The sequence below is a fragment of the Nomascus leucogenys genome, chromosome 3, assembly GCF_006542625.1.
Source record: "Nomascus leucogenys isolate Asia chromosome 3, Asia_NLE_v1, whole genome shotgun sequence".
Classification (NCBI taxonomy): Eukaryota; Metazoa; Chordata; class Mammalia; order Primates; family Hylobatidae; genus Nomascus; species Nomascus leucogenys.
Window position 1 is genome coordinate 143,844,429 of NC_044383.1, and position 288,358 is coordinate 144,132,786.

Below are 288,358 nucleotides of genomic sequence, written 5' to 3' on the forward strand. Positions count from 1 at the left end.
TGACTGGAAAGAAAAAGAAGAAAGGAATGCCACAGGAGTGAGCAAATACAGGTACTGGGTGTGATCAATACTCTGTAGTCATTGGAAAACAGCATCTTGGGAAATTTGTTACAGAATTGAGAACTGCAAGAAGATATTGGCCACCACCAGCATGAAGCCCAGCACATCGTTATAGTAACTATTAAGATCTGTTAGAACTTCCTGCTACTCCAGTTAATCACGGACTCTTCAGAACAAACCCAGGGCAACATTGCTATGCTATTGACTGAATGTTTATGTCCTCCTTAAATTCAGATGTTGAAATCCTGACCCCTAATGTAATGGTATTTGGAAGTGAGGCCTTTGGGAGGTGATCAGGTCATGAGGACAGAGCTCTCATGATTGGAATTATGCCTTATAAAAGAGATCCCACTGCACTTGCTCACCCGTCCACCATGTGAGGACACGGCGAGAAGACAGCTGTCCATGAACCAGGGGGCACTCACCAGACACTGAATCTGCTGGTGCCTTGATGTTGGACTTTTCAGCCTCCAGAACTATGAGAAACAAACATTTGTCATTAATAAGCCACCCAGTCTATGGTATTCTGTTATAGCAGCCTGAACAGACAAAGACAGACATTGGTACTGAGGATCAAGATGAAAGTACCTGCTCAAGCTCACACAGGTGACATGCAGTTGAAGTGAGTTTCAAGCCAAGGATGCCTGATGCCAGGACCAAGGCCATCTCTTCAGCACTCAGCACTCAGCAGTGGGTGGGCTTTCTGATCAAAGTCCTGGGGAAGAAGAAGAGGACTCACAAGGGATGGAGGATGTAATTTTCAGTGTCTGGCTCTAAATCATGGCAGTCACAGCAAATGTCCTGTACTTGTATTTAGCAAGCACTGTCATTAGAGTTGCCTTCCATAAAGCAAGGATATGAGAGTGTGTCAGTGTGTGCTAGCATGTTATGTGGGGCTTTTAGCTTTAAAAGTAGCACTTGAGCCAGGCGCGGTGGCTCATGCCTGTAATCCCAGCACGTTGGGATGTCGAGGCCAGCGGATCACGAGGTCAGGAATTTGAGACCAGCCTGGCCAATATGGTGAAACCCTGTCTCTACTAAAAATACAAAAATTAGCCGGGCATGGTGGTGGGTGCTGTAATCCCAGCTACTCGGGAGGCCGAGGTAGGAGAATTGCTTGAACCTGGGAGGTGGAGGTTGCAGTGAGTCAAGATCGTGCCACTGCACTGCAGCCTGGACAACAGAGGGAGACTCTGACTCTAAATAAATAAATAAATAAATACATAAATAAATAAATAAAATAGCACTTGAGCCCTGGAGGTCAAGGTTTCAGTGAGCTGTGATTGCATCACTGCTTTATAGCCTGGGCAACAAAGTGAGACCCTGTCTCAAAAAAAAAAAAAACTCTCTATAGTTTGTGTATTAGTCAGGGTTCTCTAGAGGGGACAGAACTAATAGGATACACACACACACACACACACACATATGAGTTTTTTAAGTATTAACTCACACGATCACAAGGTCCCACAATATGCCATCTGCAAGCTGAGGAGCTAGGAGAGCCAGTCTGAGTCCCAAAACTGAAGAACTTGGAGTCTGATGTTTAAGGCCAGGAAGCACCCAGCACGGGAGAAAGATGTAGGCTGGGAGGCTAGGCCAGTCTAGTCTTTTCAAGTTTTTTTTCTGCCTGCTTTATATTCTAGATGTGCTGGCAGCTGATTAGATGGTGTCCACCAAGATTAAGGGTGGGTCTGCCTTCCCCGGCCCACTGACTCAAATATTAATCTCCTTTGTCAACAGGCTCACAGACACATCCAGAATCAATACTTTGCATCTTTCAATCCAATCAAGTTGACACTCAGTTTTAACCATCACAGTTTGTAACTTGAGCAATGACACATGAACTAGCAAAATGTCCTATATCCACTGTTACTTCTTTGTGCCCAATCACTGAATGCCAGTACGTCTCCGAGGACTCACACCAGCCTGACCATAACAGGTCAAAGAATTAAAACAATATCCTAGGGCAAAGTTTCATGAGACACCAGGGATCCTACAGGCTGGGACTTCATTTCGTAAGCCAACTGGTGAGCCAATCTTCGATTGCTGCCCTGACCTCACAGCTCAGTCCTTCTGGGAGTCAGAACTACCTAAACTCAGCAAACAGTCTAGTACAGAACCTTGAGCAAACGGTTCCTGTTCCAGCCTAACGCTGCCTGCTGCTGCCACCTCTGCCATCCATGCAGCCTCCCTAGCCTCCAGTCTCTCTCTGCTCATGCCAACTGTCCCTTCCTGGACTGCTCAGGTCCTAGCAGTCAGATTTCTGCTCAATTTCTAGTTCTGGACACTATGTCCCGTTACTGTTTACGGCTCTGTGTCTCCGAGACAATGGAGAGAGAAATGTGACTTAGTCAAAATGGAACAAAAATTAAAACCAACCAATCAGCCAACCAACTAAAACAAACACAATTTTAAAGCCATACACTTCCATACATACACTCAGCTAGTCTAATGTCAAGGGGAAACCTTACATGAAAAAAACCTCTCCTGCTTCTCTTTATCCCCATAAAGGTTCTTCAGAGCACTTATAAAAGCACCTGGCACATTAGACATTTATTTGTAGTTTATTGTCTTCCCCCACCCTCTACAGATTGTTAAGTTCTAAGAGAGCAGGGACTTTTATCTCCCTCACCTGTAACAGCGTCCGGTCCAAGGTGAGGACGTCATACATTTATTAGGATTGGAATGGCACCAGCTGTACTCCTTTCCACTGTTTATTTTCAAGGTCACCCCAAGGTTTTCTTTAACCTCATTGAATTCATGCCCTAAAGTGAGAGGAGGAGGTATCCCCTTGTGCCAGACCCAGGCTGACTCTGTATTATTACACATTATTCTCATCCTCCGATCCTTACATTAGGTGACCATTACACATTTTCAGTCCGTTCCACATTAGTTCCCATAGTTGCACCTTCCCACGTTAGTTTCCCATTAGTTGACCAAGCATTTAGTTGGGCTCTGAGCTCTTAAAAACATAAGGAGAATCTAATTTTGAATAAAAACACCTCACCATACTGAACAAACCCAGGGAAGAGGTGGTGGTCATTATTTTCCTGTCCCCCCAACTGTGTGGCTGGACGAGGCTTCCTGTGAATCCTAATCACTTTACCTCCTGTGGCATGATTAAAAAAAAAAAAAAAGAAGCTAGACTACAAAGCCTAAACAGAATGGCTCTGTTGCTCTGGCTCCAGGTCTTTTTCTATCTAGTAATAACCAAATGCAGTCTGCAAATGCAAATCCAATTGCTTAATTAATTGTGTTCTCACCCCTGGAGTAATGGAAGCTCATGCTATAGAGGAAAATCTGAACTTAGCGTGGCCCAGGGTTCTGGGTTCTGGGTTCTGAAGGCAGGCCTGCGTAGAGAATCAACTCTAAGGAAGCTCGCTTAAAGGATGAAGTTGGACAGAAGAGAGATATGCATGGGTGATCAAGTGGGAGCAGAAGACAAACGCCACGGCTGGGTGCAGCAGCTCACGACTGTAATCCCAGCACCTTGGAAGGCTGAGGCAGGCGGATCACTTGGGATAAGGAGTTTGAGACCAGCCTGGCCAACATGGCAAAACCTTGTCTCTACTAAAAATAAAAAATAAAAAAAAAATTAGCCAGGCATGGTGGCAGTTGCCTGTAATCCCAGCTACTGGGGAGGCTGAGGCAGGAGAATCACTTGAACCTGGGAGGCGGAGGCTGCAGTGAGCCGAGATTGGGCCACTGCACTCCAGCCTGGGTGACAGAGCAAGATCCAGTCTCTCTCTCTCTCTATATATAAATATATTCTATGAAAGTGAGTCTCCTCTATAACATTCATGAAGTAATGTTGATTTTGACTGACGTATATAAAAATAAAACTCCTAAGTTTAGCAGTATTTACTGGAGATATACTACTCAATTCATTACTAAAAATGTGATAAAGATTTTAGTTATGTTCAAGATCCCTTCGGTGTGGCTTATTGTGAAAGTGCACGTTTATCTTTTTTTTTGAGACGGAGTATTGCCCAGGCTGGAGTGCAGTGGCTCGCTTTCGGCTCACTGCAACCTCCGCCTCCCGGGTTCAAGCGATTCTCCTGCCTCAGCCTCCTGAGTAGCTGGGACTACAGGCACGCACCACCATGCCCAGCTAATTTTTGTATTTTTACTAGAGACGGGGTTTCACTATGTTGGCCAGGATGGTCTCGATCTCTTGACCTCGTGACCCGCCCGCCTCAGCCTCCCAAAGTGCTGGGATTACAGGCGTGAGCCACAGCGCCCGGCCATGTTTATCTCTTTTTATGTACTTTTTCGTTCGTTTTCGACAGTCTTGCTCTTTTTTAAACAACAACAACAACAACAAAAAACTTCTAGAAATGAGGTCTCACTATGTTGCCCAGGCTGGTGTTGAACACCCAGGCTTAAGCAATCCTTCCACCTCAGCCCTCCACCATTACTTCTAAAAAATAAAACCAGGGTTATGGAATTGTTCGGGTGGGAAAAGCTGGAAGTCTCTAGTCTTCTTGCTTTCATGGTGCCGGGTGCCCAGGATGACTATTTGCATAGGAGTTGCCAGATGAGCGTGTGGAAAGGCCTGTCTTCACAGGTGTGCCCCTAACTTTGCACCTTCCTATCAAGGGATGCATTGTTGAACGGCTGCAGAGAGAGCTGTACCCAGCCTTCACATTTAAAAGAATATGGAAAACTCATTACTTATGACATTGCCTGAGTTCAAATCCTGACTTTTCCACATACTAGTGTGTGCTCTTAGCCAAGTTATTTCTTCCATTGTTTAATAAAATGTAACTGCTGTTTTTAAATGAAGTTATACATAACACACGGTCAAAAACTCTTGACAACAGGATCTGGCGAATCTTTCTCAGAAATTTTCTAGGCATGTATAACATATTTCCATTTTTTTTACATAAATGTACCATACATAATGTTCTTTTTATCTTTCTTAACACCTCTTACAATATCATCATTTTCTTACAGGCTTCCTAGTATTTTGTTTGAATGGATGTATCTTGTTCACTGAAACAGCCCTGTTAACAAACACATAGGTTGCTTTCTGGTTGGAGTTATTACAGAACAATCTTTGATGAACATCTTTGATCACTTGTACAAGTGTTTGACAGGATAAATTCCCAGGAGGGCTAATGGGTCCAGGGTTACGGTCATTTTCGATTTGAATAAGTATTACCAAATGGGCAAGTTATTTAAGTGAGCCCTGATTCGCTCTTCTTTGTAAACAGTGGACAATAATGAGTTTCTCTAATGTTTCTTATAAGGATTAAATGAGATGGGGATGTAGAAGCCTAGTATATAGCAAGCAGGCTGTCAACGAATGTTGGCCTCCCAACATTTTTTTTTACGGAGAAAGACAACTATTTATGCATATTATGATGACTATAGCTTAACCATGAGCTCAACAAACACAAAAATTCACAGAAAATTCTGCAATACCGTATCTATTTTAAACCCCATTATTGAATGTAACTAGTGAAATCTCAGGTCAAATGGAATGTATTTAAGAAGACACAAACTTGACATTAAACACCAGAGATTTACATTTGATAGTTGTCTCTTCTTACAAATATATCCCTCATAATAATAAAAAAGCACTCCACTAGTATGCCAATTAAGATACATCTTCCAGTCGTGTTTTGTCCTTCAGTGAAAAATCTTGCTGCTCAATTCAAGTCCTTCGTTTATTCGTAACACCCATATATATATATCTCCAACTCTGGAGAGAAACACTGACAGAAAGATGGAAAATTTTAGAGCCCTCGTTTCCCCTTCAGAGAGCCTGTTGTCCCCCAAACCTCTTGGGCCCTCGGGGATTTTTAAACTTATCAAGATTCCAGAATGAGGTTAACGGGGCGTCACAGAACGAAACCCCCCACCTTCCCGTCCGAGGGGCTCCAAGCCAGGACCCCGGCCTGAGGGAGCCTCCGGGCAGGAGCAAGAGGCCCAGGAAGCCATTGCTCCGCTCCTTCCCAGCTGTTTATGTGGCACTCAGGGTACTCAGCCAAGGGCACGGCGACCCCGCAACACCGCCGGCGTGGGGCAAAGACAGCGGGGTTGCGGGGCTCCTGTCTGCCGGGAGCGTCGAGAGCTCCTGCCGCCCCCTCCCACCTCATGCACGGAAAGCCCCGAGCCACGGCGTGCGGCGCCGGCCGAGCGTGAACCGGAGTCGGGGTTCGGCTCCCCCGAGCGGCTCTGTGGGCCGCGGACCGCTTCCCGTGGGGCAGCCACGCAGGGTGCGGGCCATGGCCCGGGACGCCCGTCCGGACCCCGCCGCTGCGCGGGACGCGGCTCCCAGCCTCGACCAAGGGCGCCCGGAGGCGGCAGCGGCGGCAGCGGCAGCGGCAGCGACTGCCCGGGGCGGCGGCGCGGCGCGGGGGCGGCCAGGAGGCGAGGAGGCCGGGCGGCGGCCGAGGGCCCAGGGCGCGCTTCCGCTGGGCGCCGCGCGCGCCGCGGTAAATGGGACGCTCGGCCGGCAGGGGCGGGGGCCGCGCAGCCGGGGACTTTCAGGAACTGCAGGAGCGGGCGGCGCGGGAGTAGCCAAGCACCCAGCGGCTGGGCCTGAGCGTCGAGACTCGGGGCCGAGGCGGAGGAGCGGCCGCCGCGCCGGGGCCCAGCCGGAGCCGCCGCCCTCGCCCTTGCGTTTGCCTGCGCGGCTCAGAATCACCATCCGCGGCGCGGGAGACGAGCCGGCCGTCCCGGGCTGGGGGACCCGCCCGCCATGGCCACCAAGGTGAGGGGCGCGCGGCGCAGGCCCGGCCGGTCGCTTAGGCCCGCGGCGGCGCGGGGAGGGTCGGGGCCGGGGCCGCTGGGAGGGTCGGGGCCGGGGGTGGCCGAGGGGCCACTCCCCGTCCTCGGTGGAGTCCCCGGGCGGGTCCGCGGCCCAGCCAGTCCCTTCTGGGCATGGGTGCGGCGGGCCGTGCAGACAGACGGCCAGGATCGCGCCGGGGGAGGGCTTCGGGTCTGGGCGCGGGTTGGGACCCCGGGCGCAGCGAGGTTTGGGAAGTTTGCACCTGAGCGTGGGCTGCGGCGGGCTCGCCCGGAGGGGCCGCGGGACGGAAACTTCCCGCAGCCCGGGGAGGCCCCCGAGGCGACTGGCGCTCTGTGGCGTCCGGCGTCCCCGCCGCCCCCACGTCCCTTCCCGCTGCCGCCTGGGGGACCCTCGCCCCCGCGGGGCGGGTGGGAGTCGAGACCTCGGCGGAGAGGACGCGGCGCTTCCCGTCCTGGCCTGCGGGAGATCGCGGCCGGGGAGGGACCGAGGCTGGGACGCCCCGCGCCCCTTTGCCTTCGCTGCTGTTATTTTTTTCTTTTGTTTTGCTACCTTTTCAGTGTGAATGGCATTGCCGGCATGAATAAAATATCAAGAGGGAAATGACTGTGCTTTCGATTACGTGTTTGCCTGAAAAAAGGCCCAGGTCCGAATTACGTGGTGGAACTTTGACTCCTGCTTGGTCATTGGCTAGGAGCGGTGGTTTGCTTCTTTTACGTTATTGTTTATGAAATTAGCAGTCACTCTTGGCTACCTGAATTTTCAAAAGCCGTCCTCCCCCGCTCCTTTTCCTTGGGCGTTTTCAGTAGTTACTTGATGTAAAATAGTCACTGGGGAAGTCACGGTCACGGAAGGGAGGACCTGAGGGAGGAGGCTCTATACCTGAGCCATTAACTGATCTGTGATACGCTGTGAGGAGTGGGTTTACTTTTGCACTTAATTGTTGTAATATCACTTTGTTAGCATCAGCACCCCTTTCTCTATTTGTTTTTGATATCTCTGAGCTACTTTTGGGTAGCTAGAAACGTTATTTTTTTATTTTTCGATAGGTGTTTGCTTTTTTTGTGGAGTGTTAAGGTAGAAAATGATAAGAAATGTGAAATCTCTTTGAAAGATCAGCATTGCTTGACTTCGGTCTGCTAGATGTTGTGCTGTGGTAAATTTTGTGCTCCGAATCCATCTAGGTGCAGCGTTTGTAGAGAAATGGGGATTCTCTTCCAGGGAACCTGTTGCTGCTGTTACTGAAATAATTACCTTCTTGTTAATATATTATTGCCTGTGCTGTGCTTTGGTTTTATTAATGCGAAAGAACTTGCCACCTTTTTAACATACTAATTTTGTATTGACCTTTTTAAAAATAAAACGTAGGCCAAGGATTTCTAAGGAAATTTGATTTTGAGGGTTGTTGCCAGACATTCCAGAAATTACCAGTTACACATCCTAATACATGCTCATCTTGCAACCTTAAAAGCGGTTTATAGGCAGGGCGCGGTGGCTCACTCCCACCTGTAATTCCAGCACTTTGGGAGGCCACCGTGGGTGGTTCACCTGAGGTCGGGAGCTCGAGACCAGCCTGGCCAATATGGTGAAACCCTGTCTCTACTAAAAATACAGAAATTAGCTGGGCGTGGTGGCGTGCGCCTGTAGCTCCAGCTGCTCTGGAGGCCGAGGCAGGAGAATCACTTGAACCCGGGAGGCGGAGGTTGCAGTGAGCCGAGATCGCTCCACTGCACTCCAGCCTGGGCGACAGAGCGAGACTCCGTTTGAAGAAAGAAAAGACGGTTTATGACACAGAGATGTGTCTAGTGGTGGTCAGTGTGTTTTTACGCTCTGGTCTACTGAGGCATGTTACCTGTACTATCCTTTAAGTGGAATGCAGTTTAGCAACTAGTGCAGGTATATGTAGTGAAATTTTTATTTCGTAGTTAAGCCTGAACTTAATTTTTTTCCAAAAAAATTGAAAAGTGGTTCTTGTATATTAATCTTGAATTGCATGTGTCTTTGCTTAAACACGATCCTTAAAGCATGCGTAAGCACCTTCTACTTCGTTATCTACACCACTCCAAAGGCAAATTCTAGTAGTTCTGTTACTTTCGGCTGTCTAATCACTGTTCCACATGGTGCTCATTTCCATGTTTACATTGTGGCAAACCATTTCCATTTTAAGAAAAAGAAGAGCAACGAAGCAGTTATTAAAAGAAGACCCTTCCTTAGTTTTCTGACATCCTGGTGATTCTTTTGTCAAACCAAAGTCTCATTTTTTAGTTGTTCCCAGAGAGTCAAGTTGGTACTTTCCTCCCTTCCCCCATATACACACCCCTTCCCCACACCTGAGTAGTTGTGTTTTTTTCTTTGTCTTCTTCAAGGGGTGGGGAGAATGTGCTTAGTAGTAATGACTAACTTTTAATAAAAATGTAGGCTCCAGTGGCACTCAGGCTGTTGCTATAAGTGTTAACTGATGAAAAGTAAATTCAGTATCTGGATATTTTAAGGGATGTCGATTTCCCTTTGAATTTATCAGAGACTTGGCTATAGTATCTTCAGATACAATTTTCTTGTTTGTTCTTACGTATTTTCTTAAGGATGTGGTTATCACTGAGCTATTGGGATTTTTAAAAACTCCACTACTATATTTTACAATAGAAAAGGAAATTATCTTTTACAAGAAAAACTTTAGTTGGACAGTCCTTCACTGCTAAAGAAAGTTAATCAGGGCCGGGCGCCGTGGCTCACGCCTGTAATCCCAGCACTTTGGGAGGCCGAGGCGGGCGGATCACGAGGTCAGGAGATCGAGACCATCCTGGCTAACACGGTGAAACTCCATCTATACTAAAAATACACACAAAAAATTAGCTGGGCGTGTTGGCGGGCGCCTGTAGTCCAAGCTACTCGGGAGGCTGAGGCAGGAGAATGGCGTGAACCCGGGAGGCAGAACGTGCACTGAGCCGAGATCGTGCCACTGCACTCCAGCCTGGGTGACAGAGTGAGACTCCGTCTCAAGAAAAAAAAAAAAAGGAAAGTTAATCAGTAACTTCACATTTTAAGGGGATTATCTGTTTTCTATTTCTAATCCTTACTCAGTAGAATGCTGCATTCAGTTTAAGTGTATGCACTCACAGTACAATCAAGTCTTGTTTTACAAATATTAATACAAAAACTGCAGAGCATTTTAGTCTTGACCTTTATTGGAAGCCTCCAAAGGTTATATTTTGACCTAGCCAAAATATAACCAATTTATATTATACGTTATATATTATATATATAATGTATATATATATATAATATGTAAATATGTAATACATTGTCAGTCATCACGTTTTATTTAAAAGATCAAGTCCTGGAAAAGAAATGAAGAATTTTTTTTCAGTGTCTGTCAAAGGGGACATGAAGAAAATTTTTAGTGGAGGTTAATCCATATCTGTGTAATTTAGCTGTAATTTCTATGTCAAAGTTAACCTTCGATCACTAATTTGGATCCTTTTGTGCTTACATAGTCACCTTTAGGCTAATTATAACAAGATTCTAGGAGTTCTTGATGCTTTTTTTTTTTTTAACTCTTTGGTTCCAGTACCTAAAGTTATACACATGTGTTACACAGCTTGTCTGGTTAAATTAAGTGGGTATGGAATGTTAAAAATAATGGTAGGGAATAAATGAATTGCTTAAGACTTGTTTATTCCATGCATAGATTTGTGAGAACAATTCAGAAGGCATACTTTGTAGCTCCTCCAGAGCAGAAACCTCTTTATTTGAAGACTGGAATAGAAATATCTTTCTAACAGGTCTTAAGGATTAAAGTTGATTTTTATGGCTTTTAAAATGTTTGGAAAATGCTAACAAACGCTAACCATTTAACTTTGTATAGCAGTAGTATTTTCTATGCGTCTTAAGTAGAGTGTTTGTACAGTTTTGTATAGTCAAAGAAAAGTTCTGTGACAGTAGAAAGATGAACAAGTCTCATTAAAGAATGAATGGATTAGAAGGCATAAAAATGTTGCAGTTTTCTACTGTGCCTTGTTTTTATATTGACCATCTGAAAATTAAATTATAGTTTTACTTTAATTGTCCACTTAAAACTTTGTAGCTTTGCAGTACTGCTGTTTCTTTTCTGGAATGCTGTTCTCCCTTGTCCTTCCCTAGGTACTTTGTTTTTAGATGTTATGTTTTTATGATGATGATGATTTTTGGTTTTTTTTTTTTTTTTTGGAGACAGGGTCTGGCTTTGTCATCCAGGCTGGAGTGCAGTGGCACGAACACGGCTCACGGCAGTCTCGACTTCCCTGGCTCAAGTGATCCCTCCACCTCAGTCTCCCAAGTAGCTGGGACTACAGGTGTGCACCACCAGGCCCAGCTACTTTTTGTGTTTTTTGTAGAGATGGGGTTTCACCATGTATCCTGAACTGAGGTGATTCTCCCTCCTCAGCCCCGCAAAGTATTGGGATTACAGGTGTGAGACACTGTGCCCAGCCACATATTAGGTCTTAATGTGTCTAAGCATCACTTCCCCGGGAAAGCCTTTCCTGATGTCCCCACCCCTGTTTCAGGGTCACATTACACACCCCGACTGCCATCTTATATTTGTTGCTATAACTGATGGCTGTCTCCTTTGAATGCTGTCAGCCTCAAGAAGCTGAGACTCTGTTTGCGATCACTTTTGTATCTTCAATAACGAGTTTAAAAGAGCAAAAATATATTCTAGTGAGATAAGTGACTCGATTATTGAAGTAGAAAACTATTAATCCCCAGCTGTAAGCTTTAGTTCTTTTAATCATGTGTTTGAGTGTATTTGTTAAAAGTGTATACAGGTACAACACAAAATTTACATCTGCAGCTTAGGTATTGGCAATTATATTTTTTAAAACATAATCAATTTTACTAATGATTACATGAGAAATTGCCTCATGTTTTAAGGCAGTTGGAACAAGCTTCATATTTCTGAGACTTTAAAGAGTTGTCTTTAACCGATGAGTTGTCAGAATTGTGTTTAATTTCCAAATGTATTGGGTTTTTCTCTTTCTTGTTGGTGATTTCTAACTTGATTTCATTGTGATCAGGGAACCTGATTAAAATCAGTACTGTACCTGGAAATTTGTTGAGGCTAACTTTATACCCAGCATACAGTCAGCTTTTGTGTTTCACCTGTGCACAAAAAGATTATACATATTATTGATGTGTGTGTCTATTCTGTATGCTCTATGTCCATTAGACTTACTGTGCTGTTCATATCTATATCCTTACTAATTGTGTTCCTCTACTTGATCTGTTGTGTCTAACTGATCCTCTGTCTACTTGATGGAGATGTTAAAATGGTGGATTTAAAAATTTTCTCTACATTTACAATTAGTATTATTTTCTAGGTGAATTGAAATTTTTATCATTATGAAGTGAACCTCTTTATCTCTGGTAATGCATTTTTTCTTAAAGACTATATTTCTAATGTCAGTGTGATTTCACTAGCTTTTGGTAAATATTTCCCAGATATATAAAAGCCAATAGCTGAATTTTACCTTGTTATCCAGTCTGATCTTGGTGCCTGCCTGTACAGCATTGTGTTGACTGATGTATTTGGATTTCTGTCTACCATCTTATAGATTGCAGGAGCCCACTCCCAACTTTGTGGAAGCTTTGTGTTACAAGTCTCTTTTTTCCAGTGGTTATCATAAGCATGTTGACGTTAAAGTCTGAAATTACTTAGTATCATTAGCCTTTTCCTGAATTACAAAAAGACATAAGGTTATTTAACTCCAATCATCTCCCGCAATATGATCAATTATTGCCCAGTATTTTAGTTATATCTTTTTCACCACAAATTGGACATTATTTTTATACAGTTAAATGTTTTAGATCTAATCATATTGTACTGTGTCTTTGCTTACTATTTCTTCTTACATTTCCGTCTTTTCTTGAGATAATTTCCATTCCACCTAAAATGAATTGGAATTTCCATTGAGAAGGTATGTTGTTGGTAAATCTCTTATATGTCTCTTAGGTATGAAAATTACCCTGGTCTTGAAAGAGTTCTAGGTTGACAGCATTTTTTCCCAGTACAATGAAGGTATTCTTCCTTTGTTTTCTACTGGCTTTGACATTTGCTGCTAGGAAGCCAGTTAGCTAATTATTGTTCCTTTGTCGGTGGTGTGACTCCTCACTGGCTATTTTTAAGACTTTCCCTGTGTTTTAGTATTTTGCAGTTTGACTGTAGTGTGTCCATGTGTGGATTTTAGTTACACAGCTTGGGGTTTCCTGGGTATCCTGGATCTGAGGACAGGTGCTACGTTAGTTCTAGAACAGTGCTGCTCAGTGGACTCTTTGTGATGGTGTTCTACATCTGTACCGTCCATATGGTAACTGCCTGCCACTTGTGGCTAACAAGAACTTGAAATGTGGTTAGTGTGACTGAGGAACTGTGTTTAAATTTTAATTTCAGTAGCCACATGTGGCTAATGGCTATTTGATAGGAGAGTGCAGCTCTAGAAAAATTCTCAGCGGTTATTCATGAAAATTGCCTTTTCTCCATTCTTTCTTTCTGGAACTCTAGTAACATGAAAAGGACCAATGGAAATCTAACTTCCCACCTGTCAACCTGTCACGTTTTCTTTGTGCTGCATTCTGGATGATTTCTTTTGTTCTTACCTTCCGTTCACTATTCTTTCCACAGTCAGGCCAAATCTGCTCTTTTATTCATCCATTTAATTTTCAGTTTCGGTTATCTTCTATTTTTAGAAATTTTATTTGGTTCTATTTCAAATCTGCTTATCATTCATTATAGTTTCTGGTTCTTTGCTCATATTTTTAAGCTTCTCTTAAGCATGTCAAAACGTTAATAGTTTTCTGTGTGTTCTAATCTCAGAAGTCTGATTCAGCCATCCGTTTCTGCACATTCTCACTCATGGTGCTTTGTTTTCTTGTGTGTTTTGTGATTTGATTTGATTTTTCCTTGAATTGCTTGTTTTCCTGGGAACTTCCTCTGCGGGAATCCTATTACCTAGATTGAGGTTGTATCCTTCCTCAATCTAGGAAGGGATGGATTTGTGTGTGCTGATACCAGTCTCCTGGGGACATTACGTCCTTGGGGTCACTATATCTTTAATTCCTGGCTTAATATTTTCTCAGCCATACTGGGTAGAATAAATATGGACCTGGCATCTCAGGAGAAATTTTCCTCATTCCCACTACTCTGTGTCAATGATGAGACATTTCCTTGCACACAGGTTTTCCTCTTTACCCTTATGCTGAGGTCCTTTTGGAGTCCCAGCTTGTAGCTTAATACAGGACACTTTGTGTGTTGCCTCCCCTGCCCCCACACTGTCCCCAGAGCACAGAGCCAGGCTCCCAGGTTTGTGGAGTCTCCTAGCAGGAAATCCTGCCTCAGCACATGTGTTCTCCCAGGGTTTCTGCTTTCACTTCCTTTGTGAGCCTCTCCGGAGCCTTTCCTTTCGTGCTAACTCAGCAGCGTGTTTCAAAAGGTGTTTAGTTTGTATCTTTTGCTTTTAATATTTTATTCAGCACTTCAGTTGTTTCAGTCTGGCAGTGACTCAGGTATTAGCTTGCTTTAGTTGCTGGAACAAAATCCAAGTCAGAGCATCTTTATAACAGACTGTCAAGTGAAGGGAGTGGAATATGTGCATGAAAGTGTTAATCTGATCTTTGCAGAGGGAAAGGTGAAAAAGTTCTTAAGCATTTTGGTTGAAACCAAACCTTCAGTCAAGCTGTCAAACTGTGGGCATTTCAAAACTTTCCAATTGATATTTCTTTGTCATTTTTCTTTTGACTATTAAAAGCACGTGATAGACTGCTTACTAATTTCTAGGCATTGTAAATGCAGTGTTTAAGGATGCTATTCAGTCTGACTCAATTTTTCTAAGTTACTTTTAGTATCTGAAAATCGAGTCATATGGTATTATTACCCACAGGGACAGTACTCAGAAATCACAGATTTGTGATTGTTCATTAAGTCAGACACTTAACTTTAGGGATAAGTTAAAGAGGGGGAAATGCAGCTTCATTCTGTTACCTATTACCCGTTGTCATCCACAACTCATTCATTTGAACTTCAGATGTGCCAGGTCCTCTGGGATGTCAGTATGAAAGGCCTGTCCTTGTACTCAAAGGGCACAGTGTCCTGAAGGAGGGCAGGCTGTCTGCAGGGGCACATTGCAGGCTCCTGGTACAGTTCCTCAAGCCCAGAGGCTTTCACAGGACCCAAGTCTTGAAATGTCTGTGTATTAGTCTGTTCTCATGCTGCTAGGAAGAAATACCCGAGGCTAGGTAATTTATAAAGAAAAGAGACTTAATTGACTCACAGTTCCAAAGGGCTGGAGAGGCCTCAGGAAGCTTACAATCATGGTGGAAGGGGAAGCAAACATGTCCTTCTTCACATGGCAGCAGGAAGAAGTGCCAAGCAAAAGGGGGAAGCTCCCTTATAAAACCGTCAGATCTTGTGAGAATTCATGAGAACAGCATGGGGGTAACTGCCCCCATGATTCAATTACCCCCACCAGGTGCCTCCCACAACATGTGGGGATTATGGGAACTATAATTCAAGATGAGATCTGGGGAGACACAGCCAAACCATATCAGTCTGTTACTTAGTACTTGGAGTGAGTTTTAACCCTTACTCTATCACTTCAGTTGCTTTAAAAATATTTCCATAGTACAGCTCCACAGTCTGCAAGTCCAGACTTTGTCTTGTCAGATCCCAGATATTCAGTTCAGCAGACATTTCGGTAGCTATTTTGTGCCACTTGGATGCTGAGAGTAAAGATTTGGATCCTCCCTAGGACAGTTGATATTCAGATATTAATGAATTAGTATATTTAAAACGTGCAAGTTTAAATGTATTTCCTAATTTAAATAAACAGAAAAAGGCTTGAAAATGTAGAGGTATGTATAATAGTTGCCTATTGCATAGTGGCTGCACGTAAGAAGTTTTTTTATGTTTTAGCTTGTTTTATAGTCTCAAGATTTTGAGTAATGAATATTTGCTACTTTTGTAACAAGGAAAAAAAGATTTTTTTTAAATTAAAAACTTACTGTCTTCAGGCCTCTAAAGCAGATTCCCAAACTTATATACCTTCTGTTAATTTGTTTCAAATTGTACTAGGTTGGAAAAAATTTTTAATGCTTACACATAGTAAGGGCACTTCAGTAGAAGAATGCTAATGCATTCAGGATTACAAATATTATTTTGTAATTTTCTTAAGTATGGTACTTAAGGAAATTTTCTTCTTCGGGGCGGGGGGGGGGTGGGGAAAGTATGTTTTAAAAGTAACTTTAAAAAATAACTGAAAACTTACTGAACAACTAGCGCTGAATCTGAAGGTGTTACAAATTGCTGTTTCATAAATACACTGGTAATTTTACCTGCCACCATGTGCCTTCTCCCTCAGGAGCTTAGAAGAGGCAGGGTGGCTAATTCTTTGCGGTTAGGCAGGGTTTCCAGCACTCCACTTCTCCTCCCACCTTCCTAAACCATGACCCAGATTTTAGAGTCAAGAGTTGAATAATATGATTTTACAATTGTTTTGTTAATGCATCAGATTTACTTTGTCCTGTGACTGTCTACCAGTATTGCCGAACTGAGCTGGGTCCATTTGCCCATGTAGTGGAAAGCCAAACACTGAAGCACCAGGTTTTTGTAGTGAGAAAGGCTTATTGCCAGACAGCTGAGCAAGGAGACAGGAGTTGGACTTAAGTCTGTCTCTTCATGCTGGGGGCTACGTCAGGTTTTGTACTTAGAAGGTAATGAGGCATGATCTGATTGGATCTTGCAATGGGGTGATGCTGGAGGCATAATCTGACTGGATGCTGCCATGGGGTGACACCAGGGCTTGATCTGATGGGATTTTGGATCCTGCCATGTGGTGTCCGCTGTTTTTTTTTTTTTTTTTTCTTTTTTCTTTTTTTGAGACAGGGTCTCTCCTCTGTTGCCCAGGCTGAAGTGCAGTGGTGCAACCTCCACTGACTGCAGCTCAACGTCCTGGGCTCCGGCAATCCTCTCACCTCAACATCCCGAGTAAGCTGGCACCACAAAGTGGGTGCCAGCACACCTGGCTAATTTAAAAGAAATTTCTTTTTTTTTTTTTTTTTTTTTTTTTTGTAGAGACGGGGTCTCAGTCTGTTCCTCAGGCTGGAGTGCAGTGGCATGATAATAATTCACTGCAGCCTTGAACTCCTGGGCTTAAGTGATTCTCCCACCTCAGCCTCACAAGTAGCTTGGACTACAGCTGTGTGCCACCCCCGCCCGGCCAATTTTTTAAAATTTTTTTTCTTTAGTAGAATTGAGGTCTCGCCATGTTCCCCAGGTTGGTCTCAAACTCTTAGGCTCAAACAATCCTCCTGCATCAGCCTCCCAAAGTATTGTGATTACAGCCTCCCAAACTGTTGGTGTCCACTTCTTAATTCAGTGCTCATTCCTCATGCCCATTCCATTCCAAGTGCCCATCTGAGCACGTGGGTTCTATCCATGGCTGCACACTTAGTTTGGGGCATGCTCTGGTGATGTGACCTTCAACCTGGAGGTCCATGCCAACTGAAAAGCAACTCATAACTTTGTTACATAAAAGTTGAACCAGATTAGTCTGATGCAATTCCAACAGTGTGTAAAGCATATTCAGTGTCCTTGCAACCCCTAAAAACTCCATAACCCTAGGAAATCAATACCCGTTAGGCTATTGAGATCTGTGGTTACAATAGGTTGAGCTGTCTGAATCATCTAAAGCTAAGATGATACCAAAAAGTATAGAGATTTTAAATTTAATTTTATTTTTGAGACAGAGTCTTACTTTGTCACCCAGGCTGGAGTGCAGTGGCGCGAGCTCAGCTCACTGTAACCTCCGCCTCCTGGGTTCAAGCAAGTTCTCCTGCCTCAGCCTCCCAGGTAGCTGGGATTACAGATGTGTGCCACCACGCTCGGCTAATTTCTGTATTTTTAGTAGAGACGGGGTTTCACCATATTGGCCAGCCTGGTTTCAAACTCCTGACACCAAGTGATCCACCTGCCTCGGCCCCCCAAAGTGCTGGGATTACAGGCATGAGCAACCACGCCTGGCCAAGATTTTTAAAATATTCTAATATTTACTTCTGTTAGAGTTCAATTACTATATAATGACCAAAAGCAAAGTTTTCAGCCTTTAAAAACCCATTCCCCTCCTTTTTTTTTTTTTTTTTTTTTTTTAAATAGAGTCTTGCTCTGTTGCCCAGGCTGGAGTCTAGTGGTGCAAACATGGCTCACTGAAGCCTTGAACTCCCACGCTGAAGCAATCCTGCTGCCTCAGCCTCCTGAGTATCTGTGATATGGTTAGGCTTCATGTACCCACCCAAATCTCATCTTGAATTGTAATCGCTGTAATCTCCAAGTGTCAAGGGAGGGACCAGGTGGAGGTAATTGAATCATGGGGGCGATTTCCCCCATGCTGACTGAGCTGATGGTTTTATAAGGGGTTCTTCCACCTTCACTCGGTACTTCTCCTTCCTGCCACCTTGTGAAGAAGGTGCCTTGCTTCCTGTTCACTTTCCATCATGGTCCATGAGGCCTCCCTAGCCATGCTGAACTGTGAGTCAATTAAACCTCTTTCCTGTATAAATTACCCAGTCTTGGGCAGTTCTTTATAGCATTGTGAAAATAGACTAATACAGTCTGGGACCACAGGCATAAACCACCATGCCTAGCCATTTATTTTTTATTTTGTATTTTTGTTGAGAAGGGTCTCACTCTGTGGCTCAGGCTGGAGTGCCATGGCATGATCTGGGCTCACAGCAGCAGCATCGACCTCCCAGGCTCAAGCAATCCTTCTGCCTCAGCCTCTCGAGTAGCTGGGACTACAGGCACATATACCACCAGAGCCAGCTAATATTTATTTATTTATTTATTATTTATTTACTTATCTTTTTGTAGAGACAGAATCTCTCTATGTGCCCAGGCTGGTCTTGAACTTCTGGGCTCAAACATTCCTCCTGCCTCAGCCTCCCAAAGTGTTGGGATTACAGCCATTACCCTTTTTGATAAGTGGAAACATCTTGTGCGCGTTCTGGAGTTTTCGTTATGAAAGTGATAGATAGTGATTCTCTAAAATGCTACAAGTATTAAATTTTTTTTTCAAACTCCCCTCTTCTCTGATTCATTAGGACTCTCTGCTATACAGAAAGATATGGCAATGGTAATAAGCTTCCATCTGAGAGAGAAATTGAACTCTTGCTAAAGTGATGATATTTCCTAAGGGTTAGGAATTAATGGTAGAGCTGTGGTACTCTAACGAGCTGCATCACAGTCACCAACCCGGGGGGCTTGTTAAATCACACAGTTTCTGATTCAGGAGGTCTTGGGGGGGTGGGGCTGAGAACACACATTTCTTTTCTTTCTTTCTTTTTTTTTTTTTTTGGATACAGAGTCTCACTCTCCCCCAGGCTGGAGTGCAGTGGCGCGATCTCCGCTCACTGCAAACTCCGCCTCCCAGGTTCACGCCATTCTCCTGCCTCAGCCTCCCAAGTAGCTGGGACTACAGGCACCCGCTACCATGCCCGGCTAATTTTTTTGTATTTTTAGTAGAGACGGGGTTTCACCATGTTAGCCTGGATGGTCTCGATCTCCTGACCTCGTGATCCGCCCGCCTCGGCCTCCCAAAGTGCTGGGATTACAGGCGTGAGCCACCGCGCCCGGCCGAGAACACACATTTCTACCAGTTCTCAGGTGATGCTGATGCTGCTGGTCTAGGGACCTAACTTCCAGAACCACTATTGTGAGGGATGGAAAAAATAAAAGAAAGAACTTAGGTTCTGTCCTTGGTTGGTCCCTAAGATCTGTGAGGCTGTAAATTGGGTGGCTGCATTAGCATGCCGTGTGCAGTGAACACTTGTGTCTTGCTTAAAGGATTATTTTATCTAACTGGGTTCAAATGATGCAGAAAATCACAGATGGGTAAAATATTCTTAGAAGCTATTTAGTTTCTTGCCAACTTGTAGTGTTGTCAGTAACTTTTCAGTTCTTTTGGGTGATCATTGGTATTATATGCAAAATGTCTCAACACCGTTAGAATCTCACATTACTATGGAGGCTGGTTACTACTCTTCCTGTTGCCTTTTAAGTTAGACAGAAAACATGCGATACAGTTTTGTGTGTTATTAAAACAGTAATCAGTCCAGATTTATTTGCATTGTATAATATGTTCCTAGCGTGATTATATAATGAAAATAACTTTTAATTCACTAGGAGAGAAGAATCCTGTTCTTAAATTATAAGTCAGATAATACATGCCTTTGTGTAAATCCAGTTTTTAATGTTATTTGTGTCGTAAGTACCCATACCTAATTTTGATGAATTTGATTTTCAGCAGATTCATTTTTCCTGTTTTCCCACTTAGAAGCTTTAAGGAAGTAAAGAAACAAATGTTTGTCAAAGCCAGAAAAAAGAATGTATATAGTCCCCAAACTAGATAAATCTACCTCTGAATAATCAGATCGACCCATGTATTATTATAGGACCCGTATGCATGAAGGCATGGGCTTGCTGTCTGTGTTCATATGACCTGTCTCTGCAGAATCAGTAAGAAGTAATGGGTGTCTAAATAAGAGAAGGGCAGCAGATCGTGAAGCCCTTGTTGGCATTTGAACAAGGTGGCAACTGAACTGTGCTGTTCAGTTTTTTGTGGGATCCGTGAACTGCATATGCTGTACCATTAATTATGGAAGGAATACATGTAATTGTTGCTGGCTGTGGTTAATATTAGAATATTATTATGCATGAACATCAAGGGATATTGACAGAAGTATTCAGTATGCTACATTGCTACCAAAAATCAAATTTTGTTTGTTTTTTGGAGAGAGAACCTCACCCTGTTTCCCAGGCTGGAGTACAGTGGCAGCTCATTGCAGCCCCAACTTCCTGGGCTCAAACAATCCTTCCACCTCAGCCTCCCAAGTAGCTGGGACTACAGGCATGCGTCACCATGCCTGGCTAATTTTTGTATTTTTTATAGAGATGGTGTTTTGCCATGTTGCCCAGGCTGGTCCTGAACTCCTGGGCTCAAGCAGTCTGCCCACCGCGGCCTCCCAAAGTACTAGGGTTACAGGCATGAGCCACTGTGCTCGACCAAGGATTTTTTTTTTTTTTTCATTCAACAGTCTCTCCGGAATTTATATGGAAAGTGAAAATGCATGTACATTTTTCTATGCAGAGAATTTACAGTCTGAGAACACAGACACTTAGATATCTTCAATTAGGTGTACGGTTGCTATGTTAAAAGTATATATACATAGTGTACAGTGAGATAGCTCAGTATTTGGAGTCAGAAATGAGACCCTCTAACCTGTTTCCCTCCATTTAGCCATTGGAAACTTAAGAGTAAAAATAAATTTATATCAATAAAGAGGCCATAGTGTGAAAATTTTATGTAGAAGTGCTAAATATTCTGACAGTATGTTATTCATGATGTAGAAGAGGATCATTTCTCTAGTTTAGAGAATGGCGTTAAATACTTGAAGGCATGTTTAGTTTGAGGTCTCATTTAAAGAGCTCCTGTTTCAGTGACTGACCCTGCAGGACAGAAGGTGCATTTTAGAGAAGTGTAATTGTCCACTTTCCCTGGTTGTACTCTAAAATTTTATCTGGTACTAGTTACATTAAGCCACTCTTAGGAACCAGTGAACATTCGAGGCAAGTAGTCTTTCTGTGCCCAGGCTTGTTCTAAATCCTTTGTGGCCGAGGACTTAGCATCTCGGAATGGTTAAAATGGATCTGCTCCTTTTGATTTCCTGGTAAGCTGTTGTTTGGTGTGTTTTGTTTACCTGGTTTGCAATACCCAGAGCTTATTCTAGAGAAGGGATTCCCAGCTGGTGAATTGTCAGGGGATCTTTAACTCTGTAAAATGTATGTAGGTTCAGTTAATAAAATGCAGGTTTACTTAAAAACACTAGACTTCATAGTACCTTTTTGGTGTTAGATATCAATGAATTGTCCTTGTGTATAATTACTGTTATTTGTGTGTGGGGATGTATATATGTAATGAATTAATGTTGAGGTCATTGGCATTCCTCTGTGATTCATTATAGCTTATTACATAAAAAGCCTAGTTCCCTTATTAGCGTTTTGTTTCTCTTGAATTTTGTATTTAGAATAAAAGAGAAATTGTGTCTTTTATTAGAGATGCAGTGAATGAATAAAATTAGTTCTACCTGAATAAAAAGCATATATATTTTCATGTAATAGTGATGGTATAGCATAGAGATTAGGAGCCTGGATTCAAATCCCAGTCCAGTTATTAATACATTACTTTGGAAACTTACTTAATGCTTCAGTTTCCTTATCTGTAAAATACAAGTAATTGAATGGATTCAGGTGTGAATTCCATTGCACAGTCCAAGTGGGAGAAAAATTATAATTTTACTTTTCTGTAATAATTTACAACAAATTACATCCCCATCCTGCTGGGGAAGCAGACCTATAATATTTTAGTTCCCAGGCCACCACCTCTTGCCCAGGGTGAAGCATAATTTGAGGGTGGGAATGGTAACCTAGTGCCATGGCCTTGGAGGTGTGACCCCATCTTGCCCTCCGGTCTCCTCTCTAGGCCTTTCCTGCTGCCTCTCAGTTTAGTAGCTCTCTCCACCACTTCATTGCTGTGCTGCTTGAGGGCATGGGAACCACCTTGCTGGTTGTGCGCAGTGTTGGGGCACGAATCTCTACAAACCTCAGACCTTTCTGTCTTAATGTGATACATAGCTGTTTGGATTCTCCTATTCCCTCTGGTTGTTTCATGGTTTCACTAGGATTCTGAAAGCAGGTGAAAAAAACAAGAAAGCCTCACTGGGAAGGTGACACTCAGGTAGAGATCTGAGGGAAGGTGGGGGTGTCTTTGGATCTCGGGAAAGAGCAGACCCTCAGGCTGGTGCTTGCACAATGAGGCTAGAGCTGAGGGAGCTCAGAGAAGAGGGGCTGCTCCCCAGGCCGGGGAGGCCGGGGTGACCATGGGGGCTTTGACATTTATTTGGCAATAAAACCATTGGAGGGTTTTCACCATACCCAAAATGACTGACTTTTACAATTCCTTCCTTCCTTCCCTCCTTCCTTCCTTTCTCTTTCTTTCTCTTTCTTTCTTTCTTTCTTTCTTTCTTTCTTTCTCTCTCTTTCTCTCTCTCTTTCTTTCTCTTTTCTTTTCTTTTCTTTCGAGCTGAGCTTGCCTTTATTGGCCAAAGCTAACTGCAGGAGTTAACAGTCAGTTTGCTTTGATACTGGATTTAAGCCTTATTTTATCCCTTCTTAAAACTTAATTGATTGTATCTTATTAAAGCCACACTAGGAAAATCCTGTGCTCCATTTAAGTCAATCAGTAAGAGAGCTTCAGAAGGATTAACACAGTATCCTTCTCTATATGAGGAATACCCCAGTCAAATCAGCTGGGAGAAAAAAAATTTGTAAAGAAATTTTAAAAAACCTCTAATATTTTGCATTTGAGAGTCTGTCTGATAGAAAATTTCAGATTATGTTTCCTGGATATACTGAAAGTGAATACAAACAGCCCATCAGACCATTTGGCTGTTACCGTTAATGCTGTTCACTCGACTGGTGGCCACCTAGACATAAGCAAAGTACTTTCAGACTGCTGGATTTCTGGCTGATGAAACCATTTCTGATCAGCAAGTACTCACTGCGTTTCTCTTCCGATGAGGGTCACTGTTTGCGGGTGTCTAGTGTAAACTTCCTGAAGCCCCAGCAGTCTTGAGAGCAGTGGTAGAAGAAAGCAGCTGGAACCCTGAGAACTGGGTCAGAATGCTCTTATGGGCTTAGAAGAAATGGCATCACCTTGGCATAGAATTTGGAGATTCAGTGAATCTTTATTCTTTCCTGGTTCCATTAAGTGATATTTTTAATATGAAGTATATCACTGGAATTTCATATTACTTGTGCTAAAAAATTCCACATCTGTGTGTTTTAATTTAGCGTCTTTAAGATGAAGAGCATCCCCCAGTGATTAGGAGAGGCACAAGATGGAAATACAGATTTTATTACCTAAAGGCCCTGGGAGTACACAGCAATCCTGGAGGTCACACACAGGATGGTCAGGGAGCTTGAAGGTCAGGAATTGTGAAGGGAGAGAGAGAGATTGAGACCTACCTAGAGACCCATGGGCCTTCATGGGGTCCAAACAGGTTTCCCCCAGGGAGGTTTAAATGGTTCCAGGAGGTCACACTGTGACTGCACAGCCCATGTGGGGTGTGAGGGTCGGGGCCAGTGAAGTAGGCTGTGTGTGGCTTTCCCATGGGGAGGTGGTTGCCAGGAGGAGGTTGTCTAAGGCAGGTATCTGGATTGGTCATGTTGAGGAACTGGGAGGAGGTGTAGAACTGCACCCTGTGCCATGTCCAGGGTGGCAGAGCCCTGCTTCTGCTATGAGAAGGTCCCACTTATCTTCAAAGTGCATGCTGAGCAACATAAAATGATGAGAATTTACTACCCTGTGACTTTTTAAACTATCATATCAATGGTTTGGCATGATTCAATATTTTCTATTTTAACTTTTTATTTATAAAAGTTTTAAACGTGGACAAAAGTAGAACAGCACAGTGACACTCCCCTGTGTACCCATCACCCACCTCCACAGTGATCCTGACCCGTTTTGTTTCCCGTAGTCTCCCCTCCCCTATTTTCCCCTTTCCTCATTATTTTGAAGCAAATTCCAGACATCGTTTCATGGTAAGTATTTTAATATATATCTCCAAAACTGTAGACTTAAATAACTGTAATTCCTGTTCTACTTAAAAATTCAGAATACATTCTTAATATCGTCAAATGTCCAGTCTGTTGGTAGGCAATGTAAACATATTCATAAATTAAGTTTGCTGTGTGTATTAAGTTGCTTGATAGTATTAAGGCAAGAACAGTGCCATCTCTTACTGGTTGGCATTTGTATGAGTCTTCCCATGTTAATGTAAAACAGATTTTCCACAGGTAATGTGACCATACAGGTAACATAATCTAATGGTTAAAAAATATATGCATGTCTTGCTATTATCTTGTTGACTCCAGTGCACTTATCAAAATCCTCATGATGCAACTGCCCAATGGGTTCACCGTGACCACTGCCTAGACAGAATCGATTTAACAAGACAGGGGAATTGCAATGGAGAAAGAGTAATTCACGCAGAGCTGGCTGTGCAGGAGACCTGAGTTTGTTTGTCAGTCTCCCGGAGCATTTGGGGATCGGAGTTTTTAAAGATAATTTGGTGGGTAGTGGCTTGGGAAGTGGGGAGTGCTGATTGGTCAGGTTGCAGATGGAATCTTAGGGGGTTGAAGTTAGTTTTTCTTAATGTCTTCTGTTCCTGGGTGGGATGGCAGAACTGGTTGGGCCAGATTACTGGTCTGGGTCCATCAAGTGCAGGGTCTGCAAATATCTTAATCACTGATCTTAGGTTTTACAATAGTGATGTTATCCCCAGGAGCAATTTGGGGAGGTTCAGACTCTTGGAGCCAGAGGCTACATGACCCCTAAATTGTAATTTCTTGTAGTTATTTTGTTAGTTCTGCAAAGGCAGACTGGACCCCAGGCAAGAAGGGGGTCTTTTCAGGAAAGGGCTGTTATCAGTTTTGTTTCAGAGTCAAACCATGGATCAAATTCTTTCCCAAAGTTAGTTCTGGCCTATGCCCAGGAATGAACAAGGACAACTTAAAGGTTACAAGCAAGATAGAGTTGGTTAGGTCTGATTTCTTTCACTGTCATAATTTCCTCAGTTATAATTTTGCAAAGGTGGTTTCAAGGAGATGAAGCCCTTCTAAGCCTTTCTGTACAGCTTAGGTGGTGCCAGCAATGGGAGGATGCTTAGGACAAGGGCTGAAGAATTGACGAAAATGAAGATTGAAAAGGAAATATAGCTGACCCTTGAACAACTTGGGGGTTAGGAGCACCGACCACCTGCCCACTTGAAAATTCAAGTATAACTTTCGACTCCCCCAAAACTTAACTACTAATAGCCTGCTGTTGACTGGAAGCCTTATGATGTAAACAGTTAACACATATTTTGTATGTTATATGTGTTACAGACTGTATTCTTACAGTAAATTAAGCTAAAGAAAATGTTATTGAGAAAATCATAAGGAAGAGAAAATATATTTACTACTAAGTGGAAGTAGAGCATTAGGCCTTCATCCTCATTGTCTTCACATTGAGTAGGTGGAGGAAAAGGAGGGAAGAGTGGCAGAAATAGAAGAAATGGGTGCATGTAAAGTGGCCCAGACCTGTGTTGTTCAAGGGTTAACTCTACTGATTATCTTATTTTAACTTAAAATGTATAATGTGCATTTACTTACCAATCCTTTGATAGACAGCCAGCTGTGGTCTTTGTGTATTTCTGATTGCAGTGCTAAGTGATCCATTTTGCATAATCCATACTCAATTCATTGCAATTCTCATTTTTTGTTTCTTTTAGAAGAGCTTAAATAGTTTGAAGACAATTTCAAAGCATCGTGAGTACAGAATTCTAGATTTTAAAAATTATTTCCCATTGTCTTTTTTTTTTTTTTTTTTTTGAGGTGGAGTCTCACTCTGCCACCCAGGCTGGAGTACAGTGGCATGATCTTGGCTCACCGTAACCTCCGCCACCCAGGTTCAAGCAATTTTCCTGCCTTAGCCTCCTGCGTAGCTGGGATTACAGGCCCATGCCTCCGCACCTGCCTAATTTTTGTATTTTTAGTAGAGACGGGGTTTCACCACTTTGGCTTGGCTGGTCTCGAACTCCTGGCCCCAAGCTGTCTGCCCACCTCAGCCTCCCAGAATGCTGGGATTGTAACCTCCCAATGGGTTCACTTTGCCTGCCGATATCTTAGAGCCGATTTCTCAAGACAAGGGTAATTGCAATAGAGAAAGTAATTCATGCAGTGCAGGAGACCAGAGTTTTATTATTACTCAAATCAGTCTACCCATAGAGTTTTTAAGGACAACTTGGTGGGTGGGGGAAGCCAGTGAGCCAGGAGTGCTGATTGGTCAGGGATGAAATCATAGGGAGTCAAAGCTGTCTTGCGCTGAGTCAGTTCCTGGGTGGGGGCCATAAGATCAGATGAGCCAGTTTATTGATCGGGGTGGTGCCAGCTGATCCATCAAGTGCAGGGTCTGCAAAATATCTCAAGCACTGATCTTAGCAGTTTAGAGAGGATCAGAATCTTGTAGCCTCCAGCTACATGACTCCTAAATCATAATTTTTAATATTGTGGCTAATGTTAGCCCTACAAAGGCAATCTAGTCCCCATGCAAGAAGGAGGTCGGCTTTGGGAAAGGGCTGTTGTCATCCTTGGGTTGTTTTTTTTTTTTTTTTGGAGACTGTCTCACTCTGTTGCCCAGGCTGGAGTGCAGTGGTGCAATCTCGGCTCACTGCAGCCTCCACCTCCCAGGATCAAGGGATTCTCCTGCCTCAGCCTCCCGAGTAGCTGGATCTATAGGCACATGCCACCACACCTGGCTAATTTTTTGTGTTTTTAATGGAGACAGCATTTCACCATGTTGGTCAGGCTGGTCTTGAACTCCTGACCTCAAATGATTTGCCCACCTCGGTCTCCCAAAGTGCTGGGATTACAGGCGTGAGCCACTGCGCCCGGCCGTCGTCCTTGTTTTAAACATCTTTGTTTCAAACTATGAATTCCCAAAGTTCGTTCATCCTACTTCCAGGAGTGAACAAGGACAGCTTGGAAGTTAGAAGCAAGATGGAGTCAATTAAGTTAGATCTCCATTTTCTCAGTCATAATTTTGCAAAGGCAATTTCAGGATTACAGGCTTGAGCCACCTCGCCTGGCCTTTTCCCAATTGTCTTTTTTTAGATGGAGTTCCGCTCTTGTCACCCAGGCTGGAGTGCAATGGTATGACCTCGGCTCACTGCAACCTCCACCTCCTGGGTAGAAGCGATTCTCCTGCCTCAGCTTTCCGAGTAGCTGGGCTTACAGGCACCCGCTACCATGCCCAGCTAATTTTTTTTTTTGTATTTTAGTAGAGATGGGGTTTCACCATGTTGGCCAGGCTGTTCTCAAACTCCTGACCTCAGGTGATCTGCCTGCCTTGGCCTCCCAAAGTGCTGGGATTACGGGTGCGAGCCACCGCGCCCGGCCCCATTTGTCTTAACTGTTGTCTCAATTACACTTATTTTGACAGTAAACTTTTTAGCCATCTACTTAGATTTCTTGGAAACAATTACTCTTTTTTTAACTCATGTTTCATTAGCTACGTAATAATTCAGTTGCATAGCTATAATAACTTACTGTAATCACAACTGGTTCGAGGTAAGTATATGATTCAGTTGGTGGGGTCAGAATTTCCCATGTGTACTAGAGAGTATCCTGCTAAATGCAGGAGTTCAACATGCCACATATTTTATACAAAGCATAGATGGCATTGGTGAATCTGGTAAACTGATTGTGTAGCATACAGGCTGTGTGATACTCTCCTATTAGTCATAGTTTTGAGATTTATGGCTGGTTCCTGGGGTTGCTTAGGTTGGCGTATGGTTCTTGTGGACCCAGTGTTGGACTTTGAAAAGAATTGATAGTAGATGCTGAATTCGATATTGTTTTGTTCTTTACTCTTGTAACTTGATTGACTCCCTTAATAAATCAGTATCCTAGTGCCATATCATAATTTACAAAATGATCAGAGGTGCTTTTGTAACACTTCCAGTGTTTATTGATTTGCAAGAAGGATCAGCTGGAAGGCACAAAGGATCCTGGCAAAATTCTGGTGAGAGGCGCCTGTCCTGCTGTGCAGGTGTCTCTTACGGCCCCCCTGATGAGATTGTCTTCGGCTTCTTTACCTTCTCATCTGATGCATCCCTCATTTGGTCACCTTTTCCCCTCTGTCAGCTGCTGTTAGGCAAAATCTCTTCCTTTGTCCAAGTATGATTCATTCTTCCCATTTTTGTATAAGAAACTTTAAGTTAGCTCTTCAAATTTTATTTTTCCAACTTAACTCTCTTTGGCAGTCTTATTTTACCATATCCTTAAGCCTACATTTGTGCTGCAGTAAAAGCCAACTGTAGTTCTGTGGTGAGGTTTATGTTAGCTCTGTGAATCTAGAAGAGAAATTGCCCTGAAGAGGAACTGCTGATAAAAATAAATCATAGTTAAGAATATGGCCTCAGGCCAAGTATGGCTTAAAGCAGAGACCCATATTCCTCATGTAACCTAGTTGTGTATGTATTTATGTCGATGACCTTAAGGGAAAGTATCATTTTGAGTAGCTTAAAGATCTGTATGTTTCACTTTATTAATGTTCTTTACATACTTTGATATAAAGTATTTAAATTTTTTAAAAAGGCCCAGAGACTTGCAAATCATCTAGGCTGACCCTGTCATTTTTCATGTGTGAAAGCTGAGAGCTGGGAAATAAGTATTCAGTGTCTTTCACCTTACACAATAATTCATGGTTATGATGGTGACCTTGAGTCATTAAGAAAAGGTTCTTGGCAGAGTGTGGTGGCTCATACCTGTAATCCCAGCACTTTGGGAGGCCAAGGCAGGCGGATCACTTGAGGCCAGGAGTTTGAGACCAGCCTAGCCAATGTGGCAAAACCTCATCTCAACTAAAAATACAAAAATTTGCTGGGCGTGGTGGCGTGTGCCTGCAGTCCCAGCTACTTGGGAGGCTAAGGGATGAGAATCACTTGAACCTGGGAAGTGGAGAAGTGAGCCTAGGTAGCGCTACTACACACCAGCCTGGGCAACAGAGCAAGGCTCCATCTCAAAAAAAAAAAAAAAAAAAAAAAAGATTGTTCTTAATTTTACTCTCAGAGTAAGCTTTTTATGAAACTAGGAGAGTCTGCAGGTTTTGGTTTTTGTTTTTGAGACAGGGTCTGGCTCTGTCACCCAAGCTAGAATGCAGTAGCATGATATCAGCTCACTGCAGCTTCCGTCTCTTGGGCTCAGATGATCCTCCTACCTCAGCCTCCCGGTAAGCTGAGACCACAGGTGTGCACCACACCGCTTGGCTAATTTTTGTATTTTTGGTAGAGATGGGGTTTTGCCATGTTGCCCAGACTGGTCTTGAACTCCTGAGCTCAAACCATCTGCCCACCTCCACCTCCCAAAATGCTAGAATCACAGTTGTGAGCCACTGCACCCAGCCATGTAGTACTTATTTTAAAAAGACCAAGAAAAATGATTAAGCTAAAGTTTTCCTGATGGTGTAGGTCTTTGGAAAAGCTGAATAACCCAAATGCTATATATTCTATAGGAGTTTTCTATCTGAAAAATATATTTTTTTAAATTTCACCCATTTCGATTGTTGAGTTTTTGGGACTAAAAGTGGCAAGCAGGAGTGTGGGGAGGCCTTGCTGGGAAGGAGCCAGGCTATGTGTATCTGTGCTGACAGATTAATAATTTCCACGGTGGGCCCAGGAAGGAGGGAGGAAACTTCATCATAGGTTACACGTCGTCTATTCTGGTTTTAGTAGTGCTAAAATCCTGTAACATATTTTTCAGTATATTTTATTCGTAGGTTGTGTAAATATTCCTTTTCATCTCTGAATGCTAATTTATTTGCACAGAAACAGCAGCAGGGAAACCATGCTGAAAATAAAGTATTAATTTTTATAACTCTCTTGGTAAATGTACCTTTGCATTATTTCGCCTCTGGCATTGTTCTGACCTGGGTTTACAGTTTTCACAAATTGGAAATAAAATGTCATACATTTTATTTCCCAGTATTATAGACTCCAGAATATGTTGTTGTTATTCTTGTTTTAAAAGTTAGTTATCTTCTTAGTTTTCTTTCAGAAAAATTAAATGGTGAGTTTTTTTTTTTTTTTTTTTTTTCTGCATGGCCCACGTATTTACCATTCCTGGTGCTCTTCCTTCTTTTGTGTGGATTCAGTTTTCCATCTAGTATTATCTGGGCCTCCTGCCACCCCTCCACCCCACATCCTCCCTAGCCCCTGTTCCTCACTGGCAAGCCCCATCCTCAGCCGCCTCCTTTAAAGCCCTTACTCTGTCGCATCACCTGATTAATTTCTGTAATTGCACTCACCGCCACCTGGAATTGCTTTGTGTGTTGATGGCTGTGTCTCCTCCTAAAACAATGCTTCTGAGAGAAGGAGAACATCTTGTTCCTGGCTTTTCACCACTATGTCCACCTAGAACAGCACCCTTGGTAATAACTGCCTATTCAATATGTGTTGATAAAATATAAACATACCAGCTACCTAGCTTCAATCTGGCAGCTAGTCATTGGCTTTACCCACCCCGAGAATGCAGAATTTTAGAATTGGCTTGGATGGCTTTAAGCAGAAAAAACTGGGTAGGCTACTGGGGAAAAATTCTTCCTCCAAACCATGGTAGAGATTTAGAAAAAGTGTAATTAAGACATGAATCATTGGCATTTTGCAAAATAAAGTTTAATTTATAAATTTAAAAGTTTAATGATTGCCTGTTAAAGTATTGGCTTATGGTTCTTTTAGCTGGGGCAGTAAACCTAGACTAAATGAAGTTTTTTATTTCAAAAAAGCTGCACTTTGTGTACTTTGAAAACTGAACTAGTAAGATTGAATTTATTTGGAAATGGCAGTGAAGCTTGAACTCTGTAAGCATTTCTTGGGTGGCAGATGCCGTGCTACCTGGTAAATGGCTGTGTCAGGTACTGTGCTGAGCAAGACCGACAGAGAGCTTACAGTTTAGAGAATGCAGACATGTCCACAAGCAACGATAGTACAGCAGCCATAAAATGATAGGGGAAGGGTAGTGTTATAAGGCTGTCCACGGGAGGGATAGATACGTAACCGATTTTGCACGTCATAAAATGCTTCCCACTGGTGACATCTAAGCTGAGACCTGAAAGGTGAGTAGGATTTGGTCAGGTGAAGAAAGAGGGAAGGTTGTGACATGTTTATAGAATTGAAAATAGTTCAGGCCAGGTGTGGTAGCTCATGCCTGTAATCCCAGTACTTTGAGAGACCGAAGCAGTAGGATCACTTGAGCCCAGAAGTTTGAGGCTGCAGTAAGCTGTGATGCACCACTGCACTCCCGCCTGGGTGACAGTGAGACCTTGTCTCAAGAAAAGAAAATAGTTCAATAAGTCTGGAATTTATAATTGAAGGTAAGAATTGTAAGTGATAAGGCCATGGAGGTGTTCAGGGTCAGGTGATCATATAATTTTTTTTTTTAGTCCAAACTGGAATACTTTCAAGAAAAAAGAGGGTACTGTTAATTACACTGAGATAACAGGCATAAACTGGGGCTGGCCTGGATAGATGAGGATACATGGTCAGCCTCTTTATAAGCCATGTTTATTAACATTGGGGTTTATTTAGTGAACATATAGATGTTGAGCACCTACTGTGTTCCAGGCATTGTGCTTGGGCTTTCTTGTAAGAGCTGTGGGAAGCACTGGAAGGTTTGAGTCAAGAGCGGCAATGCTTAGTGTGCATGTTCGAAAGATCCTTGCCGCTGCAGGCGGAAGATAAATTGGAGCAAAGCTCAGCAGGTGTGGGGAGGCTGGAGGAGGCTTTTGAAGCGAATGAAAATAAAGATGACTTGGACTGTGGAACTCACACATGGGATGGAGAGAAGTGAGTAGATTGTAGCAGTATTTAGAAAGTAGATTTGCCAGGCCTTTCTTAGAGGTAGAAAGGAATGAGAGGAGGAGTCAAGAGTACCTTTCAGTTTCTTTTTGGGTGAGTGGATAGGAGAGGTTCCATCTAGAAGGCTGGGGAATGCTGGAGAGAAGGCAGGTTCTGTGCTGGAATGCTGATGAGGCCTTGCTTGGTGTGTTGTGTGTGCCCTCGGAACTGCATGCAGGAATCTGATAGGCGACAGATTTTCAAGTCTGAACCTCAGGAGGAAAGATCTAAGAAATGGACTTGGGATTCATCAGTATAAAGATGGCAGGTGACATTGTCAGAGTGGATGTTACCCAGGGAGAATGTCTAGAGTAAGAAGAGTGTAGGACCCGGGGAAACACAGACATTTACAGTGTGGCCTGGCTAACGCCTGGGCAAGGAGAGAAGGTGGAAAGGAAGGAAGAAAACCAGAGGAGGGCAGGTGTGGAGGGATGAGGGAGGAGAGTGTTTCAAGAAGGAAGAGTGAACAGCAGTGTCAGATGCAGCCAGGCAGTCAGGTGGGATGAGGGCCTAGCATGGTGATTGGATTTAGCAGTAAGAAGGCTGCCGATATCCTTGGCCAGAGCCGTTTCAGTGGTGTCAGTGTGGGCAAGGCTTGACTAGTGCAGGGTGAAGAGTGAGTAGCAGATGAAGTGTACACGGGGCATGTGGAAAACTTCTCTGAAATTTGAATTTCTTGATGTTAAGAGAAGCTATTAGTCAAAAGAATATGTGGGGTTGAGGAATGGTTTCTTTTTCCTTTTTAAGGATGTGACAGACAGGTGGGTTAAACACTAATGGGAAGGAGAGCGTAGCGAAGTTGTAATCAGTGCGTGGATGGCGGGAGTAACCAAGAGTCCCAGTGCCACTGGGTGGGCTCACATGCACATTATCTTTCGAGTTTGCTGGGGGAGTCTCTTCTCTTGGCTTGTCTTTTTTTTCCACTTTCTGAAGTTGGGGTAAAGGTCATGGGCCTACATGTAACCCCGAAGAGTTCCCTTAAGCAAAAGTTTGATAGTGGGTTTTCATTGTCAAGCTCAGTACATCTGATAATGCTTGGTGACTGTATTTAAAGTATTTTATTTTTCCTGAAGGCTCCTGGCAGGTCACTTTGAAGAACATATCTTCATTTCTTTGACTTTTTCAGCACACGGCACTGCTGGCTGCCAGGGGCTGGGCCTGTGCTTGGGTGCACCAGCTGTCAGCTGAATAAGGCTAACTCCATAGAAGGAAGGAGCATGCAGTTAGGGTACCATTCTGGTTTATTCCACAATTGTACATTTTTATTTATTTGGTCTTTTGAAAAGAGTGATAAGGCTGGGCACGGTGGCTCATGCCTGTAATCCCAGCACTTTGGGAGGCTGAGGCGGGTGGATCACTTGAGGCCAGGAGTTCAAGACCAACCTGGCCAAAATGGTGAAACCCTGTTTCTACTAAAAATACAAAAAAAATTAGCTGGGCATGGTGGCACATGCCTGTAATCCCAGCTACTCAGGAGGCTGAGGCAGGAGAATTGCCTGAACCTGAGAGGTGGAGGCTACAGTGAGCCGAGATGGCGCCTCTGCCTGGGTGACAGAGCAAGACTGTCTCGAAACAAAACAATAAAATACAATAAAACAATAAAAACCATAAAATAAATAAATATAAATAAACCTCTACAAAGTATATAAAATTTTAATTAAAAAAGAATAAAAATAGTGGTAAAAATACATAACATAAAATTTACCATTTTAGGTATATGATTCAGTGACATTAGATACATTCACAATGATGTGTAACCATTGCCACTATTTCTAGAACTTTTTCACCATCCCAAATAGAAGCTCTGTATTGCATTAAGCAATAACTCCCCATTTCCCCCTCCCTGTAGCCCCTGGTAACTCCCATTCTACTTTCTGGCTTCGTTTGCCTATTCTAGGTATCTCACATAATGGAATCATATATTTGTTGTTTTTTTCTTTTTGAGACGGAGCCTCGCTCTGTCACCCAGGCTGGAGTGCAGTGGTGCCATCTTGGCTCACTGCACCCTCCACCTCCCGGGTTCAAGCGATTTTCCTGCCTCAGCCTCCCAAGTAGCTGGGATTACAGGTGTTCGCTACCGTGCCCAGCTATTTTTTTTATTTTTAGTAGAGACGGGGTTTCAGCACGTTGGCCAAGCTGGTCTCGAACTTCTGACCTCAAGTGATTCACCCGCCTCTGCCTCCCAAAGTGCTGGGATTACAAGCGTGAGCCACCGTGCCTGGCCGATTTGTCCTTTTGTGTCTGGCTTATTTCAATTAGCATAATGTTTTCAAGGTTCGTCTGTAATGTAGCATGTATCTGAATTTCATTTCTTTTTATGGCTGAATAATATTCCTTTGTATTTTGTTTATTCATCTGTTGATGAACATTTGGGTTGCTGCCACCTTTTGGCTATTGTGAATGGTGTTGCCGTGAACTTTGGCATACAAGTATCTGAGTCCTTGCTTTCAGTTCTTTTGAGTGGAATTTGCTGTATCATATGGTAATTCCGTGTTTAACTTCCGGAGGAACTGCCAAACTGTTTTCTACCGTGGCTGTACCATTTTATATTCCCACCAACCATTGATTTAGGTTGACTTCTGTTTAAAGAAGTGTATCTGAGTTTTACACATACTCCAAAACTATAATTATTTGAATTCATTGGAGTAGAAATTAATTTAAAATAATGAAATGTCTGATTACCGGACATCAAAAGCTGCTTTACATTAGGCCATGGTTCTCAGAATTCACAATCCTCCTTTCCATTTTTTCCTCCCTCCCTCCCTCCCTCCTCTCACTTCCATGATCGCTCTCAGGTTCACAATAAGCACGTGTATCTTAGGGTATTTGAACTTCAAATACTACAGCACCTCACACATAAGAACTCTATAACAGTAGACTTCTATTTCCCTTTCCTGTCCTATGTGCTACTTTTTTGTTTGTTTTTTTAAGACAGAGTCTTGCTTTGTCGCCCAGGCAGGAGTGCAGTGGCATAATCACAGCTCACTGCAGCCTCAACCTCCTGCTCAAGTGATCCTCCCACCTCTACCTCCCAAGTAGCTAGGACTACAGGTGCAGACCACCATGCCCGGCTAATTTTTGTATTTGTAGAGACGGTCTCTCCACGTTGCCCTGGCTGGTCTTAAATTCCTGAGTTTGTGCGATCTGCCCACCTCAGCCTCCAAAATGCTGGAGTTACAGGCATGAGCCACTGTGCCTGGCCTTTGTATTTTTGTCATACATTTTATTTCCCAGTATTATAGACTCCAGAATATGTTGTTGTTATTCTTGTTTTAAAAGTTAGTTATCGTCTTAGTTTTCTTTCAGAAAAATTAAACGGTGAGATTTTTTTTTTTTTTTTTTTTTTGCATGGCCCATGTATTTACCATTCCTGGTGCTCTTCCTTCTTTTGTGTGGATTCAGTTTTCCATCTAGTATCATTTTCATTCTGGTAAAAGCACGTTTGACATTTCCTGTAGTATTGCTTTGCTGGTGACACATTCTTCCTCAGCTTTTGTCTGAAATGCCCTTATTTCACCATCATTTTTGAAGGATGTTCTTGCTGGATATAGAATTCTAGGTTGGTAGTTTTTGTTATTTTTCAGCACTTTTAAGATGGCATTTGGCTTGTGTCATGTTGTTCTTGAGAATTCTACAGTTATTCTTTGTTCCACTGTGTGTAATAATATATGTTTTTCTCCTTTCTCTGATTTTAAGGTTTTTCTCTTTGTTGCTGATATTCTGAAACTTGACTATGATGTGTCTTTGTGTGGTTTTCTTTGTGTTTTTTTTTCCCGTGGAATTTATTCAGCTTCTGGGATCTGTGGGTTATAGTTTTCACAAATTGGAAATTTTTGACATTACTACTTCAGACCCTTTTTCTGTCTTCCCCTCCATCATTCTGGGATTTGAATTACATGTATACAGTAACTGTTGTTGTTTTACAGGTGACTAAGTGGGTAGGGGAATGCCTGGTTCCCTTACTGTCTGGTGAAGTAGCAGAACCACCTTTTGTAGGAATCAGTTATCAGGCCCTTTACTTTCCCTTGAACTCTAGGCTAGTTCCAGAACCTTTGGTGGACTGGAAAGAGGAAATAGTTATGCCATAATTTTTGGTACATGCGAATGTACATGTAATGTTAAAAAAAAAAAAAAAGTCGTGATAGCCTGCATTTACTGGGGTCTATGTGCCAGTCCCTATTCTATGGACTTTATTTTTATTATTTCATTTCTCCTTTGTGTCACAAGGCACAAGCAGTTTGAGACCGAGACTTTAAGGAATTGGTCCAAGTTTTCAAGACTGGTGAAACAGTGGCGTGGGGATTTGAACCTATGTGGCTGGCTTCAAAGCCAGCTTATCATTGGTGTGTTGCCAGTAATTCCATTTCCTCCCCCTTTGGGGAAGAAGTGAGACCTTGTAAATACACACACTAGTGTGGGAGATTAGCACTCTTAACTGGGAGTAAGTTTCTGCCAGTTGTCTCTGGGGTTTGGTATTTGCTACTGTTTGATTTTAAACTTTTCTATATTTGTATTCCTGTCTCCCCACCCCCAATGAGCGTGTAGTTTTACAATTGGGAAAAGCAATAAAGCTATTTTAATTTGGGGCTGGTGGTGAGGTTATTTTCCTAGCCACAGCAAAGTAAGTTTTAATGTGCCTTGCCCTAGGCATTAAATAGTGGGTTAGTAACCTTGCAGCTGTGATAAAGAACAAAGTAGCTACGCTGATGTGAAGAGTCCTAAGAGAAAATATGAATAAATAAAAGTCTTAAATAAATGAAATGTAGAAGAGCACATAAGAAATGTTAAGAGTATGTAAGCATATACTGTGATTCTAATTGCTTCTGTGCATGTGTGTGCTTTGACTAGTTGTGTGCATGCAAACACGTATGGCAAATGTATAACATTTGAGGGATATTTAAAAAACGAGCACTAGTGCCCTTTGGCACTTTTAGAAACTTTTCCTTTTTAACTTCATTGTGTTGCTTTTGTTGTTGTATTAATAAAAGTGTAGGTATATATTTATATACACTGAAATTATTGGTTCTCAGAATGAGAAGTCTAGGAATATGGTTTACCCCCTTTTATGTGGCCTTTAATGCAGATTCTGTTTGCCATCTAATCTTTTTAGTTACACTTTGGAGTATTTTGTGCTTTGTTATAATCAGGGAAGCATTCTTTCATAAATTTTGATGTTTGCAACATGACTCTGAGCATCCTAGGTAGAGACAATCCAAGACAGTGCTTTAAATTTTTAATTTTTTTGACTAGATAATAGGTTCATGTTAAAAAAAAAAAAACCCACAACACTAAAAAAGTGCAAAAAAACCCCACTGAAAATTATCTCCTACCTCTCCTCTCCCTTAGCCATCTTCTCTCCTCAGGGGCAGTGTTACCGATTTCTTTTACATTGTTACCGAGATTTCCTGTGCATACACAAGCAAATGCATGTACTGCATCGCTGGGCCCTCTTTCTTACACAAGTGGTGCGCCTGCTTTGTTTTCTCACTTAATACATATATATTAGAGATCATTCCACACCAGAAAAGTAAGCAAATCTTGTTGTTTTGGCTGCGGTGTAGTACTTCATTTCGTAGAGATCCCATACTTGATGAACTAGTGTCCCGCCTTTTAGGTTGTGTTTGGTCTTTTGCTATTCTGGGTGGCATTGCAGTGAATAACCATGTATATATGTCAGTTTGCAAAAGTCTATTTTTAGAGGATAAGTTCCTAGACTTTCTCGTTAAGATACATGTGTGTTTGTAATCCTGATAGGCCTTACCAAATTGCCTCTCCTGTTAGCGTGATGTAAGGATACCTGTTTCCCTAAACCTTGTGCCCTTACCAACATGGTGTTAGCAGAGTTTTGCTTTCGTTTTTTGCCAGACTGATAGTTGAAAAATAAACTGTTTCATTTTATATTCTTTTCTGAGTACGGTTTTACATTTTAAAGCCATTTTTTTTCTTACTGATTCGTACTCTTTATATAGAGTAGCAGAAGCAGTCTTTAGTCTGTGTTATGAATTGCAGACATTTTCCCTGGATTGTCATTGATTTTTTTGTTGTTGTTGTTTTGAGATGGAGTTTCGCTCTTGTTGCCCAGGGTGGAGTGCAGTGGCACAGTCTTGGCTCACTGCAACCTCCACCTCCTGGGTTCAAGTGATTCTCCTGCCTCAGTCTCCCACGTAGCTGGGATTACAGGCAGCCACCACCACGCCAAGCTAATTTTTTTTGTTTTTTTGTATTTTTAGTAGAGACAGGGTTTCACCATGTTGGCCAGGCTGCTCTTAAACTCCTGACCTCAGATGATCCACCCGCCTGGGCCTCCCAGAGTGCTGGGATTACAGGCGTGAGCCACCACGCCCAGCCTGTCATTGATTTTTATCTTGCTTATGTTGGCTGTTACCAGGCAGGTGTGTTTTATTTTGGGTGAAGAGACGTTTCTCCCATTCTCCCTGTAAAAGACTTGTCGATTTTATTTCATAAAGTCTCCTCTACTGCAAGAGTATTTTTAGAAATTCTCGTAAGATTTTCTTTGATGTTTTTTATGGTTTTTTTAAAAAGACATTGTGGAGCATGCCAAACATATTCAAAAGTAGAAGAGTATAATAAAGCTGTTTGTAACCATTATCCACCTTTGGCAACTAACCAGCTCATAGCCTTCTTATTTCATCAAGACCCCATCAGTATCTCTTGCTCCTGCATTATTTTTGAAGAAATGGCAGGTATTTTAACACTTCATCTATAAGTATTTTCGTATATACCTCTAAAGATGGGGAGGAAAGAGGAAAGTCTTTAAAAATATAACCACAATGCTACTTTGATCCCTAAAAAATGAATACTTTTAAATATCACAGTCCTTTAAGAATTCAAATTTCATAATCATTTCTGCAGTTGGACTCAGAATCCTAATAAAGTCTACATATTACTATCATGATCAATCTTCTCTTCATTTATAGGTTCCCTTACCTCACCCCCAACCCTTATCTCCTACTTGTTTTTGTCTTTGGGACGTATTTGTTGGGATGGATTTCTGTAGTACCTTGATTTCTTACCTTACCCTTATTACATAGTTTAATATATTCTTTTGTATTTCTTGTTACTAGGATTTAGAGGGTGAATAAGATTCACATTCTTTTTTTTTTCAAGTATATTTCGTAAGCAGGATTGTATTCCATCAGAAGGCAAGTAACGTCTGGTTGTCTTTGTGATGCACTATGCTTAGATGAATTAAATCTTTGGAGATTGAAAAAAATGATCTCATTCTATTATTCCTTCATTTATCAGCTGAAATACTTGTATAAAGAGAAACTTTTATCTACTACTTGGTTACTTAATAGTACAGTTTTTAAAGGGTAAATGGTTGATTTTTTTTGCCTTTATTTACCAGTTGTCAAAATGAATTCATTTCCTACCATTCTATAATGATGACCAATTAGTTTTATCATTATGAACTCATGAGTTTAAGCAAATTTAATGTTTCAGTCCATTGTGGTCATTATCCCTATTGATGCTTGTATTGTTTCACATCTGGACAGCAAGCTCATCTTCAGGTTGGTGCCTGTGTCTTTTTGACACAACCAGTAGGATTTGCTATTAGTGTCTTTGATAATCTGATAGGAAAAGATGTTCCAGGCCCGTCTTGTATGTTTTATATGGGGTTCTTGTTTTTTCCCCCTGAAACCTGGAGTCAACTATTTCTCTAAGTAAATCTGGTTCCTTTTAATGAAAAATGCTGCTCAGAATTCCCAATCTGGTCACTAGATATTTGATTACCTTTTAAAAAAAAATTAATCTTTGACCCATCATGTGATTTATTTTGTTGGGAGAAGTGAGGTAGGAATTTATTTTTTTTCCTTCAGATAGTTACTCATTTGTTCTAAAACAATAAAATGCCATCTTTATCATGTTACCTATGTTTTTTTTTTTTTTTTTTTTTTTTTTTTTTTTTTGAGACAGAGTCTCGCTCTGTTGCCCAGGCTGGAGTGCAGTGGCGCAATCTTGGCTCACTGCAAGCTCCGCCTTCCGGGTTCACGCCATTCTCTTGCCTCAGCCTCTCGGAGTAGCTGGGACTACAGGCGCCCGCCACCACGCCCGGCTAATTTTTTTGTATTTTTAGTAGAGACGGGGTTTCACCGTGGTCTCGATCTCCTGACCTCGTGATCCGCCCGCCTCGGCCTCCCAAAGTGCTGGGATTACAAGCGTGAGCCACCGCGCCCGGCCCATGTTACCTATGTTTCTATATGTCTTTGGGACTTGTTGTGGACTTCGTACTTTTCTAGTTTTTCCTTGGTTTTTTTTTTTTTTTTTTTTTTTCATGAAAAAGATTGGGGGCCATTCTTGTTTGTTTATATGTCCAAATGAATTTTAGGATTAGTTTGTCCTGTTTCAGAAAAAAAAAATCCAATTTGTATTTTTATTAGAATTATTGAAGGAGAGGGGAGACGATATTGGGGCTTCTCATCTAAAATATGGGGAGACTCTTTGAATCCATTTTTATTGTATAACAAACTACCCCAAAACTTAATGACATAAAACAACAAATACTTTGTATTTCTTACAGTTCTGTGGACTGACAACGCATGGTTCTTGTGGTCTGGAGAGCCCATCTGAGGCTGGATAGTCTTAGGTGGCCTTTCCTTCATGTTGGGGTCTCACCTTACACAGCTAGGATGATGCGGGCCTCTTTCCATGTGGTCTTGGATCTGCAGAGTTACTAATCCAGCCAGGTTCAGTGGTAGCACAGGTGATCCTGGCAGCAAGAGAGGGCAGCCCCCACCCCATGTATAAGTGCTTTTCATGCCTATGTTAGTATCACATATGCTATCGTTCTGTTGGCCAGAGTAAGATCTGAACTCATCCAGAGTCTTTTTTCTTTTTCTTTTTTTTTTTGAGATGGAGTTTTGCTCTTGTTGCCCAGGCTGGAGTGCAGTGGCGCAATCTCGGCTCACCGCAACCTCCACCTCCCGGGTTCAAGTGATTCTCCTGCCTCAGCCTTGCGAGTAGCTGGGATTATAGGGATGTATGTTTAGTAGAGATGGGGTCTGTCCATGTTGGTCAGGCTGGTCTCAAACTCCTGTACTCAGGTGATCCGCCTGTTTCGACTTCCCAAAGTGCTGGGATTACAGGCGTGAGCCACCATGCCCAGCCATTGTCGAGAGTCTTAATGGGAGGAGTGACAAAGTCATATTGCAAATTGGTATTGATATAGGGGTGGGAGGATTTACTGTGGCCATTGTTACAATCTACCTTGCTGTATTAGTCTGTTCTCACACTGCTAGTAAAGACATACCTGAGACTGGGTAATTTATAAAGAAAAGAGATTTAATGGACTCACAATTCCACATGGGTGGGGAGGCCTCACAATCATAGTGGAAGGCAAAGGAGAAGCAAAGGGATGTCTTACATGGCGGCAGGCAAGAGAGCTTGTGCAGGGGGCCTCCCCTTTATAAAACCATCAGATCTCATGAGACTTATTCACTACCACGAGAACAACATGGGGGATACCACCCCCATGATTCAGTTATCTCCACCTGGCCCTGCCCTTCACACTTGCAGATTATTACAATTCAGGGTGAGATTTGGGTGGGGACACAGCCAAACCATATCACATACTCTCCATTTTTTCCAATTTTCTGTGTTACTTAAGAAATTCTAAAGTTTTTTTCCAGATAGGTTTTACACATTTCTTAAGTTTATTCCTAAATATTTCATCTTTTGCCATTACTGTACATGATGCCTTTTTCCTCTCATTTTAATTTAGAATTCTTGGACAGGTGATATATACACACACAGTTAAAATTAAATGATGTGAAAAGAAATATAATGAGAAATGTCACTTCCACTTGTGTTATCACTAAGTTTCTTCTCCCAGGTTTCTAGGTGACCAATTTAAAATTAATTTTTTGTTTTATTTAATGTTTCTTTATGGAAATACTGGCAAATATAAATATTCTGCTCATGAAAAAGGTAGCATGCTATATGCCCTGTTCCATAATTTACCTTTTTTGACCATGTATTCATTCCATGTCTGAGTATATAGATTGTTCTCATTCTTTTGTTGCTATATAATATTCCATTGTGACAGCATAGCCTGGTTTATTTAATCAGTTGCCTGTTAGTAGAATCTATATTTGGGTAGCATTCCTTAGCATCAGATTTGCAGAAATCCAAAAGTGGAGTGATTTATTCTGTTTGTGAAGCTGTAGAAAAACGTTACTTTCATATATAATACTGGTAGAAGTTTAAATAGTACAACCCCAAACTGAGGCCGTGGGGATCTGGCAATGTCTGCCAGATTAATTTGTCTCTCTTAGTGTGTGAGATTGAGCATTTTGTCATGCATTTAAGGGCCATTGTATTCTTTAATGAACTGTTTGCTCCTCTGCCCATTTTTGTATTAGGTTGCTGGTCTTTTTCTTGAGTTCCAGAAACTCTTTATGTATTAGAAGATTAACACTTTGTGATATGAATTGAAAATACTCTTTCCTTTATGACTTCTGCTTTATGTTAAGACTAGTGATTTTTACATAATAATTATGTTCCGGGTCATGTTATAGGGGTCAGCAAATTTTGGCCCATGAACAAAATCTAGCCTGTCATGTGCAGTTTGTAAATAAAGTTCCACTGGAACATGGCTATATCCATGTGTTTATATATTGTCTGTGGTGGCTTTTGCACTGCAGCAGTAGAAACAGACTGAATGGCCTGCAAACTCTAAAATATTTACTATCTGGTGCTGTACAGAAAAAGGAAAAGCAACCCCTCATTTAAAGCAATAAAATCAAAGTGTTTTGTATGATATAGCCATTTAGACATGGCCTTAAAAAAATAGCCTAGGCAACATAGTGAGATCTGGTCTCTTTAAAAAATTAAAAAATAAAATATTAGCCAGGAGTGGTGGCATGTGCCTATAGTCCTGTCTATCAGGAGGCTGAGGCAGGAGGGTTGCTTGAGCCCAGGAGTTCAAGGCTGCAGTGAGCCATGATTGCACCACTGCCCTCCAGCTTGGGTGACAGAGGGAGATGCGGTCTCTCAAATACAATAAAATATCCAATTAAATTCAAGTTTTGTGTGTTTAATTATGAAGTAAGGCACAGAACAGGCAGTTACACGTGGGTTTCAGAAGTATCTGTTTTGACACATTACTTGGTAATGGTGATGGTACATGTGAGATGGCCAGTTGATGCCACCACATCAAATCACTGTTAAGATACCTTTGTCTAATTGTTCTTGTGTACGCCGCATATAGAAGCTTTGATCTGGGTGAGTGTGGGTAGAATGACTCTTAAAATCATCCCAATCTCTAGAAGTTTGGTTACAGTGTAGCCTCAGTTTGTACTTCTGTGGTCTTAAGTACTTTCCAGAGCTGTTCTGCATGAGTGAACTAGAGAGAGGGAGAGTAGTTTGGAAGAGGTATGGTACAATTTGATTTATGTATTTTAAGTATTCAGAACTCTGCTCCGCTAGAATTGTACAGTTGCCTTTTGTTACACTCAGATTTAAGTTTACGCTAAGTATTTCTTTGGAATTTATAATTCTACTCAGGGAATTTCTATTTACATTTCTGTTTGACTTGGAAATTTCCCAAACTGCTTGTCTAATTGACCATCAGTTTAAAAAATTCCTCTAAGTGCATTTATTTCATAGTAACAGATATAAACCTATTTTAGGAAAAAACATTTTTAAAGAACATATCAATTCACCAGTAGTTTATTCTTGAAAATTTTACATATAAAATATTTAAAAATTTTTATTCATTCTCAATTTCTGCTACCAATTCTTTTTAGAAATTTCTTCTGTTTGGAAAAGATCTTTTAACAACTGTTAAAACCTTCTATCATCTTGACTATACTTTTGAATGGATTATTAAAGAAATTGCTTCTCAACATTTAAGGAAACTTCATTTCCTTCTTTGGAAATTTTAAGAGCAACATTCTGAGAACATGATAATTAATTGACCCACATCCCCTTGGAGCTTCTTATCTGGTGCAGCCGACTTGGCCCTGCCATAGTTTAACAGTTTGAATAATGACACTGGTGAAACTGTAGAAAGCGTGCTCATCAGGCTTTCCGATGACTCCCAGCAGGAAAAGATATGGGAGAATTAGATGATGGCTTCAGAATTCAGAAAGCTCTTAATAGGTTGGAGCAGTGGGTTGAATCTAATATCTTGAAATTTTATAGCGATAACTATAATATTCTGTATTTGGTTCAAATAACAATGGAGTAAGTGCAAGGTTGAACAAAAGCTGTGGAAATCACTGATATGCAGTAGTCCCCCTTTAGTGACGGGGGATATGTTCCGAGACCACCAGGGATGCCTGCAACCAAGGATAATACCAAACCTTATGTGTGTACTGTGTTTTTTCTATATATGCCTATGACACAGTTAATTTGTAAATTAGATACAGTAAGAGATGAACAAGAATAACTAATAATAAAATAGAACAGTTATCATAGTATGCCAGCAACACCACTCTTGTGCATCAGGGTCATTATTAAGTAAAATAAGGATGACCTGAAGATGAGCACTGCCATCCCTGATAGTCAGTCTGCTAATTGGGACGGCTACTACATGACTGTCAGGTGGGCAGTGTCTATGGTGTAGAGATGCTGGACAAAGGGATGATTCACGTCCCGAGTGGGATAGTGTGAGATTGCATCATGCTACTCAGAATGGCATGGACTCTAAAACTGATAAATTGTTTATTTCTGGAATTTTCTATTTAATATTTTCCAACTGCATTTGATAGCACTTCACTGAAACTGAGGAACGTAAAACTGTGGAGAAGGAGGGACTACTTATATTGAAAAGCATTTTTGCCTTCACCATTTAGATTAAGGACAAATACATCAACATATGTTAATAGCATAATAATGCTCAGGGTCTGTGAAAGTAAGTTCTGTTTCTTCTGATGATCTTAATAAGTCAAGATAAGATTGAGGAAGGCATTAAATATTATACAATTTTATAAGTCATGAATGTGCTTAAGTTAAACAAGCTTGACATTTAAAGAGGTAAACTAGTTATATATAGAAATATTACCTGCTCTTTATGTAAAACTTCACTTCTCAAGGGTGTCAAATCATTCTTTCCCTGGAATTTCTGAAGATTTACATATTTTATTTTTTAATTGTACTTTTCTGTTTTAAAGATGTGGAGCAACACTGTTGAAGATTTATTGCTTTTTTCCCTAAGATGTAATTGTGATTTACATGCAAGCAGAGAGGTAGATACTTAAGAATGGGGCCTTAGCTTTTGCATTCTAATTCCCATATGAACTTTTTTTATTGCCAGGGTTTTGTGGATTTTTTTTCCTATTTTGAACTGTTTTATTCTCAATTGTTGTGTATTTCAGGATCTAGTTTTTTTGTTTTCATTTTTGCTTAATAAATACAGGTAGTTCTTAGTTCTTATGGCCAGTGTTTTTTTTTTTAAATTAGAATGTTTCCTTAATAAATTCTTTGGTTTGGGGTTATTGGTTTGTATTAACTTGGACTCTCTAGGTTGCAAGTGACAAGATGTGGACTCACATTAGTTTAATAAGCTCATAAGGAGATACATTGGCTCCAGTAACAGGGAAGTCTTCCATGGGGAGAATAAGTGTCAAGTTTGTCCTTCAAACAGGGCACTGTTTCTTTTTGTCATTCTGTGCTACATTGACTTCGTTTTTCAGACAGATTTTCTCCACACCTCAGCCAGGAGCACTGTCCCCAACTCCCATACCAAAGAGCTCTGAGAAAGAATTCTGATTATCCAATTTCCAAAAGGAAGGGATGTGGGGCAGACAGAATAACAGATATGTACAACATAGGTCAGATAGAATGCGTATTGTCACGCTTCTCTCTTTTCTCAGAAGAGGAAGTATGTGTTAAGAATGGATTATGCACATTGTGGGCAGATGTGTGCTTGCACACTTGGTATTGTGTCTAGAGCATTGAATGGAGAGCTTTGAATCCACTAATGTTTATTTTACTGAGAAATAGATTAGTGGTTAATGGAACAGATACGTGAGATTGATGTCTAGTAGCCATTCATGTCATCTGTAATACTTTTTGAAAGGAAGAGATTAGTTGTGGTTGACAATATATATTGAATATATAGTTTGGAGTTATCCACTGACCAGGACTAGGTGGAAATTTAGCTCTTAGAAATAGTTGAAAAATGAGTTCTTGAAGTATAGCTAACGGTGGAAAATGCAGTATAGGAAAATGGACCATTTCTTTCAAAGGCCACATGGAAAATAGATGGCAGTCGGGGTTGAAGCCAGCACCTCTGTTTGGATACTGTTAGTGGTAGACAAGAGGGGTGAGAAGGGGAAAGTGAGAAAACAGGTGGAGGCAAAATGCAAGGATAGGAAAGAGAAAAGGGGGGTGCTGGGAGATGACGCCCAAAGGCTTTCAGTTTCATTGAAGCTTTAGCATCTCTAGGCTGAATGGTCAATATTTTTTTTAATTGACATCTTATACTCATTTGGAGATATGGTTATTAAATCCTTTTGTCCTCCAGAATTATTCTCACTTCAGATTTCTAAGAAGCATCTGTTTAAGTCTTAATTCAGTGTTTTAGATAAACTTACAAGGTTTATAAACATTTTTCTGTGAGTGTCCTTGTCTGTTTTGTGCTCACAACAGGAGATCTAGGACTGGGTAACTTACAAAGAACGGAATTGATTCCTCATAATTGTGGAGGCAGGCAGTTCAAGATCCAGGTGCTGGCAGGGTAGGGCCCGGCTCTGCTTCCAAGATGGTGCCTTGAGTGCTCCCTCCTCCAGGGGAAAGGGTGTTGTGTCCTGACACAGCAGAAGGGTGGGCGAGAGTAAACCCACTCCCAGGAGCCCTTTTTGTAGCAGTGTTGATCCCCTCATGAGGACAAAGCCTCCGTGACCTAAACACCCCCCATTTGCCACACTTCCCAATAACCACTGCCTTGGGGGTTCAGTTTCAACATGAGTTTTGGAGGGTCCAAACCCACTAACCTTATGAGTAAGTGCTTAGTAATATTTAAGTGTGTGAGGCTGTTTCCATTTCTTTCTTTCTCACTTGTTTCACATTCTGCTTCACTACATTCTAAGTTTAGTAAACAAGAGGCTTAGGTATTCTAATTTGGAAACTAATTGGATTCAGCTGGATTTTTAAAAATTTCAGCAGGATTCTTGAAGACCGATAACACAACAGCAGTTTCCTCGTGCCCGCGAGTGTGGCTTTGCTGCTCCCGGGCTCCCCTCTGAGGGCGCTCACTTCCTTCCAGCCCGTCCCCTGCCCGCATTTCTGTCCTGTCTGTCCTTACGGCAGGAAGGATCCAGGTTGATGCAACGTGTTTTTAAAAAAACACCAGCTGGGCGCGGTGGCTCACACTTGTAATCCCAGTACTTTGGGAGGCCGAGGCGGGCAGATAATGAGGTCAAGAGATCGAGACCATCCTGGCCAACGTGGTAAAACCTCATCTCTACCAAAAATACAAAAATTAGCTGGGTGTGGTGGTGTGTGCCTGTAATCCCAGCTACTCGGGAGGCTGAGGCAGGAGAATAGCTTGAATCTAGGAGGCGGAGGTTGCAGTGAGCCAAGACTTGCCACTGCACTTTAGCCTGGTGACAGAGAGAGACTCTGGCTCAAACAAAACAAAACAAAAACAAAAACTACCCCGGCCAGGCATGGTGGCTCATGCCTGTAATCCCACACTTTGGGAGGCCAAGGGGGGTGGATCACCTGAGGCCAGGAGTTTGAGACCAGCCTGACCAACATGGTGAAACCCCATCTCTACTAAAAATACAAAAATTAGCCGAGTGTGGTGGTAGGCGCCTGTAGTCCCAGCTACTTGGGAGGCTGAGGCAGGAGAATCGCTTGAACCCAGGAGGCGGAGGTTGCAGTGAGCACAAATTGGCATCACTGCACTCCAGCCTGGGCAACAAGAGTGAAACAGTCTCAGAAAAACAAACAAACAAACACCACATAACATGACAAGCAGAATTCTGTCCACTTTTGCAGCCGTGTCAGGAAAACACCTCAGCACAGCTGCTTTGTTCTTCATGACGCCCTGAGGGAGCCGCCCTGCTGGCCTGGGCGCCCTTCCATGCTCTTCACTCACTCGGGTCCCAGCCTCCAAGGATGGAGGTGGGGAGCTGCTGGGATGTCATGACTCACAGGCTCTCCCACCATTTGTTTCTTCCCAACAGTTTACTAGGAAAAATTTCAGACATGGAGAAAGGTTGGAATTGAACACCATAGACCCACCATCTAGATCATCAGTACCTGCTTTGTCACATACTCATCCATCAGTCCATCTTACTATTTTTTATGTATTTCAAGATAGCATTTTGGCTTTTTTTTTCTTGTCTGTTATCACTAAATATGAACCTTTATTCTCATTAAAATAATTTCAGGCATCATTAAGCAAATACATAGAAAGGGCAATGGCCAACAAAAGGGCCTTTCAAGTTCTTGCCATATGGCGGGTGTTCAGTAAATATTGTTAAATTAGTGCACTTGCATTAGCCCTGTTAGACTAGCCCTGTCACTAAACTTGAATTTGCCTTTTAGGACAAACAATTACTTTTAAACCATATGTTTCCTAGGCACATGTGATCCCCAGTTTATAGGATGGACTTGAGGAAGATAGTCTGTAAAAGACAATCACTTAGAATTTGAAAGGGATTTAAAAATATGCATTACATATTATAAAGGTACATATAAAACATTTTAAACACATACTTTGTTTTTACCACAGTGATTCTCTCTTGGGATGCGTGCACAGCAGTGTTCCAAGGAATCAGCATTTCTAGACCCTGTCTCAAGGATCCTCTTGAGGAAGAGTCTGCAAGAGCAGTCTCTCCTCACTCCAGCCAGAATAGCTTTGTCCTAGTCTGTCTTATATGAAATTAAAATTTCATTTAGGGCTGGTCATAGTGGCTCACACCTGTAACCCCAATACTTTGAGAGGAAGATCTCTTGAGCCCAGGAGCTCAAGACCAGCCTAGGCAACATGGTGAAACCTTATCTCTACAAAAAATACAAAAATTAGCTGGGCAAGGTGGCACGTGCCTGTAGTCCCAGCTACTGGGGAGGCTGAGGTGGGAGGATTGCTTGAGCCTGGGAGGTCGAGGCTGCAGTGAGCCATGATGGCACCACTGCACTCCAGCCTGGGTGACAGAGTGAAACTCTGTCTGGAAAAATAAACAAAAGCTTTTATTTTAAGGAAACGTTTTAAAATCATGGCTGTTTAGGTAACTTGACCAGCACACACTGCCCTATGTAAGTCTTGGTATGGTGGAAGAGTACCCGAATCTTAAATTTCTGAGTTAATGTGGCTAAAGATGCTGCATTATCATTCTTATTAGATAAGGAGCAGTGAACATTTTAATAGCAAGGGATTCTTCTAAAGATGTGTGAATCTTAGATACGTGTGCATGTGTGTATGTCTCTCTCTTCAGTTTCTGAGAGTCAGTGTTCCCAGAATGAACAGTTTGTGTATTTCCACTTCTTACCTCCTAAGAGAAAGAACATAGTCTGTTGTTGTTGTTAATGAAATAGGTGTTTGTTTAAGAGACAGCAGGGTCTCACTGTCGCGCAGGCTGGAGTGCAGTGGCATGATCCTGGCTTACTGTAACTTTGACCTCCTGGGCTCAAGCAATCCTCCCACCCCAGTCTTTTCAGTAGCTGGTACTACAGGTGCTGGCAACAATGCCCAGCTAATTTTTCTTTAATTTTTTGGTAGAGATGGAATCTCGCTTTGTTGCCCAGGCTGGTCTCGAACCCCTGGCCTCAAGCAATCCTCCTGCTATTTAGTCTCCCAAGTAGCTGGGATTGCAGGTGTGAGCTGCTGCACTCAACCAAAATAGGTATATTTTGAGTAACTTTTTTAGGGCTGATCTCTAAATGCAATGTGGGCGCTGCCAGAAACCTTCCCTGCCTCCGGAACAGAACAGGGCTATCACCGTTGGTGTTATTCTTCCTCAGAGTAGAGCAGATGAGTCATTTTGGTAATGTCTTCCTTTCTTCCAAAACAGCCACAGCCACTATCATGTTTGTACCAGCATGCTTAGAAAGTGAACTGTACACCTTTTGTGTTTTTACTACTCTGTTTATGTTCGTAACATCCTCTTTTCCTCTCCACTCCTGATAGGCTCGGGTTATGTATGATTTTGCCGCTGAACCTGGAAATAATGAACTGACAGTTAATGAAGGAGAAATCATCACAATCACAAATCCGGTAAGAGAACCATACATTCGAATCTGATGTCCCATGTGGACTTATTTTTAAGATTTTATTTTTTTGTAAGTTAATCATTCAAACCCACATGATTTTTTTCCTGTTGCTTATGAAATATTAATGGTGAAGTAAGAAGCTATTATATAACTACAGGAAAAAAGTTCCCTAAAGACAGCTATGTATGTAATTGAGTTTATTATGTCTGCTTATTTTGTATCTTCTTCAGTATGTTTATCTTACAATTTTTTAAATTACTTACAACCTTTTAGGTACCCCATAGTTGTCCTGGAACGTGGTTCAGTGTGTTTACCCCTGGCACGATAATTCTGTATCTCTAGAATAAGTAAAAGATGATGGTGATTTTCCTAAATGTCTTAACTGATTGATCCTATCATCATTTTTCTAAGCTCTTTTCCTAAATCAGATTAGGTTGCCAGAAAGCAATATACTTAGACCAGCTCCAGTGGAGTTAGCTCAGCTCCAAGTGGAGTTCTCTTTGCTGAATTACAAGTTATTGCCTCAGCTTTTATTCAAACAAAAAGCAACTCTATGTATAAAAAGCATTTCTGCATCTTTACCAAACCCTGTTTGAACTTGTGTACATATACATACACGCATGCATCTTCAGGTACACTCATATGTATACATATGTACACATACATACACTCATCTTCAGATGTGTGTCTCTGCTTATATAACTGGGTTTATTATGCCCTCCCAGATAAGCATCTATGTGATCTCTTATCTCAGGTTCTTTCTCCTGGAGATTGGGTACATTTTGTTTCATGAAGTCAAATCTTTATAGACTGTTGGATTTCTGTTATGGTCTGTGTTGTCAGGAAGCTTAGAGGCAAACATAATACTCATTTGTGTCCAGTCTTCCTTGCCCAAGATTCTGCTACAGTTTTTTCCATTATTTCTGTGTGATACTTGTCCCATTACGTTTAATTGTCCTTTCTACGTGTATCTTTATTGTAACTGTTCTTAAAATATGTAGCAAAATTATGAGATGAACATCATTTGAAATAATGTAACAAAAATTGTATCAATTAATAGTATTTAATTGCAGGCTCATATAGATGGAGAAGGAACAAAAGCAGGTAGGGAGAATTTGTCTTTGTAAACTGAGTAAAACTTGCACCCATCGTTACCGGCTTTCTTCACCTGGCTGATTTCGTGACACTGCCCTGTGCATCCCTGTCCTTGGTCCACGCCTCCGCCTCTGGGCCCCACAATGCAACGTGTCTCTTCTGTGTCCTCTCCCTTGTGACCATCACTCACATACTTAATGTGTGTGCAGCCTTGGGAGAGGTACCCTGGAGATACAAAGATAGGAAACCTGGCCCTTGCCCTGTGCTCCTTGTTTTCCAGAGAGGTCTGCATGCCAGTGTTTCTTACTGTTTCCAGAAGGGAGCTTGCTGTGTCTGTGCTGTAGAACATGTTGGATCCCACACGCCTCTCCCCGGCCTCGCTGGCTGTCCTCTTGTGTCCCTCCCCTCTCTGCCTCACGAGGGTTGGGGTTCCCACGTCATTCCATCTTCAGCCCATTTCCTTATACTATGTGGCCTCAGATTTTTGTATTGCCATCTCTGTGGTGATGACTTTAAGCCTGTATCTGCAGCTTCCTCCTGTGGCTCCAGCCTCAGAGGAGGCCAGACACCTTCACCTAGTTTTTTCACAAGTGCTTCACACCGACCACGTCCAGACTCAGCTCATCACCCATGCGATGCTCAGCCTACTCCTGCTTCTCTGTATTTCTCTATTTCTGTTGCGGCGCCTTTCCATTCAGTGAACCAAGGCTCCCCAGGCTAAGTCACTTAAAGCCATTGGTTTCTCTCCTTAAAGTTTTACTCCATCCAGCCTCCTCTCTCCACCCTGCGCTTCCTGCCAGCGCCCTGAGCTAAGCTCTCATCCTCTTGCCTGGACCGTGCACCTTCCTCACTGGCCTCTCCCTCAAGCCCAGGGTCTGACTAAACGGCCAGTGTGGCCAGGTCACTCCTCTCTGGCAGCATTTTCTGTCAGCTGTAGGTCTGTGAGATACCCCACCATGGGCCCCATCAGACCTCGCCAGCCTTTCCCTGTGCACATGCACAGGCACACACATGCGCACCCACGTACGTACTCTCACACGCACTCTCTCACGTTATGCATACCCCCACACACACTCGCACACACCCTTATGCGTGCACACGCACACACATGCACACACACCCTTGCACCCTCATACACCTCTCATGCTCTCATACACTTTACATACTCTTTCACATGCGCACTTTTACACACACACACACACCTCACTCTCGCCTCTCATGCACACCCACACTCGCCTGCTCACACACAAAGGCAGCACTCACACGTGTGAGCATGCACACACACCCTCTTCACTCTTGCTTGCCTTCACACACCCACACTCATGCTGTCACACATACACATGCACTCACACATGTGAGCACACACCCCTCACTCACCTGCTCTCATGCACACCCACACTCATGCTCTCACACATACATGCACTCACACATGCAAGCACACACACACCCTCACTCTCACCTGCTCTGTCACATCCTCACACTCATGCTCTCACATATGCACTCACACGTGTGAGCACGCACATACACTCTCACCTGCGCTCTCACACTCATGCTCTCACACAGATGCAGCACTCACCCGTGTGAATGCACGCACCCCTCAGACACTGTCACCTGCTGTCACCCACACACACTGTCACACAGAGGCACTGCTCACCCGTGCAAGCACATACGCCCTGCAGATAGTCTCATCTGCTCTCACACATACATGCACTCACCTGTGCAAGCACACACACCCCTCAGACACTCATCTGCTCTCACACATACATGCACTCACCTGTGCAAGCACGCACACCCCTCAGACACTCACCTGCTCTCACACATACATGCACTCACCTGTGCAAGCACACACACCCCTCAGACACTCACCTGCTCTCACACATACCCACACTCTCCTGCTCTCACACAGATGCAGCACTCACCCAATGCACACACCTCAGACACTCTCACCTGCTCTCACACATACATGCACTCACCTGTGCAAGCACACACACCCCTCAGACACTCACCTGCTCTCACACATACCCACACTCCTGCTCTCACACAGATGCAGCACTCACCCAATGCACACCCCTCAGACACTCTCACCTGCTCTCACACATACGTGCACTCACCTGTGCAAGCACACACACCCCTCAGACACTCACCTGCTCTCACACATACCCACACTCTCCTGCTCTCACACAGATTTAGCACTCACCCGTGCAAGCATGCACATGCCCCTCAGACACACTCACCTGCTCTCATGCACACGCACACTCGCATGCTCGCACGGAGCTCCTGTGGAAGGAGAGAGTGAGAACTGTGGCAGTGCAAAGATCGAGGAGGGAGAATGAGGAACGGCAGAGTGATAGTAGTTTTTGAATAGTGAGCATATTAGAAAACGTACTTTATATGTCTTGGATTAGAAAAAGAATCGGCCAGGTGCAGTGGCTTGCGCTTGTAATCCTAGCACTTTTGGAGGCCGAGGCGGGTGGATCACTTTGAGCTCAGCAGTTCAAGACCAACCTTAGTAACATGGCAAAACCTCGTCTCTATAAAAAATACAAAAATTTAGCCAGGTGTGGTAGTGCACGCCTGTAATACCAGCTACTTGGGAGACTGAGGTGGGAGGGTCACTTGAGCCCAGGAGTTCAAGGCTGCAGTGAGCCAAGATTGCGCCACTGCATGTCAGCTTGGGAGACAAAATGAGACAGTGTCTCCAAAAAAAAAAAATCACTGGGTAGAAAAAGATTATGTAGTAATTTTGTATAATATGCTTGGTGTGCATGTTCTCATTCATAGGTGGGAATTGAACGATGAGAACGCTTGGACACAGGGTGGGGAACATCACACACCAGGGCCTGTCGTCGGGTGGGAGGAGGGGGGAGGGATGGCATTAGGAGAAATACCTAATGTAAATGACGAGTTAACAGGTGCAGCACACCAACATGGCACATGTATACCTATGTAACAAACCTGCAATTTGTGCACATGTACCCTAGAACTTAAAGTATAATAATAATTTAAAAAAATTTTAAAATGCTAGATGTGTGTAAGTTAAATAGATTCATTTTTAATCATAGCAGAGATTAAAGATTCTTCAGTCTTACTCACCTTTTTTTTTTTCTTTTTTGCAGACAGGGTCTCACCCTGTCACCCAGGCTGGAGTGAGGTGGTGTGATCTTGGCTCCCTGTAACCTCTGCCCTCTGGGTTTAAGCAATTCTTATGCCCCAGCCTCCCCAGTAGCTGGGATTACAGGTGTGAGCCACTGTACCCAGCCTCATCTAATTTCTTTATTGAGGTATTTAATTTTTCTTGGTAAAATAGCAACTTGTCCTCAAGTTGCTATTGTGGTCAGAAAGTGACAAAGTTGTGGCTTAAAGTGATTTTTTAAGAGAATGTGATTATTCAGATTCAGATTATTAACTAATTAGGGCATTATTTTAAAACTGTAAAAACTCTTACTATGTTAAGATGAGAAAGTGGGACTTGCCACTTAACATTGTTAATAATTAATAATATTAATATTAACATCAATAGCTTAATATTTAGATACAGTTTCTTCCAAAGATAGCAACTTTTATTCTGAATAAAAGTTACAATTTTTCCTTTGATCATAGATTGAAATGACAATCCTGGTATATAGAGTTCTACTTTATTACTTAGTTTATTAATATTATTTATCTGGAAGAACTAAGGAACCATGGATCAGTTCACTTTTTGTGCATAACAATCCCAAAACTTAGTAGTTTAACCCAGTAACCATTTGTTACTGCTTAGGAATCTACAAGTCAGCTGGATGGTTCTCCTGAGCTGCACTGCGTGTGTCTGCAATCACTGGACCCTGCTGGGGACTGACTGGTCTAAGCTAGCCTCACTCATGAGTCTGCCAGTTCTCTGGGTTGGCTGGCTTTGGATGGGGCAACAGGGAGACTGGGTTTCTGTCATCATCTAGCAACCCACATTCATTCATATAGCAGCTTGGGTGCCAGAAGAGTCAGCTGAAGTGTGCAGAAGCCCTTGAGGCAAGGTTCTGGATTCCCTGGAGGATTTCCACCTGATTCTGTTGACCAGCGAGGTGGCAGAGGGCAGATTCCAGGCCTGGGATGCACATCCCACCGCTTCACATTCAGAGCTGCAAGCCGCTTTTATCATCTGCCAGAGACCAGTACACAGACAAGACGAGGGTCATCTAATCATCAGCTGTTTTCAATCTTTGATCACTTATTATTGAAGTTTGATTTTTCTTGTTTTTAGGTTACATCATTTTCTGAAGTAAAGAGAAGGCTTAAGAATTTAAGATTTTGAACAGTGTTCTCTAGGAATGAAAAGCTTAATGTTAATTGCTTTTTTTATGTATAACAATTCCTCCACACAAAATTTCTCCAGGAAATCTCAACTGCAATCTTTTTCTTTTTTTTTTTTTTTTTTTTTCGGTGACTTATTAGGATGTAGGTGGAGGATGGCTGGAAGGAAGAAACATCAAAGGAGAACGAGGGCTGGTTCCCACAGACTATGTTGAAGTAAGAGCTTCCTGTCATTCATTCATTAGAGCTCATCTTTGTCAGGCATCTTTTTATGAATTATCAACTTACAGGAAGTCAGCAACTTTTTGTAAAATAAAATTTCCATTGTAAATATAATAAATGTTAACTATATAAAATATGGAAATTACATTGAAATAGAACTAAGAAAAATATTACCTGTAGACCCAAGCTCCAAAGAATGACTACAAATATTTACATTAAGTTTCTTCCAGGGATAGCAACTTTTAATTAGTCTGAATTAAACTTAGTATTTTTCCTTTGCTAATATTGTCTATATTATAAATATATATATTATAAATTGTATAAATTCAATAAGATATATGAAATTATATATCAATATATCTGTTAATATATACATTTTAATATATATTTTTATAATAAGCAAAATATAAATTTTATAAAATATAAATTATATAAATTATAAATATAGATATATATTTATAATATGATACATATAACATATTTTTCCTTTGCTGATATTGCTGCCGTCTATAATATTGTTTATTGTACAATTGACTCACAGTTTAAATAGATTTTCTTAAGTGCATATCTCAGTTCCTTCTCCCATTCCCATAGACAGAGGGGTGTCTTGGGGGAGCCGCTGTGGGGATCTCCTGGGTAGAGCTGTTAGGATGGGTACCCAGGAGAGCAACACAGCAGCCTGGGCTGGCCCTGCCTGGGACACCCCCCAGCTGAGCCAACCGCCTCGCGCCCCCTGCTGGTTGTCTTTTAGTCCCTCCAAACAGAGCATGTGCAGGTTCTTGGTAAGCTTGTCTTTCATGTTGGGTGACAGAAAGAAGCGAAGGTTTCCTGATGCCCTTGTGAGTACAACTGGAGCTAGATCAAGAATAAAGGTACCTTTGGTTCACCTCCAAGAGAAAAGAATTCCCCCCAGAGGATATTTACCTGGGACCTGTCTGCAGAGTGAGATCTAAGGCCGTTTTTCTGTAGTTGATAGATAGTGAGGGTGGGGAGTCATGACCCCTCAAAGAATCTGATGCAATCTCTAGGCTTTCCCTCAGAAACGTGTGCCCATGCACACACCACAGCCTTTTCCATACAACTGCAACCCCCTATTCACAGGCCCCCGGCCTCAATCCGTAGGTCTTATGTTGAAGTCTTGTTTTACTTGTATGCACCCTGCATCCAGGAGCCTACAAATTGACAAGATAGAGAAAAATCTGAGAATTTAAGTTGATATTGGCAGTAATTGGATTTTCTAGGATTCTGCTTATAGAAAGGAATAGTGATGACAGATATTCTTGGGTTTGCTTACCTTTTAAGAATATAAAACCCCCTCTATTAGAAATAGATCCTGCAGGCAGAAAAATCAGTAAGGACATGGGTGAACTCAGCACCATCGATAAATTGATGTCCACTTAGGGATGTCTGTAGACTGTTTCATCAAACCACAGCAGCATACACGTTCTTTTCAAGCTTACATGGAACATCCTCCAAGACAGACCACATATTCTGAGCCATAAAACATACCTCAACATGTTTGAAAGAAGTCATACAATGTCTGCCCTGAGACACAGTGGAATCACACTAGAAATCAAAACAGAAAGATAGATGGAAAATCTGTAAATACTTAGAGATTGAACAACCCACTTCTAAATAATGCATGGATCAAAGAAGAAATCTCGAGAAATTAAAAAATAGTTTGAACTAAATAAAAATGAAAATACAACCCATCAAAATATGAGTATGCAGCAAAAGCAGTGCTTACAGAGAAATTTGTAGCGTTGAAGAATATAAACCCTTTCTGACAATTCTTGTTTGCCCTCAAAGACTCCCTGAAGTAACTGTAATCCATGAAAATAATTGTGGCTCTTTCTCCTACTCAGATTTTACCCAGTGATGGAAAAGATCAATTTTCTTGTGGAAATTCAGTGGCTGACCAAGCCTTCCTTGATTCTCTCTCAGCCAGCACAGCTCAGGCCAGTTCGTCGGCTGCCAGCAACAATCACCAGGTACGTCTCACTTCCTCCTTCTGGATGTGGCTGGCTTTACTGAAAACAGCATATTTGTGAAAGCTTGTGATGCATTATAGCTATTGCCATTCCCCAAAAGCATAAACAAAGTCGCTTTTAGGTTGTTATGTGGCATTTCTGTTGGGTACTAACAAAGAACTCACCTGTTAAGCCTGATAATGACTGTTTGCAAAATTTATTATAAGAGAAAAGGCAGGGTGTTGAGGGTTGCTTTTAGAAGTCTGTCATGAGGCCGGGCGTGTTGGCTCACGCTTGTAATCCCAGCACTTTGGGAGGCCGAGGCGGGCGGATCACGAGGTCAGGAGATGGATACCACGGTGAAACCCCGTCTCTACTAAAAATACAAAAAATTAGCCGGGCGTGGTGGCGGGTGCCTGTAGTCCCAGCTACTCAGGAGGCTGAGCCAGGAGAATGGCGTGAACCCGGGAGGCGGAGCTTGCAGTGAGCCGAGATCGCGCCACTGCACTCCAGCCTGGGTGACAGAGCGAGACTCCATCTCAAAAAAAAAGAAAGAAGTCTGTCATGATATGAACACAGACCCCAGAAACTGCAAATACCCTCTTAGATAAAGGCACGGAAAGAAGAGGAAGAAGAGGAGGCTCTTGCTGTTGAGGAGGTCAGTGTCAGAGCCTCGGCCTGGATCAGGAAATGGATTCCCTGGCCCTGGCATGTTGCTTACACTCTCAGAGCTAGAGGCCCTCATCCTGCGAGTAGAAGCAATGCATGTGAAAATCTACCAGATCCAGGCACTCAGCACTTGGTACTCTTATTGTATTGCTTCCAGGAAACTTAGAATAGTGGGATAACTTGAGAAGAATACAAGGAAATTTTACATTAACTTTAATTAAAATTTGACTAGTTTAGGTGAATTTGTCTAGTTCATTTATTGCCAAATAATGACACAGAGTGACAAGAAGAAAATTGAGAAGATAGATATCAAAATACTGTTGCTGCTGGGCACAGTAGCTCACGCCAGTAATCCCAGCATTTTGGGAGGCCAAGGCAGGTGGATTGCTTGAGTGCTGGAGTTCGAGACAAGCCTGGGCAACACGGTGAAACCCCATCTCCACACATTTAAAAAAAAAAGTTAAAAAAAAAGAATTAAAATATTGTTAACTGCTTACATCTTTAGAAATGAATGGGCTTTAGGAGATGTTATTTCTTGATTTTTTTTTAACTACATAAAAGGTTTTAAATTCTATCAGGCCTAATAATCATATCACTTACAAATATTTGCTTATAGAATATCTGTTTATTAGCCAGGCACAGTGGCTCATGCCTGTAATCCCACCAGCACTTTGGGAGGCCAAGGCGGGCGGATCACCTGAGTTCAGGAGTTTGAGACCATCCTGGCCAACATGGTGAAACCCCATCTCTACTAAAAATACAAAAATTAGCTAGGTGTGGTGGCAGGCACCTGTAATCCAAGCTGCTCGGTGGGGGGCTGAAGCAGGAGAATCACTTGAACCGGGAGGCGGCCACTGCAGTAAGCCGAGATCGTGCCACTGTACTCCAGCCTGGGCGAGTGAGACTCTGTCTCAAAAGAAAAAGAATATCTGTCAATTGACCTTCCAAGTGAGTTTATCTAAGTTTATCACCATATACTAACTGCAAGTTTTATACATTTCAAAACAGCTTTTTGTAGACATTCTGAATTACAAATTAGACTCAGATATTTAAAATTTGCAGGCAAGGTGATCACTGGAATTGAAGAACACTTTTCTATATTTTATTATTCTATGCTACTTGAGACCATTGGCCAGGTAAGGGTTACTCACTGTGAAACGTGAATAGTAGTTATACCTCACTGGAAGTTTTCCCAGGGGTTCTCAACCTGAGCCTCATTGCCGTTTGAGGCCCCACACCCTTTCCTAGTGGGGCCCATCCTGGGTACTGCAGGATGTTGAGCAGCCTTCCTAGCTTCTCCCTACCAGGTGCCAGTCACATGCACGCCGCCTCGGTTGTGACAACCAAAAATGTCTCCAGATATAGCCAAGTGTTGCCTAGGAGCAAAGCCAAGCCGGTTGAGAGTCACTGAGTTACACAAAAGCACCCATGAAATGGGTTTGCATTAATAAAGGACCACATTTTAATAAAAGAATTGTAATGAGGTGATCATAGAATAAGTGAGGCAAACAAAAAATAGAAATATTTATCTTATTTTAATTCTAGGGACTGACCAGCTATTATCTCAAGATAGGTGGAAGCAGTTTAGCTAATGAAAAGAAATTAAAACTCAGATTTAAGTCATGTTCTGTTAGGAAATATATTCCTTGGTATTTACTTCTAGTTTAATGCAAACTGGTATAAGTCTAAAATTTGTTTCATCTAGGTTATTTAGAAGGTAATAAAACCAAAAAAAAAAGCAGGGGGGGAGGGAATCTAGTCTAACATTGAATCTAATCAGATCCTTTGAAAGCAAAGAAAAATGAACTGAAGCTAGAATTAACAAAATGCAGAAAGCATAGCCATCATTAATTTGAGCATTTGAATTTAATGTAAATCAAGTAAAAATATTTTAATGGCTATCTCTGCCCTCTGTTATCTGGGATATGAGAACAATTTAAGTAGGCCAAAATTTGGGTACATTTTATAAATACCATGAAAGATGTCATGAGTAGGAAACCAGATGACCATTATTAATTGGTAGCTTTTTAAACATTTTCCTATCAGGTTTGCCCATTGCTTTCATTTTCTGAATGCGGGTAGGAAGATGCGTGCTCTGAGGTGAGCTGCTTGGGGGGCTCTGATTGCCTGTTCTGGCACGTGCTCTCTCCCAGGGTCAGTTTTGTTTTGAGAGCGGGGACCTCAGAGAAGCTGGGCCTCTCTCCTGCCCATCAGGCCCATGGGCACATCCCCTCTCAGGCATGCATCTCTTCAGCTTGGCACACTCTGCTAACTTCAGAGCCAGTGTCTCTTTACTCATCTTAGCATCAGTTAGTTTAAATTTGACTGCTCCCACACAAGCAAGTTGAAGCCCCATATTCAGTTGGTTATCCAACTTCCTGAGTGTCGTATTTTTCTTTAAGTATTTATTTTTAAAGATCTCTTTGAATAACTTATTTCGAGCCTGCTACTCGTTCCTTGACTTTGTATTCTTAATCTGTGCTGCATTTCAGAGTAACTAGTTCATAAATATATAACCTACTATGTAAGATAGCACTTTCTTTTGGTTTTTCTTAAAACTCCTAATTTCAGGTTGCTTGGGGAACCCTTTGGTTCTAGATTCTTACCGAGTAGTCTCAGGTAAGCAGAGCTGCCGGTGTCAAGGCAGCTTGGCCCACTGTGATTGCTTTCCTCTTTTAATGGTGAGAAAACGCTTTATCAGCTAAAATGTCCAGCTTGGCTGCAGTTTAGACTAGAATTGTCAGTGTGAAAGGAATATGATGAGTTGTTCTTTAAATGGACTGAAACAGTTTGATTTGGAAAATTATAAAGCTGTTTATTAAAGTACTTGGAGAAAATAATAGACAGCATTTTTTTATGACCTTGGAATATGGAAGCCCTCTTTTTTTTTTTTTTTTTTTTTTTTTTTTTTTTTTTTGGAGCCAGATTCTCACTCAGTCTCCCAGGCTGGAGTGCAGTGGCGTGATCTCAGCTCACTGCAACCTCCGCCTCCTCCTGGGTTCAAGTGATTCTCCTGCGTCAGTCTCCTGAGTAGCTGGGACTACAGGTGCCTGCCACCACGCCCAGATAATTTTTGTATTTTTGGTAGAGACGGGGTTTCACCATATTGGCCAGGCTGGTCTCAAACTCCTGACCTTGTGATGCACCCGCTTCGGCCTCCCAATTGCATCCGGCCTATGGAAGCCCTTTCTGAGGCTGACAGCACAAAGTCTAGTAGCCATTAAGGAGATAATTGATACATTTAAGTAAGCAAGTAATATTAAATTAGGAAAAATACTTCTGACCTGTGATGGATACAGGCTAATTCCATTCATATACATACACTCTTGCTAATCTGTAAGAAAAAGATGAAGAATTCAGAAGAAATATGTGAAGTGTATAAACAGGCTGTTCTTTGGGGGAAAAGGGTACTAATAGTTAATAAACTTGGGAAAATGCTCATTTTGAGATTCTTCTATCAAACTAGTGGAGAATGAAAACATTTTAAAACCTAGTGTCATAAAGGTGTGGTCAGATAGGCAATGTCATACAAAGCGAGGGAAAGGATAAAGTGATGAAGCTTTTCAGGGCTGGTTCGGTAATGTATATGAGTATTTACAATGCATATCTCTAAGGCCCAGCGGTTCTGAGTTCCTCCTGCAGATCTGCTCGCAGAACACAGGTTTCTGGGCAAGAACGTTTCCTACCGCATTGTTTGTAACAGCAGAAAACCGGAATGTAAATGTCTGTCGGCAGGGGACTGATCAGATGAACTATAGGCAGCCAGGCAGTGGAAAGCCGAGCTTCTCTTAGGGAGAGTTTGGGTAGATTTAGATGTACAGATAGAGATTTGATTTTTTTAAAAGGCACCTCAATATGGGTAATGTTATCTTTCTTGTGTTTAAATGCACACACATACACACACACCATAGATGCAAAGTGTGTAGAAAATTTATTGAAGTATACCCAAGAACTGAATCAAACTCTCTTCATTTTCTTATTCAAATACAGATTTTATATTACCCAGATGAGGACAACCATTTTATTACCTTTGAAAAGAAAGCATAGTTTTTAGTGGTTAATATTAGTTTCATTATTAGTTACTTATCGGTTATTTCACAGTTTCAAGAGTATTTCACATTAGTGGCTGAACCACTAGAATGAATGGACCAGCTGATGGGAATGAATATCAGTTGTCAAAAATCTCTACTCCTGTATGTGCTAGTCTTGTTTTTCATCAGTTATTTTTGTTTAGATTACATCACTGCTGTGATTCTGAAAAGGTTTCAGTATAGATCTTAAACTCTCAGATTACTGCATCTTTAGAGTACTTACTTTTGAGAAATTAATAGAAAGTTTTTGTTTGTACTTTTCTAAAGAATGAGAACAATGAGGTTTAAATGCTACCTAAAAGTTCTGTAAACCTAGATGTCTTATCTGAAGGTTTTCTACTTGAGAGGTTTGTTTTCTGTCTTCTTCAAACACTAGAAAGATGTGTATACTTGGAATAAAGCTGCTTTTCTTTTGGTGAGAGCCCTTCTGGCCTCTGTCACATGCTGTCCCTGGCATCTCTCTGTTTTTCTGTTTCACAGTTTCACATCCCGCCAGTCCCCAGGTGAGTGGTGTGGTGGGAAGCATATAAGCTTTGCTGTTAGATCCAGGCTTGCCAGTGCGGCTCCGCTGTGTAAGAATTGTGGCTTTGGCATAAGACCTGCCTCCTGAATTGTCAGTGGATTGGGCCACCAATATAAAGTAGCAGTGGACACATAGAAGACATTTCATAAATATTTTCCTTCTTTTCCCACTTCTTCCCTCTTTTAAAAGGGTGTCTTCAATCCACTTACCCTTTTGTGTTCCAGCCTTTCTGATTATTCTACACTCTCTAATCGTGTAGATTCCCTTATAAAGTGTCTCTCTAATCTTGAATTTTCTCTTTGATTTGCCCAATTTCTAGCTTTTTGTTGAACAGTTCTATCAGCATGTCTCCTCTGTATCTGAAATTCATCTTCAACCAAATCACTTATTTCCCCACAAAATTAGTTTCTCTTCTTGACTTTCCTGTTTCTGTTTCTCTGAAATGTTACTTCTTTCTGTACCCTCTTTTTATTCTGCATTAAAACCCTAACCGAGTGTCATCCTGAGCCACAGTTGAGAGGCGCGCTCTGCATCCTTGAGATGTGGAAAGAGAGGGAACTGATTGAGATCCATTGTTCTAACAGATTTCCTGTCTTTTCTCTCCTCCTTAAGAGGCAACCTAGCTTGGTGTCAAGGCAGTGAGCTCAGGAGCCAGACTGTCTAGGTTTTAATCCCAGATCTCACACATCCTGTGTGAATCAGGGTAAGCTGCTTAGCATCTCTGCGCCTCATCTTTAAAACCCCATGGGATTGTTGGAAAAAGCAAATGAAAAAAGAGTTCTGAAGTATTTAGAAGAGTACATGGTACTTAGTAGTGGTTTAATAATTGTTAATTATAGTTATCTCATATACCACTGCTTCTAAAACAAGACATTAAGGACAGGCGCACTCATTTATTGCCCTTTGCTTTATTGCACTTGACAGATAATGCATTATTTACAGATTGAAAGTTTTTGGCACCCCCTGCGTTGAGCAAGTCTGTGGGCACCATTTTATCAACAGCATGTACTCACTTGGTGTCTCTGTTTCACGTTTTGTTAATTCTTGCAACGTTTCATACTTTTTCATTATTGTATCTGTTTTGGTGATTCATGATGAGTGATCTTCGATGTTACTATTGTAATTGTTTTGAGGCACCACAATGGCAAGCTTAATTGACATGTTTTATGTGTTCCGACTGTTCCACCCACCAGCCATTCCCTCATCTTTCTCCCTCTCCTTGGACCTCCCTGTTCTCTGAGACACAACCATATTTCAGTGAAGCAATTATTAACCCTGCAGTGGCCTCTAAGTGTTTCAGTGAAAGGAAGAGTCACATTTCTCTCACTTTAAATCAAGAGCTAGAAATTATTGAGCTTAGTGAGGAAGGCTTGTCAAAAGCTGAAGTAGGCCAAAAGCCAGGTCCTCTTGAGCCAAACATTTAGCCAGGTTGTGAATGCAAAGGAAAAGTTCTTGAAGGAAATTAAAAGTAGTAGTCCAGTGAACACTTGAATGATAAGCAAGTAAAATAGCCTTATTGCTGATAAGGAGAAGGTTTGAGTGGCCTGGGTAGAAGATCAAACCAGCCACAACATTCCCTTAAGCCAAAGCCTAATGCAGGGCAAGGTCTTAACTGTCTTCAATTCTGTGAAGGCTGAGAGAGGCGAGGAAGCTGCAGAAGACAAGTTTGAAGCTAGCAGAGGTTGGTTCATGAGGCTTGAGGAAAGAAGCTGTCTTCATAATATAAAAGGGCACGGTGAAGCAGCAAGTGCTGCTGTGGAAGCTGCAATACATTATCTGGAAGATCTAGCAAAGATTATTGATGATGGTGCTGCACTAAACAGGTTTTCAGAGCAGATGAAACAGCCTTCTATTATTGGAAGAAGATGCCGTCTAGGACTTGCACAGCTGGAGAGGGGAAGCCAGTGCCTGCTTCAAAATTTCAAAGAACAGATTGACTGTCTTATAAGCGGCTAATGCGGCTGGTAACTTTATGTTGAAACCGGTGCTCATTTACCATTCTGAAAATCCTAAGGGTACTTAGAATTATGCGAAATCTACTCTGCCTGTGTTCTGTAAATTGAATAGCAAAGCCTGGATGACAGCATGTCTGTTTGCAATATGATTTACTGAATATTTCAAGCCCACTGTTGAGACCAACTGCTGAGAAAAAAAGATTTCTTTCAAAATACTACTGCTCATTGACAATGCCCCTGGTCACCTAAGAGCGCTGATGGAGATGTACATGAAGATTGATGTTTTCATGCCTGCTCACACAGCACTTATTCTACAGCCCATGGATCGAGGAGTAATTTTGACTTCTAAGTCCTGTAAGAAATACATTTTGCAAGGCTATGGCTGCCATAAATAGTGATTCCTCTGATGGATCTGGGCAAAGTACATTGAAAACCTTCTGAAAAGGATTCATCCTTCTGGATGCCATGAAGAACATTCATGATTCATGGAAGAAGGTCAAAATATCAACATTAACAGGAGTTTGGAAGAAGTAGATTCCAACCCTCATAGAAGATGTTCATGAAGGAAGTAACTGCAGATATGGTAGAAATAGTAAGAGAACTAGAATGGGAAGTGGAGCCTGAAGATGTGACTGAATTTCTTCAACCTCATGATAAAACTTGAACAGATGAGGAGTTGCTTCTTATGGATGAGCAAAGAAAGTGGTTTCCTGAGATGGAATCTATTCGTGGTGAGGATGCTATGAACATTGTTGAAATGGCAACAAATGATTTAGAATATTCCATAAACTTAGTAGATAAAATAGCAGCAGGATTTGAGATAATTGATTCCAGTTTTGAAAGAAGTTCTACTATGGGCAAAATGCTATCAAACAGCATCACATGCTACAGAGAAATCTTTCATGAAAGGAAGAGTCAATTGACGTGGCAGACTTCATTGTCTTGTTTTAAGAAGTTGCCACAGCCACCCCAACCTTCAGCAACCACCACCCTGATCAGTCAGCAGTCATGAACATCAAAACAAGACCCCCCTCCGCCCCGCCCAACCCCAGCAAAAAGGGTGCAGCTTGACTAGTGGAAGGCTCAGATGATCCTTAGCGATTTTTAGCAATAAAGTATTTTTAATTAAGATATGTATATTTTTTATACATAATGCTCTTGCACACTTATACAGTATAGTGTAAACATAACTTATGTACACTGGGGAACCAAAAAAATCCACATGACTCACTTTAACATGATGGGCTGGAACCAAACGCTCAGCATTGCTGACGTATGCTTTTATGTCATCTCCTTGTTTAAGAAACTTCAGAGGCTCCTCTGTTGCCTTCTGGAATAATCATTTTCTACATGTCAGCAGGGCTATCCCAGGAGAAGGTCTTTGTGTATCAGAGTTATGCAAGCAGACGCTGAACAGTTCATGGTAGGGAAATTGTAGAAGAAATTCAACTGAATTTGAGGTTGAGGTACTTTTCCAAGCTCAGTTATATTTCTGTGATGCCTCAGTGTGGCTACCCATCATCACCTTATTTTTATTTTTATTTTTTTTTTGAGACGGAGTCTCACTCTGTCACCCAGGCTGGAGTGCAGTGGCGCAATCTCGGCTCACTGCAAGCTCCGCCTCCCGGGTTCACCTTATTTTTAAGTTATGTATTTGTCTCCAGGCAAACTGATGATTCTCCATATATGTTCCATGCTGTCTCACCTTTTATTTGTACCTTTGGCTTGCTCTTCTAAGAATAATAGAGTGACTCCTTCCATCTTTCAGAAGCCCGTCTCTTCAGGTTCAGCTCAAATACCATGTCTTCTATAAAACCTTTTGTTTTCTGTTTGACTTCTCTGGATTCCCTTAGCACAATTTGTGACTCTTATACAAATTATATTGCTTATTTGTAAATTGTTAAGCTTGATAAGCAAAGAATTTGTCTTTTTTTCTATTCCCAGTGACCTATAAGAGACTTTGTACCATAATACTCTGTTCTTGTTTGAATAATTTTTTTTCAGTTATAAATACATCAAAAGGTACTTTACAATGTAAGGTATTAAGAGACTGACAGATTTCCTGAATCCCTGCCTTGGAGAAGTTTGTGTTCTTAACACCAACCACAGGCCTAGGAGCTGTCCATCACTGGCCTGTTATTCTCTTATCTGACGGGCTACCCAATCAAAAACAGGAAGATTCTCTTACAGAAAATTCTCTGGCATTGTTATTTTTTTAAAACAGTTTGGATATTAAACAAATGCTTGAAGTTAAGTGGTATTTAAGGATATAATATTTTTCTATTCAGAGATTTGCCATGTAATTATATTTGTTACAAAGGAATTTTTATTGGTTATAGAATGAGGAAGGCAATAGTAATTTTATGTTGGAACTACATTTTGCTTTCTTAGTTCCCAAAAGTCTATTTTTAGGCCATTTTAGGCCTTTTTTGGTAGTCCATTTAAAAATAAATTGATAAAAGAAACCTTCACAAAGTTTCAGTATTAGATGTGCTTATACCTTCATTAACTCACGTAAGTCTTATAATGCCTTAGACATCTCATAATTGCTTATTGAGACTTTCGCTTTACAGAACTTTATTGAAAAGGTTCTCTCCGTCTCTTCACTCTCACTCCCACCCCCTGTATGAATTCTTTTTAGTTGGTAATAGGGCTTTTTAAGGAAGATCGTATACCAGTGTTAGAGGATTTATGGACATTTGCCTTCAAAACTGCATGAGGCTGCCAATACTAAGCTTGCATGCTTTTTCACAGATCCCTGACATCTATGAGACAGCTTTGTTCATCTCAGGAACCTTTCAAAAATACATGCTGGTGAAGTTTATTATGTAGGGTGGTTTTTGTTTGTTTTGTCTAACAGGAAACAAACCATTAAAGCAAAGTCTTTTTTTTTTTTTTTTTTAACCTTAAAACTGCTGTGATGAAGGACCAGCCAGCATTGTTATACGTATATCCTGTCATCAGAACAGTGTAAAAGCTTATTTCACATGGACTTCTCTTAGGTCTGTCTGGAAGCAAATTATTTGCTAATTGTAGTGCCATCCTATTCTGTACTCAAAGCTACCTATTTTAGGACTTTGAGTTATCCGAATAAATAGACTCTCTAAGCTAATACAAACATTATCCCTTTACTTTAAGTAAATTTTTAGTGTTTTAATTCTCTTTATTTAAAAAGTAAGCACCTGAAATTGATATTTGCAGGTTCAGAATATGACTTAACAAAGGATTTGTTAAATAATTTCACCTCTTTTTGGTAATTCCCAATCAGTAATATTGATATGACTGGCTATAAATAGATTGAGTCTGTTGTTGTGATCTACCTTCATTTTTAAAAGAATGTACAAGTTTTATGTTCCACCAGTGGTTTTCTAACGTCAGTACAGATTCATCTGTAGAATTAGATCATGTCCTTTGAGCCAAAGATCTATAAAGAACAAAACAGGAAACTTGTCAAATTCTTCCGTATTTTGAGCTAAAGTGGTTAGTTTTTTTATATAAGAGAATATCATAACCTCTTCAGTCCCTTTTGAGGAAAAGAGTTAAACTTTTGTCAGAAATTCTGGTTGGAATGGTCTCCAGTTTAAGAATCAGATGTTATTTGCTTTCTATTCCTAATTGCTAACACAGTTGTACGTGGTATAGTCGTAAGACGGGCCGTGGCATGATAGGCCAGGTGACGTCATCACAGGTGGTGTGGAAGGCTGTGACAGGCACAGTGAGGAGTTCCTTATGTGGTGATAGGTGGACCCCTGAATGCCTACAGGGCCCCATCCAAGATAATAACCTAGAAAGTAGTTAGCCGGTGATTGGAAACTCCTCCTAACTGGTGGACTTACCAGATGGGATGATCTGGATTGACCTGTAGTGGACGTTTGGTGTCTGCTGGAAGGAATTAGGTGGGCCATAAGAGCTGCGACCACTCACAGTATGTTTTGAGCTTTCATATACCCTTTGTACACGTTTGGTAGAAAGCCAAACAGAAAGCAACTGTAATTAAATATGTTACCATTTTCATTAATTCTTAAACCTAGCCCTCCTGCGAGGCCTGATGTAGTTACGGTGGAGACAGACAGAAGTCGTGGTGCCATTGCCCATCTCTGCCACGCCACAGTTGCTGTTCTCATGGTCTGCGCGGTGAGAGCTCTTCCTCTTAGGCCTTGTCTTAGCTGCTTACTAGGAAACCAGTGAACTGAGTCAGGTCTAACCATGTCATCCAAACAAGCGCTTGCCCTGCTTACTGCATTTTTTGTTGTCAGAAGTAGGGGTTTGTTTCTTACTGGTCCCAGTTCCCCAAGGATGTCATATGAGGAGCAAGAATACAACAACATAAAAAAAATAACAAAAGCAGAAACTACTATTTTTGTGGTCAGCAGTTGCTAATTAGCATTATTACTGTCTTTAAAAACAATTAGTAAAGTAACCTTTTATTTTATTGTTACAGAAGCAGTACATATGCATTGTAGAAAATTCAGACTAGCAAAAAGAAAAGTAACCCATTTCCACAATCACTACTCTTTACACTAGGTGTCTGTCTTATTTTCTCTGTGTGAACATGGGTATACACACGAACATACAGATATAAATTGTATATAAATGGTTTACCACCAGTTGGTAATCCTTGCCAGAATCAGAAATGTTATTCCTTCCACACTTAGCTGGTTTCATCTAGAAAGTAGCACTTTCTGTATCAGCTGGAGCTAGTTAATTATGTCGAATTCCAATTTGGAATTCAGGATAGATGGCTAATTCTGCCTCTCCTTAATTGCCAGGTTTCGAAGTAAGAAGTTATTTTATAGCTACTACAAATAGTGCCAATGAAGAAAGCATTCCTGTCTTTTTTCTGACAGTAGCATGGATGCATGGATTTACACTGATTTAATAATGTGTTTTGTTTTTTTTTCTTTGTGCTTAAAGTTATCACCTTTTGGAAGCCCATTCAAGCTGAGTCTTCTGCCTCATTAATATTTGAAGCCTCTCTTGCTCTTAAATAGTGCTGAGTCTTTCATCTGTCAGTACTGCATCAGCCTAATCTTTCTCTTCATTATGGGTCATATTTTCCTTGCTTTTCATGCCTGGTAAATTATGATTGGATGCCAGACATTGCAATTTTCACCTTGCTGTATGCTGGATATTTTTGTATTCCCATAAACATTTTTGAGCCTTGTTCTGGGATGCACCTAAGTTACTTTGAAATAGTCTGATTATTTCAGGTTTTATTTTTAAGCCCAGAGCAACATTTAGCTTAGGGATATTTTTGCCCCTTTCCTGAAACAAATCCTTTGTAGTGCTGTACCCGATGCCCCGTGAATCATGAAGTTTTCCATCTAGGCTGGTGGGAATAGCCCTGTGTGAGGGATTGCACTCTTGATTCTTTCGTGTGTGTCTTTCCCTGACCTTGGGTAGACCCCTCACGTGATGGGCTGATCAGTGCAGATCTGCAGTGCCCTCTGCAGTCTCCAGAGCTCTCTCTGTGCATCTCTGTCTTCCCAGACTCTGTCTCCTCCCACCACAGAGACCGCCGAGCTTTGTGTGGGTTTTCCATGCCTGCTCCGTAGCCTGGAGAGTCTCTCCACACGGTGAACGGGCACTTGTGGGCTTACTCTGTCTGTCTCCCATATCTCAGGATCACTTCTTCACTGCCTGGTGTCCAGTGATTTGAACACAGTTTCCTAGATTTCATCATATTTTTAGTTTTCATTGGGAGCATAAACTGGGTCCCTGTTACTCCATCTTTGTTGTCTGCTTTGAGTGTTAACTGATTTTCAACTCCAAGTTTATTTTCATCTCTCAGGTGAGAATAATACCACCGCTTATTTCACAAGAGAGTTGCCCCTGAAAAGGACGCTGTCGTCCACTATATAAATGTTTGTAGTACTGACTTCCCTACAGGACAGTTGTGGAACCGGGATTTGAAGCCTGGAAGCTGGGCCCCAGGGTGGTCCTTTTAACACATCCGCTGCAGTTTACCCATGGACGGGCTTCATGGAAGCGCGTCAGTCAGTTACCTCTTCTCACAAGACGCTGTGTCGTAGGCCAGTTAGACCCTAAGAGCACATACCAGGAGACATTGGCCTTTGCTCCTGGGTTCACAGATCAGCTGAGCTGTTGTGTCATTCACAGCTGCGATTGGTAGGACTCACTTGTGGCTCTGTGGTTAGCTTCAAGTTGCCTAGGTGGCTTTGCTCATTTTGTCTGGACTCTCACATACATGTCTAATGCCTCTGAAAGCAAAAGGTTCAGAATATTAACATTTTTTTTAACTTGGCTATTTCTGTTTTTTCCTCGGGAGTTTGTTTCTCTGGCTGTATGACTTGCATGATACTTGTTCCATTCTTTCTGTGCTGCTTAATAGTTATTTTTAGGGCTTCAGTAATACTGTATCGTGATACCAAACAACAGACTTTAGAAAATGTAATGCGTTGAAGATAACACATTGCTACACAGTTGGGGGTTTTTTGCATGTAATGTTTGTGAGTGAGTGGCATGCTAGAGTTTTCTGGAGAATTTGGTCCTGCCATGAATGTGCTGGTTTTGGTTAAAAACTTTGACCTGCTCTTTCACTCTTGTTCACTGGGCACCTTTTTTATTTTAAGGTGGATATTTTGGCTCAGATTGGTTGTGTCGAAAGTCTCAGCCAGTCACCACCTTCTTCTCCTTCTCCTTCTCCTTCTTCCATAAATAAGGTAAATTTCAAACTTGAACACAAGAGGAAATAAACATTTAATAAACCCTAAAAGTCATCTTTTTTTCCCAAGTGAAGTGATTATGTCAGGTAAAGTATCTTACAGGAGCTCTTCTTGGGGCATGGTGACGTGGGATGTGGAATATGTAGGAACTGGAAAGATTATGAGGATTTACACCATGGAGGCCTCTTAGAGGAGGCTTGATTGATGAATTTATCCCATGGGCAGTGAGATCTAATGAAAGGTCTTTAACTCTGTGGTTGACTGTGAGGAGGAGTGTGGTACCACGGAGAGAGGGAAAAGAAGAGGAGAATGAGGACATTGTCCTGTAGAAATTTGAGAGGAAGGGAAGGTGTAAGGAAAGAAACAGAGACATCTCAGCATTGGAAACCTGAGTGAAGGAGCCGAGGGGATTATTGCATGACCAAATGTCTGCAGTTGAGAGACCAAAGGCGTTGTGGGGATGGAAAACAAAAATGTCAGAGACATCAGGCACAGTGACTTATGCCTGTAATCCTAGCACTTTGGGAGGCAGAGGCAGGCGGATTACCTGAAGTCAGGAGTTCGAGACCAGCCTGGCCAACATGGTGAAACCCCATCTCTACTAAAAATACAAAAATTAGTGGGGTATGGTGGTGCACACCTGTAATCCCAGCTACTTGGGTGGCTGAGGCAGAATCACTTGAACCTGGGAGGCAGAGGTTGCAGTGAGCCGAGATCACACCACTGCACTCCAGCCTGGGTGACAGAGCAAGACCCTGTCTCAAAAAAAAAAAAAAAATGTCAGACACCAAAGGATCCTTCAACCAGATCATTGTAGTCTAGTTTGTTACAGTAAAGCTTAGGTTTTGAAAAAAGCCAAGATCTCAGCATTTAGCAACAGAAAATATTTGTGCCGAAAGTCCCAAGTATTAGGAGTTGCTGTTGTTGACCTTTATGGTAAAAATATTTCTGTCTTCTTCCTCTTTTACGTATCTGAAGGGAACAGAACGTTGTCTGGAATAGAAAATATCTTAAGCCTGTTATCTCTTCAATTAAAAGTCTCTATTAATATGACCTGGCTGTGCAGCTATTTGTAAATATAACTGTCTGATCTTTTCCTGCATAGCATAAACTAATAGGTATATTACTTAGATGGCGATTTACTCAAAGAAATGCTAGTCTTTATTCTTTTCTTGATATTTTAGATGAGCCTCACATATTAAGATAACCTCTACCGAATGCATACTGTGTGCTAGATGCTTTGTATGCATTATGTCATTTAATCCTTACAGGAGGATAATGTTATACCCATTGTATAAGTGTGGGGACTAAGAGAGCCAAGTAAATTGCCCAAGGCCACACAGCTAGTGGTAAGTGATAAAGCTGGGATTCAAACCCAGATAGCAGGCTTTAAGCCTAAGTTCTTAACCACTATACCCATGTGGTATAATGATTACTTGAGTCAATTCCAATAGCTTCCTAAAGGGAGTTAAACTCCACCTAGTGTACCAGGATTCATCTTGCCCCTTTTTATCCCATATTATATATTTGTACCATGTGCAGCTTTCCTACACTCACCACACAGCACCACCACGGGTGTGCGTCTCCATCTCCCCCACCCCTCGTGGCCATTCTCAGTCTGTTCTGTGGTCCAGTGGCTCTGCAGTCAAGTACAAGCCAGTCTACTTTCTGAAGAAATTTAGCTAATGCTGTAAATCCTTTGAGTGAATGTGTTTAAATAAGTCTCCCAATGTCAAGCCTGCATAAATGTATTTCTCTATTTGCATTATGAGGAGAGGATAGCTTTTAAATTTAGAACATTAAACCAGCTAATTTGTTAGTATATTGCTTCTGGCCCTAAAGGAGCATTTGATTTAGTTGGGGTGGGAGTTAGGAAGAGAGTCGGACATAATCATCTACCTGTGGTGATTAGAAAGATTTAAATGTGTCCCAGAGACCCAAGCGGACATGCGTTAGGAGTGTATTCATTCAACAGATACTTAATTTACGAAGCGTTTACCCAGGGCCCCACGTTCACGGGCAGCAGGAGATGGCAGGTTACCCTGATGGACACAGCCCTTCTCTGTGTCCTTCTAATGGAGCTCAGATGAGAGTGATTGTGTATGCCGATTTTGTTTGTTGCATTTTCCAATGTTTGTTAAAATTTCAAGCATAGAAAAGTTAAATGAATTTTATAGTGAATAATCATATACCCACGTTCTAGATTTTACCATTCCCATTTTACTGCTCCTGCTTTCTCTCATATTTTCCCATCCCTCCGGAGATCTCCAGATGATACCTGTCTGTATCATCCACTTTCAGAACTCAGACACTGTTATTTTAAGAGTACTCGTAGCTAAAAATTCTTTTTTTCTTTCTCTCTCTTTTTTTTTTTTTGAGACAGAGTCTCACTCTGTCGCCCAGGCTGGAGTGTGGTGGTATGATCTCGGCTCACTGCATCCTCCACCTTCCAGGTTCAAGCCATTCTCCTGCTTCAGCCTCCCAAGTAGCTGGGATTATATGCTCCTGCCACCACACCCGGCTAATTTGTGTATTTTTAATAGAGATGGGGTTTCACCATGTTGGCTAGGGTGGTCTCGAACTCCTCACCTCAAGTGATCCTCTTGCCTCAGCCTCCCAAAATGTTGGGATTACAGGTGTAAGCTGCCGCGCCCAGCCAGAAATCATTTTTTCTGTAGTCACATGCTGAAAATCACTTACTCTGTGATCAACCACAAGAAGTTAATTTTTTCGAAAAGACTCAAGTTAGTATACATAAGGCAAATCTGATTTCCTCCTTTTGGTGATCATGTCATGAAGGTTAGAGGTCTGACAGAGTAAGATGTATTTCATACAAATGATCAAAAACATCACATTTAAAATATTTGAGTCCTTGCCACTTTATGCAAGGCATTTGGAGAATCTTTTGGGGGAAACGTTCTCCAGGTAAGACAGAGCTGTCCCCCGATTGACTGGTGGGACTGACCATCTGATTTGCAAATAATGAAGAAAGTGAAAGGAGGCGGCTGGATGTCAGCCGGCAGGCTGTGGGAAGGCCAGAGCCCTTTTGATGGGGGTAGGACTTTCTAAATTGAGAAAGATGAGGTGTGCAGATAAGAGTACAGTATAGTGTGAGGAACAGCAGAGATGTAGAAAAGTTTGGGGAAATGTGTGAAGTTTGAAGCTTCGGAGTGAAGGTTAGTGGCAGGTAGGGAGAAAAGGGAATGCTGCACGAGGCAAAGTTGGGACCTGTGCTGAAGAAACTCCTGATTGAGCCACAGGAAGCTTGGAGTTGACTCCAGGGGCAGTGAGTGCTAATGAAGGGATTTTAATTACCCATGATGGACAGTTAAGTCAAGAAGAGGTTCGCAAAATAAGGGGTGGGAAGAGAAAGAGGATGAAGATGCTGCTTAGTAGAAAGGAAGAGGAGGGAAAGGTGGAAGGAAAGGACAGAGAGGCGCCGCAGGATGGAAACCTCAGCCCAGGAGCAGAATAGGTTTTACCGTGACGAGGTGTCTGTAGTTAGGGAACTACCAAGGGGATTTGGGGGTTGAGAGTGAAGAAGTCAGAGATCGATGTATGGGAAGGTTGGGTTCAGAGAGAAAGCCAGTGACTGGTTACAGTTAAGAGGGGAAGGGACCTGCCAGGGCAGTAAAAGGCCATCTGCTGAGGGAGTGAGTCCGAGGGCCGTGACGGAAGCTGCAGGAAAGATCTCCAGTTGGTAGGGTTTTGTGAAATCTGTTATCAGCAGGAGTTGGGTTGAAACAAGATAAAGAGAATGTTCCAGGAAAAAAAAAAAAAAAACCAAAGAGACAGAAACAAACATACCCCCACAGAGATTTCATAACCTAGGTGGAGAGCTAAGATCACATACATAACCAGTTAGTATGACAGTTACTACACACCTATAAATTATTGACCAAGTGATTTTCAAAGAACAATTATTTGTTTTTGCCCTAATTAAATGGATTTTAATTTTTTGAGAACAGCTGCTATGAATAGTTCACCTCCAGGTTTTTCCTCCATCTTGATGAAAATCCTTCCTGGCCAGTTTGCTAAGACTGAACTGTCTTCTGGAAGGCCCCAGTGAACATTCCCTCTTCTGTTCTAGCTCACAGTCCTGTGTTCCTTTGTGGTGTACCTCACTTAGCTTCTGGCAGTCTTCTGAATCCAGGCCGCTCACTTCTGAACTCTAGCCCGAGGTTACACAGCGGGAGAGAGGTAGAGCTATTAACGGAATTCCAACTCGCTAGGCTCCTGACTGTCGCCCTCCGAGCCCCTCATTTCACAGCCGGTCCTTGATGGAAACCAGGCTGAGGCTGCTGTACCAATGATAGTCTGTCCTTAATGTCCCAAACTTTGGTACTTTTCCAAGTTCTTATTTGAAAAACAAAACCTTCTAACTTAGAATTTGGAGGACATGAAATATATTGCTAAATAGGAGAATAAAACTACACTTCCTTAAAGAAAACTGTAGAAGGAAGGGTTTCTCTTAGCTGAAGTGTGACTGCCAGGCCCTCAGCATGATCGCCTTCATTTCCAGTGTCCACTGGGGTCATCTGAGAGTCCATCCCGAAGCCGAATGTCACCTTGTAAGCTGTGTGTTTGAGAAGTCACAGTCTTGTGGATGAAACATCTTTCTCCTGTTAGTATTTGACATAGAGTAAAATCACAAGTAACTTCAGTTTTTTCCTTAGAGGTATATAGGGCAATAGAATGACATCATACTTGCACATGAAAAGCATATAGTCTGTTTTTGATGCACCTGGCACATGACAGCCAGCTGTCTGCCCCATATGTCGGTTGGTGAAGAGTCAAAACAGACCAGCCACTAGGGTGTCCTACAACATTAGGGGCTATATTAGACAGGGTGGGTAATTTTCTTGCAAATATATATTTTTCTTTTTTTTAACTAGCACCATTTGTGTGTGTGTGTGTGTGTGTGTGTGTGTGTGTGTGTGTATAAGACTCAAAAGGGAAGACTTGCTATTTCATGTTATGAAATAGATTCAGTACTGAAATTGTGGAGTGAAAGGCGTGAATAATTTTAATCAATAATTTTCTATGAATTCAGTAAACAGTGATTGAAATGAAAATCAGTATTTTAACTCAACATTCTAATGTGAAAGTGCAGATTGTTTTAGTTTAAATATTAAGCTGATGCTAAAGTTTATATATAAAAATAAACAGCTAAGATGTTATGCTAAAGTGTTGATGGTTTTTCTGTGAAAGTGTGGTACTAGTACAAATAGATCACTAAGAAACAAGAGAGTCCAGCTATAGACCCAAATCTGATATGTGATGAAGGCGGCATTTCAATTCATGGGGGAAAGGTGGATTATTCATGAAATGGTATTAGGGTAACAGACTGAGGACAAGATGTTGAGCTGGATCCCTGTATTATTTCTTTTTCTTTTCTTTTCTTTCTTTCTTTCTTTTCTTTTCTTTTTTTTTTTTTTTGAGACAGAGTCTCTCTCTGTCACCCAGTCTTGAGTACAGTGGCATGATCTCAGCTCATTGCAATCTCTGCCTGCCGGATTCAAGTGATTCTCTTGCCTCAGCCTCCCAGGTAGCTGGGATTACAGGCGCCCACCACTACACCTGGCTAATTTTTGTATTTTTAGTGGAGATGGGGTTTCACCATGTTGGCCAGGCTGGTCTCAAACTCCTGACCTCAGGTGATCCTCCCGCCTCGGCCTCTGAAAGTGCTGGGATTATAGGCATAAGCCACTGCGCCCAGCCCCTATATTATTTGTTTTACTTAACTCAGTTCCAGACAGATACAAGATTTAAATGTTAAAAAAAAAAAGATCAAGCTAACAAAAAACTGTATTTGCCTCAAGGGTGGGATGGTGGGGGCAGGGCTAAGAGCTGCTAAGTGTACTCTCTACTGGAATATTCTTTGAGATTGGGTGCTATCTATTTCCCATTCCAAAATTTTATTTGTAAGATTAATAATTAAACTATTAAATTACTCAGGAATTATGGGAGAGAAATACTGTTTAAAAAGAAGTATCAAAGTCCCTTTCTATGTAAGACAAAACCCCTCAGCGTGACAGTTGTCAGACTGTGGGAATGTTACTGCATTCTCTTTGAAAAGCAATTTGACAAAATCCATCGGTTCTAAATACACAGTCTCCTTAAGCGTAGCATTTTTTCTCTGGAAATGTCAGAGACCTTTTGGATTGCAGTTTTCATCTAAAGGACCACCAGGATGGCTGATTAATAGGAAGGAGAGGTTTATAGGCAGTAACAGTTTACAGACTGGGAAGAGACCTTCTCTGGTGTGTGCCGAAGATGAAGGGACACATTGGGTTTTATGCCTCACAGGGCCTGTATCACACTAGAGTCACATATATTTAGGAGTTTGGAGGCAAAGCGATACATATGTATGAGAGGAGTCAAGAGCATGTGCAGTGGATAAACATATGTAACATACATCCTTGTTCACTTTGAGGTGAGATTTTAGCATTAAAATGAGGTGGAATTGGGCTCTTTATGTGAAAAGGTGAACTGTAGGACACAGTTTGTGCACAGCCTCGGTGAGCTGCTGAAACTGGCTTTAAGGCCTGCAGTTGCTTGTCCGAAGAAAATGTTTCTAAGGCCAGTCCTCTGCCCAGTCAGAGTTGTCTTGGTCTGGGTTGTAAACCAGTTAGGAGGGGTCTGATAGCTCCTGTTCTTAGCGAGTTTAGAGCCCTAGTAATTTAGAAAGTTGCTGTATTCCCTTAACCTTAGGATCCATCTTAGTTGATAAAAAGGTGTCTATTTTGGTCTGTCCGATCACACTGTATTATTTATAGTATCCAAAGACTGAAAACAAGATAAATGAACATCAGCATATAGTGGTCAAGTTGTAGGAAATATATACAGTGGAATTTTATGGAGACAATGTGAAAGAATATTGTGTCCATGTGTGCTGATGTACCTTGCAGAATGTTTTATGCTGTTAAAAAAAAAAAAAGTACCAAGCAAAAATAATATAGTTTAGGCCAACTTACATGTTTAAAAACAAAAAGGAGCTATCTCTGTCCATGGATGTTTGAGTAAGTATATACAAGGAATTTGTTAGCGTGAAACAAAAATTACAGTAGGCCGTTGTTTCAGAGTTCCTGCACTAGGCCCCAGCAGACCAGGCCAAACCAGAATGGAGTCCCTTGTGCTGGACGCTCCATCATCAAACTGAAACTTGAAGGAAGCAGATAGGTCCTAAAACAAACTGATTTTTTCTCGAGAACAGGAGATCCCAGTCTACCTGAGTTAGCATAATAAGGAGTCCCCTCTGCTTTAACCCTTACGAAAAAGTAACCTGAAGTAAACTGATGTTAACCGTCAACATTTTTTCTGTTGTTCTATTTCCTTATTAACCCATCTTTAAAAACCGAGTGTTCTGTTAATGCCCAGTGGGAGTGCTCGTTCTAGATTGTAGGAAGGAGGCTGCCCAGATTCATGAATCTCAAGTAAAAGCCAAGTCGATCTGTAACTGAATTTGTTGTAATTTTGTGTCTTTTGACAGTAGTAGAGTAGTTCCTTAGAATGACTAGCATCTCAAGACTTTAGGCATATTTCTCAAATTGCATATACTTTTATTGTTTGAATTTTTTATTATACATGTATTCTTTTTCAAATTAAAAAACCTACTTAAAAATACAACAGATTGCTGTAAAGCAGTTAGAAATAGGTCCTCATTATCAGCATGTATAATCTCAAAAACATAATGTTGAGTGGGAAAAAGAAAACTTGCAAAGAGATACATACAGTATGCCATCCTTTAGGTCAGTTTTGAAAATATGAAACAGTTGTTTGTGAATGTGTTCATGTGCAGGTGAAGTATGAAAACACATGGGAATGAATTACAGGTTCAGAAAAGTAGTGGTTACTTCTGGAGAGAAAGAGGGCGCTAGCTGCATCTAATAGTTCTTTGTTGCTGTTTTCAAAGTTCCTAAGCAAATATGGCAAAATGTGTTCATATCAGTAAAATTAGGTTGATGCTACCTTTTGTGCTTTCCTACATGTTTGGAAATCAAAATATTATGTATATAAAGTTGTTTTGAATACATTTCTATTAACATTTTTTTTAGCACTCCTGTTGTATTCATTTATGTCAGTTCATTATTGAATTGAGTCATGGTTTCCAGAAGTCACAAAAATTCTCCTTCTTTTTACCCCTCTCAATAGGTTGGCAGTGGCAATGACCCCTGGTCAGCCTGGAGTGCCTCCAAATCTGGGAACTGGGAAAGCTCAGAAGGCTGGGGGGCCCAGCCAGAGGGGGCTGGAGCCCAAAGAAACACAAACACTCCCAACAACTGGGACGCTGCCTTCGGCCACCCCCAGGCCTACCAAGGACCAGGTGAGGAGAGGGGTGCGAGGTCCCGCCCCGCCCGCCCATGGCTGAGTGGGAGAGACAGGGAAGACCAAACTGTTTTTGCTGTTCCCACACTCAGCACAACACAGAACAGTTTTGTGACCACAGCATGGGAAGGGAGGATTGCCCCACCCACCAAGCAGCTGTGCAGCAGAAGCCAACTGAGTGTCCTACAGTCATGACACCGTCTACCTGTAGTCAGATCAAGGGGGTTCCCACCACCCCCACCTTGGGTTCAATTAATCTGCTGGAGCGGCTCACAGAGCTCAGGGAAACACTTTACTTACTACTGTCAGTTTATTACAAAGCACAATTTATAGGATGCAAATAAAGAGCCAGATGAAGAGATGCATAGGGCGAGGCATGGGGAAGGGACGCAGAGCTTCCATGCCCCCCTGCCCCAGGTGCCCCTACATGTTCAGCACCCCAGAATCTCTTTTCCTGTAGCTCAAGGATTTTTACGGCAGTTTCACCACGTAGGCATGATCGATTATTATCATTATTATTCTTTGAGACAGAGTTTCGCTCTCTTTGCCCAGGCTGGAGTGCAGTGGCGCAATCTCGGCTCACTGCAACCTCTGCCTCCCAGGTTCAAGTGATTCTCGTGCCTCAGCCTCCTGAGTAGCTGGGATTACAGGTGCCCACCACCACACCAGGCTGATTTTTTGTATTTTTAGTAGAGGCAAGGTTTCACCATGTTGGCCAGGCTGGTCTCAAACACCTGACCTCAGGTGATCCACCTGCCTCAGCCTCCGAAAGTGCTGGCATTACAGGTGTGAGCCACCATACCTGGCCGGCATGATTGATTATTAACTCAACCTCTGGCCCCGCTTATCTTCCCAGAGAGTGGGAGGTGGAGCTGGAAGTTCCAAGCTTCTAATCCTGGCCTGGTCCTTCTGTTGACCAGCCCCCATCCCACCAGGAGTCACCTCATTCGAACAAAAGATGCTCCTACCACTGGGGAAATTCCAAGGGTTAGGAGGTCTGTGTCAGGAGCCAGGGTCAGAGACCAAATATCAGAACAAAAGATGCACCTTGCACACCTAACATTCAGGAAGTTACAAGAGTTTTAGGAGCCCTGTGCTGGGAACTGGGGACACAGACCAGATAGCTATTTCTTACCTCACAATACCACTCTGGGTCATTGAGTTGAAAATAGATTTTATTCAAAAGAACTGCTCGCAGTTGCCCTTATTCACTAGTAGCAAACCTGGATCCAAATGTAGATGATCATTAACTTTAGTTCAGTCTTACTTGTCTCTGTGAAGTCACAGATTCAAACGCTGGGTTGGTAAAGTAAAAGCAGAATGGGCGGTGGAGGCTGCAGAAGGCTGAGGGCCCCTGCTGTTGCCTGTGGATCGCTGCATTTGCAGGGAAGCTGAGCCCACGTTGTGATCTCCACATCTTCAGAGAGATGAGAAGTCTTGGTTATTTGTCACCTTCTCATTTTAACATCTCAGCAGCTAACACGTTTGTTTTAAAATCTTGAGCCAGAAACGTGTATGTGGATGGGATGTGGCTCATCCTGCTGGTTTAAGACCTCTGCATTCACTGTTTTAACTTCCTGTTTGACTAGGCTATGAATAGAAATACTGAGGCAGAAGAGAAGTGTATGGAATGGGAAGTAATTCGGGAATTAAGGGTATTTATGTCTGATCTGAAATTAAATAAGAAGATAGTCTCCCATTATTTTTTTAACAATCCCTGAACCCTGTCTCCTCTGTAAGCACATTGGGCCAAGAATTGAATGTCTGTTCTAAACAGCAAGGACCTCACTCGTAAGCCCAAAGAAGGGTGCAGGTCCTGGCTCAAGGCTGGCAGTCGTAGACAGGAGCTGCCTGTCAGCAGGACCAGGGGTGTGGGCTGGGTAGAAGCACTGGGAGACTCCTGGTGTCTGGCTCTCTAGTCACTTGGCCCACATCCTTCTCATAGTTTGTTCTTCTCCCCATTTGGCAGTTGTCCCTCGGCTTCTCCATAATGGCACTCTTAGGGCCTGACACTAAAGGACACTCAGGTCATTAGAGTGGGGGAGGAAGGAGAAGGAGGAGAGCCAACAGCACCTTATGTGACACGAGGATTATTGTCAGAATAGTAGCTACCGATGCTGCTTAATTACTTCTTCACTTTTCATCTTTTTCTCTTTCCCTTTTTCCCCCACACCCCAACCCGGTCTTTTTAATGTCCCCCTTGTTGCCCTTCTCTCCCCTTTATTGTTAGTGTTAAACAGCTGCTTTTCAAAGATCTGTCGTCCCTTTCGTCCTCCCCAAGCCTCTAGAATTAAAGGGTATTCTGCTTATTTGTAAATGTAAAAGACTAGATTTATCAGTGTCTAGGCCTCTAGAAGTCTTTTCTACTGTGTACCACTTAAGATTCTTACAGTCTGCATTTATCTGAAGTGATGTGGACTGACAGCCCTTTAAAAAAATTATATTTTCACACCTGTAATCCCAGCACTTTGGGAGGCCGAGGCAGGCGGATCACGAGGTCAGGAGATCGAGGCCATCCTGGCTAACACGGTGAAACCCCATCTCTACTAAAAATAGAAAAAAAATTAGCCGAGTGTGGTGGCGGGCGCCCGTAGTCCCAGCTACTCGGGAAGCTGAGGCAGGAGAATGGCATGAACCCGGGAGGCGGAGCTTGCAGGGAGACAAGATTGTGCCACTGCACTCCAGCCTGGACAACAAAGTGAGACTCCGTCTCAAAAAAAAAAATTATATTTGAGGTATACAGAGTGATGTTGTAATATACACATATATACTGAAATCATTACTACAGCCAAGCGCTTAACATATCCCTCACCTCACATGGTTACCTAAGTGCGTGTGTGCGTGCGCACGTGCGTGTATATGTGCAAGTGTGTGCGTGTGGGTGTGTGGGTGTGGTAAGAGCACCTAAAATCTCCCTCAGCAGGTTTCCCATGTATAATGCAATATCATTAACTGTAGTCCTCATGCTTTACATGAGATCTCTAGACTTGTCCTTCATGACTGCAACTTTGTACCTTTGACCTACGTCTCCCTAGTTCCCCCTCTCCCTGCCCCTGGTAACCGCCTTTCTACTCTCTTGCTTCTATAAGTTTTTTAGATTTTTTTAAAGACTTGTTAAAAGTTCCACATGTAAATAAGATCATGTGGTATTTTTCTTTGTGTGTGATGATGAGTGCATTTTCATATACCTCTTGGCCATTTTTTGGTCTTCTTTGGAAAAATGTCAATTTGAGTCCTTTGTCCATTTTTTAATTGAGCTTTTTTTTTTTTTTTGCTATTGAATTGTGCAAGTTCCTTATATGTTTTGAATATTAACAGGTTGTCAGATACATGGCTCGCAAATATTTTCTTCCAGCCTATCGCGGGATCTGGCCAGCAGCCCGCAATGCAACAGGGTTCTTTTTGTTCCCAGGCGGATCGGCAGGTTGAGAAATAATAGACACACACAAAATAGCAAAAGCTGGGTCTGGGGGGTCACCGCCTTCTGGTCCTGCAGTGCCAACAATGCACTGGATATACAAGCATTTATTATTAAGTTTAGTGAGGGTCTGGGTAGGTTAGTGAGGGATTTAGGGTCATTTGATTATGAGGTGAGATGGTCACATGGGGATGAAGTAATTCTTTAACATAACATCTGTATGCAGAAGTACAGTATACAGGGATAAGAATTTACAATATAGTGTGTGCATCAGTAATTTCTAACAGCCTTAAAACAGAAACACAGTCTTTCCATAACCTATGATTAGCAAGATGGTAATCAGCAGTAACAGTTGCAGCAAAAGCTGGTTACAAACAATCCATAGAAACAGGATGTGAAGCTAGACAACCTGTTAGACCAGAAATTCTCAGAAGGGAGTATGCCTTAACCCTAAAGAGGCCTAGAAGAGCCGTGGCAAGATGAGGGCGTTTATAGCCCTATCTTATCCATATGGACGGCGCCCCCCATGTGTCCGTTTATAGGCTCTCCACAAGGGTCACATTCCATTCCCAGAGCTATGAACATCTGCTTTTCTGGGATAGGAATCTTGGTGATGTGAAACCTCCCTGACTGCACACCCATTCATAGGCTCTCTCCAGGGGGAAGCACATCACGCGCTGTTGGCTTGTTCTGGCAGTCCAACCTGGCGTTGTCTTTACACAATCCTGCATGCAGTTTTGTATTTACGATAATCAGGAGCATTTCATCTTTTATTCCATAGCAATAGTTTCAGGGGGTCTCGCTACACCAGCCCATAGGCTACCTTTTCATTTTGATTGTTTCCTTTGCTGTTCAGAAGCTTTTTAGTTCCATGTAGTCCCGCCTGTTATTTTTGACTTTGTTGCCTGTGCTTTTGGTGTGATACTCGAAAAAACAATTGCCAAGGCCAGCGCCAAGGAGCTTTTCCCCTGTGTTTCCTTCTAGGAATTGTGTGGTTTCAGGTCTTCCATTTAGGTCTGTAATCTATTTTAAGTTGATTTTTGTGTGTGGTGTAAGACAAGGTCCAGTTTTATTCTTTTGCATGTAGATACCTGGTTTTCCCAGCACGACTTATTAAAGAGACTGCCCTTTCTCCATTGTGTCATCTCGGTGCCCATGTCAAAAATTAAAAATTAATCTGACAGCCCTCTTTAAGTTGCTTCTGATTTGTCTTTTGCACTAAAAGAATCTGTAATTCAAGCCTTAAAATGGACTACACAGCCTTTACTCTTAACATCCATATTATACTCTTATACTATACCCTTTTCTCCATCAAAAAAAATTGATTTGCCCAGTAGGTAGTTACTGTCAGAAAATTAAGTAATTTCATTTTTATTTTGGTCTTTTTTTTTTTTTTTTAACTGATGATCTTCCATTTTCACCTCTAGCAACTGGTGATGATGATGACTGGGATGAAGACTGGGATGGGCCCAAATCCTCTTCCTACTTTAAGGATTCAGAGTCAGCTGATGCAGGTGGCGCTCAGCGAGGAAACAGTCGTGCTAGTTCCTCATCTATGAAAATTCCCCTTAACAAGTAAGTTTAAAGGGGAGCCGGGGAACCAGGGCCGCGGTAGAAGCATACATTAATACAAAGTATATACCCTACCAAGAGGCAGCTGGCTTTTTCCCTTTCCAGTGATCTCCTAAGTTTTGGATATGATTCAGTTATTTTTATTTGGATCTTAACTGAGAAGTTTGCTTAAAAAAAAAAAAAGGATTTTTGATTTACAAGGTTAATAAGTAAAATATTTATTTTCTTTAATGATTTCCCAAATTGTTTTCATTACTTCTACCTTTATCAATTTATGACATATTAAGGTTTCATTGCTAATGTCACAGGAAAACTAAAAAGAATAATAACAACAACTCTCTTTTAAATGTTTTACTATTTTGTTAATCACTTGCCATGTGCCAGGCATTGTGCAGAGTGGTTTGTATCATTCGCATGTAGCCCTCATATCCCTTTGTGGTACATAAAACCCCTGTTTTACTGCAGGCAAACTGATGCCCAGAGAGATGCATCCGAGTGTTCCAATCAGGAAGCCAGGCCCTCAGGCGCCAAAGCATGTGTTTCAGCTCCTGCGCCTAAAAATGTGGTCAAGAGCTTTGTTTTAGCTTAGGTTTCTCTTAGATTTAAAACAAAAAAAAAAAAGTGTTTTATTTTTTTGTTTTGAGACAGGCGTCTTGCTCTGTCACCCAGGCTGAAGTGCAGTGGTGCGATCTTGGCTCACTGCAACCCCCACCTCCCGGGTTCAAGCGATTCTCGTGCCTCAGCCACCTGAGTAGCCGGGATTACAAACGTGTGCCACCGCGCCCAGCTAATTCTTGTATTTTTAGTAGAGATGAGGTTTTACCACGTTGGCCAGGCTGGTCTCAAGCTCCTGGTCTCAAGTGATCCGCCCGCCTCTACCTCCCAAAGTGCTGGGATTACAGGCTTGAGCCACCACACCTAGCTAAAAAAAAAAAGAAAGTTTTTAACAGTACTTGTAGATACCCTACTTAACAGGAAGGCATGTGGGCACCAGTGACTGTGGACATAGCACTGTAGGATTCTTTGGAGAGACCTAAATAAGGCTGTAGTTTATGCCAGTGTAGCTTGAAGAAGATATATTAATAATTTATGACTTCCCTCAGAATTTTCAAGTACTCTTCTTCCAGCAGTTATGTTTAGTTTATTTTTTGAAATTACTAATACTTTTTCCCAATATTCCAATTCCATGATTCAAAGCAGATATCAAAGAATGTTAATCTGTGTCTGGAAAAATTAAAAACATAACATTTGACGTAATATTTAGACATCAAGATCTAGGTCTAGATCTAGTTTAGTAAGTCCTACAAGTTCTCCAAAGTATATTTAAATAGCTTCAGTGATTGAATGAGTTCTCTTTTGACTGCACACTTTTGCTGCCTCTTACCCAGCTTCTTCCATTATATATTTTCCTGCTCAATTGCATGCATAATAAAATGAATAATTCTCTGTCTTGTTAGTCAACTGTGTCTTGTTTCAGAGTCAAATTTGAAGTTTTCAGTCATGGTCAGTAGTGATGTGCATCATTGTCAGCTGTTCTTTAAGTGTGAATATAAAGTATATTGAAAATTCATATAAATTAGCCCCATTTTGAAAACAAAGGAAGCAGAGACTGAGAACAATGAGTGGCCACGTTTTCATGGCTGATGAGTGAGGTTCCAGCTCATGCCTGGGGGTCTCTGACTCTGGTTTTTGTTTTTTTTTTTTAATTATTATACTTTAGGTTTTAGAGTACATGTGCACAATGTGCAGGTTTGTTACATATGTATCCATGTGCCATGTTGTTTTGCTGCACCCATTAACTCGTCATTTAGCATTAGGTATATCTCCTAATGCTGTCCCTCCCCCCCCCACCCCGCAACAGTCCCCGGAGTGTGATGTTCCCCTTCCTGTGTCCATGAGTTCTCATTGTTCAATTCCCACCTATGAGTGAGAACATATGGTGTTTGGTTTTTTGTCCTTGCGATAGTTTACTGAGAATGATGTTTTCCAGTTTCATCCATGTCCCTACAAAGGACATGAACTCATCATTTTTTTATTGCTGCATAGTATTCCATGGTGTATATGTGCCACATTTTCTTAATCCAGTCTATCGTTGTTGGACATTTGGGTTAGTTCCAACTCTTTGCTATTGTGAATAGTGCCGCAATAAACATATGTGTGCATGTGTCTTTATAGCAGCATGATTTATAGTCCTTTGGGTATATACCCAGTAATGGGATGGCTGGGTCAAATGGTATTTCTAGTTCTAGATCCCTGAGGAATCGTCACACTGTCTTCCACAATGGTTGAACTAGTTTACAGTCCCACCAACAGTGTAAAAGTGTTCCTATTTCTGCACATCCTCTCCAGCACCTGTTGTTTCCTGACTTTTTAATGATGGCCATTCTAACTGGTGTGAGATGGTGTCTCATTGTGGTTTTGATTTGCATTTCTCTGCTGGCCAGTGATGATGAGCATTTTTTCATGTGTTTTTTGGCTGCATAAATGTCTTTTGAGAAGTATCTGTTCATGTCCTTCACCCACTTTTTGATGGGGTTGTTTTTTTCTTGTAAATTTGTTTGAGTTCATTGTAGATTCTGGATATTAGCCCTTTGTCAGATGAGTAGGTTGCAAAAATTTTCTCCCATTCTGTAGTTTGCCTGTTCACTCTGATGGTAGTTTCTTTTGCTGTGCAGAAGCTCTTTAGTTTAATTAGACTCTGGTTTTTGGTGCTCTCCTCTGCTCCACACTTGCTCTCTAATTTGCTTATAGGCAAGTTTCATGACCTGTTGGAAACTCAGTTTCTTCATCTCGAAAGCAAGGAGGTTGGCTTTAAGAATTCTTTCTGCTCTAAAATACCATTCCAGGCTGAAACCATGTTAAAGCAGTCCTAACTTGAACCTGTGCCTCTGAGGCATCTCTGTCTCTCTGTAGTGCTGTGAACAGTTTAAAACCCTGTGTATTTGTATTTAACTAAACTGTATAAATGAGTCACTTAAACGTAAAACAATTATAAAAAATGTTTTTAAGTATTAACACTTTTTCAGCAATTAATCCATTTTATATGACAGCTGTATTCTAGTCATGGAACATACATCTTATACTAGAAAAAGAGATCTGAAATTAAATACACTTGAGCACTGTAAGAATTCATCTTGGGCCGGGTGTAGTGGCTCATGTCTGTAATCCCAGCACTTTGGGAGGCCAAGGTAGGCAGATCACGAGGTCAGGAATTCGAGACCAGCCTGGCCAACATGGTGAAACCTCAATCTGTACCAAAAATATAAAAAATTAGCTGAGCGTGGTGGCGTGCCTGTAATCCTAGCTGCTTGGAAGGCTGAGGCAGGAGAATCGGTTGAACCCGGGAGGCAGAGGTTGCAGTGAGCCGAGATGGCGCCACTGCACTCCAGTCTGGGCAACACAGAGAGACTCTGTCTCAAAAAAAAAAAAAAAAAAAAAAAAAAAAAAGACATCTTGATGATGCTGAAATAATTAATACATTGCTGTTTGCTGTCCTCAAATTTTTCTGTAGTCCATAACAGTGCCCAAAAAGTGAAATGCTTACAAGCTGGTCAAGGAGTTGTCATGATATATAATTGCCACAGAAGCACGCCTGTAGTCCCAGCTACTTGGGAGACTGAGGCAGGAGAATCGCTTGAACCAGGAGGTGGAGGTTACAGTGAGCCAAGATCGCGCCACTGTACTCCAGCCTGGTGACAGAGTGAGACTCTGTCTCAAAAAGTAAATTAAAAAAAATTAATTTATTAATAAATAAAAGTGCTCCAGGTTAGCCTGTTAATTCACTAAGCATTCAGTATGCTCCCAAAACTCCTCCAGGTTCTGAAAACACAAATGCTTCCTCTAAGTCCCTCTGGCTGCTGTAATAGGTAAATGGATAGCGGCAATCAGTTGTGATGAATGGAATCACAAAATATGCTCAAAATGCCGAAGAAGACTCTATCTGAGGCTGCAGGGAGTACTTCCAAAGAGAGGATGACTTAATCGCCAATGACTGAAATGTACTGAGTACATACTAGGCTCTTTACATAAATCTTTAATTCCCTTATCACCTCAGAAGGTAGGTCATTCTGGTCTCATTCTTCCACAAGGAGATTTCAGCCCCTAAGGCTACCTAAGTGTTAGAGTCAGAATTCAAACCCCACGCCATCCAGCTGCAGGACACCTCTGGTCTCTTGTATAAGCTGTGTTTTAAAGGAATGTCTAGAGAAGGGAGACTCAAGGGAAGTCAGTCAAGAATGCAGGGAAAGAAGACACGGGCCCCTGAGAGCATCCCACTGGCCTTTGGCTTGGCACATGAATGAAAGTAGAAGCAATGCGACTGGAACTTCATAGAAATAAGATTCCTTTTCCCATTGTAGATATTTTACTTCCTTTTCTTCTGTTTACTAAAAGAAAAATTCTAAAACCCAAATTAATCTTGTCTTTTTCAGTAGCACTTCAGATGGCTATGTTCTAGCTGTCCTCCAATTTCAGAAATGTCCATTGGGTATAGATGTGATTTCTGGAAGTAGTCAAGTTTATTTTTTTATTATTATTATTATTTTCTTTTTTTTTGAGACGGAGTCTCGCTCTGTCGCCCAGGCTGGAGTGCAGTGGCGCAATCTCGGCCCACTGCAAGCTCCGCCTCCCGGGTTCACGCCATTCTCCTGCCTCAGCCTCTCCGAGTAGCTGGGACTACAGGCGCCCGCCACCACGCCCGGCTAATTTTTTTTGTATTTTTAGTAGAGACGGGGTTTCACCATGGTCTCGATCTCCTGACCTCGTGATCCGCCCGCCTCGGCATCCCAAAGTGCTGGGATTACAAGCGTGAGCCACCGCGCCCGGCCTAGTCAAGTTTATTTAAGTTTTTGGGTCTTAAGTGACCTCCCCCCTCACACACACACACACACACACACACACACAGACACACACACACACACACACACACACATACACATACACGCACACACACACACCCGCCTTCCCCCTGGCCCATAGCCAAATTTAGTGATTGCACTTTGGAGGCTTGTTTTCCGCTGTCATGAACTGCTTCTGAAGGCAATTCCGGAAGAAACGAGCACATATGCCGATGAGCAGGACAGCCTCTTTGGGACAGTTGTGGCCTCTGGAGTGAGCTTGCTGAAAGGCAACTTTAATTTGGATGTAGAAATGCCAGCACGTGGCTATTGCCCCCTGTGGCCAACTCAGATTGGTGTGCTCACTACTCACTGCCCCAGGGAACTAGGGGGCGTTTTTTCAGGTCTGCCCTTCACTCTGGGGTGATGGAATGTTTCAGACACAGTCAAGCAAATAGAGTGCCCGTAAACATCACACCTTCTGGAGTCAAATTATTCTCTTTACCAGATCAAGCTTAATTAAATGCCTAATTGGCCATTGAACAATCTGATTACATTAGGTTTCATTTACCACAGTTTCCTAGTTCTAGTGCACCCGAAAGACAGGACAAGGTTAAAACTGGTAAATTAAGTAAATGTGGACGAGAGTTGTAAAATTCTTACAAGAAAAGACTTAAGACTGACGAACATTTATGTTCATGATTAGATTTCCTGGATTTGCAAAACCTGGCACGGAACAGTATTTGTTGGCCAAACAACTAGCAAAACCCAAAGAGAAAATTCCCATCATTGTAAGTTTGTTTATTTTTGTTTGCTTTCTTTCTGATTAAGCTCTTTCTTATACTGTACCTTAAGTGAGTTATTCATCTTTTGGAAAGTATTTTTAAATATATTTAATGCCCCAAATAACTGATAATATATGTTAGTGTTGTGGGAGTACTGAAGATAATTAACACAAATTAATGCCTGTCATTGTTTATTCTTTATCTTTCAGACTTTTAGTATTGAACAAACACTCATAAAACATACTATTTTGATCATTTTTTTCTAAAGTGTCTTGAAGTGTATTTTACATACTGTTTTTCCTGCCAGCCCTATATGTTTAACTGATGAACTCAATTCAAATATTTATGTTTCTTCCCTTGTAAAGTGCATGTATGTTATCAGAATAAGGTGCCCTTTCAGATATATGGGTAATAGTGTTTTTTTCCAGTAAACCAGCTGTCAAGTCGAGATAAGGAGCTACCAAATGGAAGCTGGGAGTTAAGGACATCATTGAGAATATCTGTCTTAGAATTACTTGGTTATTGCATAACGTAACACAAGCCCTTTGGTTTCATTCCACATTTTGATTGGTGATAGATTTTCTGTCTAGGTGATATTTAGTTGTAGATTCCCAAATGAAATTCTGGAAAAGAGAACTGTAGCTATCTTCTGATCCTATTGACCTAACCCTGTAACAATTAGATTGGGAACCTGAAGTGTTGAGTGTTCTCACCCTGGACTCAATCAAGGATGAGGAAACATCTGGTCTTATTCCGTAATCTTTGGAGACTTGATAAAATTGCAGGAATAGTATTAGATTCTCTAATTACTTGTGCCTGCATGTTTGAAAAACTCCAAATCTTGGAAGCCTCCAGGCTGAAGAACTGTAACCAAGAGCCCTTTTTATGCTTTTTCCCTCAAAGCAAATTTGGGATAATTAACTTCCGAGCAGTTATATTAAAGATTTTTTTTTTTCCTGTTTTCTCTGGACTTAAAAAAAAAAAGTGAACATGTACCATTATTCTTTTCATGACATTTAAAACTCCTCAAAATCAAGAGTGCACAGCTCTGTCTCAGTTTTGTTTTTTTGTTTGTTTGTTTAAGACAGAGTCTCACTCTGTCACCCAGGCTGGAGTGCAGTGGCGCGATCTTAGCTCACTGCAACCTCCGCCTCCCGGGTTCAAGCAATTCTCCTCCCTCAGCCTCCTGAGTAGCTGGGATTACAGGCATGCACCACCATGCCCGGCTAATTTTTTTTGTATTTTTTAGTAAAGACGGGGTTTCACCATATTGGCCAGGTTGGTCTTGAACTCCTGACCTTGTGATCCGCCCACATCGGCCTCCCAAAGTGCTGGAATTACAGGCGTGAGCCACTGCGCCCGTCCTGCCTCAAATTCTTAAAGGAGACTTTGTCCCAGGCATGCAGTGGTGGTACAGAGCTAGGGGTTCCAGCCTTTCATTGACCTGCAAGTTTTAGGTAGAACTGGACCCATGCACCCAGTAGGCAGGTCTGCCTTTGTGGGCGTCTATGCATGGAAGAAGCTGAGGAAAGCCACCATGTCTTCAGAAGGCCCAGAGAAAGCAGAGACTAACTCTTTGCTCTAAAAGTGCAGTAACCTTGCCCACAACTCTTTGCTCTAAAAGTGCAGTAACCTTGCCCACTCATGAAACAGAGCCCCGTGAAATTGGGCCCTAGCCAAGCACAGTTGCCGCTTTCGGCCCACTCACTGAGGGAGCTCCCGAAAGTCATCTCCTCTGCAGCTTTCAGCTAGTTTCTTGGATCTGGGCTCTCTCTGAGGGCGTTATATTAATTTGTTCTCAGAGATTTTAGTCTCTTTTTAAACTACTCTTATCCTTGGAGTAGGTCACCTTCCTGACCTAACAGCCTCTGAACTTTTATATCCCAATCCGCTTTTCGCATCTTCCTCTTAAAAAAAAATTAGGACTGGGTATACCTTTTTTTCCTTTTTATGTCTGTCTGGCCTTACCTCTCTGAGGTCTCAGCCTAAACAAATCTCTCTTCCTTTAGCGCAATCTGCATGATTTTTCTCATTTTCTTTTTACCTTCTTACTGTACTTTTTCAAGTCTGCAAGAATAAAACCTGTTCCATAAATTATTTCATTCTCCTTGAATCTCTGAATGAATCTGAGTGAATCTGCTTCCTGAATAGTGGTCCTTTTACAGTCCATGTGTTTGTTTTTTCATTCTCTTCTTGGATTATAACTCAATTATTTTTCATTTTCAAGCCAAGAAGGTAGATAACATTCTCAGTATAATAAGGACTTCTCTTGCTCTGAAATGTGTTTTGATAAGAGCTACTGTCCTAACAGTCTGAATCTCTGGAATCTGTCATTGTGATCAAAGTTTATGAAATGAATGAGGCAGAACCAACTTGAGACTGTTGGTGACTCAGGCAGTGGTTCCAGAAGCCTGTACATGAGCTCCAGCATCCAGGTTCCTCTGCAGCTGCCCCCATGGCCTTGGATGCTGTTTTAAATAAGATGAAAAAACCAGGTTTGGGACAGCAGATCTATTGTCACCTAGCAGAAATGATCCTCAGGCTCAAAACTTACACACGAGGTCTCTACACCCCCACATAGAATTTAGCTGCCTTCCCTTCCTCACCTCCCACCACAGCTAAAACCCCAGTGAGTCTAGTGTAAGCCTCGCCTGAATTTGTGAACTTTTTGCCCTAGTCACAGATAGAAGAGAAGGCCAGTGGGAAAGGAATGCAGGCCTACCCTCTTTGGGCAAGCCTTGCCCAGGTGGGCGTGATACCTGGGGGTTGGAAGTGAGCCAGCCCCACTGTGCTTAGGCACAGCAGTCCATGGGAAAAAACAGCCTGGTTCTTGCTTTTAAGACGTAGTACCTCCCCCTCCCCCCACCCTGCCGCTAGTAGTAAAACAATGGCTATCAGCCTCTGGCCAATCTAATTAATCGCTTCTATGAGCCAGAACAATGCTACTCAAAGTATTGTCCACAGACCAGTTGCCCATCTGAAAACTGCTTGTTCCTGATCCACCATGAGATAGGTACAGAACATGAGAATATTTAGAAAACTTGAGGACAATTTGGTATTGTTGAAAAATCAAAATGTGTAATGTTATATTTCACCAAACTATTAGTCTGTGATAGATTCGAAAATTTTAAAAGCTAGTCCTTCATCACATGTAGCTTGAGACAGCTAGACTAGAAAGAAACATTGTGTTATAACCAGCACTCTCCTTGGGAGAGGGAAGCTGGTGTCTCCTCTCCATGGGCTGAGCGACCCACATGGGAGCAGAAGGGTTTCCCACAGGTGTGGTCTTTAAACATAATATCTAACAGGAACAGAAACCATTGAACCATTTATGTACCTTTCAAAGACGAACAAGAATGACCCTCCAAAGGACTTCTCATTCTGAAAAGAATTACTTGCTGATTCACATCAATTGTATTTATTATTTTTCCATGTAACAAAATTACTTCTTTCTGGAACATTGGCATAGGTTGGAGATTATGGCCCAATGTGGGTTTATCCTACCTCTACATTTGACTGTGTGGTAGCAGATCCCAGGAAAGGCTCCAAAATGTATGGTCTGAAGAGCTACATCGAATATCAGCTAACACCTACTGTAAGTATCCATGTTATCAAAAGCAGAATCATGTTTAGATCACTGATTGCAGCTTTTTTCTTCATTTTCTAGAGTTGGCATTGGTAACCTTTTCTCTTTCCCTTATTTTGTAGAACACTAATCGATCTGTAAACCACAGGTATAAGCACTTTGACTGGTTATATGAGCGTCTCCTGGTTAAGTTTGGGTCAGCCATTCCAATCCCTTCTCTTCCAGACAAACAAGTCACAGGTGAGTGTGTGTAATGCTAAACCCGGGATGACAAATAGAAAGACTCCAGTCAGATTATCCTCCTGTAAGTCAGTGATGGCATTTTCCATCCTGTAGAGCAGCAGGATGCAGGAGTTGGAAACAGTAATTAAATACAGCTATGAAGAGAGAACCATCGCATGTTGTACATCTATCTGGAAGTTGCCTAAACGTCTAACAAGAGTGTTTAATGTGCAAATCGCAGGTCTTGGTATGTGTCTTGAATTCCAGCAGTCATTGTCTTCATTGCTGTACCCTTTCTACAAAAGAAATGTGTACATTTAAAATATGTGAAAAATGACACCTGAAAAAATAGAAATAATTCAAATAGCCTAAAATGGAAATAAAAACGTATGACCCACATGATGCAAACAGGTTATATAGATAAGCTGCATTATTTCATTAGATGAGTAAGCACTGGACAGAGAAGCCACAGAACTGCTAAGTGTTAATGAAGGAAGAAGCTGCCTGGTTTTCTACTTATTTTGATTATTACCCTCTCCCTTTTCTTGTTTTTTAAAAGTGCCATTTTCTATTTATTTTGATTATTACCCTCTCCCTTCTCTTGTTTTTTAAGTGCCACATTCCCTCCCCTCCCCTCCCCCGCCCCCGCCCCCAAGAATCTTTTGGTAAGTAACCCATGCTGTTACTAGAGCACCTTGTAAGTATACAGGGCACCTTGTAAGTATACAGGTAGAAAGGGTTTGTTTTTGTGTCAGGGAATTGTTTTTGTTTTTAATCTCCAGCCTAGGGTAGACTCTGCTACTCTACGTAGGCACTGAGGGACTCAGCATGCGTGTGTTAAAATAAAGGTTGTGTGCCAGGCGCGGTGGCATCCCAGCACTTTGGGAGGCCGAGGCGGGCGGATCACGAGATCAAGAGATCGAGACCATCCTGGCTAACACCGTGAAACCCTGTCTCTACTAAAAAATTAGCTGGGCTTGGTGGCGTGCACCTGTAGTCCCAGCTCCTAGGGAGGCTGAGGCAGGAGAATGGCATGAACTTGGGAGGCAGAGGTTGCCGTGAGCCGAGATTGCACCACCGCACTCCAGCCCAGGCAACAGAGCGAGACTCTGTCTCAAATAAATAAATAAATAAATAAATGTTGTGAAGAAACAGACTTAAAGGTTAGACAGAGTTTTAGTATGTCGCTAGAAAATGTTCACATACATGAACTAGCGAAAATAGAAAGGAGTGGATTGTGAGAGGAGTTGTTCAAAGGTCAGAGCCAGAGAGGCCTGTAAGAGATGTGAAAGAGATGCTGAGATGCTCACCTGAACCTAGGGAGAAGAAACATGGAGGGCTGAAGGAAGGGTTCTTTCCCCAAAGGTCAGGGAAGACCAGAGGCGGTGGAATTCTCACTGCACTTGGCAAGAGTCAAGATAAACAGTTCAGGGAGGGCCTGCGACTTCACAGCCAGGTGGCAGTGCCAGATGGAAATATGTCAGCACTGCCGTGGAGTTTGTCCCACGCGTTCCTGGACACTTCTCGAGTGCCTCTCGTCTGTCCTCACAGATAGTCATTTTCATCTTTACTTTATAGATGAGGAAACGGAAATCCACAGACATTAAACAGGTTCCCCTCTCTCTTGCTGACAAAGGAATTTGAATCTGATCCCACAGCTTACTCTGTTTCTGTTAAGACGTAGACTGACTAATCTTTCCCTAGAATTAGTATTCATACAATGAGTAAATTATTCTCCTTAAAACATTATATTTTACTTTGTTTTATGTTTATTTTTCCCTGAAGTGTTTTGTGGAGATGGAAACTTTTGTTTTAAAAGAAGTTTTGATTTTGATTTTGATTTTTTTGGAACACATTTCAAAAATTTCAAATTGTCATAGCAAAAGTGAAAATGGGGCTGCTCTACTGGGTAGATAAACACATCTCCCCAGTCCCCTGGGTGACACTTGAGTGGTCCCTCATGGTGCTGGGGCAATGGAGTGACAGCCAGACGGCCGTGGGCTGCTGCTGCCTTCCGCCCAGAGGCGCTGACCGAACCCCTACTTCTAACCCAGTTCAGACACTCCCTGTACCTCAGCCCAGTTCAGATACTCCCTGTACCTCCTTTTTGTCATCCTTATTGCTTTCAATCACAGTTTTCTCTTTAAAAATACAGATTTCTTTCCATGAAAACTTCATTTCTGCCATTTAAAATTATAGTCTATTTCCTTGAATTTTGTACTCTCCTTTATCAACTTGGTTAGCACAGTGTGTGCTCCACAGTGTTTAAATCCATGGGTTAATGGCCTGTTTCAGGCTTGTAAGAAATTCTCATATCTTTTAGATTTTAATACGTTGTTTATTCTGAATCGGATAATTCAGTGTTCTTTTAAAGCTTCAGGGAGTCACGGTTCTCCTTCCATACTAAGATTTGTTTAAAAAAAAATAAGTTCGGGCATGCAGCCAGGGAGGGGAATGTCATAGAACAGCAAGAAAGCAGCAGCCCCTCGGTGTGAAGAAAGTTGAGCTTTGATTCACTAACTGGGATATGAGCCAAGGAAGCCAAACAGCACAGAAGGGCTCTATTTCCCCCTCTCACTTGTTTGCCTCCTGCCTGGGATGCCCACAGATCATTATTATATAAGAACTCCCCTCTCACTTAACTACGGGAGAAAAGAAAAAGGAATGCTTAGTAGATGATGCTATGACATTCCTGTGGACTCAATAATTAATCCATGAAAAAATGTACAGTTAACATTTATTTGTTTAGAGATTTTTGTTTTTTATGGAAATAATATTGAATGAATATAGTTTTATTCCTGGTACCAAACTGATATATTCATATACTTAGTGAAAACCTTAGTAAGGTTCATGGAAAACAGGGAAATAAAAGTTCCTCTTTTTTTCTAATTATTTGCAACTTGGTCTGAAAATTCTGCCAAGCATAAAATAACATCTGAAGTCATAAGCTTAGAGATAAACCAGCTATGTCAGAAAAATTTTCACAAGAATAATTTTTGAATAAAATAAGGATCACCAAATTTCAACCAGTGATTGGATAATGAACTCTGGGTACAACTCACCTGGCCATAATGGGGAGTTCATCGTATCCCAGGTCCAGACTGGCTTTCCGGCCAGGAGGTGAATTGTCTTTTTTCTAAGGCACAAGGCTTTGTTTCTGCTTAATCTACTGCTAGTAAATGCAAAGTTTGCAATGCTTTAGTACACTGATGGTGTCTAAACTCATTGTTCTGTTCAAGTCCACTTTTTAGGTAATAAAAGTTTTTGATATGTAGGTGCATAATACTATCTATATTTTATTTATTTATGTATGTATTTTTGGAGATGGTCTCGCTCTGTCACCCAGCCTGGAGTGCAGTGGCACAATCATAGCTCACTGCAGCCTTGACCTCCTGGACTCAAGTGATCCTCCCACCTCAGCCTCCCAAGTAGCTGGGATTATAGGTTCACGCCACCATTGCCTGGCTTATAGTCATAATTTCTAAAGGAAAGTTCAGGTTTCATTTTTAAAATTTTATTTTTAAACTTAGGTACAGTAAATTCACTCTTTTTGGTGTACAGTTCTGAGTTTTGACAGCTACCACAGCAGTCTTGCAACCACCACTACATTTCGTGATACAGAACAGCTCTGTTACCTCCCCAGGTTCCCTCGTGCTGCCCATCCCCCTAGTCCTAACCATGGCAACAGCTGATGTGTTCTTTGTGTTCATAATTCTGCGTTTTCTAGAATGTCATTATAAATGGAAGCATGCAGTGTATAGTCTTTCAAGCCTGACTGCTTTCATTTAGCATAACACATTTGCAATTCATTTTGTTGTGTCAATAGTTTGTTCTTTTCGTGGCCAATAGTATTCCAGTGTTTAGATATACCATAGCTTGTTTATCCATTCACTCATTGAAGGACATTTGGGTTTCCAGCTTTTGGCAATTATGAATAAAGCTGCCATAAACATTTGCATACAGGTTTTTGTATGAACGTAAGTTTTCATTCCTCTTGGGTAAATAAGAGTAAAATGACTGGGTCATTTGGCAAGTATATATTTAATGTTTAAGAAATTGCCCAACTGTTTTTCAAAGAAGCTATACCATTTTGGAATCCTCACCAGCAATATATGAGAGTATCCTTAGTAGTTCCACATCCCTACCTGCACTTGATAGTGTCAGTTTTTCCTCATTTTAACCAGTCTGATAGGTATGCAGTGGTATCTCAGCATGGTTTTGATTTGCATTTCCTGATGGCGAGTGGGGTTGAGCATCTCTTCATGTGCTTATTTCCCATCTATAGATCTTCGGTGCGGAAGCGTCTGTTCAGATCTTGTGCTCATTTTTTATCAGTCTGTTTTCTTGTTGAATCCTGAGATTTTTAAAATATATGTATATATTTTCTAGAAACAAGTTCTTTGTTAGATAAGTGATTTGCAAATAACTTGTCGCAGCTGTGGCTTGGCTTGTCATTTTCTTTTTCTTTTTTTTTTTGGAGACAGGGTCTCACTGTCATCGCCCAGGCTGGAGTGCAGTAGCACCATCTCAGCTCACTACAACCTTGACCTCCCGGGCTCAAGCAGTCTTCCAGCCTCAGCCTCCTGAGTATGGGACTACAGGCTCTCATCAACACTTCTTGTTAATTTTTTTTATTTTTGGTAGAGACAGGGTTTCACCCTGTTGCCCAGGCTGGTCTCGAAGTCCTGAGCTCAAGCGGTCTGCCCACTTCGGCCTCCCAAAGTGTTGGGATTAGAGGCATGAGCTACCACACTAGCCTTGTTATTTTCTTAACAGTGTCTTTTGCATAACAAAGGCTTTTAATTTTAATGAAGTTCACTATATCAGTTTTTTCTTTCATGGACTGTGCTTGAGGTGTCACGGCTAAGAGCAATTCGCAACATTTTCTTCTAAAGGTTTTAGGCTTTTCATTTAGGTCTTTGATGCATTTTGAGGTTATTTTTGTATAAGGTGTGCAGTGTGATAGAAGTAGTACATTTTTTTTTTTTCACATCGGGATATCCAGTGGGTCTCACACCATCTTTTGGAAAGACAGATCTGTTTTCCATTTATTAGAAAGATGTTTGTAAGAGAAAAAAAATCATTTGATTATATTTGTTGGTTTATTTCTGGATTCTTTTGTGTTCCACTGATTTATGTGTCCATCGTTTTCGCCAGTCCTACACTGTCTTGACTTGTATAGCTTTATGGTAAGTCTTTAAATCAGGTAGCGTGAATCCTCTAACTTGGTTCCTTTACAAGATTGTTTTGGCTATTCTTTTTCTTTTGCCTTTCCTTGTAAATTTAAATGTCAGATTGTAGATATTTATAATCATGCTGGAATTTGTATTGGAACCACAATGATTCTATAGATCAATTTTCACATCTTGATATCTCATCTTCTAATCCATATATAAAAATATATCGGCCGGGCGCAGTGGCTCACGCATGTAATCCCAGCACTTTGGGAGGCCGAGGCGGGTGGATCACGAGGTCAGGAGATCGAGACCATCCTGGCTAACACAATGAAACCCCGTCTCTACTAAAAATACAAAAAATTAGCCAGGCAAGTTGGCGGGCGCCTGTAGTCCCAGCTACTCAGGAGGCTGAGGCAGGAGAATGGCGTGAACCCCGGAGGGCGGAGCCTGCAGTGAGCCGAGATTGCGCCACTGCACTCCAGCCTGGGCGACAGCGAGACTCTGTCTCAAAAAAAAAAAAAAAAAAAAAAAAAAATATATATATATATATATATATCATATATATGCTATATATATGTGCTATATATATGCTATATATATATCATATTTGATTTTCATTAGGGGTTTGTAGTCTTCAACATACAGATTCTGCATACATTTTGTTAGATTTATATGTAAGAATTTCAGACCAGGCGCGGTGGCTCATGCCTGTAATCTCAGCACTTTGGGAGGCTGAGGTGGGTGGATCACCTGAGGTCAGGAGTTTGAAACCAACCTGGCCAACATGGCGAAACCCCATCTCTACTTAAAAAAAAAAAAAAATTAGCCAGGCGTGGTGGCACACACCTGTAGTCCCAGCTACTCAGGAGGCTGAGGCAGGAGAGTCACTTGAATCCGGGAGGCGGAGGTTGCCCTGAGCCAAGATTGCACCACTGCACTCTAGCCTGGGCGACAGAGTTAGACTCTGTCAAAAAAAAAATATATATATGTAAGAATTTCATTGGAGAGTTGTATTGTAAATGGTACTATTTGTTTTTTAAATTTCCGTTTTCTAGTTATGTATTGCATATAGAGATATGATTGATTTTTGTATATCCACCTTTTATCTGTGGCCTTGCTAAACTCACTCAGTAGTTCCAGGAGCTTTTTTGTGGGCATGGATTCTTTGTTTTTTTTCTCTTTTCTTTTTTTTTTTGTTTGAGACGGAGTCTCACTCTGTTGCCCAGGCTGGAGTGCAGTGGCGCTATCTTGGCTCACTGCAAGCTCCGCCTCCTGGGTTCACGCCATTCTCCTGCCTCAGCCTCCCGAGTAGCTGGGACTACAGGCGCCCGCCACCATGCCCAGCTAATTTTTTATATTTTTAGTAGAGACGGGGTTTCACCATGTTAGCCAGGATGGTCTCAATCTCCTGACCTCATGATTCGCCCGCCTCAGCCTCCCAAAGTGCTGGGATTACAGGCGTGAGCCACCGCGCCCGGCCCTCTTCTTTTTTAATGTAGACAATCATGTCAGCTTGGAATAGAGAGTTTTATTTCCTGTTTTCCAATCCATGGGCCTTCTACTTCTGTTTCTGCCTTATTGCACTTGCTAGGACTTCCTGTATGCTGTTGAGTAGAAATAGTGAGAGCAATCATCTTTGGCTTATTCCTGATCTTAGGGACAAAGCATTCAGTCTTTCGCCATTAAGTGTGATGTTAGCTGTAGGTTTTTTGTTAGATGTGCTTTTATCAAGTTAAGGAATTTCTCTTCTATTTCTAGGTTGCTGAAAGTTTTTGTTCATGAATAGATGCTGAATTTTGTCCCATGTATTTTGTGTACCCATCGAGTGATTGTATGGCTTTTCTTCTGCTATTAATACAGCAAATCACATTGATCAGCTTTCCACTGCTGAACCAGCCTTACATGCCTGGAATAAACCTCACTCGATGGTGATAGATTATTCTTATATATTGCTGGATTAAATTTGCTAATAATATCTGGTTGAGGATTTGGTTCACGGTGGTTACTGGTCTATAGTTTTCTTGTAATTTCTTTGGTTTTAGTATCAGGGCAATGCTAGTCTCATAGGATGAGTTTGGAACTATTCCCTCCTTTTTTATATTCTGGAAGAGATTATATAGAATTGATACTGTTCTATAAATGTTCGATAGAACTCACCACTGAAATCATCTGGACCTGGAGTGTTCTTTGTTGGGGAGGCTTTAACTATGAATTTAATTTCCTTCATAGCTATAGAACTATTCAGGCTGAGCTTTGGTAGCTTGGGTGCTTAAGGGAGTTGATTTATTTCATATAAGTTGTTAGGTATAGCTTTAGAGTTGCTCATAGTATTTCTTTGTACCTTTAAAGATGTTAGGTCTACGCCTTCATTTCTGATTTGATCATTGTCACCTCTCTCTTTTTCTTTGGTTTTATTGATTTTTATTTTTCTCTTTTCTATTGTATTGTTTCTGCTCTTTTATCATTTCTCTCCATCTGCTTGGTTTGAGTTTGATTTATTCTTTTTCTAGTTTCTTAAACATAGAAACTTAGATTATTGTTTTGAGATATTTCTGCTATCACAGGCATTAAATGCTAAAAACTTTAAGCATTGCTTTTGCTGCATTCTATAAAGTCTACTGTATTGAGTTTTCATGTTCATTCAGGTCAAAACATTTTCTAATTTTTCTCAGAAGTTCTTATTTGATCCATGGGTTATTTAGAAATAAACCTATATCTCAGTATCCATGGGAATTGGTTCCAGAACCTCCCACAGATACCAAAATCCATGGATGCTCAAGTCCCTGATATAAAATGGTATAGTATTTGCATATAACCTATGCACATTCTCCCGTATATTTTAAATCATCTCTAGATTAGTTATAATACCTAATACAATATAAATGCTATGTAAATCATTGTTATACTGTATTGTTTTGAGAATAACAAGGAAAAAAGTCCATACATATTCATTATAGAAACATTTTTTTCCCTCAAATATTTGCAATCTGAGGTTGGTTGAATCCATGGATGCAGAGCCCGTGGATACAGAGAACCAACTCTGTGTTTAATTTCCAACTATTTGGCCATTTCCCGAATTTTTTTCTTTTGACCTCCAGTTTTATTATGTTCAGAGAACATACTTTGCATGATTTTCAGTCCTTTTACATTTATTGAGACTTATTTTATGGCCTAGCATATGGTCTGTCATAGAGAATATTCCATGTGTGCTTCAAAAGAGTATGTGTCTGTAGCAACTGGGTGGAGCGTTTCATTCATGTCAGTTAGGCTGGGTTGATAGTGTTATTCAGATTTCTACATCCTTGCCAATTTTCTTTCTAGTTCTATCAATTATTGAGTATTGGGTATTGAAGTTTAACATTATGATTGGTGGACTATCTCTCCTTTTAATTCTGTCACTTTTTGTTTTATGTATTTTAAGTCTCTCATTAGGTAGACATATACAGTTTGTAATTTTAATATCTTCCTCATATAGTGACCCATATCATGAGCTGTTCCCCATTGTCTCTAGTAAGATTTCCTGTGTTAAAGTGTACTTGTCTAATATTAATATAGCCACTCCATTTCTGTTATAGTTACTGTTTGGTACATCTTTTCCCATCTGTTTACTTTCAGTATATGTGTGCCTTTGAAATTAAGCTGTTTCTCTTATAGGCAAGATAGTTGGATCTTACTTTTTTATCAAGTCTGACAATCTCTGCTTTTGATTGGGGTTTTTAGGCCATTTGTATTTAATATAATTATTGACATGGTTAGATTCACATTTGCCATTTTGTTATTTGTTTTCTGTGTTTGCTTTTTTTTCCCTCCTTTACTGCCTTTCCTTTGTGTTAAATATTTTACGGTGTATTGTTTTAATTCTTCTCATTGTTTAAACCAAATTTTAAAGTTATTTTCATAGTGGTTGCCCTAAGGGATATAATACGCATCCTTTTTAACATCACAGTGCACTTTAGATTAATATTAATTCCAGTGAAATATAGAAAATTTTCTCCTATATAGCTTTATTCCCTTCCCTCATTTATGCTGTTATTTTTATATATATTACATCTGTATGTTATGAATCCAACAACACAGTGTTGTAATTACTGCTTTCTACAGTCTTTTGTCTTTTAAAGACGCTAAGGAAACAAATTAGAAAAAAATAGATCTATAGAGTCTTTTACATTAATCCTTACATTTCTGGTGCTGCTTATTTCTCTCTGCAGATTCAAGTCACCATCTTTAGTAATTTCTTTTTAGCCTGAAGGACTTCCTTTAATACTTCTTTTAATGCAGGTCTGTTATCAGTGAATTCTCTCATTATTTATCTGGTTATGTCTTTATTTTTAGAGGATAGTTATACTGATCTGGCTCTGTTGTGTCAAGACAGCAAGTCAGCTGTTAATCTCACGTGCCCACTCTACTATGCATGATCAGTCATTTTTCACTTGCTGCTTTCAAGATTTTGTTTTTGTCTTTCAGTAGTTTAACTCTGTCTTACCTAGTTGTGAATCTCTTTGTATTTATCCTACAAATACAGACTGTGTTGAGGATTGTTGAGCTTCTTGGAAATGTAGATTCGTTTTCCATCAAATTTGAGAATTTTTCTGCTATTATTTCTTCAAATATTTTTTGTCTCACTCTTCTTCCTCTGGGATTCTCATTACAAGTGTTTGGTGTGCTTGATATATTCTAAGGTGTGTTCATTTTACGTTTTGTTTTTTTTCTCTGTGTTCTTCATGTTAGTTAACTTCTGTTGATCTATCTTCAAATTCACTGGGTGTTTTTTTTCTTCTGCTACCTTAAATCTTCTGTTGAGCCTTATCTGCAGTGAATTTTTAATTTCAATTACTATACTTTCAACTCCAGAATTTCCATGTGATTCTTTTTTGGTAACTTCTCTCTCCTTTTTGAAACTCTGTGTGTTGATTCTCTGTCATATTTTTCTTTAATTTTTTAGGCTTCCTTTAGTTCTTTGAAAATCCTTATAGAATCTGCTTTACTGCCACATTGTTTTTTTCTGCCAAATGCAACATCTGAGGGCACTCAGAGATAGTGTCTATTGACTGCTTGTTTTTTTCTCAGTATGGGTCATATCTTGTTATTTCTTTGCGTATCTCTTAATTTTTTGTTGAAAACTGGATATTTTTGAGAATATATTTTAGCAGCTCTAGATTCTGAGTTTACCTCCCTGAAGGTTGTTGTTTCTGCTTTTTGTTAAGTAACTTGCCTAAGATTAAATCTCTGAAGTCTCTCTCCCTGGAAGTTCAGTTATTGCTATGTTTGTTTGTTTGTTTGTTTTATATTTGCCTTCCTAGAGTTTGCTCCTATGTCTGTGTTCATTGGTAGTAAGCCTTTGATTGATTGACAGAGGTTGTACCCAACCACCTCAGGCCAATAAGTTGGGGCTTCTGTCCTCTGTCGATTAACTGTAACTTGATGTAACTCATTCAGAGCTCAGGTCATTTTTAAGTTGCCCTGGCTTTTACTTTCTACCAGACCCTTTTGTGTCTCCTTTACTTGTGTGTACAGCCTCAGAGTTGACCAGGATTGTGTGCCTGGCTTGGACCCTCTCTGGTCTCCACTGTGTATGCATACAGCCTCAGCCTGGAATATGCATGGTTTGACCTTGGCTATCAGGGCTGTTGTCCCTTCCTGTTCATCTGTCTCTGAGATTGTCACTGCTACTGATACCACCATTGAACATGGGCATCTCCCATCACCCCAAGTGAGCCTCCTACCCTCACGGAGAAGCTGCAGGTGCCGGTCTTCACAGCCTGTCCACCCTAGTGATACTGCCATGTCGAACACATGTGGGGTGGGTGGCTCACAGGCAGCAGGTGTGGGGGAGACAGGAGCAGCCTCCCAGCACCACAGATTTCCACCATTGTCGCCTGAAGTTCAGTTCTTCAAGCATAAACACTTCTCAGGTGGCCATTCGCCTTTTGTTGATTTCTAGAGCACTCATTTGGTTGTTTTTGTTAATGTTGTCTAGATTTATAGTTGCTTTTGAGGGATAGGGTTAGCTGATCGCTCCAGGCCGTAGCTGGAACTTCTACCACTAGAAGCCTTTCAACTAATAGTAATTTTTGTTTGTAGGTTTATAAACATTCTTTGTGTTCACTTGATGTTTGTTATGCTATCCTTGTCAAGCTGACTTTCTACTTTTAAAACAGAAAGGACCACTCATTAAACTGTTTTAGTATAGTCACAAGTTCCAGAATAGCAACTTAACATTATTGCATTAGTGGAAAAATTCCTTTGGTATTTCAGTTTAAGTAATTTAAAATACATGGAGGAAAAAAGCTATAGCCTTGGGTTACTCTTCATAATGCTAAATTTAAACTTGTATATATGTAATTTATATTGCATTTGGACACATTTTTATAATATGGAAATGTCATGTCATTTGTAAGAATGACATTAAATTCCACTTATCACTCCTTTCTTGCCTATAGGACTTCATGTGGCCACACAGAAACTGGCCTGTTAGCTTATAGGAAAGAGACAGGTTTTCATGTTGAGATAAGATTTAATTTTTTTTTAGTACTTTAAGGATACTTGAAGAAAATAGCACTTTGAGGTTGTCATTATTCTTGTCACAATTAAAGGGTTTGTGAATATGTTAAATTGGAATTATATTCTTAAAAACTGAAGTTTGTTGCATCTTACTTGTGGGCCTTTGAGCATTCATTGTGTTGCTTGTTTTTTAGATTAGTGAAAAATCACCATGGTTTACCTTTGGCTAAATAGCTTTCTAGCCAGTAGCCATAGAAATGGTTTTTCATTTACAGTATGGTAACAGTCATTCATTTTAGACAAAGTTGTATGTCATTCTTGGTGTGTCGCTTGCAGGCCGCTTTGAAGAGGAATTTATCAAAATGCGCATGGAGAGACTTCAGGCCTGGATGACCAGGATGTGTCGCCATCCAGTAATCTCAGAAAGTGAAGTTTTCCAGCAGTTCCTAAATTTCCGAGATGAGAAGGTAGGACGTTGTATTAATATGGCATCAGAGAATATTGAGAGTTGTCCCATTCACACCAAACTTATTTCCGAAAAGAGTTAAAATTATGTTGGTTAGTTATTTCTCACTTCCTCCAGTGACAGTGAGGGGACAGAAACCTAAATCCCCACCATAGGAAATTTGTCATGATGTGTGAAGAGCTGCCTGCCAGAAGGGCTTCCCCCTACACTGGGAGTGGGTTGGCTCAGGATGGGCAGGGGCAGGGTGAGGGATGTAATAGGGTCAGCAGTCTTTCCCTAGATGTTTTTAAAAATAGGAGGATAGGCCCCAAACTCTGAAGATATTATCAGCATGAAGTGAGGGGAGTGGAGTGGCCGATTTTCCCGATCATGTTGCCCTTACGCTGTAATAGCATGATGGCAGGAAAGGGAGAGGCAGACGTGAGCCGCTCTTCTCAGAGCCAGGCCATTTTCATCACTGTAATGGTGAGTCCAGAGTCAATGCTGGCCTCTCTCTCTGCCTGCCCCTGTGGCCAGTTAGTCTGCCAGTGGTCATCTGTTCTTCATTAAAATCAAGGAAATGTTGGCTGCCTGACATCTCAAAATTGTCTGCTTTGGAAATCGTTTTCTCTGTCAGTAAGCATTTACTGTACTCCTTTTTGTATCATTTTATTCTCTAAAGATGTTTCCACCACAATTTCTCTCAACAAATACTGCATATCTTAGCACCCTAAAGAATAAAAGCAAGAGTTGGCCCAGAAGCCACAGCAGGTGCTAAATGCATTATCAGCCTGGGAAATAAATTATGAAGCTATTTTTGTCTTTAATCAAATAATAGAATATCATATACCCTCTTGGAACTTCAAGAGGTTTACTTGCTAAACTTCTTTGTAGTACTTTTCACTTGTTGAAGTGAACACATAGTAAGTCTTAAATATTAGGGCTCTATTGGTATATGTTTACAGGTGTATGCATACACTTAACATACATATTTGGGCCTTATTTTCAGTTATTGACTATTTCTAGAATTGACCAGCTCATGTGATATGTTATATGTCACCAGATTGGGAATTAGACAACATGGAGATGCTTCACCATGTCTTTGTGAATTTGTGTATATCACAAGTCTCTTCACCATGTCTTAAGAATCTGTATATATTTATGGTGAGATAGGGTACTCAGTCACACAGTGTGTGTCATGTAGCTATATAGGAGTGAAACTAAGTTCTTTAAATTCAGTAAATGTTTTGGTTACTTTGTAGTTAAACTACAGGGAACCACCTCCAAGTTTCTTGCCTTCCTGGTTCCCACAAGACTTTAACAAGAGCTTATTTGATAGATTTTCCAAGGATTTGATTTAGAAAGCGTTTCTGAAGGTCATGTTTTATGCATGGTGGAGTTTAATAAATCCTAGACATCAGTTGTGTTGGTTTTTTTTAAATGCCACCTTCAAAGAGGGATCAACTTGTCATAAAAGTGGTATAAGAGAAAAAAGAAAGAACTTGGAGTCAGGGCCCTTGAGTTCTGGTCTTAGTGCCACTTCTAGCTGCCTCTGTGATCTTAGTGAAGGTATTTAATCCCTTTGGGCCACAATTTCCTCACTTGCTAAATGACAGTGTAGAACTATATAGAAACTATGATTCTGTGGTAAGTAGCAGCTCATGTAAATAAATGGTAGAAACCCCCAAAGAATCTACAGAGACATTATTAGAAATAAGTGGTTAATAAGGTAGTTGGATACAAGACATTGCATATTTATCAGCAAAAACAGAAATTGAAAATCTAAAAAAAACCTGTCATTTACAGTAACATCAAAAGTATCAAATATCCAGGAATAAATACAAGAAAATGTACAAAAGATCTACATAGAAAACTGTGAAACATTATTGAGAAAAATAATAGAAGACCTAAGTAAATTTTCTAATACTGCATCTCATGGACTGGAAACAGTAAAGATGTCATATGTAGAAAATCAAAATGCCAAGCATAGCCAGGGTGCTCTTGAAAAAGAATGAAATAGGAGGAGGACTTTATTGCGTATCAGAACTCATTGTGAAGCTTAAAAAGTTTAAAAGCATGGCATTGGCATAAGGCTAGACAAACCAACCAGTAGAGCAGAATAGAGTAGACACTTGATCTATGACAAAGATGGCACTGAGCGTAGTAGGCAAAGGATAGTCTTTTCAGTAATTGATGCTGGGTCAGTTGGCTGGCACAATGCAGGGAAATGAAATGTGCTCGCTACCTCACTACAATCTGCAGTTGATTTTATTAGGGTTGTTATTGATATTGTTATGTTTTTAAAACATGTCCCAGGCTGGGTGTGGTGGATCACTTGAGGTCAGGAGTTCGAGACCAGCCTGGCCAATATGGCGAAACCCTGTCTCTACTAAAAATACAAAAATTCCCCAGGTGTGGTGGCACACACCTGTAATCCCAGCTACTTGGGAGGCTGGAGCAGGAGAATTGTTGGAACCCGGGGGTGAAGGTTGCAGTGAGCCAAGATCGTGCCACTGCACTCCAGCCTGGGCAACAGAGCAAAACTTTGTCTCAAATATATATATGTATGTATTATATTTCAAATTAGCTTTAAAGTAAGAAAAAAAAATCCCAGTGGTAAAATGGAGGAGAATACCTATGAAACAAGATTGGCACCTCCCGGGGAGCAGTGGTGCCTGGGTGGCTTTTCCCTTGGCCACACGTGCTGAAGGTGGAGCTGTGGGTCTCCTGTGGAGTCACAGCAGACAGGCACTTGGAAAGTTTCTTTCACTCTTTGAGTTTTGGTTGAAAGGAAAGCACCCAAAGCTATAGCCAAAGGAGTCATTATACTTCCAGAAAAATCTCAAAAGTATTGCAAGCAACAGTAGTAGCTATTGGATCTGACCTTAAAGGTGGGGGTGGAAAGATTTAACCAGTTAGCTCAGTGAAAGTTAAAGTTTTCCCAGAATATGGAGGCAGCAAAGTAGTTCTAGACAAAGGTCATTTCTTATTTAGAGGTGGTGCCATTCTTGGAAAGTGTGTAAGCCGAAGTAAATCCCTACTGAAATGGCATCACGTGAAGCTGCCCGTGCCACCACAGTTCCGAAAGCTTTCATCTTGTAAATGACTTCCATATCTCTTTTACTATAAAACTAATGATATTTTTTAAAAGATTGGCAAAGTGTTGATAATTATTGAAGCTGAACCTGTTGGGGTTTATTATACTTTTCTTCTTTTGTATATGTTTGAAAGTTTTCATTGTATATGGTTTTCTTGAAAGTGAATTCCATGTGGCTCGAAGATCTAAATGTGAAAAGCAACATAGTAATGCTTACAGAAGACAATGTGGGACATCCTCGTATCCTAGAGAGCAGGGAAGAATTTCTGAAATATGACATGAAAAAGACTATGCAGGAAGATGTGGATAAATTAGACTACATTAGAACTTCCTTTTTCAGCCATTACAAGAGAAAAACAAGCTACTAAGTAGAAGATACTTGCAACATATATAAGCAATGAAGGGCTAGATTTCAGAATATAGGAAAACATCAGTAAGCCCAGTGGAAAAATAGGAGATGTGATCATGTACTTCATAAAATAAGGTATCTGAATCAACAACAGATGTATAGAAAAGTACCTAATCTCATTAGCAATCAATAAATACAAATTAAAACCACAGCAAGATACTACTACACACATGCCAAAATGGCTAAAACTGACCATACCAAGTGTCATCTTGGTGAGGTGAGATACTGCCGGGATTCATAGCCTGTTGGGGGAAAATTGGTAAGACCAATTTGGAAAAGTTTGGCATTTACTGAAGTTGAACCCTGTCATATGACCTGGCATTTCCACTCCTGGGTATGTACTGAATAGAAATGCAGGCACACAGACACCAGGAGACATCTACGTAACAGCTTCATTCATAACTTGATAAGGGTGGCTACCAGTAGTAGAATAGATAAATAAATTGGGGATTACTCATACAGTAGAATATTATACAGCAATGAAATGAATGAACTGTAGTTCTACACAAGATTTTGACTGTAGTTCCTAACCAAGATTGACCAAAAGAAGCCAGGCACCAAAGAACGCATTTATAGGGCTCTTTGCTAGCTTGAAAAACTAGCAGGACAGGGTAGGATGCATGCTTAGGTGGTAAAACTCTAAACAAAGTATCTTAGTCCATTTGTGCTGCTGTAACAAAATACCTGAGACTGGATAATTTATATACAACAGAAATTTATTTCTCACAGTTACGGAGGCTGGAAGTCAAAGATCAAGGCACCAGCATTTGGTGTCTGGTGAGGGCTGCATCCTCCAAAGGGGAGAAATGCTGAGTCCCCACATGGTGGAAGGTGGAAGAGCAAAAAGGGACAAACTCCCTCCATCAAGCCCTTTTATCAGGACGCTAATCTCATTCACAAGGGGAGAAGCCCTCATGACCTAATCACTTCTTAAAGGCCCCACCTCTTAATATTATCACATTGGCTATTAAGTTTCAAAACATGAATTTTGGAGGGAACACATTCAAACCATAGCAGAAAAGCAAAGAAATGAAAACCATAAGAGAGAGATTACTGGTTACCTTTGTGGGGGAGGGAAGCGGCAGCAGTGCTTTGAGAAAGGACAATGCGGGGGCTTTTGGAATGGGAGCTCTTTGCTCCTTCCTGGCCTAGTTGGTCGTTAGGCAAGTATTCACTTTGTGACAATTCATTGCACTAGATATTTTTGATTTGGGTACTCTGTATGTGTATATCTTAATATGTTTTTTTTTAAAAAAAAGCTCATAATACTGGTTTCTGTCTTATATTTTAGAAAAGCGTTTACCTTTTTAGAAAACAGATAACCTAAACATTTGAGGCACTAGGTCAGAATGCATAGGGTGGGCTGAGCACAGTGGCTTACGCCTGGAATCCCAGAACTTTGGGAGGCCGAGGTGGGCAGATTGCTTGAGCACAGGAGTTCGAGACCAGCCTGGCTAACATAGTGAAACCCCATCTCTACAAAAAAGACAAAAATCAGCTGGGCATGGTGGCATGTGCCTAAAGTCCCAGCTACTTGGGGGCTGAGGTGGGAGGATCGCTTGAACCTGGAAGCTCAAGGATACAGTGAGCTGAGATCACGCCACTGTACTCCAGCCTAGAAGGCAAAGTGAGACTCTGTCTCAAAAAAAAAAAAAAAAAAAAAGTATAGGGTGTTTCTGTTTGCTGTTTTTATATAGGTAGCCATTGGAAAGGGAACATGGCTGAATTGGTTCATTCTCAAAAGATTTGTGCCCATTAGGACCATTCTGTGGAATGACACTGTTCATGCCCTGAGATGACATTCGGAGTATAAAGGTATTTAGTCCATGGTGCAGAGGGAGATAGAGTGGGAGCTGCTTCCTGAAAATTAGAAAGATAAAGGTGACCAATGAGCTGGTCCTGTTTGGGAATTTCGTAGACCAGTTTGACTGTGCTCTCCACTTGAACCTTACAACATTCTCATTTACAGGAATGGAAAACTGGAAAGAGGAAGGCCGAGAGAGATGAGCTGGCAGGAGTCATGATATTTTCCACCATGGAACCAGAGGCACCTGACTTGGACTTAGTAGAAATGTGAGAGACGCTGCCAGGTTTTCTTTCTTCTCAATCCGCACCCTCCTCCTTTGGCCATCAGGCCTCAGCCAGTGTAGCCGCAGCCGAAACTCAAATTGTCAGACTAGACTTTTATGAAATGAGCGGGATTTGTAGTCCAATGACAAGGGAAACATCATTTGTACATAGAAGTACTGTCTTTCTAACCGCAACATCAAATGAAAATCTTTCTTTCACGTTGAAGCCAGTGATTTCATAGTTGACACGGGCTGAGTAGCTGTTTCCAACAGTGTGATGAAACCAAGTGGCACGGAGCCACCTAAAACCCACGCAATATTCAGACAGCAAATCTCTTTGAACATTGCCTTGAGGAAGCAGTCTCTAACCTGCTTTTTCTGTATGCTTTTTTAATCTGTTGATTGATTTAATCATGTCGTTTTTTAAATACAGGGTCAGTTGAAACTTTGAAGTAGTTCCTTTTCTCTTAAGGACTTAAAAGAAATTTGCGTGGTTTTTAATTTTAAGCTTTTTTTTTTTTTTTTTTGAGACGGAGTCTTGCTCTGTCACCCAGGCTGGAGTGCAGTGGCGTGATCTCGGCTCACTGCAAGCTCCGCCTCCCAGGTTCACGCCATTCTCCTGCCTCAGCCTCCCGAGTAGCTGTGACTACATAATTTTAAGCTTCTTTATCATAAAATTATTGCGTATGTGTTACCAAAAGTATAGACAAGAAACACACACACATACACGTAACCCTTCAACCACCCAGAGAGAAAATCAGTGTTAATATGTTAGTGTTTAGTCTCCCAAATCCTCTGTATGTATGTAATTATAGGAAAGATAGTTTAAACAAAAATGACCTCACACTAGAAATTTTGTTTTATAATCTGCTTTTTTCACCTAACAGCATATTGTGATCTTTTCAGGTTGGTAAATACACTTCTGACATCCTTAGAAAGAACTGGTATCTTTAGGATCACTTAAGTGATTGTGTATCCAGGTTATTGTCTCTGTTTCATGGAGTACTTGGAATGAATGGCAGCTAACATTAGCAACCCCTGTTATTCTTTTATAGATTTAATGGTCCCCCCTGTGATTGGAATTTTCCTAAATAAGATATTCAAGAAATTATTATTCTATTTACTTTAGAATAATTTTAAAATTCACAGAATTGTAGAAGCAGAAAGGAAGCAAAGTTAAAATATACATCACTGCTTTTTAAGTAGTTCTTTAAATGTCTGCATCAAGCCTGTATCTAAGGCTAACTTAGTGAAAGGGGAGTTGTTATCATGCAAGAAAACAAGTGTCTGTGGTTTTGTTTGGCCTGAGTGTCCCCACAGCAGTGCTGTTTCTCCTGCTTATGTGACTGACGGCCACCTTCACCCACAGAGAGCAGAAGTGCGAGGCTGTGGGGAAGTTCACCAAGGCCATGGATGACGGTGTGAAGGAGCTGCTGACGGTGGGGCAGGAGCACTGGAAGCGCTGCACGGGCCGTAAGTCCACTCCTCACAGTGCACTGGGCTCACAGTGGGTGATGCGGGCTCAGTTTTATGTCCCTTATCATAGAGGGGAACCTGCTGCCTCGAACAGAAGTGTATTTGGTGGACGGCAGTAATGTCCCTCCTGTGATTCTGCTTAATCTTACTTCACCCAAGTTAAACCACAGAAAATTGACCAGCAAAGCCAGGTTAAGAAATCTCATAGGGAATACCATGTTCACTTAATTAGTTCCAGTAATTTGGGGATTTATAATCTTTGGAAAATTAATCATTTTTGCATGTTTTGAGAGTGCTTGTAGTTATTCTTAGTCTCATGATTTTATTTTTTCATCTTCATCCGTTTGGTAAGATGTTGTATATTTGACTAAAGCCATAGTGTTTAGAAAAACCAATATAGTTAGTAGTAGAAAATATGTCACAGCAGAAGCACGGCCGAGGGGAGAGTGTCACTGTCAGTCACTGCTTTCTGACCACTCTGCTGTGTCCCTAAGAACTTCCTGCCTCCCTCCTTCTCCTTTGTTTGTAGGCTTTCATTCTGCTGAAGGTTTTTCCTGTATTCCTCAGAACTGTGCAGCTCTGTCACCACACATGTGGCCCAGGATAGAAAAACAGTCCCGTATCCAGCTGCGGGGCTAATGCCGCGGGCTGCTGCCCTGTTACACCCACAGGCTCAGAGGCTGCAGAATGACTTGTCAGGCCCTGAAATGCTGGGATTGCACTGCTGTCCAATGCGCAGACGTCTTTAACTCCCTTAGAGTCCTAGGACTTCTCTCCTTTATATCTGGTCTGCCCTTATTGCTATGTCTTAACCTCTAGAGAAAAGGGCCTTCTAATCTATCACTAAGAATTTTCTGGCCTTCACCTCATAACACTATACAGGAATGTTGGTTGTATTCAGTTAAAAAAAAGTTTTATATTTTGAATTATGAGTCACATATACCTACTTTTATATCAGCCTTTGAGGCTCAGCATAGGAAAGGGATCTGTTCTTGTAATGATTTTTTTAAAGGTGATATTTTTACACTAAAAAAGGAAAACAATCAGAATTTGAAATCCAATAATAATTTTAAAGAGCAGGAAACTAAATATGGAGTGACTCGTAGATGAATTAATAAGATAGCGCAGCAAAGACAATGCCAGTATTACTATTCAATCCAGATCTGAAAATCCAAAGCCTTACATCAGGAGTCAGTAAACCATGGTCTGAGCACCAAATTTGGCTTGCCACTTATTTTGTAAATAAAGTTTTATTGGAACACACCCATGCCCATTTATTTGTATATTGTCTTTGGCTACATTTATGTCATAATGGTAGAGTTGAGTAGTTTCAACAGAAACTTGTGGATCCATAAAGCCTAAAACATTTACTATCTGGCACTTTGCAGAGGAAGTCTGCCAGGCCCTGCCTTACCTCAACCATTGGCCAATACTACCTCTACCTCTTCCTCTACTAGCAGTAATACCAGTACCAGTGGTGCTTTACCATCCACATATTATCTTATACCAACAAAACAACTTGTAACATACCAGCTGTTCGTGCTTGAGGGGCAGACATCAGGAATAACAGTTGTTTCTTTCCCATAGCAAAGAAATATGATGCTGTATCCTAAATATATAGAATTAGCCCTGAGAAAATAATGTATACAAATGCAGCATCTAGAAAACAAAACCTCTGTCAAGACTTTGGTCATAGAGGATGACTCATGAACAAAAAGCAAAGTTGACATTGTTCTCTAAAGCAGAGGTCCCCAATCCCCAGGCCATGGACTGGTACATGAACCATTACTGCACAGTAGGAGGCAAGTGAAGCATCATCTCTATCTACAGGCGCTCCCCATCACTTGCATTACTGCCTGAGCTCTGCCTCCTGTCAGATCAGCAGTGGCATTAGATTCTCATAGAAATTCGCACCCTATTATGAGCCATGCATACAAGCTTGTGAGCCCTTATGAGAATCTAATGCCTGATGATCTGAGGTGGAACAGTTCCATCCTCATACCATCCCTCCAACCCACTGTCTATCCATGGAAATATTGTCTTCCATGAAACCAGTCCCTGCCAGAAAGGTTGGGGACTGCTGCTCTAAAGTATAAATGAAAGAATTCAGTTTTAAAGGCAATGAATTAATTTTGACTGTAAACTCTTGCAAGACCATCATAACACATCATTTAAATCTGTATGTTCTTTGAAAGCCATTTTTCCTGAGTGTAAATTTTACAGTTGCATTTTTTAAGGATATCATAAAAATTTGGGATTATGATATCTTTTAAAAAATTAAAACGTCTGATAAACTCCATGTCCTGTGTAATTCACAAGGCTAAATGTAGAAACTAGGGAATACCGCCTCAGGCCGCTCTTTTGTGGGGGTGGGGAAAGGGATTGACTCAGGCGTATCTCCTCCTGTTTCTCAAAATAGTTCTTTAAAATTCCTAATGTGTAGAATGAAAACTCTAGCACACACTCTGCATGGTGAACCACCTGCCAGGCGCCTTTAGGTAGAGAGGCAAAACCGAGGTACCACAGGGGGACAATTTATTAAAATTAACTGAGCTCATGTAATTTGGATTCATGTTTCCTGGTAACTGCCACTTATAGACCTTACCTCAAATGTCTCTGGCCTAAATAGTTTTTAAAGAAACGTTAAAAGTTTTCTTTTTCTCCGTTAATACTGCAGTGAGTCTTTAAATGCAAATAATGGTTTCTTTTGAAAGGCAAAGAGATGCTGCATTTAAGGGGACTCCATACAGATGCAAAGAAAGTAGCCTAAGGTGCAGAGACTCTTGGGAAGTTCTCCAAAGTGATCCTAGAATCTTAGCACCTTAAAAAGAAACCTTAGGGGTCATTTAGTGAAATCGTCTCTTTATACAGATGAGAAAACTCAGACCCCTCTTCCCTGGTCATGCGAAGTCTGGCTGTTGTATTTTTCTCCATACCTTGTTGCTTTCAGTCTTTGGTGATTATGGTTTGCAAATGGTCATGTGTGCACCCATAACAGAGTGGGAAAGGCTACGTATTTGGAATCACAAGTCCACGTCCGGCATTTATTAGCCATGTGACCTTGGGCAAGTCAGTTATCTGAGCCTTATTTTCCTCATCCTCAGCATGAGGATGGTGTCTCTGCATCTGGTAGAGGGGCTATCGTGATGATCAAGCGCAGTGTCGCTAGAAGTACGTTGTAAGCTAGAAATCATCTAAAGGAGCTTCCATTTCACTTATGTCTCATTTGGTGAATGAGAATGTAGGAGTGATTGTCAATAATAATACCATCCACCATTAATTGAACAGTCAATTAAAAATAATCGAAAGAAATCAATTGAAAAAACAATCACTTTTGCAACAGTATTTTGTGAAGAAATATATAGACAATTTTGAATCACTTCAAACGTTACTATAATCACTTTTAGGAAATAGTTTAATCCCATTTCAGTTTTCTCAGAAGACTAATCGTTTATCCTTTTTCTCTTTCAGCATTACCCAAGGAATATCAGAAGATAGGAAAGGCCTTGCAGAGTTTGGCCACAGTGTTCAGTTCCAGCGGCTATCAAGGTGCGTCTTTCTTCATTCATCCAGTGGGCCTTTAGAGCCTTATCTAGACCTGTCGCCTGCTTAGGATCCTGCAGACGCTAACTCCCTCCTCAGTGAAGCACCCTAGTTGTGGGTGTGTAAATTGGCTACGCTGCCGCACTAAGGACTTTTGCACCCTCATCCTAGGACTTTTGAGAAAAGCCAAAGGTTGTTGTAATTTATATTTTCTTGCTAGCTTGTTTGCCTTTTTTTGCTCTCAGGTGTAGCACTTTTGTTTCAATGCCATCAGTTTCATTTCTCTGCCAAGTCTTCCCGTGACAGAGGCCAGATTTGGCTGGGCACAGTGGCTCACACCTATAATTCCAACACTTTGGGAGGCTGAGGTGGGCAAATCACTTGAGTCCAGGAGTCTGAGACCAGCCTGGGCAACATGGTGAGACCCCCATCTCTACAAAAAATAAAAAATTAGCCAGGTGTGGTGGTGCATACAGGTAGTCGCAACTATTTGGGAGGCTGAGGTGGGAGAATCACTTAAGCCCGGGAGGCAGAGGTTGCACTGAGCCATGATCTTACCAGTGCACTCCAGCCTGGGTGACAGAGCAAGACGTTGTCTCAAAAAAAAAAAAAAAAGCCAGATTTCATCAAGGCCATTTCAAGGAAAAATGTTTGACCAAGTAACAAGTGTGTGTTGCCTGTTTTCTCCTTAACTCATAACTGTTTCAGCTTATCCTATAAATGTATATCTTACCCATGGATCGCTTCGTGGTTTACATTGGCAGCACTTACGAGAACAAGTTAGCTCTTTTTCTTTATTAAAAGGGAAAGGAACCCGGGCAAGATAAGGAGACTCCATCTCTACAAAAAAATAATAAAATAAAAATTAGCTAGGCATGGTGTCACACATCTGTAGTCTCAGCTGTTCTGGAGGCTGAAGCAGGAGGATCGCTTGAGCCCAGGAGGTCGAGGCTATAGTGTGCCATGATCACACCACTGCACTCCAATATGGGCAACAGAGTGAGACCCCATCTCAAGAAAAAAAAAAAAAAAAAAAAAAGCATTTGTCAGCTAGGTGGCACCTATTAAATCTGTTATCTCCTGTCACTTACAGAAGTGGTAGAATTGGTACAGGTGTTGATCCTGATACTCAGGGCAGACAGTGCTTTGGATGTCAGTTTCTGAATATTTTAATAATTAATAAGAAATTAGTTTCTCACCAGAACGTAAGATTTAGGGCTCCCACACAGCAATAGTTCTCATTGCCCTGGCCTTACCATGTCTTACATTTGACACTTTTAGACCAGAAGCGGGCTTTGAGGTCTGGACTAGGAACTCAAGGCCAGAACAGAGAAGCATCTTGGCCCAGGTAACAAGTGGGTGATGGAAGAGCTGAGACGCGAGCCACGCCCATTGCTTAGGGAGGAGGCAGAGGTCTTGGAGCCCTTTTAGCATGTTGTCTCTGTGATGTCTCAAGAGGGTGAGAAGGTTTGTCCTAGAGATGCTGGAATTTTGGCCATCATGATGGCCCGGCTCCACAGGCTCATCCATGGGTTCCCCACTGGGAGCTGCTTCGTGATTCTTTAACATTTTCTGGACTGTAATTATCAGTACATAATTAAATATTCATATTGCAGATAGCACTTTTTCAAGTATTAAAAATACTCAGTGTATGTTTTATGTTGAATATCATTCTACTTAAGATAATATTTTAAGGAAGCATTCAAGTTCCTGTTGGCTGGCTTTTCTCCCATTGCAAAGGACAGTGAAGGTCAGCAGTGTGGAGTACTGTGTCTCATCACATCTGCTTGCTCAGATGTGTTGGCATCTTAGAGCAGTGCTATACTATGCGATCTTGCAATAATGTAAATGAGTTTGATTCCTAGAAATATTCTGATTATAGAAAAATAACTTCCAGTGCTCCTTTATGAGTTCATGTACTAGTTTGAAATAATACAGACTGTTAGCATGGCCCCTGCACAAAACTATGAAACATTGCATATTCTTATGGATGAGCATATGGAAATATAAGTGATAAAAATTCTTAAATGATTATAGGGGAGGAGAGAGATATGGAAGGTAAACTTCTGATTATATCTTGTTTTGTAGAGTTGACTTTGAAATAATGTGAATGCTTTACATAATTATTAGAAAACAAATTTAAATCAAAATGTAAAAAAATTTCTAATCAAAAGCAAAATAAAACAAATGACTTGATACATCAAGATGAAGGCATAGCAGACAGAGGAATTGTTTCAAACACCTTAAAATGGCATTTTATGGAGCGGGTGCCTCAAGGTCAGAAAGACTATAAGAATGTTAGTTGTTTTCACTAAACATGTAGTCAGTATCATGTTGGTATTGTTATTCTAAAACTTCTAAAACTATTTACATATTGTAGGATAAAGCAAATATGTAATTATGTGACTGTTGTTAGCAATTAAGATTTTTAAAATAAATGAAGAAAACCCCTAAAGTCATAAATTTGCTTTGGAAACATCAGTGTGAGCTCATTACGTGATTTCCCTCTTAAAAAAAAAAAATACAGTTTGCTTTTCTGTTAAAGCCCTAGAAACAGTTACCCAATCCAGTAGCAAGAAGCATTCCCTGGCACCACTCGTAAGGTCCACGTCCCACCGCAGTGAACCAGGGTTCCTATCAAAAGACTTAGATACCAATTGGAAGAGCCTACCACTGGCCAAAGAAAAGAAAATGTGAGCATTAGTGAAAATAATAATTAATGTGGAATGAAGCATATCAAATATTTTTTAATCCAGAATTATAAAGATGCTTTTTAAGAAATTAATCTCAGTTACTTTTGGAGAATGGTGGTGGATTAACTCATTATTTTGAAAACTATAACGAGAAAGAATTAAGCACTTAACCTGCTTTTCCTGTTCAAACTCTATCTCTGGGTAACCAGAATATTGATAAAGGAAAGTTGATCCTTATGGAAGTATTTCAGCTAATAAAGAAGGAATGGTAGAAATAGAATGGCACCATTTTGCAAACTCATACTAAAATAAAAGATCCAGACAATGGTCATTCTAGATAATGATCGTTTTCTAACATTCTAAGAGTAGAAGTAACTGGAACTGGTGGTGTGTGACTCTGATCAGGCGTCTAGGTCTATAGCCAGTGTAAAGAGAATACAGGGACAGAGGAGTGTGTGAAGTATCACCAGAGATGCAGCCAGTAGCATCCAGAATGCAGGCACCAAGGCACACGACAAGTTCAACACCCATGAAAAGAAACGTGCAGGGAAAAAAGGGGCTGAGGGAGAAGAATCCACAGAGTTCAGAAACGCATCAGTTCTGTGCTGTGTGGACCTTTACATCCTGATTCAAGCAGCCAGCTCGCCCTGAGAGGCCTCATTATAGCCAAGTGACAGTCTCGTCTTAGGTGTCATAATGGTACTGCCTCATGTTTTAGAGTCCTCATCTATTAGGCAAGATTTACGGATGAGATGCTGATGTCCGGTGAAAGCGGGTTGGGGTGTAGATGAACACAGGCTGACGAGAGCTGCCAGTGGGGAAGGCAGACGGTGGGTCATGGGCATTCATTCTATTCCCAATAGTTTTGAAAATGTTTGAACGTTTCTATAATAAAATTTACCAATAAAATCAATAATAAAATTTTTAACAAGTGAAAAGAAAATATATATAACTTATAACCACTGATAAAATTGATCATTTTCAGGTGAAACAGATCTCAATGATGCAATAACAGAAGCAGGAAAGACTTATGAAGAAATTGCCAGTCTCGTGGCAGAACAGGTACTTACATAATCACACAATTCCAATTAAGATTTGATGCTATCTAGTCCACATATTTAATTTAAAACCTGTCTTAAGACAAACGTCCCAAATAAGTAGCCTCTTCTTTTCTGTTTCTGTGTATCTTTGTTAATTGTATTTAATCATGGTTTCTTAGGTTAAGACAAAGTGGTTGAATACATTTGTCATCAAGAAATCTAAATAGGCCAGGCACAGTGGCTCACACCTGTAATCTGGCACTTTGGGAGGCCAAGGCGGGTGAATCTCTTGAGTCCGGGAGTTCGAGAACAGCGTGGGCAACACAGTGAACCCCCAAAAATTAGCCGGGTGTAGTGGTGTATGCCTGTAGTCCCAGCTACTCGGGAGGCTGAGGTAGGAAGATCGCTTGAGCCTGGGAAGTCAAGGCTGCAGTGAGCCATAATCATACCACTGCACTCCACCCTGGGTGACAGAGCAACACCCTATCTCAAAAGAAAAAAAGACATCTAAATGAATGCACTCCAGTATTGATGCCTCTGATCTGTTCTTAGCCATCAGGAGATTCTAAAGAACAGGAAAGATGCTGGCTCAGATCTGTATGGACCATTGCTTAGCCTCTGTGAGCTGTGGTTTCCTCATCTGTTAATCTGCAGTGGTAATGCCTACCCTGTATGGTTCTTAAGATTTAATAGCTCATAAATAAAAAGCACCTGCTATAGTATCCAGGACAGGGCAGGTCCTTGTCATAGCTACATAGCTTTTATTGGAATCTTTAGTACCCCAGTGTCAGGGGTTTTTTTAGATAACAGATAATAAGTCCCCTTAAGAAGAATCTAAGTTATTTTCTAATCCCTTAATTAAAAAAATTTTTTTCAGATGACTTAAAACTATGTTTATGGATGCACACATGTGTACACACACTTATGTGGTTGTGGGCTACTTTGCTGATACTTCTAAAAAAGCATTCATTTTAGAAATGGGAGTAACATAGCTATTAAAGTTATAATTCAGAAAAAATGGAAAAATTTAAAATTACCGCTTAAAATGATTAGGTGCTTTAATATTTTTATATTCTCTGCTCATATTTAGAAGTTAAACTACAACAACTCGTTTGTATGTAAACATACAGCATTAGCTGAACTTTCTTCCTTTATGGTGGTATTATTTTGGGCCACGTCAAAATAACTAATTTTACAAACCAACTTGAAAATTAAATGAAGTTTTTTCATTTTCTTTACAACATATGGTTCAAAGTATGGCAGTCTTGGGAGTCATTTTCTTTTAGAAAAAGTGATCTGAATGCCTAATACTCAGTAATTTAGTGTAGCACATGCAGGATTTATAGTCTTTGGATATAATAGTTCTCTTTTCCTTGATTTTCTTAATTTCTGTGCCAGTAACAATCAGCTTGTATCTTGTTATAGCCAAAGAAAGATCTCCATTTCCTGATGGAATGTAATCACGAGTATAAAGGTTTTCTTGGCTGCTTCCCTGACATCATTGGCACTCACAAGGTAACCTGATCGTAGACATTTGTAGAAGACAACAGCAGGTGAAGGAGGCAGACGTGCGCAGTAGTCAGTATTGGTTTTATATGTTTATTATTAAAAAAGAAACAATCTATAATTCTCATTAGAAAGGTTTTGTAACTGAATTTTAAAATTGGTTTGGGGTGTCCTCACATATGAATTCTGGTTTTCCCTCCCTTTTTAAAAATCTGTACATCTCCTCAGGCATGAGTTGTGAGTATTTTATATTTTATGTCAACCATAGTAGTCTCTAGTATATCGTGACGTACTTGGATTTGTTAGGAAAATCTCTGCAAAGGGCTGGTCTGTGATCTTAACAGTCCTGGCATGTGGCCATTTTAGCATTCTGCTTTATAACTTAAGTATCATGAAGGAGTACCATAGGTAAATTAGGTTTGTACAACTTCAGATAACTTAATATAAAACTCAGAACAATTAGCTTGTTGTTGAAATGTATGCCAGCAGCATCAGAGTTGTAGGCCTGGAGCCTAATTAATGCATGAGTATAGAGTTGTTCTTTCCAGACAGCCCTAAAGAATGAGCAGCATGATGACACTGGAGTGGGAAATGTTTGGCAGCTTTTCCAGCCACTTCCATCTGAGTCTTTAAATGGATTCAGCGCCTCTCAAAAAACCAAAGGAAAGCCCAGGACTTACAATCAGCACACTTAGGCACTAGCTTATAAAATATTCTGTTGTATAAAAAGAGAGAGAGAATGCATGTGTGCACATGCTGCCCTGTACCTAGTCACATGACTTCCAAAACCTGCTAATGCCTGATTTCCATTATGTGCTACTCTTCAAATGGCAGCAGCTTCTGAATATTACAGAGATGGTGCGCTGTTTGCTTTTCTCTCTTGTTGTAGCATGAAACTGTTCATTTTAGCTTAGTGACATTTGTCAAGAATAGCAACCTTTTTGCTTCCAAGGGACTTGAAGGAAGTTAAATTTAGATGCTTTCCTCTCTTTTTATTTTGTGGAGGTATTTCCTGTTCAGTAGCAAATCAGTTATAGAATATATTAGCATCGTTATATTTTAAACTAATAACTAATCATTTCAGCTTTATTCATACCATTGCATTTTATATTTCACAGGGAGCAATAGAAAAAGTGAAAGAAAGTGACAAACTAGTTGCAACAAGTAAAATCACCCTACAAGACAAACAGAACATGGTGAAGAGAGTCAGCATCATGTCTTATGCATTGCAAGGTAAGATGAAAGGGTCCTTACGAGGTGCTGGTGGAGGTTTTTTTTCCCCAGCAAAGTTTCTCTTGCTAGAGAGAAATCCAGATGTGAGCAGCAGTTAAGTGAGAGCCTTGTAAGCCCTTCGTTTGCAGGATCCCAGTGCTGATGAAAATCTGTAATATTTATTCAGTTTTTCACCTGCCCACCTTGTCTGGCTATAGATGACAGCTTGACTAAAACTGCACATTTTATTATTTCTGAGAGACATTGAAGATTCCTTTTGTAATCTGTGATATCATAATGCTCTATTAAATGCCAGAGCCCAGCTTTTAGCAGTCTGTAACACTGAGTGCCTTGGGATCATGGAATGTGAAGGGGTTTGGGTGTGTCATTTTAGGCACAGTTTTTTTGTGTTAAAAAAAAAAGACATGAATTTGTATAGGTTTGAGTGTTTTTGAGCAGATGAGGGCAGCAAGTGGATTTTTCCTGTTGGCAGATGGGTGGATGGCACTTGCATGGGCAGAGAATGGAGAACGTGTTCTGTTAGGAACAAAAGCCACAAAATTGTGGTGCTAGATTGTGTCATGGGCGTGAAAGAGTAAAACATACTTAGAGGTTATTGGGAAATAAATTTTGATTGTGAAAGAACTTGAAAGCTCTAGACTTGATGCGGGCATTAAGAAGCCATTAAAAGGGAGTAAAAAAAATCAGTCCTCAAGAGAGAAGGATTTGCTAGTTATGGAGGGGAGATTGGCAGATGCAGACACTGTCCAAGAGCCCAACCAGAAGACCATGCCACTGTCGTAGTCTGAGCTTTGAGGACCTAAAGATGTGGGGAGAAGAGAGTGAAGCACATTTGCAGGCTTTTCCAAGGAACAGCTTTCAAGACTGGGGCATTCATGGGAGAAAGAGAAGGATGAGGAGTGTCCAGAGCCAAGGCCACTACAGCAAAAACAAGGAAACCTGATTGAAGTTTTGGGTTTTGAAGGGTTTGAAATGGGGAATTTGGTTTTGAACTTGTGTTTGAGGTTATCCAAATTGATAAATACAAAGCTTTGTACAACTTCAAATAACTGAATATAAAATGTAGAACAGTTTGCATGTCATGGGAATCTGTGCAGCGGCTGGCTTTCTCAGCCTGGAGGGTTTGGGAGAAGGTGGTGTAGGAGGCATCCGAGGGAGGCAATGAGGCCTCTGATGACAAAGACTCCTCTAGAGTTGGGGGCAGGGGCAGAGGGGGACAGAGAAATAAGGAATCCATGTATTCAGCAAAGATGAAGAAAGTTGTCCCTCAGCATCCAGTCCTCCTGCCCTGTGAGAGGTTGAGTTCTGACAGCGTGGCTGGTGCTCAGGGGCAGCAAAGCTTCCCGTACTGAAGAAGGGTCTCCCGCTGTCCCACACGCTGCCCAGCCTTTCACCAGAAACCTGCTGAAGCAATTGCTGCGCAGGAGGGAGCGGGGCAGGGATCCCAGGTGCCTGCTAGGTCCAGTGCAGACACACCGGAGGCTTTGAACTGCAGTCATCTGTAGCAAACATGACCGAGTATTTTCTGTTTGATCAATTCTGTTAGAGTAATAGTCCAATTTGGGTGATTTATTTGTATTGGATTTTATAGTTTTGAATATGCAAGTCAGTGAAAGTCATTCATTTACTGGAAAGTAATGTTTGTCATTGTTTTGTTTTGTTTTGTTTTTTTGTTGTTTGAGACAGTCTCGCTCTGTCACCCAGGCTGGAGTACAGTGGTGTAATCTCGGCTCACTGCAACCTCCATCTCCTGAGTTCAAGCAATTCTCCTGCCTCGGCCTCCCGAGTAGCTGAGACTACAGGCACCTGTGGCCATGCCCGGCTAATTTTTGTATTCTTAGTAGAGATGGGGTTTTGCCATGCTGGCCAGGCTGGTCTTGAACTCCTGACCTCAGGTGATCCACCCACCTCACCTCCCAAAGTGCTGGGATTACAGGTGTGAGCCACTGCGCCCGGCTCAACTTGTTTTTCTAACGCTCTTAGTAAAGTGATTTGCCAAGAACTGACAACAACAGCCAACCAGGTTAGGTCAGGTTGATGATTAATTGTAACTGAGCAGAGAAACCAGGTGTTGTCATTTGAAAACTTGGAGGGAAAACTGATTGATGTTTTGGTTTTGGTTGTAGCTGAGATGAATCACTTTCACAGTAACCGGATCTATGATTACAACAGTGTCATCCGCCTGTACCTGGAGCAGCAAGTGCAGTTTTACGAAACGGTGAGTGGGCGTCCGTGTGCCTTTCACATGTGCTTGAAGAGAGGGTTGCTGGTAAACCGCTTTGACCATGTAAAGTTAATCTGTTTGTGTTCTTTAATCCTAAGTAATAAACCAAAGGAGCCTAAATTTTGGACAGGATTTTTTTAATCTCCTAATTCCATCTGCCCTTTGCTTTTTGGATAACGCTGGGTTAAAAAAGGTTTTCTTCTGAAGCAGGGGTCTTGGATGCTAGTTGCAAGGCCCCAAGAAGTTCCTTATTGTGCAGCTCCTTTCCCCGTCACAGCCTCTCTGTGCCTCTGTGCACCAGGAACGGTGCTGAATGAGATGAGGTCACCCAGCCGTCCCTGGGGCTCCGTTGGCAGCTGGAACAGGAGCCTGGCACCACACAGGAAACCAAAGGCAGCTTTGCTTTTTGGGAATAAGGTTTTCACAATGCGCCATGGAAATAGCAGAGAGAAAACCAAAAAAGCAAGACCTGGGATGGTTCTATTCACAAAACAATATCGAAAACTTAAATTTGTCTTACCTCTGCTTAGTAATTTTGTTGTTTACCAGAGTCTATAGAAAACAAAAATCTAGTAGCATGTCCACCTCCGGCACCTGCAGGTAAGGTCTGTAATGTAGAATCCAGCCTCCGCTGGCGGCCTCACTGCCTACCCAGCTCCCCTCTGGCTGTGGGATCTAAGCCGCCATGTTCATGGGGAGTGGTGAGCAAGCCCTGTGCTCAGCCATGCTGGTGGCATCTGCGAGCTGGACACTGCTGAAAACGCCTGTCTCCAGCAGCCAGTTCTTAAAGGAGAACTGTGCTTGATGTACCTAATGCATATTTGTGAATTGTGTCGTGGACAGTTGGGTTGGGAGACTAACGGGAGGAACTCACCTAAGCCCTGTCCTCCCTTACAGGACATGGGCCCTCTGCTCTTTAAATGCACACTTTTCCCGTCAGTTGGTGCCATTGTGGATTTGCCTTTCATTGTATATTAGAATATAACAGATGACATTTGTCTGTGTGAGAAAATAATGCAAGGGCAACTCTTAGAATTTTGATAGTGTTGATTTATTGATTTTCAAATCCAAGTATGGTATAGTGACATTGTAATTCAGAATAGAAAACCATGTGTTTCATCACTGTCTTTGCATAAACCTAAGTAGCTGATATAACATTGTCAGGTTCAAGATCTAAGTTTTATGGCAAAGTAACCCTCAAGTTACTAAAATTTGCGTATGTGTTCATGGAGCGGACATATATTGAGTGTTTCTTATATACCAAGCCCGCACTCTGGATGTTTAGCATCCAGGGATGGATAAGACAGCTGCGCCTTTAAGGAGCAGGAGGCCCTGGCGCATAGACCACCACAGCGCCTCATTAGCTTCACAGGCAGGCTCTTGCTGTCTGCACACTCAGCAGTGACAGCAGGGTGTGGCCAGGGCGACACAACCTTCAGAGGATTCTGGAAGCTCATACTCCTCCAGGAAAGGAGGGGGCTCTAGGCAAGCATGAAGACCTGAGCCCCCAGCTCATCTGAGGAAAAGCAGGTGGTCTGGAAGCGCCGCTAGGGCAGAGGTAGGGAGCACGTGTAGACGCCTCCCGGCGGGAAGGGATCACCAGGGCCAGCTTGGGCCCCAGCACTGCCAGTGCCATTGGGGGTTAAGGTCTCTCCAGCAGCAACACGGGGCAGGGCTGGTGCCAAAAAGACCAGTTAAAGAATTGGAATTTGTGTAATGTTTAACTCGTTGGAGTTATGAATAAAGAATACTGTGAGGTCGTAATGGGTGTGATATCTCAACGTTGTTTTGTTTTGCTTTCTTGTCAGATTGCAGAAAAGCTGAGGCAGGCCCTCAGCCGCTTTCCGGTGATGTAGGACAGAACAGGCCTTGAAGAGAACGCCGCGTGCTTTCTCCTGACTTGGGGCAATGCAATTCAAAACTTTTTTTTCCCCTGTTATTCAGAAAAAAAAAGGAAACAAAACCAAAAAGAAACAGAGTTGCAAAAAACTGCATTTATTTTATTAGCCACCCTAAATGCATCCGTTACTTAGGGATGGTCTTTTGTTCATTCCCGCATCCATTATTTAAACCAGTGGAAATTGTCTCTATTTTTGGAAAGTACTTAAAAGTTACCAGAATTTTCAATGGAAAATGAGGGGTTTCTCCCCACTATTTTACATAGAGTCATAATTTATATGTCTTATAAATTATATGTCTTATATAATTTATGAGTCTCCCACAATCTTCCAGTTCTTACCCAGTGTCAGATAATTAATTACTAATTACTTTCTTAAAAATATGAACTATGCCAGAATAAAAAATATCTATGTTTGTATATTTTTATAACTCTTTTCAGTCCTCTGGGGCTCCTGTCATTGAGGGAAGTCGTTATGCCTTTCACTGCCACAGTTACAGTTCAAGTGCTTACAGTTCAGGAGGGAGGATGCCGGGGGCTGCTAGTGCCATCATGGTGTGTGGCAGGTGGGCCATCCCATGTCCCTCCAGGGGGACCCCACAGCCTGGCAGATGAGCAGATACCCCTGGCCACCCGTGTCCTCAGCGTCATTTCTGATGTGTTGCTCTTATGTGAGGACCAGTGCTTTCTCTCTTGGCTCTTCCTTCCTAATCATGGTTAAGGCATGTTTTATGCCATAAAAAATACATTAGAAGAATTGAGGGACTTTTTAGAGAATTTTGTGGCTTTGGTCTGACGGGTGAGTGGCTGTGCGGAGGCCTGTGTTCAGGAGGGCCTGGGGGGAAGGAGGGCACCCAGCACCCCGGAGCCTCTGGACCTTTCTTATTCTTTGACTGCTCATCCACCATGATGAGAAGCGCTGCTGCGGGCATGGCACACTGCTTGGTTTGGGTGGCGGGTTCATGGCCAGTTGGTGTAATTAGCAAAGAGAAAAAGCACAGTTCAGCTCCGCATTAGATGAAAACGTGTAGGGACTGAGAAGGGTTGCAGCCTGAACAGTGTACAGAATCCCCGGGGCTCTGAGGTTGGAGAGAAAGAACAGACCAGTGCCCTTCCTGACTACATCCGAAACTTCACACAGGATGTTTCTGAGCACCAGCACTTCCAGCACTTCAGTTAACGGCATAAAGCAAAACAGGACTTTGGCCCACCGTCAGCTCGAACTCAGCACTGGCAGCCACTGTCTCACCCCGCGGAGGAGCGCTCCCGTCTCCCACAGGTGCCTTACCGCGTTCCCTCCCGCTGCTTTCATTTTTCTGACCTAATAATTACGGGAAATGGAAAGTCTGGGCCAGCATCAATCAAATGACACCAAAAATAAGTAGATGAGGAAATCAAATGAATATGAGAACATCTTGTTCTTCAGTATCACGGGTTTTTGTTAATGTTTCATAAATAATTTCCCCACTTGATTTTTCTTCTATAAAATCCCATAGAACAATGTTTATGCTATAGCCATTTAATATATGTACAAATTGTAAAGAATATGTATAAATGTTTTACACGAATGTAAGAGCATGTAGAAGCCAACATATAAATAAATTGTTTAAAAAAACTGTACAGTAAATTCTCAAAGCACTTTTTCAAAACACTTTTTGGCCTTTGTGTGTGATTTTTGTTGTTATTGTTAAGTACTTTTTATTCCAGCTGCTGAAAATGGTCCAGGTAATGAATTCTTCCCCAAATCCTGTTTCTTCTGACATGAATTCATCATTTCAGTTCCGAAGGTCAGTGTTGCAGTCCGGGAAGCATATCATAATCACCTGGGAGTTGCCAAGAAGCAGACACTCGCCCAGTGTCTGACTCTCGGATATTTGGATTTGACTGGTGTGAGGCAAAGTGAAAAAGGGGTGGGGAAAATGGAGATGGCACGGGCTCCTCAGAGCGTGGTAGCTGACTGTGAGGAAAAGCAGAGGGAATGTGAAAGAAAATAAGAGAATCCACGGGAGTTGATACCTGGAAGATTCTCCTTCAAGTGGCAATGTGGCATTTATGTCCTTCTCCGGGGAGTCATATGCACCATTTGGTTCTTAGATACGTTGATGTTTTGATTTTTAATTATTTGTATCAACCTGTAGATACCACAGAAGAGCTATAGTCGTACAATCACATAACTTTTACAAATACAGTGGAAAAAAGTCAGTATTTGGAGAGAGAGATGAAGGCATGGTGGAAGAAAAGGTCAGTCTCATTGTCAAGCAAGTGACATTAGTTCCCTCCCACCAGGAGCAGCAGTCCCAGGATGTCAACCCACTGCATGGTTTGTAGGTGTTGGGGTCGCCAAGAAAGATGACTCACAGAGGCACTGGGTGGAACAGCGTAACTTTATTCATTTTCTTATTGGTGACTTTATTCACTTTCTTCTTTCTTTTGTGGTAGCTTTATTCGTTTTCTTACTCTGTCATTTTAAAAATGTTTTCTTACAAAAGTACCTGCTGGATCTGGGATTTGACGTTGCCCTACTTACAAGCAAGTAAGTTAGTCTGTTGCTGTTCCATGGATACTGGCAGGGAACATGAGACTCCTGGGTCTACTCACATAGAGAAGAGACAGCATGATCTACTTCTGTCATGGGCATCAGTCCCAGGGAGATGGTCTGTGGGCATACCCCCCACCCCCGGTGGGCAGCGTTGACAGGCTGTGCGTGGCAGCCTTTCCCGGCACCACTGGTCTACATCTTCACTAAATCCATAGATCCCTGCCTAACAACTGGGAATCCGGAATCTCACAGTCTGTTTATTTATGAGACAGTCTCACTCTGTGGCCCAGGCTGGAGTGCAGTGGCATGATGTCAGCTCACTGCAACCTCTGCCTCCTGGTTTAAGCGATTCTCCTGCCTCAACCTTGCATGGCTAATTTTTTTTGTATCTTTAGTCCAGATGGGGTTTCACCATGTTGGCCAGGCTGGTCTTGAACTCCTGACCTCAGGTGATCCACCCACCTCAGCTTCCGAAAGTGCTGGGATTACAGGCATGAGCCACCGCACCCAACTTCACAGTCTATAAAGTAGTCAAAGTAAAAAAGGAGTGATGGCTGAGCGGCACTGAACAGTGATGGGTGAGAATGGCCTTGTTTTTCCTGTGTGTGTGTGTAACTCAATTTTCCCAACCTGTTCGATTTTAAATCCCTTTCCGCAAGCAAGTAGGAAGAATGAGTTCCCCTTTTGGGAGAATATTTTCCGTGGGTCTCTCGCACTCCACCGGCTTTTTTACTGGCTGTGTCAAGAACACAGAGCCCTGACTGCTCTTCACCCAGGCCGCCCCTCCACACTGCATTTGTAGCAAGCTACTTGAGGGACAAGGTCATGTCTCGGAAGGAGTGTGGGCTTGCCTGCTGCTTACTATAAAATAGTGGGTTTTCCAGCTCCAGGTCCTCCTCTAACAACCCACTGTTTGGGCAGGCACCCTCTGGCCACTCAAGGTTCCACCAAGGGATTGGCAGGGCAAGGAGAACTGGAGTTTGTGTTGCTCGCTGTGCCGTGGCTCATCAAGTCCTTTGCCCCTGACCCAGGAGCCTGTCTCATGTCCCCTGCCAGTATCCACGGAACAGTAATAGACTAACTTACTTGCTTGTAAGCAGGGCACCATCAAATCCCTGACCCAGCAGGTACTTTTGTAAGAATACATTTTTTAAATGACAGAATAAATGAATAAAGCCACCAAAAAGATATACACTAGCCTAGACTGTTGGAAGATGAGGAATGGTCTTTCACACCCCGTCAGCATACAATAGGAAAGAACCAACAAGTTGAGATTTCATCAAAGCAGAAATGAGAATGTTTTGAATGCCACTGGCAATTCAAAGGACAAAAGGCAAGGTTGTCTGAAGACCATGAAGCCCCATGGGGCGAGGATGGCTTCGTTTCTGACTTGACAATAAGCTCAGAGGTCTTTGGGTGGGATCCATAACTTAGAAAAAATTGCCAAGTCCAGTGAATCCTTCTGTAGGATTTGCAGAACTCTGAAGACAGAAGGAGGAAGGTCGTGTGAGCTTGACACCAGGAACCGTGTGAGCTTTGAAAGAACCACTGTTTGGAAGCACTGTTCTTTCAAGATTGGGGAACTTCCCACCTGGCTCGACTCTGAGAGGAGGAGGTACCTAGTGCTGGGTGAGGGAGGCCAAGAGGTGGGCTTAGGTGAAGTCATTAATTCTGGAGAGAAGCCACTGACTGTACTGAAAACATGCTAGCTTGCCAGCAAGCTGGAATTAAGGACTGCTCCGCTGGGTACGAGGTGGTGGTGAGCATGGGCGTGGGTGGCTGCCACCACTAAATGTCCAAGGCTGCAGGGAACAGGTAGCTCCATCGGTTGTCCTTAAAACAGTAGTTCTCCACTAGAAGTCCTCTTGCTTTTCAGGACTCACTTGGCCGTTTCTGAAGACAGTTACTGAGGGGTGTTACTGTCATCTAGTGGATCCTACAGTGAACAGCAGAGCCTCTGTGATAAAGAACTATTTGCCCAAAATGTTGGTAATGCCAAGGTTGAGAAGCCCTGCTTTAAAGCAGACAGCTGCTATTTGCCTAGTGGTCAATAGGTATTTTCAGGTACATTCAGAAGGAGCTCAATAAATGCCTGTGGATAAGGATAAAAAGCCATTATCGATAAAATCTAAGAGGCCAGGGTAGTGAAGAAATAGAGTTGACGGGGAAATCTCTAAAAATGCAGAACTGGGGCTAGGAGGTAGGCCATGGGCCGTTAGGGATTCAGCTTCTCCATTTGTTCTTTGGGGGTGTAGTTAGGAGTGATCTTTATTCTAAAATCATGTTTCTCTGAATTTTTTTTACAATGAGGTATTATAATCCAAAAAAAATTCAAGCTGTTAGATTTGGTTTCCCAAATCACATGTTGACTGAACATTCATTAGTACCGGCTATGAACCAGGCACTGATTTGCCTTTCCACATACCAATCTCATTTCATGCTTATACTGACTATGGGATGTGGGAATCATCAGAAGTTTGGAGACTTTCCTTCCAGTGAAGAAACGCTTGGTAATGTAAAGAGATTTGAATTGTCAGGAACCAAGGGGTCCTAACTCTGATGCCAACATCTGTCCCCTTGAACGAGTCAGTGAGCTCTTGTCTACTCATCTCCAGAGTGCAGGGATGAAAACAGATGCATCCAAAAGCCCTTCCCACCTGCGGGTCCCTCCCTGCATCACTTAAGAGCAGGGACATGGTCCCAGGCCAGGGACTCCTGGCTTTGGCCAGGGGCAGCACCTCTGAAACAGACTCCCAAGGCCTGCCTCCCAAGTGTCCCCCTAGGTGACCCTGACAGTAAGAGTCACCTACAAAGGTGGCAGATGCTCTTTTTCCCTTGTTTCAGTATCTTATGGAGGCATGGATTTCTATTATTCCATGTATTACGATTATTTACAGACATAATTTTTAGATCCTCACTTGTCCCAAATTTGGCCATTGGGAACCTCTCTTACGTAAATTGGTTGATTATTATGGTCTCATGTAATTTTGTATCCTTTATCTGTGCTTTCTTTGTGCTTTTTCATGCTATGGCAGTCTTCATAATGACCCTACACATAAATCTATATACCAGTTTCCAAGAGTTGGACATTTAGATGTAAAATTTTTCTTTAGCTTTTATTTCTAACTACATCAGTGAGCACTAATGCACCATCATCATGGGGTAATTAAGGTATTTTTTTATTTTATTGTAAAATATACACAGCAGGAAATTTACCATTTTAGCCATTTTTAAGTGCACAGTTCTGTGGCATTAAGTACTTTTACATTGTTGTGTAACCATCACCATCATCCATCTCCAGACCTTTTTCATCTTTCCAAACTGAAACGCTATACCCATTACACAGCAATTCGCCACTTCTCCTCCACCCTGGCACCCACCCTTCTACTCTCTGTCTCTATGACTCTGACTGCTCTAGGGACCTCATAGGTGGAATTAGATGATATATGCTCTCTATGACTGACCTAGTTCACTTAGCATGATGTCTACAAGGTCTATCATAAAGATTTGTCCATGTGTTTTCTCCTAAGAATTTTTATAGCTTTGATTCTGAAAAGACAAAGTATTTTTAAAGTATAGTTGTAAAACATAGGGAGACCTACTCGAACTACTCCAAAAAATAGAAGAGGGAATACTTCCAAATTCATTCTACTACGCCAGTATTACCCTGCTACCAAAACCAGACAAAGACACATCAAAGAAAGAAAACTACAAGCCAATATCTCTGATGAATGTTGATGCAAAAATCCTGAACAAAATACTAGCAAACCGAATTCAACAATACATTAAAAAGATCATTCATCATGACCAAATGAGATTTATCTCTGGGATGCAAGGATGGTTCAACATTTGTAATGTATCACAACAAATCAATGTGATACATTATAGAAACAGAATGAAGGATAAAAATCATATCATTTCAGTTGATGGTGAAAAGGCATTTAACAAAATTCAACATCCCTTCATGATAAAAAACCCTTAAAAAAGGGATAAAAGGAACATACCTCAGCATAATAAAAGCCATATACAACACACCCCCAGATGGTATCACTACTAAATGGGAAAAACCTGAAAGCCTTTCCCCTAAGATCTGGAACATAACAAGGATGCTCACTTTCACCACTTACTCAACACAGTACTGGAAGTCCTAGCTATGATAATAAGAGAAAGAAAAAGCATCCCAATTGGAATGGAAGAAGCCAAATTATCCTTGTTTGCAGATGATATGGTCTTACACTTGAAAAAAACCTAAAGGATCCACACGCAAAAAAAACACTTATGAACTGATAAATTCAGTAAAGTTACAGGATACAAAATCAACATATAAAAATCAGCAGTGGTTCTATATGCCAACAGTGAGCAATCTGAAAAAGAAACTTAAAAAGTGATCTCATTTATAATAGCCACACATAACATTAAATACCTAGGAATTAACCAAAGAAGTGTAAGATCTCTGTAATGAAAACTATAAAACACTGATGAAAGAAATTGAAAAGGACACCAAAAATGGAAAACTATTCCATGTTCATGGATTAGAAGAAAAAATATTGTTAAAATGTCCATACTACCCAAAACAATCTACAGATTCAATGCAATCCCTATCCAAATACCAACAACATTCTTAAATAAAAAAAAAATCCTAAAATTTATATGGAATGACAAAAGATGCAGAATAGCTGAAGCTATCCTCAACAAAAAGAACAAGACTGGAGCAATCACATTACCTGACTTCAAATTATACTACAAAGCTATAGTAACCAAAACAGCGTGGCACTGGCATAAAAACAGATACATAGACCAATGGGACAGAATAGAGAACCCAGAAACAAATCCACACACTTGTGAATTCATTTTCAAAAAAGGTGCTGAGAACATATATATGCTGGGGAAGACAGTATCTTAAATAAATAGTGCTGGGAAAACTGGATATCAATATGCAGAATAACGAAACTAGACCCCTGTCTCTTGCCATACATGAAAATCAAATCAAAATGGATTTAAGACTTAAATCTAAGACCTCAAACTATGAAACTACTACAAGAAAACATTGAGGATAGTCTCCAGGACATTGGTCTGGGCAAAAATTTCTCGAGCAGTACCCCAAAAGCACAGGTAACCAAAGCAAACATGGAAAGATGGGATCAAATCAAGTTAAAAAGATTCTGCAGAGCAAAGGAAACAATCAAGTGAAGAGACAACCCACAGAATGGAAGAAAATATTTGCAAACTACCCATCTGACAAGGGATTGATAACCAGAATATATAAGGATCTCAAACAACTCTATAGGAAAAAATATTATAATCTGATCAAGAAATGAGCAAAATATTTGAATAGACATTTCTCAAAAGAACACATACAAATGGCAAACAGGCATATGAAAAGGTGCTCAACATCACTGATCATCAGAGAAATGCAAATCAAAACTACAATGAGATGGCATCTCACCCCAGTTAAAATGGCTTTTATCTAAAAGGCAGTAACAGATGCTGGTGAGGATTTTGAGAAAAAGGAACCTTCATACACTGTTGATGGGAATGTAAATTAGTGCACCCACTATGGACAATAGTTTGGAGGTTCCTCAAAAAACTAAAAGTAGAGCTACCATATGATCCAGCAATCCCACTGCTGGGTATATACCCAAAAGAAAGGGAATCAGTATATCAAAGAGATGTCTGCACTCCCATGTTAGTTGCAGCACCGTTCACAATAGCCAAGATTTGGAAGCAACCCAAGTGTCTATCAACAGATGAATGGATAAAGAATATGTGGTACATATACACAATGGAGTACTATTCAGCCATAAAAAGAATGAGATCCTGTCATTTGCAACAACATGGATGGAACTGGCGATTATTATGTTAAGTGAAATAAGCCAGGCACAGAAAGACAAACATCTCATGTTCTCACTCATCTGTGGGAACTAAAAGTTAGAACAAACTCATGGACATAGAGACTGGAAGGATAGTTACCAGAGGCTGGGAAGGGTAGTGGGGGTGCTGAAGGCGGGGAGGTGGGGATGGTTAATGGGTACAAAAAAAACCAGAAAGAATGAATAAGACAAACTATTTGATCACACAACAGCGTGACTATAGTCAATAATAATTTTACATTTTAAAACAAGTAGAAGTGTAACTGGATTGTTTGTAACACAAAGGATAAATGCTGGAGGGGATGGCTACCCCATTCTCCATGAGGTGATTATTTCACATTGCATGCCTGCATCAAAACATCTCATGTACCCCACAAATATATACACCTACTATGTACCCGCAAAAGTTAGAAAAAAAATAGAGATAACTAGGTTGGAGGGGAATCTGAGGACTGAGCTAGTTTCAGCAGGCACTGACGGAACCCTGAGAAGGCCACCTGTGTCCCAGGGCCCTGCTCAAATGCCACTTGCCTTCCCAAGTTATGATCTGAATGTGGGTGTCCCCACAAAATTTACATGTTGGGACCTAATACCCAATGTGATGGTATTAAGAAGTGGAGCCTTTTGGAAGTTGAAGGGAGTGTCCTAGTCCTTTCCACCCCTTCTGCCCTGGAGGACATGGCAACAAGGCAGCATTTGGAGGCAGAGAGGTCTGGCCAGACACTGCATCTGTGGCACCTTGATTTTGCACATCCCAGCCTCCACTGCAGCAGCATGGTGAACCACTATCCAGTCTAAGGTATTTCGTTACAGCAGCTGTGACCAACTGCGACATCAAGCTTACCTGACTCCACCCTCCACAGCATTGAGCAGTTCCCACAATGTTCCCTGACCTTTACACACACCTGTCCTTATTCCATTTCTCACCATTGCTTGCTTATGACTTTTATCAACCTAACTTCAAATGTGGCTTCTTAAATGTAAAAAGTAAATGGTGTAATTATGCAGCCATTAAAAATTATGTTTATAAAAGTAGTTCTAAAGCAGCAATGGAAAGCTAATGCCAAGAGCAGAAACACAACCGCAGGTCCAGTTTGTATTTTTGTACAGCCAGTAAGGTTCCTGCTATGTAAAAACAGTGCATGTAAAGAAAAAGATGGAAAGAAACGACTTTGAAAATTATATTATCTGCTTATATACCCCCTTCTGTCCTTGGCTCGACTCTCTCCTTCCTTTGTGCTCGCTTTCTCTTCCTAGGTAATTACAGTGACAGCCTTGATTTCAGAGCATCCTGTCCTTGACTGTTTTTTTTTGAGACGGAGTCTCACTCTGTCACCCAAGCTGGAGTGCAGTGGCACGATCTCGGCTCCCTGCAACCTCTGCCTCCCGGGTTCAAGGGAGTCTCCTGCCTCAGCCTCCCGAGTATCTGGGATTACAGGCACCTGCCATCATGCCCTGCCAATTTTTGTATTTTTAGTAGATACGGGGGTCCCATCATGTTGGCAAGGCTGGTCTTGAACTCCTGACCTCAGGTGATCCGCCCGCTTCGACCTCCCAAAATGCTGAGATTACAGGCATGAGCCACCGCACCTGGCCTTCTTGACTCTTAAACGTGGGTCTCTATAGCAGCCTTTCTTTGTAGCTGCACATCGCGCATGTCCTTGTCCACTCACCGTCCCCACCTGGAGGTCCCATGGCTGCCCTGAAACCAACTGTGTCCTGCGTGTGCTCACTCTCCGAGTCATTCCTTTCCTGTTCTGGAGCCCAGGGAGAGGCACCACCCTCCAGTCAGCAGCCAGAAACCCGGGCATCTTCCCCTGCCCTACTTCCCGTCTCTCTCCAAGCCAGTGGGTCTACCATAGAAACATTTCTGTAATTCACCCATTTTGCTCTATCTCTGCCCCTCCTTGCTAGTTCACACCACTGTCATCTCTGGCCTGAATCATTGTGACACACCTTTAATTATCTCTGCATCCAAACTAGTCCTCTATAAATAACCCATTCCCGCCTCTCTAGCCAGCCAGAGGAGCTGCGACAAATGCAAATCAAGTGTCCCTCTGGTGACTTTTAAGAGCAAAGCTGGTTTGGTTTCTTTTGGTGGAAGTGGGTGCGTTTTGTTTGTGTGTTTTGGTGTTTTTTAGAGAAAGGGTTTTGCTCTGTCACCCAGGCTGGAGTGTAGTGGCAATCACAGCTCACGGCAGCCCTGACCTCCCTCAACTGATTGTCCCACCTCAGCCTTCCCAAGTAGGTGGGGCTACAGGCACCCACCACCAGGCCTGGCTAATTTTTCCAATATTTTTGTAGACATGGGGTCTCACCATGTTGGCCAGGCTGGTCTTGAACTCCTGGCCTCAAGTAGTCCTCCTGCCTCAACCTCCCAAAGTGCTAGGATTACAGGTGTGAGCCACCGTGCCCGGCCCAAAGCCAGGATTAACATGGAGCACCGGCAGGTATCATCTCTCCTGACACCCTGGGCTCCTTCCGTTCTCTGAACCCAGCCTGCTGTGTCCCACCTGGTGGCCTGTCTGCTTGCTGTCCCTTCAGCTAACTGTGGTCCTTCTCAGGCTAAGACATGGCAACTCCTTGAGGCCCAGACCAATCAATGCAGTCATCACTAGCCCTTGTTAGATGGAGTGGACTGAATTTAACCGGACGTTGTTTCCCTCTCTGTCTAAGGAAGGGTCTGGTGAGTGGGATCACGTCAGCAGAGCTCATTTCCTGCATATGATTCTAGGGGCACCTTCTATTACTACCCTCCCTTTACCCCTGCGCTCAGTCATTATTTCTATCTGATGGCTGAAAAACAAAATAGAAGCCCACTACTCATATCTGACCCCCCAAAATATACTGGTAGCTGCTCAGAGGACAGAATTAATTTTTAAAATAATCTAAATTAGGCAAACAGAGCGTGAGAAGCCGATGATCACGCAGCTCCCTCCAGAAAAGGAAGTGGAGCGGGCGGGCGCCCAGCTGCAAGCCCTCAGAAGGCTCAGCCTCCAGCGCCAGGACCTAATTTTATTACTAACAAGGTGCAGTCCTCATTCTTTGGGGCTGCCACATTCCTCACGGTAATTTTCCAGGCAGAGTGTATCACGTGATACTGGCTTTACTGTCCAAACAATAAGCGCAGAGTCTCTGGCAGTTTGGACTTCTCTGAGCTTGCACTGCTGAGCACGTAGCTGGGGCGGTCACAGGAACTCACATGCCAAAGAACTGGGAAGAATGTTTTAAAAACCTGGAAAGAACCGGTTTCTTTTTCTGCAGCCTAACAAATACCTCCTTGAGGGAAGTAGGAAGCTTTCAGAACTCCCTCACTATCCAGAGGCTTATCATTGTGTGAAGGATCCGAATTTGTCAAGGCAAAGAGAATCAAAACTATTTACTCAGGCTTGGAATGATCAGGTGCCCAGGAGGCTCGGAGCAGGGGAGCGGCGGCTCCTGGACTTCAACCTCCCCGTTTGTGGAAGCAGTGACAATGATGATGATAGGGGAGCTGGCGCCCTCACGCGCTTGTCACCTGCTGCGGGCATCAGTGAGCGCTTGCTGCAGCCTCTGAGATAAGGAGGGCTCTGTAGAAACTCACCTGGGCCACCTCCACTCGGAAGCCCTCCTTTCTTTCCTGCTAGACAAGAAGCACCTGAAGCAGCCGAGGGAACACACCTGGTGGCGACGCCTGGTTCCCACTTTCCAACCTTAGGATTGAGAGAGGGATGAACGCGGGAAGTCTGAGGACACACTCTGTCCTGCCCTTAACTGTGACTGTCCGAGCCACCTAGGGTGACACGTGGGAGGCAGTCCCAGGGAGGCTGTACTAGAGAGGTGCTGCCCCCAGCAGAAGCCCGGAGTCCCTGCCTGGGCCCAGGCTCCTGCCACTCTGTGATGCAGAGAGGGCCCCACTGCTGGGAGGGGCTTTCTGGCACAGCTGTTCTCGCCCCTGTACTCTGAAGAAGAGCAGCTATCTAGATGTAGTAAGTGAAGGAAAAGAACCAAGCATTTCTCTCCCTTTTTAGGAGGACCATCAATTTATCTTGGTCAAAGAAGGAAATTTCCTCATGTACCAATTTTCTGCTCATAGATGTATAGAAATGATAGAATTTTTTTAAAGACAGCCAGGCATGGTGGCTCACGCCTGTAATCCCAGCACTCTGGGAGGCCAAAGCGGGCAGATCACCTGAGGTCAGGAGTTCAAGACCAGCCTGGCCAACATGGCAAAACCCCGTCTCTACTAAAAATACAAAAATTAGCCAGATGTGGTGGTGGGCACCTGCAATCCCAGCTACTTGGTAGGCTGAGGCAGGGAGAATTGGTTGAACCCAGGAGGCAGAAGTTGCAGTGAACCAAGATTGCGCCACTGCACTCCAGTCTGGGGAACAGAGTGAGACTCAAGAATTTTTAAAAGACCGCTTACAACCACCAGTGGAATCATTGTTTCTGTAAGAGTCATTAATTGATGCCTAAACAATTAGGGAAAAGGTTCATCATTTCAAGGTTCAATGTGCCGTTGTATGAGCCCACAGATTACTTGCGAATTACAAAGGGAAAAAATGTGCTTTTACATTGCAGAGTTCCTGCCCTGCCACACGTACAGGTGGAGGATAGTAGTGCGGTTGTACAACAGTGCCTTTGTACTGCTCTAATTTTTTTTTTTTTCTTTTTCTGAGACCGAGTCTCCCTCTGTCACCCAGGCTGGAACGTAATGGCATGATCTTGACTCACTGCAACCTCTGCCTCCTGGGTTCAAGCAATTCTCCTGCCTCAGCCTCCCAAGCAGCTGGGATTACAGGGGCCCGCCACCATGCTTGGCTAATTTTTGTATTTTTAGTACAGACAGGGTGTCATCATGTTGGCCAGGCTTGTCTCAAACTTCTGACCTCAGGTGATCTGCTCACCTTGGCCTCCCAAAGTGCTAAGACTACAGGCACGAGCCACCACACCCGGCCTGTACCATTCTAATTTAGTGATTCAGCTGAACTTCCTGACATGCGTGCCTCCTCTGCCCGCTCTGAAGCGTGCGTGTACTTATCTATGTGCCATCCAAATGGAGTACGTGAGCACCCAGAGACCCTCGATAGATGCCTGGTGCCAAGCATATTCTTCCCTGCCCCTGTTTTGGAAAAGCAGCCCTACGAACGACAGCCTCCTGACAACTGGTCAGTTTTCCAACAGGTTGGTGACTCCTCTCCTTGCCTTCTGCTTTCTTGAATCAAGGGGCCTGAAGAGGCCAAGCATGGTGGCTGATGCCTGTAATCCCAGTGCTTTGGGAAGCCGAAGCAGGAGGATCACTTGAGGCCAGGAGCTTGAGACCAGCCTGGGCAACATAGCAAGATTCTGACTCTACAAAAAAATTTAAAATTTCGCCAGGCATAGTGGCGCATGCCTGTATTCCAGCTACCTGAGTCAGGGGGAATGGCTCAAGCTTAGGGGTTCAAGGCTGCAGTGAGCTATGATTACACCACTACACTGCAGGCTGGGTAGCAGAGTGAGACCCTGTCTCTAAACAATAAAACAAAATTAATAAAAAAGAGCTGAAGAGACCAAGCAGCAGCCATGGCTTAAAGCTTTGAGGGGCTTTTGTGCCTCTGGGTGGAAGCATTTCACTGTTACAGTCATTTCCATTATAGAGGGTAAAGTCTTCACTGTTTCCTTCCTACATACAATTTATTTATATTTGCTTGTTCCTGAACTGGAGTCATAAAGCACCCAATTATTGTTAGACGGTTTATATTTAATGTGATTATCAACATGGCTGGGTTTAAATCCATTATCTTGCCATTGTTCCCCTATTTGTTCAATCTGTTCTTCATTCCTTTTTTTCCCTCTTTTGAATTGGGTACTTTTTATGATTTTATTTTACCTCCAGTAAGACCTCCCTTTTCCCTCTTTGCTATATGTATTTAACTTATCATAGTCTATTTTTAAATAATATTGTGCCACCTCATACACAGCATATGAACCTTACAATATGTTACTTCCATTTTCCCCTCTTGTACCTTATTGTGGTCATATATTTTATTCTACATATATTGTAAACTCAAAAATACACTGTTAATATTTTTGCTTTAAACAGTTAATTATCTTTTTTTTGAGATGGAGTCTCGCTTTGTTGCCCAGGCTGAAGTGCAGTGGTGCCATCTCGGCTCACTGCAAGCTCCACCTCCCTGGTTCATGCCATTCTCCTGCCTCAGCCTCCAGAGTAGCTGGGACTACAGGTGCCTGCCACCACGCCTGGCTAATTTTTTGTATTTTTTAGTAGAGATGGGGTTTCACCGTGTTGGCCAGGATGGTCTCGATCTCCTGACCTTGTGATCCGCCCGCCTTGGCCTCCCAAAGTGCTGGGATTACAGGCGTGAGCCACTGCACCTGGCCACAGTTAATTATCTTTTAAAGAGTATTTTCAATTATAAAAAGGTCTTTTACATTTACTGATGTGTTTATCATTTTGAATCCTTGTGTACATCCAAATTTCCCTCAGTGCCATTTTCCTTCCACCTGAGGAGTGTCCTGTAACATTTCTTGGAATGTAGATTCCCTAGTTAATTAATTCTCTCAGTTTCTGTTTGTCTGAAAAGCTGATTTTGAAAGAAATTTTATGCAGGATAGAATTCTGGATCAATTGCTTTCTTTTTCTTTTCAGTACTTTTTTTGAGACCGGGTCTGGCTCTGGCACCCAGGCTGGAGTGCAGTGGTGTGATCATGGCTCACTGCAGCCTCGAGCTCCCGGGCTCAAGTAATTCTCTCACCTCAGCCTCCCAAGTAGCTAGGACCACAGGCCCATGCCACCACACCTGGCTAATTTTTTTTAAATTATTTTTAGCAGACAAGAGGTCTTGCTATGTTGCCCAGGCTGGTCTCAAACTCCTGATCCTCCCGCCTCGGTCTCCCAAATTGCTGGGATTACAGGCGTGAGCCTCCACACCTGGCCTCCTTTCAGTACTTTAAGGATGTCACTCTATTGTCTCCTGGCTTGCATAGTTTCTGATGACAAATCTGCCATCACTCTTACCTTGCTCTTTTGTAAACAATGGGTTTTTTTTCCCTGACCTGCTTTTTTTTTTTTTTTTTTGAGACAGAGTCTTGCTCTTTCACCCAGGCTGGAGTGCAGCAGTACGATCTCCACTCACTGCAAGCTCCGCCTCCTGGGTTCACGCCATTCTCCTGCCTCAGCCTCCCAAGTAGCTGGGATTACAGGCACCCACCACCACACCCGGCTAATTTTTTGTATTTTTAGTAGAGACAGGGTTTCACCGTGTTAGCCAGGATGGTCTCAATCTCCAGACCTCGTGATCCGCCCACTTTGGCCTCCCAAAGTGCTGGGATTACAGGCGTGAGCCACTGTGCCCAGCCTTCCTTGACCTGCTTTAAAGATTTTCTCTTTGTCACTAGTTTCCGGCAATTTGGTTATGATGTGCTTTAATATAGTTTTCTCCATGCACCTTCTGCTTTGGTTTGGTTAAGGTTCTTGGATCTATGGCTATAAAGTTTTCATTAAATGTGAAAAAATGTTGGCCCTGTTTCTTCAAATATTCTTTCTGTCTCCCTCTTTTATTTCTGAAACTGCAGAGATATACATGTTAAACCACTTGATCTTGTCCACAGATTACTGGATTCTCTGTTAATTTGTTTTCCCAATGTGCTTCATTTTTGGACAGTTGCTATTGCTCACTGATGTCTTCTTCTGCAGCATCTCTCTGCTGTTAATCCCATGTCATGTATTTTTTATTCTAGATATTATATTTTTATCTCTAGTAAATTCCATTTGGATCTTTCTTATATTATTAATTTCTCTCCTCATTTATGTTTCTATTTTTCCCTACATTCATGAATATATGGAATATATTTGTAATAGTTGTTTTAAAGTCTTTATCTGTTAATACCATCATGTATTTTATTTCTGGGTCTTTTCTGTTGATTGATATTTCTTTTGGTGATGTTCATATTTTCCTGTTTCTTTGTGTGCCTGGTAGTTTTTGGTTAGGTGTTGGCATTGTAAAATTTTACATTGTTGGGTGCTGGATTTTGTTGTATTCATTTAAATAGTGTTCAGCTTTTTTTCTGGCATGTAGTTCAGTAATTTGAAATCAATTTGATCCTTTCAAGGTTTGCTTTTAAATTTTATAGAGTAGGATCAGAGCAGTCTCTTTGGGTAGAACTAATTTTGTCTTCCTACCAAGTGGATCCTGCCAGATGCCCTGTATTAAGATATCTTCACACTCTGGCTGGTGATTATATGATCTATGTCCAGCCCTGTGAGTCCCAGGAATTGTTTGGCCTGCCTGTGGTTTTGGTGGTTATGATCACTATCCTCACATAGTTTTCTCACATGAGTGCATACAATGTTCAGCAAAGTCCCTCTAGGGGACTCTTCAGCAGACCTCCAAAACAAGCAATTTTCCTGTCTCTCTCTGAAACATAGACACACACACCAGACACAGACACACACACAGACACACACACACACACACACACACACACACACCCTCTGCTATGGTCTGAATGTCCATGTCCTGCCCAAATTCATACGTTGAAATCTTAATTCCTAAGGTGATAGTATTAAGAGGTGAGGCCTTTGGGAGGTGATTAGGTCATGAATGGGATTAGTGCCCTTATAAAAGAGGCCCAAGGGAGCTTGTCTGCTCCTTCCACCATGTGAGGATGCAGCACACAGTTGCCATCTATAAGGAATGGAACCTCCCTAGACACTGAATCTGCTGCTACCTTGATCTTGGACTTCCCATCCTCTAGAACTGTGAGAAATAAATGTTTACTGTTTATAAGTTACATAGTTTATGGTATTTTTGTTATAACAGTCTGAATGGACTGTGTCTCTCTGTCTGTTTCTGTCTGTCTCTGTCTCTGTCTCCCTCTCTCTCTTTCTCTCTGTAGCTCCCTTCACTCCCACACTTTGCCCTTCAAACTCTAGCCACCTTGGCCTCCCCAAACTCTGATCAGTCTCCTGCGTTCAGTGAGACCACTGAGATCTCTTTGGTTTCCCCCCTCTTTCCTGGGCTTAGGAACAGCCTCAGACAGTAATGCGGAGCCCTCATGGGTCTCATCTTGTTTGTTTCTTTTCTCCAGTGATCAAAGTCTTGCACTGCCTGACATCTAGTGTCTGAATATATTTTTCATATATTGGGTCTGACTTTCTCTTTATCTAAGGAGGAGTGAAGGTGTAAACTGCCCTCTGTTACGCCATCATGGCTGGAAGTAGAAAACTCATGATTTATTTTTATTTTATCTATTTTGTTTTTGAGACAGAGTCTTGCTCTGTCGCCCAGGTTGGAGTGCAGTGGTGTGATCTTGGCTCACTGCAAACTCCACCTTCCAAGTTTAAGCAATTCTTCTACCTCAGCCTCCTGAGTAGCGGTATTATAAGAGTGCACCACCACGCTCAGCTAATTTTTGTATTTTTAGTAGAGACGGGGTTTCACCATGTTGGCCAGGCTGGTCTCAAACTTCTGACCTCCAGTGATCTGCCTGCCTCAGCCTCCCAAAGTGCTGGGATGACAGGCGTGAGCTAGCGCCCAGCCTGATTTATTTTTAAAATCTAGGGCAAGGGTAGTTTTCCCATTCACAGAGAACATCTTAACAGACATTTCTCAAAATTTGTTCTAATTCCCATGCATGTGTCAGCAGTCTCTGTAGTAGATCTTACAGCTTTTCTATCCTTTAGTTGTCAGCTTTTCTGAACCCCTTCCATGGCTCATGCTTTCCTGTCTCTGTAAAACTAGACATCACTATGTGATTCACTTTGGCCAAAGAAACATAGCTGGGGAGATGTGTACGGTTCCAGGTGGAAGCATGTCATTGCGATGTTCATCCCTCTAGCTGTCCTCCCACTTCCCATGGTGATGATAGGACTAAACGTTGGCATAAAGGGGCTGAAGAGTTGCAGCAGCTTAGAAGGCAGAGCCAGCACACAGAGGAGAGATGGCCTGGATTGTCGCTCAGACCTGTAGCAGAATGTGCTCAAGCAGGAAATCAACTCCTACTATGTTGGGCCATTGAGACTTGGATTTGTGTGTTATGCAGCAGGAACTATTCCTGCCTGTCCTGACTGGTCTTGTCTCTCTTTCTTTTTTGAGCCAGAGTGTGTGCTCACTCTGCCTCTAAACACATGTCTAAAAATGTATTGGTGTAATGAAGCAGGAGTGTTTGAAAATGTGCCATATAGAAAACTATTCATCCACTCTAAAATGCAGAGGAAGAGGAAGCAAAACAGAACATGAATTTGCAAACGCAAACAAAACAAATGATTTTTGTTTCACTTCCAGATGGATCAATTGGTTGCAACTGAGAAGAGATTATTCTTCCCTTGCCACACATCTACACAGAGGGTAGCAAATTCATTAGCATAAATGGGAGGTATATAGCCACAACAGGAGAAGAATTGACCGCTGGTGAATTAAAATTTTTCTTTGAGGAGCTCCCAGCTCCTAATCCTCTTCTTTTGCATGATATAACTGCATTTCCTAATGTCATTGGGAATTTCTTTGTAGTTAAGATTTATATTCCAACCACCTTTAAGGGGTACTTGTAATAGCTTCTAAAATAGGAATCTTTTTTCTTCTTTTCTTTTTTTTTTTTTTTTTTTTTTAGATGGGGTCTCACTTTGTCACCCAGTCTGGAGGGCAGTGGTGTAATCTTGGCTCATTGAAGCCTTGACCTCCCAGGCTCAAGGACCCTCCCGCCTCAGACCCTGAGTAGCTGGGATTACAGGCGAACCGCACCACGCCCAGCTAATGTTTGTATTTTTTGTAGACAGGGTTTCGCCATGTTACCCAGGCCAGTCTCGAATTCCTGGGCTTAAGCAATCCACCTGCCTTAGCCTCCCAAAGTGCTGGGATTACAGGTGTGATCCATCACACCTGGCCTTAAAATAGGAATTTGTCACCTGTGGTCCAGATAATTCTGAGGGGTTGGGGGAAGGGGTACCAATGAACCATGTGAGGCCTTAGGCAAATTGTTCAAGGGCGTATTTTACATTTTTTCTGGGGAAAGGATTTGTACCTGTCATCAGATTCTTAAAGATCTGGGTGACTCAATAAAGGTTAGGAGCCACTGCCTTAAAGACAAAGTCAGGCCCAGTGTGGTGGCTCACGCCTGTAATCCCAGCACTCTGGGAGGCCGAGGTGGGTGGATCACTTGAGGCCAGGAGTTTGAGACCAGCCTGGCCAACATGGTGAAACCCCCTCTCTAGTAAAAAAAAACAAAAACAAACGGGCATGGTGGTGTGTGCCTGTAATCCCAGCTACACGGGAGGCTGAGGCAGGAGAATCACTTGAACCTGGGAGGAGGAGGTTGGAGTGAGCCGAGATTGCATCACTGCACTCCAGCCTGGGCAACAGAGTGAGATTCTGTCTGAAAAAAAAAAAAAGACAAAGTCAGTTTCCATACCATACCAGACTTTCGTTTCAACTTTCATCAACCACATCCTGTTATTTTTCTTGGAACTGCTTCTCCTCCTCTCCTTTTTCTGACAACACACGCGCTGAAGGAATGTGTCATGGAGAAGCAGGGATGGATAATTTCACAGGTCGGGGAGGTCAGTTTCCCCTTAGTCCTCAAAGGTGCGGGCTGATTAGCAGGTCAGCTGTCTGAGCAAGATACTACTGAACCCAAGCCACCACCGTGAAGGGCGCCTGGAGGATCTTTCTGGCACCGAACAGCTCCGGCAAGCGACAGCCAATCCAAGATCTTCGCTCACCCTCTGGCGCTCAAGAAGGGGAGAGATGGCAAGTAGCCGAGCCTCGAGGAGAAAGGAGAGAGTCTTTGTGCTGAACAGGTGTGTTCCCTTTCAAAGCCAATTGCCCTGTTTGGCTCAGTGAGGAGCTTTAGGTTCTTGGATGAAGGGTTTTAGAAACAATGGAGCAAGTTGTGGTGGCGAGAGAATGAAAAGTATAGCCAACAGCAGAAGTAGTGAGATTTCTATAAACATCTTGGCACTGAGAGGCAGAGAAAGCTGATTTAACTAATTATGAGCAAACCCTTCCGGAAGCAAAGAGAGTGGGAAAAGTCTGGCTGTCTGGTCAACGTTACAGTCTAAATAAATCCACGCAGGCCAGCAGTGGGCCACTGGGCATCGCTCAGGCAGGAAGCAAGTTGGCCTGAAAAACAGCTGCAGCTCCTGAAACGGGGCCAGGCCTGGAGTCTTCCTGCTCACATGACACCGAGTCTTTTTTTTTTTTTTTTTTTTTTTTTTTGAGACAGAGTCTCACTCTGTAGCCCAGGCTGGAGTGCAGTGGCGCCATCTCGGCTCACTGCAACCTCTGCCTCCCAGGCTCAAGCCATTCTCCTGCCTCAGCCTCCCGAGTAGCTGGGACTACAGGCATCTGCCACCACGCCTGGCTTATTTTTGTATTTTTTTAATAGAGGTGGGGTTTCACCATGTTGGCCAGGCTGGGTCTCGAGCTCCTGACCTCAAATGATCCACTCACCTCAGCCTCCCAAAGTGCTGAGATTACAGGCGTGAGCCATCGCGCTCGGCCCACTGAGTCCAAATATATCAATTTACTTAAAAACACACACCGTGGAGGCACTTTTATAGGACAAAAGCCATGCTCTGGTTGAAGATTGAGCAGAATACCTTTTTAAGGTGCTACAAAAGTGAGGACTCCAAAGACGGAAGGGAGGTGGCTGGCCTTGGACAGAGCTCCTTTTTCCTCTTTATTGTGCACACGAAACCGCGGCAGATCCTTTTTTTGCTCTCATTTTTATGATGTCATACATGGATTCGTGTTCGGTTTTATGGTTAAAATAGTCACATAGCTTGATCTGCAAAAGTGCTGTAATATTTTTTCATTGCTACTGGCTTTTTATTTCACTCTCCCTTTTTTTCCACATTTGCTGTAGAAATCTATCCATGGGTACAGTGGTTAAGTTGCTGTTTCTAGAGCTATGGTGAAAGGAACAGCGATCTGTGCATTAGTCAGCAAATGAGGACACCCTCTTAACTCTGCTGAATTAGACAGCAATGCAGTAGACAAACAAGTTATCTCAAAGAGATAAAATATGAAACCAGAGAGGCAGTGTGGCCAACAGAAAAAACAATGGGTGAGGCTGGGTGTGGTGGCTCACACCTGTTATCCCAGCACTTTCAGAGGCTGAGGTAGGAGGATCACTTGAGTCCAGGAGTTGGAGACCAGCCTGGGCAATAAAGTGAGACCTCCTCTCTACAAAAGATAAAAAGTTAGGCACCTGTGGTCCCAGCTACCTGGGAAGCTGAGGTGGGAGGATTGTTTGAGAACAGCAGGTTGAGGCTGCAGTGAGCCCTGTTCACACCACTGAGCTCCAGCCTGGGTGACAGAATAAGACCGTGTCTCAAAAATAAAATGAGGCCACGCGCAGTGGCTCATGCCTGTAATCCCAGTACTTTGGGAGGCCAAGGCAGGAGGATCACTTGAGGTCAGGAGTTCAAGACCAGCCTGGCCAACATGGCGAAACCCCATCTCTACTAAGAATACAAAAATTAGCCAGGTATGGTGGCACACACCTGTAGTCTCAACTACTCAGGAGGCTGAGGCAGGAGAATGGCTTGAACCTGGAAGGCAGAGGTTGCAGTCAGCCAAGATTGCGCCATTGCACTCCAGCCTGGGTGACAGAGCGAGACGCCATCTCAAAAAATAAAAAATAAAATAAAATAAAACAACAACAATAATCCACTAGGCGAGCAGTTTGGAGACTCAGTGCCTCATAGCAATCTTATCAGGACTTTAGCATTCTACACAAATCAGAAATAACTCCTGTCCTATTTACTTTACCATGATTGCCCTGGACAGGAAATACATGGAAAAAAAATGAAAATAGGAGGTATATTTTCATGGGAATACATTTTAATAGGAATCATAGTATTATCATAAATTTGGAGAAAGAATTTATAACAAAGTTTCTAAGGCAGTGCTAAGCCTTACACGAAAAGAACAAGACTGATTATCAGATATTGGCTGCACTAGACACGGAGGACATTGTTGGCCATCTGACCCAAACTCATTCATTCCTAACCCCTTTCTCTCTCGTCCATCTCAAATGAAAAGGCTGCGAAAGTTTCCGTTGTGTCTAATGGAGGCCACATGAAACCGCTCTGGCTGAAGAGTCTTAAGTAGAAATTTGTTGTGGACTTGCAGAGAGAGAAGCTTTTGCCTTTTTCTTATAAAAGGGACAGATACAGTTGGTGTGAATTCCTCTCTTCTTTCTACCTTGAGTATTGCTGTAATGTCTGGGGCTGAGCAACTGTTTTGTCATCATGAGGCAAGAAGCCAACATGCTAGGTATCATGAAGAGAAAGAACAAGCTTGCTTGGGTCTTTGATGACATTGAGGAGGTGCTACCCCAGCTCTGGGTGGCCTACCTTGAGACTTCTTGTTTATTTAAGACTTTTTTGGTGAGCAGGGGCAGGTGGGGTTTTTTTTGTTTGTTTTTTGTTTGTTTGTTTGTTTGTTTTGAGACAGAGTCTCATTCTGTTGCCCAGGCTGGAGTACAGTGGCAGGATCTCGGCTCACTGCAACCTCCGCCTTCCAGGGTTCAAGCGATTCTCCTGCCTCAGGCTCCTGAGTAGCTGGGATTACAGGTGCCTGCCACCACACTCAGCTAATTTTTGTATTTTTAGTAGAGATGGGGTTTCACCGTGTTGGCCAGGCTGCTCTCAAGCTCCTGACATCAGGTGATCCGCCCACCTCGGCCTCCCAAAGTGCTGGGATTACAGGCGTGAGCTACCACACCCGCCTATTTAAGGCTTTGATAGTTGAGTTTACTATTACTTCCAGCCAAAGCATTCTAAAGCACACCTAATTCCAAAGTACACTTTGTTCCTGATAGTATGAAGCGCTGTAATATGTTATAGGCTATATATTTAGATTTAACTAAATTGATTTTTCTTAAAGGGAAATTACCATATAGTAATTTGCAATTTTGCTTTACTTTTCAAAACTATATGATGAAGCAAAATGTAGGAATAGTTTTTTTTAATTTCTATTTTGAACATTTTTAAACACACATAAACACCGTAAAAGGACTCCTTTCTCAGCTGCTCCAGCCGCAGTCACCGCTCAGCCTGTCTCCTCCCTCCAGGGCAGGCGAACTTGCTCCCACCCAAGGCACTCCCTTTCTCCATGGCACACCTAGAATTGCCAGAAAGGTCTCTGCATGTTCCATCAAACGTTTCCGCCCTGTAACTTTTTACTCCGGTCTCTGGAGTGACAATGTGCAGGCCTTTTTATAAAATAGTCATGGCATTTTCTCCCCATGTGAATCTTGCAGGCCAATCAGAAAAGGGATATTTCTGGAGAAGGTTAAGGACAGACAGGAAGGAGGCCTGCCAGCCCCCGAAGCGAGGGCATGTTGGGAGTCCTGTTCCTCCTTCTGCGAGGGAATGCTGGGGAGGAGGCGCTCGGCAGCGGTGCCCTCCCTTCTTCCCTGCCCGTCTGTTGGCCCAGCTCCCATGCTGGGCCTGGGGGTTCAGGGACAGACCTGCATTGTCAGAGGTCCTGGTGAGCTTCCTCAGTTGACAACGATGCAACAGCCAGACCCCAGCCTGAAAACTCGTCCTGTCCCTAGTAGGTTCCCCTCCGACGTGGAATTGATTTGAGCAATGTTTCTATTAAGGACAAGCAGACCTTGCTGTTCTTGGCATGTGAAAGGCCCCTTCTTTCCCATATACCTGGGACAGGTGTGCTTCGGGCTGTTTTTCCAGCTGTGATGCTGGGTTGGGGCCTGGGGCCCTGCCGACAGGCTGGCACACCTGTGTGGGGAGCTTGGTCTTGGCCACGGAAGTGAATAAAGCTCCCCTGGTCCCCAGAGCCCACGGGCACCTGCAGTCTCTATAGCAACCCAACCAACAGGCTTGTTGACTTTGAGCAACAGACCAGGAGGAAGGAACATGCAGGGACCCAGGGACCTGGACAGAGGGAGGCCCCACACTCTCCAACCCCAGGGCCTAGAGTTTGCAGAGTGTGGCACTGCATGAATGGTAGCCTGTGGCTGCCAGGCACACTCTGAGCAAGGGGAGAGAAGATAATTTGTGTCCAGAAAGCCCCTATGCCTGGGCTGACTGGGGTACAATCCTCTGAGAGCTCAGTCTCTATATCCAGTCGTAAGGCTGTGAGTCAAGTCTTGCGTGTATGTAGATATGGACAGATAGTGCCTCATATGCCTTTTTTTTTTTTTTTTTTACAAAAACTAATAACTTATAATGAACTTCCAAACCTACCCCTCCTATTCACAGCTGTCCAGCACCTGTCCCACCCAGCAGCGCCCAGACTGGCTTTCCCAGGGAGCTAAGCAGAGTGAGCTCAGTCCTCACCTGTGCCACACGGGTCTGCCTAACACCTCCAGGGGCGTGTGGGGCAGGGAGTGTGGGGGGGTGATGTCGGTAAAGCGCCCCAGCTGCTTCACTGATGACTGACACCAGGGAACTCAAAAGGGACGGACTTGCTTTCCTTCTGACTGGTGGCTGTCAGTGCGCTCTGATGGGCAGCCCCTGTTTTTCCTGGCCTTAGGCTGCCTAGGCTCACGAGTCCTGTTGTCTGTTTGAGGCTTCTCAATGCCAATGAAAATAAAAATCCCATTCTCTTTGCATAATTTGGGAGGCTTGGGCTTCAAGTGCACTTCTTAGATAAATGGTCTTGTTCATCTAGAGCGTTCCACAGATGGCCACTGCAATTCTTTTTTTTTTTTTAATTGTATTTTATTTTACTTCAAGTTCCAGGATACATGTGCAGAATGTGCAGGTTTGTTACGTAAGTCTATGTGTGCCATGGTGGTTTGCTGCACCTGTCAACCCGTCATCTAGGTTTTAAGCCCCGTGTGCACCAGCTATTTATGCTGAAGCTCTCCCTCCCTGGCCACTGTAATTCTAAAATATTTTTAGTAAAATCTTTTATGCTGTAATTCTAAAATATACTGTAATTCTAAAATGTGATTACACTGTGACTCTAAAATATCTTTTGCCATTTTGTAAATATTTGCAGCTTCTGGGGCTATACTCTTTTTTTTTTTTTTTTTTTTTGGTGGTGGGGTGGGGAGGAATGCTATTTCCTGACATGGCAGAAGGGCAAAAGAGAGTGAATGCACTCTCTTAAAGCCTTTTTTAAAAATTATTATACTTTAAGTTCTGGGGTACACGTGCAGAATGTGCAGGTTTGTTACATAGGTATACACCTGCCATGGTGGTTTGCTGCACCCATCAACGCATCATCTACGTTAGGTATTTGGGGCCATATTCTTATACATGGAAAGGCAGGCATGGCCAGAAATTAAGGATTCCGTTTCTGGCTCATACAATCCTTCCACAGTGTACTTCATTGCATGAACATTTTCTTGCAGCTGGTGGGTGACCTAACATCAACTAGCCCATTCCATGACCAGCTTAGCCTTTCACAGGAGTTTTATTCTTTTTTTTTTTTTTTTTTTCCCGAGACAGAGTCTCGCTGTGTCTCCCAGGCTGGAGTGCAGCGACATGATCTCGGCTCACCGTAACCTCTACCTCCCGAGTTCAAGCTATTCTCCTGTCTCAGCCTCCTGAGTAGCTGGGATTACAGATGTGCGCCACCACACCAGCTTATTTTTGTATTTTTAGTAGAGATGGGGTTTCGCTATGTTGGCCAGGCTGATTTCGAACTCTTGACCTCAGGTGATCCGCCCGCCTCGGCCTCCCAAAGTGCTGGGATGACAGGCGTGAGCCACCGCGCCTGGCAGAAGTATTGTTGGTAAGTGCTCCAATAGTGGTTAAGCGCCCGAACCATGCCCACCAATCAAATTATGGCTTTGGCTCTGAGATACCCTTGATTAACTTAGCCAGTGATTTCCCCCAACCCAAGCACACAAGACAAAGAGACGAAGAGGGTAGAAACACAAATACCTGTAGATTCGGAAAGTCAGACTTCTTGGCCCCTGTGGGAATAACCACTTACTGCAAACACTACTAGTTGCCTTTAAGACTGCAGCTCTTGCCAGTGAGTCATCAGCCACCCGGAGGACAAGTGCCCTGTCACAGCGCAAACTACCCTTGGGATCCTTTCCAAGGTCACAGACTAATCCTTAATTCAAAAGCCAAAAAGTTCGGGGGCCTCAATGCAAAAAGAGCAGAGTCTAATTTGCGAAGAACTGACACCCCTCCAGACTGCATAAGGACAGGAGACCTCAAACAGGGCCGGCAAGGCCTCTTCTGCGTTTCTTAAGGGATCTTGGGAGTTGTCAGTAGTCTCTTTTGGGTCCCTTTGCAGTCTCCAGGACTGTCAAAAGACAAAATGACAACCAATTTAGATGTAGATCTAATTGGCTCTTATTCAGGATTTGTGAATCAGGGAAACCTCCCGTATACAAAATAAAACAAGGCCAGGCGCGGTGGCTCACGCCTGTAATGCCAGCACTTTGGGAGGCTGGGGCCGGCAAATCACCTCAGGTCAGGAGCGCGAGACCAGCCTGGCCAACATGGTGAAACCCCATCTCTACTAAAAATACAAAAATTAGCTGGGCGTGGCGGTGGGCGCCTGTAATCCCAGCTACTTGGCAGGCTGAGGCAGGAGAATCACTTGAACCCAGGAGGCAGAGATTGCAGTGAGCCAAGATGGCACCACTGCACTCCAGCCTGGGCGACAAGAGTGAAACTCTGTTTCAAAAAAATAAAAGAAAAGCTCTCACTGGGCAATAGCAGAAAACTGGGTTTTATAAAATGGCAACAAGGAAACAGAATAGGAAAAAAAACTGGTTGACTTTTTTCGTCACTTTTTTATGTAAGGGTTGAAGCAGAGAGGAGTTCCTTGTTACATGGACTCAGATAGACTGGAATCTCCTGTTTTCAGGAAATACTGGTCTGGTTTGGGATCTATCTGCCTCCTTAAAGCTTCATTTGACTTTGTGGCATTTAGCATTAGTGACTTCATTTTGGTTTTGTCTGGTTTGTTGGGACCTAGTGCCAGAGCTCAGTCTAAAACAATGTCTCCTGTAATTTTTTTTTACAATTCCAAAACCCCTAAACAGTGTTGGAAGAAAACTCCAGTCCTGCAGATTGGCTTCATTTGACATTGACAAAACAATCCTTGTTTTGTTATTGTATTTTATCATTATTTATTTATTTTAGAGATCGAGTCTCGCTCTGTCACCCAAGCTGGACAGCAATAGCACAATTTTAGCTCACTACAGCCTCAAGCTCCTGGGCTCAAGCAATCCTCCTGTCTCAGCTTCCTGAGTAGGCAGGACTACAGGCACATACCACCACACCTGGCTAATTTTTAAATTTTTTGTAGATATGGGGTCTTGCCATGTTACCCAGGTTGGTCTCAAACTCCTTGCCTCAAGTGATCCTCCTGCCTTGGCCTCCCAAAATGCTGAGATTACAGACATGAGCCACTGCACACAGCCAAAGCACTGCATGATCAATGAGAAAGGTATAGTGAGAAGAGTGTAGGGGGCTGTGGGGTGAGGGGAGGGCTTCCTTTTTTGGTGGGAGCCACTAGAGCACATTTGTACCCTGCTGGGAATGAGCCACCCAGGAGAGAGGGAGAGATGAGTGCTGTGGGCACTGGGATGAAGGAAGGGACACAGTCCTCAGGGAGGGAGAGAGAGCAAATGGCTGGGGTGCAGGAAGCAGGGACTTTGGAAGAAGATGATGGGAAAATGTTGGCACCCTGGAAAATACCGTGAGGCAGTTCTTTTCGGTTGACTCTATTTCTCAGGAAAGTATGAGGCAAGACAGATGGCTGAGATGAAGGAGGTAGAGGGAAATAGGAAATCTGAGGAAAGAGGAAAAGGTTCACATCATCATTCTAGAGGAAACGAGCTTAACTGTAAAACTGTTCTGAGATTAAAAGGCAGTTACATTTTGAGATCATGGGGGGAAAATGGGTAGATGTCATAACACCCACTGTGGTCCTGAAATTCCTTTTTCCACCAAAAAGAATCAAGGCTTCTTGTAAAAATGGTCGATTTCAGGTCTAGAGAAAAAAAATGCACAAGATGAGGTTGATACTGCTATACCAGAAGGCAAGGAAACCATCAAAGGCCATTGGGTCATATCAGAAGGACCCAGGAGCCACCTCAAAGAGGCTCCCACTGGCCAAAGAGGGAACATTTGAGCACCAGTCAGAATAGTAATGGCGATGGACTGAAACACATCAAATATGTTTAAACTCTGAGTTCAGAAAGACAGGAAAACAACTCATTATTCTGAACACCAGGAAACAGAGGAAAAGGGTCCTATTCTACCTGCTTTGTTTATTTTTGTTTGCGTCACCATTGGGTAAGCAAGCAGCAGAAGAGAATTTTCCATTTATAGAAGAATTGTAGCTACTGAATGAAGAAGGAATGAGAGAACTGGAACCATTTCACAAGGATTAGGGCATTGATGATTAATGGCTGCTATATCACAAAGAGAAAATCAGACACAGGCTTCCTGGTGGAGGAACACACCACCACCCATGAAACAGAATCTAATCAAGCTTCTAGATCCAGCCACCGAGCTACAGATGAAACACAGGGCAAAGGAACTTGCTAAACAACATCACAGCATGACATGCTCGGCAAAATCCAGGCTGGGGAGGTTGGCTGGACACACAGCTTCGTTTTTTTCAACAAATAAATTGCAAGGAGATAAAAAAAAAAAAAAGAAATAGAGGGGAATTATATATTAAAAAGGACATATCAATTATTTTGTGTAAGCATTATTTCGGTTCTGATTCACACAAATTTATGACATTTATGAAATAATTAGAAACATGAACTCTAACTGATAACATTAAATAATTACTGCTTTAAAAAATGACACCAGCCTGCAAAGCTATGCAATCTCTCCAGTAACTTTAAGGATTCAGAGTTAAAGGAGGCTACTAAAGAAATTCATTGGAGGTTGAAGTTTGGTTGAATAAATGAATTAATAAGAATATTGGGATACATACGCAAAGGATTATAAATCATTCTACGATAAAGACACATGCACACGTATGTTTATTGCGGCACTATTCACAATAGCAAAGAGTTGGAACCAACCCAAATGTCCAACAACAATAGACTGGATTAAGAAAATGTGGCACATATACACCATGGAATACTAGGCAGCAATAAAAAATGATGAGTTCATGTTCTTTGTAGGGACATGGATGAAACTGGAAACCATCATTCTCAGTAAACTATTGCAAGGACAAAAAACCAAACACCATATGTTCTCACTCATAGGTGGGAACTGAACAATGAGAACTCATGGACACAGGAAGGGGAACATCACACTCCGGGGACTGTTGCGGGGTGGGGGGAGGCGGGAGGGACAGCATTAGGAGATATACCTAATGCTAAATGACGAGTTAATGGGTGCAGCAAAACAACATGGCACATGGATACATATGTAACAAACCTGCACATTGTGCACATGTACCCTAAAACCTAAAGTATAATAAAAATAAAAAAAAGTCTCCTTTTTAAGAGGGAGGAGCCCTCAGGAATGGTTTAGCGCCATCCTCTAGATGATGAGTTTTCACTCAGTTCATGTGAGATCCAGGGGTGTCCAGGTCATGCCCTTGGCCCCTCTGCTTTCTTGGGGTACTTCTTGATCGTCTTTTCCTCCTGCCCCTGCCTTCTACCCCCGTCTATCTCCACTCCCCTTTGATCGCTGCCGTACTCATTTCTGGCCCCTCATCTCTAGCCATTTCCCACTGGACGACCTGCCCACCCGGTCTCTGTCTCCAATTAAACTCGCCTCCTCCTCACTCTGGGATGGTATCGCTGCTGTCCCGTTCTCAAAATGCCAGGGTCCTGTCTGACTTCCCACTGTCTTTGTGCGGCTCGTATTATACAATCAGGCACCAAATACAGACTTGTATTTCTTTTAAACCTCCCCTGTCTTACTCGGCTTGGGCTCTGATAGGGGTTAGATGTCTGCCCACTCCAAATCTCCTGTTGAAATGTAATCCCCAGGTCGGGTGCGGTGGCTCACGCCTGTAATCCCGGCACTTTGGGATGCCGAGGCGGGCGGATCACGAGGTCAGGAGATCAAGACCATCCTGGCTAACACAGTGAAACCCCGTCTCTACTAAAAATACAAAAAATTAGCCGGGTGTGGTTGCAGGCGCCTGTAGTGCCAGCTACTCGGGAGGCTGAGGCAAGAGAATGGCGTGAACCCGGGAGGCAGAGCTTGCAGTGAGCCGAGATAGCGCCACTGCACTCCAGCCTGGGCAACAGAGCAAGACTCCGTCTCAAAAAAAAAAAAAAAAAAAGGAAATGTAATCCCCAGTGTTGGAGGTGGGGCCTGGTGGGAGGATTGCATCATGAGGGTGGACCTCTCATGAATGGTTTAGTACCGTCCTCTTGATGGTGAGTTCTTGCTCTGTTAGTTCACGGGAGATCTGAGTGTTTGAAAGAGTGCGGCACCTCCCCCCAGCTCTCCTGCTCCAATCTCACCACGTGACATGCTGGTTCCTGGTTGCCTTCTACCATGACTGTAAGCTTCCTGAGGCCTCCCCAGAAGCAGACACCAGCACGATGCTTCCTGTACAGCCTGCAGAACTGTGAGCCAATGACATCTATTTTCTTTATAAATTACCTAGTCTCAGGTATTCCTTTATAGTAACACAAATAGACTAATAATACAAGCTTCCACAATAAAATACCACAGGCCGGTGGCTTAAACAATAGAAATTTATTTCTCAGTTCTGGAAGCTAGAAAGCCCGAGATCAAGGTGCCAGCTGATGTGGCTCTTGGTGAGGGCCCTCTTGCTGGCCGGCAGATGCTCAGGCCCTTCCCTCCGTGTCTCTTCTTGTTTTTTTTGTTTTCTTTGAGACAGAATCGCACTCTGTCGCCCAGGCTGGAGTACAGTGGCTCCATCTCTGCTCACTGCAACCTCTGCCTCCCAGGTTCAAGTAATTCTCCTGCCTCAGTCTCCCGAGTAGCTGGGATTACAGGCATGCACCACCACACCCAGCGAATGTTTTTGTATTTTTAGTAGAGATGGGGTTTTGCCATGTTGGCCAGGCTGGTCTCAAACTCCTGATCTCAAGTGATTCACCCACCTTGGCTTCCCAAAGTGCTGGGATTACAGGCATGAGCCACCTCGCCTGGCCTGTCTCTTCTTCTAAGGACACTAATCCTATCATTCTTATTGTGAGGGCCCCACTGGCATGACGTCATCTGACCCTAATGAGCTCCTAAAGGTCCCATCTCTAAATACCATTCCATTGGGGGTCAGGGCTTCAACATATGGATTTGGTAGGGCAGCAGGGGGTGGGGGTAGGGTGGCTCAAACGTTCAGTGCATGTCTCCACTACTTTCCCCTCTTTGTTTCCTCTGATAACCTGTTGGGGTCCCTGGCTCCCTCACCCACACCACGCTGAGCTACATTTCCTGCTGTGGCTTACTCTGGGGCTGGTGGAGTTGGCTTTTGCTGCCTTCCCCATCTCCTCCTCTTCCCAATTCCCTACCCTCCAGGCATTCTACATCTCAGAAAGTGGAAGCGTCCAACTCTCCTGCCGCAGATGGGCCCACTCCTTTGCCCAAACTCCACTGGGGGTTTAGGTGTCTGAGCCGACCTTTTCCTTGAAGGCCTCAAGGTCAGTTGCTCCATCTGCAAAAGGTGCCAGTGCCTGGGTACCCTTCGTCTATCAAGCCAGTGCGCGTGTGAGGAAGCTGCTCCCTCTGCCGCCCAGGTGAGCTGTCCCACCCGAAACCAGACAGCAGAGGCCCCAAAACCCAGCAGGCTGTTGGCTGACCCAGCCATTTCTCAGAGACGGAGGAACAGCCACTGTAGTTCCTTGAGTCTGAGACGTGCATTTTAACATTGTCTAAATCAGGGCAGAGATGACTATCGGTGGCATGTTCTAGTTTAATTGGAAGTTTTGTTTTTTTTTCTCAGTGGTACATAAAATAATGTTTCATTTTATGGTTGATGGTGACTTGGATTCTATAAGCTGTGAAGCTCAAGTGCTGGTCCTGACTGCAGGAAAATTTCTAAAATAGGTATGGCATGCCACTGTGCAGGACTTTAGACTATATGATGCTAGTTAGGAAAGAGGAGAGAGAAATAAATGGAAGACTGGGTCCCCTCCCTAGGGCCTTACCACTTAATTTGCAAAACAGGGCTAAGAGAAAACTTATAAAAACACTTCTCAAGCAACATATGAGTAGGTGAGAACTGAAGCCTGTAAATCTGGGTGTTATATAAGCACTATTATCTGGGACCTAAGCATTCTAGGAAGGTTTCCTGGAAGAAGTGAGTTTTGGGTCAAAAAGTGGGCCAAAGGCTTATCTGCCTCACGGAATGGGCACAGTGTTTTCATGAGGTGGTAATATTTCCATTTACACAGAAAGAAGCTGCTCGGACAGCTGATGAGCATCGTGCCTGGGACACTGAGCACATCCTGCTTGACCTGGGCAGAGTTCGTGGGCAAGGAAAGGGGCTGAGGGCCAAGATGATCGCCGCTGGGGTTGTTCAAATTTATTACCCAATCATCACCCGAGAGGTTGTGCCCTGAGGATGGCTTGTCTGGTCATTACTGAATGTCTGCAGGGGCATGGCAATGTTCTGCTTGGCTCTGAGGGCTCTGCCCTTTCTAGGACGAGTCCCAGAGACAAACAGCTTGGCCCAGTGCAGCAGAATGGGGTGAGAGAGGAACTGAGTTCGTTTGCGGGCAGGATGGAAACAGCTGATGGAGGCTTCGCGGGCCATCCCCACGTACCCAGCACAAGTGAAGGGAATTAAGCCGCCAAACCACCCCAAAGAGTGATTCCAATTCAGCCCTAAACAGCCATCCCCACCCCACCTCCCCTGCAGCTCTGACAGGCCAAGCCTCGGCTCTAGAACCCCGCGCCAGAAGGCCAGGCCACAGGTGACTGGGCTGCCAGGCCACACACTCCAGTGTACACGCGCGGACACGTGCCGGTGTCCAGGGCCAGTGGGAGAGGCGCTGTCACCATCTGACAGGAGAGGAAGGTGGCGCGCAGAGAAGTCAGGGTCACGTGGTAAGTGGGGGTCGTGGTCTGGGGATCACGGCTCGGTGACCGCAACAGCCTCCGGGATAGAACGCTAGTGAAAGGTAACCTTTCTCCAGCCCGCTCCATGCGCTCCGCACCCGCTAAGCGCCTCCGCGAATTAACTCAGTCCTCCGCGCCGAAGTAGGCGCAGTTATGACCCCGCTTCCCTGCAGGGAGACCGAGGCACGCAGGGTCGAAAGGACTCGTCCGGGGTCGCGGGAGCAGACCACACAGGGAGGCGCAGCGCCCCCGGCGGGAGCAGTCAGCGGGTCCAGCCTGGCGGGCTCCCGGGCCGGGCTGCCCATATAAGGCTGCGGCCGGCCGGCATCGCGGCCAGGCTCCCGGGGGCTCCCCGCGCGGGGCATCCTCCTCCGCAGCGAGGAATGCGTGGCATCTGGGAGGCTCTTCCGCTCCACGCCCGCCCGCGGGGAGCCTCAGCCCCGGGGCGCGGCCTCGCGCAGCTGCCTGGCCGCTGGGGGGAGCGCGGGGCCGGGCGGGAGGCGGCGGCGCGCCCTCACCTGCCCCAGGCTGGGGAGGCGCGCGTGGGGAGGAGGAGGAAGGGGAGGAGGCCGGGGAGGAGCCTGGCGCGGCGGGAGCGGCGGCGCAAAGTGAAACTCTGGGAAGTTGCGGGCGCGCGGGGAGCTGTCGCGGGCAGCGCGCCCTCGGGGGGACGTGGCCACGGCCCCCGCCCGCAGTGGGCCCGACCCTCATGGCCCTGAGCAAAGGGCTGCGGCTGCTGGGGCGCCTGGGGACCGAGGGGGACTGTAGCGTGCTGCTGGAGGCGCGCGGCCGCGGCGACTGCCTGCTGTTCGAGGCCGGCACGGTGGCCACGCTGGGTGAGTCCGGGCCGGGGGGCAGCGACGCCCGGAGGAGAGGGCGCCCGCCTTCGCCCAGCCTTGGGAAGACGGGTACCCCCCTTCCCGAGGGGATCGGGCGGCACTGGGACTGCCGGGGCGTGGGGTTCGCGCGCAGAGGGGTGGCTTTTTGAATGAAGTGGGGCTGGGGACTCGAGAGAGCACTCTGGCTGGGCCGGTGGCGCACGGAGGTCGGCTGCCCCTCCACGGGTATCTCCAGCCCGCGCGGCAAGAGGATATGGTTGCTGGATAGCCGGCTGGGGCGCTTTGCGTATTCAAGAGGATCCCGGGGGCGAGTTGACTTAGGAGCGGGCCTGACCCTGTGCCTGGCGCCTTTTCTTTTGCACCTGTTGATGAAACCAGTGATTGCCCTTTGGTTTGTGTTGGCGGCTCCACTCCTGGAGGGGATGGGGACAAAAGCCCCAAAACATAGGCTCTGGAGAAACCGCTGATGGCACCTTTGTCCCACCTAAATACTTGGTCGAGAAGCATCGGTGCTGCAATTTATAGAACTTGTAAACAAATATACCATGACCTTTATGCTGTCTTAGATCCTGCCAAGCCAGCGAATTTCACCTATGGACTTCAGAAGCCTTGAAACTGGCATCCTGCTATGGGCTTTAGGACACTATCTCACTTAATTCTCACAATTCTACTAAAGAGCTATTATTATCCCCATTTTGCAGATGAGCAAACTGAGGCCTAAAGAGGCTAAGTTGCTTGCCAAGGTGACACCATCCACCTGACTTTTATGTGGCTATTTCTGTAATGTCATTCAATGCATGGCTTCCTGGTATCGCCAACCTAGGTCCCTAACCACAAAATGGTTTTGTGCTAACCATTATAAGGAAAACCTGGGTAGCACCAAAGCACGTGAAACCAGGTCTGATTGTTAGACTTGTAAATGTGGACACCGGAGAGTAGGCTCCCACCACGAGGCGTCCAGCTGTAACAGCTTCCCGGTATTCCTAGCTAAACAAGGTGCAGCCCGGGGTCACTTGTACTTGAGGTGGTCGGCAAATGCAGCAGGCGGTCACTCGCAGGCTGCTTTGTAGATGCCTCTGGCCTTGTTTTCACATTTGTATGCGTCGACCCCTGTTCGGATGTATGTCTTGGAAGGACTATCTCTTCTATTTCTGATTCCCTAATCATTTCATTAACATGCATTTGTCCAGCTTGTTGTCAGTCACTTGATTACTGAAACAATGTCTCCAATAGTCTCAGCATCAAAAGTGGGCAGTGAATTATAGATTAAGTTATTTTCAGATTATTCCAATTTGTGCTGTCCTGAAGAGTCTAAGTTTGGTTATTTGGTATGGCCTTGAAAGAAAACCACAGAAATTTCCATTCCATTTTAGATGTCTACTTCATACCACATTTATCTGAAGCGAAAGAGTAATTTCATGGTACAAAACTAGTTTCATCAAATAGATTAAAATGTCCTTCAGTTGGATTATGGCAACATTAAGCCAGGTTCATACACATTCAAGAATTCTTTGAAGTAGCTTAGAAAAAAGAGATTTTATTTTTTTCTCAAAAGTGAAGATTTAAAAATGATTAATGACAGTAATATAGTGCATATTTTCCATTAGGAGCTGAAGTTTGGGCTGAGATTTACATCACACTGGTGATTACAGTATACCAGATTTTAGAACAGAGAATGTAAGAAAGGAATTGGCTGGCCTTCAACTCATGTGCAGTCCACATTTGTCATTTAACCTAGCATTCATTTTTCAGCAGAAAACTTAAAAAAAAATTTTTTTAGGCTTCTTCCGTTGCCTAGGCTGGCATGCAGTGGCAATCACAGCCCAATGCAGCCTCAACTTCCCAGGCTCAAGCGATCCTCCCGTCTCAGCCTCCTGAGTAGCTGGGACTACAGGCACATGCCGCCATGCCTGGCTAATTTTTTCTTTCTTTCCATTTCTTTAAATGGGGTCTTACTATGTTGCCTATGCTTGTCTCAAACTCCTGGACTCAGGTGATCTTCCCACCTTGGTCTCCCAAAGTGTTGGGATTACAGGCATGAACTACTTACTGTGTCTGGCCTGAAAACTTAATTTTTTAAAGTCTGTTTTAAGTGAAATGATACTATTTTTAAAAAGCAGCTATAGCATTTGGTGGCTTTGCTGGTCCAGAGAAGGTTTGTAGGAGACAGCCTTCTGTTACTAGAAAGTTGTTTCAAACTTTCAGCATATCCTAAATGCATCACTGTTGGATAAAATGGCTCTGAACTTGAAATTCCCATCTGTGTTCCAAAGGGCTAGCTAGCTGTTTTACTTTTCTTTCTTGGAGAAAGTGAATTTTTTTTTCTTTTTTTTTTTTTTTTTTGAGATGAAGTTTCACTCTTGTTGCCCAGGCTGGAGTGAAGTGGTGCTATCTCGGCTCACTAGAACACCCCCACCCCCCCCCCACCCCCGCCCGGGTTCAAGCGATTCTCCTGCCTCAGCCTCCCCAGTAGCTGGGATTACAGGCACACGCCACCATGCCTGGCTAATTTTTGTATTTTTAGTAGAGACGGTGTTTTGCCATGTTGGCCAGGCTAGTTTCTAACTCCTGACCTTAGGTGTCCCAAAGTGCTAGGATTACAGGCGTGAGCCACCATGCCTGACCCGAGAAGGTGAATTTTTGCAAGAAGTCTGCAATCTCTACTTTTGTATGGGACAGGACACTTGTGGCAGCTGGCGGTCTATCTTGACCTTTCACCCTTTCCTTGAAGTTCCAGGTCGGGGGTAGCTTCCTTTTCTCTTCAGCTGTGGTTTTCCTGTGATGGGTCCCTCCCAGTTAGTAATGAGAGGCTGAAGTTGTGGTAACTGCTGCGTGGGTAGTGGTCTTTCCCGGCCCCCATTCTAACTTCTGTCCTGCTCCTCTGCGGATGCACACAGCTGCTTTCCTAGGAGTGAGAGGAGATGAGGGGAATGGGCCTGATGACCACAGGCGCTGCCCCTTCATAGCACATTTTATTCCTGAAGGATCCTAACTGGAAAAGTACCTCTCGCCAAAGGGGCTGGGTGGTTCCTTATCCTTTTCAGGCAAGGCCTGGAGACAGGGGCTTGAACTGGGCTGTGATTTTTAGGAAAAACTGATGGTCCATGATTCGTTGATTGCTGGACTCCTCCCATCTGAACCTGCCTTCACCTGTCCTGTTCTAAAGTGAACTCTTCACACTAGGGCCATCTGGCCTGCTAGCAGGATTGTTGAAGGAATTATTCCAAATTCCGGCTTCTAAAAGAATTAGGTTGTGAATCTGTCTTTTATGTAGATCAGTGGGAGCAGAAATGCCAGAGGCAGAAAAGCCAAATGTATGGGCAATGATTTAAAAGGCTTTTATGAAGTCTCAGGAACCTGACTGGAGGGTAGTTGGCCTTCTCAGCACAGGTGGGAAGCCCCGTAGCCGGTAACAGCTTCCCTGGCCAATAAGCCACAATTAGCAAACAGATGTTCCTTTATTTGCGCAGGGGACAAAAACCTACTCCTGTCTCTGTCTCTTGTAAACTTAGGGAAAAGTGCTTATTGTTAATGGATTTTGTCTATTTTCAGAGTAAGCAACAGTGTTCCAAAGTTCAAGGTTCTCCAACAGCCCCCAGGAACGGTGGCCTGAGGGTGTCCCTGTGTTTACAGTCCAGGCTGTGTGTGAGTGAAGTCCTGCCTCCTGCTGCCCAGCCTGGCTTTGCTGTGAACAGGCAGCAGGGAGGGAGGGATGGGGCAGGAGACTTGAGAGAATTAATTAAGTTAATTAATGGGTGTCCCTAAATTACTTTGAGCTTCTGGGGGGAAAGGTTCTGTGTAAACACCAGGCCCCCAGGTTCTCCCAGCTGCTGTTTGTGCAGAGGCCACATCTCGAGTTCAGCTTTGTTTGAATTGGTGAGATGGCCCCAGGGCGGAGCAGGACTCAGTCTGAACTGTTGCCTAGATCACTTTCTCAGGCTTTATGGCCAGATTTATTTGGTCACGGACTGGAATTTTGATCTGCTAGAGAGGACCACAGAGAATTAAATAGGTCATCATTTTATAAATGCTCCTGGACAAAGTTGAAACCACAGGTAGGACCAGGCAAGGGTTCCGGGGCCCCTGACATGGGAAACTAGAGCAGCGACCCGGGGCCACGGTGGTCTGTCTGCCTCCAGGACTGGTTTGCCTCCTCTCCTAGCCGGAGGCTGTCTCAGCATAGTGTTTACAAAATGCAAACTGGGATGGTGTGTGCTGCTCCCGTGGGGTTTGTTTGTTTGTTTGTTTGAGACGGAGTCTCATTGCCCAGGCTGGAGTACAGTGGCGCAATCTTGGCTCACTGCAACCCCCACCTCCCAGGTTCAAGGATTCTCCCGCCTCAGCCTCCTGAGTAGCTGGGACTACAGGCATGCGCCACCACGCCCAGCTAATATTTGTATTTTTAGTAGGGAAAGGGTTTCACCATGTTGGCTAGGCTGGTCTCAAACTCCTGGCCCCGAATGATCCGCCCACCTCAGCCTTTCAAAGTGCTGGGATTACAGGCATGAGCCACCGCGCCCGGCCTTCCCCGTGGTTTTTGTAGCTCACCTGTAAGATCGTGATTTCAAATCTTACCAGGCTCTTGTTTTGGCTGTGTGGCTCAAAAACTTGGCTTTTAGCCTTTAATTGTGAAAATGTTCAAACACAAAAGTAAAGGGAAAAATGAATCCCCTGTCTACCTGTCGTTCGGCACTGATAGTTATCAATATATTGCCAATTTTATTTCACTTGTCCCTGTATTTTTTTATGAAAACATTTGAATCTCCTAAAATTTAGTTTGTTTAATGCCAGGCAAGATTCTAATTTGTTGGGTTGGCTTTTTTTTTCCTTACTTGCATTTAGATATACAAGTTCAATTTTTTTATTTTATTGTAAATTGACAAATTATTATTGTTTTTTGAGATGGAGTCTTGCTCTGTCATCCAGGTGGGAGTGCTGTGGCACAATCTTGGCTCACTGCAACCTCTTCCTCCCAGGTTCAAGCGATTCTCTGGCCTTAGCCTCCCAAGTAGCTGGGACTATAGGCGTGTGCTACCAAGCCCGGCTAGTTTTTCTATTTTTAGTAGAGATGGCGTTTCACCATGTTGACCAGGCTGGTATCAAACTCCTGACCTCAAGTGATCCACCCGCTTCAGCCTCCCAAAGTGCTGGGATTACAGGCATGAGCCACTGTGCTGGGCCAACAAATAAGAATTATTATATATTATGGGGTACAAAGTGATCATATATGTGTACAATGTGGAATGATTAAATCAAGGTGATTAATGTAGTCATCACCTCAAATACTTCTTTGTTTATTTATTTACCTTTTTTGAGATGAAGTCTTGCTCTCTCACTTGGGCTGGAATGCAGTGGCACTGATCTCAGCTCACTGTAACCTCCGCCTCCCAGGTTCAAGCGATTCTCCTGCCTCAGCCTCCTGAGTAGCTGGGACTACAGGCACGTGCCACCACGTCTGGCTAATTTTTGTATTTTTAGTAGAGATGGGGTTTCGCCATGTTGGCCAAGCTGGTCTCGAACTCCCGACTTCAAGTGATCCGCCCGCCTGGGCCTCCCAAAGTTCTGGGATTACAGACATGAGCCACTGCACCTGACCACTTATTTTTTGTAGTGAGAACATTTGAAATGCACTCTTCTAGCGATTTCAAAATATACATTATTATTAACTATCGTTACCATGCTGTGCAAGTTCAAAATTTACTTGGCAGATTTCAGTGTGGCCAACAGCAGAAATGGTGGCATGAACTGATTCTGAGACATTGGCCAAGACACATTTTTAAAAGCAAAGTGACCACTTGGGAAGGCTCGACCACAACCTGGAAGAACAGGGAGCGCTCTGCTGGTGAGCTCGGGAGAACAAGGTCTGGGCCCTTTGACGGCACTGCCTCTAGCCCCGGGCAAGAGAGGGCCAAGGGCCATGTCCAGTGGCCTCTATGCTCCCCTTTCTGGATGACACTCCTGCTGCTCAAGACCCTGGAGTGTGCTAAGCACATGGTGCAGCCTGCTCGGCCCCCTTCCAGGGCCTCAGGCAGACTGTGCAGCCGTGTGTCCACCCCAGGCCCGGGCGTTGGGGTGGCAAGGGCGTGTTACAGGTGGAACGGGACACACACTAGCTGGGACTCTGTGTGTGTATGCACAAGGCTCCCTGCAGGGGGCATGAAGCCCAGGTTTGGGGAAGTGGAGGAAGAGAAGGTGGCCAGGCTGGGGCCGCCCTCCCCACTGGCCACATAATGAACCTGGCCTTCCGGGTAGTCATGGCGGCGTCCTTTTCGAGGTAGGAGGATAGAACCTATTTTATTTAACTGTTTTACTTTGTTAGCTTGATTTAAAACTTAACAGCTGGGCATACAGGATGCAGCACTCATGAGTACTCTGGCCCCAGACCCTGCAGATACTCAGGCAGACCTGCCCTGGGCACCTGTCCCAGCCCGTGTCTCTCTGCTGTGTCTCTCTTCTGGAGCATTCCTGGGGTGCTCAGGGCCCCCTTTGTGCTTTTTGGCTGCTCAGTTTCTGTTGCTGGGCTCCTTTGGCCTTCCCACTGAGGATGGGGAATATATTCTGTTTTCTTTCCACTTGAATTGTCCTTAAAGCCGTGGGTAAACTGGTTCAGGCTCAGACTTGGGAATTTGATCGGAGTCCCTTTAGCATTTCTGGGCAGGGCTTGTTGGTGTCGTGGCCAGCTCTCCTTGAGGTGAAAACCAAATTAGGCTGGGAGAGTGCACGTGACACTTAAAGCCCCGAGAGCTGCAGTGCCATCAACCACATACTGTGGATGAGAGGCTGTCAGTGGGCATGCTGGGTCCACCTTCAAGGTCCATACGAAACAGCCCAGTTCAGGGCACTGCTTCTTTTCAAGATCTCATGGGCAGGAGCCTTCAGGCCTGTTCATGTAAATGTAAGTTGTTCTTTCTTTCTGGAGGAAAATTCAGACAAGTGAATGAAAACCTTTAACAGTATGTAAGTGCTTAATCCGCTATTCTACATGCAAAAGTTTATCTCAGGAAACAGTCCCAGATCACTAGCCCATTTTGCTTCAAGGATGTTTATTGCAAGCTGTTTTGAGTTTTTCCACTGGTTAAATAAACTTTGGTTCAAATTGATCATAATAGCTGACATTTATGGAGTGTTTACCACCTACCAGGTGCTGATCCAAGTGGCTTACATTTATTAACTTACTTCATCCTTATGTCAAGGCAAGTACTAGTAATCTCCAGTTTACACTTGGGGAAACTGAGGCACAAGAGGCCTAAGAACTTGCTTGAGGCTCCATCTCCAGTGGAAGGCTCCAGAGAACAATATGTTCAGTAAAATCTCATTCTTAGGAAAAAAAAATGAATATATATATATATATGGAAAAAGACTCCCTTTGTTCTGTTGTCTCTGGCTTATCTTGGCTTTCGTCTGCCACACACTTTTGATCGAGGAGGTTCCCACTAGGGGAAACCAGCAGCCCCTTTCTGAGTGGAGGGTGTGGCACTGCAGAGGCGGAACTCCATCTCTGGGAGAAACACGCGTGAAGCCCACACTCCTGGGGGCAGAGCTGAGCCTCCACACGGATGTCCCCAGCACTGGGAGCAGAGGCTGATGCGGCCCCAAGGTGCTGAGGAAAGCGCCCCCCAGTGCAAATGATGCTACAAGGCCCCAGGCTTTTCAAGGAACACGAGGCCTGGCAAACCCAGAACGCTGGACTGGGTCGGCTCCAAGATGCCCCTGGGTTTGAGCTGGAGAAGTGTCTGCGGGAGGGTGCTGCGGCTCCTGCAGAGCGCGTCTTCCTGCCCCTGTGGGCTTTTCTGGGGGGCTGGGAGGCTCTGCCAAGTTGGTGGATGGAACTGTGCCTTGCCCTGGGGGGCACTGGGCAGGAGCGGGCCTCGGAGCGTGAGCCTGGTGCTGCGCCAGGAGGCTAGATGCCCCGGCCAGGTCCTGTGGGCTGCGCCGTCTGTGCCCTTGGCCCGTGAGGCTGGCGGGCTGCCACTGCTTGTAAAGCCTCCTGGTTGAAAAGGTGACTTGGAGCAGCGGACTCACTAGGAGCCTGTCAGCCACAGAGCCAGACGGGCAGCTTGTGCCCCAGGCCCAGGCCGCAGGAGGTGGGATCAAGTTCCGCGGCTCCAATGCGAAGGTCTGAGCTTCATTCTAAGGCAGGTTTTTGAGGACATGGGGCTCTCGGGCACCTGGTTGTATTCTTGCATCTCTGCATCCTGCATCCCTGCCCACTGTCTCATGCCTCCCTCTCCCCGAGGCTGGGGCTGGTGGAGCCTGCGTCCGGCATGCCCCAAGCCAGCCTTCCATCTCAGATGGAGTTGTATGTATCCAGTGAGCCCACGCACCCCCTGAGGACAGGGCCTCACCCCCACACGCCTGCTCCTTCATCACAGCTGCTAGGAAATGAAGGGTCCTTCAAAGTAGGATGTGGTCTCCCCTAAGCAGAACTCTGGCTCTAAATGCTCTCCTGGCTCTGGCGTTGGTGTGGGACTAGGGTTGCGGGAGGGGGCAGGTTGTTAGCGGCTGCTCAGACCTAGTGGAGGACCAGGCTGCTCCAGGCTCCCGGCAAGATGTAGCAAAATGGCCAAATTTAAGGTGAGCATGGGCTCCCATGCAGTTTCCCACCCCTGCTGCTGGCTGCCTGTCTGTGAATGCTAAGGCGAGGGGTGGTCCTGCATTGACTTCTTACTGACTGGTGGGGTAACCCGGAGGAGGCAAACGAGTTCCTTCCCTTTCCTCAGCTCTGAACCCAGAATGTTCCAGTGATACCACCTCCAAACTCTTCACCCGTGTCCTTTCCCACCTGTCTGCCCTGAGGACAGGGAACTAAGTGGCTGCTTACGGTGGGTAAAACTGAGGCCTGCAAGACAGCCTTGGGCAATGGGACAGCCAGACCCCAGCCCTGAGCACCTGCCTCTCCCATCCCAAGCCCCAGTCTCTTTTTCAGCTGCAAAGTCAATACCTTTGCTTTCAGAGAGGGAGCATGTGCCATGCCAGGAGAGGCTTTGGGTCTATCACAGATGGAGACTGCCTAGCTTAACTGCGCAGTCTGAATGATTGTAAGGAGCGGGAGAGAGAGAACGCCTCTGCAGCCTGGCACACACATTTGCCGGAGAAAATGGTGAGTGCGTTATGACCAGGTGAGGGACCAACCTTAAGGAGATTGGCTGAGAACACCTCCCCTCCTCACCCTAAGTCAACAAGCCCAGGACAGCAGTTCTTCCAAAACCTTACTTGTTCACCTCACCTGGAGATTCTGGTGGCAAATCAGGTTCTGCCTCGTTGGCTCCGGGGTGGGCTTGAGAGCCTGCCGTTCTAACAAGCTCCCAGGTGATGCCGGTCCACAACCAGCTTTGAGTACCAGGATCTCGCACCAGCTTGGGAGGGAGGAGACCTGAATCCTAGCCGTGGCTCCTTGGGGTCTTCTTTCCAGTGGGAGAATTTAGTTAATCCCTCCGGGCCCCAATATCTTAATCTAAAAACAAATGAATGACAACCTAGTTGCCTTTCCTACTCTGAGATTCCATGCGTCTTAAAAAAAAAAAGTTTTAAAACTAAACGTGTCACCCTCACCATCGCTACTTCACACACCTAAAGTTATAAACCACTCAGAATTGCAAATCTTAGGAAATGGGATCTGGCAAGGCAAAATCGAAGATGGCTTTGAGGTCTCAGCTAAACCTAGATATCTGATGCTCTGCATTTTTTATGGCATGCTTATGAATTAATGAAAATACATGAGATTATCTCTCCTTGAGTCTACCCTTTCCTACCACCAACAAAAACTTATAAAAAGCAATTGAAGCTTACTTTGGGAATGCCAAGGGATTGATTAAAATATCATGGACTGTGCTGATTCCATGGCTGGTTTAGCAGATTCTTGTTAAGAGCCATGACTTTTTAAAATTTTTTATTTTTTTGTGGGTACATAGTAGGTATATATGTTTATGGGATACATGAGATATTTTGATACAGGCATGTAATATGTAATAACCACATCACGGAAAATGGGGCATCCATCCCGTCACACATTTATCTTTTGTATTACAAACAATCCAATTATACTCTTTTAGTTATTTTAAAATGTACAGTTAAATTATATAGTCACCATGTTGTGCTATCAAATACCAGTTCTTATTCATTCTTTTTATTTTTATTTTTTTTACTCATTAACCACCCCCACCTCCTCCCTAGCCCCCTGCTACCCTTCTTAGCCTCTGGTAACCATCCTTCTGTTCTCTATGTCCATGAATTCAATTTTGATTTTTAGATCCCACAAATAAGTGAGAATATGCAATGTTTGTCTTTCTGTGCCTGGCTTGTTTCTTTTTTTTTTTTTTTTTTTTTTTTTTTTTTTTTTTTTTTGAGACAGAGTCTTGCTCTGTCACACAGGCTGTAGTGCAGTGGTGCGATCTCGGCTCACTGCAACCTCCGCCTTCTGGGTTCAGCCTCCCGAGTAGCTGGGATTACAGGCACCCACCACCACACCCGGCTAATTTTTGTATTTTTAGTAGAGACGGGGTTTCACTATGTTGTCCAGGCTGGTCTCAAACTCCTGACCTCAGGTGATCCACCCGCCTCAGCCTCCCAAAGTGCTGGGATTGCAGGTGTGAGCAACTGCGCCCGGCTGGCTGGCTTGTTTCACTTAACATAATGACCTCCAGTTCCGTCCATGTTGTTGCAGATAACAGGATCTCACTCTTTTTTATGGATAAATAGTACTCTGCTGTGTATATGTCCCACATTTTCTTTATCCATTCATCTGTTGGTGGACGCTAAAGTTGCTTCCAAATCTTGGCCATTGTGAACCGTGCTGCAACTAACATGGGAGTGCAGATATCTCTTCAACATGCTGACTTCCTTTCTTTTGGGTATACACCCAGCAGTGGGGTTGCTGGATCATATGATAGCTCTACTTTTAGTTTTTGAGGAACCTCCAAACTGTTGTCCATAGTGGTTGTACTCACATAGTATGTATAGTACATAACATATATAGTATATAACATATATATATGCACTATATATAGTATGTAACATAGTGGTTGTACTAATTTACATTCCCACCAACTGTGTACAAGGGTTTCCTTTTCTCCCCATCCTCACCAGCATTTGTTATTGCCTGACTTTTGGATATAAGCCCTTCTAACTGGGGTAAGATGATCTCTCACTGTAGTTTTGATTTGCCTTTTTCTGACGGTCATTGATGTTGGGCACCTTTTCCTATGCCTGTTTACCATTTGTATATCTTCTTTTGAGAAATGTGCATTCAAATCTTTTGCTCATTTTTTGGATCAGATTATTAGATTTTTTTTTCCCATAGAACTGTTTGAGCTCCTTATATATTCTGGTTATTAGTCCCTTGTCAGATGAGTAGTTTGCAAATATTTCCTCCCATTCTGTGGGCTGTCTCTTCACCTTGTTGATTGTTTCCTTTGCTGTGCAAAAGCTTTTTAACTTAATGTGATCTCATTTGTTCATTTTTGCTTTGGTTGCCTGTGCTTGTGGGGTATTGCTCAAGACATTTTTGCCCAGGTCAGTGTCCTGGAGGTTTTTCCCAATGTTTTATTGTAGTAGCTTCATAGTTTGAGGACTATGGCATTCTTAAAAACATAACTCTCATTCTTGCATAGCTTTTTTTTTTTTTAAAGTAACCTGGACTGTCATTTGGCTAGGGGGGGCGAGAGCTTGTGTGTCTGGAAATGTGTGGTTTTTTGTTTTTTTTTTTCTTTTTGAGACAGAGTCTCACTCTGTCGCCCAGGCTGGAGGGCAGTGGAGCTATCTCGGCTCACTGCAAGCTCCGCCTCCCGGGTTCACACCATTCTCCTGCCTCAGCCTCCCGAGTAGCTGGGACTACAGGTGCCTGCCACCACGCCCGGCTAATTTTTTGTATTTTTTAGTAGAGACAGGTTTTCACCATGTTAGCCAGGATGGTCTCGATCTCCTGACCAAGATCTTGATCCACCTGCCTCGGCCTTCCAAAGTGCTGGGATTACAGGTGTGAGCCACCACACCCGGCCAATGTGTGGTCTTTTTTATCTGTCTGTTTAAACTATTTTATATGTTGCATGAACCCCGCTTTACCATGAATCTTATCAATGACTGATAAATATTGTCTGTTGGAAACATTCTCTTTAAGAGGAGGAGACCGTTCTCTGCAGCTCCTGCTGATTCAGTAAAGCTGAGGTCAGGTGGAACCGGGCAGGCAGAGATGAGTGATTAGAAGGCTGTCATAGGCAGTGACAGTCCACATGCTCCAGGGCAGAACAGTGACACTGGCTGTCACAGTCTGTTTCAACAATGGAGGTTGTTTGTTTTTATTTAAATGATGTGAATAAAGAAAGGAATCTTGGAAAACTAAGACTGGAGCTGCCCAGGCCTGAGCCAGGCCCTTGTAACAAGGCCCTTCTGGGTGGGGCATCTACCTCTCTTTTCACCTGGACCACCTGGTGGTGGGTGGCAAGCTCAGAACCACAGCTGGGTGGGAAACGGGAGGGCCAGCAGCGAGCTGCAGGAATGGAATTCCATGATGGAATCTCATGTCTCCAGAGTGGACAGACAGAAACTTGTGTTTTCATTTCAAAGGGCATCTGCCACACCCTCCAGGCAGACCACATAAATGGCATTTTTGGGTGAGGCCTGAGGGATTCTGTCTGGTGGTATACGCTGATTTTAACCAGGAGCAATAGATTTGGACTCTTATTGACAGGGGGAGATAGATGAGAGATGATTTCCATGAGGATGTTTAAAATACTGGCAATTCTGAAGACCCCAGGGAGTCCCAGGGGGTTCCCGGCCAGGAGCGCCCTCCATTGCCCTGTACCACCTTGCTTTCCAGGCTGTGGCTCTGTGTGTCTGAATCTACGGCGTGGGGGTGCTTCCTTCTAATTCGCAGAAGGCGCTGTATGGGCCCCAGACTGCCCATCCTGCTAAAACTGGCAAAGGCCTTTTCCCAGCCTGAGCGGTAGTGATTCAGCCAACTGCAGAAGTGGTATTTGGAGCTCACCCTTAAAACGTAAAGCAAGTTACGTTCAGACTATATACAGGCAATGAGAAAATATGATGAAATCTGACTGCATATGAATAGCCCCAGACTTCTAGGGCCTTTGAGTGTGTCTGTTTTGGGCAGCATCTTTTCCTTTTAGGTTTCAGGCTCAGTTTACTGTCAGGAAAACTAAGTTGCTGAGAGCTTCTCAGAATTTTGGCTTAAAAGAGAAAATACACCTGGAACAAAGACTTGAGGGGTGCTCCTATTAAAAAAAAAAAAAAAAAGTGTGTGAGCTTCAAAGGAGCACCTTGAGACACCAGTTCCATCACCTCCACTCTCCTGGGCCCTCCTAGGGGAGCGCTCTGTCTTGTGCCTGCCTTCTCTTCTCCGGAACACTCCTAAGGTATTTTCAGTGTGGAGGATAGGATCATACACTCAGGAAAGCCGAGAGCTAGATCCTGAAGCATCTGTGCGGGAAATGCCCATCTGTGCATGAAATGAGCATCTGCGAGTGAAGTGATCCCATGTCTGGGATCTGTTTGGCGTGCGCCAGGAGACAGACAGATGGACACGTGCATGCACACACACACACACACACACACAGCGGGGACGGGGAGTAGGTGAAATAAGAGTGGGAAAATGTTGACACCTCCGGGAGCCAGGTGACAAGCTGCTTGGTGGTTCACTAGACAGGGAGTTATAAATTGGCCGCTTTTCAACATCGACAGATTAAAATCAATAGCCTTCCCGTAATGCCATCATTAATGAATTAGAGTCTGTAATGGGAAAAGCAGATGCCACTCCCCCACAGTTTCTGGGAATAAACAAAGTGCGTAAGGCCTAAAAGAAGAAAGCTATAGAACTTGACTGAAACCCACATCTGTGGAAAGGCATACTATGTTCTTGGAATGGGAACATCAATACTATAGAGATGGCAGTTCCTCTCCAGTTAATCTAGACGTGCAAGTATCAGTGAGTAAATTCCAACAAGAGCCTTGTCTAAAATGTAACAGGCTGATTTTACGGTATCGCTCGACTCCGCCCACACCCAAACTTATTCTTACCTTCATTCTCCCATTTTGGTTAATGGCGGCACTATCCAGGCAACTGCTGGTAATAAAAGCCTGTGAGTCGTTCTGACACCCCTTCCTTCCTCAACCTCATCCAACCTACCAGCCAGTCCTGACCACCCCAAAACAGATGGTGAATCCCACCAAGTCCCCCTGTTATCGCTGCTACATCGAGAGTGCAGCCACTGCCCCACGTGCTTTCCTGGTCTGCTTGGCAGCCTTTTAACTAGTCTCCTGGCTCTTCCCCTGCTCCCCACATAGTGACCTGCTTGAGGCTCACACAGCCCTGATCCTCTGCCCCTGCCTCTTTCTCCACCCTCATCTCCCACCATTTCCTGGGCTCACTGCATTCAACAGCCTGACTTGTTCCTGCTTAGAATCTTAACACCCACCACCCACTAGCCTGCACTCCCTCCCCCAGGTGATATGGTTTGGATCTATGTCCCCACCCAAAGTCATGTTGAAATGTGATCCCCAGTGCTGGAGATGGGGCCCGGTGGGAGGTGATTGGGCCATGGGGGTGGTTTCTCATGAATGGTCAGCACCATCCCCCTTGGGGTTGTCATTACAACAGTGAGCTGCCACAAGATCTGATTAAAAGTGTGTGGCACCCACCCCACCCTCTTGGTCCTGCTCCTGCCATGTAAGTTGCCTGTTCCCACTTTGCCTTCCGCCATGAGTAAAAGCTCCCCAAGGCCTCCCGAGAAGCAGGCACTGCCATGCTTCCTGTATAGGCTACAGATCCATGAGCCAATTAAATCTCTTTTCTTTATAAATTACCCAGTCTCAGGTATTTCTTTATAGCAGTGCAAGAACAGACTAATACACCAAGGGTTGGCCTGGCTGCTGCTGCCTCCGTCTCCCCACCTACCACTCCCCCCTCCCCCTCCTCCGTGACTGCAGTAAGACCTTCCTGACCTCTGTGGCTGGAATACCCTGCAGCCCGCACACACAACTGTCTCTGCTCCATGCCTGGTTTCCTTTCTTCTTAGCGCTTGTCACTGAAATTACCTTATGTGTGTGCTTACGTGGGTGTCTTCTGTTGTCCACTGCAAAAATGCATTGTGGGTTGAATTGTGTGCCCCAGAAAAATATATTGCTGTTCTAACCCGGGATACCTTGCAATCTGTCCTAACCCGGGATACCTTGCAATCTGTCCTAACGCGGGATACCTTGCAATCTTATTTGGAAATAGGGTCTTTGCAAATGCAATGAAGATGTAAGTTAAGATGGGATCGTACTGGTGTAGGGTGGGCTTTTAATCCAATGTGACTGGTGTGCTTATAAGAAGAAAAGGGACACAGGCAGACACACACAGAGGGGAGAATGTCATGTGAAGGCATACAGGGAAGACAGCCATGTGACAATGGGGGCAGAGATGGGAGTGACACTGCCGCAAGACAAGGAATGCCTGGGCTACCCGCAGCTGGGAAAAGCAAGGGAAGATGGTCCTACCCATGCCTTGATCTTGGATTTCTGGCCTCCAGAACTGTGAGACAATAAATTTGCTGTTGTTTCAAGCCCCCCGGTCTGTGGTTCTTTGTTACAGCAATCCAGGCAACTAATACAGGGGCATTGTGTATCTCGTTCAGTACCTTACCTTAACACTGCCTCGTGTGGGAATGAGGCTTAGCAAACACTGTTGAATGATGAAGGATTGGCAAAAAAAATAGCCAAGATTTTGAAGAAGATCCACAAAGACAGACTGATTTACCAGGTAGCAAAACATATTATAAAGCCCTAACCATCGTGGAGGCTGTCAGCACAAATCAACACAGTAGAGTGGAAGGCTCAGAACAGACTTGTGTGAGCAGTGTTACTTTGTTTCTTATAAAGGTGATGACTTCAGTCGGTCAGGGAAAGGTAAGGGTGGATACTCAGCACGTGCTGTTGGTGTGGTTGATCAGTGCAGTGCCGAAGAGGCCCCTGCTCTATTCAGCTGGATATTCACTCAGGCATTCTTGGCCGGTCTTCTCAGAGAGGAATATGGTTCAGGAGTGCACCTCGGCATGCAGTTTGGGAATCCTAGCTAATTCTAGGTACAAAAAGCCATTGGTAAAGTGGAGGAAGCCTTGGCTGGCCAGCAGGATGCTGCCTGCTGTTCCGCTTCCAGGGGAGTGAGGGGTCTTCCTGGCAGTTTTTGCAGGTGGCTGCACACACAGGTATCCTTTTGATCACTAGCTCCTCCCCCAACTGAAAGCCTTGGGTCCCCAAGGAGCCAGAATCCCTTATAAAATTACCAGCCTTACATAGCCCTGGGTTCACACAAGGGACATTCCATGTTACAAGAGTTACCACACCTAAGGAAGCCCCATGCCTGGCATCTTCACCGAGTGGTTATAATTCACTTATGGGTCTTCCCTGTCCAGAGGCAATTTGCCAGTCAAGGTCATTTTTTCCATGAGCAATATTGTCTGGTAACAGTTGACGTTCCACCTTGATTGGGGTTCCCAGGGAACCAGAGCTAGATAATTAAACATCAAATTCTCATACAGAAGGGAAGAAAGATTTTGCTAAGCCTGTGACCAAAACTATCCATATGGACACTAAGTGAGAGTCCTATGTTTTATCATACATTAAAATAAATGCAGAGGTATTTAAGTGTAAAAAAACAACTTTCAAAGTATTAGAAAATATAGGAGATGCTTTCACAGCGTTACAGTATGGAAAGATGTTCTAAGGAAAGCATCAAACTCAGAAGTCATAAAGGAAATAAACCTGACAGATGTAAGAAATATTTTTATTGAAGTGTAACATACATAGAGAAAAATGAACACTCGAAGCATTGAGCTCCATGAATCTGCACCCAGTGAACACACCCGCATAGCCAGCACGCAGATCTGGAGAGAGAGCGTTTGCATCCCAGGACCCCTGCCTCCCATTCCGCCTGTGTCCGAATGATAGATTTGACTACATAAAAATGGAAAACTCTAGTATATCAAAAGACACCATAAACGTAGTGAAAAGACAAGCAACAGCCCAGAAGGAAAGTTTGTGCAGCCTTTTGTAACATAGAAAAAGGCCAAAGATGGATGATCATAGCATATAAAAGAACTCCTATAGATCATGAAGAAGAAGGACAAATAGTTCAACAGAGAAATTGGCAGAGGATATAATGAGCAATTCTCCAAAGGAAAAATACAAATGGCCAAAACAATGGAGCCAGTGTGACCGGCTCTGCCCAGCACGGCCATTTGCACATGGTCACTGTTGGGTGGGTGAGGGCTGCTTGCCTCGTCTCCAGCCCCACTGTCCTGCCATCTCCCCCTGTGATTCAGGTATGGAGCTCAGGCCCCAGGTGGCAGGCAGCGCACTCTGCTTAGTTACCCCAGCTCCTGGCTTCACAGCCATGCCCTGGCACCTGTCTCCCTCCCCTTAGCCTGCTGACCTTTTTCCCATGAGATGTTTGGTTGTCTCTGTACAGGCTCTGAGCCAGCCCTATGGGCTTCCAGACAAGCCCAGATTGAGCCTGCCCTCTAGGGAGCACCCCTGTGTAGCTTCCAGCTGAGACCTTGAGACACAGGCCCAGGGAGCCAAGCTCAGGGCTGGGAACATCCAGGTGGGGCTCAGGTGCTTGAGGCGGACAACAGCCTGGTTCAGGACCCGGAGTGGCAAGAGGTAGTAAGGGGGCCATGGTGTTCAGCAATTGGGGCAGGTGGTGGGTAAGGCATCCTGCCTCAAAAGGCCAGGGTTGGGGAGGGCAAGGAAGCCCCCTGGCAGGAGTCAGGGCAGGCATCCCGGGCAGGCAGTGTTCGTTCCGTGAAGCAGGCTTCCCCAAGGAGGCGCCCTGGAGCAGAAAGCTGTCATGTGCAGGTGACTGAGAGACCTGTTCTCTTTGGAGCCGTGCAGCTCCTGTTAGTGGATGACAGACTTCAAGCCCTGTTCAGGCCAGTGTTTTTCACACACGTTTGACCTTTTGTTCACAGCACACAGCACAACAGCTTATGGTCCAGGAGTGCACCTCGGCATGCAGTTTGGGAATCCTGGTGATGATGTGATTAAGATTCTGGGGCCAGGTTCTCACCAAGCCAAAAGGCTTCTTTTTTTTTTTTTTTTTTTTTTTTTTTTTTTTTTTAGGCAGGAGCTAATTCTAGGTACAAAAAGCCATTGGTAAAGTGGAGGAAGTCGTTTCCAAATCCACGGCATGACGGTAACTAGGGTCACTTGAGAAGGTTTCTTCTGCCCTTTTGTAAAAAATAGCATGATGTTTTCCCCTGGTGATAGACAGGGCCTCTGTACATAAGAGCAGGCACGTATGGAGAAGGCCAGAGAGTCACAAACCATATGTGCCTGAGATGCGCCACGTGTGGGGCTGTGAATAAGGAAGCAGAATCAATGTGTTTACTCAGAGCTGGATTTGGCTGTTCCTTCATCTTTCTTGGACCACGTGTCCTGGTGTTCAGAGGGTCCTGAGAGCCTGGGGCTCAGAAGGCCATCTTGTAGCCCCCCTAACCCAGGTGAGCAAACGGGTCCCAGTGGGTCCCTAACCCATGCTCATTTTCTCGCCAAACAACAACAAATAAGAGAGTCCTGAAAAATGAATTCTGGCCTGTTTTCTAGAGTCTGGATTGAAATATGGAGTAGGAGCTGACTTTTAGTAAGTTGATCAACTCTTCCCCCCACCCCCTAGCCTTCTGGAACTGTGTCTTCAATAAACACAAGCCCCGCCACCCCTGACCTACCCGCACCATGGTCAGCCTCTTCTTTCAACGGTTCCCTTACAGCACGCACTCCCCCCGAGCTGGGCCTTCTCTTGAGACCACTCTGCTCTGCTGTCCTTGGGAGTGATGGTGGAGGCGGAGTAGGCACCCTGTCCCTGTCCCGAAGTGCTCCTTCAGGCCACGGCTCCTCTTCCCTCTGTAGGAGGGACCGTCTGGAATCCATCTTCCTCCTTGGCCACACCTCTCCATTCGTTAAGGAGCTGAGTTCCCTGCTCACTGGGTCTTTCTACCCCTCCTCTGTCCCTGTCTGGGTGAGGTCGCGGAGAGCCTGTTCTGTTGGCCTCTCACTCGCCGTCCTCTCTGCCCTGTTCCCTCTCCTGCACACCTGTCGGCGGCATCCCCAGCTGTTAGTGACTCTAGCCCTCCCCTCCCTCCTCTGTACCCTGCATGCACTTGTGTTGCTGAATGTGGCCGGAGAAAAACAGCAATCTTGACTGTTCTGTGAGACTTAAAGGATTTCCAGGGCTGTGCGGAATCAAAAAATCTTCCTGCATTTCCCCAGCCATCTGGCCTCCAGGATGACTATTTCACATCTCCTCAAGCCTTTCACATCTCATCCCCCTCACACCTGATGATTTTGCTTCCTATTTTACTGGGAAAATGAAGGTAACTAAGAATTTTTTTTTTTTTTTTTTTTTTTTTTGAGATGGAGTCTGGCTCTTGTCCCCCAGGCTGGAGTGCAGTAGTGCGATCTCGGCTCACTGCAACCTCCACATCCCGGGTTCAAGCGATTCTCCTGCCTCAGCCTCCCAAGTAGCTGTGACTACAGGCGCCCACCACCACACCCGGCTAATTTTTTTGTATTTTTAGTAGAGACGGGGTTTCATCATGTTGGCCAGGCTGGTCTCGAGCTTCTGACCTCATGATCTGCCCGCCTTGGCCTCCCAAAGTGCTGGGATTACAGGCTTGAGCCACCGTGCCCGGCTGAAGGTAGCTAAGAACTTTCAACAGCCCCCGCACCTACTCCCTGGCTCTGGTACAGTGGACAGCCTCCCAGGCTCTTCCCCCCATCCACTGACCCTGACCCCTCTCATCTTTTAAGACCTCACTCCTGCAGTTTCCCCCTTTCCTTCCTAACTCGGTCATTTGCACCATTATACCAACAGGCTGTCATAGCTCACATTAAGAAACCCTCTCTTGACCCTGGCCCCCACCTCATCTCTTGGTTTTCCCATGCAACGAGGTTGTCTACACACCTTCCCTCTTCCCAGTCTCCCTTGAAGTGGCCCCAGCCAGGCTCCGTCCTCCCACTCTTCTGAAACCTTTCCTCAAGGCCTCCAGGAACTTCTGGCTGCTCAGTCTTCCATCCAACAACATCCCCCAGATGAAGCATTTTCTTCACTTGGCTTCTCTTACACTCTGTTCTCATCATATTCCATCCTCACTGCCTGTTTTTCTCCAAAGCCTAGAACCATGCCTGGCACACAGTGGGCATCTAGACCCTTTGTTGAGTGGTGAAATTGAAGTGTGACAGGGTGTGTGGCTTCCCTGCTCCGGCTCCCTCAGTTCCCAAAGCCGTGCTCCTTCCTGGATCTCATGTAGCAAAAGGAGGCATACATGGGTCGCACCACATGGCTTCTAGAGGAGTATGTGTGAGTGTGTTCATGTTCATGTGGAAATAGGGAGGCGGCCCTGAGGTGGGAGGAGCCTTCCCAAGAGGAATCACCTGAGAGGAAGAAGAGCTGGGGAGCAACCGAGGAACTGGTTTGGCAGGTTCAGGAAGAAGTGAGTGAAGAAACTGGAAGAGTAGCCAGGATCAGAACCTGCAGCCGCAGGACCTAATTTGTTAGGACCTAATTAGGGGTGATTGTGCGAGGCAGTGCGGCATGGAAGCCCCACTCCAGGACTTCCCTGGTGGCTAGGAAACATTGCTCCACCCCTCCCTCTTGTCAAAAGAGAAGGTGCACACACTTGGAGAGAAATGGGAATTTTTGTGCTTCTTTCTTGTTCCCTGTTGGGTAGGAGGATCAGGGGCTACCAGGCCCGGTGAAAACACAGCCCAGCCCCGCCTATTCTGCCTCATCCTGAAGTGTAAGCAACTGCCCGTTGTGCTGGGCCCTGTCACTGGCTCCGCCCGAAGCATGTCTGGCACTGGGCCTGGCTTTTTAAGGTGCAAACTGTTTTCCTGAATTTCTTATTTTTAAGGAAAAAAACTCAACTACAAAGATTCAGTGGCCAGTGCTGTGCTCAAGCCCTCTTGTTAGGGGAGCTGGCCTCCCTCTTTGGCCATGGCTCAGTGCAGGGAGGGGTGTGGAAAGTGCTGGGGGAGGGGAGGGGGAGGGGGAGGGGGAGGACCCACCCTCCCCACAGATGGGTTTCTGGCTCTGACTGCAGGAAACCAAACTTTCTTGTAATTTCTATGGCTGGGTTGTGATGTGGGTATAGTGCTGGTGGGAGGTAGTGCATTTGCTGAGGGTGATGTGTTCTGAGTGTCCCCTCACTCCGTGGCTCTTTCATGTGGCCTGGACTTTTTGGTGAGGGAGCAGCAGTGTGAGGACAGGAGAGTCCTTTTGCGGGCTGATGTGTGTCTGCCAGTTGGCTTTGTCTTGGCTCGCAGCTTCTGTTTCAGACAGATGTTTTGATCCCCCTTTGCTTAGCAACCAGCTGCAGACTTGCTCTGTCTTGGGAAAACCATTGTCTTTCTGAAGAGCTGCTTCAGCTCCAAAACTGATAACTCTGGAAGGAGCAGCCACCAGCCAGTCAGAACTGAGCTCATGAAGGAGACTTTGGCCTCTTGAGACCCTGAAATACAAGAAGATAGTTTCATGTCATGTCCAAGAATGTGGCCACAAATGCTACCTCAGTCTCGGGCTGTCTGCATTGTTAAACGTCCTCCTTATTTTTCTGACCTGTGGGCCGGGCTTCGTTGGCATTTCCTTAAGGCGTGTTATTGCGGAAAATATTATTCAAGAAAGAAGAGCATGTGGTTTGCTTGGTTACTGAGCTGGACTGGCTCTGGATGACCAGAACTCTCACGCAGAGCAGTGCATGGCCGCTCCCACTGAGACCAGCCTCTGCCTCGGGATGGTCTGACCCACGGAGCTCTGTTTTGGGACCCAGAATCCACGAGCCACATTTGCTGTGCTGTGGGACAAACCACAGTTTCCTTGGGAGCCTCTCAAGCGGTGGCTGTTTCTCTTCCACACCCTTGGACCACTGGGGCTGGAGACGGGGAGTTCCCCAGCCTGCTCCAAGGATAAGCCTGTTCCTTAAGCATCCACAAGCCCCATCATTATTTATTTTTATCATAAGCCATGTTGTTCGAGTAGCATAGACAACTTTCTCAGGTTACCAGGGAAACAGGACTAGAAAGTCAACCCACGATCAAATTCTCTTGCCGAACGGGAACCAGCTCAGTTAACCCTTGACCCCACACATCATTATCAGAGGCATACGAACCAGAGCGACTCCATCTTGAATAGGGGCTGGGTAAAATGGGTCTGAGACCTGCTGGGCTGCATTCCCAGGAGGTCAGGCATTCTTAGCCACAGGATGAGATAAGAGGTCAGCACAAGATACAGGTCATAAAGGCCTTACTGCTAAAACAGGTTGTGGTAAAGAAGCTGGCCAAAACCCACCAAAACCAAGATGGCAATGAAAGTGACATCTGGCTATACTCACTGCTCATTATATGCTAATTATAATGTATTAGCATGCTAAGAGACACTCACGCCAGCACCATGACAGTTTACAAATGCCATGGCAAAATCAGGAAGGTACCCTATATGCTCTAAAAAGGGGAAGAACCCTCAGTTCCTGGGAATTGCCTACCCCTTTCCCAGAAATGAATAATCTACACCTTATTTAGCATATAACCCAGAAATAATCATACAAATGGGCAACCAGCAGCTCATGCTGCTGCTCTGCCTATAGAGTAGCCATTCTTCTATCCTTTACTTTCCTCATCAACTTGCTTTCACTTTATGGACTCGCCCTGAATTCTCTCTTGCATGAGATCTAAGAACTCTCTTGGGGTCTGGATCGGGACCCCTTTCCAGTAACACCACGAGACTGCGTCCCTCACTGCCCCTCGTTTTGGCAGTTGCCTGGTTCCTTGGTGAGTTTTCCCTCTTTCTCGCTGTTATTTCTCACTATGAGTCCGGCACTTGTTCTTGGTGTCTTCAGTGGCCACGTCGTTGATCCTTCGGAGGACCTTGGCCCCCTCTCCTCCAGTGAGTGACCCCACCCCTGCAGCCACTCGCTCCCACGCCACGCCCCTGACCCCTCCAGCATCTGTCTCGAACATCCCATTCTTCATTTTCCACTTTCACCTTGTCACTCATCCTGCAATTCCCAGTCCCAGTGACTTTTTTTTGAGACACAGTCTTGCTCTGTCGCCCAGGCTGGAGTGCAGTGGTGTGATCTTGGCTCACTGCAAGCCCCGCCTCCCAGGTTCACACCATTCTCCTGCCTCAGCCTCCCTAGTAGCTGGGACTACAGGCGCCCACAACCACGCCTGGCTAATTTTTTGTATTTTTAATACAGACGGGGTTTCACCGTGTTAGCCAGGATGGTCTTGATCTCCTCACCTCGTGATCCACCTGCCTTGGCCTTCCAAAGTGCTGGGATTAGAGGCGTGAGCCACCATGCCCGGCCCCCAGTGATCTTTGACCCCACTGGGATGGCGACCCTTAGAACCCATGGCCTTCTTATAGCCCCTCGCCTGTCTCACACCTTCCCTCTTTGCCATGTCAGTGACCAGCCCTGCCTTGCACTCACCCTCCCCACCTGCCCTTCTCTTGCTGGGTCCTCCCCACCTGGTGAAACCTCAGCCCTGGTTACATCCTGCACTCCACGCCTGCACCAGCCCCTGTGCAGTAGAAGTTTCTGGAGATGCCCCACTACCACACGGGCAGAGCTTACCATCAGGTCACAACCCCCGAGCCAAGGTGGGCCTTTCACTTGCGTTTCTGTGCTCTGTCCACTCCCCCACCCTCCCGGATGGCAACTCCACCCTCCCCTTTCCTCAGCTCTGCCATGCCTCCTCCCCATCCTCACTCTCAGCTGACGGCCTCATCCTCTCTCATTCCACCCCAAAATTTGAAGCCACTGGAAGAGAATTCCCACTGGCTCCCTGCACCACCACTACCCACCCACCATGTCTGTCCCCCTTCCCACCTGCTCCCCACAGTGCATTGTCTGCATTTCAGGCCAGCACTACCTATGTGCAGATGCCCATGGCCTGCTCCAGGGCATGGCTTTTGGAGCTCCCGGCTCCTGCCACATCCATCCTGATCTCTCTCTTGGCTGCATCGGTCCTGACCTCTTTCTCAGCTGCATCAGTCCTCACCTCTCTCCTGGCTCATTTCTGCCAGCACAAAAGCTTGGTGTAAATGCCCCTGTCCTAGAGAAATCTTTTGACCCACTTCCCTCTCCAGCAGCCTCTCCATTTCTCCGCTCTCCACGCACACACACGTGCACATATGCACACGCACACACATACATGTGCACACACATGCACACACGTATGCACACACACATGATCCATGCACACAATGCATGCACACACAGGAAATTCCTCAGAGAATCATCTGTCACCACTGTCTCCATTTTCTCTCTCCCTTCCCATTCAGGTTTTTGCCCCTCAACTTTACTGAAACTGTTCTTCTCTGAGTGGCCAACATCTAACTCAAGTGACCAATTCTCAGTCCTCAGATTATAGATGCAGAAGCAGCCTCTGACTTGCTGACCGCTCTTGCTTCCTTGAAACGCTTTCTTCTCCTGGCCACCAGGATGGCACGCACTGCTGGGTTTTCTTATATCTTCTTGGTCACTTCTCAGTCCACCCTGACCTTCAAATGTGTTGCACCCAGAAGTCGGTGCCCTCCACTCACTCCCTAGGGGATCCCCTCCAACCTCATGATTATTTTATTTTATTTTATTGCTGGGATTACAGGTGCACGCCACACTCCCAGCTAATTTTTGTTGTTGTTGTTTGAGACGGAGTCTTGCTCTGTCTCCCTGGCTGGAGTGCAGTGGTGCAATATCAGCTCACTGCAACCTTCGCCTCCTGGGTTCAAGTGATTCTCCTGCCTCAGCCTCCCAAGTAGCTGTGATTACAGGCGTGTGCCACCACACCCAGCTAAATTTTGTATTTTTAGTGGAGGTGGGGTTTCACCATGCTGGCCAGGCTGGTCTTGAACTCCTAACCTCAGGTGATCCGCTCACCTCAGCCTCCCAAAGTGCTGGGATTACAGGCATGAGCCATGGCACCGATCTGTTTATTTTTGAGACAGTGTCTGTCAACCAGGCTGGATTGCAGTGGCGCAATCATGGCTCGCTGCAGCCTCCACCTGCCAGGTTCAGATGATCCTCTCACCTCAGCCTCCCAAGAAGCTGAGACCACAGGTGTGCACACCTTGCCCAACTAATATTTTTTATTATATTTTTAGAGATGGAGTCTCCTTATGTTGCCCAGGTTGTTCTCGAACTCCTGAGCTCAAGTGATCCTCCCATCTCAGCCTCCCAAAGTGCTGGATTAGAGGCGGGAGCCACCACACCCAGCCCTATGATTGTAAATAACTCTGTCTGCTGGGACGCCTGGGGGATCTTTCCAACCAGACTCCTCTGCTGGACTCCAGACTTGCAGAGCTCTGTCGTCAGCCTCCACGAGGGGCTGCAACAGAGCCACGTCATGTCTGGTCCCAGCCGATGCTCTGCCCAGACCTGTCCTCTCAGTCTGCTGTCACGCCAGGGCCACTCCATCCCTTCCATTGTTCAGGCAATGAACATGGCATCATCCTTGAACCCTGTCTTTCTCTCATATCCCATAGCCAATCTGTCCATGGTTCCACCTTCAAAATATACCCAGATATGTGACGATGTTGAGGAATTGCTGGTAACTTTTTTAGATGTGATAATGGTATTGCGGTTGTGTTTTGTTTTTTCAGACGGAGTTTTGCTCTTGTCACCCAGGCTGGAGTGCAGTGGTGCGATCTTCGCTTACGGCAACCTCCGCCCCCCAGGTTTAAGCAATTTTCCTGCCTCAGCCTCCTGAGTAGCTGGAATTGCAGGCATGCACCACCCCACCTGGCTAATTTTTGTATTTTTAGTAGAGACTAAAAACAGGGTAGTGGTGTGATCACAGCTCACTGTAGTCTTGACTCCTTGGGCTCAAGCAATCCTCCTGTCTCAGCCTCCCAAGTAGCTGGGACCACAGGCTCCCACCACCACACCTGGCTAATTTTAAACAAATTTTTATAGGGATGGAGTCACTCACTGTGTTGCTCAGTCTTGTCTTAAACTCCTGGGCTCAACCAATCTTCTTGCCCTGGCCTCCTAAAGTGCTGGGATTGCAGGGAGGGAGATACCATGCCTAGCTAGCTTCATTTGTTGTCTGCCCAGTGTGTGTAGACATCTGCTTTGTCACCTCCATTGTGGGGAACAACATGGGGTTTCACCATGTTGGCCAGGCTGGTCTTGAACTCCTGACCTCAGGTGATCCGTTCCCCTTGGCCTCCCGAAGTGCTGGGATTACAGGCATGAGCCACCACGTCTGACCATGGTTGTGTTTTTTAAAAGAGCTCTTATCTTTTCCGAAGTCTTACTGAAATATTTATAGATGAAATAATATGATGCCTGGAATTTACTCAAAATAACCTAGGGCAGTGCTTCTCAAGCTTTGGCATGCATTCAAGTCCCCTGGAGGGCTCATTAAAACAGCTTTCTAGGTCTTGAGCCCAGAGCTTCTGATTCACAAGGCCTGGGGTGGGCCCCGTAACTCGTGTTTCTAATGCTTGGTGCTGCTGGTCTGAGGAGCCCCTTTCGAGTTGAGCTGATCTAAGGTATAGGAGAGTGGGTAGCCGGGGCGTGGGCTGGGAGAAGGTGGAGCTGGTGGGTACATGGTAATGAGGGTACAAGGGTTTATTATGTCACCCTACTTTTCTTTGGAAAGTTCCGCAACTAAAAAGCACGTGTGTGTGTGTGTCTGTCTGTCTGTCTGTCTGTCTGTCTGTGTCTGTCTGTCTCCAGAATTGGACTGCTCTTCAGCTCTTCCATTGCTGCGCCCTGGCTCAGGCTAGAGTCCTCTCTTGCCCAGATGGCACTAGCACCTCCTAACTGGTCTCCTTCCTTCTCTCCTTGTTCCTCTAGAGTCAGTTCTCAACAGAGCAGCCAGGATGATCCCTAGACCCCTGCAGTGGCACTCAGAGTGACACCCAAAACCTTTTTGTGACCTCAAACTTCTGTGCGGCGTGTTCCCCACTCCACTTCCTCCATGAACCTTCAGTCACACTGCCCCGCCTCGCTGGGGCTTGCACAGGTCAGGAGTGCTTCTGCTGAGGACCTTTGCACATGCCCTTCTGGGCCTATAGTACTCCTCCACTCTCCATGCGGCCATCTCTCTGGCTTCCTTCAGGTCCGCATTTGGATGTCACCCTTGCAATGAGGCCTTCTCAGACGACACCATCTAAAATGTCACTTCCCCTTCCCCACTATTCATACCCTACTCCCTGCTCACTTTTTCTGCTCCGCTCCTGTCACTGTCTTATATTGCACTTATTGATCTTATCTTCTGCCCTGGCAGGAAGCTTGAGCAGCGCCCGCCCCTTCCTGGCTGTGCCTCGGCAGTGCCCCCACCCCAGCCTCCCACCCCACCTCGGTCTGCACCCCTGCCATCACTCATCCATTCATTCCTCCTGTTCCTCTTGGCCACTGTGAAATGCTGGATGGTTTCCATCTGTTTGGTTCACTTCAGTGTCTCTGTGCCTGGAAGGGTGCCAGCCACAGAAGGCACGAAGATGTGTCCACAGAGCTGACAGCTAAAAATCTGGCAAGAGGAGTCAAGGAAGGGGGCTGAGGGGATAGAAGGGAGGGCTTTCCTCAAAAGGCCAGAAATTCGTGGCCAGCCAGAGGGGAAGCAAAGACATTCTCATGTAGGAAAACTTACAGGAAATGCAACTAAAAGCGTGGGAGACAGGAAGAGTCTGTCTATTTCTGAGATTATCAAGAAAAAGGGGATGGAAGTTGCAAATGGGCAGGCCAAATCCAGTCTGCAGAGGTGTGCTTCCAGCCACGCAGTGCTTAAAATAAATGGGGATGGTTGCCAGCACTGGAAGGTCTGGAGTGCCCTGCCTCCTGGAAATGCTGCAGCCTGGCAGCACTGGGCTGGTGGGCATGACTGGCAGCTGCAGCAGCTGCTCACCAGCTAATGGCAGTTGTGTGTTCTCTGTTCACCCAAAGCCCTTCCAGCAGCTTCATTTTGTTATTGTTGTTTGTTTTTGAGACAGGGTAGTGGTACAATCACAGCTCACTGCAGTCTTGACGTCCTGAGCTCAAGCAATCCTCCTGTCTCAGCCTCCCAAGTAGCTGGGACCACAGGTTCCCACCACCGTGCCTGGTTCCTTTTTAAAAAAAATTGTGGGGATGGAGTTTCGCTGTGTTGCCCAGGCTGGTCTTGAACTCCTGGGCCGAAGCAGTCCTCCTGCCCTGGCCTCCCAAAGTGCTAGCATTACAGGTGCGAGCCACCATGCCTGGCCATCTTCATTTGTTACCTTCCTGGTGTATGTAGACATCTGTGTTGTCACCTCCATTTTGGAGAGCAAAAAGGATTTCTTCTTCCTTCAAACCTAATTGAGAAAATACAGTTGTTTGGGGGCAAGTAGGGTGTGGGGTGACTCTGGAACCAGCCTCTTGGGAAGCCAGGCCTCTGGGAGTGCTGGAGGTAGGCAGTGAGGCTGCCAGGCCCCTGCCTCCTGGGGTGGGGTGCATGCTCCTGATACATCAGAAGGGTCAGGGGAGGACTTGGAGGTGAAGGCACTGCAGGAAGAAAGGAAGCTTACTGGAGAGACGTCGATGGGGCAGTCAGGCTTTAAAAGGACGGGCCCACCGAGTGAAAAGATGACCATGTGTTTGGGCTGAATTGTGTCCTCCGAAGGGATATGTTGAAGCCTAACCCCCAGGACCCCAGAAGGGGATCTTACTTGGAGAGAGGGTCGTTGCAGTTGTAACACTGAGATGAGGTTACACTGGAGTAGGGTGGGCCCTTCATCCAGTGTGACTGCTGGTCTAAGATGGCCACGTGACAATGGAGGGACACGGGAGAGGATGGCCACGTGATGATGGGGGGACATGTTGGGAGAGGATGGCCACGTGACAACAGGGGGATGCCAGGAGAGGATGGCCTCGTGACGACAGGGGGATCCCGAGAGAGGATGGCCTCGTGATGACAGGGGACACGTGGGGAGAGGATGGCCTTGGGATGACAGGACATGTGGGGAGGGGATGGCCACGTGATGATAGGGGGACATGCGGGGAGAGAATGGCCACATAATGGTGGGGGGACACTTGAGAGGATGGCCATGTGACAATTGGGGGACACCACGTGGGGAGAGGATGGCTACATAGCAATGAGGGGACATATGGGGAGAGAATTGCCATGTAACGACCGAGGAAGGGCCTGGAGTGAGGAAGTCATAAGCCAAGGAACGCCAAGGACAGGACAAGCAGCAAACGCAAGACGCAGGGCCAGGTAAGGAGGCCCCGGCTCCAGGTATCAGAGGAGCCCTGCTGATGCCTGGATTTCAGCTCTCTGGCCTCTGGACCTGGAAGAGAATGAAGTTCTGCTGCCTGGGCCTCCCAGTTTGTTTACAATGAGTCTGTTCATGGTAGAGAAACATCTTCTCGTGATGTTCCTGTCCACCATGGTCAAGGCCTGTTTTGAGCTCCTGCATTGTATAAGTCAGAGGTAAAGTTGTTTTTCTCAAGGAGTCAATAATTGACAGTATTGGAATGGCACAAGGTGGTCCTGTTGGGTTTTGTTTGTTTTTAAAATATGAGGATACAAAGTCGTGTTTTTACTTGTGCTTAATTTTCCCAGTGGCAGGCATGTGAAGTCCACGCCTGTCATCTGTAATGCACCAGGGCAAGGGGTCAGTTTTGTTTGTGTAGCTTCTCCCAGGGTCATCTTCCCACCCCTGAAGTGTGGATTTGGCCACAACACTTTGTTTAGCAATTTCCTGTCATTTTGTTTTATTTGGTCAGCCTTATTTGCATAGTTGAATGAATGCACAAAGGCCTCCTTGTTTTGTGGTTCACAAAGTCAGAACTGGATCATACCAGGGCATACGGGTTCTGTTTCAAGGCTTTGTAAAGCTGCTAGGGTTGAAATAGGTATTTTTGGTGTCGGAATTATTTTATTGCATTTATCAGCTTATCTACTGAGATGGGGCACTGAGAACTGCTGATTTACCTCTCTGCAGCCCTGTCTGTAGTACCTGAAGGCTGGGGGAAGACATTTGGCAATGTACATGGCCTTTACTTCTGCCTGTGAAGTTGGGGTTTCATAGGCCGCCTCCCAGGAGGGACCTATAGGTGTCCCTATGAGGGAGTCCGAGTGCCCCACCAGTGGGTTTGTCATTGCACCTAAGCAGATGCTGGGGGAGAGGATGCCTCTTCCTTCTCCTCACCCTTCATCATTGTGTGAGCAGAGGCAGGAGACCTGTGGGCTGGAAGGCCCACGTCCTCCTTCCCAGGCTGTGAATGTGGCACTTAACATGGCAGGAGGACTTTGCAGATGTGATCAGGACCCTGAGAGGAGACATTATCCTGGATGATCTGGATGAGTCCATTGCACTCACAGGGTCCTTAAAAGCTGGAAGAGGGAGGCTGGGCAGGGAGAAGGAAGGAAATGTGAGGATAGAAGCAGGGATCTGATTGCCGCGATTGCTGAATTTGAAGAGGAAGGAAGGAGCCGAGAGCCAAGGAATGAATACAGGCAACCTCTGGGAGCTGCAAGAGACAAGGAAATGGATTCTCTCCTGCAGCCTTCAGAGCAGATGCAGGCCTGCTGACACCTTCCTTTCAGCCCAGCGAAACCCATTTCAGAATTTTGAGCGCAGAGCTGTAAGGTCGTGAGTCTGTGCTGCTCAAGCCACTGTGTGTGTTGTCATTTGTTGCAGTGGGAAAGGAGACTAATATGCTATTCTGCCACCATTCTGAGCTTTTGAGGCAGGCTGATGGAGAAGGTGGGACAGTGGCTTCCCAGTACTTTTCTAAGTGATCCTGAGCACCTAATATCCCAGGCGCTTCATTTTCTATAACTCTCCACCCCGCTGCCAGCAGTCTGCTTACTCCTCAAGATGAGGGGCTTCCGGCTGCTCACAGAGGTTGATGATTTCATTGATTATCTTTAAGTTACTCTGCACTCTCCCTTCCCCAGAGAAAACGCAATCAAATTCAAGTGAGCACTGGGGAGAGCATTGGGGAAAGTATTCATTCATTAAACTGGTTCTTAACCTTTTTGGGGGCACTGACCTCTTGAGATTCTGTTGAAAATGGGATTTTAGCCCCCATAAAAATATGTATCAAAAATTTGCATACAATTTTGGCTGGGCACAGTGGCTCATGCCTGTAATCTCAGCACTTTGGAAGGCTGAGGCGGGCAGATCACTTGAGGTCAGGAGTTCAAGACCAGCCTGGCAACATGGCGAAATGCTGTCCCTATTAAAACTATAAAAAATAGCTGGGTGTGGTGGCGCACGCCTGTAATCCCAGCTACTTGGGTGGCTGAGGTGGAAGAATTGCTTGAACCCAGGAGGCAGAGGTTGCAGTGAGCTGAGATTGTGCCATTGTACTCCAGCCCGGGCAACACAGCGAGAGACTGTCAAAAAAAAAAAAAAAAGAAAAAGATTGCATACAATTTTGAATACAACTTTGTATAGAGATTCCCCCAGGAGCTATCCCTTGAAGCTCCAGTGGCTGCCAGGGGCCTCCTCTGTCACCCCAGGTGAAGAGCCCTTGTACAGATTAATTCACATTAAGGCTGATGAATGACTGTTTTCCCAGTAAGTCTCCTCGGTCTTTGCCAGGTTCTTAAACCATGTTCAGTGGATCCTAATTTTTTGTGGATTCCACATTTGTAAATTCACCTGCTCTCTAAAATTTGTCACCCCATGATCAGAACTCATAGACACCAGCAGAGTGGCAAAAATGTGTTACCCGATGAGCCTGTTCCCAGCTGAAAAGGATGCTCTGCCATCTTGTTTCAGCCTTTTGCTGTAAACGAGTGTGGTTTTCATGATTTGTTTAGTGCCATGTTTTTCATGTTTTGTGCTTTTTCTTCATGGTTTCACCGTTTGAAAGTGCTGTCTAGTGTTTCCAAGTGCAAGAAGGCAGTGACGTGTGTTTGATAAACTGTATTCAGGTTTGTGTTCTAGTGCCACTGGTTCAGTGTTAACGAATCAATACTGTACAGATGATTCCTGACTTACGATGGTTCATTCCAGTTATGATTTTTCAACTTTACAACAGTGTGAAAGTGATATGCATTCAGTAGAAACCATCCTTCAAGTACCCGTGGGACCATTCTGTTTTTCGCTTTCTGTACAATAGTCTATACATTTCATAAGATATTCAACACTATCAGAAAGTAGGCTTTGTATTTCATGATTTTGCCCAGCTGTAGGCTAATGTAAGCGTTCTGGGTAGGTGGAAGACAGGCTGAGACATATCTCTATGGTGTTTGGTAGGTTAGGTGTATTGAATGCATTGTCAACATAGGATATTTTCAACCTACCTTGGGTTTATCAGGACATGACCGCATTGTAAGTTGAGGACCATCTGTTTATTCAGTAAGGTGTCTTAAATAGAAAAACACATAAAACAAGTTTATGTATTGATTAGTTGACAAAAATGTTGCAACCCGAGGTTTACAGGAACCTAACTCTGCATTTCCTTTAGGAGTGCTGCTTGCTTCAGTATCTGCTGGTAACTCTATGGAACATAGCTACTGTGATTAATGGGAATTGGGTGTATTTTCAAGTTGCTGGCCTCTCCAGCTATGCTGGTAATCAGTCCTGCTCTTTAAATCACATCTTACCATCAGTCCTGCCTAAAGAAATGGAGGAGGGGAGGTCTCTGGTCTTAACAGTCTGTCCCGACTCTCTGCCCCACCAGCTATGTCCTGAGCACCAGCCTGGACAGAGCCATCTGTTTGGTGGGTAGTAGCAGGGTGTGTTGTGAGGCCCTGGTGCCTGCCTTCTGTCCTTATGTGCTTGCTAGAGGAGCATGAGGCAGGAGCAGCCAGTCCATGCTGGTTCCTGAGCGAGGCAGCTCTAGGGCTGCCAGCACCCACTCCTGGGGGTCTGAGGGTGGGAAGAGCTTCAGAGGGGAGGATGGGACTGCCTGACTGTATTTCCAATCCCAGTTGGGACTTGTGGTCTGATGAGGACAAGTGCCTTTGAGGGGGATGGGGATGGTTGAGAGGAACCAGGAAATCGAGTCTGTCCTGGAAAATGTGGCATGGTGGATCTTTTGAGTTGGGGTGTTGGGATGTGTGTCAGCTAAAACAAGGTTCACCTGCTTCAAATGTTCATCCAAGCTTTCTACACTCGCCTCTCTCAGTCAACATCTTTAGAGACAGCAGGAAGTGATGAAAGTCAGTTCACAGTCCATCTGCTCTGAGGGCTTGGTATGAGGGGCTGATGTTTTCTGTCGTTTTCTCCTTTCTAACATTTCACTTTGGGATCTTAGTTCCTGGTTGAAATTCCTTAACTGTGGGAGTTGAGGCAGTCTAAGAATCCTTTTCGGCCGCTTAAGACAATGAGGTAGAGAGGGAACCAGCTGCCCCTTTTCTTACCTCCATGATGATGTAGAAATGGTTCCATCCAGCCTAAGGGTTCTTCTGCGGCCCAAAGCTCCTCAAGGGCTCTGTGCATAGGATTTAAGGGTTGATTTTCTTGGGTGGGGAGAAAAGTCCATCTTTATTTTTATAAATCCTACCCGAAATGTAGCATTTCCTCTAATTAGGAAGGCAGGCAACAAAACCAGTATGTTAGCTACGTCTGTGACTCTGTCACCAGTGTGGGTTAGCCATATCTCTGACCCTGTCACCAATTGCAATTACAGATGTCTCCACATCACATTAGCGTTGTTTCAGATATCTTGAAATAGCATTTGTTCTCATTACTAGTTTTAAATTAAGGTGGTTAATAGACCCCACTGGATTTTGTGATTTAATATGCTGATAAGGCACATATATTGCTATACTATAACATTTAAAAAATTTTTTGCTAACTAGATTTCATTAAGATTGGTATTTGTGATCGTATTTATTTTCTTGGTTTTTATAACAGCTTTATTGAAATATAATTTCTGTACCATACAACTTACTCATTAAAGTGTACAACTCCATGTTTTTAAAATATATTTTCAGGATTGCACAACCATCACCATCACCACAATCTAATTTTAGAATATTTTTGTCCCCCTTAAAAGAGGCCTCGTACTCATTAGCAATTATCCACATTCCCCCTTTCCCCACTCTCAGCCCCTGGCAACCACAACATCTACTTTCTGTCTCTAGAAATATGCCTGTTCTGGACGTTTCATAGAAATGGAATCTTGTTTTTGAGACAGAGTCTCACCTGTCACATAGGCTGGAGTGCAGTGGCGTAATCTTGGCTCACTGCAACCTCCACCTCCTGGGTTCAAGCCATTCCCCTGCCTCAGCCTCCCAAGTAGCTGGGACTACAGGCGTGTGCCACCACACCCAGCTAATTTTTGTATTTTTAGTAGAGACAGGGTTTCACCATGTTGCCCAGACTGGTCTCGAACTTCTGACCTCAGGTGATCTGCCCACCTTCGCCTACCAAAGTGCTGGGGTTACAGGTTACAAAGTGAGCCACTGTACCCGGCCAAAATGGAATCTTTCTGAGGTCTTTTGTGACTGGCTTTTTTCATGTAGTGTAATGTTTTCAAGGTTCATCTATGTTTGTATTTTGTTCTGTGCACTTAAAACATTATTCTGAGAAGGGGTCTAAAGGCCTGCCCGGTCGTGGCCAGAAGGGCCTGTGGCATCATCGGAGAGGTTAGGGCTCCCTGCGCCTAATGGTTCTTCCCTCTGTCAGTTTTGCTTTAAAACTAGTCCATGCCTTGGCTGGGGCACGGACAATCACTGCTAAAGACCCGGCAGGCAAGGCACGCAGCTTGCCTTGGGATGGGTTGGACCCAGGCCCTCGGCACTCAGAGATACTCAGGCACCTCTGCCCAGTCTCCCCAAGTTACCACCTCCGCAGGTGCCCTGGGGTGAGTGGGCATCTCCAGGATGTAGCCTCTAGTGGATGATACCCGTGGACAGGGACAGCAAGGTAGAGTAATAGGGCCAGGCCCCAGGGGCCTGCCCCCATCTAGATGCCAGAACCCCAGGACCCCAGCCCCTCCGGCGCCCAGGAAGCTGTCAGCGCTTCCAGAGAGCAAGCTGTTGGTGGGAAGGTCTGAATCTTTGCAGCTCTGTGATTCGCGAATCATAAAACCTCCACATTTGGTGTTTGTGGGCCGAGCTATTGTCTTTGTGTTTGCTTTTTGGAGTGGGTGGGAAGCCAGCTTGGCAAGCCGGGTGTGAATGAACAGGAATGAGCAGGAGACGCTCGCTGATGCCTTCTGTGATGTGTTTCTCCCCCAGCTCCAGAAGAAAAGGAAGTCATTAAAGGACAGTATGGCAAGCTCACGGACGCGTACGGCTGCCTGGGGGAGCTCAGGCTGAAATCTGGTGAGTAGCCGCTCGCTGGAGGAGCAGGCGCCAGGCTCCCTGGTGGGCAGGAGCCTCTGTGTCGGGAGGGGCCTCAGTGCAGGCGTTCTGTTTGACCGCTCTTCGCTCTCTCTTCTTTTTTTTTTTTTTTTTTTTCCGAGATGGAGTTTTGCTCTTGTTGCCCAGGCTGGAGTGCAATGGCGCGATCTCGGCTCACCACAACCTCTGCCTCCCAGGTTCAAGCAATTCTCCTGCCTCAGCCTCCCGAATAGCTGGGACTACAGGCATGCGCCACCACGCCCAACTAATTTTTTGTATTTTTAGTAGAGACGGGGTTTTTCCATGTTGGTCAGGCTGGTCTGGAACTCCGACCTCAGGTGGTCCACCTGCCTCAGCCTCCCAAAGTGCTGGGATTACAGCCATGGGCCACCATGCCTGGCCGACCTCTCTTCTAAGATGTTTCTTTATGCCTCGGAACCTGCTCCTCCTGCAGGAACCTGCAGGTGGGGAGGTCAAGGTGAGTGTTGCCTGGTTGTCACCTGCCTGTGCTGGGGAGCAGGTGGGGCTCCCAGCACCCCCACCCTGTGCCAAGGAAGCTTGTCTTCATTGCTTGCCGGCGAGGGCCCAAGTGTTTCGAAAGTCTGGTCTGGGGCTTCTGCCCAGGGCATTGTCTGCAGTACTCTAGAAGGTGTGCCAAGGCGGGTGGGTGAGGACAGAGACCAGGGCAGATGTCGGGGGACACAGGGGTAGGCTGGGAGTTGTCGGCAGGAGAGAAAAGCCACCGACGTGTGGCTGTCAGTCAGTGTGAGGTGGGAGGGAGAGGAAGGGACAGTGTGATCTGACTTGCAAAGGGAGAGAACTTCCAGGAAGACGTGGGCATCTCTGCTCACTCTGAGAGACTCGAGGGTGAGCCGGCGGTGGCCGGCTGTCGTAGGGGGTCACAGCCAACCTCAGCTGTTCCTGGAGCTCGGGAGCCCTGGGGCTTTAGGTTCCACCACCCGTTTCCTTCCTCCTCTCTCAGGGCCCCCCTTGCCATCTGTGACCTGGCTGTGGATATCTCCTGTGACTTTTGGGGCCGAGACAAGAGCCCAGTCGCATTCCTGATTTTCGGTCCCGCCTGGCTGAGATGGGAATGGCTGTATGGGTTGTCTGAATTTGGGCTTTCCCTGAGCCAAGCGCACACCTCCCTTCCCTGCTCACAGCGGCTGTTTTCAGAGACTGAGGATTTTTAAAGCTGCCAGAAAAGCACGGTTACTTTGGCCATTCCTTTTCTGGGTGTTTTCTGTCATGGAATGTTTTTCCCTGAACTGTGATGATTGCAGCGATCATTTCCAAGTAGCATTTAGGAAAAATACACGGTACCCACATGACAAAGTGCATTTATGAAATGTCTGTTTCATGCCAAGAGCTAGACATACATTCACTTATTTAATCCTAAAAATAGGCTACTGTGATAATGCATCTTTGTCCCTGTTTACAGTAAAGGGAACAGGCTCAGAAGCTTCAAGTAACTTGCCTTAGATCAGAAGCTTAGATGGGGTTCGAACCCGGATCCAGCCGCCTCCAAGCGCTTGCTTTTTCTGTGAAAATGTGTGAGCTGCCGAGGGTTTTCTGCAGGACTTTCCACTCTGCAGCGATCTTCCTGAAGTTGCAGAAAATCCCTGTGGCCCTTGCCTTCCATGGTGATGACTGTAAGGATGGTGGCCTGCACCTGCATAGCACTTAGAAACTTGTTAACGCGGCTCCCGCGGCCACCTGTGCTGTTGTCACCCTGCCTTGCAGGTGTGGCAGGGATGCCACGTTCCATCCATGCTGATGCCCCTTTTTCCACATGGTGGCATCTGGGCCCCCAGGATGCCTCACAGTCTTGGAATCTTTCAGTTATAGTTGGCAGCTGCTTTTGGTCCATACATGAATGACTCATTTCGCATCCAACAGGGACTGGGATTCAGTGAATTACAGTAACCGGCTCAAGGTCACGCCATTCTCAAGTGGTGCCCTGGGTTTTAAACTCATGCCTTGCAGCACCAGGGACTGCCTTCAATTACCAGGCTGTTCTCCTTTCTGAAAGGGACAGGTGGCTGGGCTGACAAGGGGGACAGGAAGTGCAGTACCTTCCCCCATCCCAGGGGAAAAGTGTTTTTTCCCAGGGCTGTGATCTAAGATCAGCTGTGGGAAATTGGTCCCACCCAGGAAGGGTGGCAGCCCCAAAGATGTCTCATCAGAGCGAACCAGGGTATCTGCGGGGGTCAGCAGGGTCTTCGGGGCAGGGAGTGCACAGAGAGGAGACCACCTCCCAGGGCTGCCCTAGGCGAGGCCTCCTCCCTGCCTTCAGCCAGTCCCTGCCACCCCACACCCCACAGAAGGGAATGAGGCTTCTTGTGGGCCATGTGAGACCAGCCCAGCTCCAAGGCTTTGGGTGCCCCCAACCCCTGCCCACCTGTGAGTCACCCTCCGGGGTGGGTTGGAGTTTCTCTGAATGTGGTGCGTATGAGTTTGACTTTGGCGATGTCAGGATAATTTGGTCTGTTTTCAACACATTCTGGAAAGTACCTTAAGCGTCTGAAGGGTGGAAGGATTGGGCTTTAAATCAAGTTTTTCCAGTCCCCATTGGTTACCTTAAGGGGCGTTTGACTTTAACTTGATTTTCTTTTTCCTCTGTAAGTCCCTGACCCAGAACTGTGATCTGTTGTTTTCTTTTGTGTTTTCAGCTGTTGAGCATATTTGGCAGCACAGAGTGTAGCTACAACTGTGTGACTCCACCTGTGTGACTCCAGTTGTGTGACCAACTACAACTGTGTAACTGACTCCAATTGTGTGACTTTACCTGTGTGACTCTGTGGACTGACTCTAACTGTGTGACTCCAACTATGACTCCATCTGTATGACTGACCTCACCTGGACCTGTGTGACCCCCACCTGTGTGACCCCACCTGTGTGACCCCACCTGTGTGACTCTAACTGTGGACTGGACTGACTCTATGTGGCTGACTTCACCTGTATGACTCCAACTATATGATTGACTTCAACCATGTGACCCCACCTGTGTGACCCCACCTGTGTGACTCCGCCTGTGTGACTCCACCTGTGTGACTCCAGTTGTGTGACTGACTCTGTATGACTCCACCTGTGTGACGGACTTCAACTATGTGACTCCGGTTGTGTGACCGATTTCAACTGCGTGGTTAACTCCACTGCTGACTGACTCCAACCGCGTGACCCCAGCTGTGTGACTCCACGTATGTGACCCCAGCTGTAGGACTCCAGCTTTCAGTTGCCATGAAGACAACCAGCTGAGTCAGGAGTGGGCCTCCCTTTCAATGTTTTTAGCTAAGGATCTCTGTACAAAGAAAGAGGCTTCCCCACAGGCCGTTAATTTGGGACAAGTTTTCCCTTAGTTTGGGACAAATTTCAGTCTACCTAAATTAGCCTTTTACATTAGAAATTGAGAAACATGCACAAAAATTCATAAAAGCTTTTTTCCAGGTTAAGGTTTTTGTGGAAAGCCCAAAGTCCCCCCTCCTTCCTGAAATGCCAGCAGGAAGGGGTTGGAGCTCCCGTGATTAGCCAGGCAGTCAGGCTTCCTAAAGTTTACACAATACAAAGAATAGAAAGTGAGAATATAGCAGAAAAAAAGAACTTATCCCAATGATTATAGCAATTTAAATTCTCTTGAACCCAAGCTCTCAAGGCCTCCCTGTTTTATAGCCTCAAGGGACTCTATTCCTATCCCAGACTATAATGAATTGTGGCTCCTGGAGTTGTGCAGTGCACAACCTGTGAAGCTGTACACGACAGCCCTACAAATTCTCTAGCAGACAGCCCTCCTAGATTCTAGTTGCCACTTCGCAGCTGAACTGCATTTAATCTCTCTAGGACTGTTTTCCCGTCTGTAAACCTGGGAAAACTGCCTCATCTCTATATTGCCTAGTTCTTAGGAGGTCCACATGAGCAATGCACATGCTAGCCTTGAAGAGTGTGGAGTGCTCCTCCAACACCAGGTGGGCTGGCCACGGGCAGTTTCTTAGAGTGTGGCCTGGGGACACTGCCACCACTGAGAAGCTCTGCTGTCTCTCCTCTGTCCCTGGGAGGGCTGGTGGGAGGAGGGTGCTGAGTGAGAGGGACCTGGCCTGCAGAGGGCTGCGGATGAGGTGTGAGCTGGAGGGCCAGGCTGTGTGACCTCGGGGTGTGGACTCCTGGTGGGTGGCCCCTCTGCACAGGCTAGCAGAGGGCTGTTTTCATGGGTGGTCACTTCAGAAGGAGAATGCTCTGGAGGGGAGTTTGAACGCTTAGTCTTTTGGAATGCAGTGTTCTCTAGCAAGTCTTGAAGCGAACTGGCCTTTGTCACTCTTAGATTAATTTAATTCCTGTGCCCAGTGGTGGGATATTACCAAGATAGTTGACACCCAGCTCCCTGAGGGGGAAGCTCTGAGATGATGCAGCATTTGCCAGTTTCCAAGGTGTAAATTCACGGGCCAGGGCTGATTTCAGGTTCCCAGCGTGGAGCTGGGGAAGGATCCACACCAGGGGTGCTCACTGCGAGTGTTCACTGCTGCAGCCGCCGCTGCCTACGCCTCCCTCATGTTCTGCAGCGGGGAGGCGGGAGAAGGCCCTGAGACCACGCCACGTGGGCACACAGTGCTTAGGGTTCTGAACCTGTGGGTGGCGGGGGAGGCTCAAGGGTCATCTGGCTGAAGCTTCCCCCTTCACAGGTGGGAAAGCCTAGACGTCTTAAGTCCTTTGTTTGGAGCTTTAAGTCTGAGGGTGTCTGTGTGAGCAGAAGGACAGATAGGATGGCTGGAGGGACCCCAGGGTTGGGATTGGCACAGACCAGGCTGGGAAGGTGAACTCAGAGCTGAGACAACACAAGGAAATGCCAGCCCAGAGCCTAGTGGGAGGCCTGAGGTGGTCCCGCTAAACAGGGCCTTGTGTCTGCGAGCCACGTATCATGACCCCAGCAGCCAGCTTTCCTGGCCTGATAACAAATGGCCTAGGACCTGCCGCTGGCCCTCACCTCCCTCAACCTCACTCTGGCAGCTCCCTCTGACCCATGCGTGGCTTTGCTTTGGCCAGAGCCCTGGAACCAAAGCCTTTTACCTGGAGGGGACATCAAGACTACTGGCACATCCTCCTGGGAGGCCCAGAGAGGGTGAGAGCCTTGCCTGAGGCCACACAGGCCCCTGGAGGTGTGCAGAGCCTGGAGCCCCAGTCTTCTGAGTTTTGTTTTTCCCCTTACTGTGAGATCCTTGATAGTTTCAGGGCCCTGGTCTCTCCCTCAGCTGAGGACTGCCAAGACCCCCGCAAGCCTAGTTAGCTTCTTGGCTGTCAGAGAATTGATCCTGCCTCACAAAAACAAATCCTGTGCTCTAGGTGAGCATCAGGAGGGGCCTCACACACCTGGGGCAGGTGGGGACCAGTGGCCTGTACCACACTGACAGGCGGCCCGGGAGTCAGCGACCCCCCACAGCCTGGTGCTAGGCTCGAACCAGGACACTTTCCTTAAAACTCACAGTACAGGCCGGGCGTGGTGGCTCATACCTGTAATCCTAGCACCTTAGGGGGCCAAGGCAGGAGGATCACTTGAGCCTAGAAGTTCAAGACCAGCTTGGGCTATGTAGCAAGACCATGTCTCTACACAGCAGTGGTATTTACAGCACCATGCCAGGAGCAGTGGTGCACACCTGTAGTCCCAGCTACTTGGGAGGCTGAGGTGGGAGGATCGCGGGAACCCAGAAAGGGGAGGTTTCAGTGTGCTGAGATCAAGTCACTGCACTCCAGCCTGGGTGACAGTGCAAGACCCTGTCTCTAAATTTAAAAAAAAAAAAAAAAAAAAAGCAAACAAACGAAAAACCCATGGTATACAGAGAACACAGAACACAGTCAGGCAGTCAGGCTGTCAATGAGATTGGGCAGGACACAGTGAGGCTGGGATTGAAGGAGGAGGAAGCCATCAGTGCTGGGTCAGGTAGGCAGGGCGGGGCCTTCCCAGAGAGGCAGCGCGCCACATAGCAGTCCTGAGGTTTGGGTAAGGCTCTTCCACAGAGGCCTCTGTGGTTACACCCGTCCCACCAACTGTCCGGGACACACAGGCAGGGGCAGTTCTAAGGAAAAGTTTCCAGGTCCTTGGCTTTTTTCTATCATCAAGCACCTGTGATGGAGGACAGGGTTCTTGTTCCCCTCTGAGGTTGCCCTGCTTCCATGTTAGGGTAGAGGGCAGGCCCTTCTCTCTTCTGGAAGCTCACCGTGTGCCTTGCTCCAGGAAGTAACTCCCCCTAGGATTCCAGACAAAGGGACAGTTCAAAAGCTTGTCAACAGCAGTGAAATAAGGTCAGGACTAGGTAGCAATCTGTTTGCAGGTCAGGTGATGTCCAGTTGTTTGCTTCCCCCATAATGGGAGGAGAATTTAATTGGGGTATCAGCTGACGCATTAGCAACCATTTTATCAGCAGGTTATTGTCATTTCTTAGCGCTAACTCAGAAGGACTTTGAAGAATTGAGTGACATTTCTACAATGAAGCCCTTTCCATTCCCGCCTATTTATTAATGTGAACAGGATTTTTTAGTGTTTGTGTCTACAAAAATGAAAACTAGAATTAGAATTGGTGCAGAACCTACTTTCATTCCTTCAATAAATATGTATTCATCTCATTAAGAGATGCCTTTCCAACACATTACGACTTTTCGTATCAAATGATTATTTGTCGGCCAGGCATGGTGGCTCACGCCTGTAATCCCAGCACTTTGGGAGGCCAAGGTGGGTGGACCACTAGAGGTCAGGAGTTCTAGACCAGCCCAGTCAACATAGCGAAACCCCATCTCTACTAAAACTACAAAAATTAGCTGGGCATGGGGGCTCATGCCTGTAATCCCGGCTTCTCAGGAGGCTGAGGCAGTGAACCTGAAAGGCGGAAGTTGAACCCGGGAGACAGAGGTTGCAGTGAGTCGAGATTGTGCCACTGCACTCTAGCCTGGGCGACAGAGCAAGACTGTCACTTCCCAAAGACCCCACCTCCTAAAACCATCGCCTTGGGTGTTCATACTTCAGCATATTAATTTGGGGGTGCACACATTCAGCCAATAACAGGTACACTGGTTGACCACACTCTTAAAGGGGACAGCCAAAAAAAATTATTTGGCAAAGTGTTTTATTTACATTGTATTGTTTACATTGTTTGGCCAATTAGGTATCATTGGAATGATAAACCAGAAGGCTCTCTTTTTAAATGCTTGGAGTTGAGGAACACACGGCTGCAGGGGCTGATGGGGTGATCAGGACAGGACGTAGAAGCACCAAATACGCTACATTAGGATGGAATTCTGAAGAGGGAGGACTGGAAATATGAGTGAAAGTTCCACGTGGGAAGAAAGAGCATGCTCCTGCAATCCTGTAAATAATAGATGGCGAGGAGTCTCACGTTACTGTGTAGATTCCATGGGATACTGACAAGAGGCTCCCAGAGTTTTAGTTTTACATGTCAATATTTAGAATACGCTGCACAATATATTATTTACAGCCATTTCAACTACCGATGAAAAGCTTCAATGGCAGTTTTAAAATGGGCAGGGAATGCTGTCTGAGTCCAGTGTGTTGCTGTGACAAAGTTCCGTAGTAGACGAGGTGGCTTATCAGCAACAGACATTTATTTCACACAGTTCTGGAGGCTGGAAGTCTGAGACCAGCGGCCCGCAGATTGGCCAGCTGTGAGGACCTGCTTCTTGCTTCGTAGATGCTGCCTTTTCTCTGCATCTGACATGGTGGGAGAGGTGCAGGAGCTCTCTGGGCACAAACCCCATTCATGAGGGCTCCACTGCCATGACCCAGTCACCTCCCAAATACCCCACCTCCTCAACCCATCGCCTTGGGTGTTCATACTCCAGCATATTAACTTGGGGGCACACACATTCAGCCAATAGCAGGTACACTGGTTGACCACACTCTTTTAAAGGGTATAGTAGGCCAGGTGCAGTGGTTCATGCCTGTAATCCCAGCACTTTGGGAGGCTGAGGCAGGTGAATCACCTGAGGTCAGGAGTTCGAGACCAGCCTGGCCAACATGGTAAAACCCCGTCTCTACCAAAAATACAAAAAATTAGCCGGTATAATCCCAGCTACTCGGGAGGCTGAGGCAAGTGAATTACTTCAACCCAGGAGGCGGAGGTAGCAGTGAGCTGAGATTGCGCCACTGCACTCCAGCCTGGGCAACGAGTGAAACTTCAACTCAAAAAAAAAAAAAAAAAAAAAAAATAACCGGGCGTGGCGGCTCACGCCTGTAATCCCAGCACTTTGGGAGGCCGAGGCAGGCAGATCACCTGAGGTCGGGAGTTTGAGACCAGCCTGACCTACATGGAGAAATCCCATCTCTACTAAAAATACAAAATTAGCTGGGCATGGTGGCGCATGCCTGTAATCCCAGCTACTCCAGAGGCTGAGGCAGGAGAATCACTAGAACCTGGGAGGCAGAGGTTGCGGTGAGCCGAGATCACATCATTGCACTCCAGCTTGGGCAACAAGTGCAAAACTCCGTCTCAATAAATAATACATACATGCATGCATACATACATGCATGCATACATACATACATGCATACATACATACATACAAGGGTACAGCAAACTAATCTGATTGGAAACTGCTGGATTTTGGGGCTAGATGGAACATGGGCTTAAAGTGATACCTACGTTTGTGTTTTGGCTCCAACACAGACTAGCTGTGTGCTTGGGCGGGTGATTCAGCTTCCCTGGGGGACAGTCATGCGTGTGTGAAATGGCAGTGGTAGCCCTGAGACAGCAGCATGGGTAAGCAGGCTGGCAATGTCATCTGCAAGGAGGTATAACTAGGAGCATCAGCTCTGGGGCCAGACTTAGCTTGAGTAACTTGCCCAGGCACTGTAGCTAGAAAGTGGATTTGGATCCCAGCTCCCAGCTCTGTCACCTTGGGCAGGCTGCTTAACCTCTCTGTGCCTCTGTTTCCCCCCCTGTGAGATGGGGCTGGTAAGGGCGCCCCTTGCGGTGGGCGAGAGGATGGAGTCCGCGCCTGTACAGCTCCCCTGCCTCCACTGCGCTCACCAGATACCGGCTCTCCTCACTCCCCTGTACCACTCCCGACCCCCTCCTCCCTGGACCCAGGAGCCCCAGTGCTCTGTGGCAATGCTGTTGTTAAGAGCCTCTCCTGGCTGCTACAGTGCTCCTCTCCCCAGCCTCCCCCAGGCCGTGGTCCTGCCCAGGAAATGCAACCTGGGACTGTTGCCAGGCACTCAGGCCCCCCACGCGGAGGCTGTTGAGGAAGTGGTGCTAGAAATCAACTCATGACTCTCACGGAGTGATGTCATGCAAAATTTTCCATAGCTCTTGCAGCCACAGGGGCCATCCTCCTGCCTCCCCGAGGGCACTTCTGCTGAACTGTGCTTTTCCCTGCACTGAGTGTGTCAGAGGAGGCAGGTGGGTGCCGGGAGCGCTCTGTCGCCAAGGCTCTGATCACAGGCTGCCAACCCCGGAACCCCACCTATCCTACTTGAGAAGCTGAACTCTGACCCCTGTCCCTGTCCCCAGTGTGATAACTTCCTTTGTTCTTAGGTGGTTTTGAGGTGATTTCCTGAGGATGTGTCTGGGGAGATGTGATGGGATCAATCCCCCCGCCCTGCTGGCAGGGCAGCCCCACCCCATGGCATAGCAGCAGGCCCCTGGGAGCCCTGAGCGCTCATTAAAGAACGCACTTTAATGACAGCCACACGCCTCCCTGCCACAAGCAGCGCTCTTCTCCCTATGAAGTGTGATGAGGAAATTGGGGTGAGAGGGTGGTGGAATTGGTTGTTTTGGGGTCTCTTCCTGGAGTGTGGAGAGATCTGAACCATCTCCAGACCATGGCTGTAGACAGCGGCCCCTGATCGTTCACAGATCTTGCTGGACAGATCCTTCAGACCTCAGCGGGGTGGGAAGAGTGTCCTTGGGACTACAGCCCTGCCAGATCCCAAAGGCCAGTTTCTACCCGATGATCTCTTGGGCCCCGCCCGGAAAGCGAGGCACGGCGCCGCCAGGCACCCCCGATACGCAGCGTGTTATAAAGTGCCCTTGTGAGCAGCGGGGGATAAGGAACAGGAAACCAGCTGTCAGTGACAGCGAGGTGGTGCCCCAGACAGGGCTGCCTCATTCGCCTGGCTGCAGGGTCCTAGGTCGTCTTGGTAGCATTTGGCAGGAATTCATTTAGGAAGCATGCAGCAAACCGAGTGTGTGTGGCGTTGGGAGATGACGATGAAATGGCCCTGCCCCCAAGGAAGCCCCTCCCCTGGGGGCACAGGTGGGGAAGGAGGTCATGAACTTTGTGTGTGTGACAACTGCTGATGGGAATGCTATTGGCATGTACAAGGGGTGCCTGTCCGTGTCTTGGGAGAGCAAGGAAGGCTTCCTGGAGGAGCTGCTGCCAAGTTGGCCAAGAAGGATGAGGAGTTCTTCTGGAGAAGTGGGGAGGGCAGAGGCAGGAAGATCCCTATGGAGCATATGGGGACGCTCGTGTTCTTCCAGAGGATGGAATGCTGGGCCCGAAGCTCGAAGTATTGTTAGGGCAGAGACAGGCGAGAGGTGCGTGGAGAAGGGGTCATGGAGGTCTTGTTGGGCAGATGGTGGTGGGACGTCCCAGGCAGGGGGAGCATCTTGGGCAAGAGTCCAGGGTGCGAGGTCATGCTTATGGCACATTGGACCAGCTGGAGGACAGCCAGCTCAGGAGAGCAGCCGGCCGGGGTGTCTGCCCACGTGTGGGGCAGGGACGGGCTGTAGCGGGGAGGGCTTTGGGAGTTCTGTCACAGTCCTGCAGGGAGTGGGAGCTGCGCAGGAAGGAAGGGAGGAGCGGCTGTGATCCAATGGCTTTGGGAAGGCCACTCCTGTGACGGAGTGGGGGAAAACAGACCCCAGGCCAGGGGTCCTGAGTCAAGGCAGTGGCTGAGGAGGCATTGGGGAAGGTGATTTGGACAGGCTTTGGGGGCAGGTCCTGGGTGTCTGGAAGGGCTCTGGGCCAGGAATTTTCAGACTCCTGGGGGCATCAGAATCACCTGGAGGGCTTGTTAAAGCAAAGCTTGCCCCCAGCCCCAGGCAGCTGGGTGGCAGGAATCTGCATTTCTAACAGGCTCCCAGGGAATGCTGACTTGCTGGCCAGGGTCCCACACTTTGAGAAGCCCCGCCTGAGGCTTATGGGACAGGGCAGGTTCTTGAGTTGGGCAATGCCATGGGAAGTTGCAGGTGCACAGGCGTTGCCTTCCTGGCTGCGGTTGAACCTGGGCTCCGTTTGTCCCCTTGGAGCTCCAGGCGGCCGGGCCGGCTTCGACCCTGAACTCTCCTGTCTGATTTCATTTCCAGGTGGCACGTCTCTGAGCTTCCTGGTGTTGGTGACAGGCTGCACATCTGTAGGCAGAATTCCAGATGCTGAAATCTACAAAATCACCGCCACTGACTTTTACCCTCTTCAGGAAGAGGCCAAGGAGGAGGAACGCCTCATAGCTTTGAAGAAAATCCTCAGCTCGGGGGTGTTCTATTTCTCATGGCCAAACGACGGGTCTCGCTTTGACCTGACTGTCCGCACGCAGAAGCAGGGGGATGACAGCTCTGAATGGGGGAACTCCTTCTTCTGGTGAGGCCCTGGGTCCCCTGCAGAGGGTGGGCCCTGGTTGGCACCTGAGGCGTTGACCTCCACTTGCACCACCCCTGGGTTATGGGGCACCTCTGGAGAGTTAGGACCCAGGCCTGCTCTCAGCACAATGAGAGGAAAACTAACCCTGAACTCCCCGCCACCCCCCACCCCTGGCTCCTGGAATGTGTTCCGTGTAGATTTGGAAAAGAAACCTGGGCCAGGCATGGTGGCTCATGCCTGTAATCCCAGCACCTTGGGAGGCTGAGGCAGGTGGATCACTTGAGGTAAGGAGTTTGAGACAAGCCTGGCCAACATGGCAAAACCCCATCTCTACTAAAAATACAAAAAAAAAAAAAAATTACCTGGGCATGGTGGCAGGTGCCTGTAATCCCAGCTACTCGGGAGCCTGAGGCAGGAGAATTGCTTAAACCCAGGAAACGGAGGTTGCAGTGAGCCAAGATGGTGCTATTACACTCCACCCTGGGCGACAGAGCAAGACTCTGTCTCAAAAAAAAAAAAAAAAAAAAGAAAGAAAGAAGGAAAAGAAACCCTGTTCCATAAGTAAAAAACGTAAGAGCCGATGAGTGCTTTCCTCAGTCCCGGGTGCCGAGCTCAGTGCTTCTGCCTGGATTCACTCTTTCAGTCTTCTCAATCATGGTTACCTCCAGTGTGCAGTTGTTTACCGCTGATGTTTATAAAGCACTGTGTTCAGGTCACCATGCTAAGATCTCTCTGCTGGTACTAACTCATCCTTATAAAAACCTTTATAATAATTATGCAGAGGCTCTGTTACCCCATTTTACAGATAGAGAGACTGAGGCATGAATAGTCGAGGGAATTTTGCCAAACTCCACACACTTAGTAAGTGGCAGAGCCAGGATTTGAACCCAGGCATTCTGGCTCCAGGTCCCAAGCTGGTAATCAGGTAATCACAACGCTAAACCAGTCCCATCAATGGGGAAGCTCAAGGGGACTTGTAGTAATGCACTAAGACTAGTCCCAGAGCCCAGGCAGAGATGGCTGGATTTCTGTATGTTTAAGATCTCCTGGTGCTTTTTCACTCCACGGCAGGACAGAGACAAGAGTGGACAACTCTGTAAATACGTAAATTATCTATTGCCCTTTCTGGACATAATGCTGTTTCTGTCAGATTCGCACTGATGCCTAGAGATGCCAGGCAGAAGCAAAAGTGAGGAAAGTCCTGCCCGTGGAAGTGGTTCCAATGAACCTCATCTAATGTAATGTTTCAGAATCCAGTGTCTGCCTTTTGAAGCTATATCAGTTTTCCCAGCTCTGAGACGGGACTCGTGAGGTTTATTTCTGACCTGTTTGTGCCTCTCTCCCTTTGCCAGAGGCGTCCATAGGTTTTCGTCTGGCCTTGGTGCTTTGGACGCCCCAGAAGTGAATTCCTGATTTCTGCTGGGAGAAGGGGACCCTCCCCACATCCCTGTGTCCATCCCAACGCTCCCCACCCCCACATCCTCTTTGGTTCTCTGGTATTGTGGATGTTTGGGGGCAGTAATGTGCCCAGACTTCAAAATGCATGTGAATCAAGGCTGGGCATGGTAGCTCATGCCTGCATTCCCAGCACTTTGGGAGGCCCAGGCAGGCGGATCACCTGAGGTCAGCAGTTCAAGACCAGCCTGGCCAATATGGTGAAACCCCGTCTCTACTAAAGATACAAAAACTTTAGCCAGGCATGGTGGCACGCACCTGTAATCCCAGCTACACGGGAGGCTGAGGCAGGAGAATTGCTTGAACCCAGGAGGCTGAGATTGCAGTGAGCCAAGATCGCACCATTGCACTCCAGCCTGGGCTACAGGGTGAGACTCCATCTCAAAATAAATAAATAAATAAAATAAAATAAATAATAAAATCGTGAATCTCCTGCTGATCTCGTTAAAAATGCAGATTCTGGGATGGCAGGTCTGGGCTGGGCCCAGGATTCTGCATTTCTAATAAGCTGCCAGTGCTGCTTGTCTGCAGACTGCAGGTTGAGTAGCAGCCTCTGGGGATGGCATTTCTGTGAATCGCTAGTTCCATTGTGCAGGGCCCAGCATGTGCCCCGCGAGCTGTTACATGTTCCCCTAAAGGCAGCCAAGCTTAGGCACAGAGGGGCTGTGTATTATGAGGTATCTTTGTGTGGACTCTGTGAAACTATTTTAAACCAGAACTGTCAGGTGAGCAGAGGTGAGAGCTCTCAGCAGCAGTGAGGGTCCTTGGAACCCCTAGGGGATCCTTGGGGTACCTGAATTGTACCAGCACCTTTGCAAATTCTCTTCCCTATGCCAGCTCTGTGGCTGGAGGTGTGAGGGGGCACTAACAAAGCGAGGCAAAGGGGATTCACGGGGTGGAGGCTGAGAGGAGCTTGGGAAGGAGGAGCCCCATGGTGTCCCTTTCTGAAGGGAGAGGAGGAAGTAACTCTGGAGGTCGCCAGGCTCCTCAGCTGTAACACGCCAGGGTGTGATCTTTAGGCTCAGGGTGGAGCCCCCAGAACTGACCACAGCTGAGTCACCACGGGCAGCGTGGTCCTGGGCTTGATCGCCTAAACCCTCACTGTTGTGGCGCAGCGTCTGAGGTCTGGAGACCCACAGCAGGAGTCAGATGGGGTCAACGCTGAGCGTGGCTGGCACTTAAAGCAGAGTGAGCAGCAGGGTGAAGTCATCTTTCTGGGCTGGTAATTGATCACACTGACAATTGCCTCCCGGTACAATCAGGTCCTGGGAGGAAACTCTTTGGGGGTCCTGGATATGAGCCATCCTCCTGCCAGAGGGCCAGGCAGTGTCACTAGAAACAGGGCTGATTTATGGGTTGTCCACTTGGCAAAAGGTTTCTTCTCCTGAGCCCTGGTGATAGTGGCCAAAGCTGTGTAGCTGGCAGACTCTGAAATATTCTGGAGGCTTTGCCTTGATGCCACATGCAGATTTAATACATGTGTTTCAGAAGCTGGCTTATCATCTGAATTTGAGAGAGTGATTTGGAAGAGGGGCATATGGTTTTGTACAGCAATGCTTCATAGTCATTTTTCAAGCAGAGGAGCGCTGTGGCTGTGCGACCTCAGATGGGGTCAGACGCGGCTGTGTTCCCTGTGGGGGTGCATGTGGCTTTGGTCACAGTCGGGGAGGCTGCCCTGAGAGCAGGAAGCTTGGAGAAGCCCCCTGGGACCCATCAGAGCTCACAGCACAGATTTCCAGCAATGAGAAAATGCTGCTGCTGTGTTTGAGGAAGGCTCAAGGGCAGGAATTGTGCTGCCTTTTTTAAACAAGTAGGGCACCGTGATCTAGATTCACTCAGTGCCCTGTAAGAGGGCATCTCCTGATGATGGGTCCTCCTCCCTGGGAGTGAGTATGGGCCCTCAGGATGGTACCACTCAGGTCCCCTGGGTGCTAAAGCAAGGGGGCCAAGCCAGTCTCAGGGATGAGAGAACTATGTGGTCGTTCGCAGGTGCAAATGGAAATGTAGGGCCTCATCAAGAAAGGCTCAGGGTGAAGAGCACGGGCTCCAAGCTCCGTGACGCCACTGGCTGGCTTTGTGGCCTTAAACAAGCACTTCACTTCTCTGTGCCTCAGCTGCTTTATCTGTAAAAGGGGGTCACTGATGATACCTTTCACAAAGGGTCACTTCAAGGGTGAAATGAGTTAATCCACCCCAAAGTACTTGGAATGGGGCTTAGTGCACAGGATAAATGTTGGCTGTCACCCTGTCATTATCATCATGGACTCCAGAGCCTAGAGCAATCCACTAGGCATGGAGAGGGAATACTTGAACTTTCATTGCATCGTATTTTCCTCGGATCTTTTTTAAATTTATTTTGGATTGCTTTGTAGTGCTGTTGTCATAATCATCTCATGGTGCATGTGTGTGTATATGTGGATAATTTAAATAACGGTTCCCATATTTAATATGATTTTTAATCACTTATTTATCATGAGTAATAATAAAAGATTAATTTTTTACCGCTGGGGCCTGAGATGAAAACTGTGGGGCCCACAGGGCTAACCAGAGGCCCCTTTGCGATTCCCCGAAAAGTGCACGCTCGCTCACTCTCTAGCTTTGCTTCCATTTAGCGACAGTGACGACCTGGTAGTGGCTTTGGGAAAGGACTCCCTGGCCATCCTCCTCTACATGACACAGTGGTCCTGCTATTTGGGATCTCTTTGAAGCACATGAACTTCCCAGATCTGTACAGCCCAAGTGCAGAGTCCACTGGGGAGTAGCATGCATTTGCTGACCCGAAATGCTGCACCATGCGCCCCCCAGTTCCTCAGCCACACTCGCTGTCCAGGCAGCATGTACTGGAGGATGTCAAGTGACTGGAATTGGTGTGGGGCTGTGTTTTGCAGGAACCAGCTGTTGCACGTGCCCTTGAGGCAGCACCAGGTGAGCTGCTGTGACTGGCTGCTGAAGATCATCTGCGGGGTGGTCACCATCCGCACCGTGTATGCCTCCCACAAGCAGGCCAAGGCCTGCCTCATCTCTCGCGTTAGCTGTGAGCGCTCAGGTGCTCGCTTCCACACCCGTGGCGTGAACGACGATGGCCACGTGTCCAACTTCGTGGAGACAGAGCAGGTGAGTGCCCAGGCCCATCTGTGGCACCAAATGGTTCAGAGTGGCTGCAAGTCTTGCACACGCGCTTTCCACTTGGGGCAGAAGAGGCCCTGGCATATTTGCGGTGGTCTCTGATCAGGCTCCCTCCTATAAGTTGAGAACAGCACGTGTAATTGGGCTCCGCATGAAAATGTGACCTCTGGTTTGCATGGTGTATCCTTTCTGATTCACATCTCATGCAGAGAAAATGCTGCTTAGCCGAGGTATTTTTAACTAAAAGGAATCAGGAATTTTTGCCATGGTCGTGAAAGGTGGGCAGTTATTCCAAGGGCAGCTGACAGATGAACGAATAGGGTTTGAAAATTCTTTTAGGACAAAAATAAGTAGATCCATACATTGGGGGAAGAAAGAAGAAACCATTATTTTTTATTCTAAACCAACTGAAGCTTCTCCTGGAAGCCAGTATTAGCACCCTAGAGTTGTGAAATCTGCGTGTTAAGCAGCCGCTCCCATCCGCTCCCCTAGAATATAGCCATCTGCTTAATTTCTCCTGGAGTTTTTTCTAAATTCTGTTCTCATTTCCAGAGACGCTGTCTTACAACTTTTAAATTTTTGCTCTAACTTGCAATCTGTAAGATAAGGCTACCATGTGGAATACAGTGGTGCAAGCCGTAAGAAAGGAAAACCCCGGAAGGCACATGTATGGTACTCCTGCCAGGGCAAGCTGGGTGCCCTGTGTTTATTGAGTGAAGGTGTGGCTTTGCATCGCTCCTCACTGCCGCTGCTGTGTGAGGAACGCCTTATGCGAACTTTGGCCACTTTAATCCAGCATAGGTTTGAGCACCTGCCTTTACTATGTGGGACTTTGTGCCTGCTCCAGTGTTCAGAGGGTAGATACGGAGATGAGGAGGCTCCTCTCGGAGTCCCCACTCAGAGGAACATCAGAGCAGGGGGCCCTAAGATGGGCAGCAGCGCAATTACTTGCCTGTAATTCTGCTCAGAATGTCTGCACTGTGGATATCAACGAGGCTGTTACATAAATATCTGGTTAAAAATGAGATTGCTTTTGGCATCTTCGTCTTGAAGTCTTTGACTGTTCCTATGTCTAGAATGGTATTGCCTAGGTTGTCTTCCAGGGTTTTTATAGTTTTGGGTTTTACATTCAAGTCTTTAACCCATCTTGAGTTGATTTTTGTATGTGGTGTAAGGAAGGGGTCCAGTTTCAGTCTTCTGCATATGGCTAGCCAGTTATCCCAGCACCATTTATTGAATAGGGAATCCTTTTCCTATTGCTTGTTTTTGTCAGGTTGGTCAAAGATCAGGTGGTTGTAGGTGTATGGCCTTATTTCTGGGTTGTCTGTTCTGTCTCATTGGTCTATGTATCTGTTTTTGTACCAGTACCATGCTGCTTTGGTTATTATAGCCCTGTAGTATAGTTTGAAGTCAGGTAGTGTGATGCCTCCAGCTTTGTTCTTTTTGCTTAGGATTGCCTTGGCTATTTGGGCTCTTTTTTTGGTTCCATATGAATTTTTAAATAGTTTTTTCTAGTTCTATGAAGAATGTCAATGGTAGTTTAATAGGAATAGCTTTGAATCCATAAATTGCTTTGGGCATTATGTCCATTTTAATGATATTGATTCTTCTTATCCATGAGGATGGAATGTTTTTCCATTTGTGTCATCTCCAATTTCTTTGAGCAGTGTTTTGTAATTCTCATTGTAGAGATCTTTCATCTCCCTCATAAATTGTATTGCTAGGTATTTTATTCTTCTCACAGCAGTTGTGAATGGGATTGTGTTCCTGATTTGGCTCTCTGCTTGACTGTTGTTGGTGTATTGATTTTGTATCCTGAGACTTTGCTGAAGCTGTTTATCAGGTTAAGGAGCTTTTGGGCTGAGACTATGATGTTTTCTAGATATAGAATCATGTTGTCTGCAAACAGGGATAGTTTGATTCCTCTCTTCCTATTGGGATGCCCTTTATTTCTTTCTCTTGCCTGATTGCCCTGGTCAAAACTTCTAATACTATTAATATGTTAAATAGGAGTGGTGAGAGAGGGCATCCTTGTCCTGTGCTGATTTTCAGCTTTTGCCCATTCAGTATGATGTTGGCTGTGGGTTTGTCATAAATGGCTCTTATTAGTTTGAGGATTGTGGATCTAATCAAACTAAAGAGCTTCTGCACAGCTGAAGAAACTATCAACAGAGTGAACAGACAACCTACAGGATGGGAGAAAATTTTTGCAAACTATGCATCTGACAAAGATCTAACACCCAACATCTATAAGGAACTTAAACAAATTTCCAAGAGAAAAAAAAACATTAAAAGCTGGGCAAAGGACATAAACAGACACTTTTCAAAAGAAGGCATACATGCGGCCAGCAATCGTGGAAAAAAGCTTAACATCACTGATTGTTAGAGAAATGAGAATCAAAACCACAATGAGAGACCCCCTCACACGAGTCAAATGGCTATTATTTGACTTGCATGAATATTATTTGACTTGTGTGAAATGAGATACCTCCTCATACAATAATGGCTATTGTTAAAAAGTCAAAAAAAAATAACAGATGCTGGCAAGATTGCAGAGAAAAAGGAACGCTCATACACTGTTGATGGGAGTGTAAATTAGTTCCACCATTGTGGAAAACAATGTGGTGATTCCTCAGAGACCTATTCACAATAGCAAAGACATGGAATCAACCTGAATGTCCATCAGTGGTAGACTGGATAAAGAAAATGTGGTTTGTATACAGCATGGAATATTATGCAGTCATGAAAAGGGATGAGATCATGTCCTTTCCAGCAATATGGATGCAGCCGGAGGCCATTACCCTAAGCAAACTAAGGCAGGAGCAGAAAACCAAACACTGCATGTTCTTACTTACAAGTGGGAGCTAAATGATGAGAACACCATGGATACAAAGAGGGGAACAACGTACACGGGGGCCTATTAGAGGGTGGAGGATGGAGGGTAGTAGGAGGGAGAGGATCAGGAAAAATAACTAATGGGTGCTACTAGGCTTAATACCTGGGTGACAAAATAACCTGTACGACAAATCCACATGACATGCATTTACCTATATAACAAACCTGCACATGTACCCCTGAACTTAAAATAAAAGTTAAATTTTGAAAAATTTTAAAAAGAGGAGAGGGAGAGAAGCTGTGGCCCCAGTCGGGTGGTTTTCTCTTTTCTGGCTGATGTGTGCATGAGGAGAGTCCCTTCCCTGCCCAACTTCGTTACCACTTGCCTTTTATTTTGAACTTTTATTTAAAATACTGGTTTTGGATTTCAACCAGAATTTTAAGACTTGGGGTCTCATCTATTGCATCTCATCGAGTAAGTCCCTGGGAACCACTGTCCTTTAGCGTCACTGTCCTTCCTAAAACACTGGACATTCTAACACAGAAAATGAAAGCAAACCGCATGAGTTTCCTAGGACTGCCCGTAATAAAGTACCCCAAACTGGGTGGCTGAAAACAACACACTTATTCTCTCCCAGTCCTGGAGACTGGAAGTCTGCAATCCAGGTGTCGGCAGGACTGCTGTCTCTTCAAAGTACCCCAGGACCCTTCCGAGCCCCCCTGACCACCCCGGCTCTTGGTGGCCCCTGGCAAGCATCTCTCCATCTCTGCCTCCGTTTTCATGTGGCCTCCTCTGCCTGTGTCTCTCCAGGACTCCAGGCGTACTGGAGCAGGGACCCACCCTACTCCAGTTGTCCTCATCTTTTTTTTTTTTTTTTTTTTTTTTTTGAGACGGAGTCTTGCTCTGTCGCCCAGGCTGGAGTGCAGTGGCGCAATCTCGGCTCATTGATTGCAAGCTCCGCCTCCTGGGTTCACGCCATTCTTCTGCCTCAGCCTCCCGAGTAGCTGGGACTACAGGTGCCCGCCACCATGCCCGGCTAATTTTTTGTATTTTTAGTAGAGACGGGGTTTCACAATGTTAGCCAGGATGGTCTCGATCTCCTGACCTCGTGATCCGCCCGCCTCGGCCTCCCAAAGTGCTGGGATTACAGGCATGAGCCACCGCGCCCGGCCCAGTTGTCCTCATCTTAACTCATTACTTCTGCAAAGACCCTACTTCCAAATAAGTTCTAAAGTACTGGGAGTTGGGACTTCACCATATGGTTTTTGGAAGGGGCACAGCTCACCCTGGGACGCGGATGCTGGCTCCTGTTAGAGGACTGTGAGAACTCTCGCTGCAATCTTTGCTTTCTCACTTTTACAGACCAGCAAGCCCTGCCACAGACCAGGCTGGGCCTTGGCTCTGGCCACTTTGTGTCGCGTGCCTGCTGACTGGCGCTTGTCTCCTGTGTTGCCAGCTTGCTTGTTAGAGCTCAGAGGCAGGGACCTTGCCCCCACATCTCCTGAATCTCCCACCTCGGGCAGCCTGGCAAGGCCATAGAGATATGAACAGCCTGCCCTTCCAGCTCCTGGGGTACAGCCCGATGCTGTTGACGTTGCCTCCACCTCCCTTCCTTCTCGGGGCTGGGGAGGGATTTCTTGGCTCCCATAAGCCTTTGTGGGCTTCCTAGTGTGTGTGTTTTGTCCTTTTTCGTCCTCTGGGCTAGACAGGGCTGCTCTCCATGAAGTCCCCACCCAACCTTACTCCCAGGAGCAGCAGTGATTGACAGACAGCTGGGCACCACCACCTGCCGCTCACCCACAGATGCAGCAGCTGCGGACGCTGCCCCCGCCCCACCTAGAGAGCATAACTTAACCCATGGTGACTTCGTTAACAAGAGATGCATAGCGGGGCCCCGGGAAGGTGGCCCTACACCCACAGTAGCTCTTGGTTGGGTGCCTATGTTTCAGGCTGTGCTGATGAGCCTGGAGGCACCCACCCGGGCTGGCCCATCCATCGGAGACTCCGGACAGCCTGGCTACCCAGGAAGCGGAGCTGTCACTTCCCAGCGCTGAGTCCAGGGCTGTCCACGTGGGCCTTCAGCAAAGCCTGACTGAACCTGCCAGGTCCCAGGCTCTGCATGCAGGCGGGTGGGCATGGGGGACAGTGGTGGTGTGATGGGGGCGCAGCCGGAGTGGGGCAGGTGAAGCTGGCCCTGGCAGGTGCTGCCGCCCTTCCAGGTGGTACTTCCAATAGGCGGTGTTCAGCTGGTGACCCCACCTCGAGGGCGAGGGGAAGCACAGCAGAGCCAGGGCAGGGAGAAGCATGTGCTGTGCGCAGCCCAGGAAGGAGGGGCATGGAACAGAAAGAAACACAGGTGAACTGGAGGAGCAGAGAGGCTTCATGCTTCCTGCACACATGGGACCAGGGCACAGGCCTGGTGGGGGGTCAGCATTCCTCCAAGCCAAAAAACACAGGTGCGACAGCCCTTTTTCTAAAACATTACGGAGGCAGGAGGAGCAGAGATGGCTGCAGGGAAGTGACTGTTCCCCAAAAGCAAGAAACTCCTGTTGCCTCACTTGTATATGCCAAGGGAACCCCTCGCTTTCTGTCTCTGGAGTCACTGAATATTTTTGTTTATGTCACTTTATAGCAGTACTGATGCTTAGGTTGGTCTAAGTTCATTTTTAAAACACAAAACACATGTTTAAGTGGAATGCACAGTTAGTATGCTCCTGCGAAGCGGCAGCCCCGCTGCCCTCCCTGGCTCCACGGCCACCTGCTGAGGATGGTTCTTCTAGGATGAGTCGGGAGAGTGGAGCAAGGCTCGGCCTGCAGGTCCTTGCGGAGCTCAGGGAAGCAGCCCTGTGAGGATCGGGCTGCGTGGTCTGCAGGGGAACCTGCCTGGGACCCTGTTGAGATTCACCTGTTTCAGGTGCCAGTGATCTGCTGGGATTCTGGAGAGGTCCTTCAGGGGAGCCTGGCACTTCCTACCCCCTTGAGTTTGCAAAGTCACAGCTGAGGGCCTGGGTTGGGACAATGTCATGAGCCCTCCATAAGCTTTGCTTATGGTACAGGAGCAGACTGTCTGGCGCTCCTGGAGACCTTTCACGTGCTCCTGTAGACAGAGTCGGGTAGACTCATTCTGGTAGCACAGCGTGGCCTCCCCCTCCACCTGACATCTGAGGAAGTGGCAGGCTCTGCATCGCGGTGGCCTCGCCCCAGGGTACAGGGAGCAACTTTGAGGAAATTAGTGCTGAGCCTCCAGTAGGAAGGAGGACTGTGCTGGGGAGGCAGGTGAGCCCCTTGTGGTGCCGCCCACAGGTCACACTGGCCTGGGGCCCCTGCAGAGGAAACAGGATCCACCAGCCAGGCCTGCTGGCCATTTGGAAGTGGAGCGTGCACACAGGCGGCTGTGCGGTCATCGTCTGGCAAACAAATGATGGGACCGGACCAGGAGCAGACTGGCTCCCTGTGGTGGGGACTCTTGGCAGGCGGACCGGCTTCTTAGGAATTAATTCTCAGGGAGCCAGAAAAGGGGGGCCCTGTGGCACCCTCTGCTTTTGCTTTGGTTTAACATGTTTCCTAGGAGGAATAATTAGTCTTCTTTCTCCGAGGCAGGCTGTGTGTGTATGCATGGGTTGTATGTGTACAGTGTGTGTGTGTATGTGCATTTATGTGTTGTACATGTTGTGTGTATGTGTCAGGTGCATTGTGCATTTGTGTATACATGTGTGTGGTGTCATGTGCCTTGTGTTTGTTTTTCATGTGTATGTGTGCAGTGTGTGCATTTGTGTGTTGTATACACACATGTGTGGGTTGTGCATTGTTGTGTGTGTGCACGCACAGATGTTGTGTGCATGTGTAGATGGCATCTCAGCCTCCTTGGGAGAAAGCCTTGAGTCTTTTTGGTTCTGCTGAGTCATAGCTGGTGGGTTTGCTCTGCAGTGCTGACTCACCACGCAGAAAAACAAGACCAAAAAGTCCCCTCAGTCTATTAAAAAAAAAAAATGATGTAAGATAAATATTTGCCTATTCAAGATAAGGCCACTGACTCATTCAGGGAGGTTAGGATAACTGCGTGTCCTCCCAGGAATGCAGACTTGGAGATAATTGGTTTGCAGACACTGTATCTGGAAGTAGAAGGTCAGCAGAAAGCCTTTCAGATAGAAGGTATATGCACCCCTGTGAGTTTTCCTGCCTCATCCCTCTCTTTTTATGGCCATTAGGTTTCTGTTCCCACTGCTCTGGAAGCGTCACTCAGGGTCACCCTCTGGCTGCTCAGTCTGGGGTCTAGGCACTGGCCTGGCCTCATCACAGCACTGGCACGAGCCTCCGTCTTTTCCTCCCGTGGCCCCACTGTTCTTCCTGGTCTCCCTCCCACCTCTTGTCTGTTCCTTCTTGAATCCCTCCTTCTTCCCAGGACCCAAGCTCTCTCCGACGCCAGCAGGTGCCCTTGTGCATACTCATAGCATCAGGGCCTCTGGGGAAGAGAAAACAGCTTCGTTTTTTGAGTGGCTACTCTGCGCTGGGACTATGCCCCCTCGTTTACCCCTCACAGCTCATCCCTTCTCTGTGCACAAGGTGACATGAACTTCATGTAGAGAGAGGGAAACTGAGGCTGAAGATGGCTAAGTAATGTGCCCAGGGCCACCCTGCTGGGCAAATGGGGGTTTGCAGAGTGGCAGCCGGGCCCAGCTTGTGATAATACCAGAGCCCACTTTCTCTCCTGCTTCCACCCTCTGTCCTGCCTCCCCACCCCAAGAGCCCTCTGTCAAAATGACATCTGTGAGGTAAGACATCACTTCTTCCATTGGTGTTAAAAGTTGTTCGCCCAGAAACGTATCACTTGCATTTGACCGTCAAGTTATGCCCATCACCTTGGGAACAAAGAAGGCAGTCTTGATGATAGGACGGGGTGCAGATGTCGCCTGCTTCCCTGTGGAGGACGGGGTGGAGAACTTTGGAGCTCCTTTCTTCTTGCTCCAGTGTGGGCAGGGAGGGGCATACAGAGCACCGATGGCCCTCGGTGTTTTCAGAAGCTGGTTCTGGGCAATTCTCAGCTTGGGAGGAGCCTGATCTGATGCTGGAAGTGGCGTTGTTAGTGCATGGTAGTCAGAGCGAAGGGAGACATTCTTCAGCATAAATAGATCGTGGACATTGGTTTTTGTTGTTGTTTGGTGTTTTTTTGATCTCGCTCTGTTGCCCCAGCTGGAGTATCGTGGTGCAATCATAGCTCACTGCAGCCTCGTCCTCCTGAGCTCAGATGATCTTCTTGCCTCAGCCTCCCAAGTAGCTGGGACTACAGGTATATGCCACCATATCCGGCTAACTTATTAAAAATTGTTTTGATAGAGATGGGGGTCTCACTTTATTACCCAAGCTGGTCTCGAACTTTTGGGCTCAAGCCTGCCTCCCATCTTGGCCTCCCAAAGTGGTGGGACTGTAGGCGTGGGCCACTGCGCCCGGCCTGGATATTGTTAAACATTGTCTTTACATACAAATGTTGGCTTCTTTTCCAGGAACCTGGGCCTATGCAGGGCACACATGCCAGTCAGTTTTATGTACCTAATTTCATGGCAGCCAACTATGTCTGTAGCTGTTCAAGCAACCTGCTGTTTTATTCTGTTTTGTTCGTAGAAGAATGGAGTGGAACAGCTTTGCTGGTACTCAATACCTGGAAACGGGCGGCATGTTCTTAACACACGCTTTTTTCCTTTGGAGATTAAAGGATAGAATTCCGGTTTGACAATATAGATGCCAGGCTCCTGTAATTCCTGTGGTCCAGGGAAACAGTGGCTCTAATTTTCAGGTCCTCCACTGCAGAATGACTCATTCCTGTGTGATCTGAGCGTGATCTCGCCGGGATGGGAAGCTGCCCTGTAAGGGAGGAGGCCGGTGAGGAACGGAAAGGACCACAGCAGCGCCCGGGCCGCCCTGCCAGGCCAGGCTAGAGTTGCGCAGATAAAGGCCCCGCATCTGATAAGTGTCGCCGCCTGCCCCTGCTGGCGCTCAGGATCGTACTTCTTGTCCTTTTAAAACTCCCTTGCACTCCAGCGTCATTGGAGGCCTGCAGGCACACTCTGAAATAGCTGTACGTGTGGGTGGGGAGGAGATAGATGTCTTAAAGTGTAAGGATCATTTGTTTCTCTGCAGGTGCTGTCACACTGGAAGCTTGTGGAAACCGTGTTGTGTGTGTTAACTGAGTGGTGTGTTTAAGAACACAGTGGGGCAGGGCCAGGACCAAGTACAAGGTCAGGTTGAGTCTTGTATTGTCAAGTACAAGACTGGCTAGCACTGTCAGTGAGGTCTTTTGGCTATCACTAGTGCATTTTATTTCATTCAGTCCTTTTTTCATAGCTCTCTGCTGCTTAGCTATTTGCCAAGGTAAAAACAGAGGGCTCTAAGGAAGGTTACATTCCAGAGCACACTGACTTCTATTCATACAGGGGGTGGCGGAAGGCTGTTCCTGGGATTTTCAGGGTGGTGATAAGATTGTGCCCTAGAAGTGTGAATTCCCGGAGACCCTGGAAGGCCCCAACCCCCAGCAGACCCCCTCCTCAGAGGCTGGTCGACAGCCAGCATGCCCACCCAGCATCTGGCCAGAGGTCAGGGCGCATCACCGGATCGGGGAGCAGAGGACACCGGAGTCCACCGTCCGCCCTTCATTCTGGCTGGTGTCGGGTCACAGGCGGCCGGATCCCGTTACCCAGCCCAGGACATTCGGTTTCATTGAAGAATACCTTTCCCTTTCTGTTTCCTTGTGCCGCAGACGATTTACATGGACGATGGAGTGTCATCTTTTGTCCAGATCAGAGGCTCCGTTCCACTGTTCTGGGAGCAGCCAGGGCTTCAGGTAGGTCATGGAAAAACTTAAATGTCCCCTTGTGATGTTGTCTGCCCTGCCCTTCCCTCCAGCAGCTGGGGAAGATTTCTTTTAACATGTTCGTTTCATGGCATAGTTTCCAGTCTTTTTCCTCAGCCCTGTTGTGTTGAGCTGAGCTGTCAAAGTGTGCACACGTGTGTGTGTGTGTGCATGCACACGCGTGTGCATGTGCATGCGTGCGTGTGTGTAGAAAACACAGACACCACTTTGTTGTTTCTGGTCGGCAAGGATGCTGTGTGAAGCCGCTGACTCGGGAACGGTGCTGCGGTGCCTGCTGAGTGGGTGCCGCGAAGTGAGCTCGGATAGCACTGCCTGAGGTTAGACCCTGAGTTCCGCGTACTGAGCGTGTTTCTGAGACCCGTGACTCTCGTAGAGGGCTTCAGGAAGGCTCTGTGGCTGCATAGGTCTGGCACCCGGTGCTGCCTGTTGTGGGGCCACGTGAGACTTCCACAGCTTTCCCGTGATTTCTAAAAATACCCCTTGCCGTCCGAAGCAGGGCTCTGGTCAGTGCCAGAGAGATTTGGCATTCTTTCTCCTGGGAAGAGCACAGGGTGGGGACACATTCCAAGAATACATTTGTCAGCAGTGGAATGACACGCTGCCTCCTTTGCCAGGGTCTCTAACAAGGTGGGTTATGGGCTGAGTGGACTGGAGGGGCCTCCCCACTAATCCCCAGGCTTTCTCCCTGTTCCGAGGGGACGTGGGTGCCTTCAGAAAGCCTCTCGGCCAGGGGCTTTGTCGCCTCTCGGCTCTTCTTACCAACAGCTCTCATGTGACTGCATTTGGGTTGCCAGCCAGTGGCTAGCAGGGCGCAGAGTGCCATCTGCCAGGTTCTAGGGGGTGTCTGACAGTGCTGGACTCAGGGTCCCCAGTCTTGGGTTCAGCTTCTTAGCCTGGTCCTTGACTTGACCCTGTGCCAGGAGCAGGTGAGTCACTTGTCCCCATGGCTGTCAGCACGCTGCAGTGACAGCATTGGTGAAGTACTGGGTCAGCCTGGGCAGTGAGATGGATGAATGGAGGTCTCGTTTAGGCTCCATGCTCTGGTAGGGAGAAAAGGCTTGATTAACAGTCAGTCTTTCCGCTAGAAAGAGCTTGCCACACTGCATGAGATAACTGATGGCCTCCAGAGAAATGCTCCTAAGGACAGCTGTGACACAGAAATTCCTCCAGAGGGCTGCCCAAAGGAGGTTTTTGGAAAAACAGCTTTATTGCAGTATCACTCACACACCCATTTAAAGCCAACAACTTCGTGCTTTTACTGCATTTACAGTGTTTGTAACCACCGCTGTTATCTAATCTTAGAACACTTTGATCACTGCTGAAAAACTTTGTCCCCATTAGTGGTCTCTCCCATCCCCTCCAAGTCTCCCCTCAGGCCAACTCAACTGTTCATCTACTGTCTTTATCTATAGATTTCCCATTCCAGACATTCCAAAAGAGTTTTTGAAACCTGATTTTCTTTAAATATGGAGTTTTCCTTTGGAAACTTCTCGAGCTCTATTCAGGAGAATGAAAGAATTGCTCGAATGAGTGTGGCACAAAAAGGAGACAGGGAGACCATGTTGTGTTTCATGTAAAGTTTGTAAGAAATCCAAAAATTAGGGGAATGGTCATGATGGATTCTTAGAATTTGGGAAGGACCCTTTAGAATTCATTCTTCCCACCCTCTGACTCTCAGTTCAGGAGTCCTCCTTTTTTTTTTTTTTTTTTTTTTAAATTTTTGAGATGGAGTCTCATTCTGTCGCCCAGGCAGGAGTGCAGTGGTGCAATCTCGGCTCACTGCAACATCCGCCCCCCGAGTTCAAGCCGCTCTCCTGCCTCAGCCTCCCAAGTAGCTGGGACTACAGGTGCCCACTACCACACCCAGCTAATTTTGTTGTATTTTTTAGTAGAGATGGGGTTTCACTGTGTTAGCCAGGCTGGTCTCGTACTCCTGACCTCAGGTGATCCACCCGCCTAAGCCTCCTAAAGTGCTGGGATTATAGGCGTGAGCCACCGCACCTGGCCAGTTCAGGGATCCTTCTTCTAGGACCTCCAAAGGGTTGTCCTCCAGGCCACAACTGGGGATGGTTCAACTCTTGGTGAATTCCTCCCGTATTGCACCGCTGAGTCTCACTCTAGAGTGTTTCGGGGTGCGCAGGAGTAAGTCTGATTCTTCTCCGTGTGACTCACCCTCAGCCCTTGGAGGGAGTCTTCTGGTTCCCTCTTCTTCTTCTTGTCTTCTCTAAGGCCTCCCAACTCCTTTGGCCACCTTCCCTCCTGTTTCTAAGACTCTCAATGTTCTCATCTCCCTCGTCTAAAAAACGACACTCCTTTTTGGGATTTCGTTTTGGTCTCACCTTGACCTTTGTTCTGCATCAGATGTAGCCTGACCCACCATGGGATGACTGTGCCTTGGTCTGTCAGGGGCCAGGAGCAGTGGACCCCGAGGTCTCAGCTTTTTGGCAGCTGTTTCACCCTCTTAAATTCCTAACACTTGTGCTGCACCAAAGCCTCCATGGTTTCTTCTTTTTGTTTTTTGTTTTGTTTTGTTTTTGAGATGAAGTCTTGCTCTGTCACCCAGGCTGGAGTGCAATGGCATGACCTCGGCTCACTGCAACCTCCACCTCCTGGGTTCAAGCGATTCTCCTGCCTCAGCCTCACAAGTAGCCGGGGTTACAGGCACCTGCCACCACACCTGGCTAATTTTTTTTTGTATTTTTAGTAGAGACAGGGTTTCATCACATTGGCCAGGCTGGTTTTGAACTTCTGACCTCAAGTGATCTGCCTGCTTTGGCCTCCCAAAGTGCTAGGATTACAGGCGTGAGCCATCGTGCCCGGCCTCCATGATTTCTTCAAAACAAGCTTCAGAAGGCTTTAGTGTTCCTTAATCTTATTAAGGATTTGCTAACCTTTGGGCCTAATACCTATGTTTAGCCTCTAAACACCACTCATCATCAAAGAGAGATGAAGTCATTTTCAGAGGAGGCCGGGAGGGCAGCGGGAAGTGGTGGTCTGCCATCACCGGCTTCAACTGTCAGTATCAAGCCTAAGGCTGCTTCTAGTTATTTTTCTCCACTTTGAACTTTTTCTCTTCCTTCTGCACTTAGGTTAGATGAAAAGTGCAAAGATTTTGGCGTGAGTAGCTTGAGTATTAAGCTGCAATGCTGTCCCTCCTTGACAGCTGCCATTGGAAACCCAGGAGCCCGGCAGGATGGGCTGGGGTTGGGTAGAGAGTCATGGATGAGGATTTGTCTGTGGGTTTTCCCAGGAATAATACCTTCGGTACTTCCTGACTCCATTTCTGGCAGCTGTATACCTTTAATAAATTTCATTGTTACTGTGTAAATGGGTTGTGCAGTTTATAAATAGCCACATTGAAATTTTACCCTTAAAGCAAATTGCTCCCTGGTCTAGCTAGTTCGAGAATCTATTTATGATCTGTGTCTGTGGTTGACAATGTTGCTCCCCTGGTCATTGTAGAAGCTTCCTCCCCCTCATATGCCTGTACAGACACGTGCCTTGCCAAGGTGAGTTCAGTCTGTCCTTTGAAGTTTCCTGCAACTGAACCAAATGGAGGAGGATGCCGAGTAGAGCAGACCCCTCTTGCCCTAACTTCACCTCTTCCCTGCCAGAAACCATTCGCCAAGTTTATGGAGTCGTGGCGCTGGATGGGCATGTTTGTGTGTTTTTACCTTTCTTTTTTTCAAAAAGGACATGAGATGGCTTGTAGTATAACCGTTTCAAAAATAAGTGAAGAGGTCCAGATGAAGGGAAAGAGTCGAATCGGCACCCACGGTGCATGCCGTGGGTCTCGTGTGCATGGGAAGGAAACTGACGCTTGTTCCAAGCTTCCCCGTAGCTACCATAGAAAGAACCACGGTCACAGCCAGTTTATGACAGTGACTCAGAGCACGAGCTTTGAAGCTATGCAGACCTGGGCTCAAATTCAAACTCTGGCTCCCCCGCTTCATAACCATGTGTGTTTGAGAGGCTCTTACCTGTGCCAAGCCTTAGTTTACTTTTCTGTAAAATGGGGCTAACAATATCTACCTTACAGGGTTCTAGAGAGGATTAAAGAGCATAATATAGGAATTTGGCTGGGCGTGGGGACTCACGCCTGTAATCCCAGCAATTTGGGAGGCCGAGGTGGACGGATCACTTGAGGTCAGGAGTTTAAGACAAGCCTGGCCAACATGGTGAAATCCCATCCCCACTAAAAATGTAAACATTAGCCAGGCATGGTGGCAGATTCCTGTAATCCCAGTTATTCAGGAGGCTGAGGCAGGAGAATCACTTGAACCTGGGAGGCGGAGTTTGCAGTGAGCCAAGATCGTGCCACCGCACTCCAGCCTGGTCAACAGAGTGCGACTCTGTCAAAAAAAAAAAAAAAAAAATTAACACAGTATCTAGAACCTAAAAAGTACTCAAAATGACAGCTGCTATTGATACTAATAGAAACAAATGATAACACCCAGGAGATAAAACCACTGGTGGCATCCGGAGAAGCGTGGCTCTTGGTGTCCTGAGCACTGAATGAGAGTTTCCTCCTGTCTTCGCAGGGACAGGGACACCGTGAGATGTAGTGACACGAAGACCGCTTCCTGGTCAGTCTTATCTCTCATCCCTCATAGACTCATGGTAAATCGGTAACCCCAGATGAAGCCATTTATTCATCCCAAACATTCACTGAGCATCTGCCAGGTGTAGGGGGCACCAGGGATCAGATACAGTCCCTGCCTTAGGGAGCATGGGGCAGGACATGGCAGTGTTGTGTGGATAGAGCCATGCTGGAGGAAGGGAGAGGCCCCGGGGGCAGCTCTCCCAGGCTGAGGGTGTGGGGTGGGCTGCCCAAGGGTCCAGACTGGGGAGGGGTGAGGAAGAAGCACTCGGGCAAGGAAGGCAGCCCTTGCACAGGGAACAGTGGGTGCAGGTGTTGTAACCCTTGGGATCACAGCGATCCAGGGAGTGTCACTGGGTAGCTTCTTGAAGTCCTGGGCATGAAGGGAACGGGAGGACAGATAGGAGAGGTGAGCAGGGCTGGGTCAAGGGCCTGTGGATGCTACACTGAGGAGTTTGCATCCCATACCAGCAGCTACGCGAGCAGTACTCCCCAACCTTGCTGCACAGAAGACTCCGCTGGGGAGCTTGAAAAATCCTGATACCCAGGTTGACACCATACACATTAAGTCACACTATCTGGGGCCGGGAGCCAGGCAGCCATCCTTTTTGAAGACCCATGGGTGACTCCAGTGTGCAGGAAAGTACGGGAGCCACTCGGTGCTGTGCTGGCAAGCCAGCTTTATTGGGGTCAGACTGGGTGCAGGGAGCTTTGGTTTGTAGTATTTGTCCATTGCTGTGGTGTAAATTCTCCCATCGTGGCCACTTTCAACCTACAGCTCCGCATCACTGTGCTCAGAGTTGGGAGCACCTGGGTGTGCCGTCGGCTTGCAAGCCTGCAGGACTGGCTCCAGCACACACTGGACACTGCTGAAGGGCTGCAAGAGGTGGAGACATGATTAGACAGAAGTCTAGGAAGTGTTCATTTGGAGGGGAAGGACACCAGATGGGAGGCCGTTGAGCTGAGATTTTTGGGTAGCCTTAAGTCGGGTAGGAGTGGTGGGGTGCAGGGGAGAGGCATGGAGGTGCTATCTGTGATCCTCGGGCCTCTTGAGTGCTGATCGAGACTCTGCTGTGACTCCCACAGCCAGGAGTTCTCCAGACCCCGACTATCCTCATGGCTGTCTCCCTAACCTCAGTCTCTGGTCTATAGGATTGAACTAATGACTGTAGGGGCCAGATAAGAGTAGCTGGCCCTTTGCCCAGAAGGGAGGAGGATGGGGTGGAGGAAAAGGGAAGCTACAAAATGCAGTGACAGCGGTGGACCCTGCCCCCAGCTGCAGCTCGTGCCTGTGGCTTCTGATACTCAGTGACCTCAGGACTAGGTGATGCCAGAGAAGGTGGACGCTGGTCAGTGTCAGAGTGGGACAGAGGGGAGGAAGGATATGAGGCCCAAGGAACCCAGACAAAAGGGATGCACGGATTGATGGAGGAAGGGCGAGCTCCGGAGAGAACGTGAGGCCCAGCTCCCCTCCACTTTTGCCCAAGGCCTCGCTGTGTTGCCTTTCTACCTGCTTAAAAGAAGCAGCTTAGGGTCATGACTCAGGGAGAAGCAGTTAGACAAGTCCAGTAATACAACTTGTTTAGGGGATGGAGGGACCCAGCCTGAGGCCCTGAGCCCAAGGAAGCAGCTGTGGCAAGCTGAGCCTGGTCACGGTGTCCCTGAGGCTCTGCAGGTATGGACATGCCTCTGCTGGTATGCATGCAGCTCTGCAGGTGGGGACACAGTTCTGCAGGTGGGGACACAGTTCTGCAGGTGTGGACATGGCTCTGCAGGTGGGGACATGGCTCTGCAGGTGGGGACATGGCTCTGCAGGTGTGCATGCGGCTCTGCAGGTGGGGACACAGCTCTGCAGGTGTGCATGCAGCTCTGCAGGTGTGCACATGGCCCCTGGAGCTGTCTTCCCTGCTGTACCTTCTACCCTTTCATGGGCATTTGCAACCTGAGCCAAAAGGGAACATAACAAGTCCAGAAATAAGTCAAAACCAGAGCCACTCAAACTTCAGTGTGTGTGCATAGGAATCTCCTGGAGGGCTTGTTAAAATACAGATTCCTGGCCCCACCCCTGGAGAGTCTGGCTCAGCAGATCTGGGGTGGGCCCAGGACTTTGCATTTCTAACAAGCACCCAGAGGAAGTCCAACGACCACACTTTGAGAACCACTGGTCTAGACTTACAGATCCTTTCTGCCTATTCCTTGCTCTGGTCATTCACCCGGGGGTGGTGCTCCCGACTTCTCAGTACTCTGAGGTAGAAAGGTTTGTTGTCAGCAGTGAAATTGGACTAGCCACTGCAGGGGATATTGACCATGCCTGTGACAGTTGGGCCCAGCCCTGTCCACACAGGATGGTTGTCTAAGCCCAGGATGAAAGACAAGCCTGAGGCCTCAGAAAAGATGTGCTGCAGCCTCTGTCCGGGCTGTGCCTTCTGCTGTGGGCAGCTGATTCCAGGGCGTGCCATCTGCTTGCCACATTCCCTGAATCCTCACTGATGTGGTTGAGGGGACCCCATCAAAGGCAGGTGCCTCATTTCACCCTGCTTTGCTGCCTGCTCCCTGGACTCAAGGGCATAGTTTCTGTCAAATCAATTTGCACTTATGCAGACTTGTTAGAAACTTTGATGTGCTTCTGGGTCTTTCCATGGGGATCCTGGTTAGCTGTCATCACCCAGGGCAGGGGATTCAGCGTCTCCCATCCCTTTCCTTCCTTTCCACGATACCCAATGGCATTTGACTCGGAGGGCGCACAGTAACTGAGGAATGGACTGCTGACTGATAATGCAGTTTATATGTTAACAGGGGAGCTATAGAGCCTGGGGATTGGACCCTGCTAGGTCCAGTCATCTGTGCGACAGTTTCTACCTAATTAAAAGAAGAGGCTTTGGGTTATGACTTAGGGAGAGACAGTTAGACATGTCCAGTAATAGAACTTGTCATGATGGAGAGCCAGGCTCCTCAGCCCTGGCCTGCCAAGCTTGTATTCTCTTCTTACTGTGCTCCCGTGGGAATGATCCTATAAACAGCTGCCGCTCATCCCTGAAGCCAGGGGAGATTTCTTGTGATGACTGACAGATGACACAGAGCAGGTAGCCCCTCTCTTGGGTTTTAGACCTTGGTGACCTCTCAGAGGGTGGCTGAGGGGTACACAGACTCACCGACTTCCCGCAGGGTGCAGGATGGAGCAGGCCTCTCGGTAGTGCGGCCATGAAAGTTTTCAAATTCTCTGAGATTTCGTCGGCCAGGTATTGACGGCCATGGGGATAAAGGACAGAGGCAACACAGGCAGCAAAAAACAAACAAACAAACAAACAAAAAAACCCACAGGTTTGGGGTGAGCCTTTCTTAGGAGCTCCATTAGCCAACAGCCAAGATGCCTCATTTTGCACTCACTTCACTTGTGACCAAAGTGTCTTAGGACCAAAAGGGATTTGGGACTTTGTTGAACTGTTTATGTAAAAAAAACCTGGCCGGGCACAATGGCTCAAGCCTGTAATCTCAGTACTTTGAGAGGCCGAGGTGGGTGGATCACTTGAGCCCGAGAGTTCAAGACCAATGTGGACAACATGGCAAAACCCCATCTCTACAAAAAATTCAAAAAAAAAAAAAAAAAAAAAAAGCCAGGTGTTGTGGTGTGCACTTCTAGTCCCAGCAACTTGGAAGTCTGAGGTGGGAGGATCACTTGAACCTGGGAGGTTGAGGCTGCAGTGAGCCGTGATTGCACCACTGCACTCCAGCCTGGGCAACAGAGTAAGACCCTATCTCAAAGAAAAAAAAAAAAAAAAAAAAAGAAGAAAAGGAAACCTTCTCCGAGGAATCTCTGAATCTATTGCTGAGAAACCAGTTCTCTAGATGGGTGCTTTTCTTGAGTCTGAGATGGGGCAGTTGTGTCACCTGTAGTGTTGAGTTATACAATGATACATGAAGCATGATAATAGCTGCATCTCATAACATAGATAAATCTGATGACACTACTTTTACAACACTCAAACAGAAGCAAAACTAAAGAGTGCATTTTTAACAACTTATTCTTGAAATAATTTGACCTACAGAAAAAATTTAAGAACAAGAGGGAGCTCCCATATGTCCTTCACCCAGATTCACTGAATTTTAACCTTTTGCCACACACATGTTATTATTTTTTGAACCGTTTGAGAGTAGGTTGCATATATCATGTTGGTGTTAGTCCATTTGCCTTGCTGTAAAGGAATACCTGAGGCTGGGTAATTTATAAAGGAAAGAGGTTTATTTGGCTCATGGTAATGCAGGCTAAACAGGAAGCATGGGGCCAGCATCTGCTTCTGGGGAAGGCCTCAGGGAGCTTACAGTCATAATGGAAGAGGAAGGGGAACCAATGTGTCATATGATGAGGGAGGGAGCAAGGAGAGGGAGGTTGCAGGTTCCTTTAAACAACCAGCTCTCCTGTGAACCAGCAAGAACTCATTCATTACCATGGGGTTGTCACCAAGCTATTCATGAGGGATCCGCCCTATATGATCCAAATACCTCCCACCAGGCCCCACCTCCAACACTGGAGGTCACATTTTAATGTGAGATTTGGAAGGGACACACATCCAAACCATGTCAGTGTCTCTTTACTTAAGTGCAAAATATACTCTCCTACATCACCAAAGTATAGGTACACATTTGGGAAATTTAACATTGACTAAGTACTTCAAGCTCTTCTGCAGGCAATATTCCAAATTGATCACTTGTCTTAATGATGTCCTTTGAAGCACCTTTTCCCCCCTTGAGTCCAGCATCACATACTGCATTTTGTGGTCATGCCTCTAGTCTTTAATCTGCATCTGTTCCTCGGCTTTCTGTCTTTCAAAACATTGATGTTTTTGGAGAATGCAAGCCTTCTTTTCCATAAAGTTGAGGGTCTCTACCTTTAGGTTTTCCTAGTGTTTCATTATAATCACATTCAGTGTATGGCTCCCTGGCCAGAATGCTACCTACATGATGCTGTATCCTTCTCAGGGTACCAGATCTGGAGGCACACGGTGTCCATCTGCCCCTCATTAGTGATGTTAATTTTGGTCACCCAGTCAAGGTGCTATTCAGTTTCTCCACTTACGGTTAAAATATGTTTTCCCTTTCAACTAATCGGCATCTATGGGAGACACTTTGAGACCATGCTAGTATCCTGCCTCTTACTAAACTTTACCTTAAGATTTATCATCAACAGATAACTTTTGCTGAACAATTATTTACTATGACAGTTGTAAAATGATTATTTTTAAATGATTTCCTCCAAATTTATCTCTTGGTATTCTACTATAGAGTCTTCTCTCGTTCCCCATTCACCCACCTACACACCCACCCACCTGCACACTGATTCATCCATCTGTCACCCATTAACCCATCCATTCATCCACCCATCCACCCACCCATCTACTCATCCACCTGTTTATCCACCCATCCACCTATCCACCTACTTGTCTACCCACCATCCACCCATCCCTCTATCCAGCCAGTGATCCATCCATCCATCCAGTCATCCACCCATCCAGCCATCCAGCGGTCCAGCCATCAATCCACCCAGCCATCCACCCATCCATGCACCCACCCATCCACCCACCCAGTCATCCACTTACCTATCCATCTTTCATCTACACATTCACCCACCCATCCATCCATCCATCCATCCTCACATTCACCTGTCCATCCATCCACCTACCTATCCATCTACTGATGCATCCACTCATCCATCCATCCACCCACCCATCCTGTTATCCACCTTTCTATCCATCCATCCACCCACCCATCCATCCATCCATCCATCCCCATTCACCCATCCATCTATCCAGTCACCCATCTATTCACCCATCCATCCATCCCCCCATTCATCCATCCACCCATTATCCATCCATTCAGCCATCTACCCATTCACTCACCCGTTCATCTATTCATCCATCTATCCATCCACTCACCCACCCACCTACCCATCCACCCACCTACCCATCCACCCATCCATCCATCCACTCAGCTATCCACCCACCCACCCACCCACCCACCCACCCAACCATCCACCCACCCACCCACCCAACCATCCACCCACCCACCCAACCATCCACCCACCCATCCATCCACCCACCCATCCATCCACCCACCCACCCACCCACCCATCCACCCACCCACCCTCCCATCCATCCACCCACCCACCCTCCCATCCATCCACCCACCCTCCCATCCATCCACCCACCCTCCCATCCATCCACCCACCCTCCCATCCATCCACCCACCCTCCCATCCATCCACCCACCCACCCATCCATCCACCCACCCATCCATCCATCCATCCACTCAGCTATTCATCCACCCACCCACCCAGCTATTCATCCACCCACCCACCCATCCACTCAGCTATTCCTCCATCCATCCATCCACTCAGCTATTCATTCATCCATCCATCCATTCACCCACCCATCCACCCAGCTATTCATCCATCCATCCATCCATTCATCCATCTATTCACCCATCTAGTTATCATCAGTATAGATTCATGAATTTCTATTTTATTCATCAGGTTAAAATCCATTACTGTCCTCATATAGTTTGATGTTCAAATTGTCCGAGATTTGGTCAGCGAAAGCCCCTTTAAGCTGGCTCCAGCGACAATATGTATTTTAAATGTATTTTTTAAAACTAAGTTGAGTATTAAATAAATAGTTCTATTAATAATAAGGCAAATTTGATCATTAGGATGACTCAGATTTTAGGGGGAAATTGGTGTCCCTGAAGGCATAAAGGAGGCTGAGAAGCAGTTTCTGTCTCCACAGTTGGCTTCACTGACCTCTGTGCTGTCAGAGAGCTTAGGATCTGACATCTGCCTCATCATCTTACCCTGGATCTGCTGTCTGTGGAAGAATTGCAGCAGACATGGTCATGTTGCAGTTAGGACTGGGCAGCAGCAAAGCCAGACTCGAGGCACCTAGGCCTGAGTTTGGAGCACTGTTAGCTGAATCCAGAAAGCTCAGCCTTCCTGAGCCCTGAAGAGGCCACAGAGGTGGCCTAGTGGGTGCCACATGCAGCCTGGCTGGCAGCAAGAAGGAGAATGGGAAAAACCAGGGCCTCCTTGGTTTGCAGAGCAGGAAGAATCACTATTGTTACTTCTCTTTGCTCTAGGTTGGCTCCCATCATCTGAGACTCCACAGAGGCCTGGAAGCCAACGCCCCTGCTTTCGACAGGTAGGGATTGTCTGACACTATCCAAGCCTGTCATTGTCATCCTTAGACATCGTCCTCCCATCAGACGCAAGGGAGAGGGTGCAATGGGAAAGGGAGGACCCTGAACCCTGAACCTAAAGCTGCTTTCCCTTTGGTCCTTTATGCAAGAAGGGAGATGACAAAATGGGATTTTTACTTGTTCTTAGGTTTCCTGAAGGTAAAATAATGAATGTTCAGGTAGTACTTTATAATTATTTTATCAGTTTCTTGCAATGAGGCTTCATCTCTATGCCCTGGTTAATAAGGGATAATCTAAATTATAGGATATTTGAAGCTGTTTGTTTTTTGTTTTAAAATAATATAGAATAAATATAGAAAAGTATAAAGTGAAAAACAAAAGTACCCTAACGCCCAGTTACCACTCTCAGAGATTTTACTATTAGTAGTTTTTTACATGTCATTCTAGAAAACAATTTTGGCATTTTATATATATATATATATATATATATATATATATATATATATATATATATTTAAATACACAAATTGGATCACAACACATTTACTGTTTTGCAGCTTACTTAAGAAAAGCTGAGCTATTTGTAATATGTATTTGAAATAATAGCTTCTTAAAAGATTTGCTTATTTAATCTAAATAGTCAATATTTTAAAATTGTCTTAGTGAATATAGTAAAAATTCTCGAAAGTAATGTTTTAAGTGTTTGAATCATTCTACCTGAAGCTTTATTGAGACTTTAAGTTTGCTTTCATACTCTTGTTAAACATTAACACTGGTCATATGAGCCCAGATGTGACCCCCTGATTAGTGTGTGACATGTAATGGGCTTTTTCTGTAGAGAGAGATTTAATCAAGTATAGACAAGACCATTGCCTTTTCCAGAACATCGTTAGTATGTCCTAAGCATTCTACATGCGGAGTTCTTTCAGTTGACATTCATCTATACTAAATTATCTTAGGAAATAGTGAACATGCAACTGAAAATGAAATTCTACCTGGCTGAGCTCGGTGACTCAGATTTTAGGGGGTCACCTGGGTGACAGAGCAAGACTCCATCTCAAAACAAAACAAACAAAAAACAAAAATATTCTACCTGAAGCTGACCCAAAACAAGAGGGAAGGGTCATGCTGGGTTCAAATCAAAAACCCTCCTACGTTTAGGAGCTTTCTTAAAAAATACATACATCTAGTTGAAGCACGTTTGCATAGACTGCAGATTTGTCAGAATCCTGGTAACGCATGGTGTGTGAGATGCACATACCACAGAGAATGAGACTTCTCTCTTCTCACAAGCACCCCAGAGGCTACCTTGCCCCTTGGAAAGCATTCCTAAATCTAGGGGTACACTTAGATCTCTTCTGCAAATCACAGGACAAGCTGCTGAAAGGGTGAGTCTTTCTACAGGCAGCTGCTGTGTCCAGGAAGTCTCTTCTGTAATGCTTCTTACCCACGACACTGGGCTGGAGGCAGGAGCCCTCCCGTTCCCTTTGCAGGTGCTGCTGCTTTCACGTTCATTGCTGTGTCCCCCTCATTCGAGATAACGTTTGGAAATAAGGTGATGTGTCTGCCTAGTGGCCGCAGTGGGGCACCTTGAGGGTCCCCCTGGAGCAGGCTGCCCAGGTCCCTGATGATGTCCCCGGACTGGCATGTGCGTTGTCCTGGGTGCTTCCCAATTCTCTTCTCTGGGACATCACTGCGCTCTCAAGAGTCGTGCGGTTCTCTGATGGATTTGGTCAAGAGTAAATCCTTTCTTTCCCCCGCAAAACCTTCACACAGATAGTTTTTCTGCCCAGAGGATGCTTGTTTTCCTTTGCCTGAGCTGCATGGGTGCCCCTGTTAGCCAAGGCAGTCTCTTGTCACTTTGCTCTGTGTGCTCCATATCTGAGCAGGACTGTTTGCAGCAGGTCTTTGGCTGCAGCTGCTTGAGCAGGGTTTTGTCATCTCTGTGTGGTGATGAGTCTTGGTGGAAGGGTTAACCTTTCATGGGGTGGTGCCTCAGTCTCCCCTCACAGGACAGTGAACCCCTTCTCCTTCCCTGCTCTGCTCTGCGGGTGGCTGCTGTGCACATCAGGGTGTGCTGAACTCTTGGTCCCTCCCTGAAGATGAGAAGGATGCTTCCAAATAGAAATCTGATTCCTCAGTGTCCCGAAAAACTCCTGTTTTCCAAGTAGCTTCCTATGACAGTAACCTGTAGGGAGGGGAAGTGAAAAAAAGGCCTCAATGCTCAGGGTGACCCAGGAAGAAGCCTGTATGCTGCCAACCTTGCTGCTGGTGCCAGCACCCCCTTACGCCCTGGGTGCCAGCCCCCCCCCCTGGTGCCAGCGCCCCCTTATGCCCTGGGTGCCAGCGCCCCCTTACGCCCTGGGTGCCAGTGCCCCCTTATGCCCTGGGTCAGCAGGGCCTCTCAGCTCACCAGTAACGGGCATTTTACAATAAAGGGAAGGAAAGAGGAACCACCTCCCACACACCAAGCACTGTCCTTGTCACTTTCACTTGTCTTTTTAGTCCTCCTCGCCATTCTCTGCAGGAGGGGAAGTATCCCTGCTTTATAGATGAAAGAGCCAGCTCAAGAGGGATGAATAATTTGATCAGGGGAGTTTGGGGTTGGTGACACCATAGAGTAATGATGAGGAATAGTGAGTAATAACAGTTTCCTTCTGGCCCTGGGCTTTGGAACCAGTTGAGAAGAAGGGGCAGTAATGAGACAGGCAGAGATCAGAAATGGGCCTTGTTTCTGATGAGCCACATTGTGGGATGTGGCTTGGATGTGTGGCCACAGTGGGCTCCCTCACCAGGGGCAGAGCCTGCACGTGTCAGAGCCAAGCCTGGGATGCACCTTCTCTGGGCAGACCGACCCAAAAGAAAGTCCACAGGGCTGAGCCACACACAGCCCCGCCCCAGGGCTACCTGGAGCTCCACGTGGAGACGGGAGCCCGGGAGGGTGCTCACCCTTAACTTAGGCCAGGGAGTCAGCAGGCGAGCCTAACTTCAAACTACCCACCTCAAAATCCATATTCTTTCTACTACTGTCCCTTAAAGTTAGTAAGAGAATGTTTTCTCTTACTGCATAAGAAAAAAAAATGATTTTTTTCATGATCATTATTAGCTCTTTAAAAAATTCCGCTCATAAACGTGTCATTATAGAAATTTGGGAAAGAGAAAGATGTTTAAAGAAGAAAAGAACTTAAATCATATAAAATTCCACCACTTTTGACATCATGTGTTTTTTTTTCCGGTGTTTTTTCTATATTTAGGCATAAAGATTGCACCATTAAATGATAATTTGACATCTGCTTTTTGCATCGTATCATTTCCCTATGTTTTGTTTAAGGCACTACATTTCAACATGTTTAAATTTGAAATGTAAGGTTACTTTAAAAAAGCTGGTGATCAAGAATAAATATTGGAATCTCTCCCTAATATTTCAACATATGTATTTAGAAAGTGGCTTCCAATACAAGGAATGTTTTCCAAAGCCTGCAAGTTTTGTTGTATCTCCTTGTTGTGGTTTAGCATAATGAAATACAGCACTTAGATCGAAAACAGGATGCTGAGTTGAGAGCTCTCCTGCCAGTTTTTCTAGTTTTGAGAAGGATGGGTACCAAGCAAAATAAGAGATTCATTTCACACATGTGCACATTGCATGTGTAAGACTGTAGGCCAGGCGCGGTGGCTCATGCCTGTAATCCCAACACTTTGGGAGGCTGAGGTGGGAAGATTGCTTGAAGCCAGGAGTTTGAGACCAGTCTGGACAACATAGCAAGACCCTGTCTCTATGAAAAATAAATAAGTAAAAATTAGCCAGATGTGGTGGCATGCACCTGTAGTCCCTACTACTTGAGAGGCTGAGGTGGGAGGATTGCTTGAGCCCAGGAGTTTGAGGCAGCAGTGAGCTATGATCGTGCCACTGCACTCTAGCCCTGGACAACAGACTGAGATCCTGTCTCAAAAACAAAATTCTGTTGATGAAAGGTCAAGTTAGGTGTTCCAGATTTAATGGGAGGTGCTTTATAGAAAGTGCAGCATACCGTTTGATTCCAAACTCATGTAGAAGTCTACACTAGCTAGTAGTAATGGCAGCTGGGAGGCACAGGTTCTCTCCGCCCAGGCTCATTTTCCACGCTTTGGGTCATGGGGGACGGGTGGTCCTGGGGTCTGGCACTAAGAAAGCATGACTCCTTCTGCCCCGTCTTCCCTTAAGGGGCAGAACAGGGCAGAGTCTGCGCCTGCGCCTGTGCCCAGCATCATGCCCCTCCGCTGCCTTTGCAGGCACATGGTTCTTCTGAAGGAGCAGTACGGGCAGCAGGTGGTCGTGAACCTTCTGGGAAGCAGAGGCGGAGAGGAGGTGCTCAACAGAGCCTTCAAGGTAAGGCCCGGCTGCCCCCTCCACGGCTGGGCTGGGCGGCGGGTGGCCATGGTGCAGCGTTGAGCCTGGAGGTGGTTCCTGCAGGGACTGGAGCTGACAGCCCAGCCCTCCTTCGTTTCCTGAGGCTTCCCCAGCATTCCAACCAGTGAGCGTGGCAGTGCTCGGTGACTCGGGCCCTGATACAGTGAGTATAATTTCTTTTCTTTTTTTTTTTTTTTAAGGCAGAGTTTGGCTCTTGTTGCCCAGGCTGGAGTGCAGTGGTGCAATCTCAGCTCACTGCAACCTCCGCCTCCCAGGTACAAGCGATTCTCCTGCCTCAGCCTCCCAAGTAGCTGGGATTACAGGCGCTTGCCACCACGCCTGGCTAATTTTTGTATTTTTAGTAGAGACGGGGTTTCACCATGTTGGTCAGGCTGGTCAAGAACTCCTGACCTCAGGTGATCCGCCCACCTCGGCCTCCCAAAGTGCTGGGATTACAGGCGTGAGCCACCACGCCCGGCCTAGTGAGTGTAATTTCTATGAGCTGATGGTTGGGAGAATTTGCTCAAAGTCAAAACAGAGCATCTCCTGTCCCCAGCCATGTGTCCCTTACCCTCCCCATGGGGCTTCGAGGGCTTCTGACCTCTCAAGGTGTCCCTCTCAGTCCAGCCCAGGAGCAGGCGGGCCTCGCCTTCTGCCCTGGCTGGTCCTGGGTGAGTTCCCCCAGCCCCACAGGGCACCCGGCCTCAGGGCTCAGGAGCAGGGGTTTTTGTGGCTTTCCCCTGCTTGCCGGCTGGCCTTCAAATTCCCCCCTCTTCCTCGGGCTCCCATGGCAGCTCCCAGACCTGCTCCTGCTGGCCTCCTGTGGGCTCCTTCAGGCTTCCCTGGGACCTTTTCCTGGCGATCCTGGACAGAGATCCTGGGCAGGGTCACAGAGCCATGGGAACAAGAGACTCCACCCACCTGGCCAGGGTCTATCCCTGTGCATGGGTCCCAGGCCTCCAGCCCCCGCCCCCTGCTCCCCAGGTGCAAGACTTTCCAGAATGAGCCACGGGGGCTCCTGGTTCCTTTACCAGCCTCCATGTCCCCTGCCTAATAGAGGAAAACTCTCTCGTTGTTTAAAGCTCAAAGATACCCGTTACAGAGAGAGCTCGAAGTCGCCTCACTGGGGGTAAGGGTGATCTCTGAGCCTTTCCCTCTGCTTAGAAACGCCACATGCTCGTGCTCAGAGCAGGCACTTCCTGGTTGCCAATTTTATTTGGCCAGACCTGCTTTTCCTGTTTGGTTTGTTGCTATTAGCAACGAGCTCCAGAAGTGTCTCCCTTCCCACCCATCTTGGCAGTGATGCTGGCTGCTAATTTGAAGGAAGAAGGAAAAAAAAAGCTAAAAAATAAGAATAATAATAAGAACCCCAAGTCTTTTTCCCCTATGCCTTGAGTTGTGGCCCCTCCCATCAGTGGTTGAAGTGCCCAGCACTGGTGAGGGCGGGAGATGGCAGCCACCTCATGCGGGGAAGGGTGGGCTCCTGGCCGGGTAGCGAGGGGCACTCTAGCTGGAGACCTGGGTCATGGCCCTGCCTGGGGTGGCCCTCAGCCACATCAGCTCGACCCAGACCAAGGTTGGTGGCCCGGCAGCCTGCCCAGAGCCCAGTGGCCATCAGTCCTGCTGGATGAAGCACTGGCTCTGGAATGCATGGCACTGAGCCACCAGGCACTGTTGGGCTCCTCCAGCTTCTTGCTCACAGCAAGACTTGCTTGATGATGGCAGCATTGCATTGATTTACACTCAGGCCTATCACAGGCAATCACGTTGAGTCAGATCAGATGACCCCCAAGTCCTTCTAGTCCTTCTAAGTCACTAGGACCTCTGGCTGGGCAGAGGCTGGACTGGCCTGACCTGAAGCTGCAAGGGCATGGGTGCAGGGTGTGAGAGGCCTGGAAGCCGGGTGGCCTGGGTAGGCGGACAGTTTGTCCTTTATCACAGGGCTCTCTGGGGAGAAAGCCGGGGAGCTGCCAGGCCAGGGAAGCCTCATATGGAAGGGAGGGCTCTTAAGGGCATCGTGGTGCCATCAGCAGCCCCTTGCCCTGCTTCCCATCTGTCCCCACCTTCACTCTGGCTACCTGACCATCCTGAAGTAGCACTGGGATGTGGGACCCACCTGGGCCACTTCAACTGAAGACTTGGTCTCTTCAGAGCACAGCCACCAGGGGCTGGTGCGCGGCAGGATGGGGCTGGTTACCAGGGCAATGGGGAGCTGGATTATGAGCTCTGCAGCCTGCCGCAGCCCTGCTATCTCCAAGGGCCTGGGGCACCTGGGCCACCTGAAGAACAGAGCAGTCCTTCCACACATGTGCCCTCCGGAGAGCCCTGCGGGAGTATGATCTCTCCAGGGAGCCACACCTGCTCTGGCTTCTTTTGCCCAAGGGGGACCTTCTGTCCTTTCACAGGCAAGATGCTCTTTGTGGGTTTTGTCCCCCCCAGGGCCTTTGTCCTGTGCTTCCCTTTCGGGGTCAACTGCCTGGTCCACTGTGAGCTTCCAGCTAAAGCACGTCCTGCGGCCAGTCACCTTGGTTAGCCGCATGGGTCAAGCTATGCAAAGAGCTTGCCCTCCTCGTCCTCCCTTCCCTCTGCTCCCCTCACCGCCCTCCCCTCCTCTTTTCAGAAGCTGCTCTGGGCTTCTTGCCACGCGGGTGACACGCCTATGATCAATTTTGACTTCCATCAGTTTGCCAAAGGCGGGAAGCTAGAGAAATTGGAGACCCTCTTGAGGCCACAGTTAAAGCTGCACTGGGAAGACTTCGATGTGTTCACAAAGGGGGAGAACGTCAGTCCACGGTGAGGCTTGCTGCGCACTGTGCCGCGTCTTCTGCTTGGGGGGAAGCGTCAGTCCACGGTGAGGCTCGCTGCGCGCCGCGCCTTCTGCTGGGTGAGGCGGCAGAGGGGCCACGCCGTCTAGGATGTGTGCCCTATGAGGGGCAGCTTCCTTCCCTCCCCACTCAGTTACTCTTGTGGTTTCCTGGGTCATAAGCTTGGCGACGCCGGGAATCTTGGGTTCCAGCTTCTCCTCTCCCCTCCCACAGTAGAGACAGGCTTTTGAATTTCTCAAGGAGATGTTGAGGCATGGTTTTCTGGCAAAAGAAATGGACTAATAAAGGGGACTGCATTAAAACATGGAGCTCCACACTGTGGCGCAGGCCTGTGAGAGTGAGGGCCACAGTCGTGGTGGGATGGCTGGCATAAACTTAGATTGCTCGAGGAGAGACCAGGGTATGCACTTACCTGTTCAGAGCAGAGGAGAAAGACGAAGTCCAGTTTCCTCAGGTCACATGCAGGGGGTCCTCATGTTTTTGCAGATTCCATATTGGCTTATTTACCTATTCCTTAAAACTTATTTGTAACCCCAAAATCAGTACTCAAAGCATTTTTCCTGGACATTCACAGACGTGTGCAGAGCAGTGACAATTTGAGTCACATGTACAAGCTCCCAGCTGAGATCAAACAAGGTGCTACTCTGTCTTCGTATTTCAGCCCTCGTATGTAAACAAGTGTCCTCTTTGAGATTTAGTACCATGTTTTTCACATTTGTGGGGTCTCTGTTAGGGGCCCCCCTTTGTTCGGGGATCTCATGGGTTAGAATGACCCCAAGCATTGTGCTGAAGAGCTGTCTAGTACTTCTGAGCACAAGAAGGTGGTGATGTGGCCGGGCGCGGTGGCTCACGCTTGTAATCCCAGCACTTTGGGTGGCCGAGGCGGGGGTATCACGAGGTCAGGAGATCGAGACCACGATGAAACCCCGTCTCTACTAAAAATACAAAAAAATTAGCCGGGCGTGGTGGCGGGCGCCTATAGTCCCAGCTACTTGGAGAGGCTGAGGCAGAAGAATGGCGTGAACCCGGGAGGCGGAGCTTGCAGTGAGCCGAGATGCGCCACTGCACTCCAGCGTGGGCAACAGAGTGAGACTCTGTCTCAAAAAAAAAAAAAAGAAAAAAAAAAAAAGAAGGTGGTGATGTGCTTTATGGAGAAAATGCACATTAAGATAAGCTTTGTCCCTATATGAGCTACAGTGCTGTCGGCCATGGTTCAGTGTTAATTAAGCAAATATATATATTCAATAAGGTGTCTTTATATGGAAACATACATAAAACAAGCTTGTATATTGATCAGTTGATGAAAATGTGACCAGAGATTTGCAGGAACCTAACTGTATATTTCCCCTAGGAGTGATGGTTCTGTGTTCATGTCCAATTCAGTGTTCCTACAACTTTATAGAACATAATTGCTATAAATAACAAGGACCAGCTAAACTTAAAACAACCCAGCTGTGCAGGCTGCTGAGTGTGTGTCCTGGGGTCTGCTTGCCTTTCCAGAAGTGCTGGGGATCCACTGGGATGGACACTGGGGTTTCTGGGGGGGCTATTGGTGAGGAGGTGAGGGATTCCCTCTTAGAACATGTTTCCTCATGCCTGTAATCCCAGCACTTTGGAAGGCCGAGGCGGGCAGATCACAAGGTCAGGAGTTCAAGACCAGCCTGGCCAATATAGTGAAACACTGTCTCTACTAAAAATACAAAAATTAGCCGAGGGTGATGGCACGCACCTGTAGTCCCAGCTACTTGGAAGGCTGAGGCAGGAGAATCGCTTGAACCCAGGAAGTGGAGGTTGCAGTGAGCCAAGATCATGCCATTGCACGCCAGCTTGGGTGACAGAGTGAGACTCTGTCTCAAAAAAAAAAAAAAAAAAAAACAAAACAAAAAACCAACCATATTTCCTTGGGAGTTGACAGTCAGATGTGGTCCTCTGTGCTATGGCCACTGCTTCTTTGAACACAACATATAACCGTTTACATTTCTTCTTAAGTTTTCAGAAAGGCACTTTGCGGATGAACTGTCTTGACTGCCTGGGCCGAACCAACACTGTGCAGAGCTTCATTGCGCTCGAGGTGCGTCCCTGCCACGGCCTTTTCGGCCATCTGTGCCAGGTCCTATGACTTCAGCTGGGCAGGCTGGGCTGAGCACCTTTAGCGGCAAGATGAGGGTGGCATCACCAAGACAACTTTCTAACTATGGGGAAGGTGGACAGAGAGACACTGGGACATCAGAGAGGGGTTCCCCAGGAGGCTGCTTTCTCTGTCATAGGCACGCTTTCTCACACCCTCTTGTGAAATGCATCCCAGACATGGTGGCCCAAAGGCTCCTAGGGAACAGCAGTTGTGTGTAATGATTATCGTGGATACACCATTGGCCAAAGGCAGTGTGAGGCTGGCCGGATGAGGCTGGATTTGAAGCTGGGGAGGGAGACCTGTGTCTGCATGGCCCCAGCTGCCTGGTTGACCTCTCCTGGCTAGGGGGTCGGGGGTAGGGTCAGCGGCCCCTGCTGTCCACCACTGTTTGCTCTTCAGCCTCTGGCATTGGGTGGGGCGGGGTGGGGGACGGTCAGGTGTCAGGGGGTGAGAGGAGGGATTGGGTGGACCCTATAGATAAAGTTGGGGTGAGGTGTGGGAAGTCACTCTCTGCTGTAGGAACTCCTCATCCTCTGGAGGGGCACAGGGTCTTCCAGGGCACAGCGTAATCCACAGGCTGCCGAATAAGGAAGCTCCTGGGACAGTGGCTGCGGGGTCTCCGTGGGAGAAGCCAGTGACAGCCATCCCTTATTCCTCCCCAGGTCCTGCATCTGCAGCTCGAGACCCTGGGGCTGAGTTCAAAACCCATCGTTGACCGCTTTGTGGAGTCCTTCAAAGCCATGTGGTCTCTGAATGGCCACAGCCTGAGCAAGGTGTTCACAGGCAGCAGGGCCCTGGAAGGGAAGGCCAAGGTAGGACCCCACTGAGGGGGCAGGGTGGGGGTCCCAGGGACCCCCCTCACAGCCTGCGGTCTGGGCTCTCGGCAGGTGGGGAAGCTGAAGGATGGAGCCCGGTCCATGTCTCGAACCATCCAGTCCAACTTCTTCGACGGGGTGAAGCAGGAGGCCATCAAGCTGCTGCTGGTTGGGGATGTCTACGGCGAGGAGGTGGCAGACAAAGGGGGCATGCTGCTGGACAGCACGGCGCTCCTGGGTAGGGCCCGCCGCGGACAGGGGGAGGCGGGGAGGCGGGGTGCTCCCCAGCCCCACGTTCCCACCGCCTCCATGCCATCCAGAGAGTGGGTGGCAGACGTGCCTGGGGTTTGAGCAGTGGACCATACACCTTGCAGCTGTCACTGCCTCTCCCGGGAGCCTGTGCTTTCCAGCTGGGCCTGGGAGCTCACACTTCCTCTGTCTCGGCTTGGACTGTGTTTCCATCCCAAGAAGCGGGAGACACCAAGTGGGCTCAGCGAGAGGCCGTGCACTCTTCTAAATGCATCAGTGCCTTTGAATGCTAACCCACTCCAGAAACTTCCTCAGCTGCCTGGGCTCTTGGGCCGTTAGCGGGCGATGTTGGCCTTGGGAGCTTCCCATGAAGTTGGCCTGCAGTTTCTGTTTTGGCCCCTGAGGACCCTATAGAAACAGAGGAGGAGGATGCTGTCATCTCCCGGGGATGAGGGCACCTTCTGGTCTCAGCGGCAAGACATCGTGATTCCATCAATATAGGAGGTTCCTTTGGGAGCATTTTAATGGCATCTTCTTACCTGAGCCTGTAAACATATTAGGTCTCATGGAAAAGGAGGGGAAACCCAGCATTTTTCCTTATAAGAATGTACAAGTGTCGCTTTAGAAATGTCAGTTGTTTTTGAAAAATGAACTAGGCCATGCTTAAAATGGGTTCACGGCCCTTTTCCACTCTCACCGTCACTGGGGGAGCTCTTATTTGGCTTCCGATAGGCACGGTGATATTTAGTTTCTACTCTGGAAACAATGCCAGCTCTGTAAAAGGTGAATGAAGCTCCATGTTGTACGGTGAGTCTTATTTAATAGCAAGGCAGACATGAGTTAGATTTGGTTTATGTCACAAGTTTAAAAGATGGAATATATTTTGGCTATCTAGAGGATGGAGATGGTTCTGTGTAGTGACTTTTTAAAGCCTTAAGTCTGGGGCAAAACAAAACATATCAGACATGCACGCCGGAAGGCAGAGGATGCAAAGGTGGCTGTCTGGGTTGGTAAGACACTTAAAGTTATAGTGTATATGGGCACATACACATTGAAATATGGTCAGTTACAGCATGCCCTTGCTTAAATTCCTATGCCTTGTTCTTCTACGGAGTGGACAGTGAGGACACGGCTTTTCCCCGTCATGTCTGAGATCCCTATGATCTGATGTCCTATGGCTTCTGGCTTCAGGTTGGGGCAGGGGTATAGACGGTGAGTTTCCAGTCTTATGTTTTCATGCCTTTATTGCAGAAATGCCACAAGGGAAGCACCATGGTGACCGTGATTTTAAGCCTTTTGTCGTCTTCCTAAGGAGCGTACCCTGGTTTATCTCTAGAGGCTCATGAACCATCTGTCTCTGCCAGGCAGCCTCTTCTGGCTTTTTGGAGGATGCCTGAGCTTTGGAACTGCAAAGAAATGTGCCTTTTTATGCCTCCTAACAGTGACTCCCAGGATCCTGAAAGCTATGACTGAGCGTCAGTCCGAATTCACAAATTTCAAGCGGATCCGGATTGCCATGGGGACCTGGAACGTGAACGGAGGAAAGCAGTTCCGGAGCAACCTGCTCAGGACGGCGGAGCTGACCGACTGGCTGCTCGACTCGCCCCAGCTCTCGGGAGCTACCGAATCCCAGGGTGAGGGCAGTGACTTCGGGGGAGACAAAATCCAGTTGCACGTAACCTGACATGTCACGCTTGACCCTTTAGTGGCCATCGTCTTGCGGAATTTCGTCTTTGGTGTTTTCCCTCCTCACAATGTTTAAATAGCACCATGGTCTGACTCTCAAGAATGCTGCCTCACAAGCAACTGTTTGACTTTTTTCCTTTCCCAAATGTTTAGAAGAGTTAGCAGATGGTGAATCTCTCTTTTCTCTTTGCATATAGTGATAGTGAAGTCTTAGGCTTTCATCAGTAGCATCTTTTTGTCACCAGGCAGAAGGTGTGGCTTCTAGAGCCATGTAACTGTGAGGTTGGGAGCCAAGCCTGTCTTCAGTGTTTTGTTTTTGTTTTTTGTTTTGTTTTGTTGATGTTTTTTTGAGATGAGTTTCACTCTTGTCACCCAGGCTGGAGTGTAGTGACGCCATCTCGGCTCACTGCAACCTCCAACTCCCAGGTTCAAGCAATTATCCTGCCTCAGCCTCCCGAGTAGCTGGGATTACAGGCACCTGCCACCACACCCAGCTAATTTTTGTATTTTTAGTAGAGACGGGGTTTTGCCATGTTGGCCAGGCTGGTCTCGAACTCCTGACCTCAGATGATCCCTCGGCCACAGCTTCCCAAAGTGCTGAGATTACAGGCGTGGGCCACCGCGCCCAGCCCTGCCTTCAGTGTTGATATTGACCAAGAATAGCTCATCCCTGCCTCTCCCCAAACCAACTCTATTCATCTGCTTTAAGTAGTTACAAAATAATTCATGTGCTATTTAGGAATAAAATAATTCCAAATGTTGACACCTCACCTTTTATCTTGTAAGATACACTATTGAATGGGCCCAGAACTTAGGATCTGAAGAATAAGTGATTCTTGTCCAGTCAGCATTGACTCAGGGGCCTTGCTCTTTTTTTCTTTTCTTGCTTCCTTGGACTCAGGAAGAGACTTGTGGTTCAGGTTTTTGCCTGTTGGTGAGTGACCTGTGGTCTAGCTGGCATGCTGCGGTCCACGTGTACATTCGTGCCCCACAGCTGCCTGGGTGGTGCCCAGAGCCCCATCCCTTCCTCTGCACACGCCGTCTGTGCCCTCCTTTCTGCCTCCGAGGGCAGGTGGCAGAGTCCACCATTCAGAGCCACTGGGGCTCTCTGTGTCAGTGGTAGCCTGGGTTGCTGCTTGTGTGCCTCCAGAAGCCATTCAGGATGCCCTCCGGAGCAGGCCCATCAACGCGGAGCGTGCTTAGCACAGCCGTGGCTCAAGAGCCGTCCCTCCCCTCCCCACTAAAGTGACTCCTGTTCCTTTCCCTGCAGGAAGGTGTGCATGTTTTTAGCAAGCTGGCTGGTATTTTGCAGGGGATCTTTTTGGGGTAGACGCTAGCAGGCTCCCCAGCAGTCCCACTAGAGAGATACACCTGGTTCCAGAGAAGGAAAGGAGTGCTGTGGTTACTGTTGCCAAGCAGATCAGACAAAGGGACGGGGATTGTTTTATTTAAAAAAAAAAAAAAAAAAGCTTTAAGTCAGGGAAACTAGAGGTTCAAGGTTGCCCATTGTGGTCAACAGAGAAGGAAGTGGACAGCCTGCCTGGCCTCTCGCTGACAGAGGCCACGTCCTCCTGGCTGGACCCTGGGGAGGTGGGCCTCTCACTTTCTGCAGCAGCTGGAGCCATGGCTGGGCTTGGTGGCTCAGGATCCTGGGTGTCAGAGGTCATGACTGGAGAGATTCAATGGCTACAGGGTTATATTAAACTCCGACCTCCCCTATTCAAAGGGAACAGAACGGACGGAGGGCCCCTCTGGGCTCACTGTGCTGCATTTAAGCCAGGCGTTTCTGAAGCAGATTCCACTGGGGCAGTTCCCAGCAGCAATGGTAGCCACCTGGAGCTGGACTCAGGCAGTGGACAGCATGGCTCGGGAGAGGGGGCTGGGGAACCCCTTGAACTCGTAATGCAGGCCTTGGCGGTTCTGACTTCTATCATCTCTTGCCTTGCTCCCCAGATGACAGCAGCCCAGCTGACATATTTGCTGTGGGGTTTGAAGAGATGGTGGAATTGAGCGCAGGGAATATTGTCAATGCCAGGTAAGGGGCCAGGTGTGCGGGGCCGGGCAGGGACTTCCTGAGTCAGGTGCCTGGCTGGGAGCAGAGCCTCTGAGGCTCTCCGGGAGCCAGCCTGCTTCTGAGCCAGCTAAGCTGTGGCCCTGTCTGTGTGGGGGTCTCTCACCTGGCTGCTTCTCTATGCTCACACGTGCACCGCCCCGTTCTTTCTCTGCTACTTAGGAAGTAAAAGGAAGGGCTGCTGATTGCTATGTTTTCTCTGCAGTGCGCTGGCCTCGGCCACTTGTTAAGACTAATTTACGCTGCCAGAGGGAGCTGGCATGTGTGGACCTGGGGTGCAGGCGAAGGGCAGGGCTGGGACTGGGAGAGTGGTTGACTCATATTTCCTGGGGAGAGGTGAGAAAGTGGGAGTGCCGGGAAGAGGTACTTTCCTCCTGCACACCAGGGCAAAGGAAAAAATCAAAACCACTGGATTTTTATTTGATATGAAGTCAACTGGACATTCTCCCCACCCCCTGCTAAACTGGCCTGGCTTTATTTTAAGGAACTTTCTGAACAAATAAATAAGACTGACTCTGTGGGGCTGCTATGAGAAGGTCGTGGGTTGGGTTTCAGGGGTCAAGGAAGGGCTGCTGTGATGTGTGAGACATAGCCAAAAACACCCAGATCCTCCACTAGAAGAAGGAAAGCATGACACTAATATTGGGGTGCGGGCAGTGTGAAATCAGTTCTGCAAACAGAATAGGCTTGGGCTGGAGCATTTGGTAGGTGGGAGATAGATGTACTTCCAGCCACCTGTAAACAGCATCCTTTCCTTTTCTCTTCCAGTACTACCAACAAGAAGATGTGGGGTGAACAGCTTCAGAAAGCCATCTCACGCTCTCATAGATACATTCTGTTGACTTCAGCACAGCTGGTGGGCGTCTGTCTTTATATCTTTGTACGTCCATACCATGTCCCGTTCATCAGGTAAGAATATTCCGTTTACACACATCTGGGGAACAAAGGGTTGTTAGTCTTTGTGTTTTGTTCTTTGACTTCCTCCTCCTCCCCCATCCCCTTCTGTAACAGGAATCGGGACTTACCGTTATTTTAGATAAATGTAGCAAAACCCCCTAGGAAAAACTGGGCTGAATAGAATATTGTCTAGCAATTAAAAAGCCACCATGGGAAACATCTAACTCAGGAAGCTGAAGTCTTAGAAAGAGTGTTACATGATTGTCATCGCCCAAGCTCAATTCTGTGCAAGGAAAAGGGTTCCTTGTTGGAATCTTACAGACAGGAAACCTCTGACCAAGAGCTGAGTAACTTACTGGGAAATGCCAACTCTTTTGTCTCTTTTTAAAAGAATTCTGAGTAGAACGTGTGGGCCTCTACAACTGTGACCTCTTTGTCATTTCTCCAAGGTGCATGCTTTGTGAGCATCAGAAAGGGGGCGAGCTTAGGGGCTGCATTCCTCTTGGGGTGTGGGTGTGGGTGTTTGGATGCTGGAGGAACTCATCTTTTCCCCAGCTTGCGTTTGGCCTCATCTTACCACCTGGGCCTACACATGGCTTTCGAATTTCCACCAGCCTTTCGACGATCTGGCAGCAGGCATTGAAGTGACCTCCCCACTGAGCCCCTGGGTCCCGGGAAGGGCCTGTGCCTGCCAAGAGCACCACAGATACACCCCTGCAGCAGCTGGAGACTGAAACTGTGCTGCCCGTAATCCTCTTCTCTGACTTTCAGAAGGTGTTTAGGTCCCTGTCCCTCTGCTTGTGTTATTTTGGCAGCTTGGCAGTGTCCTAGGTTAGCAGGTGAAGGTTAGTAAAGGTTAAAGGCAAGGGCAGGGTGAGGGTGAGAGGTAAAGCGTTTGAGAAAGGGCTCAGAGCTGAGGAGAGCCAGGTTTCCCAGGTTCGGTGTCCTCGGCTTCACGTGCCTTTAGCCCTGAGCTTCCTCCGCCTGCACCCCTTCCATCAGTCATCCCCACAACCTTGTCTACCAGGGAGCAGATGCACCAGCAGACGTCAGTCTGTGGCATGGCTGTGGAAATGTTAACAAATGTGCTTGCAGCCCATGCTTCTATGGAGTTGTATGCATTATAAGTTGGCATTTTAATGCGAGCAGGCTCTGGCATTGCATAAAAGTCCTTTTGAGACCACCTACCCAGCCCAGCATAAACAACTGCTGGTTTCCTAGCTCTTAAAGTGCATTGATTACTGGGCACGGTGTCTCACGCCTGTAATCTCAGCACTTTGGGAGGCCGAGGCAGGCAGATCACTTGAGGGTCAGGAGTTCAAGACCAGCCTGGCCAACATGGTGAAACCCTGTCTCTACTAAAAATACAAAAATTAGCCAGGCGTGATGGTGGGTACCTGTAATCCCAGCTACTCAGGAGACTGAGGCGGGAGAATTGCTTGAACCTGGGAGGCCACGGTTGCAGTGAGCCGAGATCACACCACTGCGCTCCAGCCAGGGTGACAGAGCAAGACTCTGTCTCAAAATAATAATAATTTTAAAATGTGTTGATTGCCCGGATGACACCTCCCATGCATGGCGTGATGGCTGCACAGGAGTGGGGTGGGCTGGTGGGTGGTGATGTTTGTGCCGCTCCTGGTGGCAGTGAGAACCTGGGCAGATGCAGGGACTGCCCTGTCTTCGGCTTCATGGGGTGCTCAAGTGAGCACTTCCCAGTTGGGGTGTGGGGGAGATGTCCAGGCAGTGGTGGGCAGCAGGAGGGAGGCGGCCTCCTGACCAGGAGTCGATGACGGCCACAGTGGCCACTGTGTTGAGATTGGACAGACTCTCAGCTGATGATTTTGGAGCACTCAGAGCAGCAGGTCCCGAACTGCTGCTGGGCCCTTCTCTGTGGTAAAGCAGGGTCGCACTTCTCCTTCAGGAGCCAACGGCATGTGCGTATCCTTCTGTTCCAGGGACGTGGCCATAGACACAGTGAAGACGGGCATGGGGGGCAAGGCGGGGAACAAGGGCGCCGTCGGCATCCGCTTCCAGTTCCACAGCACCAGCTTCTGCTTCATATGTAGTCACCTGACGGCCGGGCAGTCCCAGGTGAAGGAGCGGAATGAAGATTACAAGGAGATCACCCAGAAACTCTGCTTCCCAATGGTGAGTGGCGCCGTGGGGACAGCCAGCACCTCCCTGCTCAGCTCAGTCCCAAACGTGACTGTTGATAGGAGCCAGGCATTGGGGACACAACCACAGGGAGGGCCCCTTCCTGGAGGGCTCAGCGCTGGGGGAGGGGGAGAGGGCTATGTCCCTCCATGGAATTGACCTGGGGCAGGGTTAGCCGTGTGCCTGGAAGGAGCCAGCTCTGCAGCATTTCCCATTGCTGTGCAATTCCTGAATGTCTGCATGGCCACTGGATTTGTGTGTGTGCATTTTCTGATTTTCTAATTCAAGTGATGGTTTAGGGAAGAAAACCACGTCCGTGGTCTGTCCTGTCCAAATGGTGAAGAACATTTGAGTCCACACAGCCTAAGACTCCACCTTCCTGAGACTCACAGTCTTCACATGTACTTTCTGTGGTGGCTCAGATAAGAACCCTCTTTTGACCAACGGACCCTTTTTGACCGGGAACACGGTTCTTGACCAAAGAGCCCAGATCCTCCCTGTTCTCAAAGCTGCAATAGCGAACTGCACACTGCCCTCTCGTGGCGGTCCGGAGGGTTTCATTCTGAAACTGGAGGATTTTCTTTTCAAATCTAGACGTTAATGTTTTCCTTCCTGTGCAAAGAAGCTACCCGGCACAGCTTCGGCGTGTGGTGCACACGAGACCACCTCTTCCCCGAAGTGAGGATAGACTTCAGCTGTTCTTGCTGCAAAATCTTCCACTGTCTGAGAGGTGGCGGGTTGGGTCACAGAGCTCTTCCTTGTGAGAACAGATCCTTAAAACTGACATCCCATTTTACCGGGCTGCACGAGCACTCAAGGCAGAATTTCCTTAGTTTTTGTGAAGAAGTGCCAGAATTCTTGTTGGAGTTGTTTATTTCTTATGTTAAAAAAGAAACAAGTTGGGAAATTTTCAATTGTGTGTAATGTAGTTAAGGGTTAGACTTTTTTTTTTTTTCCTAATCACTTAAAAAGTGCTACTTTGGGGCCAGGCACGGTGGCTCACACCTGTAATCCCAGCACTTTGGGAGGCCGAGGCAGGCAGATCACCTGAGGTCAGGAGTTTGAGACCAGCCTGGCCAACGTGGTGAAACCCCATCTCTACAGAAAATGAAAAAAAAAATTAGCCAGGCGTGGTGGCATGCACCTGTAATCCCAGCTACTCAGGAGGCTGAGACAGGAGAATCGTAACCCAGGAGGCAGAGGTTGCAGTGAGCTGAGATTGCACCACTGCACTCCAGCCTCGGCAACAGAGTGAGACTCCGTCTAAAAAAAAAAAAAAAAGTGCTACTTTGACATAGTAAACTTGGGATACATAATAAGTAATTAAAGGATTTATAATTTAGTTCTTTTCTACAATAAAAATATCGAGGGACCTATTAACATTCTACACTTCTTTTTCTTTTTTGTTTTTGAGACAGTCTCACTCTGTCTCCCGGGCTGGAGAGCAGTGACATGATCTTGGCTGACTGCAAACTCCACCTCCCAGGTTCAAGCGATTCTCCTGCCTCAGCCTCCTGAGTAACTGGGATTACAGGCGTGCACCACCAAGCCCAACTAGTTTTCGTATTTTTAGTAGAGATGGGGTTTCACCATGTTGGCCAGGCTGGTCTCCAACTCCTGACATCAAGTGATCCACCTGCCTCAGCCTCCCAACTGGGATTACAGGTGTGAGCCACAGTGCCTGGCCAACATTCTACACTGGTATTGTCTGATACCGTAGTCACTGGCCATAAGTAGCTATTTAAATTCAAATTAATTAAAATTAAATAACATTTAAAATTCCTTGCTTTCACTGGCCACTTTGAAAATGATCAGTATCCACGTGGCCAGTGGCTCCTGCATCAGACAGCACAGAGAACATTTCGGTGCTGCAGAAAGTTCTGTTTGACAGTGTTATCTAGACACTCATTTTATTTGGTTGGGACCCATTTAATCTTCTGTCCAGATTATTGTCATGGGGGGGAGTGGAAATGCCTCATATTATAAAAGAGAAACTGATTTTGGAGCTAGGCAGATGGGAGCTGAAATCCCATCTGTATCATGCACTAGCTATGTAACCTTCAGCAAGTGCCTTTGTTTCCGAACTTCGTTGTTTTTTTTTTTTTAATCTAAGAGCTGGTGGTATCTGCTTTGTGCACCTGGAACAGAGCTCAGCCCTTGTGGACAGTTGATCCACAGCAGCTGCTGTCATTGTGATTCCTGGGGAAGAGACAGGGAAGGCAAGGACCCCAGGAGCTCTCTGGGGCTGAGCTGAGGCCGTGGGCTTCTAGGACTGGGCAGAATGGGAAGGAGGAGCGAGAGAGAGATGGAGAAGGGTCACCTGAAAAAGCTCAGGAAGTTGTATGAAGGTGCACATCCTGAGCATTTATGCTGCTCTTTTGAAACCTCATTCTCCTAACGCCGAATGCTGGGTGCTGCTTCCTAGGGGTAGACACTCCAAAGTAAGGGTGCATCTGATCTTCAGGACTGGGATCCGTGGAGGAAATGCTGGCCGTGTTGCTCTCCTCCGTTTAGGGCAGGAGCTTCCTTCAAACCACTCAGAAACACTATTATTTAAAATTAAAAAGTAAGCCATGTACAAATTCCTCCATAGTTTCATGGGAAGAGTGAAAAATGAGATGCTCTAGGAGAAAACTTTCTTTTTTGTAAGTAGCATTTTGAGAAAACTACTCCTGCTTGTCCCAGTGAGCTTGTTTTTCTCTTCTCTCCCACCTTCCTTGCAAGATGGGCTGAATGATTATGACTTTCTTTTCAACTTAGGGGAGAAATGTTTTTTCTCATGATTATGTATTTTGGTGCGGCGATTTCAACTACCGCATTGATCTTACTTACGAAGAAGTCTTCTATTTTGTTAAACGCCAAGACTGGAAGAAACTTCTGGAATTTGATCAACTACAGCTACAGAAATCAAGTGGAAAAGTAAGTTGTGATTTAAAAACATTTTTTAGCAGCTGCTCCAAGATGGAATGACATCTATGAGATGTAGAGGCTGGTGCAGCAAATTCAGTTCCGTGAGCGGATTTCACTGTTTCTGACATTGTAGAAAACAGGTGGGCTTGTGAGGTTACAGTACAGGAGTGGCTGTTCATACACACTTTCTGTCCTTCTTTTTTTTTTCTTTTTCCTGAGGCAGAGTCTTGTTTAGTCACCCAGGCTGGAGTGCAGTGGCACTATCTTGGCTCACTGCAACCTCCACCTCCCGGGTTCAAGCAATTCTCCTGCCTCAGCCTCCCAAGTAGCTGGGATTACAGGTGTGCGCCACCACACCTGGCTAATTTTTGTATTTTTAGTAGAGATGGGTTTTCACCATGTTGGCCAGGCTGGTCTCGAACTCCTGGCCTCAGGTGATCCACACGTCTCGGCCTCCCAAAGTGATGGGATTATAGGCATGAGCCACCGTGCCCAGCCAACCTTCTCCTCCTTCTAATACTGTTATTTTAGTGCCTGTTTGCTTCCTAGCAGGATGAGCTGAGATGAGGGGAATACATTTAAATTCCATTTGCCTGTGGAGAAAGAAGCTGGTTAAATGTGTGAGGACCAGGTGTGGTGGCTCATGCCTGTAATCCCAACACTTTGGGAGGCCAAGGCGTGCGGATCACCTGAGGTCAGGAGTTCAAGACCAGCCTGGCCAACATGGTGAAACCCCATCTCTACTAAAAATCCAAAAATTACCTGGTGTGGTGGCAGGCGCCTGTAATCCCAGCTACTCAGGAGACTGAGGCAGGAGAATCGCTTGAACCTGGGAGGCGGAAGTTGCAGTGAGCCGAGACTGCGCCACTGCACTCCAGCTTGGGCGACAAGAGCAAAACTCCGTCTCAAAAAAAAAAGTGTGAGGACAGGGCAGATAAGGTCTCTCCTGAAGCAAGATTTGGACGTTCTTCGAGGTTTACTGTGTCTTCCCACTGGAGCCCCTTCCAGTGTGTGGAGTGCTAAAGGGTTGCCACATGGACAAGTGATCATACCCACCTCCTAAAGCAGGGTTTCCTGTCTTCCTACTACCAACATTCTCACATCCTCACATCCTTTCAGTGATGCCCGAGAGAATGAGGGTGTGTTTGTCCCTTGGTCTTCCCATGGAAGCAAGGCCAATCCAAAGCTAAACAAAGAAAAGAAGGACTTGCATGGGGGCTCATGACTGTAATCCCAGCACTTTGGGAGGCTGCGGCGGGAGGATTGCCTAAGCCCAGGAGTTTGAGACCAGCCTGGGAAACTTAGGGAGACCTTGCCTCTACAAAAACTAAAATTAGCCGGGCATGGTGGTGCGCGCCTGTAGTCCCAGCTACTTGGGAGGCTGAGGCAGGAGAATCACATGAGCCCCAGAGGTTGAGGCTGTAGGGAGCCGTGATTGCACCACTGTACTCAAGCCTGAGCAAAAGAGTGAGACCCCAGGGAGAGACAGAGAGAGGGGGGAGAGCTGACTTTCACTCTGCGCTTCTGTGTACTTAGCTCATTTAGTCAACAAACATAGATGAAGGCCTCGGGGTTGTGGGCCAGACATTGCACCAGGCATGGGGCTGTAAAGATGAGCACCCCTGACCCCTGCCTCGGACCCTGCACTGTCTCCTGGGGGACAACAATCAGACAGTGGATAGATCAGACACTGGAGCAGGTGGGGAGATATGAGGGCGGTGTGTCCCTCAGTGGGATGAGCTGAGGATCACTTTTTTGCTAATTAAAAGACACACATATGTCCAGTTTCAGATAGATTTTCAAATGTAATGGAGCTTCTGTTACTTTTTAAGAATAGGGACTTGCCTTTTCAGTTTTTGTTTTTGTATATAACATTCAGGATCGAAAACTACGGTAGCCTGATGACTTCTTTTTCTCCCAATAGATTTTTAAGGACTTTCACGAAGGAGCCATTAACTTCGGACCCACCTACAAGTATGATGTTGGCTCAGCCGCATATGATACAAGCGACAAATGCCGCACCCCCGCCTGGACAGACAGGGTGCTATGGTGGAGGAAGAAACATCCCTTTGATAAAACAGGTGAGGGGGCCGTGCCCGTTCAAGAGCCGGCAGAGGGTGAATAAGAAATGCGACGGAGGGAAAGTCATGTTTACCCAGCCCCAGGCGCTGCTACATAAATCAGCTTCTTCATAACCCCAGATGACACAAAAGTCATCCCAGACCTTAACCCCTAAGCTTTGGAAGTTGTGCTTTCAGGGGGCCTCTGCTTCTGGCCTCTTTTTTTTCTTTTCTTTTCTTTTTTTTTTTTTTTTTTTTTTTTTTTTTTTTTTTTTTTTTTTTTTGAGACAGAGTTTCACTCTTGTTGCCCAGGCTGGAGTGCAATGGCGTGATCTTGGCTCACCACAACCTCCACCTCCTGGGTTCAAGCCATTCTCCTGCCTCAGTCTCCTGAGTAGCTGGGATTACAGGCATGCACCACCATGCCCAGCTAATTTTGTATTTTTAGTAGAGACAGGGTTTCTCCATGTTGATCAGGCTGGTCTCGAACTCCCAACCTCAGGTGATCTGCCCGCCTCAGCCTCCCAAAGTGCTGAGATTACAGGCATGAGCCACTGCGCCTAGCCTCCTCTGGTCTGTTTCTAGAGACAGTGACCTGCAAATAGGTCTGCTCCTGGCTGCCCCTGCATCACAGCTCCCCCCACACCCCACCTCTTTTTTCTGGGTGGGGAAAGGGGGGAGCATGAGGTTGCCTCCCTGCCCCCCATGCTCCCCCTCATGTTCTTTATCCAGCCTGTTTTGTTCAGCTACACTCTTACCTGCTTAAAGCCCTAATTCCAAATTGGACACAAGCAAGACACAGTAAAAATAAGTTAGTTTTTAAAAATCATTAGTTGTCAAGTATGTTTTGAACAACTGTTGATGCCCAGCTAGGAAGTGAAGTTTATTTAAAGTTAGAATATCTGTAACTAGTACATTTTAAAAAAAAAACACAAAACCTAATTACACATTTCGGGAGAGCATAGCCAGGAAATTGCATCTGTAAAAAGAAAATACAAATTTTCCTTCAGATGAGTTTGTGAACACCTGTGTGGTCCCCGGGCTCTGAGAGGCAGGGCCTAGAATGAGTCCGCGTGTTCTCAGCTCCTGCAGCTCTTACTGTACCCATTGCTGCCAACCTTCTGGGATTTCTGGGTCCTGGAAACCCAGCAGCAACACTGTGTCTCAGGCCTACAGTGGGCACGCTGGCGAGGACTGCAGGCAAGGTCATGACTGTTTTGAATAATTACATGCGAGGAATGTTTTTAACCAAAGGCCCCAAAGCATCCGAAGCCTGGCTTCAAGGTCGAGGAGTAAGGAGGATGAGTCTGGGACGTGGGGTGGTTCGTGGCGCAGACCTCTATTGTGGAAGTGTCATGATCGCATTCTTGGATATTGACTTGATTCTATATGGGTCTCTCGAATGGAACCCCTGCGAGTAGCTGGAGAACTCAACCTTCTAGACAGTGATCTAGATGTTGACACCAAAGTCAGACACACCTGGTCTCCTGGTGCCCTCCAGTATTATGGCCGTGCGGAGCTACAAGCATCTGATCACAGGTGAGGTCCTCACTTCCATGGCATTTTCTCCTGTGCTGGGGAAGGCAGCGTCTCCCTCTCCACAGGGAAATGCATGCTGTCCCCATAAGGATGTGTGTGCGCATGTGGGTGCATTTTGTGTGCATACAATACACCAAAGAACAAAGAATGATGGAACAAATATCTGTGGACCCATCACCATCACCAAGAACTAATTAATCTTAGCATTTTGTCATTGCTCCATATCATAAATGACATCATTGATGAAAATTTCAAAGATGCAACCTACGTATTTTGCGGCTTTTATATTTTCTTAAATGATGTCGTTGTGCAGCTTGCTTTTTTGTTACTATTTTTGAGATACAGTCGTGTTGATGTTATAGATCTGGTTCATTCATTTGTAACTGCTGTCTAGTATCCCACTAAATATATCCATGGAACTTACAACTTACCCATTTACCTCTTGATGAATATTTTCTCCAGGATTTTATGATTACAAACACCATAGGGTTTTTAAATCTGGACTGCACAACCAATTTTTTTTTTTTTTGAGACAGAGTCTTGCTGTACTGCCCAGGCTGGAGTACAGTGGTGTGATCTCAGCTCACTGCAACCTCCGCTTCCCAGGTTCAAGCAATTCTCCTGCCTCAGCCTCCCACGTAGCTGGGGTTACAGGTGCACACCACCATGCTTGGCTAATTTTTGTGTTTTGAGTAGAGATAGGGTTTCACCATGTTGGCCAGGCTGGTCCCGAACTCCTGACCTCAGGTGATCCACCCGCCTTGGCCTCTCAAAGTGTTGGGATTACAGGCGTGAGCCACCGCACCTGGCCCTAGGATGCAGGGCTTTTTAAATGCTCTGTGCATCATGCATTGAGGATAGAGTGGAGGCAGCAGAGGGAGCATCGTAGGCACCAGCACCTGTGCACTGGGATTGCTGCAGAAGAAGACTCACCCTGCAGAACGTCTTTAAAAGACAGAGGAGAGGATGGCATTTGAGGGTGTGAAGAAGGAAAAGTTTGATCTTCCCAAGGCTGCTGCCTAAACTCTCATGTAGTTTCAACTTTTACAAGGAAAGAAGTTAAGAAAAAGAAGGTGGGAACAGTTGGTCAACCAAAAAACCTTTTTTTTTTTTTTTTTTGAGACAGAGTCCTCCAGGCTGGAGTGCAGTGGCACAATCTTGGCTCATTGCAACCTCCGCCCCCAGGGTTCAAGTGATTTTCATGTCAGCCTCCCAAGTAGCTGGGATTACAGGCGTACATCACCATGCCCAGCTGATTTTTGTATTTTTAGTAGAAACGGTTTTGCCATGTTAACCAGGCTGGTCTCCAACTCCTGGCCTCCAGTGATGTGCCCACCACAGCCTCCCAGAGTACTGGGATTACAGCCACCATGCCCAGACTCTTTAGATAATTCTAAATTCTTTAGATACCTGTTGTTGCAAATACATACCTAGAAGTGAATCTTGAGGAATCTTCAGATATATGACATCAAGGTTTGCCAGCTCAATGTATTTTGAAACCTTAATTTGACCAATATTTCTTGAGGGCCCTTACGTGCCAGGCCCTTTTGCTGGCCTGGAGAAAAGCAGTGAACAAAACAGACGAGACCATGTTATCATGGAATTTTGTGGACAGGACAAATAGATAATAAACAAACATTTGTGCTATGAAAGAAAAAAAGTAGTGGCAGGAGTCAGGCCAGAGTCGAGCTATTTTCAATCAGGCTATGTAATTTTCGTAATATTTTCTGAAAATTTATAGAGTAATAACCATCCCTATGTCAGAATTACTATAAGGACTGCATTATTTCCTGCTGGACTGTTTTCCTGTTTGCATCATTGATTTTTACATTATTCCTAATGATTGCGTAGGGTATTATATGAATGTATCATAACTATTTCCTCATTAAGAAACAGAGCATTTTGGCCTGGCACAGTGGCTCACGCCTTAATCCCAGCACTTTGGGAGGCCGAGGCAGGCGGATCACCTAAAGTCAGGAGTTCAAGACCAGCCTAGCCAACACAGCAAAACCCTATCTCTACCAAAAATACAAAAATTAGCTGGGCATGGTGGCATGTGCCTGTAATCCCAGCCACTTGGGAGGCTGAGGCAGGAGAATCACTTGAGCCCAGGAGGCGGAGGTTGCAGTGGGCTGAGATCGCGCCACTGCACTCCAGCCTGGACAACAGAGGGAGACTCTGACTCAAAATAAAAAAAACAAGCATTTCCCTTTTGTTCCCCCCTCCCATCAACAATGCTGTAAATGATCAACCTCATGCATTAAATCTTTGTCTGAATCCCTGGTCATTTCCTTAGAATAAAGTCCGAGAAGTGAGAGACTACTAGGTGAAAAGAGATGAACAATTTTGGAACTCTACGTAAAGTGCCAAGTAGCCCTCTGAAAAGCTTGCACCCCTGGCAGAGTGCAGATGCCTGCTTCCCCCCCTCCTTGGCGGTACTGAGGATCACCATGTCAAAAATCTTTGCTGATGACTGGTTATTTTCCAAGTACTGGAATACATCTTTAGGGAGCCACACTTTATTTTCCCCCTCAAATCATCTTTAGATAAAAATGCCAAGGTGATAATAAGATCAAGGAAAGATGAAGACTAAAACACGAGGGCAGGGCAGCTATCCTGCATATCCACTTGCTGGTGGCCACATTCGCAGGTTGTTGGTGTTGACTGTGTACAGAGAGCCCTGGGGGACAGCAGCTGGGGACTGGAGGCCGGGGGTGTGGACATCTGTCCCAGGCTAACTGGGGACTGGAGGCCGGGGGTGTGGACATCTGTCCCAGGCTAACTGTCATCCCTCTTTTGTTCCTGTCTCACGCAGACCCGTGCTGGCGATCGTGGAGGTGGAAGTTCAGGAAGTTGATGTGGGTGCTCGGGAGAGGGTTTTCCAGGAAGTGTCCTCTTTCCAGGGCCCCCTGGATGCCACTGTTGTAGTAAACCTTCAGTCACCGACCTTAGAAGAGAAAAACGAGTTTCCTGAGGACCTGCGTACTGAGCTCATGCAGACCTTGGGGAATTATGGGACAATTGTTCTTGTCAGGTAACTGCTCCCCCGGCTGATGTGGGTTCCAGGGGATGTCAGTGATGATCCGTGAGAGCTGCCAGGTCGTTCTTGGCATTGACTTGGAGTATCATTTATTCCAGGATCAACCAAGGGCAGATGCTGGTGACTTTTGCAGACAGTCACTCGGCTCTCAGTGTCCTGGATGTGGACGGTATGAAGGTACGCTGTACTTGGCCACACTGTGGAGTGGGGTCTGATCAATCCTTATTTTTATGTGGGCATGTCTTCTTCCTCCTCTTGCCCTGACCTGTGCCCAACCTGTGCTTTTTTTTTTTTTTTTTTTTTTGCCCTGAGACAAGGTCTTGCTCTGTTATTCAGGCTGGAGTACAGTGGTGCAATCACAGCTCGCTGCAGCCTTGAACTGCCAGGCTTAAGCAATCCTCCCATCTCAGCCTCTCAAGTAGCTGGGACCACAGGCACGTGCCACCACACCCAGCTAATTTTTTAAAATTTTGTAGAGAAGAGGATCTCACTCTGTAGCCCCGGCTGGAGTGCACTGGGACAGTCATGGCTCACTGTAACCTCAGCCTCCTGGGCTCCAGTCATCCTCCCACCTCGACCTCCCAATGTGTTGAGATTACAAGCATGAGCTTTCATGCCTGGCCACCAATCTGTCTTTATGTATAGACACCATATGTGGGAGGGAGTTTGGATTCCTCACTCTGGTTCTGAGGTGTCTCATGTCCGGCTCTGGCTACTTGCAAAACAGGGAGGAAGGGTGGGCGCGGTGGCTTATGCTTGTAATCCCGGCACTTTGTGAGGCCGAGGTGGGCAGATCACCCGAGGTCAGGAGATCAAGACCAGCCTGGCCAACATGGCGAAATCCTGTCTCTAGTAAAAATACAAAAATTAGCCAGGCGCTGGGTGCAGTGGCTTACGCCTGTACTCTCAGCACTTTGGGAGGCCGAGGCAGGCAGATCATGAGGTCAGGAGTTCGAGACCAGCCTGGCCAACATAGTGAAACCCCATCTGTACTAAAAATACAAAAATTAGCCGGACGTAGTGGCAGGTGCCTGTAATCCCAGCTACTTGGGAGGCTGAGGCAGGAGAATCGCTTGAACCCAGGAGGCAGAGGTTGCAGTGAGCCGAGATCGCACCATTGCACCCCAGCCCAGGCAACAGTATGAGACTCTGTCTCAAAAAAAAAAAAAAAAAAAGTAGCCAGGCATGGTGGCACGTGCGTGTAGTCCCAGCTACTCTGGAGGCTGAGGCAGGAGAATCGCTTGAACCCGGGAGGCAGAGGTTGCAGTGAGCTGGGACCATGCCACTGCACTCCAGCCTGGGTGACAGAGTGAGACCCTGTCTCAAAAAACCAAACAAACAGAATGGGGAAGAAGAATGTCAGTCGCTGTGTCTCGCGTTGGAAAGCAGCTCTACCAGCGGCTGCAGAAGCTTAGCCATTTTAGAGCGTAGTTCTCGCCGAGTGACTTGATCTGTCTGTGCTCGCACTGCCATGTGGGAGACTGTTCCAATCTTTCTCTTTAGAGTATGTATTTTGGAATATGCAGCTCATAAATGGTTTCCATTTTTATAGTATCTTGGCTTTAAATTTGTACCAAATGGGAAGCTGGAGATGAGAGTTCAACTTTTTTTTTTGAGATGGAGTCTTGCTCTGTCACCCAGGCTAGAGTGCAGTGGTACAATCTCGGCTCACTGCAGCCTCTGCCTCCCAGGTTCAAGCAATTCTCCTGCCTCAGCCTCCCGAGTAGCTGGGACTACAGGCACGCACCACCACGCCCAGCTAATTTTTGTATTTTTAGTACAGATGGGGCTTCACCGTGTTGGTCAGGCTGGTCTCAAACTCCTGACCTCAAGGGATCTACCTGCTTTGGCCTCTTAGAGTGCTGGGATTACAGGTGTGAGCCACCACACCCAGCCCAGTTCAACTTTTTTTTCAACCAGATATATGAGAGCTACGCTGAGCCTGCCTGAGGTCTGGACCCTTGGTTTTTCATGGCCAAATGTGAAGATTGGCCTCATTGTGAGTGTGTGGGTTTTGGTGAGAAGCATTGTGTGATCAACAGGAGTGGTCATGATTTTTTTTTATTCCTGGGTGGCCGCTGTGCCCTCCCAGGTGAAAGGCAGAGCAGTGAAGATTAGACCGAAGACGAAGGACTGGCTGAAAGGTTTGCGAGAGGAGATCATTCGGAAACGAGACAGCATGGCCTCCGTGTCTCCCACTGCCAACTCCTGTTTGCTGGAGGAAAACTTTGACTTCACAAGTTTGGACTATGAGTCAGAAGGTTAGTGACCCTGCAGGGAGGGACAGGGAAGCTGTTCTTCTAGCAAAAGGCCTGAGCTTTTAAGGACACCTTCTAAAGCCTCCCTTGCAGAAGTGACGGAGGACACCCGCAGGGCAAGCCCTCTGTCCCATGTGATGAGCACGTTTGTATGTGTGGACGATGCATGCCGTGCTACCTGGGACTGGAGGCATCTAAACTTAGGCTACAAACAGTGGCTTTGAGGATGTCAGGGCTGTGGGCGTACCAATGGAACCGGGGTACTGTCCCTGCTGGCGCCCGGGCCCTGGGCTGCAGGGCAGGGTGCAGGTGTCCTGACAGGAGCTGAACCAGTCCCACTGATGAAAGACCGAGCCTTTCCCCCTCGTTGTTTTCACCCGAATTGTGATTCATTTCCTTCTCCCAGGGGATATTCTTGAAGACGATGAAGACTACTTGGTGGATGAATTCAGTCAGCCTGGGGCCTCGGACAGTGAACTCGGGGGAGACGACCTCTCTGATGTCCCCGGGCCCACAGCACTGGCTCCTCCCAGCAAGTCACCTGCTCTCACCAAAAAGAAGCAGCATCCAACGTACAAAGGTATCCTGACCCTTCTTTTCTCAGGAGCCTTGGCCATGGAGTCGGCTCAGGACAGACTTTCCTTTTTCTCTTGGCGATTGGGCACTGTGTCATATCAAGTATGCAGGTCCCAGGAGAGACCTAAACCAGGCAGGCCAAGCAAGGGGTAGGGACTGAGCCCTGTGCAGGTAGCCAGCTCCAACACCCTGATTTCCTCTAGTTAGTTTATTTTTTTACAATAACTTGTACCCCCATAACACACCAGATTCAAGATAATTCTTGTTTCCTCTGGATATTCAAATGACCACGGTTCTGAACTGGTTTTATATTTGTGATTATTTCCCACCCCGAACAAAACTCTTCTGATTCGGCCGGGCGCAGTGGCTCACACCTGTAATCCCAGCACTTTGGGAGGCCGAGACAGGTGGATCGCTTGAGGTCAGGAGTTCAAGACCAACCTGGCCAACATGGTGAAACCCTATCTCTACTAAAAATATTTTTTCAAAATTAGCAGGGCATGGTGGTGCACATGCCTGTAATCCCAGCTACTCAGGCAGCTGAGGCAGGAGAATCGCTTGAACTGGGGAGGCAGAGGTTGCAATGAGCCGAGATCACCCCACTGCACTCCAGCTTGGGTGACAAAGTGAGACTCCGTCTCAAAACAACAACAACAAAAACACTTCTGATTCAATCCCAGTAGAGACATAATCCATATCTGTGTCCTGAGTTGCTGGCGTATGGTCACATTCATATAATATCATATTATTTTACAGTCATGTTATGTGGTCACATCATTGTATCATTTTAGACTTCAGAGGGCCTGAAAGGTCACATTGATTGAACCATACACTGCTAGATTAAATAATATAACTTTTTTTTTTTTTTTGAGACAGGGTCTCACTCTGTCTCCCAGGCTGGAGTGCAGTGATACAATCTCAGCTCACTACAACCTCCACCTCCCAGGCTCAAGCGATCCTCCCACCTCACCCTCCCAAGTAGCTGGGACTACAGGGTTGCACCACCATGCCCAGATAATTTTTTGCATTTTTTGTAGAGATGGGGTCTCACTATGTTGCCCAAGCTGGTCTCAAACTCCTGGGCTCAAGTGACCCTCCTACCTGGGCCTTCCAAAGTGCTGGAATTACAGGCGTGAGCCACTGCACCTGGCCAATGACTGTTCTGAGTAACTTTTAAAGTCCACTAATGTTCCATGGCTGGCAGGTCGGGTAGTTCATATTTCAGTGTCAGCTACATTGATGCTGTTCCATTCATAGCCAGGCATGCCTCTAGCTGTCAGTCACTGAGCCCCGAGTTGGAGGACAGCTCTAACCAGCAGGTGCAGGAGCTTAGCCATGCATTGGGCCCATTGAGCTGGGGCTGAGAGCAGAGAACAGGGCTGAAAGTGGATTAAGGTACCTCTCAGGGAGGGTACTTTGCCAGGAGAGGTGCGAAGACCTCCAAGCCCCTTTGACCGTACGCTGGTCCCCACACTGATTAATAACTTGCCTATACCGAACCATCAGGAGCTTTTAAACTTAAGGATTTTTGAGGCCTACCAGAGAGATGTGGATTTGGTAGGAGTGGGTGGGACCCTGGAAGCCTGGCATTTCACCAAGCTTTCCAGGTGGTTTGGACGCACAGCCAGGTTTGGGGACTTCTGCCCAAGACTGAAGCAGCAGCCTTCGCCGGAGCATCGCGGTGGTTCTGCACGTTGCTCCTGCCAGGGGCTTCTGCCCTGGAGTTGAAGTGGCTGGAGGGATGTGCTCTTCCCATAAGAAGGACCTTTTTCTCGGGGGTGGCCGTCATGCAGGCAGCGTCTGGAGCCAGTGCAGGTGTGAGCACAGATAGTCCTTTGCATGAAGAAACTAATAGAGCAACACGGGACACGTGGGCGGCTTTGCTACCTGGTGGGCATTGAGAGGGTCTTCCCTTGATGCTGTGGGGTGTTCAGCCATTCCCATTCGTAGGAGAAATCCTGTCTTTCCCCAGTTCCGGTCTCCAGAACATGGGGTGGAGCTGCTGGATACAAGGAGTGGGGTGTCCGAGTCAAAGTGAAATGGAGAGGCCCATGCTTTGGGGGAGCCCTAGGGCTGCTGATTTGATCTGTAATGAAGCAGGAGCTGTGCCTCCTCAAGACCCCTCAGCCTCTTGGAAGGTGCGTGCAGGGCAGGTCAAGATGGCAGACCCTTGGGAGTGGCCAGCCATGGGCCCACAGGGTTTGGGATTTGATGAGTGAGCAGGATGCCTGGTCCTAGGCACTGGCCACTGCACGACAGGCTGCTCTGCTGCCAGAGCAGGGAGAACACCCTCAGCTCCCTCAGCCGGTGTGTTCTAGAGTGAGGAATTGAAAACACCTTCTTGTGGTTGGGTGACTCTTCAGGGGCTGTGGTTTGCAACTGTCTCCTCCACTCTGCGCAAGTCTTGTTATTTCACAAGAAAACACACTTTGAAATAGCTCAATGTCTCTCAAGTCTGAGAAATACACATTGTCCATGGTTCACTGAATGTTCCAAGCAGGCACTGGGTGCCCTCCCTGCCCCCGCCCCTCGCCGGCAGACAGAGGTGCCCGTTTCTGGACAGAGCCTTCAGCTGTCCTGCAGCAGGTCCCCCTGCCACAGTCGGCCTCCTGTGCTCAGATCCGCGTCTGACACGCTCGCGTGTGGAACAGACCATTGTACTCATGCCCCGCCATGTCCTCCAGATGACGCGGACCTGGTGGAGCTCAAGCGGGAGCTGGAAGCCGTCGGGGAGTTCCGCCACCGTTCTCCGAGCAGGTCTCTGTCGGTCCCCAACCGGCCTCGGCCACCTCACCCCCCGCAGAGACCCCCCCCTCCAAGTAAGACTCTGCTTGCTTTCAGCTCCCTGGATGCCTGCCAGGAATAACCGCGCGTTCCCTGCTACTGAAAACACGGCTCGGAATCCACTTCTCCCCGGCCTTCCGGTCCCCACAGGGCTTCCTCCTCCTTGGGCTCCGTTTTGTTGTAAATCCAGGACATGTTTGACGTCAGGGCTGGTTGTGTTTCTCATGGCAAATTAAACGGCTCCTTTCCAAAGCTGCTCTTCACCCTGGAGCTGTGCTATTGCTTCAAGCTGCTCTCCCTCGGCAGCATTAGAGGATGCAGAATGGGGGCCGCAGCTGTGGGAGGGACGTGAGCTTCGCAGTCACAAGTCTCTCCTTGGCTGCTGCGCAGTCTTCCCTCTGCTTATGAGGAATCTGGTAAACCCAGGTCCCCGCCTGGAGGTGACCCAGTCACCCCTCTGCGCTCTGAGGCCTCCTGTTCGCCGGGCTCAGAACAAGTTCCCCCTTATCCTGGGTAAAGGAGCATTTTCTTCTGGTTGCTCGAACAATGCTTTGCCCATCCAGCCCTCCCTGATAACCTGAAAGTAAAGCTGTGATGTGCTTTTGATCCACTTGCATTTTACCACCACTGTTTACTGCTCCCTCCCCAAAAATGTGATGATCAGACTTAGATCTTCCTAAGCCATTACTTCAGAATTGGGCTCACTGTGGCTGACGTCACAGTAGTAACCAATGGCAACTAGCCCAGATATAAAATAAAAATAACCTAAAAATAAAATGCATAAGTCATGTATTATTGGGGAAATTTTAGAGATAACTACAAAGAAGAACAAAATTTTTAAATTCGCTTGATGACTTTCAGGTAGTAGTTGTTAAAAAAGACTTCTTTTTCCAGTTACATGTATCTGTAGCAACATACTTCTTTTTTTTTTTTTTTTTTATTTAACAAAATTATACCCATTTTCTCTGGTTGGTTGTCTTTAATGGGTTATATTTTCTGTGTCATTGAATGTTCTAAAACATTATTTGTTAATGGCTGCAAGTATATTTTAACAATTTATTCCCCTGCTTTGGAATTTTTTTTTTTTTATTTGACATGGGCTCATTCTTTCCCCCGGGCTGGAGTGCAGTGGCACGATCTCACAGCTCACTGAAGCCTTGACCTCCCCGGCTCAAGCAATCCTCCTACCTCAGCCTGCCAAGTAGCTAGGACTATAGGCACATACCATCAGGCTTGGCTTTTTTTATTCATTTTTTTATTTATTTTGTAGAGACAGTTTCACCATGTTGCCCAGGCTGGGGTTTTTGAAATATTTTTTTCCCCACAAAATATTTTAAAAATCTGGTCCTAGTAATAGTGTTTGGAACCATTTCAAAATCAATTGGTTTTTATATCAGATCTGAATCCCCCAAGATGTTAAAGTTTGCGTTCTAGTAATGCTTCTCCAGATCATCTACATCAATAGGCACACACTGGTAGAATCAAGTGAGAAACTCCACAGAGAGTCAAGGAAGGCCTGGCTCTGTGGGTGCCCTAAGTGCCGAGTCAGTGTTCGGGCCTCACCATGTCTGTGGTCTGCTGGGACATCCGCCTCGTCTAGTCGGGCTCCTGGCAGCTGGCTGGGAAGTTGTGCCCTCACTGAGATTGAGACTGCCCTTATTGGTTTTTACAGCCAGTTTAATGGTGAAAAAGTCAGCTTCAGATGCGTCCATCTCCTCCGGCACCCATGGGCAGTATTCAATTTTGCAGACGGCAAGACTTCTACCAGGAGCACCTCAGCAACCTGTGAGTTCTTCTGCATACATTTCGAACCCAAGGGTTTTGCCCCTGGGATAGTGTGGGATCTCTCTTCTCAGTGAATATATAGATTTATGTGTCTTTAACCCTCTACCTGCTCACCATCTCATCTCCAAACCCCATAACCCTTCCTCACAGGTTCTCCATAGGGCTTTTAAATGGTCGTATGGAGTGTTCTAGAGAAAATCACTTTTGATGAAAAATCCCAAATATCCCTGGTTTACAGACTCATCCATTTCTCTCTTCCCATTCTTGCCTCTGCCCTTGGTATATGGACAGAGCATTGCTTGGTAAAAGGGAAAATGGGAGAAATTCAGGTCGTCATCCGGGGAAAATGATGATCATTCTGGAGTCAAGTTGGTTGAGAGAAGAGGCTAAAAAGAGACATAAATAATGAAGTTGGGGAACACACTAGGAAGAGTAACAGCCATAGAGGATTGTGGAGGTGCATGGTTCCGGAGGGTCCCATGAGCTGCTGGGGGAGAGAACAGGTAAAGGCAGGGAGGTAGAGGGGAGAGAGGGGAAGCTGGGTGCTAGGGGGAACTGCTATGATGGGGGTGCCTCTGGGTGCTGGGCCTGGTCAGGTGCTTGTGCAGCCCCAGCAGGTGGAGGGGTGACTGGAGTCCAGTGTTTCACAGTAGTGAAAGTAGGTCATAAAGGCAACCCACATGCTGGATGAAGAAATAGAAAAAGCACTTTTAAGGAAATACATATCTAGAAGGTATTTTAACAACTCAGCGGGACTGTGGAAAGAGTGGCCTCTGATTTTGCTTTCTGGCTTTCACCTGGTTATTGAAAAAAAGATAGAAGATGGTCTGTCCATATACAAAAATCTGTAATCACCCAGCTTTGAAGACCAGGGTCATCAGGTCTAAGTAGTATGGCACTCTTGGAAAGAGAGTGTTCCGGGGAAGAGAGGATTGCAGGTGTGGTGGAGGCTGGAGTTTGTATGATCAGCATCGTCTGGAGCCCTGCGCAGACCCGCAGGTAGCAGATAACGCCCCATGAGGCTGTCTTCCTGCCTGTACTGATACTCTGCTCTTCCTCATTCTGTCCTCAAGCCCAAGGCTCGGACTGGAATAAGTAAACCTTATAATGTCAAGCAGATCAAAACCACCAATGCCCAGGAGGCAGAAGCAGCAATCCGGTGTCTCCTGGAAGCCAGAGGAGGTAGGTGCTTTCCTGGGGCCAGGGGAAAAACCGATTCTCCTTTTCATCTCCGCACTAAAAGTGGTCTAGAAACGAAAATAACTCTTTTTATTCTTCTGGAGGCAATATTAAATGAAAACATCCTTTAGCAACATTTTATATCAATCTATACTAAGATTGATTGTCCATTTAAAATTGTATTTTCAAAATTCTGTGTGTATATAAAAATCGTCCCAGGGCTATTAAGCAGCATCTAAAGGAGAGACCGAAATAAACCAAAATGAGTTTTTAAAGAAGGTGAACGCTGCCGGCATGAAGCCATTTTGCCAGCTTTATAAAACAGAGACAGTTACAGTGTTTGTCCTAATTTCAGGCACAAAATCTACCTTTTAAATCACTGACAGGTGGAAATAAAGTTTTTAGTGTCAGGCAGGGACCTCTTTCCCACCACACTGATTTTTGTTGCTGTTACTTAACTTAAACCATGTTAGTTACCTTGGGCTCTCCCCCACTTCATTCATAATCACTGGTAATTTACACTTTTAGTTTGGGGCTTGGCTTTGTTCCAGAATCTCCTGGAGAGGAGAGTGTGCCCCCCCGCTTTTCTTTTTTTTTTTTTTTTTTTTTTTTGAGACTGAGTTTCACTCTGTCACCTGGGCTGGAGCGCAGTGGCTCAATCCCAGGTCACTGCAACCTCCACCTCCCAAGTTCAAGCAATTCTCCTGCCTCAGCCTCCTGTGTAGCTGGGACTACAGGTGCGCACCCCCATGCTGAGCTAATTTTTGTATTTTCAGTAGAAGCGTGGTTTCACTTTGTTGGCCAGGCTGGTCTTGAACTCCCAACCTCAGGTGATTCATCCACCTCGGCCTCCCAAAGTGCTGGGATTACAGGTGTGAGCCACCGCACCTGGCCGAGTGTGCCCTTTGAAAAGTGTAAGCAATCACCATTGCCTAATTTGCTTTTAGTCAGCATGTTTAACTTCTTTGGAATTCTCAAATAATATTTAAGGGGGCATGAGTTAAAAGGTCGAGAACTACTGTTATAGAATGATACTGCCACAAATGCTTTCTTTTTATTTTAGAAAAATAACTAAAACTAGGCCGGGCGCGGTGGCTCACGCCTGTAATCCCAGCACTTTGGGAGGCTGAGGCGGGCAGATCACGAAGACAGGAGATCGAGACCATCCGGGCTAACACAGTGAAACCCCGTCTCTACTAAAAATTCAAAAAATTAGCCGGGCGTGATGGTGGGCACCTATATCCCAGCTACTCGGGAGGCTGAGGCAGGAGAATGGCTGAACCCAGGAGGTGGAGCTCGCAGTGAGCTGAGATTGCGCCACTGCACTCCAGCCTGGGTGACAGAGCAAGACTCCGTCTCAAAAAAAGAAAAAAGAAAGAAAGAAAAAAATAACTAAAACTATGGATGTAACAACCCAAGTGTCCATCGGCTGATAAATGGATAAACAAAATGTGGTCCATCCATACAGTGGAATATTGTTCAGCTATTTAAAAAAAAAAAAAAAAAGAATGGGGCTAGGCGCAGTGGCTTACGCCTGTAATCCCAGCACTTTGGGAGGCCGAGGTGGGCGGATCACGAGGTTAGGAGATCGAGACCATCCTGGCTAACATGGTGAAACCCCGTCTCTATTAAAAATACAAAAAATTAGCCGGGCCTGGTGGCACGTGCCTGTTAGTCCCAGCTACTCGGAAGGCTGAGGCAGAAGAATCATTTGAACTGGGGAGGCAGAGGTTGCAGTGAGCCGAGATAGCGCCGCTGCACTCCAGCCTGGGCAACAGAGCTAGACTCTGTCTCAAAAAAAAAAAAAAAAAAAAAAAAGAATGAAGTGCTGATACATACTACTTCATGGGTGGACCTTGAAGAGATTATACTATGTGAAAGAAAGAAAAAAAGACCACATAGTGTACTATCCCCACTTCATGAAATGGCCACAGCAGGCAAATTCATGGGGTCAGAAAGCTCTTCATGCTTTCCAGGGACTGGAAGGAGGCCTGGGTGGGGAGTGGCTGCTGACGGGTGTGGGGTTTCTTTTTTGTGTGATGAAAATGTTCTGGAGTTAGATCATATGATGCTTGCACAACTTTGTGAATACACTAAAAACCAATGAATGGTACACTTAGGGTGAATTTCACAGTATGTGAATTATATCACAATAAAGCTGTTAAAAAAAAAACAAAAACAACTCTAGAGCTGTAGATGTTAGTAGAGGTTTGAAATCTACCTACAGTCCCAGCTTAACACTTTCTTGGTCATGGCCCCATTGAGATTTTGATGTGTTTGGATCATCTACCCTGAGAAATCTAAGTACACATGAGACTTTGCATATCATCTCAGGGCCTCACTGGTCCCCATCCAGACTATCCACAGACCCCAGATCACCACCCCTGCTAGGAAGGTGAGCCTGAAAACCTGGGGCTGCTGGGTGCAGTGGCTCACGCCTATAATCCCAGCACTTTGAGAGGCTGGGGCGGGAGGACTGCTTGAATCCAGGAGTTCAAGACAAGTCTGGGCAACATAGTGAGACCCTGTCTCTACAAAAATTTTAAAATTAGCTGGGCGTGGAGGTTCACACCGGTAGTCCCAGCTACTTGGGAGGCTGAGGTAAGAAGATTGCGTGAGCCCAGGAGTTCCAGCAACATAGTGAGACCTCATCTCTACTAAAAATTTAAAAAATTGGCTGGGTGTGGCGGTGCTCACCCGTAATCCCAGCTACTTGGGGGGCTGAAGTGGGAGAATTGCTCGAGCCTGGGAGGTTGAGACTGCAGTGAGCCGTGATCATGCCACTGCACTCCAGCCCGGGTGACAGAGCAGGAGCCCATCTTAAAAAAGAAAAAAGAAAAAAAGCTGGGGCTGAACCTAGCTGGTTACTCCTGAAATACATTGAATTAGTAAATGACACTTAAGATGTAGACTGTCTAAAGATGAAATCATGCAGTGAATTGCCTTGTCCTTTACACTTCAGCCATGTGGTTTTATGTTTCAGGCGCCTCCGAAGAAGCCCTAAGTGCCATGGCCCTGAGGGACCTCGAAGCATCCTCTGAACCAGAGCCCACACCGGGGGCAGCCAAACCAGAGACCCCACAGGTGCCCCCGCTCCTGCCCCGTCGGCCTCCACCCAGAGTTCCTGCCATCAAGAAGCCAACCTTGAGAAGGACAGGAAAGGTAAAAGCCTGGAACATAAAACCTCTTACTCCTAAGTTGCTCACATGTCCCGATAGATAAAAATTGTGGCCTGTAATCCCAGCACTTTGGGAAGCTGAGGTGAGCGGATTACGAGGTCAGGAGTTCAAGACCAGCCTGACCAACATGGTGTGAAACCCCGTCACTACTAAAAATAGAAAAATTAGCCGGGCGTGGTGGCACACACCTGTAATCCCAGCTACTCAGGAGGCTGAGGCAGGAGAATCACTTGAACCCGGGAGGCAGAGGTTGCAGTGAGCTGAGATCACGCCACTGCATTCCAGCCCGGGCAACAGTGAGACTCCATGTCAAAAAAAAAAAAAAAAAAAAAAAACAGATTTGCGTCTCACAGATAAAAATCTAGTTCCCTATGGACACCCTCACGTTCATGAGTCCCAGACACAGGCATGTCTTTGGGGAAAGGTTTGACAACTGCTTCCTCCCTCATATCCTACTGTATCTTGGCTCTGGCTGAGAAGAACGAGGAGTCCACTGTCTGGCAGATTGTCAGTGTGACGAGAACAGCTTGGAGGTATTATGCTTCCTAAGTGTTCTGAGTCCCCAGAGGGAACCACAGTGGGATGCTTTTCCCCACGTGTTCTGGTACCTCCCATTTGCGTGTGGTCTGTGTTGTGTGCACATGGTTTCAAGGCATTAGGAAAACAGTAACCGATTCCCAGATTCGCCATGTTCACATGCTCTCGTGCAGCCTCGGTCTACGAGAGTTCCACAGCTTTTCTTGCCACTTTTCTTGCAGATTGCTTTTTGCTCTCGCTCTCAAGCTTCTCAGCCTTGCTTACTGCTTCAAAGACATGAGTTTGTAAGGACAGTAGCAGCCCAAAGACTGGCATCTGTAGACACATCTGGATCTTCCGTTTGATCTCAGTGTTCTAGTAACGGACCCTCGGTAATCCCTTCCTGGTCATCACAGCACAGTGCTGCTTCCCCCCTAGAGAGTGTGAGGGGGGCTTCGTCTTCACTCTTGACAGCGCTTGCTTTGTATTTCCTGGGTTGCTCTTCTGTCCCACATTGGCTCATTGCCATCCGTCCCTTGTCCATGCTTCCTTACAAAGGGGACCTTTTTCCTCCGCCTTTTCCCTGTTCAGATGCTCCTCGACTTAAAATGGGGTTACGTCCCAATAAACCCATCATAAGTTGAAAAATAGCGTGTCAAAACTGCATCTAATACACCTAACCTACCAAACGTCATAGTCTCACTGACCTTGAACACGCTCAGAACACATATGTTATCCTACAGCTGGATAAAAAAAAAACAACCCATCCAACACAGCCTATTTTATAATAATAAAAATAAAAGATCAAACTTCAAAATTCGAAGTATGCTTTCTACGGAACATTAGTGCTTGCGCACTAGGGTGAAGTGGAAAATCCTCAGTGGAACCATTGTAAGTCGGGGACCACCTGCTTTGTCTTTCCTTGTAAAAGCCAGGAGCAGAAATAGATTCATTTTCCCAACCTGCTGCACAGGAGTTAGAGTAAAAGGCTGTTGGAAAAGAGACTTTCTTTTTTTTAGTTTGTTTTCTAAAGAACCAAAGAAACACTGAAACGCCAATGTTTAAACTAGTCTACTTATCACCTTTTCTGAACAAAAGCTTCATTTTTCCTGTGCAGTTGTTTTCTTTGTGATAGATTTGAACCAGAACCAAGGCAGTGTCAAGGTTTCCATTCTTTACCAATATTTAAGTATAAAAGATTCAAGGAGCTGGGCACAGTGGCTCATGCCTGTAATCCCAGCACTTTGGGAGGCCGAGGCAGGTGGATCACCTGAGGTCAGGAGTTTGAGACCAGCCTGACCAACATGGTGAAACCCCGTCTCTACTGAAAATACAAAAATTAGCCAGGCATGGTGGGCGGGCGCCTGTAATCCCAGCTACTCGCAAGGCTGAGGCAGGAGAATCGCTTGAACCTGGGAGGTGGAGGTTGCAGTGAGCTGAGATTGCGCCATTGCACTCCAGCCTGGGGGACAGAGCGAGACTCCTTCTTAAAAAAAAAAAAAAAAAATTCAAGGAGAAAGTATATCCATTAGTCCTTCAATTAGCTTAGTGTTGTAACACAAGTTACTTCACCCTAGCGTGGTACAGACCATGAATCAGCCCAGGTTGCATCTTCGAAGAGTGTTTTCAGAGAGGTTTGCTTTCAATAAAGGAAGGGCATAGCCCCATTTCCTAAAGTGACAAAGAAAAGTTTGTCTCTGATTATTTACTGTGGCCCTGGTTTTAAAATTTCCACTCATTTTCATTGGACCTGCTGGTGTGACCTGATAAATGTGTGTTTCTCCTGTGCTTTTTCTTTTTCTTACCTGGTCACATTTCTGGCACCCCACACATTCTCAAATCTCGAATTTGCTAGAATGTCAGCTTGGTCTCATCTCCATTCTCTGCTGACCACTCTGTTCTCTGATCCTCAGCTGCCCAGATATTGACTTATTTACACTCTTTGTCCCACCTTTTCTCAGCCTCTGTCACCAGAAGAACAGTTTGAGCAACAGACTGTCCGTTTTACAATCGGGCCCGCGGAGATAAGCCTTGAGGCCCCTCCTGTCGTGACAGCCCCTCGAGCCCCTCCTGTTCCCAAACCAAGAACATTTCAGCCTGGGAAAGCTGCAGAGAGGCCAAGCCACAGGATGCTGGCGTCAGACGAAGCCCCTCCTGGGGCAGGAGCCTCCGTGCCACCACCTCTGGAGGCGCCGCCTCTTGTGCCCAAGGTACCCCCAAGGAGGAAGAAGTCAGCCCCCGCAGCCTTCCACCTGCAGGTCCTGCAAAGCAACAGCCAGCTCCTCCAGGGCCTCACTTACAGCAGCAGCGACAGCCCCTCTGGGCACCTGCCTGCGGTGGGCACTGTCTTCCCACAAGGGGACTTTCTCAGCACTTCATCTGCTACAAGCCCCAAGAGCGATGGCACCAAAGTGATGAAGCCAGAGGCAGCCCCACTTGGTGATTATCAGGACCCCTTCTGGAACCTTCTTCACCACCCTAAACTGTTGAATAATGCTTGGCTTTCTAAGAGCTCAGACCCTTTGGACTCAGGGACCAGGAGCCCCGAAAGGGATCCCGTAGACCCAGTGTCAGCTGGCACTTCAGCTGCCGAGGCGGAGCTGCCACCAGATCATGAACACAAAACCTTGGGTCACTGGGTGACAATCAGTGACCAAGACAAGAGGACAGCACTGCAGGTGTTTGACCCACTGGCAAAAACATGACTGAGCGGCTTTGCAGGCCGCCGTCCTGTAGAATGCATACCTTCCTCCCTCCAGGCATCGCTCCACCAGAAGAGACATCTATTTAAAGGCACACTGGCCAAAACGTTTGTGCATCTGTCACTCTTGTGTAGTTTACAAAAATCGTGTCTTTTATTCAGTAAGATGGTTAGTCAGCCACCAAAATATATTTCACTCAAGACTTGTACATCTGAAGTTTCCTCTTCAAGGAATGGGAACCTTCCTGTTAAATTCGGTGTATGGATTTTAAGAAAGGAATCTAGCCGATGAGGCCCAAGAAGTTCTCACCCAATGAATTTTTAAATGGTTGTTCAGTTCATGTTGTACGTGGGGGGGATTTGTCTTTTGTTTTATTTGTATTTTACAGATTTGGTATAACATTTTGGGGAGCCACATGAAGGTTGATGTATAGAGTAAGGATTAGAGGAAGAGGTCGTTGTGACCATTAGTAGCTGTCCTGGCCCACTTAAACAAGGTTACAAAAAATCAAAAGTTGGAAGCAGCCAAATAGGTCAACCTAATGACTAGACTGTACATTCCCATGAGCCTTCATGTTTAACTGTGTACATGTGCATTAACCTTGATGATGTGTGAATCCCAAGGGAGCCAGTGGCATATGCCGTTTTGCCTCTAAAGCATATACCGTTAGCTTAACCTTAGCTTAAACTAGCTGAAGGCTCCTGTGCTGTGTCTTAGACGTTGCATGCCTTATCAATTACTATAATCCTGAGCCATGGTGTGCTACTGAAACCAATTTTTATCCACCATCTAGTCCTTATTAAATGAAACCTCACGGATCCTTTGTTCCGCTTATATTCCATGCACACCACATAAAAGCACACAGTGTGAAAACTGGTGCTGACATGTGATATTGATTCTCACTGTTAGAATATGGAGAGTGTTGCAGCCTCTTCTGTCCGGCTGGAGCTTCAGGATGGAAAGTACTATGTATCCCTGCATATAAGAATCACCAGGCCAGTGTTTCTGGGTTTGCTTGTCTATATGTTTGTTAGGTTTATTTTTTGCCTGTACATTTTTCCCACGTTTCCAACAGCACTTCTCACCTATTCAATAATTGAAAAAGACATTACCATAGTGCTTTACATTTTTAAAGTAATGTTACAAGGTCTAGAATCCGTTTGGGGCAGATACCGTGTTTTCGCTATTTAATAAGAAGTTCACTAGTGAAATCTTATTGTACCGCCTGTTGTACCTGGGAGCCTCGTACAGAGGCTCATACAGCAATGATCAGTGTCATCCCTTACATGACTGGGGGATGTCTGTCCTCAACGCTGACCGCTAGGATAGTAAGGATCATCTTGCCTGGGTTATGCCACTGTCTTGTTACCAATTAGACATCTGGAATTTCATAATTAGTTTTCATGTCACTATCAAGATATATTGCAAATTACTTAAATCTGGCCATCAAAACAAAAGTTACAACACATATCTCTTTCATCTGAAAACTAATACCTGGAAAAGGATAAAAGAAAAAGGAATCCATGACCCACAGAGCTAGACAGATAAGATGCATAGTTGACCAGTCATAAAAGGCGGTGTTTAGGTGATCAGGATGCCTTTGGTGGCATTTACGTGCTTTATATGATTTTTACCTCCATAACAAACACAAGAAATAAACAGAATGGTCCTTAACAGAGTTTGGGAGAGAGAGCAAGATGGGTTGCCTGGAGAAGCTGATTTGCCAAGATGCACATCGCTATTAACAGGCAGAGTCATAAATGAAATGAAATTGAAGAATTCATTCAAATGCTCTTTTCCCTATGACCTCTTTTCTCACCAAAAAGGAGGTAAATTTGAAAACAGATAAATGTAACAACCAGTCAAAGAAGCAGGGGAAAAGTAAGCTCCTCCAAAGTTGCTTGCAGTGCTGGAAATAGATCTCATTTTTAGGTTTTCTCTTCGTTCCAGATAGCAAATAAATGGGACAGAGAATAAAATTTCTGTTAAAATAGGTGCTCGTCTCCTAAGTACCTCTTCAGAGTCTGACCGTAAGTAAAAACGCACAGAATTGTGTTGACTTGGGGAGGTGAATCACAAAAAAGTTACAAGGAGTTTAAGAGTTAAATATTATTTGATCGTGGCTGTCAAATTTAGTGAACAACATAGATTGGATTTGGAGTTGGTAGTAGGTATGGTTTTCATACCAGAATTCTCTCAAAAAAAAAAAAAAAAAGGACAATTGGAATTGCCTTATTTATTTTTAAAATCAATGCTTACTAGTTGGTAGGATTCCCAGGTCAGCAGCAGAGTTGATTAAATAATGCAGCTGCCATCTTGGGGATTTCATTCTGTGGTTTTTTAGATGTTTCGTCTTTGATGCTACCATCTTATTCTTCTTGTGACCTTGCAGCTTATTTTGTTCCTGCTGTTCTCTAACATGGTGCAGTTCACACAGACTGGTTTAGGTACTTCACAACTCACCATTGTCTCTCTGACCCCAAGCCTAGTCCCTTTTACATCACCATCTTCTCAGACTTCTTGCCTATTCTTAAAATATGTTTTGGTTAATGATCGAATTAGGACATCAGCTTAAGCAATTCCTGTAACAGTTTAACGTTGTTGAAGTTCAAGGCACATAATAAAATTCTCCCTGATGGGTGTATAAGTATAAACAAAGTAATGTTTCAAAGTGTTCACTTTATAATGAAGTCATTTCATTGGGAAGGAAAGCTGCAAATATTATTGGGGGACTAGTGATTAATAAAATCCCGTAATATTTTTTGAAGTGAAAATTTGTACTGAAGTTGTACGTGATACCTATTAAATATTTTTGTCTTTTTTTTAAATTAGGTTTACTTCTTTTCAGATATGAAGAGAACCTTAGAATATCTTTGGCTACCTTCTGTTCTGGATCAAATGCAATTACTAGTTATTTAGTTATTCCTCTTGAGTTTTGGGTTTTTTTTTTTTTTTTTTTGGAGACAGAGTCTCACTCTGTCGCCCAGGGTGGAGTGTAGTGGTGCGATCTTGCTCACTGCAACCTCCGCCTCCCGGGTTCAAGCAATTCTCCTGCCTCAGTCTCCTGAGTAGCTGGGCTTACAGGCATGTCCCACCATGCCTGGCTAATTTTTTTCTATTTCTAGTAGAGACGGGGTTTCACCATATTGGTCAGGCTGGTCTCAAACTCCTGACCTCGTGATCTGCCTGCCTAGGCCTCCCAAAGTGCTGAGATTACAGGTGTGAGACACTGCGCCCAACCGGTTTGTTTTTTTTAACCATCAAATTAAGTTCAAAAGACAGAAAAGTAATCATTGGTTAAGAATTTATGACTTGAATGCTGCCAGCAGGGAATACTACCATAACATATAATAACTTTATGCTACTTATCTACAAGACTTGAGAGATGCTAGAATTCATTTTCTGTACGATTTTATAGCAAACTTATAAAAACTGAACTGCTAGCTTGAGTCCATTACAGCATAGAGGCAGGAGACAGAAGTAAACGCTCTTCAAGTTCTGTCTAGGTTTGCTCTAAGCTAATTAATACAATATAGATCATAAATGTTCTCTGATGATTTTCAGGAATAAGAATATAATCTCTAATAAATATGGCTAGTCCTTCCTGACCAGTAAGGAGGCATATTAAATTTACTAAATCTGACAGCCAGTTGCAGAAACTTCCTTTCCAGGGGAGTGGGAGAGATAGGTTTAAAACGTACTCTCATCCAAGGCAAATTGTTTGCCTATATCTCAATGAGGTAATAAGAGTACATATGAGGCCGGGCACGGTGGCTCACGCCTGTAATCTCAATATTTTGGGAGCCCAAGGCGCGTGGATCACCTGAGGCCGGGTGTTTGAGACCAGCCTGGCCAACATGGTGAAACCTTGTGTCTACTAAAAATACGAAAATTAGCTAGGAGAGGTGGCGCACACCTGTAACCCCAGCTACTCAGGAGACTGAAGCAGGAGAATCCCTTTAAGCCCAGGAGGCAGAGGTTGCAGCGAGCCGAGATTGCGCCACTGCACTCCAGCCAGAGTGTGACTCTGTCTCAAATAAATAAATAAATGAGTATAAATGAGAGAGTAATTGTGAACAGACAGTTAGGGAAGATTTGGGAGAAGAGTATTAAGAATTTTGGGCCAGGCACGGTGGCTCATGCCTGTAATCCCAGCACTTTGGGAGGCCGAGGCAGGCGGATCATGAGGTCAGGAGATCGAGACCATCCTGGCTAACACAGTAAAAATGCCGTCTCTACTAAACATACAAAAAATTAGCCAGGCATGGTGGTGGGCGCCTGTAGTCCCAGCTACTCGGGAGGCTGAGGCAGGAGAATAGCGTGAACCTGGGAGGCAGAGCTTGCAGTGAGCTGAGATCACGCGACTGAACTCCAGCCTGGGCGACAGAGCGAGATTCTGTCTCAAAAATGAATTGTGAACTATTTTTTTAATTAATTATATTTTCAGAACTGTTTTATGTTCACGGCAAAGTTGCATAGAAAGTAGAGTTTCCATATCCTCCCTACCCCAACACGTGCACAGCCTCCTCCACTATTGACATCTCCGCACCAGAGTGGTACATTTGTTTCAATCAATTGTATACATTGATACATCATCTTCCCAAGTCCATAGTTTAGAGTTCACTTTTGGTATTGCACATTCTATGGGCTTGGAAGTGTATAATGACATGGATCCACCATTGCAGTATCATGCAGAGGAGTTTCAGTACCCTAAAAATCCTCTGGGCCCCACCTATTCCTCCCTCCCTCCTCTCAATCCCTGGCAACTTTTATCTTTTACTGTCTCCGTGGTTTTGCCCTTTCCTGAATGTCATAGAGTTGGAATCACACAGTATGTAGTCTTTTCATGAGTGGATATCTCTTTTTTTTAGTGCTGAATATAATCCATTGTCTGGATGTACCAGTTTATCCATTCTCCTACTGAAAGACACCTTAGTTGCCTTCAAGTTTTGGCAATTATGAATAAAGCTGCTATAAACATCTGTGTGCACGTTTTTGTGTGGATGTAAGTTTTCAGTTCATTTGGGTAAATACGAAGGAGTGTAATTGCTGGATCATATGGTAGAGTATGTCTGTAAGAAACTGCCAAACTGTCTTCCAAAGTGGCAGTACCATTTTGCATTCCCCCCAGCAGTGAATGGGAGTTCCTGTTGCTCCACATCCTCACCAGCATCTGGTGCTGACAGCGTTTTGGGATTTTGGCCATTCTAACAGGTATGTAATGATGTCTTAATTTGCAATTTCCTAATGACATGATATTGAACATCTTGTATGTTTGCCATCTGTGTGTCTTCTTTGGTGAGGTATCTGTTCATATATTTAGCCCAGTTTTTAAATGGATAAAGTTCATTTTCTTACTGTTGAGTTTTAAGCGTTCTTCATACCTTTTGGATAACAGTCCTTTATCAGATACATCTTTTGTAAATATTTTCTGAGTCTGTGGCTTGTCTTTTCATTCTCTTGACATTGTCTTTTTGCAGAGCAGAAAGAGGATTAAGAATTTGAAAAGTAACAGAGGCGATTAATAGAAAGGATGTTAGCCAATGGTAAAGATAATTTCAGAGGACCTTATAGTTTAGGATTTTATTCTGTATATAACAGAAGAAGTTGGTCGTAGAAATAGCTGAATAAATCTGTGTGGTAGAATGGTTAAGGTTATAGGCTTTGCTTGGGCTAATAGCAACTCTTCAAAGCATCTGGAATATAGTTTAGAAATGGTATGAAGTGGGCCCAACAGCTTCTTCCTGAGGGATGCCTATACGATGACCATTTGTTAAGTAATAAACCATTGCTCTTGCTTCCCGAATTAGGTTTCTCAAGCAGTTATTCAATTTTATTGACATTTTCAAAGAACAACTTTGGGATTTATGTATCTTTCTATTGTTTTCTTTTCTTTTTAGAGACAGGATCTCACTCTGTCACCCAGGCTGGAGTGCAGTGGCATGATCATAGCTCCCTGTAGCCTGGACCTCCTGGGCTCAAGCGATCCTCCCACCTCAGGTCCCAAGTAGCTGAAACTATAGGGGTTTGCCACCATGCCTGGCTAGTTTTTTGTGTTTTTTGTAGAGACAGGGTTTAACTATGTTGCCCAGGCTGGTCTCCAACTCCTGGCCTCAAGCAATCTTCCCCCCTCTTGGCCTCCCAAAGTGCTGGGACTACAGGTGCGAGCCACCATGCCCAGCTCCCTCTGTATTGTGTTTAAAAATATTTTTCTTTGTCCAGTGCAGTGCCTCACACCTGTAATCTTAGTACTTTGGGAGGCCGAGGCAGGCAGATCACTTGAGGTCAGGAGTTCAAGGCCAGCCTGGCCAAATATGGGAAAAACCTATCTCTACTACAAATACAAAAATTAGCCGGGCATGGTGGTGCATGCCTGTAATCCCAGCTACTTGGGAGGCTGAGGCACAAGAATCGCTTGAACCCAGGAGACGGAGGCTGCAGTGAGCCAAGATTGCGCCACTGCACTCCATCCTGGGTGACAGAGTGAGACTGTCTAAAAATATATTTTTTCTTTGTATTTTTAAACATCTTTAATTTTAACTTGGATCCATTTTGTACTTTTACTTTTGTTTTCTTAATCTTAATAGTAGAACTGGGTTTTCATTTTTGGTCTTTCATAGTTAATAATAAAGATATTTAATTAAAATTATACATTTTCCCTTGATTTTAGCTTTAACTGCACCCTATACATTTTGGCATGAAATTTTCTCCTTGTCATTAATTGCTAGATTGTAAATTGTCATTGTGTTCTCTTTGATCCATTGGTTATTTAGGAGACTATATAATTTCCAAATAATTAAGGGTTTTTTGTTTTTTGTTTTTGGGTTTGTTTTTTTTTTCTGGCATTTTAAATTGCTTACCCCTAATGTTATTGGCCTGGGACCTGAGACTATGACCTAGAAAACCATCTACTTTTAAAAATGTGTTAACATTCACTGTGGCCATGTGGAGGATTGATTTGTGGTTTCATCAATATAATTTTTTTTTTTTTTTAGTCATAGGGTACAAAATTGTGTGTGTGTGTGTAAGAGAGAGAGAGAGTGAGAGAGAAATTGATTTGCTGTCAATTACACTCTACCTGCTGGAACAGGTCTTTGTGCAAGGCAGATCTGTGGGGGATGGTGAAGGCTCTAGTTCTAGTTCCAAAGTGATGCCCTCGCCTTGCTCCTACCAAGATTCCTTAGATCTTGCTGAATAAATGTTTCACAATTCGTTGTCAGCCTTTTGGTCAATCTCTAGAGATACTGAATGGTTGGTTGCTTTTGCTAATTTTGACCAGTTTAATAGCTGTCTTTCTGGGGGAGAGGTTTCCCTGAGCAGCTCATACAGCTGTTCCAGAATGTAGACCCTCTGGGCTGTCCGTGTTCTGTAGCACTGGCCTGCTTTGATATCTGATAGGCACTCACCATATTCCTTTTCTTTAAGACTGTCTTGGCTATTTTTGAGTCTTTGTATTTTTAGATCAATTTTAAAATCAATTGAAGTTCCATTTTTTAAAAACCTGTTTGAATTCTTGGGATTGCATGGAATAGAATAGACAGCTTTACAGTATTGAGTCTTCAGTCCAAGAACCCATCACATCTCTTCATTTAAGGTTTTCCTTGATGTTTCTTAGTTTTTAACTTGTTATAAAAAGTTTCAGACATACATTAAATCGGGGGAATAGTCTGGACCCTCGCATATCTGTCACCTGGGAATTAACAGTAATAACACTTTGCTATATTTGCTTTATATATTTTTCCTTTGCTGAAATATTTTGAAGCAATTCTGCTATCATACTTGACTCCTCGGTACTTTCAACGTATATCTCCAACATTTTCTTTCATAACCTTAATGTCATTATTATATCTAACAGACAATACTTATTTTAAAATTCATCTGCTATTTTTTACTAGTATACTTACAGACTTTTTATATTGAATGCATCAGCCACCTTGCCAAACTCTCAAAATTCTAACAATTTACTGTATTTTGATACACCTAGTATACCGTCAGTTATCAGATACACCATTTGTGTACCATCATTCTTAAGAAGGCTTCCAACTAAATTATGACTCAGTATCTGTTGTGAGATGCAGCCCAATTACAGAGATGTTCAAATATTGTAAAATGTGTCTTGGAATTGATAAAACATGGTATCTGTGGATTCTTTTGGATTTTCTATGTAAATAATCATATTAGCAAACAATGAATTTTGTTTATTCCTTTCTCATCCTTGTATCTTTGTGTCTTTTTCTTGCCTTACAGAGTTGGCTAGGACATTTAGGACGATGTTAAAAATGCTGCTGGTAGGCATTCTTGTGTTATTCCTGTTCTCAGAGGGAAGATGTTAATATTTTTACCACTAAGTATGATGTTTATTGTTGTTTTTTTTCTTTAAATATATTTTATTCAGAAAATTCTCTTCCTGGCTTGCTAAGTTTATCTTTTGCATGAATAGTGGTTGAATTTTATCAGATATTTTGTGTGTATTGCAATGATTATGATTTTTCCTTTTGTTTAATTTGGTGAATTACGTTGACCAATTTTTCAGTGCTAAGCAAACCTTGCATTCATTGCGTAACTCCAACTTGGGGAGATTATTTTATCACCTTAAATATTGCTGGCTTTAATTTGTCAATATTTTTGCTTGGGATTTTTGCAGCTACGTCCATGAGAATGGCTTGTAACTTTCCCTTTTTTATACTGTCCTTGAATGGTTTTGGTATCAGAGTTTTGTTAACCTCATAAAATGAGCTGGGGACTACACTCTTTTCTATTAACTGGGAAAGCTTGATAATATTGGAACTATTTCCTCCTTAAACTTTCCGTAGCACTCACCAGTCAAGTTCTGTCTAGGTTTGTTCTAAGCTAATTTTAATACATAAAATATAGGTCATAAATGTTCTCTGATGATTTTCAGCAGTAAGAATATACTGATAATCTCGAAGTCATAAATATGGCTAGTCCTTCCTGAGCAGTAAGGAACAGTACATTGAATTCACTTGGGCCTATAGTTTGTGAGATTTTAAAACCACTTATTCTATTCCTTTTATAGGAATAGGACTATAAAAGTTTTATATTTCATAGCCAACTTGGGTAAGCTGTATTTTCCTTGGAGTTTTCTATTAAAAATTGAGTAATATTGGCCTAAAAGTATGTATTAATATCCTCTTGTAATGTGTGCATTGTAGTGATATTTCCTCTTCCTTCCTAATATTGGCAATTTGTGCCTCTTTTTTCACTTGATTGTGTCAGATGGGTCTCTTACATAGTAGGGTGTTATTTCTTATCCAGTCTGACACACTATCTTTTAACTGGGGCATTTAGTTCATTTACATTTAATGCAATTATTACTATATTTGGGTTTTAATTTGCCATGCCATTTTGTGCTTTCTCTTAGTACCATCTGTTCCTTATTTCTTTTCCCCTCTGTTTGTGCCTTAGGATTTTTTTTTTATTCCCCGTTTTCTTTTCTCCTAGTTTGGAATTCATTATATGCTATTTTTTGTCTATTACTGGTTATCTTAGAAACAAAATACGTATCATTAAATTCTCAAAGTCTAGTGATAATCATTGTTTTACTTTCCTCCTGAATAATGCAACAACCTTGGAGCACTTAACTCCATTTATCCACCCCCAACTTATATGCTATAGTTGCTGTGTATTTTAATTTTACATATTTTAACACCCACTTGATATATGTTTTATAAAATTTTTATTTACTTTCTCCTAGTAGTTACCTCTTTTTTCACTCCACATTCTTTCTTGAATTCCAGTGCCTCTGGCTGGATCATTTGCCTTCTGCCTTCCATTAATGAAGGTCTGCTGGCAGTAAACTCTTTTTCTTTATATAAAATGTCTATTTCACCTTAATATTTTAAGTGTTTATGATTTGTACTGGATGTATAATTCTAGATTGGAAGTGGTTTTCTTTTAGCACATTGACAATATCATTCCAGTGTCTTCCGGCTTCCATTGACTTATGACTTCTCAACAGCAGCAATTTTAACTGTTGTCCTTTACACATTTTTCTCTAACTACTTTTAAGATCTTCTTCTTGTCTTGGCTTTTCTGCAGTGTCCCTATTCTCTGTATAGATGCAGATTTATTTTTATATGCTCTGCTTTGGATTAACTTCTTCAGTCTGTGGATAAGTGTCTTTCATCAGTTCTGGAAACTTCTCAAACCTTATCTCTTCAAATACTGCCTCTAAGACACTCTGTTTCTCTCTCCTTCTGGTACTCTAATTAACCTTATGGCAGACTTTCTTATCTTTTTACTTGTCTATGTCCTTAGCCTCTCTTCCATATTTTCCACCTTTAGTTTCTCGGTACTACATTCTGAATACTTTCTCTTTCTAACCTCTCTTCCAGTTCACAAACTTTCTTCAGGTGTAATCTAATTTCAACTAGTTTCCTTGTCTAGAATCTATTTATATTCTAAGTCAAATCTATTTTAGACTTTCTAAAACCTGTCATTATATAAACCTGTTTATGAAGATATTTCACCTTGTGTTTTAAAAAAACATGCTAAGCATAGTTGTTTAATCATCTGTGTCTAATAGTTCCAGTATCTCAAGTTTTGTTTATTTATTTATTTGGCACAGGGATCTGTTCTGCTGCTGTTCTCATTCATGGTATCTTATTTCCTTGTATGCCTGGTTATCTTTATTCACTGATTATGGCATTTTTAAAACTATTTGTAGGAACATAATTTAAAGGCTGGGGTGAATATATCCTCCTAATTTGCTTTGGTCAGATGCCTAGACACTCCCGTTCTGGAATCCCCTTAACTCAAGTGGTGGGCTTGAGATTCCTTGAATCACCCAAGAGTCACGAGCCCAGTATATTTCCTTGTAGGTCACCCTTACTTTGTGTATACAGCCCTTTGCAGTCCCTGCTTAATGTGTTTGGGACTATCAGACTCCCTTGGCAAGCCCTAGTCTTTAACTTCTGTCCCTCTTACTTTGGAAATTTGCCAAAACCATAGCTCCATTTCTCAGTTGCTGCTTTTGGCTCTGCAAATGACCTCAAAGTGGGACCTTGTACAAAGAGACCCAACTAAAAAAGTTAAGTGGGATCAGAAATACAAATCCCTGCTCTATGCCCCAAGCCATAACCTGGAAGAGGAAAGGCCTTTTAAAAATTATCTGGTGAGCTGTGATTGTGCCACTGCACTCCAGCCTGGGTGACAGAGACTTTGACTCAAAAATAAATAAATAAACAAATACTATCTGCCCACAGGGGACTTTCTTTTTTGTCACCATACAGGGGCTGCCAAATATGTGAGTGGGACCCTTGCCTCAAGCCAATGTAGTTCTGCTTGCTGGTCTCCTCTTCAGTTTCTTGCCTTTTCCTCTACTTTTTTTTTTTGAAATGAAGTTTTGATCTGTCACCCAGGCTGCA

The 288,358-nt window shown here is 45.2% G+C and overlaps 2 protein-coding genes across 5 annotated transcripts; both read left to right on the forward strand.

Moving 5' to 3' along the window:
• The first annotated feature begins 6,502 nt into the window (after positions 1–6,502).
• SNX9 (sorting nexin 9) lies at positions 6,503–129,783 on the forward strand. The gene is made up of 18 exons (XM_030809896.1): positions 6,503–6,781; positions 50,496–50,582; positions 56,102–56,176; positions 58,048–58,173; positions 80,231–80,402; positions 85,250–85,397; positions 90,936–91,020; positions 94,484–94,609; positions 94,723–94,840; positions 106,837–106,967; positions 112,421–112,524; positions 113,890–113,993; positions 117,468–117,545; positions 121,218–121,294; positions 122,698–122,787; positions 123,897–124,011; positions 126,138–126,229; positions 128,044–129,783. Exons 1-18 carry the CDS (start codon positions 6,770–6,772, stop codon positions 128,089–128,091), a joined length of 1,788 nt encoding a protein of 595 aa, XP_030665756.1. The 5' UTR covers positions 6,503–6,769; the 3' UTR covers positions 128,092–129,783.
• A 32,313-nt stretch (positions 129,784–162,096) lies between these two features.
• Positions 162,097–279,795, forward strand: SYNJ2 (synaptojanin 2). Of its 4 annotated transcripts, XM_030809900.1 has the most exons (28): positions 162,097–162,323; positions 197,481–197,567; positions 208,892–209,162; positions 213,506–213,731; positions 223,331–223,414; positions 235,169–235,230; positions 239,498–239,594; positions 242,236–242,408; positions 244,430–244,511; positions 245,234–245,383; positions 245,459–245,624; positions 247,078–247,269; positions 249,275–249,356; positions 250,161–250,301; positions 252,245–252,437; positions 255,204–255,362; positions 257,278–257,434; positions 258,835–258,952; positions 261,768–261,986; positions 262,091–262,169; positions 264,085–264,253; positions 264,657–264,830; positions 267,511–267,645; positions 269,283–269,395; positions 270,469–270,577; positions 273,558–273,736; positions 274,512–274,661; positions 276,231–276,315. In XM_030809900.1, the coding sequence occupies exons 1-27, from the start codon at positions 162,197–162,199 to the stop codon at positions 274,632–274,634; spliced, it is 3,867 nt and encodes a 1,288-aa protein (XP_030665760.1). In that variant the 5' UTR covers positions 162,097–162,196; the 3' UTR covers positions 274,635–274,661; positions 276,231–276,315. The 4 variants fall into 4 exon arrangements, with proteins under 4 accessions (XP_030665760.1, XP_030665757.1, XP_030665758.1 ...); XM_030809897.1 differs by lacking the exon at positions 274,512–274,661 and having other exon boundaries at positions 276,231–279,795; XM_030809898.1 differs by lacking the exons at positions 267,511–267,645; positions 274,512–274,661 and having other exon boundaries at positions 276,231–279,795.
• The last annotated feature ends 8,563 nt before the right edge of the window (positions 279,796–288,358 follow it).

Coding starts and splice junctions, on each gene's coding strand:
- SNX9 (XM_030809896.1), top strand. Junction 91,021..94,483: donor AAGAGAAAATTCCCATCATT/GTAAGTTTGTTT, acceptor ACATTGGCATAG/GTTGGAGATTATGGCCCAAT. Junction 117,546..121,217: donor CAGTTCCAGCGGCTATCAAG/GTGCGTCTTTCT, acceptor GATCATTTTCAG/GTGAAACAGATCTCAATGAT.
- SYNJ2 (XM_030809897.1), top strand. CDS start 162,197: ATGGCCCTGAGCAAAGGGCTGCGGCTGCTGGGGCGCCTGGGGACCGAG. Junction 244,512..245,233: donor AGAGCTTCATTGCGCTCGAG/GTGCGTCCCTGC, acceptor ATTCCTCCCCAG/GTCCTGCATCTGCAGCTCGA. Junction 269,396..270,468: donor CAGGAGCACCTCAGCAACCT/GTGAGTTCTTCT, acceptor TCTGTCCTCAAG/CCCAAGGCTCGGACTGGAAT.